This window comes from Acanthopagrus latus, chromosome 3, assembly GCF_904848185.1.
Source record: "Acanthopagrus latus isolate v.2019 chromosome 3, fAcaLat1.1, whole genome shotgun sequence".
NCBI lineage: Eukaryota > Metazoa > Chordata > Actinopteri > Spariformes > Sparidae > Acanthopagrus > Acanthopagrus latus.
This window is the reverse complement of record NC_051041.1, coordinates 11,650,748-11,886,147: the sequence shown is the minus strand read 5'-3', so window position 1 is coordinate 11,886,147 and position 235,400 is coordinate 11,650,748. Positions and strand designations below refer to the sequence as shown.

The 235,400-nt window shown below is 43.5% G+C and overlaps 4 protein-coding genes across 6 annotated transcripts; 1 reads left to right on the top strand and 3 right to left on the bottom strand.

Moving 5' to 3' along the window:
• Positions 1 to 1,559: 1,559 nt before the first annotated feature.
• Positions 1,560 to 10,493, bottom strand: gmpr (guanosine monophosphate reductase). Its single transcript, XM_037094074.1, has 9 exons — positions 10,156 to 10,493; positions 6,713 to 6,832; positions 6,209 to 6,292; positions 5,935 to 6,108; positions 5,762 to 5,843; positions 5,318 to 5,424; positions 3,397 to 3,439; positions 3,108 to 3,267; positions 1,560 to 2,383 (listed from the first exon to the last, which is right to left on the bottom strand). Exons 1-9 carry the CDS (start codon positions 10,240 to 10,242, stop codon positions 2,203 to 2,205), a joined length of 1,038 nt encoding a protein of 345 aa, XP_036949969.1. The 5' UTR covers positions 10,243 to 10,493; the 3' UTR covers positions 1,560 to 2,202.
• An 8,139-nt stretch (positions 10,494 to 18,632) lies between these two features.
• On the bottom strand, positions 18,633 to 36,983 carry mylipa (myosin regulatory light chain interacting protein a). The gene is made up of 7 exons (XM_037094073.1): positions 36,726 to 36,983; positions 34,627 to 34,817; positions 25,152 to 25,337; positions 23,298 to 23,495; positions 22,864 to 23,028; positions 21,529 to 21,952; positions 18,633 to 20,430 (listed from the first exon to the last, which is right to left on the bottom strand). Exons 1-7 carry the CDS (start codon positions 36,810 to 36,812, stop codon positions 20,233 to 20,235), a joined length of 1,449 nt encoding a protein of 482 aa, XP_036949968.1. The 5' UTR covers positions 36,813 to 36,983; the 3' UTR covers positions 18,633 to 20,232.
• Positions 36,984 to 37,137: 154 nt separating this feature from the next.
• dtnbp1b (dystrobrevin binding protein 1b) lies at positions 37,138 to 115,034 on the top strand. 3 transcript variants are annotated; one of them, XM_037094075.1, is made up of 5 exons: positions 37,138 to 37,277; positions 70,318 to 70,484; positions 106,371 to 106,538; positions 110,229 to 110,372; positions 111,491 to 115,034. In XM_037094075.1, the coding sequence occupies exons 2-5, from the start codon at positions 70,331 to 70,333 to the stop codon at positions 111,823 to 111,825; spliced, it is 801 nt and encodes a 266-aa protein (XP_036949970.1). In that variant the 5' UTR covers positions 37,138 to 37,277; positions 70,318 to 70,330; the 3' UTR covers positions 111,826 to 115,034. The 3 variants fall into 3 exon arrangements, with proteins under 3 accessions (XP_036949970.1, XP_036949972.1, XP_036949971.1); XM_037094077.1 differs by lacking the exons at positions 37,138 to 37,277; positions 70,318 to 70,484 and adding an exon at positions 80,697 to 81,154 and having other exon boundaries at positions 111,491 to 115,033; XM_037094076.1 differs by lacking the exons at positions 37,138 to 37,277; positions 70,318 to 70,484 and adding an exon at positions 101,421 to 101,487.
• A 153-nt stretch (positions 115,035 to 115,187) lies between these two features.
• jarid2b (jumonji, AT rich interactive domain 2b) lies at positions 115,188 to 228,121 on the bottom strand. Its single transcript, XM_037094072.1, has 18 exons — positions 226,871 to 228,121; positions 173,523 to 173,646; positions 164,264 to 164,393; positions 148,762 to 148,985; positions 138,572 to 138,784; positions 134,438 to 134,682; positions 127,096 to 128,569; positions 124,932 to 125,500; positions 121,392 to 121,484; positions 121,071 to 121,189; positions 120,902 to 120,972; positions 120,684 to 120,798; positions 120,469 to 120,574; positions 120,174 to 120,356; positions 119,304 to 119,434; positions 118,456 to 118,642; positions 117,929 to 118,036; positions 115,188 to 117,744 (listed from the first exon to the last, which is right to left on the bottom strand). The coding sequence occupies exons 1-18, from the start codon at positions 226,913 to 226,915 to the stop codon at positions 117,511 to 117,513; spliced, it is 4,371 nt and encodes a 1,456-aa protein (XP_036949967.1). The 5' UTR covers positions 226,916 to 228,121; the 3' UTR covers positions 115,188 to 117,510.
• Positions 228,122 to 235,400: the final 7,279 nt, after the last annotated feature.

Below are 235,400 nucleotides of genomic sequence, written 5' to 3'. Positions count from 1 at the left end.
TTAAACGAATTATGAAGCCGATTGTGACACACATTTGAGTCACTTGAGTGCCAAAAACGGCACATGTGTTTGGTTTTTTTTAAATTTAACTTTTAAGAAGACACACAGAACATATAGATCAAATAATCGCCTGTCTCTGTTCTGCAGCAGCAAACGAATGATGTTAGCGTGGACAGTTTTAAAATAAAAATAAGTGTGTATTTTTATTGACATATATGCACTTGTATGCTCTGACCCTTAGCACTTATATCATAGCACTTACTTAAGGTATCCTTGATAAATAGCCGCTACAATGCTCAGACAAGGGGTTGAAAACTGTCTTGCCCTTGCTTTGTCAAAGGTGATCCGCTGTGGTTTACTTATTGCCAGTCGCTTTGGACAAAAGCTAAATGCTAAATGCCTCAAATGTAAATGTCTGAAATGTGTCATTTTCAGCAGACGTCAAAAATTGGGGTCCCACTTTATACCAGCCATCAGTATTGATGGTTAAATGTATAGTTAACTAATCTGTATAACAGTTATATGAGTTTTAAGGATGGAATGTTTATAAACCAGTTGTCTAGTTATCGCTGCAACTGATGTTTATAAAACTTTGTCAACAGCTAATGAAGGCTTTAGTTAAAGCCACAAACATTATCTGGATGGGCATTATAAAGTCACAACTGATCTTAATGAACCTTTACAATTACTTTAAAAATGGTTTGTTAACAGTTAAATAACTAATAACTAAGTTTAATTCTCTGTACATTGGCCATTTATTGTCGTTGCTTGTTATAAAGTGTTACCCCGGGTGCCTTATTAAACTGATGGGACAGAATAGTCCCACTATAGATGACCGTTAACGCACTATTTCATGTTTATATGTTTGTTTCATGGCTTGTTACACATCAGCACATCTTACTGAAGTAAGGTGCCAAAACGTTGTGGTCTTAACTTCAAAAAACGTCAGAAGCAAATATGCGGTTTCACGTTCGTTAAAGAGGAATCCCACTGATCGCTGACCAGCCGTTTGGGTTCGTCATCACAATTTTCTGTGTTCTCATAATTTTTACTTTCCCTTGTGTTCAATTGTTGCATCGTCTCACATGATTTTTCTCTGAAGTTCCTTGCTTACTCCTCAGTGCCACGGAAAACACAATTCCTAAAGGTCTACAGATTGCAACCAACTGAATACACCTCACTCTACCTGCCCCACAGTTGTTGCAAAAACTGTGACAGGCCCTCTATAGGTTGAGTGACTGGTTTGCTCATTCTGGGCTTCTGTACATATAAACAGCTCATTCTAAGGTAACAAAAACATAGTGATTCTTTGTTTCAGGTGATTATACGCAAATGAAAACACAATAATGAGTATTATATTCAACTTTAACCATTAAATCCCCCTTAATCCTGCAAACTGGACCTATAAACTGCACTTGATTTAAAATATGAGGGAAATTGGAGTCTTCCTCACAGTCCCAAAATACACACACACAGATGCCGAGGAGATGTATTATGTCGCCTGCCATCGAGAATGTGGTTTGCACACCTTGTGGAAAAAAAAACACTTGACAGCATGATCGACACCAGTGAGGAAATTAGCAGAAGGCCCTGCCATGCACTTTATTTCTCCAGTGACAGTTAAAGGGGTGACGTCGCTGAATCTTTTGCATATTGATTCGCACATTCATTCCAGTGTACAGCTCAGCAGCTTCCCCAGGAGACTGAAGCGCGAGTATCGGCCTCCTCCTGCTGCGCGTGCGTTTACATGCGATGTGTTGGCTGACGTCCCTGTTTATTCTCGGATCTAGAAAGGGTATTGTGAAAGATCAGATCTGAAGTTACACGTGCCTCGGTAATAAGAACCAATCCCTGTTCACATAAGGAACATTTGCACCCCCCTATTCAAAAATCTGAATCTGGTGCACTCACATTACCGAGCCTGTGAGCATGTAAACGCGCCCGCTACAGGGTTAAGGCGATAGCTGTGCCAAGATTCTCCTGGGAGAATGTTTCAAGTCGTATTATTTGAGTTTATTTGAGTCACAGCCTGCAGGAAACTAACAGCTTTTCTGATGGCAGATATCCTGAGAGAAACAGGCTGGGTGATCATGTAGGGGTGTGTTTGGTGAGGGTCCTCCTGTTGCAGGTTTACATTCCGCATAATATACACACTGCATAACATGCGGCCCATGCGTACGTGGACCCCGCGTGCGCCCCCTGCTAAGTGAACATGTGGCTGGACTGCTGTGTGACGCGGATGAAGGTGGTTCTCCTGCTCAGCTCCTTGAGCTTGGCGGCGCCCACGTAGGTGCAGGTGGAGCGGAGGCCGCCCAGGACGTCGCGGATGGTGTTCTCCACATCCCCCCTGTAGGGGACCTCCACTGTTCGACCCTCGGACGCCCTGAGAGCAGAGGGGAGAGAGGGTAAGTAGGAACATTTGTAGATAAAACAGAACAAATATCTCACTTCAAACTTAAGTTAAAAGACAACTAATAAATTCAACTCCTAATAAATATAAATGTCTATTTGTGTATTTAATTGTTTGTTTAGTTAATTCAACAGAATTACACCAGATTTATTCTAGTGGCTGTTTCTTTTCTTCTTCTTCTTCTTGAATTACACGTGTATGTCTGTTATGCCACGATTAGACTGGAAATGTTAAAAATTGGGTCATGTACTATTAAGACAAGTCACATCAGAATAGCCACATACCATTCTCTTTTTCCAGAAATAAATGTTTCAAGAAACAGAACAATGATACTGCCCTGCAATTACATTTTCCACTTTAAATAATGATTTAGTCCTATTCCTTTGCCTTCTTTTTTTTATCAGTGTGCTACAATAAACGATGCAAAAAATATATATTGGATGATTTACTAATAATCAGTGAATTTCACTAATTTGTGTGATCTCAAGTAAAACTGGAAGTGGATTGATTCATTCATTTTGATTTCACAATTAGTTTTGTGCAATCTTGTTTTATAAAAATGCATAATCTGAGTTATCAGACTGAGCACTCAGGGTTATATCAAAGACACTTGCAATCCTTTGGGGCATATTGGTTTCTGGATGTATGAACTCAGTAATAAGGCTACGATGCACCTCGCGGCATCTGTCTCTCTCACCTATACTCAGCAACTCCCCCCACATATTTCTTCATGGCTGTGTCGGAGCTCATGCCGTAGAAGAGCTTGAACTTCTTCCCGTTCTTCTCGATCACCTCCCCGGTGCACTGGTCGTGACCCGCCAGCATCCCTCCCATCATCACAAAGTCAGCCCCCGCACCTGAGGAGCCGAGGTGGAGGGGTCAGGGTGGTTAGATTTGTGAGAACAGCGCCATGCAGTCATACAAGACCCCAATATGTGACTCACGTAAGTGTAAAACAGAGCAAAGATGGTGGGATGACGACTTACCAAAGGCCTTAGCTACATCTCCTGGGCAACTGCAGCCGCCGTCCTGTAGAGAGAGGGAGAGAGAGAGAGAGGATGACACAGTCAGTCTTACAGTATGACTTCAGACATCATTTCTCTAATATTCCACCAGCTTTGGACAACTGAGGATGCCCTCTGCTGGCTGCAACCCGATATTGTCGTGAACATTTGAACATCTTTTTGTTTTATTTGCAAAAATTGTCATTATGATCTGACAGTAGAATAAGATATAGATCAGCTGTGTAAAAATCCACAGTCTGTGGCTCCACCCAGTGGCTATAATTTGATTTGCAAGAATCCACCGCTTGCTGATGAACACAACCAATCAGAGCTAAGGGGAGTGTCTGGGAAGTGTCACTCATTCTAGTGCATACAGCCCCCTTCCCCCGCACAGGCGCAGTGCCTGCTCTTACCTGGTCAGATAGGGTCAAGCTCAAGCCCAAACTGTAAACAATGGCAGAGTATCAACAGAACCTAAAAATGCTCCACCACTGCCCACGTCAAAGAGAAGCAGTGTAAAAAGAAACAATTGGACCGAGCCAGAAAGAGAACTGGGATAAATATGCAAGCGCCATTTCAGAGGTGGAGGAAGCAGCAGGAACTGTAAGGACTCAAGAGCTACGCAGAGTTGGCAGCTTTTCTGCTGGACAAGTAAGGAGCTTGATATATGTTTCATTCTGTGTTTTAACCACAAGGCTGTGGTGGCAGCGGTTACAGTAATAATTTGCAATAGCCCATATCACCATACAGTGTTGCAGTCGAGATACGTAGCTTGTTGCTAAATCTAGCTTGTTAGCTTGCATGCTAACTCCGGTACTTAGCTTTGTCTTTATTGCTCCTGGTCAGCAAAAGTGTCTTTCAAGTGACCAGGCACGCGCGTCATGTGTTCAGTATGCTCTGACATGGTTGAACTAGTTTGGAGAAATAAGTTACTCATGCTTCATCAGACAGGCAGCATGGCAAATATGTTGGACCAGGTAATTATTACCTGGTAACTCCGTCTACCCTGATGTGAGGAATATTGTTTGTGACTCAGGTTACTACAGTGATCGGCGTGAGGCACTCCTCATTGTAATTTAGTTGTGTTGGTCAGAAACAGAACAATTGGGTCTTATGTTTTTGTTGTTGTTGTTGTTATTTTGAATGGGCCTTCTCGGTTAGCTGGCGTCCTCTGTTACCATGGTTACAAGCCTGCTGTGCCAGGACCAAGACTGGCTATTTCAGTCAAGTTATTATAGCTATTCTTATTGATTGTCACAGGGTCACATTCCAACTCATAAAATCAAAACAGTTTTTTATGGTGGAGTGCTGAGGATGAATTGAGGAGTCTCGCAGCCTGAGGGAAGAAGCTGCACTGTAGACTGGTGGTGCGTCACTGATACAAAGTTGGTACTTCGTTTCAACTTTTGTCCAAAGAAGCCGAGGGAATCAACAAAAACATTCAAGTTCCTTGTTGCAGCTTTGATTACATTTTTGTTGGACAAATGTCAAATAACTGAGACAGCAATGCCTCTCTACTAGCAGAAGAAAGATAACTTTGATAAGTACTGTGTACTTATAGGGGTTATTTTTAATTAGATAATCAATTCAATTCAATGCGGCTAACTATACTGGTTTTGATACTGCCTTGAAAGCTGCTGTTAACAAGTAGCTCAGTTAGCCGTGGAGCTACGTAGCCCTTTCAGATGACCGGTGTCTGCTCCTGCAGCACCGCATTAACGCTGACATTTTCCTCGGGTGAGGTGAGGTGAGGTGAGGTGAGGAGGTGTCTTGACACAACGTCAGTGTTTGATAAAACTAAAATTCTTGTGTCTTACAAACGGCTCCTTTTAATATCTAAAACTATATTCGCTAACTGTGGCTTTCCCTTGTCATTTCTCTGCACCTTGGTCTGGGGACTTACAGAGATAATATGTCCTTTGAGGCCGTGGGCTGAGTCTGCACACTCTATCACAGCGCTGAGCTGTGGGTAGCCCACTCCTGTCTTGATCCTTGTAGTGCACACAGACCCTGCAACACACAAGTGCACACGTTTGACACGTCCTTTTAATCTAAGCGTCTGAATGTGAGGCCTTTGGGAGATAGAGCAAAGAATAAAATAATGGACACTAGAGCCCTTTTTTTCTATTTAAAAACATGTTTTGGATCCATGCACGACGACCGAAGAGCTGTAATTGAAATCCTGGCTCTATGAAGTCAAAACTATAAGACAAACCTCACTGTTAAAGCTCCTCAAACACTGTGTCTCTATCTTGTGTCTCAGTCGTGTCTGTATTTTATATGGAGCCTGCTTACTCAGACGGATCGCCCTCCTCAGACGCTCTCACACACACTCGTGCCCACCCACCTGGCCCGATGCCCACTTTGATGATGTCAGCGCCGGAGAGGATGAGCTCCTCCACCATCTCTCCTGTTACCACGTTACCGGCCTGCAAGACAAGACAGCATCAGCCCCCGAGATACAAATCTCCCAGCACATCTTATAACTTCTGGCCAAGGTGGTCAAACCGTGCACCATACCATGATGGTGTGTCCGGGGAACTTTCCTCTGACCGTCTTGACAAACTCCACAAAGTACTCGGAGTAGCCGTTGGCCACGTCCAGACAGATGTACTTGAGGGCGGGGATGGCTTCCAAGATGGCACACAGCTTCTCCAGATCGGCAATGCCGCTGCCTGAGCTGGCGGCTATGTGCTGCGGAGGGAAAAAAAAGCCCCAACTGCATTTTTTAGGCAAATGTTCGTCATTTTTTTCCTGTTGCTAATGAGGAACAAACCTACATGGGTGACATTACCTCTAAACATTCTGGATGATTAGCAGCAAAGTTCTTCCATTCCTCCACGGTGTAGTGTTTGTGAATGGCTGTGAAGAGTGTGTGCTGGGAAAGAAAAAAGAGGGAGTCAATGAATTATTAAGAAATCGAAGTACAGTGCATCAAACACAAGATATTCCTTTAATCTTATCGTTTACACGGAAGAAAATTACCCAAATCAGTTCATTATTGTCGACACTTTGACTACCTGAGCCAACAGGCTTCAACACGAGAAACCCAGCCACATCACAGAAGCCAGCAGATGTCTTACTGCTTCTAGGACAAGCTCTCTAAATCATGTATTTCCCATGGCTTCCCACGGCATCCATTTTTTTTTTTTTTTTGGTTTTGTTTTGTTTTGTGATTCTATGTCAACTACTTGAAATGAAATCTCAGCGGAAGGACGCGTACAGATGTCGGCAGACAAACGCACAAACACAACGATGCTGCTATGTATTTTTCATTCTCATTTAAAAAAAAACTCACTTTGCTGAGGACCTGCGCCATCTCGAACGTTCCCGTGGTGTCCATGTTGGCAGCGATGATGGGGATGCCGGTGTAGGTCTGTTTGGAGTTGCGGAATGTGAAGGTCCTCTGAAGGTCCACCTGAGGGGGACGAGACATGACTCGTTCTCAGACATGAACTTTAATCATAGCCCACCAAATGTTTAATGTGATGGAGGGATTGTTTTTTTTGTTTTTGTTTTTTGTCGCTGCAGATTTGCTCTGAGGATGGGAGCATGTGGCTCATGTTCTGGGTCTGTGTGGTCCTCGTGGGGCCGCACTGAATCATTTAGATCCGGTGGTTAGCTTAGCACGGCGCCCCTGTAACGTGATAACAAAGCAGGGTTTCATTGTGACGCACTGGCTGCTCTTTTTACAGGAAGGTATTTTATCGCCATTGAAGATGCAAGTCAGAGCAATGATTCTTTCCAAAAAGATCTAAAAATACATCTTATTCCAGAGAGTTAGCATGACTAGCCGCTGGATCGTTAGCTGCTCAGAGTGAGTGGATCCTGAATTGATCATGAGCAATAAATCTTATATTCAGTACGTGCAGGTGTTTGCTGCCACATCCTCACTTGGCCTGATATGAGCTCTAGTGGCTAATGTTAGCTAATAATAGCTAACTCCAGACAACTGAGTCGACAATGGAAAGTGTCATAGTTGACCTTGTTCAACAGTTTTACAGGTGTCTCTTTCTTTTATAGTGGTGCTCTATGGTGAAAACGCTTTTAACGTAACTTTTATCTGCAATACTTCGAGTGGCCACTGGGCAAAATTGTGGGCCCATCATTCATACATGTCCAGGATTATCATTCATTCATACATTATACTGGGGAAAAGTAGCAATGCAGCAAACAAAGGCAATAGAAAGAGAGGCACTGGTGATTGGCGGCTGTGGCTCAGGGGTAGAGCCAGCATTTTGTATTCAGAAGGTCGCTGGTTCGATTCCCTGGTCTGCATGTCAAAGTGTCCTTGGGCAAGATACTGAACCCCAGACTGCTCCTGATGTGCATGGCAGCCACCGCCATCAGTGTATGAATTACTGCAAGTTGCTTTGGATAAAAGTGCCTGCTAGATGCTGTAAATGTAAGAAACGGATCAAAAGCATTCTCTCATTTTGGAATAGTCTTTAAAACTGGCTTTGCAATAGTGGGGATGTACCTCTTAGTGCATTTGTTCGCTAGACCTCAAGGATACACAATAGGCCTCTGTGTTTTTATACTGAATGTAAATGCAACTTTTGTTTCTTTCCAAGAAACTTGCATAGAGGACATTTAAGCTAAACTAGAAGAGGTCACTTGCTGCAGACCAAGTATGAAAAAAGAGGGTTACAGTGAAAAGTGACACTTCGGATTTCAAGCTTCCAAGCGATGATTTAATATGCTCAGGATCAACAGTCTCACACTGCTGAAAGCCTCCGCTGAGCAGCTCCAAGACATTTATTATGCAAAACCACTGCAGCTGTGGAAATAGGCTATCAGTACAAAGTGTGCCATAACCATCTTGACGGCGGAATAGATTTTCAGAGCAAAAATGAAGCTATAACTCATGAGGGTTCGAGCATGAGGAAGAAGTATGAGTAAGAACGCAGGAGCACCTTCGTCTTGCTGCAGCAAATCAATACGGGCCTGTTCTTTATAATACAACACACTGAGTCAGGGCTTTCCAGATGATTTACGGGTAAATCATGACGAAGGATGACACGTAGTTCCAACAGCCTCAGCTATGAAACAGTCCTAAGAGCTGTAGCATAAAGTGTCCCATTACAGTTCTGTATATATTTGTGTAATCTCTGTCAAACCACCCTCAATGTATTTAAAGTCAAAAGTTTGTAAAAACAGATAAACGTCAGGTTAAGCCCAGACAGATGTGCAGCCATTCAAGTTGAAGGGCCAGTACTGTCTTCTGTTTATTGGCACCAGAAGTGCGAGTGTCTGCAAAAGTCCTCTTAAAGTCCAGATTGATGGGAGTTGTTCGTTCCTGGTCGTGGTGCATCGGAGGTGGACTGTCACGTGACCCCCTCTTGTTGAGGCAGTTTGTCACCCATGATGTTCGCGCCTTCCCTCCCCTCTCTGTGGATGTTTGGAGAGCTCAGCTATGGCAGGTGGATTTCTGCTCCTGCTTAAATGCAGCAATAATTCAAACAAGCGCAGGCAGAATGTCAACAGACGGAAAGCCTTTCGGAGCGCACGGGCCATTACATTTGGCTGCGGCACGCTGGCAGCGGTATACACTGCAACAAGACCATGTTGTGTCAACTATTGATGGCTGAAATCGTCTCAACAGTTGTTTTAGGTGTTTCCTTTATCATTTAGCTGAGGGGAATATGAAGGGATGTCAAGAACGAGGTGAGATATTCAACACACATGACAGAACGCAGACTTGGCTTTAGCTGCCTTCAGCACACACCAGTGTGTGTTTGAGTACGGTGTGTTCTTTGTGCTGTCGTGGGTCTCAGCGTATATGATATCTAATGTTACCCTGATAGCTCTGTGGCGTATGGAATGTGCTCCGGGTGACTGTAACGCACGGTACTATTTTTAAACAGGTTTTTCTGAGAAGTCTCGCCGTGTCTCATGTTGCTCGCCACCTGTCAGACGCCAACTCCCACCCACATGTGCCTCTTCGATCCGGTGCCACCGCGCCAAGTATCATGATCTCGAGCCGGTTCCAGCCCCCTGATCTAGTGACACCTTCCTCCTTAAGTTGAGGAAGTTGCGAGGATAAAACAGCAAGGCGAGGGCCGCGTTGTCCCTGAGAGGCACAACGGTGGGTGCTCGATACACCGCGGCCTGTCGAACCTGTTTACAGTGATAATGATGGATGACAACATTTGATCAAAACCTTTTTTTAAAAAAAAATCTCTTACATTTTTCTTTTCCTTTTGTCGTTGTTGAAATTCATTATTTGTAGTCTCTGTCTGCCACAGGCTTGCCTTGTTTTCTGTCACCTTTAAGAAGGTCACTCTGTTACAGGCTCTTACAGGACAGCTCTTTTTGCTCACCCAAGTACAAGGACAGTGTACACCTACTGGATTACACAAAACAAAAGACTCCAATATAGAATTACACTGAGGGTGCACTTTTTAGCTTTAGTAAGACGTCCTCTCAAGATTACGGGGTCAATTAACGAGCCGCTCTGTTAGTAAATGCGGCTGCATTTTATCTTTAATCGTGATGATGATGAAAGACAACAGGGTTAGCACTGTAGGCACTTCAAATGACTGCCCCTTGTTGGGCACCTCATGTATAAATAGTTAACATATCTCTATTGCATCACCAGCCTTCGTGGCGTAAGTGCAAGAGCACTTCCTGAATGCAACAGTAAGCAGATTACACTGCTCCTGAAAAGTCTCTTCATTGAACTGTTAGCTGTAATACTTAGATTACATTATCAGAGTGCAACTCATTAATGGCACCGACCTCTGAGCGACTCTTCAGGCTGCTCCTCTTGGGTCTGAAGAGGACATCCTTGAAGTCCAGCTTGAGGTCTGCGTCCACGCGAGGCATCTTGGATGCCCAGAACACTGATGACCAGGGTGAGGAGGATGAGTATGCGGAGGAGAATCCCCTGAGGAAGGCTACTACAGCAGTGGTGGTCGCTGGTCCCAAACCCCAACCACCAAACCCGAACCTCCAAGCGGCCAGTGTATTTATAGCAAAAAGGGGCCCGGCCCAGCCCCGGCCCCCATGGCTTTATTTGGGCCTGGACTCCCTCTCTCTCTCTCTCTCTCTCTGTCTCTCTATCCCCCTCCACTCCTCCAGCGTCCTCTCTCTCCCTCCTCTCCTTCAGCAGAGTGGCGGCAGCATCAGTGGCCAAGCTGGCAGGCACGCCTGCCTGACGCACACACACCGACCACACACACACACACACACAAACATTGTGTCTTCCACACGCAGACATGGAAGCACTGCAGTGGCTTGTGTGCTGCAGTGTGTAAGAGCACACCTGCTGTCCGGTTGGGGCATTGCTCCCTCAGCAGCACAGAGACAGACAGAGGGAGAGATGTGGAGACACAGAGGAGGGCAGACTGGAGCGCACTGACAGAAAATGGAAAGTGGATTAGGTAGTCATGGTGGATGGATAATGTGCAGAGGGGAACACAATGCGTCAACGCGCCTCTTTACATATGTCATTTATCTTTCCTTTCCTTTCCATTTATCTCTCTTTTGCTGTGCTTTCGTATTATGTCAGTTATGCATACCAAGTTATACATATCAGTATATTGCTTTCTAATCTCTTCTCACAGATCAGACGGTCTGTTATTGTATTCTGAGTTGTATTGAACCTGAAGGACCCAAACAGCCACAAGCAGCTAGTTTTTGTTCTAAAATGTTTAGTAATTTGCGAACCTCTAATCCTGTCCATGTGTGTTCAGTGGTATCACACATGTCTTGTTTGGCTCCGGAGCTTCTTCCTTGGTGCCAGGGAGCAATGGTTGTAGCCAAGATACTTCTGTTGTTCATGTTCAATGGATCATATATTTCTGTGATTAAAAAAAAGTAACTTTTGCTTAAACGTCCTCTATTAAGATTTAATAAGCTTTCTACTTACTCTGTTTATGTGCACATCTACGGTCAGTACATGACATATAGGATTAAACCTGTTTTTTCACTGAAAACCACTAAGGATAATATCATAATAAATTGCTGTAACTTGTTTTGAAAGGGTTGGGTGTAGAAGAAATTGAACTGGAAGTCCAAGTCTGTCTTTAAAAATGATAATTATTACAACAAAACTAAACTTCCTGAGGCTCCATCTGAACTCACAGTAGAAACACGACACATTTCGACTGGCTTTTTAATTTTTGATTTTATTCTGGTAAATTCATCCATTCTCAGCGAATGTAAAAATTGGGAATTTAAATTAACCAGACTGAACCTTAATGTTCTCCTGAAAGAAATGATGCATGGCACTTGTATGGTGCTGACTGCTAGAATAGGAAAAATCTAAATAAATACAGGAGAGTCAGTTGTTCAAGGTCCTTTAGGGTAGATCCCCTCTGCTCATCGAGCCACGCTTTGCGAGACGTTGTTTTCACACTCATGTGCTCGGCTTCAGGCTCAGCCTTTTATACGTCTCAAAGTATGTCTGGAGGTTTGATATCACATATGTCTGGAGGGTTTGATATCACAAAGTGAAAGAAAAACACCTACTGTGTTATATTATATAACATGTGTAAACGGGCCTGAAGGCAAGTGGATAGCTGAAAAGACACATAAATACACCACTGTCTGTAACAAATATGAGTTAAGACTCAAGAGACAGTCCTTAAAAGTCATCATAAAGACATCACTACAGTTCAGCACAAGCGCAATTGCTATTCAACCACATCCCAGGGGGACCTAGGAATCTACCAGGGCTTATGAGGAATTTTGAATCATTACTTTTATGTTATTTTGCAATCCTTTCTTTATCATAGCAGCTTATTGAAGCGAGACCCCCACTGTATTGTACACGAGTATCAACCTCCCATCATGTACTGCTGACTGGTAGTACCAAGACAGACTAGTAGATGGCAGCACAGCTGAAGAAAACAGTTGCTGAGTGAGGAGCAGAATGAGCACCAGGGTCAAAGCACTTGTTAAAGTGTTTCCTGGCAACAAGAGGTGCCTTTATGATATTTATCTGCGTCTGTCTGTCACGGCCACCACAGCACAATGAAACACATGGCTTCTAAGCGGGGTGTCTTAGATATTCTCTCACTTCCTTCTTTGAGCCTGTAACAAAGAATTGGCTTTGAGTGTGTGTGTGTGTGTGTGTGTGTGTGTGTGTGTGTGTGTGTGTGTGTGTGTGTGTGTGTGTGTGTTGGGGTCTCAGGGTTAACATTTCCATATGAGTAAATGAATCAAGGGAAGTAAAATGAATAATGTGGTTGAATCAAATTTGTAATGCCGAGCTCGAATAATGTCTTGGATGGAAGTCCAACAAAGAGCGATCTTCTTTATTTACATTTACCACACAGATGTTGAAATACAGGCAACATGATTGTCACCGGATCCACAGATATCTAACCTAACGCTTCATTATTATATAAGTGATTAGATAAGGCTAATGCACAGTCATGAGGTAAGGCAGCAGCAGTGGCTGTAACCCCACTGCTCTTTAACCCCTTTGTGCACGTCACACTGAACTGCATTGATAAGAGAGGTGCTGAATGAGGTCAGCCTTTTAAAGCCCTTCAGGGCAGTAAAACTGATAAGAAAAAAGAACGGTCTGGCTTTAACTGTATGTTCGCCGTGTGTCTGCATGTCAGCTTGTGTAAGAGGTCACATCTGGAGTCTCAGGTGTTCATCTGAGTTACAGGCTGGGCGGGGGGGGGGGGGGGGGGGGGGGGGGAGTAGGTTAAAGTGCAACAAGTAGCACTCTCTGTATGTACATGCAGGTTCTACTGCTCGTCCCACATGAGTCAGTATAACTGTCGATCAGTACCTGTAATGTTTAACCTGATGTCCTATATAGTCAGGGTACCCACTATCTGTGTTATCTACATGTCGTCTGTCCAACTTAAATATCTCTACAACTACTGCATCGATTGAATTAATGGTCCCCAGATATTGCAACACAATCAATCTTTTGCTCGTCTGCTTACTTTTCCTTTATTTTCACGTTTGTGGTTTAGACTGAATGCAATATGCAGCTTGTAAAAACTGTGGTAGAGACATTTATGTAGCCCATTAGATCAGTTATTGTGGCCTATTTTCCCTTTACCACCATCATGCAGAAGTTTTCCAACACTTTGGTTTATGACCAAACACCTGCTCAGCTACTGACAGTACCATTAACCTCGCTTGTACTTTGTGGGAATCGCTAACTAACTAATGATTTTGATGGTATCACCGCACAGCATTTCTGTGATAGCTGGTACACTGCAAGACACTCATCTATGATACATCGCGATGTCTGTGTAACTGAAGAAGAAGAAATACAACCTTGAAAGAGCATAAAGCAGAAATTATGCATTAATTCGATGCATTGTGGTGTCTTTTATGACTTTCATTTAGCTACAAACATCTGGTGAACCAAACTGAACCTTTTGGTGACTCATGGGTCAGTGTTGGTTTAGAGCACCTACATTTTTTAACAAAAATATCTATATTTGTATAGACTCTCTCTACCCATTGAGTACATTTATAGGCCTATAAATAATATCACTCTTTACACAAAGTAAAACGGTGACTAGGATTGCAGCTGCTGTCATTTATTTTCTCTACTGGCCATTTTGGAAATAATCAAAAACACCATAACTGAATACTTGAACCTGATACTCAGAACCATTTTAAATTGTCGTACATGTCTTCTATAGATTTGAGATGAGGCAGCTTGTAATGTTAATATAAAACTTCCTGTACCGCCTGCCAGTCGCAGGTTGTTTACACTCATTTGAAACTTTACAGAGAGCACAGAAGCGTGCACACACATGCACATACACCCTGTATCCAGCTACCAGCTGACGATAACACCCAGAGGTGGGCTCTGTTTGCCTTGAGCTCACTTATCTCGCGCACATTCAGAGGAGCTGCTTTCCCCCAACAGTGTGTCACTGGGCCGAGCAGATGTGAAGCCACATGGCGGTGGGTGGGAGAAGTTGCTGAGGATCTTTGATGTTCTTCTCCTGGCATGAGTTGAAGTGATAAGAACTTAAAAATTCTATTTGTCTTCAATGCGAGCAGCTCAGGTAACGAGGTTGAAGAAGAAACCTTCCCCAACTGGGAACGTGCACCGCTTCGTGTTGTCAGGCTTGCAGTGATGAACTAGAATGTGAAGCCAGGAGCTGACGTCGAGCCAGAGGTGAAGCACTTCCTCTTTGTCGGTAGGCCCTGGCTTCCGCATCGACTGCACTTGAACTGGCATTAAATGTGAAAAATAACAATAACAAGCTCCAGAGCAGTAGGATTAGAAGTCAGTCTGGGCTTACTAGAAAGCATGGCAAGTCTTCCGAGACAGTGTGACATGCAGAGGAATGGAGCACGCTTGTTTACTTGTCAAGCTATTTTTGAACATGCTCTTCTCCCCTTTGTGCCTCATAGCTATAGCATAGGTGCTTAACCTAATTCTCAGTTATGTTTCTAAATATTCCTGCCACTACATAGACTTAAAACATTTAAATAGACCAGAGAAAACTGTTTTAACTTATCTTAAGCTGTTCTTCAATGTTTCTCAACATGTCTAAAAGGATTTCTTCCGCACCTCTTAGCAACTTCACATCTGAGGAGTTCAACATTTTGTGTGGGGTTCCACAGGGATCAGTTATCGACCTACTGCTTTTCAGTCCACACATGCTCTCTCTTGGTTCATACAGTATCACAACACATCGAACTATTCCCTACTGTATTATTATCAAATACTTAAATTATTAATGTAATTTTACAGAAATTACTAGCTATTTTATTGCTGTAAATTCACAGCAGTATACTGTAATTATTTGAATAATAAGTACTATAGATAAAAACCACGGTGATATACTGTGTTTCTTGACAAAACTGTAGTGTGGAAATACAGTGTTTACAACCATATTGCTTGTTTGTGTGTTAGCATTTTATCCTGCTAGCATGCTGTTAGCATGTGTAGCTTGTTGGATCAGTAGAGGGCCTGTTGGCCTATTGTGGGTATGTTACCATGCTAGCCTTTAATCCTGTTACCATGTAAGCCTGTTGTTAACATGTGTACCTTGTTGGACCACATGCAGGCCTTCAGAATGCTGTTTAAATTCAAATCCACAGCAGCTTATTGTAATAATAATTATATCATGCATTTCAAAAGCATAATTTCAGTAATTTTTGTCAGAATTTACAGTGTAAATCTGGTGTTTGTTAACCGTGTAAGACAGCCTCAACCTTGTTAACAGTGTTTTGTTTTTCGAGGTGCAAGCTTGAGATGGCCTGTCACCACGCACAGCACTTCACTTGAGTCGCTTGTGAATTGATATAAATGCAAGTGAAATTTTAAGGCTTGCCGAGCCCCAAATTGAGCTCTCATTACTTGTCAGCTGGCTCTGGCATGTGGAGTAAACACAGGCAAAGTAGCCAAGTCAGTCATCGACGCAGCAGATGTCTCCGTGACATTTGCTCTAAGTGTGCGACTGTGAAGTAATTCAGCACTGATGGCAACAGCGCAGGTCAATAAACACACAGGGAGCTGACAGGGCACACTGTTAGATATGGATCTGTAATGGCAGGATTGGTATTTCACAAATTAAAACATTGACAAAAGGGGAATTATTTAAAGGAAGTGCCTGAGTTGTGACTCCAATCCTCCCCAACTACAAATTAATATTGCATCTAAGACAACTTCCTGTGTCGGTCTAGTCTGTGCTTTACATGAAACTGTTTGCAATCAGTTACACTTACAATTAGCTTACCTTCAGATTCGTTTTTGAGTTGCTCAGAATCCAGCAGTAACATAACAGACAGCTGCTCCTGGTGTTGTCAGACATGCCTGTAAATTCTCCTGATGGAAATGGGTCATAGAGCTCACCCCTGCCAGGTTTTTATTGACTATTGCCTGTGGTTCCATTCACACTATAAAAGGGACATTTGCAAAATAGAGCCAGTAAATCCTGACACAGTTGAAAGAAACATTTTTTTTGGCAGAACATGTGGCAGTACGTCTGAATCTACTGTGAGAAGTAAGGAGATTTACATATATTCCCTTTGTGGAAAATGGTGAAGTTATCCTTTAATTGTTTCAACAAATCATTAACAGGGCTGTAACTGTCCCACTTTGCAGGCGCATTTCACTGAAAACACGATTCCAGCGGAGCATAAATATGCAACAGATTAAGCAAATCTGAAATCCACAGTCTCTGGTTAACCCACAGAGCCCTTTTAGATTCCTCTTCTCTCTGACGCTGGCTCCACGTGTCACCTCCCACTGCAAAATCCATACGATGTTGGAAATTCCTCAACAAGAGATTAATGCAGGTTTGGGATTAGTGTGACAAAAGAAAACGTTTTCAAATTGTCTCATTTTTAAAGAGCTTAACATCGTTGCAGCCTTTTCTATGTTTTTATTTCTTCCACTGCTGTTTTTTTTTATTTTTTTTTTTTTTATAATAGTATTATGAACTCATCCACCTTTTTCCTGACATGACTGGTGGTTTTCCTGTTAGTATGCTTCAACTGCGTGTCACTGGCTGTACATGTATGTGCATGTATGTGATCCATGCCAAGAATGTGGACAGCACACGCTGTACTTTTGTACTTTTCCTGCGACCCTACGGTAGGGGTAAGAAATTATGTAATATTTATTCCCATCTGGCAAAAATTGCTCCTCTATAAGATATTACAAAAAATGTCTTAAAAACTTCACACCGACGTTCCTGTATACAATACGTGTTAACATAATTAAGGCAGAAACTTCCAAACAGTCTTAATATGTGAATAAAACAGGATGCATTCAAAGAATTAAAAGGAAATATTCTTGTTTTAAAAATCATGGTTAACTGCTAATAAATGCATAATGACATAAGTGTAGATCGAAATAAAGAAAAAATCAAAGCTTGGTGAGGGTTTACCTTTGATTTTATAGGTTATATTATAAGTTAGTTTAATTAACAAATAACAGATTTGGTTGTAATATTTTTGTAAACAATTAAAAGAAACTCATAAGGTTTTTTCGAAAGAAGTCATTGTAAATGTCTTAATCTATAATCATGCTTGTGATACCATTATTAAGGTGCGATATGTAAGAATTTTAGTTGGAAACATTAAAAAGTTAAAATTAACAACAGAATTTGAATTAGGTAACAGTGTGAAGTTATGACATCTGTGTGTTGGGTTGTGGAGATATCTCCTAAAGTTAGCATGCTAACCAGCTAGCCCCAGCCATAAACAACAACACTTGCCGAGCTATGCTGCCCCCGATTTGATATTAGAATGACTTTACACCTTTAATAAGAACTCTAGTAAAGACTTACATAGGCCTTTTTACTTTTAAACTAACCCTTTTTACAAGGCTCTTAATTTGAAGAGTTACCAACTTCGGTTGCCCTTGGGTGGTGTCCTTTAACGTTAAATGTCAGTGACGCCTGAAAGCAGACAGATAAGACAAAAGAAAGGAGAGAAGTGTTTTCATCTGGAGGGCAGTGAAAAGACAGCGGTGTTCGGAGGAAAAAGGGATGAAGTCAGACCAATCAAACACTGCCACACTTCACTCTTATTTGCAGACTTTATAATCACAGTCCACCGGAGCTTGTCCTATCTTATCAACTCAGAGAGCCTCTTCGTACCACAGGCTGCGCAACTCTCAAATCCCTTCCCTTGTCTGACAGTGACAAGTGACACGTTGACCTTTCTGTGTACGATATACCTGGGGTGCTGGAGGAGTCACAGCTGGTATTCACCTCACACAGCAGGCCTTAAAAACCTTTTTTGCCCTTTCTCTTCTCACCAGCTCTGTGGAGCTGACTGTTTCAAGAGTTCAGGTTTGTTGAGTAAAAATGGTCTCATGGACGGTGGTATTCAAGGAAACCAAATTTCCTTAAATAAAACTTATCTGCTGGTAAATCTGCTTTGTGGAACAGAGGCCGTGAGGGAGATGACTGGTCAGATGACTGGGAGACACGGTTCCAAAACATGCATGCTTGGTTTGCCCTTTAAAGCCTTCATCATAGGTCACGGCCTCAGCGGACATGATTTCCGAGCAGCTCAACCAACCAAAAAGATTTTTTGATTTTGGATATCTTAAAGATTTTTTTTTTTTAGTTCTAAAAGGAGGTACAATCAAGTATTCCACAATTAAAAGGCAAAGATTCCAGGAAAGAAAGTACCTTTTAAGAAATAACTTTTCTATTAAACATACAGTACAGTCTTGAATAATTCCTCAAGTTAGATTTGTTTTTTCAAAACATGGTGTCAACATATACAACTGTAACAAATGTCCCACAAATCCAGAGTGCTTGTTTTTAAAAAACAACTTTATTAATACTTTCTCTTTTGTTAAAAACAGAATATATAAAAATGATTCCATTCCAAATTATTTTACAGAGCATAGTGGCTTTGCTTCAGAAAACAGAAACAAATCGCTACTTGTACAATGTGAAAAAAATAAAAAGTCGTTCCCCTGCAGTGACTGAGCTTAATCGAGTCAGCAATAAAGAAATAAAGTTTTCCTTTTCTTACCAGAAAAAAAAAAGGTCTGCGGAAAGTTTATCATAAACACTGTGATGCTGCTACATTAAGGCCAAACCTCCTACAGACGTGGAAAACTTCCTTGGTAAAGTGACAACGTAGTTTTTTTTGTTTGTTTTTTTTTTAAAATATAATCTTTGAAATTAAATAAAACTTGAAAAATGAAAAGCTTTTCAAAAAGCAAGCAAGTATTGCACGGACAGATCTCCTAGTACCCTTTAAAAGAAATCAAAGAGAAGTCACTAGTACACCCCAGATATATATAGCAGAGGTTTTCAGAGGAAGCAGCTGCTGCTAGACAAATCAAACCACTTTGGGGTTTTCTTTTTTTTTTTTTTTTTCTTTTTTGTCGTCTGGTAAGAAGAGCGTTTTGTGCTCTTGATTCTTACTTTCTGTTGGCATGGAGATAAAAATGTGAAGCTGCAGCAGTCTAAGAAACTGGGCTTGTTGTTTTGGACGAGTGGCAGTTAATCAACAAGACCCGTTTTCGAGGTGAAGGAGGTTGTGGGAGTGTCGACGAGATACTGCACTTCACGGTCACAGTTCCCGCAGACTAAAAAAAAAAAAAAAAAAAGAACCTGTTTAACCCCAGAGATCACACTAACGGGACCGCGGTGGCCTTAACGCCTGGTGTGTCTCGATAGCACGCAGTGCAATACCTGGAGCAGAGCTGCTTAGCCTCTGAATAACCCCTAATTGGCGTCGGAAATGTAGAACACGAAAACACAAAATGAGAAATCAAAATATAAAACAATGCATTTCACTCTGTTACACCATAAAACTCTGTTCTTAAATCAAAAACAGGTGAGCTTTAAAATGTCAGGAAGCATTAAAAATGAACACACACACAAAAAAAATCCATTATGTACAGCTATTCTATAACATACGTTTGTCATATGGTTCGGGTTCTGTGGGCGGCTAGGAGCCTGATATAGAGCAAAGAAAACAACCAAAACAAAATTCAAAGCATGATTTTAAAAAAAAAACAAAACACAAGAGTTTCTAGTCTGTATCAGGTCAACTGATCCAATAATTTAAAGAATAATAAGAGCCTAATCTAAAAATCACGTTATGGCAGTGGGGGGGATTTGGACAAAATGACGCACAACCGATAGCAACAATACTAAATAACAGACCAAACAAACAGACGGTCCAAATGTGAAATAACACGAAAACGCGCACACACACACAAATGTGAGGGAGTGGGTTGAGTTCATCGATCTTTGATTATGCTCAGGAGTTTTTTTTTTAATGTTTGGTAGGTCGTGGAGTCCAGGCAGGAAAAAAAAAAAAATAAAAAGTCAATCCAGCTGGTACAAAGTGTTCGTAGTGGAGTTTGGTGGCTTTTTTTTTTTAGTGGAGTCGTCTTTATGTGTGGTACAACTTGTGGTCGTACTCTGTGGCGGAGCGGCTGTGCGGGGAGTCCATGTCTCTGTGGATGGGCGCGGGGATGCTGCTGCTGCGGTGCTGGTGGTTGTCGGTCAGCGTCAGGCTCAGCAGGCTGGTACAGGTGGGCAGGTAGACGTGCTGCACGTGCTCCACCTCCGACCGACACACGGGACACAGCTGAGGGGGATAGAAGAGGAGATAATTGAGCACTAGGTTGATTTATTTTTAAATCGTTTTGGGAGCCCCCCACTAAGTTTATTATAAAAAGTCAGCTTATGGGCACATAGCAAAAAAGGTTAAAGACGGGAGTTTACAGACTGCTCGGATGCGATGCAAGGCTGATTTCAGCGTTAAACTTGTGAAACCGAGAGGAGTCGAAGCTAATGAAACCTGCTACGTTAAGAGATAAGGCAACCACAAACAGTGCAGTTACAGGAATGAGCCTACTGAGAGTACTGCTGCCACCTCTACTGTCATCTGAGGTGTTAAATATCTCAGAGTTTAAAAAAGGTCAAGACGAGCTGAATCATGCACCGTTTTAACAGCCTGTGAAAACTGCCTCCGCAGAGCAGAGAAACTTCCCTCATCTTAAGTATTCCACTGAGTCATTCGCAGGTTTATTAAGTGGGTCACGTTTCTTGGTCGAGTTAATGGAAGTGAGACTTGGCTGGCTGCTGTAATCCCTTCATAAGACAAAATCACACTCGCGCACACACATACACACCATCTGCTTCCACAAAGACGGGCAACATTTAGCTGATTAAGTGGTGGAGGGGGGGGACAATCAGGTCAGCGGACTGTAAGCAAAGCTTTGGATGTTGTTTAAAGGACCATAAAAAGGATCAGAAGTTGGAAGTAAAGTGTAATTAAAGAGCTTTCAGTATGGCTGGGAACTTAATGCAGGCTGAGGTGCCTGAAGTCAGGGACCAAAGAGAAAACAAAGCAATTGTTGCCTCATCTCTAATTGCCTCTTATTCTCTTTTATTAAGTACTACTTTTAAGGTTGTGATGAAATCAGCATTTTCAGTGAAGAAAATGCCAACCATGCTAGAGCTGCAAAGACAAAATGTCAAAATTCTTTAATTCCAGCTTTGATTTTCTTTGCTTCTCCATGACAACAAACTGAAAATCTTTGGTTGTGGACAAAACAAAACGTTTTGGGACATCATCAAACAGCTAATCTGTTCACCAAAAAGAAAGTTAAATCAACAACTGAAATAATCGTAAATAAACCAGCTCTTCCGTTTTCTCACAGCCAGTGAACAGTCGTCTCACCTCGAGCTGATTCGCGCAGGTTTGGCAGCACACCATGTGGCCGCAGGGGCAGAACGCGGCGTCTATCTCCTCCTCGCAGCACAGCATGCACAACAGGGCCTCCCGGAGCTTCTGCAGTCGCTCCTGCAGGGCCCGGCTCTGCTGGCAGCTGCCGCAGTCCAGCCCCTCGTCCTGCTGGTCGTCTCGGCTCGGGGAGCGCGAAGGAGAGGAACGCTCGCCACTGCCGGAGCGGGACATCAGGTCGACGACGCCAGAGTTGTAGAGGGCGCGCCGTGCGTGGTCGTACACTTCCTTGGAGGTACGTCGGATGTCGAAGACGTACTTCTTGCCCAGGTTGATGTTTTCATTGAGGAAAAGAGAAGCCAGGTGGCCCTTGAAGTCTCTGCTGTACTGCATCATCACTGCGTTAGTGACTGTGTCACACCTACAGACGAGAACAAGATGAGACAAACGTCAGTAAAATCTACCACTTCCAGAATGAACTGCAGTAACCTCTTCCTCCCCTCACTGTTGTGTTGTCTGTTTATTCAATATTCCCCCTGCACTGCTTATTTAAGCAACGCCTACAGTAACGTTCATCCTGTTCTGATGCCACATTCATCACGCAGAGATAAACACTGAACACTTGTTTCCAAGCAGTCAGGATGAAGACCGGCCTAGAAAAAAAGAACAGTAAATCTGCAGACTGAGGTAAAAACTCATCCCTGAAACAAAAGACGGGGCTGTCTTTTGTACCTTTGAAATATTGTTACTGACTGAGAGCAAATTCACTGCTCAACCATTGTAGAAGGGTCCCTGTTCACTGCAAATTTTAACTCTGAGAAGGAAAAAATGCATCTTTACCAACTCAAGATGTGCAATCTACATTTCCATTGTGTGACTATGCGTGCCACTTTGCAAGTATTTACACGGCAATAAAAGAGTTGAAAAGGGAAATCGGGAGCTCACTAGGTCAATATGTGCACATGGGGGAGAATGCAGAAAGAACTGATTGAACTAAAACATGAGTTCTGCTCTACTTAGCAGAGTTTAATAGTCTACCAGTCTTAGTGAGGGACAGTAGACAATAAACTTTATCAAAACAGACTACAGTGACAAAGACTCCTCTAAAATCAGGTCAGATCTGTGAATGATTACCAGCTGTGACTTAAACATTCAACTCAACTGAGCAGCAGAACTCCAATGAGCTGCAGCCTGCAGTCCACTGCTAATAACTTGAGGTAGTATTGACTCGGAGCGAGCCTATTAAAGGCCTACTCATATTAAAGTTGACTAGCTGGAGCTATATGTGTATGTCTGTGTGTAAGTTAATGATCTGTGTTTTAAAGCTCTCACCTGTAGAAGGCGTGGGTCTCTGTAATAGCCCTGTACAAGCCGCTGGCTGCCCGGTTACTGATGAGCTTAAAGAGAAGCACTGCGCTGTCACTTGTGTCCTTGGTAACCGTCAGGTACACTGTTTTCCCCGACTGGGTGGCGATCTGGATGACTGGGTAGCTTACTCTGAGATGAGAGGGAAAAGAAGGAATGGTTACATGTTAAGTTTTGTTAAAGACAGACTTGTAGTTCCCTTCACTTTGTTTATCAAACAGTGTTCTGGGGACCTCATTTTTACTTATACAGCATGTTTATTCAGTTATGGAAAATAAATATGTATGAGTTTGTATTATTACCTCATCAATATTATAAATATTCTGGATTGGATTTTCTCGTCCAAAATCACATAGTGCCCTTTTAAGAATACACGCAGCTATTTTAGACGTGGAGCATACCTGTTGACTAAGCTGAAGTCCTCCTTGCAAATGGCGATGCCCTCTGGACCGACTCCTATGGCCAACCGCTGGCCGTTTGCGTCGCGGACCCAGTGCCACTCCACCCCGTAATGCTCCAGAGAGGAGACCAGCTGCAGGGCCTGATACTCCACTGAGCCCTGGCTCGAACCCTCCAGAGCCTTGTGTCTGGAGACGATGCTGCACAAGGGACAAGAAACACAACCGCGTGAGTTTATGTAGCAGTAAAAATGACATTTTCTGGCACAAACTTTTTCATATAAATAATCTTCTGTCAAGGAACAGCCACTGTGACAGCTGTATTATTCAAACAGGATAAATGTGACTCTAGAGTGTGTTTTAGCTGTCAGAGCTGAACGCTTGTGGCAGAGAGCGCCGATGTTAAACTGGGTCTTTTCTGACAGCTATAGTCATGAAGAGCAATGATTAGGCAGCAGAACTGAATGCTTCTTCCAAGCAGTGAAACCTGCTGGTTTCTACAGACTGTGGTAGAAAATGCCCAGTGGACAATGTTGTTTCTGTAACAAGGTTGTTCTTTGTGTAGTAATAACAACAACTTTTACTTAGATGTAAGTATTTTTAGTGCATGAATTGTACTCCACTCACATGAAACAGTGATCAACAGTGTGAAGCCTGACCTACTTTTTACTTTTACTTCAGTGAAATGTATTCAACGGTACAATATTCTAGTACGCTCTCAACCCCCATGGCATACGTTTACTGCGCTCATCCACACCAGGGGGATCATTCTATGAAATGTATAGAAAACAACTGTTGGGAAATGCATGCACCTGAATCCACAACAGGGTGGGGGGGTGAGCGGAGGTGCAGCAGAGAACAACCCCTGCTGGCTCCACACAGCGCTTGGACAAGGAATTTAGTGGAGCAGGTTTGGCAGATGGGGTTCGATAATGTATAATTTAAGACTCTGTGAGCAACAGTGCCATGTGCACAACAAATTGCTCCAGTAGGCACGCCAACGGCTGTGAGTACAAAAATGGAGACGCTGCAGTAATTCTTGGATGAATTCCCAACAGTCGCAGGGGGGATGGCCACTGCTGTGGAGTTTGCACGTTGGGATCCATGTTTTCTGGACTCTACAACCTTGCAAGAGAGACTGTGCCACACACACACACGTCTGTACATACAAGATGTACAGTGGAATCTGTTGGTGTCAGCACATGCTATGTGATCTCCAGTGAGCTGATCTGCTTGGCTGGTCAGTCAGCTGTTTAAGAGCCTTGTCTTAAGTCTTTCACCTCAGTTACCCTGGCTGAGAGGACGGACTATCTCATGTCAACATGGTGCAGCACTTTTGGTATTTTTTTTAATGAAAGATACAAATTTGATTTATTAAAAAAATACATTTTTTTCATTCCCTTGAACACCGGCTGCAGCATTAAAACCAACTTTGGTTCGCTGCCATGAATGTCACTTGTTTTTGTTTTCATCATAGGTGGACTCCTGCCTCCCTCAGAGAGCTTTACGAGAGCTGACACAAAAAGTCAAAGTTTGATGATTGACTAGATTGGCTTGTTTACTTCTGGCTACATAGCCCATTGTAATGCTGTTCAACTTCCAGGTTGCCTCGTGTAAACCACACCAACATCATTAGCGGTGTTTTGGGTCAGGGTGTGGTTTGTGTTACAGTTACACGTGGAGAGAACAAAAAAAAAACATTCTGGGACAGGGCCCATTAAATAACGCTCCGACACGCTCCGTTAGAGCTCCCGTCTCTCCTCGGATTGGCCAGCTCACGCATTCAACAACGACAGAGCAGCTGCGCAAAATCAAAAAAAAAAATTTCTGTTGCCTTTCCTTCAAACGTCATCTTACCTGTCAATAGTGGCGGTGCTGGGCTCCTCTCCACACAGCTCCGAGTACCAGTACTGGGCTGTGTTTTGGTTGTAGTCCCCAAACTCTGCCTGTGCCAGCAGTGCGCTAAGCTCCTCTGCTTGTTCTGAGCCCATGCGGAGGTGGCCATTATGAAGGTCCTCCTTCACGTGCATGAAGAAAACGTGTCTGGTGGACAGGAAGAGAAGAGAACATTGTGTATTCAGACTTCACATCAGACCAGAGACAAATATCACTTTCATCCAAAGAGAGGGGGGAAATTATCATTGGTGCCCTTTGTCATTGTTCAACTGTTACTCATTACATGAGTTATCACTGAGGAGTCGCGACGTCTGGAGCACAAACAGCCTCGAGCAGGTGGTCATTACAAGGCTGGAGTTTCACCACAGATGACAGGTGTGTGTGTGTGTGTGTGTTTGTGTGGAAGGAAAAAGCAACAGCAACATTTGTTCAGTAGTCACTTTCTCTTTTTCAATCTCTTCCTCAAATAAACTTCCGAAAGTGTGAATTCACTAGAGGGTCCAAAAGTGGAAGTTGAGACAGGGAAAGTAGTTTCAGGTTCGAATATTAGTTTTTCTCCAGAGGAAGCACTTGGACAGAGCGCAGCTGTGTTTTGTTGCATCTGCTGGGGCAAATGCATGACCGCCAGTGTGTGTTGTTCAGCGATAAGTTTCAATGTTGAACACAATAATGAGCCTTAAAATGAGCTGGCTCCCTGTCAAAAAATACAAAAAAAAAAAAATGTGGTGCGATAACTCCACACCAACAGAAGAATTCTTGTTAAAAAATGAGGTGGGTCTAAAGTGGCCGTTAAAATGTTTGATGGTCTGAAGATTAACGGTGGTCAGAAAACAACGCTGTTATTGTTTCGTCTGAGCGATTAAATGAGAACACAGAGTTCTGGCGTGGCCAAGTAAAACAGCTAAAATTCTGTTTAAAAAAAAAAAAAAAAAGAGCTGTGGCTGGTGCTTTCCATTGTTTTGACCAGAAGATGTGAAGCATTCTTTCCTTCTGGCTGCGGGAGACAAGACGTCAGGAGGAGAAAACACCCCGACCGACTCGGTGCTTACAGCATGAACAGCGCTGAACTGTAGTAACCCGAGCAGATCCTCCTTGAGATGACCTCTGGCACAGTGACTTTAAGAAGATTTAAACACGCACGGACCTGCATGCAGTCACCTGCTTCTGTCTGACAGGTCGGACCGCTTTCCACTGGGTGATGTTGTTGACTTGTTGGGATCCTGTCATTTCCCTACCCACATCAACAACATTTTAAAAATCGCGTTTTCCATCTTCTCACCGATGACGCACATACGTCTATGTGTCCGGCGAACTAATGTAACCCCTGGTATCGCGCACCTTTTGCTCTATAGACTGGGAAAAAAAAAGACTGCACATTCTGGCCTACTGTATCCTGATGTGACTGAAACCAGAATGTGCCTGAAACTGCTTGTGATTTCCTCTTAAATTAAAAAAAAAAAAAAAGTCTCCCTTAGGGCTACAGTTCTCTTTGGAGCATGATGCAAAGGGAAACGTCTTTCATTTGTGCAAATCGGGTCAACTGTGACCCGAGGATACTTGCGAGGGTTTAGAGGGACACTTTGATTGGAGGAGGGGGACATGGCAACTCATTATCACCCCCTTATTACATTTACATGAACCAATTGTTGTGTTGTTTATGTGGAATGGGCGTCTTGCCGAGATGTCTTGTGGGAACTACAAAGGACGTGAGCGAGCTGGAGGTGACGCTTCCCCCTCTCATCTTATGGGACTGAAGTTCCCAGACGCCCGAGGGAGTGGCGCATGGTGACTGGTGGCACAATGTGCACACGTGTGTATTGTTGCCGCTCCTGAACGCAACAACACAGACACACCTCGTCCAGCGCACGGTGCTTCAGAGGAGTATCAACGGTGGCCAAGAAGCAGCTGTGAGGCGCACAAACAAAGTCGGCCTACACCGCTCCTGATAAAGCCAGACCATAACAACGAAGCCCCATCGCTGACTAGCCTCAGGGATAACAAACAGTGCTTTGATATGGTGTTAAACATCCCATTCCCACCAACACACACACACACACACACAGTGTGCCCTATTGTGTCAGGCCCAGCAGGCGTCATGTGATGGAGCTCTGCTAGTCAGCTACCTGCCTGACGCAAACAATAGGACTGACTTGATTCTGCAGGGTGCCGATGAAGGGTTACTGCAGGGCAAGCTGCGGAGGTTACTCTAGTTCAGGTGGAGACTGGCACGAGGTTAATGTCGGTCACTGTGCCAGTGAGCAAGGCATTTGTCATCTTAACACATCTGTTACCGCCACACATGTCCTGGCCTGTTGGTCGATAACTCTCGTCCTGTTTCGTCAGTCTGAGTTTAACCTCATCGTTGTGCCATTTGACCGACCATCAACAACAACAACAACAACGCGCACCATGGCTAGCAACTTCAGGCTGCTGAGCAAGACGTTTGACGTCCTGCATTTCTGCTGCTCAGGGTGCCTCAATGTGTAAACAGGTGTGCGTGCTCGGCTGAGCTCGGGCCAAAAATTCCAAATTATCGTTGGGAAGTAAGAAAACAAATCGGGAGCCAAAAGGAAAAAAAAAAAAAATAGAGGACTGCAGTTCACTGAGAGCTGTTACTGCCTGTCTTCCCCGAGGCTGCATGAGAGGCATCCGATACGAGCTCTGCCAAACATCACAACAACACGACCCAAAAAAATATCGTCAGGAGGGCCCCTGTGAAGCTGCACCGCTACTGTATCTGTCCTGAGCACCAGCTCTGCACAGTCATGACTAATGTTATGATAACAAGAACAGGAGTTTTCTATAGATTAGGGACAGACAGTGAAACTGAAAAACATTTTCTGTCAAAGTGTATGGTAAACAGTCATGGAATGTAGTCAAGTACAATTCACTACACTAAGTACTGTAATTGGGTTCTGGCTTTTCACTTGAATACTTTCCATTTTCTGCTCCTTTATACCTCCAGTCTATTATAATTTTGGAGGCAAATATTATACTTTTAACTCCACTACATTTATTTGATAACTCTGCAGATTTAAAAGATTTTTTTTTTATATGCAATCGAACAAAAACAAACACACAAAAAGACCCACCACATAATTCATGCAGCCATTCCGATTAACCTCAACACAGCCTGGCAATTTCAAACCATTGGTTTTCCAGGCCATTGTTATGAAATAAAAACTTATTCTTATCTTGGTTTCCTTGGGCAGCTTCTCAAGACAGCTGTCCCGGGATCAGTCTGCTGAGGTCGTGTTGTGCTGCCTCAGCACATGTCAAGGACCATCCTCCGCTGAGGGGCACGGGGGAAGAGCTGACAGCCCATATATCCATGAGACTTGAGGCTGATGTGACGTGACTGAATATGCGGGGATGCACTTCATTTTATTCTTTTGCAAATCCGTCAAGTTTACCGAGGCCTGTTGCCTCAGATGCAAGGCAAGAGACAACAGTAGGGATAAATGGCAGCTATGCTCAACCGAACGGGCATCTGAGCAGACGAATCATTATGATTCGGCTAGACGGGATCCACCAGAGTCTGTCTCTTGCTTGGGCCTATCCTCTGCCCGTTTGATTCACCGTGCCGAGGACCAGCGCATGTTACTATTCAGACACGTTTGCACCACGCGTCATCACAGACTCACCCGTTAAGAACAAGGCAATCCTGTGCTTGTTCTTCAGATGCAGGCTGAATGGCAGGAAGTCGGCGCTGAGACCAAAGTCTCCTGGCCTACATCTGCCATAGTACACTGTATACACCCTCATCATTGTTTCTCCTGCATAGAGATAACCCATAAAACAGTCTTACGCATTTACAGTCATAATACCCCTGAGAATGTTGACAGCATGGGGAAGAAGTAAATGCACTTCAAAGCAGTAGTTGTGGGGGAACAGCAAATGAAGAGTGTTTTGGTCTGTTGGTTGGACAACAGGAAGAAGACTTAATTTCCCACAAATTTCTGACACTTTATAATCTCAACAATCAATCGATTAATCGTGGAAGATCAAGTATATCAATCTGTAATGAAAACAATCTTTAGTCGCGGCCCTAGCTGTGGAGGGAAGCAGTCATGTGGGTCGCTGCAAGAATGTGTGAATACTTGATTGCCTGGCTGGAATAATTCAATTAAAGCAGGCTTCAAAATTCTGAAAAAAAGAATATCTGAAAATAGGTCACTGGCTACAGAGCGGAGCTAAAGTAGATGGGCGTGAAATAATTCAGCTTATTCCTTCTGCCCCATCTCTGAACCGTTGAAATTCACAACACTGAAATACCCACAAAATACAGTGTTTGAGCATTTAAGCAACTTTTTGGAACACTTGACAGTTTTCGTGACAGGACACCGTTTTTTTTAGCAGCAGAAGACTCAAACACAGTCAACTAAACTGTACTCTAACCATCTATAAAACCCTTGTTTCGTTTTCTGCTTTATTCCTCCGGTGTGCAGATTGTCAGCGCTGCACAGGAAGAACAAAACGTCCCCACCAAACTGAAACCTAACACCTCTGCCTAGAGACTGCGCCTCACCCAGCCAATCACCACTAGAGCCTCAGACCTCATCGGTCGGGCTCTCAACAATGCGGTTTGTGAGCTAGTCAAATAACACACTGCCAGGAGCCGTTTCTCTGAGAGGTTACTATCAGTCAATGAACTGTGGTAAACTCTGGACATCTTCTCCGCGAGTGTGGGCCGCATCGGAAAGTCAGACACACAAACGCTTATTGTGGTTCTAATCTTGTACTTTATCGGAGGGCTGCTGAATGATCATTCCGGCATTTAAATATAACACATAAGCTCTTTGCTCAGAGCACAGTCGGACTGAGAGCTATCCAGCGATAAAACAAAGAAGCTGTTTGTATGCTAAATGCCTCGGGGGTTGCGGGCCGGTGCTCTGTACTGGATGGTAAAACGGTGATTAAAGCCCAGCATCATTCCTAAAGTTCAGGCGCCAAACAAATACAAACTATTCTGCTGTTCTTGGACGGGGGGCTAATGTCATGACTTCAGACAAGACAGATCAGGGAGAAGTTACTCGAGTGCACAACTAACAGATGTGAAAGAAATTTACGGGGGAAAGAAAAAAGCGTCTAATCTCAGACGGCGGGGCTTGCTGATGAAAACTTGGTCGGCTTATTTGAACATTTTTCAGAGACCCTAGGGTGTCTTGTGTGATCCTGGGCTTGATTGTCTCCGTAGCCTCGGTGCCACAGAGAGCCAGAAATGATAACTGGTGTGTGACCTGAATAAATTGCCTCAAAATTGTTTTTGGGAGAATATTTAGCTGAAGAGGCACGGAGATAATGCTCTTGTCTTCACAGGTGGACACGTAGAATATCTTATGTAAAAATGAAGCTGAGTTAAGGGGAGTTTACCGTTTTGTCGTTTTGGTACACCCATGCAAATTTATACAGGGTTGGATGCTGTCTGGCAATGCATCGGGGGTAAAGGCAAGGAAACACCCAGCATGGATCGATAGTCTGTCGCATGCACTCAGGCAGGCACGCCACACATTCACTTCTACAGATATAGTCCCCAGCCCCCCGACCAGCGGGGCTCTGCACTGCCTGGGATTACATAAGGAGGACGGATCTCTGTTCAGTGAGATCTATGACGTCAACAGAGCAAAGTTCTTCAAGTGGGATAGAAATCTTTTATGTTTGATCTGGATTCTCTCTTTTAGCTCATCTCACGCCTCGCCTCTTAGTGCTGGCTGTGCTTGAACACATACTTGAAGTTACCGGACCATCCTTCTTTAATAATCTGAGACAATTTTCCTCCCTCCTTGTAAATCATCTGGCTTCCGGATGGGGTTTAAGTTAAAAGATAAACTCAGTGCCACAGGGGGGTAAAACAGGTTAACAATAAGGACCCTCTGATAAAGCCTCCAATAGCTGTGTGTATCCAGCATTTGCCTGATCAGAATGTTAAACACTAGGGGGGCTAATGAAGGGGAAACAATCACAAATTTAAACTAGAAAAAGCCCCCCAGCAAGTTGTGCTTAATGATGCAGTTAACCGGGGCTGTTGTTGGGGCCCTTGGGTCAGTCTCCTTTAACCAATAAAAACTTCCCATGGGCAGTGCAGTTATACCACGCGAGCTGAAACACAGATGAATGCAACTCACATGTTTAAAAGAACGTTATTTTGGGAAACTGAATTTGGGACCTGCTGACAAGAAATAAAAAAATAAATTAGGCCAGCAAACTAAACCATCTTTTCAGTGCATCTCCGACCACAGGAAGCCTTGACTGACCCTTCTGTGGCGCCTCGAGCTGCCCAAAAATAGCAGCCGGAGGTCACGTTGTGCATTTGCAAGCTGGGAAATGCTAGATTTATAAAGTAAGCCTGAGAGCGACGGGTGAAGGGAAGCTCTCGGAGCAATGAGATTAAAGAAAAAAAGGGTTTTGGAAGAAAAGAGGACATGGCTGCCAGAGAATCAGGCTGAACTTAAGCCTTAAAATTGAAATAGAAATGGCCTGCGCGCTGGCTGGGTGCATTACAAAAACCCCATCCAAAAAATTTTATATGGCTAACGTATCAGTGATTATAGGAAATGTGACTAGAGGAACTGTATTATGAGCAGCCTGTAGCCACTTTTTGCTTATAAAAAATGTATATATGCATGTGTATAAATGAGCCTGGATTGTGCATTTCGAGGCACATAATTAACAAAGTGCCCAAATAATCAGCTGCATTTGAGCCTGAACTCTGGAATGACCTACAAGGCTTTACGTGGCAGCACACAGCCGCTTATATAAGCAGCTCTGTGCACGCTCCGTCCAATGCAGGTTACATAATAAGGCCTATAAGATGGGGGGGAAAAAAAAGGGAGGCCCACCCCATCAGCTCGCCGTCATTGTAACACACAGGCCCCTTTTGCTTTATCCAAACGCTGCAGAGAACAGCCTCTCCCGCTCACAATCGCTTGCTACTGAAACACGCTGTGTGGTTACGAAGCCTTGGTGTTGAGATGCATGAAGGTTTCAGTAACTTCTGAACCCGACTGTAAACACAATGCACATGCAGTGTGGCAATACATGACACTTCAGTGGTTTGCCTGCAGGCAGAGCGAGTCGTGCAGATCCTTTGGTAGGAAGTAGGTCAAAGGTTACAGCACAATAAATTAGTATAAATAGGACTCTGCCTGGTCCCGAAAGCGCCAATTACCACAGTTAATGAACAAATCAAGTTTGAACAAATCTCCTTGTTTAAAATAGAAGCACGTGTAACAAGAACTAAGTAAGCAAACACAAAAAAATACTTCTAAAATCTAGATGCACCAGTGAAACGGGAAGCTGCAATAGACATACGTAGCCAGGGAGTATAATATATTAATCCCAGACATTTATTGATAATAAACTAATTGGTTGGAATATATTTGAGGTAATAGTCCATATTTTGATTCCACCTTCTTAAAAAATAATATTTGGGGGTTTCTTTAAGCCTCTCTATGGTATGGAGGACTCCCTCTTGATCTCTGGAAAACACTGATCAACATTTTTCCAACATTATCTGAACAAGCAGCTAATCAAGGAAATTCCCAACAGATTAACTGACAATGAAAACAATTGTTAGTTATAACCCTAATGTGGCATTGCTGTGAATTGCTGCCACAAGTTAATAGCCCTAATAAATGAACTAGAGCAGTTTCACATAGTTGTGTGTTGATATCCAAAATGCCACAGCTGTTTACTGTCAACATCTTGCCCTCGTCTTCAAAACCGATGCCAGGGTTTGCTCCCCCGCCACGCAAGTGATATCGCACCCGAGCAGATGGATGGCACCAAGGCCGAGCACAAAAATCAAACACCTAACTCGACGCTGTGTTGGAGTGTGCCATGTGTGAGTTTTTATTAACGGCGACCCGTCATACCCTTTCCTGCCATCTCACATCTTTATCTCACCTTTTTTTCTCCCCCCTCGCAACCCCCGTGACCCCAGCCCGACGCCAGCCATCTGTTGATAACCCCTGCTAATCTGGTGGAGGTCAGAGCGCAGGCAGCCAAGTGTCCTCCACAGCCCTCCTCCCTGCTGCCTTTCACTTTCTTCATCAGAAAGCTTTGCCAAATATGGGCCAGGGTAAGGGGGGGGGGGGGGTGAAGAGAGAGGAAGTGTGAGCAGCGACTGTTCATACGTGATAGCGATAAAAGGTTTGGCAAGAGAGCAAAGTCAGTCTTTAGATTTGATAGAGCACGGTCAAGGGAGGGAGTGAGAAAAGAAACAGCTGAAAGGTGGGGTTTGTGTGGGGGAACTGGAGCGCTGACTGGAATGCCAGACTAAACTCCGGCCAAAACAGATACATGTCAGTTTAATGAACGAGCTCTAGTGGCGTGCTGCGCATGTGTGTGAGCGAGAGGGCGAGAGCAGCGTGGCGGAGCTTAAAAAGACACCAAACAAATCCCCCCCACCCCACCTCCAGCCGGCCCTACCTCCGCCATCCGTCGCTCAAACCCGCCGATATCAAACCCTGGTGGCGGCAGCGCCCGGGGTGAACGCAACATCCTGACAGTATCACACTAGACGCCGTGTAAAACAAGCTTTTTGGACAGGTTTCGAGGGCTGCAAATGCGCTTGCTATTTTTAAACTTCAAACGAGTCGGGGGGCTGGGGAATACTGAGTCAGGATCTAGACTTGTCAGGGCTTGTTACTTTTGCTCTGACTCAGGTTTTTTGTTCCAATCTGGCAGATAGGAAAGATAGGGCTGGGAGACGTGACTCCAATATGCTACTCGCTGGAATAAAAGCAAAAACATCACATTTCAGGCACACGTGAATGAGAAAACCTCGCAAAGCGCTCGTGAAAATGCTTTCAAAAACTTGTGAATACCAGCTGCATCAGTGACTCATGATGACTTTTCCCTGCGAGAACAAAAACCACGAGGAAAAACACCATGCGCTGGCCTGTCGCACAGTTTCCAAACAGCATCTGCAGAAATGCCAAATGGATGGGGCTGTGCCTTTGTTCGGACATAAATGGCCGTAAACAATTGAAACAAAAAAAGGCACAACAAAAGTTATTCTGGAGTTGAATGGGGGCAGTGACAGAGGTCCCAGAGGGCAGGCGCTGAGCAACGCACAGCCCCAGAGCTGCTGGATCGCATTTCCTGCCGGGTGCTCAGCCAGTATGACCTATAATAACCCCTGATGCACCCAAGACAGAGGTTACTACAGGGCGTTTCACTGTATTCGAAGCAAATCTATAAGATTATGATCGGGGAGCCCATGAACAGTGTTCTGCTTTCCCGGAATGCGATCTTCGTTGCATGTCATGAAGCAATAAAAGCTATTTTACTGACGGATTAAATTTATGTGACTTCTTCAGAGCTGATTTGCAGACGTGTCATAGACAACGTGGTTAGTTACATTGATATCCCCTGATAACAAATGTGATAAGTTTCGTTGCACGCCATGTGAAATGTTGGCACAACATAATACCTCGTCTGCTCCTGAAGAATCAGATGGGGCTCGACAAAGAACTTGACGCGCAGCCTCAGTCGACAGGGCGCCACATTGTCCATCTGCTGGCAGATGCGGTTTCTCAGATTCAGCCACAGGTTCTCTCCTTTGCTGCCTGTGAACTGCAGCCCAAAGTAGTCCACTTCAATTATGCCCAACTTTCTGCAAACCTGGAGAGAGATGAAAGAAACTTAGTCACAAAAGCGGACAGGGGGAAGGGATCAGCAGTGTGGGCACAATTGTGAGGAAATGGCAAATCAAGACAGGGGGAAGCTTTACGGGATATACTTTTTATTTACAGCGGGAGATTACATTGTGAAAAGGGGCAGCTGACGTATTGAGTTTTGTCAGGGCTCCACGGTGTGACCGAAGAGAGATTATCATTAGATGTACTGGTGCACCCAAATTTAGCAGGTGGATTTAAGAAATGCATTATACATACACACTATTTATATTAAGGGTAACTGCCATTTTTGTGCTTTGATTAAGCTAGAGAATAACATCACTCAGCACCTTTAATCATGTATACAATGATTTAAATTGCTATGGGGTGCTCCTAAATGTTATGCTGATGCACCTAAATGAAAATTTGAACCAGCGCAAAAAAAGGGTGAGCCTGGAGCCTGGAGCCCTGGGTTGGGTTGTTGGTTGGCTTTAAAGTGCTGAAATAAGACAATCCATCTTGGCTTTAGGCTCCAAGGGGCTAAAGATATGTACATATTGTCAGTGGCTGCAAAAAATATGTAGACTTAAGAAAACATATGAGGTTCTCTGCAGTATTCCCCTTTCCAATCATTTATGTATTGTACTGTAGGGTGCCCCCAAATGATGTGCTTGGGCACCTGAAGGAAAAAGTTATGTGCACCAGTGCAACTGGTGTAAATGTCCAGTGTGGAGTTTAGGGTTGTGACAGAAGGCTAAAACGGTCCTTAATAAGACGACCCATCTTGACTTTTGGCTCCCAAAGAATGAAAAGAATTCCTCAACAGCACTCAATAAGGTTCCACAAGAGTTGCACAGAGGCCAATAAAATGTCTCTGCAAAGTGCTTTTTATCACTCTGCTCATTAGGGGGGTTCTGCTAGTCCCTCTCTCACAGATAAAAAGCCATCAATATTCTACAGCTCAGGATAGGGTGGAAGTGAACTTGGAGGCTCTCCCGGGGTGAAAAAAAAAGAAAGAAAGAGAGAGGGGGAAAAGAAAAGGGGGGCTCATCGAACCCCACAATCCCACGCCCCCTGATCGTCGGCGGGCCATGAGGTTATTACACAACTTGCTGCTGGGTGTCTGCAGGACGCCCGGAAGCTCCAGATAGAAAACTCATTCATCGCAGCAGCAGCAAGTTGGGGAGGCTATGCCGTGCATGTGAAAAAAAACCTAATATTTTATTAGAGTGGGAGAAAAAACAACTTGATGAGAGGAAAAGTTACCATGCTGCCCCCGATCGCGTCCACTTTGGAGGGAGGTGCGCTCGGAGAGTGAAGTTTCGGATTGACTCGAGGAGGTGGACGCGAAGGCAACACGAGAATGAACTCTAGTAACCCCCCACCGCCACAAAGCCATCTGCCTCTGACTAAGCCATGCAGGTGAGATCGCAGGCAGTTTCGCACAATGGCAGCAAAACTTTCCCCACATGTGAATCGAGCCTAACGTTTCTTCCCTCGCCCGTGAATCGACCTTTTTTGAGATTTCATTGTGACAAACAGATGTGTCTGTTTTTTTTGTTCTTTCCTTGTCACGTTTCACGCAGCGGAACATTGTGTTTCCGTCCTCCGCTGAACGTGAACACTGAGACAAATGTAGCGACAGTTGTGCGTCTGTTGAGATCATGTCAGTAGAGATCATCTGTGAAAAACAGGCATTTATCAACCGATTCACCTGAATATTTGCGTTACACACACACACACACACACACACACACAAGCGATGAGTCGTTGCAAGTTTAGGGAAATGGGACAATTTAAAGTTTCTGCACGGCAGCCAAGGCACTGCTCCCCTGACAGACTATGTCTTTGCGTTGTTAAACAACAACAGGAATCACACAAAAACAACCTGATCGTATATCCCACCACAGCCTACCTTATTCAGACAGTCTTCACCGTTCGCCTTCGCGTCAACTTCCACTTCCATCACCACCGAATCCGGACGAGTAACGTGGCAGAGCATTTTGGCTGTGTCTTCTTCTAAAATCTTTGGTGTGCCACTCTTCCAAACAAACAAAGAAAACAACAATAATAATAAAAAAAAGATTCTCGCGCTCCCTCTTGGAAAAGAAAACCAAACCCCCTACATCAAGCCTTCGTCACTTTCTCATACCCTTCCACTCCGTGTGGCTGATCTGAGAGCCACCAGCTGTAGGCTATATCAATGAAATGCCATGCACGGCGCCGCCTACTCGCAGCCGCCCAATGACGGCGGGTTTCACGTAACCGCCGCAAACCTTTGACCAATCGGAAGTCGCGTTACATCCGCACGTTGTTCTGGCTCCAGCTCGTCTCCCGTGCCTGGAAGTGTGAGGAGTCCGCTGCGCCCTCCTCTGGCCGCGGCCCGTCTCAGGGACCTGAAGTGGCTCCCTAAACTCACCTGCTCCTAATGAATTAGACATCTCTGCGAACTTCAGCAGGCCTCGGGGTGAGTTTAATGGCTTGTATACGGTTCCCAACCCCGGGTTTTCTGTTAATAATGAATGAGAATGCGGCCTAAAATAGCTGCGATAGCGGGAACATGCTACATTCCGCCTTGCTAATCTGCAGCTGCAGTTCAAAGCCTGTATGCATCTTTCATGATGGCGTCCACGCTGTGTTTCCAACTTCTTTGTTTTCCCTCCCTCAGTAAGACAAGTTATTGCTTTTTGTCCTTGAGGCGAACACACGTTAGAAAACGACGTCTCTTTTTATTAAGCTACCTTATTATGAGGGGGAGATAAAAGTGGCTTCCTTGTCACCAGTGCTGATATGAAGTGCAGTCAAAGCCATAGTGAGATTAATGTGAGGGAAGTTGTCTGGCATACGAACACGTTTGTAGGAATAAGCCCCTTCAAAATATTTTCAGCTAGGCTACACTGATCAGTTTCATTGATTCCTGCCTTTTCTTACTTACAAAGAGCAATTTAAAGGTGCACTATGTAGTTTTGGGGAAGAAAATTTAATCAGAAGTGAATTATCATTGACAGATTGCTTAATGACCAAACTAACTTAATGACCGAGTAAACAAACTGACCTTAAAGGACAACATAATTTAACTCTAATTTAACTCTTTACTTTGTTTATATTTGGCGGACCCTGCCACCTCTCCAGCTTCAAACGGGGATCTGGGAATCTTATTTACATGAGTTCGAGTTTGTGTTATTACCTAATCGATATTGTAAATATTAAATCGATAATTTCATAGATTTTCATGTAAATAAATATCTGTTAACTCGCTACCACCAAATGAGGTAACACAATGATGTTTGAGCCTATGGCCCACTGAGGAAAGCCTTTACATTTGCTGTAATACCAAAGATTGTACACTCGGTGACGGTGGCGACTTTGCCGGAAAACATCACGAGCGGCGCACAGGTAGTGACGCGTTCACCCAGCAGTAGTTGGTCGGCCAGAGAGAGCAGGTGGTTTGCATGTTAGAGTTTGTTTGTCCTGGTCTCTGCTGGTGTTGGGAGTAAGCAGTTTCCATTTCTGTTAACGGTCATGGCCGAACAAACAAATAAAAGACAGATAACAGCGGAGGATGAAACTTAAAAAAAAACAAAAAACTGCAAATCGCAAATCTTGTGTGTTGCGGAGGTGTGGCAAAGCTTGCAACTGACTGACGTCACACAGGCAATACTGGATCTCAGAGAAGCAGCGATGTGTTGGCGTTTGCACACGGGCATTACATCAAAATCTGGACTTTCCAGATTTTATTCAACCAAATGGATCAAATTATGACAGTCAAGCGAGTCATTACTACGCGACGGCTTGTACGCTACAAAAGTTGGCTTCAAAGCCTGGCAGCCTCTTCCTGGCAGCTTGTGTTTGCATCACTAGCACAGGAGCTTTGGACCAGGAAAGGGAAATGACTATGGTTATCATGCTAACGTCAGTAGATCTCTCTGCAACACAATACTTAAGATTCCATGTAGTCAAAACTGTAAAATGAATGGTTTTCAACTCAAATTCTGTTCTTATTGCACCTCTTGATTTTTTTTTCTCCATGTGTGTTACTTTTGAACAATGTGAATATGAACAAAACAGTGTAAACAAAGAAGAAAAGAAAAGCAGAGGGAAGGAAAAAAGGCACATCCAGATAGTATTTAATAATTGAATGTTCATTCAGCTTCCTATCTTCCACAACACATACACTATTATGGTACATTATTCAGTGACAAAGCGTTGTAATTTCCGCAGAGGGAGACAGCTCAGGCCAGAAGACGCTGCAGAAAACTGCAGTGACACACTCGTACTTACACAAGGGATCCGTGGTGTTCAGCCAAGCCCCTGCGCGAGTCTGCCAGGGGACATTTTAGAGTAGAGGCAGCAGTGTGCCTCTCCATATTTTTGTGCTCTCCCACCACTGCAATCCTGACGTATCATCGGTGACTCATATACTACGGGACCCATATAAAAGCTCAGAGACAATATTCACTCAATTCAGTTCTTGTATCTTGTAAGGATTTACCTTGAATGAATGTGAGATGACATTAACATTTACAAACTCTACGTGTGAATTGTGTGTGCATCTGTTTGCGTCCGCTTTGTCTGACTGATTAAAGCCGTTAAAGATAAAATGGGTGCTAAATGCTACCGGTGAAAATCATCCAATTTAGAAAAAAAATAAAAATTATAAAAAGGAAAAAAAAACCTCTACCAGTGATCTGATTTTGATCTGAAGTTGTAGTTAATGCAACTTCACTCTTGCCTCATTGCCACCAATGGAGGTGTGACATGTTTTTCACAGAGCTAGTTCAGGGGGTAACTGCACATTAATCAGCAGCATCACATTTACTGTTAAAGATGAATGAAAGTGCATAGCAAATATTTCCTAAAGCGAAATGTGTGTGCTGTAACCGTTATTTCCCTCTGTCTCAATGATATGCATCCACCTACACACCAAAAATTACTCAACAGATTTCATCAGCTACAACGTGTATGTGTGTGTGTGTGTGTGTGTGGGGGGGGGGGGTATGGTATGGTTTGCTAGCCTGTAGTCATCAGTGACTAGTGTTCTTTAGCATAACAGTGATGCAAGAAGGAGGACAATGAGTGACCTGAGAGACGTGCAGTCTGAGCAAACCCCATAACCATAAATGGAAGCGCAAAGAAGATAGCGAGTGACCTAACAGTCACTGTCGGCGTGGAGTCAGAGGTACACCCACACGCACACACACATACTCTCGCACCACTAGACATAAAGTATCTGCAGGTGGGAGTCTTTGTTTTCCCCCTTCATCTCTCTGCCCCACAGCTCTCTAAAATATGAAAACTATGAAAAAGAATTAGGTATTCCATTTTCTCCTTGTTAATTTGTTGGTTTGTCAGCAGGATTATAAAAAGAGTAAAGAATGGATATCCATGGAACTTAAGGATAATGGGTCTCAGCCCAGAATAGACCCTGTTAACTTCTGGTGGGCTCCTGGTTGATGGCCAAACCAGCATTTTCTATGGCAACAGGACACTAATACACTTTCTTAGAATGATTCATTTATTCTTTAATATGTATAGCACCTTTTTATTGACTCAATACTTCTAACGCTTCTCTAACGCTTCTAAAGCCTATTAAAGTACACAGAAATACATCATCAACTACTTTTGAGTAGATTACTGTACACAAGTGTCCTAGGGTGGCCACTTGGATGGTTATGGGCATTACTTCCAGTGCCATGGGCTAGTATCATGATAACTGATGCATGGGCTGGACCTTCAGGGCTTTAAAAGTGATAGTTACGTGGGCTGAACAATTATACAATTGTTAGTAGTGTAGACTCAATAAACCAAAATCTTCAAGAATTAATGATATGCCATACCAGTTGCTCAAATAATGAGGATTATGGTCTGGTAACCGTGGAAAATGCCAGTTCCGGTGAAGTGAGTAAGGACGTGCAAGAAGTAACACTAATAATTTGTGCAAGGCAGTGTACTATAAGTATAGCCCACCAGGCTTAAATTTCCCACCGCCAGGCTAAGCATTGTTTTTATTTATTTATTCAAAATAGGTTTATATACATCAGTAACAAAGTTGAAAGCGCAATGGTGACATCTTATGGTCAACATGTGAACACGAAGTGGGTCTGAGGTCAGGTGTCTTTTTCATCACCTAACACCCTACACCCCACAAACCACTGCTACTGTCAGTACACGCAAAGGGCCAGAAAACGCTGTCTCACCTGTTGACCACGAGTGCAGCGGCGCAACGTTGGCTGAGCCACGGGTCGATGAGGCAGCTAGCATGGATGTTAGCTCGTCATCCGCTGCAGTGGCAGAGCTGCATTCTCCGTGCCATGATGGTAAACATAGAACCAGCAGATTTAATCAAAATTAGTTGGTAGACCAGAAATTCAGCGGATGGCTGTACCAGACCAATTATAGTATGTTTTGTTTAGTTTGTTTTGTCCTGCGTGAAAATATTAACAATATTAAGTCAGCTAATTAATTAAAGCTTTTAATGAAGCTCTTTGCACTACTTATAGGCAAGATGTGCTAAACGCTCATGTTGGGTCTCTCCACCATCACACCTGCATCAATATGGCAGCAAGCAGAAGCAAATGTAAACAGTGCCACATTGTTTAATATATAAATGTATGTCACTGATTATAATGAAATATCCACTAGTTAGCTTGCATTGTTTTCATGTTGTAGGCTTGTCACTCACTGCAGCATTCGAGTCAGTGATTAATATGGAGCATGAAACCATAATTGGTGGTTTTAAATGCCTTTAGTGGCTCCTAAAGCACAAAATTGCCCAGCAACTAACTTTTAACATTGATTTAATGCAAGGCAGTGTGGAATCACTCTAAACTCTACTACGTCATGAATCTGTTACCTGTAGGGTACTGCCATCAGTCAGTTGCTGGCCTGTGTCAGGCCCCTTTCACAAAAAAAAACCATGCTTCGCTGCCGGTGGGCCACACTTCCAACCTACCACCAGGCTTAGCAAGTTTTCTAGGGGAAACCCTGCAATGTATTATGAGGGCTAGGAATAATGTGGCTACTTATTAAAAAAAATACATAAAGAATATATATTTAAAAAATTTGAAGACAATTGACAATCAATTTATGAGATTATGGAGTCTGAATCCGTACATCAATCTGTGACATCACTTTAATAGCAAATGAGTGAATCAGTCGCATCTGATGCCAATATTGGATCAGATCAGTCCACAACTCTAGTAAATTTATAATTGAACAATTCTTTCTGATGCACTAAAAAAAATCTGAGAATACAACTTCAGTGTTTTTTTGTTTATAATATATTTTGCAATATTTATATTTTATTTGCTAAAGCATCATGCAATGCAACAGATTACAGAAAAACTGCTTGGAACTGCATAGACATGGAGCAACAGAAATTATTTTTCTAAAAGTAAATATACTATGTTGAACTGAATACCAATACAACAATAACTGCAAGAAGAACTGAAGTGATAGGCAGACAACAAAACAAAAAAACATGTATCTATTAAGACTCCTGTTTTGCACATCTAGGTCAAATATTTTGTGGGTAGGGCTTTTTTTTTACCATCTGTACTCTCATACAAACACAGACCAAATTCTAGACTCCTGGTTCGCAGCTAGGTATGACATCATGCAATGTGACATCACTTCCCTCTGAGGCAAGTCAGCGCTCACTCGACTGGAGCGTGAACACATAGCCATGCAGGGGTTTGTGTGGGTTTGTGTGTGTATGGGCACATGACATCACAGCGTCATCACTGCCCATCTCCGTAGCCAAAGCTGTGCCTCTTGAAGCAGAGATTATGTCAGAAAGTGCCATGCTAGCAGAGCTGCTGTCGCCGTTGTTGTTGTTGTTGTTGTGGTAGCTTTGATTACATTCCTTCATTCCTTACAATCTTTCTCTCGTACGCTGAAAGAAGAGCAGCACCACGGAGCTGACAAATTAGGCGAAAGCAGGGGCTTGTTTTTCCAAGTATGAGGAAAGGCCAGAGGGCGAGCAGCTCCTCTGAGTCCGAGGAGGATGAAGAGCCACGGTCAACGGATTCCAAACATCAGCTGTCACCACGTGGATGCTCATCAGGTGACGAGTCATCGTCAGATTCAGATGTCGAGGTAGAATGTGTGATGAAGAGGAGCCAGAAATTCAGTGGCTCTTTCAGCTTTGGAGAAGATAACTCACAGTCGAGGAATGAGGACACAGAAGAAGTGTCACCAAAAGACTCTAATGGAGTACATGTCCCAGAGCTTACGGGGGCTGGTGTGGAAGCAGAACGCGTTCGGTCGGAGAAGCGCGATACTTTTTGCAACACAGATCAACCTCCGAGGTCAGGTTTATTCAGGCCTCAGGAATTATGGGTGGCAATGACCAGATGTCTGTCCCTCCGATGGCCTCCTTGTCTGTCCATCTTCAGGCAAAGTAACGGGAAACTAGCCTACCAAGCTGACCTCGACCAATTGGAGGACACACAGACCTCTGTCAGCTCGTCATCAACCAATGAGAGCTCTTCAAGTACATCTACTTCAAATGATAGAGATGTAATACCGGTGAAACATGAGGAAGAGGAAGTCAAAAGCAGGGGGGTTAAAAGTGGTCCACCCCGTTTTCGCGGGATTTCACGTTCCTCCCCGAGATTGCCAAGAGCCAGACAACCTCAGGACTCGTTGTTTGCATCAATGATCTTGGAGAGAGAAACGTTCCTGAGGATTGAGCTGGTAGACTCGGGCGATGACAGGGAAGATTTACGCTACCGGGCAGAATGGAAGTTGTCAGAGAGAACTAAGGAACTGGCAGAGGGAGTCTGGCTCTCTCGAAGCCAGAAACTGATGGATTGACCCATCCATTTAGAGGTTTGGTTGCCTTTGATGGGGTAGTCTTTTTATATTATCCCCCCATCAATTTAGATTGGTTCTTGCAACCATCGGTATATTGGTTATTATAATCATCTAATCTTAGTTTGTGTGACTGTTGATTAGAAGTGGCCTAGATTTCACTGAATAATGAGTGAGATTGGTTTTGCATGATGACTGTGTAAACTCTGCGCTGATACGAATGCAGTGACTGTAGCTAACTAATTAGTGAAGCTATTTTCAGAAACGCAGCACAGTGAGAGTTAATGTTTGTCTTTCCGCCTTTGTGGTTCTCTCAGAGAGCATTTTATACATGGCTGGTTCCATGTGTGGGAGGCAAGGGGAGATCTAATAGAAAATGTCATGTGTTCACGAATAAAAGCCTTTTTTGTGATATGGATTTTCTTTGTTTTTATAAGAATGTGTACCATAACAAATACAGGTAGATTGTTGGAAAGCGCCGCCCTCAGTGCCAGACCATGCTAAGATTTGTTAAGTTTCATGTGAATTTGGAACATTTGTTTCCCATGGTTTGTTTGCAGACTTAGGACAATTTCACAAACATATTTAAATTTCACAGCCAGCTTGGATGTTTATTCATTATGCAACAGAACACTAAAAGAAAAGCAATGTGTGTTATCCCATAGATGCCAAAGAAATTCAAAGAAGATACAATCCAAGCCCTTATTAAAATGTAATGGTCAGTGTGTGCCGGCAATCTTTAGCAAATCCCATTGACTTTATATGTAAAAAAATTATTTGATGATTTTAAAAAGTTTCTGACAGCATTTTTAATGTCTTGGGAGTTGTGCGAGGATGAACATGATGGAAATTATTTAAATGTAGCTCATGTCTGCCTGAGTAGCTTCATTTCCAAATTGCTTTTAACAGTGAACAAGAACCGAAGCGAATTATGAGTGGGGGGGTTTTAATCGAGGCTTGAATCTAACAGCCTTTCATTACAACATTATGAGACAAAAGAAATGAATACAATGTGGTTTTCACAAATTCTGACTTTGAGGCACATTTTGAAGCCATTGAATGCAACATGACAATGTGTGGCTGCATAATAATGATTGGACATGACGAGTGCCATTTTTGTTGCACAAACATGGCATCCCTAAGTGTTTCGGTGCATGGCTGTAACCTCTTTTAAACATGTATGCACAGCCATACTATTTTTCAGATAACAGAGCTATGCTTTGGAATGGGAGCACAGATATGCATACTGCAGTAAGTGTGCAGTGTAGTGCCTTAAGCAGCAGTATAACGTGACTTTGCCACTACAGATAAGTATAAAGACGTCTCTGCAGCTCCTCATTGTTAGTGCACTGCAAGTATTAATGTGCGCTGCTTTCCCAGATAGATTTATCTGTAAAACCCTGAACTGATAAATACAGTAGCACTCTCACTGTCACTCATTTTGCATTTTATGGCTTGTAATGTTGTCAATTTTCTCTCGCTTACATCCTGTTTCTGTGCACACATTGATACCTGGCAGTACGTCATGCAAATCTTGTAGCAAAATGCATACAACAACTTGTTTTCCCATTTTCTCAGCCTTGTGACTAATTATTGTAACTGGATGAAAATAAGGCATATTTGCACTGAGGAGCGGGCATGGGGGGGTCAAGGTAATTGCTTGTCTTGACTGCCAGTGCCATTTACCCTCATCACTGTAATGATGAGTGCCGTGGAAACAGGAGGATGTAAAAAGGAGGGGAGATAGGGGAGTGTGAGGACTTTTAACACAAACTGTATGAGGGTGATAAATTGGTAATATCAACCGGTAAATACCCACATCATTTTCTTTCTTGTGTCAGCCAGTCACTCTTGAATTTTTGTTCACAGGCACTCCAAAAATAATCAAAATGTGCGTGCTGTTAGAGTTTGAATTTCTCGTATTCATCGCTGCTCGTTGGAGCCACATGTGTGTGGCAAACAGAATTCAGCCAAGGTTTATACCTTTTACATCTGGCCTATAGCAACATCTGGAAGATGGAAAAAAAACAGGAGTAGGCAATGGAAAAGCAATGTGTGCATTTGTGAAAAGAATTTAGAAAAGGAAATGAATTAGTCTTCTCTGTTGTGAATGAGGACTTTCATCCCTAAAGCCACAATGATGGCAGCCCATCATCATAAATTGCTGCCTCATTAGGCAAAAGATATATGAGCCACAGATGATGACACAGTCTTGTAGGGAGTATTTAATGATGACTTGATTCCTCTTGGGGAAAGTACGATTAAATACTGGATGTATGGCACCTCGTCTGTGAGTCATTGTGCAATATTGAAAAGAGAGTAAATAGCGTCTATGTGATAAATAAGCAACCACATTATGGCCTCTTAAGATTAGGTTAACAATTTCATGCAATTTATGCACCTAATACATGTTTTAATGCTAGCAATTATAAGCTGTTTTCAGGTTTTTCCACTCCATTTTTACAGCTAATTAACTGTACGTTTATGTTATGTTAATTTACATACAGTTTATATGATCCTTTATTATCATCATTTGTTTGGTGGTGCATCTCTGTGCATCTAATCTTACACACTACTGGACCCAATCATCCTGCTATTTTAGTCCACATTTATGACTATATGCCTCTGGGGGTTGCGCTGATTCGCAGTTTTGAAAAACCTATTTTATTGACTGCTCACCATCGACTGTTACCTGGCCAGTAGGGGCTGCAAGTGATCAACAACTGCTTCAGTTTGCCCCAAATATACAATATACACATGATAGTGATGCGCAGATATCAGCTCTGACATCATTCAAATCTGCAGGTATGCATAAATCATTTAGGTGCCCCATTCGCAACAAATTATTTTCTCTGATTTAACGTCCAACACACAAACGCTTCACCTCTAACCTTCCCTGTAGATTGTATTTCCTTGTGAGTTATGTTAGGAAATGCAAGTTGTCCAGGGGATTTCTTGTGTGTTTTATCGATGTACAAGTGAATAACCATTTACTTAAGGGCTTAAAGAGGCTGCATTCAGTAAAAAAAGGTCTCCATGCATGCAGTAAATATCGTGAGAAATTTGAACATCAAAACTAAAAACTGTAAAAAAAAACAAAACTCTAAAGCAGAAGAGAATTCAAATTCTCTCTCTCCTGTTATAGAAGCTTTAACATTAATGAAACGGTAGTTGTTAATAGGCAATGTAATTCATATTTCCTCATTATTGATGTGTTTTTCACCCACCTACAACCCATCGCTGTCAGTATGTAGATGTATATGCACTGGCTCCCCCAATCCGTGTATTATCCGCAGTGCCTGTGGATATAGCTGCAATCTTTGCATCCCTGCCTGGCAGAAATCTACACTCTACTGACTTCACTCTTCGAGTTAATCCCTGTGGAGAAATCCATTTGAGCCATCTGAAAATGTCGGAAGAAATTCTTAGCTTTGGAGCCTAGTTTGAGTTTTGTTATAAAACCCCGAGTGGTCCAAGCTCCTGAAAGCCCTAAACATTTCATGACTTAAAAATGATCTGATCTTCTCAGTGTAGGAAATGCATTGGACAGCATCCTAGATCTAATCGTTATTGAAATTAGGTTTGAACTTTCTTTTGGTTTGGCAGGGCTGCAAAAGTCAGAAAACACAGATATTTGTATTTGACATGCTTCATAATCAATAGTATCAGTTGTAGTAACAACATTTCAGAGTTTTTGCTTCATAGTTTAATCAATTGTTTGTTGTAGATGCTATCAACAATGAAGTATTAAACAAGTGAAATCAATAAGTAGTAGTTAGAAATAGATGTATACCTAATGATCCATACAACATCCACATTTTAAAGCTGGTGGCTTTAGAATGTAAGCTCGCCTGTCCATAAGCAGAAAGGAGTTTTTACAGTGTCAGAAAGTCTTTTCCTTGTCAGCACTAACCAACTGCTCCCACTGGTTTTCTAAGTTCTTCATAACTCTCTTTGGCCAGCTACTCCAGAACCTATAAACAGCCTGACCTCTGGCAGGAAGCACAGAATATTGTAATGACACCATCATGCTCTGGCAATGCTCACTGAGTGAAAACAAGAAGTGTTTCTCATCTGTCTTCACCAAAGTATGTAACTGCGAGTTCCTCTTTCCTGGTTCATCCTCTCAGCCATGCAAGTGTGTTTGTAAACTGTGCTGGAAGGAACTGTCCCCAAAGATAGTTACATAACGGTGTGATGGGCTGCAAATCCCAGCAGAGGACACACGTTCCTGTTGCCAGAGGACAAATCTGACTTCATGGAATTTTCAGGTCTTAGGACGCTGGCCAGACAGTAATTGCTTTATCTCCTTGGCCTTTTAGTTATATTCCATTAGATTTAAAGCTTTTTGGAAAAACCATTATGGTGCACCTTCAAATGTAAGCCCACCGCTGCTTTGATTATCTAATCACCAAAGTCTTTATGTAATCTTAGAATAAATACGGGAAAGCGAGGACCGCCTACAGTCTATCATACTTACAGTCTGTAAATATTGGTCTGGCCTCTGCTGCTCCTCAGTACTTTTTTTTTTTTTTTTTACATTCCTATACGATGTTAAGAGGCACAGAGGATCTCTGTCTGTTTTGACAGGCTTCTGGTAAGTATACTGAAAACTTGACTTTCTTGGGAGCCATGATTGTAACTCAGCAGCTGGCACTGTCACCTCACAGCAACTAGGTCCCAAGTTCAATTTCCAGCCCCAGTCCTTTTCTTTTGTCCATATGGATTTGCTGTGATTTCTTGCACATTGCGTGACTGCAAGTGTACGGTCTGTGATGAGTTAACCCTTGGGTAGTTTCACCTCTACCATCCAACATAAATTGGTATTACTTTACTAGCCTATGGCATTTTCTGTCTCCTCATCTTAATTTCACAATAATATAGACCAGAATGACATTGATCTTGTGTTTAAAAAGTGGCTCCAGATGTAGAGCAACTGATCATCTGATCAGAAAGTCACTGTTTCGATCCCTGACTGCTCTGTCTGCAAGTGGAAGTGTCCTTGGCCATGATACTGAACCCTAAATTGTGACTGTGTTTTGTAAAGTGGTAAACTAGACAAGAGAAGTGCTAATGCAGCGCAGTCTAATCATTGGTGCTTCATCCTCTCAGAAGGATGTAGTCATATTTTTCCCTACCATAAACCCATGTATCCTGTTTGTATATGTACTCAGCAGGTTGAATTGAATAGATGTAACTCGGTACATTGCCATTACAAGTCCCTACTGCACCTGCATGTACATTTTTAATCAAGGGAAAAGTGTTTCATGTGTGTCAGTAAATAGAGATTTATTCTCTCCATCCTAGCTCAGTTTCCTTCCCTTATGTATTGATGATGTATATTTGTCGTTTACGTGTGTGTGTGTGTGTGTGTGTGTGTGTTTTGTGGATGTGGGGTGCAAAGCATGCAGATGTGTCCGGGCCTCAGGTGTGAGCTTGCTGAAGTAAAGTAATACCAACAGTGGAGCTGGCACAGAGGGGCAAAGGGGACACTTGGCAAGTTGAACACTTGGCTCAGGATGATGAATTGGAGCTGGGAGTCGAGGCTGCTTGTATTTACGTGTGTGGTTTGTGTCAGGGGAGGACAAAGAAGAGTTTGATGAATGATTCCGGCAGGGAATTTGTGATGACGGCCAAGATTAGTCAGTCCTGGTCACACTCACGTGCACATTCTCACCAACAGGCTTTGCAGGTGGCCAATAGCACTGTGGTGACATCACGGGCTGTTTGGGATTCTTATGGGATGTGTTTGTCCTTGTGGGTCCTTGTTGTGTGTGTGTGTGTGTGTGTAGGTGTGGGTGGGTGTGCACATGCACATGGAATACCAAGGTGGCATTATGCTACATCACAGGGCTAGTTGACTGTGTGATAGATTACTATCTTGAGACTCCTCAGTACATCCTCCTCTTGACGCTTGCGCACACACACACACACACACACACACTCTCTCACTGACCCTCTCTCTCCCCCTGTGACACCATACTTGCAGGGTGTAGACTGCACACAGGCATTTTTAACTTCTTCTGGTGCAGTGGGTGTTTTTCTGTGTTCCTTATAGTACTTGAAAGATGCAGAGTGTTGGTTGGTTGGTTAAATTTCCAAGCTGTATTTGTCACCTGAACTTCACTGACATAGTCAGAGAAAGCTTCAGCTGGGGATTATGTGCTTTAAAGCCAATCTGGATTTTGCTGCCGAGAGCGCCGGCCATGGCCAATTTTCACTAATAATTCCAATTACTAATGCCCTTCTTTCATTCTCACCCATAAAATCCAGAAAGCCTTAAGCAACCAGATTTGCTGTGTGCGCAGTAAATTTCTTCTCTCATCTGTAAGGCTTTATTGTACTTTCTCCATCAGAACTAATGATGTTTTTTTAGATGAGAGTCAATGAATCCAGTGACCTGCACGACAAAAACCCTTTTGATTTTCAGTTGCGTGATAGGGTGGCTTTTCTGATTTTGCTTGTGTCGTTTTCACTTTGTCATTGTTGGTATGTAGTTCCTGTGTCAAGGAGGGTGAATAATCAGTGACCAATCGTGCCATTGAATGCTAATATGGGACTGATTTAAAGCCGGAGTGAGTAGTTCTTGAGAAAGGTAGCTGATTGTTGAGAGTCATTCTCAAGTCATCAAATAGGACTTCTGATTCTTTGTGTTGGGTTAGTTGATTGTTGAGCCTCATTCTCAGCTTGTTGGTGTTTGATGACCTGAGATTGAGAGTCAACAATACAGTATTTCTTTGTGGCAATATAATATCAGACTTGACAATTAACCATCTTTTCCAGAATTGATCCCTCCACCTCTAAAGTGGCAACACTCAATAATTTTTCTTGGCTAATTCCAAAATATGAAATGACTGTGTAATGTGAGAGAGGGTGCTCATTGCAATGAATCTACATGGAAATATCTATCGGCTTAAAAACAAATGTTTTGTGCATCTGTAATAAAAACCCGTAACACAACATGCTAATCACAGATGGAGACAGACAGACTTAATAGCAGGTGAATATAGGATCATTTCACAGCTTAGAAGCAAAATGTTTCCCCCAGGAGTTGGTAAATTCCAAAACTGAACTTGATAGAGTGAATATTGGCGCTGTGGCCAGAAATGTAACTGCAAATGAATGATAATGATTGGGCTATAACTCAAAAAGGTTTTCATTGAAGTTTCAACCCCTTGATCATCATTTTGGGTCATAAATCAAATATTCCTTTCCAAAGCCCGACATAACGTCTTCAAATGTCTTGTTTTGTTTTTCCTCAAAGTACCCTAACTCGATTAATGATTAACTGGTGCAACTCTAGTAATGAGTTTATCACATTAATTTAAAATCCTATGACAACGTTCATCTTTATTCTTTTAGTAATAAAAGAAACTATTATGTAATGAAACACTCAATAATTGAACTCAATAATTGAAGGGGGAAAAAAAACCCCTGTAGGAACCCTATTTAATGGTTGAGTATGAAATGAGTCAAGCCACAATAATTGATTCTACCTCTGAACTACTCAAAGAAAATCTTTTTGCAAATGAACGAGTACCATCTACACTTATGTGCTTGGCTGATCATTTACAGAGGTAGCTATCAGTCAGGATCCACAGTGTTCTCAGAAATGCCTCTAGCAGATTTCTAGTTTCACAAGAAGTGATAGTGAGAAATCAGCTGTGTTACAGCATCATGTTACACATTTCAAAGGAGTAATGCATTGCTTAATATTTCAGAACCTTTGCTGAATGGTTCCAAAACTCATAAAACACAATAAGCACCTTGCTCCGGTTCAGCTAATCTTTATTTAATTGGCCTGGGCAGAACAGTAATAATGGGAGTGCAAAGTTTTTGCAGTGAGAACTAATCTGATTGAAATATGCTGTTATAGCAATCATTGCAGTGAGTTATGTATCTGATTGTTAATTATCTTTGATGACATAACATGCCCTTATTGAGCTGACTACAGTTTCTACTTACCTCACATAAATTACACTCAGTCATAATTTATTTGTAATTTATTAACTGTGATCTGAAAAAGATGAAGAAAAAAAGATAAACACATTGTTTGTGAAGTAAATCATATTGTCCAGAAGGTCCTCCACTTGTCTCATGCAAAGCTCTGCAAACTGAGACTTTCTGCCCTCCGTGATTTTCTCTTTGAGCCAGAGTGAAACTGTATCTTGTCACATGAAAAAATGTCAACAAAGAATAAATCATTTTTAGGGTAAATGGGTACAGATTCAGAAGGCCAACAAGATAACAGTTGCAGGGTGTTGTCAAGTAGATAGGCTCTGTACAAGAAGGCTCTATCGTAGATAGGAAAGCAACTGTTTTGTGAAGGCAGAGAAAATAGAGCCGACTGACAGAAAGCAAAGATTTGATTTTAAATGTTTACAAGCCTTAGGCATTTTAATTATTTCTCCTGTTTCATGTGTCATCTGTGGTTTGAAATTGCTGAACTAATGTCATTTCTTAAATCACAGTTACACAGGCGGACCCTAATTAGTTATTCGCTGAACACTGACCAAATGTTCCCTGTTAGAATGCAAAGTAAGGCCTTAATTGTCTGCATGTGCAGAGTTTAAAGAGTTTTCAGTGTGCCTTTATTGCCTGAGGGCTTACTGGTTATAAACTCAGTTATGTGTGAGGAATCATAAGGTCAGTGTAGATCTGAGTTGCATTCCATCTTATCCCTGCCTGTTCCAAACAAGATGCTCATATAGGTCAATAGGTTCTTCAGCACAGCACTGCAACCACATCTGCATGTCTGTGCTCTAACTTGCCTCTTTTGCTTGCCTCAGTGAACAGTGCACAGTTCAGAGTATGTTACATGCATTGCCCGAGGGAGATTCTGGCATCCAAGCTGAAAACTTTCAATAGAAGCCCTTAATACAAAATCACAATGAGATAACAATAAGACCTTGTGAAAAAAATATTCATCGTTGTAATAGTCACTCTGTTTACACGCATTAAAAACATATGTGTCATTTGATTATGTAAGCAGGACGGTTGGTTAAGGGTGGATATTATTTTTAGGTAGAGTTGTGTAATGCCTTGTCTTTCTCATTAGGACACCAAGGATCAAATTACAGAGCTGAGCTGGAGTGATGGAAAATAATGATGTCCTCAAGCGAAAAGATGAAAAAGACCAGATGGGTCCAAATGGCCCGGGAGATGTAATCTGCCTCATTGGTCCTCAGAAAACCTGAAAGGACTGGACAAGTAATTTTAACCTGCACTTTATCTCCCATAACAAGCCTCTTTACATTTGATTTATTGTAGCATCACCAAAGGTAAAAACTCTTCCGTCTGAGGTTTTTGGCCATACTACACAATTACTGATGAATACATTTACAACCCAGATTCCAAAAAAGTTGGGCATTGTGTGAAACATCAATTCAACAGAATGTGACTTTTTTATTTGGTTCATTTCATGTTCCTTTTCAACAATTTTAAGTAGGTTGATGGTTTACTGACTTAAGATGCACGCCATAAAGCAGTGATCTTTGTCACAGCTTCGCAGTATATTTGGGAGTGCTGTACATAGAAAGGCAAAACAGATAAGTGCAGATATCTCACACACAGTGTGCTCAAAGTTTGAGTTGCTCACATCTGGCCATTGATTCAGCATCCCAAACGCCAACGGAACATATATAAGGAGTCTTTTATTCCACACAGAATGACTGCATCAGGGACAACTTGCTACTGCCTCTGGTTTATTCATATAACTTTTTTGCTATTTATATGCATCTTCCTCTGTTTTTTAGCGCTGTGTTTTGATATGTGTAGTGTTTGTAACTTTTATGTACTTAAACCAGAGGAACATATCAGCTGAAGTGGACAGTAACATATCTAATCATATCGACTTTTTAAACATTTTATTCCATCTGAAACAAAAAGTTGCTTTTTATTTTTCAAGTCATCCTATGATAAAAATTACAGCTACATACTGTGTTTCTAAGGGTGGAAAGGGCTCAACTAAAGTATCCATGCAGGGAGATCCTGTGCAACCGTTTTTGCAACCAGGAAATTAATGTTTTTTTGTCAACATGAACTTTAGCAGAGAGACCTGTCTATAGGCTACAACTGTGAAAGTACTCATTCATACACATCTCTGTTGCTTGTTTACCAATCACTCTGATTGTCATGGCGACAAAATGGTCAAGCAGCTGAATCATCAACGATTATTCCTGCAATATAGCATTTATATTGTTTTTTTTAGCACAGAACAGTTACGACAGTGCCACTAATTGAAGTTGTAACATTTAGATTTAAAGTTTCAGCACATGCCTTTGCAATGTAAGTTTGCAGTATGTGAGTGATAAATGTGGCTGAAATATCACTTGTGCATACACACATACACACACCTACATACACTGTTGCATGATCAGCACAAACACCACTTTCTTGCTGATACAATCTATTAGTGGACATGTTCCCTCGCCCAGGTGTGCAGTTGAAAATGTCAGATGTACGCTTACTATCTGAAAAATACCAGCGGGCCTCCAGAATAAATGGGCTGTCACCACACCCAGTCGGATACTGTCAGCCAAGCAGCATTATGTGCAAGGCTGAGAAATGCAGGAAGTAGGTGAATCAATCCATATTCTGTGCCTTTCCTGTGTTTTTTTTCGCATTTAACACCTACACGTATAAGGTAATTGGCAACCTTTGCAAAAAAACTTTTAAGCAGCAGCATGGTTGTGGAGAAGGTAAGAATGAACTCCATGAACTACAAAGATGGATTTAAACATGCAAGGAAAAGTAAGGCGTGCTTCATGCCGACTTCAAAAAAACGCATGCGACAGCTTTCATGGAACTTATAAGAGAGTGAAATCTCCAAGAGATAGCAGGGCGTTTTTTATCTCTAAAGCCAGCCGTGGTCCAGGCCTGAAGCCTCTGGGGGAAATCAGTCACTAGCGTGTGTGTGTGTGTGTGTGTGTGTGTGTGTGCGCACGCACACGCTGTGTCACAGTCATTGTCAGAAGTTTTCCTTCCTGCTATCTCTCTGACGTGCTTCTCCTGTCTCCTGCCTCTCCGTTGCTACAATCAGACTAATCATTTTCCTTGTTAATTACTTCCTCACCCTGCAGAGCTGTCATGTCTGAGACAGAAACACTGTGAGGAGAATAGTAAGTTTCAAGATCTGATGTGTTCTGTGCTGCATCTGCTCCAATCTAATATTTATTTTCACATTTAACAGTAACTAATCTAAAACAGTGTCTCATCTAGTGTTTTGGCAGCTTGAGATTTGTAGTTTAGGTTTTTGAAATAGTGCACAAAAATACTTTTCTGGTCTTCCGCATTGTGTAGATTTGTTTGTTATGTAACCATCCCACTCATGCATATGGTCCACGTGTATTTACACTGGATAGATAAAGTGGTATCAGTGGCACACTGACAACTTCTATGTCATCATGGATTTATGTAACAAAAGCTGGCGTCCAGCCATAGTCTCTGGTAAATGTTAAATCCTGCTAAACGAGCATATTAATGAATTTGCATCCTTGTGCATTTCTATTTCCTGATTATATATGTGACCTACATACCTAAACACAGACTCTACTATCTAGCATGCAATAGATAATCACAGTTAAATACTAGAAATGTACATGATGTCTGATACAGGCTCAAAATTCAGGCAGCTCAACGGTCACAAGCTTACATTTTTCAAGAAAATGGGAGTCCTTTCACTTTAAATAATACGTAATTTTCTGTTTCCGTGGGTGTTTTGCACCACAATCATATCATTCCATCTCCAGACAGAAATCCCTTTTAAACAGCTTTTTCGAAAGGTTTTTTGATAAACAGAAATCCTTTGACACACATTAGCTAAAGCTGAGAAACCATGAACCAAGTGTGGATTATTACCACAGATTGAATTGTGGAACAAGTGTGTCACTGCCTAAATAGCATCATTTCTCAAATCTGGGGACAGCTGTGTTTCAGGAGCCAAAATCTCTGCTCTGTGTTTTCTTGGACAATCCCCCTTTCAGTGCTATTTCAGTGACAGTGAGCATTTCTCACTAACTGTTCATGCAGATAGAAACTGGTACTATAGAATAAGATGAGAAATAAGAAATAGTTCTTGACATAGGGCTGCATGGCAATATATCAATATTATATTGTATCATGACTACACTTTATATGTAATCTTAGATCTTGGATATTATGACATGACATGGCATAACTGTTAAGGGCTGCAAGTTCCAAATTTACTACTACTGAATCAAAGTAGCCCATGTTAAGAATGTAAGAACAGATGAAATAAACACCAGGTTACTTGAATGATGAACTAAATAACACAAAATAATGACTTAATATTGACATCTGACCACTATACAACTGTCATATCAAAAAACAACCCATAATAAGCCTACTACGTGGCTAAAATATAATATCATTTTTGTGATTTTATTTTATTTGAATCCCAGATTATTTGTGTTGTACAGCAACATGATTTAACTTTGACGTTTACTTCATCATACAAGCCTTCAAGACATAACACTGTTATGACATAATGAATTTTGTATGTAGTTGGCACCTTCATTTGACAAATTGATGCAGAACTGGGATTTGTGTTGACCACAGTGGTGTTGCACTCAGAAACTGTGGGGAGTGCCAAATAGCACACAAATGTTGCTTTAACTACATACATGCTCTTCTCAGACAACTATTTTGTATTTCATTGGAACATAATTGGTAAGCAAGTATTAGTAATTAATCATTTGTAATAAGATTATTTTGATTTTTACTGACCCATCTCTGATTGTCAGTTAATAAATGTGTAATCTGTTCAATGGGGAATGACAATTGACTGATTAAGCATTATAACATCCCTAGTAGAAGTGGGACAATAGCTTTACAATATAAATATCAAGTTATTTGGTCAAAAATATCTTTATTTCATATCATATCTAGGGCTGCAGCTATTGAGTATTTTTAGAATCAAGTATTTTACCGATTATCCCATCGATTAATCAAGTAATCTAATAAAAAATGAATTTGAATTATTAAACAACAATACCAAATAATGCATTACAAAAATGACAGGCCTGTTTAATAGAACAAGCAAGTGGGTTTTGTATATATGTGCATCTGCAGCATTAACCATTACTACCAAATAACCTATTAGTACTGTCTGGAGTAGGCCTATATTGTGTGGTGGTAACCTCACACTGGGAGTAAGGGTGTGTGTTTGTGTGTGCACGCGTGCATGAGGGAGAGTGTAAGAGACAAGATGAGTGTGTGTGAGTGGAAAGGAGTTATTTGGTGTAGGCTATTACTCTCTTGCAAATTAGCTTCCACATCTTAGCGTGATATCTAGTTATACCGACATCCGGCTACAGCCTCTACAAATAACATGTTCTAACTAGCGATGGTAGGCTACATTAAATTAGCTAACATCAATGTTTATGTTAACGTTGTGTCGGCGACACTTGGTGAGCTGGTGTTAACTACTAGATGCTTTCGGTCAGATGATGAATCATTGTTCACATGCTGTTGTGGTACGCTGGTTCTGCTTTGCAGTACACACATTGCACTTTATTATCTCCTTTTTTAAGTGTGAAATGATCCCAAACTTTGGACATTCTCTGTCTTTTACGGACAGTTCCTTGGCTCTCCGACATCGCGCCAGCTCAGTTCTGAATGTAGTGGTGTGTGTCCGCAATAACAGTCCGTGTGGAAAAATGATCCCTGAGCTATGCAGGCCACATAACGTTGGTGATAGGAATTAAACGAACCCTTGAGGAAGAGATTTTCTCCGACCATTTTTTGTAATCAAATTATTTGAGTTACTCGAGTAATCATTTCAGCTCTAATCATATCCATCTATGAAGTGCTTTAGGGGGAACTTTAAAATGTTGATATATTTATTCTATGTCCAAAGATGACCTACAAATATTACTCTAAGGCCACATCACCCAGGCTCACTTTGACAGTTCTGATCTCATATGATTCTGTTGCTCTTGTAAAACCAAGTAACTTTTATATTTCAGACACATTTTTGTTCATTCAGCTGAAACTTTTAGTCGAGAGAGTGAGCAGGTAATAGGGCAGCATATTGCCCAAGGACCCTGTCACATCACATTAGTTGATGTCAGGATTAAGCCTTAGAGCTTTCAGTCACAGATCTCAGACCAAAGCAGAATCATCACTTTTTTGTCCAGCAGCAGGAGGATCAGGAGACAGACACATATCTCCACTAGCACAGCCTTGACAGGGGATAAGGTGCAAAGACACATGGGCAAATCTATAATACCAACCTCTGCCCTGCAGCTAAACAAGACATCACTGTCGTTCCTCACCCATTTTTATCTAACACCCCTCTCTTGCCTCTTTTCACATGCCCTAAGTGCTTCTCAAGTCTGCTGTCAGTCCTCGCTTTGTGCTCGCCCTTCCTCATAGATCTTTGGAGTGCAGAATCAATTTAGGATAAGAGTTCTCTAACGCTGGTTGATGGGCATGGAGAAGATGGTCAGACAAGTATAGTTCAAAGCTGACAAGCTGTGACTGGATACACATTAAAGCATAGTCAGTGCTTTCTTCGTCACCTTGCCTTAGGACACAGAGAGAGAGAGAGAGACAGAGGGAGAAATAGTCATAACTCAATGAGCATCTGGGAGAAATGGAGCAAGAATTTGAAATGGGTATTGGAGGCAGTACATGGCCTCCACACTCCTGTAAGACATATTTATTTATCTATGGCTGTTACTCATTTGATGGTTACACATCTTCTTTTAATGTGTTAAAACCATATTCATTTGCAGATTAATTACCATGCATGTGATTTAGGTGGTTATATAATGTTAAAAACAACAGCAATCATCATATTGATTATAAGCACTACAAAATATATAATAAAAATTAAATTGTTCTAGTCTGATGTCATGGAAGTAGTGGGTGCTAGAGGCTTTGTGATGCCATACTACTATTCCTAATTATGTACTCTAAGCAAATTAATGATGCTGTTCTATAGAGAAATTATTTACCCATAAAACAGCCAATATGAAGTCCTTGTAAAGTGAGTTTATATTCCACAGATAGCTCACCAGATGTTTTACAGATGTACATTCATAACAACCTGGTCACCTTGTGTTTGGAGGGAGGGACAGTAGCTGTGCTGTGCCAGTTGCTCTGACGTGTTGTGTTGGCTCAGGCTCAAATTGGCACACCTCCTGGTGGTTCTGACAGCTGCCAACACTGCTGCCCATAGAGCTTTGTGATATGCAATGTGGGCTTTGACAAAGCATAAGGCCACATATCAATCTTTTCATATTGTGTTAACGTCCCAAAGCACATCTCTCCTACGGGACACTTTTGTTTATATCACAGCTACAAATTACAGTGGAAAGGCTTTGCTAATTTGCTGGCAATGAAAGATTGAATTGAAGGAATATAAAGCAATAGATGGTGAGCATTGCTCGATTTTCACACTGACAGTTTTGATTTGAATGACTCAGGAGTCCTGCAATGCACTGGTGAACTGTGGTTTTATTTGTCATTCCCCAAGTGCATGCGCAGATAGGATTCTGATTAGGTATGCAAAATTGATGGATACATAGACCATGGAATATTTGATAGAAGATTTATTTTTTGTGCGACAAAGATGCTATTTGGAGTAGGTTGGCCAATCATAGTTGGTGAAGCTGCTCTATCTATAGCACTGTAGCTCTGTAAGATGTCTTTCTAAAGCTTCACCACATTCTGTTAAAAGATGAAAAAGGATGTTTCCAAGGGAAAGCACATCTGTCACTGGCGTTTATCGTTGAGTGCATTGGGCACAAAGACAGGAAACAATGTTGATAGGTCAGTCCATCACAGAGCTAAAATAGAAACTCATTGTACTTTCACTGTGTATATATAATGTCACCTTTAGTCAATTTTTATCTTGTTCAATATTAAATACACAGTGTAAAACCAACAACTAGAGAAATGTGGGAAATTTTTTGGCTAAGCAGTCACAATAGAACCACTAATAGTTGCTTGCCAAATCTTTGTCCAGCTGTCCTCACTGTTGAGATTTCAGTCAATAGTCATAAATGTATTGTGACAATGATCACATATTTGTAGTACCTCCTTGTTTTTCTTTTTTTTATATTAAAGAATACACAAGTTTCAAGTAATTGAGCATAATGAAAATAATAATTTGCCAACTAACTTGTTAAAACATGTCGTGACTGTCGTTAGATCCCGAGTACACCCCTGTCCAGGAGGCACTGGACCAGCTCTCCATTATAAAGGGTTAGGTCCCTAAACCTACAAGAGGTTGCTTTAAAAGTGGGATTTTAAATAGGGACTGGTTAAGCTAGACCTGAATAGCCCCTGAGTCAGATATGGCCACGAGCCACGCCCATTAATGGCAGCTCTCGTCTAAATGATCTGTGCACTTGGTAAAGTGCTAGGTTGGATTTTAGGGGTCTTTAGTAAGACCACAAGGGACTGTTACACTGTTAGGCTAGAGTAACCTTTAAGAACCTCTATTTTCCACATTTATCACCCACTTCTTACTCCCATTAAAGAACCACAGTATGTCACAATGTCCACAACTTTCTGCTTTAACCATATTATGTTGGTTTTAATGGATAAATTTAGCAAGGGCAAAGCATATAGCTTAATACTTATCTCGTTCACTATGAATCATTATCAAAAATCCATATTGATAAAATCACAATACATTAAATAACAAATAAATATAAAAGTGCTGAGGCTGGTTAAATTACTTGAATGTAGGTGAGACTGAGAGGGTCAGATCTTTCCATGGCTTGCATTTCCCTTCCTGCTGAAAGTCCAAGTCCCTGAGGCACTTCATGACCTCGCCTGAGATAGTTCAAATTTCCTTTAAGTCCAAACTTCATGCCAGTAGAGTGAACAAAAGTACTCCAATGTCCAAATTATAATCCACAGCTTGTTGGTAAAAATGGTTAATCCACTGTGCTCTTATTTTCTTGTCAATTTCTGCTTGTAGCCGAGAACTGAATGCTGCAAATATTCCATCACTCAAGATTTGAGATTTGAGTCCCATCTGGGTACTCCCATATGTTTGTGTATATTAGGCAGTAGGTGCCTTCAGCGTAAATGGAGCAGCAGAGGTTCCTTCCTGGAACAGCAGTGGCATCGTTTCCAAGGGTTTGGAGCTCAACGGGCTGGATCTTTTTTTTTTTTTTTGATCTTCCAGATAACTGGCCCCCAGCCACTCCTTCTCTTGAGGCAATTCACGACTGCTCCTGAGATGTCCAGATTTCCTCAAAGTCAGAACTTCATGCCAGCCGAGTGAACAAAAGTATTCGAATGTCCAAATTATAATCCACAGCTTGTTAGTAAAAATGGTTAATCCGTTCCACTTTTATTTCCATGATGATATCTGCTGTAAATTTCTTGAAGTCCTTTCTGCGATGTTTAAGCTGCTCACGTACTCCATTTCTTGTGTTGATCCAAGTCTGGAGGGAGTGGAAGTGCTTTAGTCCACGTTTCTTGGTTTATATACTCTTTTGTTTGACCCTCCTCCACATCACCTTTTAAGGAGTGTTTTTACTTCCTTGCTTTGGACAGTGGCTTGGTTTACGTCCTTTTCAGAGCTTTGATATATTTAAGAATCATTTCCGGACTATCTGTAATCTCCATTTGACTTGTATTTGTGTATGGCAGGAGTACATGGATCTCAACATCCATGTACTCACACTGTCAAAGCAACCAAATCAACCAGCTGTTCTGATCTTTGCATCAACCCCAAACATTCATGTCAAGACAGTTTAAAACATTCCATTATTTGTCAGACTGGACTGATTCAATCAAATCAAAGGACTCACACTGTGAATGCCTTCTCATACTCACCATCATACCAGTTGTTATGTATGTGTTGAAGTGTGGCCTCTACTCCCAATTTGTCCTCCAATAAGAATCGGACCTTCCTGCTATTATATTTAATGAATGCATCTTATGTGTAACTCAGACCTTTAAATGGCTTTAATGATAGAACAGCTGAAGATACAACAGGAAACTGGATGCGAGAGAGGTAGTGACACGCAGCAAAGGACCCCAGGCCTGGACTCGAACTTGGGTCCACCGCAGCGAGGCCTCTGCACAAGGGACGCCCACTCTACCAACTGAGTCAAACAGAGCCCCCAATATGTAGCCGCAACTCCAATTCCGATCTGTTTCTCGGATGTATAACTACAACCTGATAAATATTCTGTTTTTGGAGGAATTCAGTGAAAACACAACAGAGGCAGCAGTTCTGCTGTCAAAGTGAAGCCAAATATGGGGCAAAATCTAAAACTGTTAAGCTAAATCGAACTTTAGTCGCCATCAGCATCCTTTTTATTGCAGCATCAGGGATCCAAACTCTTTCCATCACCTTTAATGAGTATATGAGGCAGCTGTCACATCTACTGGACGTCTCTGCTAGCGTCCCTGCTATTGAAAAGTTGTCTTTTTCCAAATGTGAGTAATTGCATTGGAGTTGGTAACACCTGCCCCACATTCCCTAGGATGAGCACCAAACACAAGTGCTTTCTGACAGATATGGAGTATGCTTCACTTTGAATAGTAGTTCACTGAGTCAGGAGGGTATTTCTAGGTCAGTGAAAGAGACAAGTAGTAGTATACATTTCAGATGTACGGTACAGTTCACCCCTCTCTCAGCAGCAGAGAGTGTATGTTATGCCTTATTTAGCTGAGTTATCTGCCAGTTCATTGGAGCAGTCCTGTCCTTGTTTCATGTTTCATCTCTTATTCATGACTGAACCAACATGCTAGTGGTAAATGTTTAATTGTTTAAATGAGAAACTCACCATGAATTCTATTTTTAGCTACAATAAAGCATAGGAAACACTTCTTCAGAATCAGGTTATGTTTAAATAAGTATTTCATGTTATGAGAGAAGAATTTGGGGATTTTAAAATGTTGCAGGTCACCACACTTTAAATCTGCCGTCTTCAAAACACATCACATGTAAGATAAGATGTTAAATGTTGGAAATATTTCAGAATTCAGTTCAGAATTTACCTTTTTCTTTCTTAGAGCCAACACACACAATACATCCAGAACATGCAGATTCAAGTCTATTTTATGTAAATGTTAGAGCAGTGCTCACACAGAGACTGCCTGCAGAAATCAAACACATTTGGATGACTTGTTTTTATTTCACAGGGCCAAACCAGTGGACCCATCAGCCTGTCATTACTGACTTCTGTCAGCCGAAAACGTACCATAATTGATCCAGGCAGAGGCATGATTATCCTTAATAACAGACCTGTATTATATGTAGAAGGGAGAGAGGAGCCCGGCTGATGGCGTGATTGAAAAGAACAGGTTTTTACTGAGCTACACTGCCCTCATCAGGGATTCTGAGCAAAGACGTGATTCTCTTGGATATGGAGGTTCGGTCTTGATGGGTAGAGCTTGTTGGGGAGCTGAAAATGCTTTGAGCTGGATGTGCTTGAAAATGTGGCCTATGAAGAGGAACGTAGTCTCCCTCTGCTGGCACTGTTGTTAACTCAGAGAGGAATGGATTATTTATATAGCACCTTTCATACATGAATGCAGCCCAAAGTGCTTCATAGAACAAAATAAAAACAAAACAAATAATTAAAAACAGACTTAAAAACAGACTCCAATAATTAAATGAGTGAAAAGCAGACAGATACATAAATACAAAGATATAAAGAGGAGGCCAGTTGCTGAGGATCTAAGGAACCTGCTGGGTGCACATCTATGAAGCATGTCAGAAGGATAAGGTTTCCATTCAGTGATTTAAAAACTAGTAAAACGATCTTAAAATCAATTCTAAGACTAATGGGCAACCAGCACAGCGACTTTAAAACAGGCTTCATATGTGTTCTCTGAGCTGCCACGTTTTTAACTAATTGGAGACGGTCAATGGCTTTTTTAGGAAGGCCAGACAGGAGTGCATTATAATAGTCCAGCCTAGAGGTTATAAAAGCATGCATCAGTGTTTCTGTGTTAGCCTGTGAGAGAAATGCCCTGACCATGGCAGTGTTTCTCAAATAATAAAAAGATATTTTGGTGACATGTCTTATGTATGTGTCAAATCTCAGATATCAAGGTTTTTCACCTGGTTCTTGGTATGAAGGTCTAGTGAATTTAGGTGCAGAGATATTTGTCCCAAATACTATGACCTCTGTTTTGTCTTTATTCAGCTGGAGGAGGTTCTGTGACAAAAGCTATCCAGTGGGCTAATGTCATCTGGGGAAACAACACAATACTTGTAATGCGGTCAACTAAAAAACACAAATGGGGAAGATAATCATCATAAGCTAGTGGTCAAAACTCCACAAGGCACCTTTTGAAATCTCCTGTTTAGTAGCCAACAAATCACTATAGAACAAAGGCCAACACATTTAAAGTGTGTGCTGAAAATTCACATTGCTGTTTGAATTCATTCTCACCCTAAAGCTCAGACACAAGCAGCTGTAGGTGGAGCTGCTACCTGTTGTACAATTTCAGTTCGTTCATCTGTCTTCAGTTGTGCCTTTTTAATAAAAAAAAATCATGCAATCATGGCATCCTGTGTTTATTCTGTTTTCACATTTGGATTGTGCCTTGAAAATAAACTTGTTTCGTGAAATTGTTGCTGAATGAATACATGAGACGCTCAGCTTTTTACCTGTATGTTTTAGTGTCACCACTTCTATTTTTACTTCACTTATTAATTAAAATACCGCAAGGTACAACTTTAACCCACTAGATGGAGACATTGGACTATTTAAATCCAGTGATCTAACATCTTCTCTCTTCTCAGTATGACTCTCAAACAGAGTACAGGTTTGATATTAAATTTAAGAGACTGTCACCTCACCCCTTGTTTGTGTTTAAGGTCAGTTTTTGGTTTTGTGTTGGTCAACTGGTCTTATCTTTTTACCCATTTCTGATGTTGATTTTAAATTTGAAAAAATCTGCCACGGAGTAGCCCACCTGCCATCTTTGGCTATACCTTCTACGCTCCCCGTGTGTGAGAGATGATACTAGACTGAAGTCATCTCAGGCTGAGTTTTTGGTGTCCTTAAGAACAAAATTATTGCTAAAAGCAGCTAGAAAATAATGGCAGTTATTACGTGGTAAGATAACAGCCCTTCTAAATTAAATGCAAGTCTTTGAACTTCAGCCGAAACTTTTAATGCACCTTCCTTCATCATCCTCAGGTTCAGAGAAATCCAGCCCAGATATTATTTACTTATTTTAATAAAGACATGGAGACAAAACTTAATCAAGAAGATGAATGATGACAGGAATCAAGCTTGACAAGACAGGATATTGGATCAAATTACAATATGAACGTGTAGTCAAGTAGCATTTTATTTGTAAGAAAATTCACTTATATATTGCATTATATATTGCATATTACATGCTTTGACTGACCCCTTTTGGGAACATGTTTAATGGCACTGCAAAAATGAAGTATAGATTAACTTGCTCTTCATTTAGTACATACAGTAGGTCTTTGTCTGTGTGCAGAGCTTTTGCTTCAGCCTGGGACAGTGCAGTCTCAGTGGGATACACTGTAATAGACCCTCTATGGCTGAAGAAAAGATGGAGTCTGCTCTCACAGAAGAGCCCACGGGACAATTTTCTCCCACTCACGCCACTTTTTCCCCTCCAATTTCTTTTTGCTTGGTCATATTCTCTCTCCCTCTGCAGGAGTTTCTTGAATAATACGTTCTCTCTGCTCCACATGAGAGTGTGCACGGATACATGTGTGCTCATACAAAAGACATTCAGACACACTCCCTATTCTAATCTCTCCCCAGCTTTGAACGCTGACTTTATCCCATCTGACTGAGTGAATCTTTATACAGCCTCTGTGCACACGGTCTGTGGGGATGGTATTAGGGAAGAGTTGACTTCCCTAGGAGCTTTCTACAGCAGTCGGCAGAGTGAACGGAGAATATGCTGCCTGTGGACGTAATGCTGCAGTAAGCCAAAGACATGAATATGAGGATCTGATTCCATGCCTACAACATCCACCTTATCTTTTTCTGCATGTGTACAGACTTTTCCAACCTTGCTCACACATGTATCCTACTGAAATGGGTTGGCAATTCATTTCTTTTAGACAGGTAACTAAATAATTTGTTCACTGTCAACATTGCTCAGCATCACATGTACGCAGTTTGAAAAATCCTAAAGTAGGAACTATGTTTTACTGTTGACTGCTATTGTGTTTCTCATCCATGATTCATAAAAAGAGACATATAATGCTTATTTCAGGATTAGGATTTTACTTTGGGTTGCCACTAGATTAGGGTTATATGCTTTAATACTCTCATACTCTACGTGCTTTTATACTCTTAAAACACTCATACTGCCCAGTGTAGCAGTATTTTGTCCGCCCTCTGTCTGAAATGCTCAGTTTTAGCTCCTGTGTCTTCAAGGTAACCCCTCCCAAATGCCCAGTCTGCTTTGATTGGTCACCTCACACACCTGAGCCAGCACTGATCACCTTGTACTTGGTCGCCTCTATTGTGTTTTTAGCTTCCAGCTAGCTTGATTGCAACTGTGTGACATGGTGATGTAGTGTGAATTTTATAACTACAACCCAGGTGCTTGCTATTTCTTAATATGAACAAGAAATTAATTTAGGCTAAATACAAATATGGGTCAAAAACACAGCTATGTCAGGTCAGAGACACACCTCATCATATTTCATTAGCATACAGCAGTAAATCATCACTAGACCTGATGGTTAGATCAAATTGGATCGACTATCAAAGCATCCACCGGAAATTAAATGCATCTGTCTTTGTGTGTGATGGAGGCATGCAGCTTGTTGATGTGGGCAATTTATTTAACCAGCAACATGTGATGGACACCAGATCTGACACTTTACTGAGTGTTTCATCACATGCCATGTACATAAACAATGTCATACATTTGACTAAAATTTTGACTTATTACTGAGTCTTAAGTGGCTATAATTTCTAAATGCAAAGACACATGTGGTTTCAGTTAATGCACGCTTTCATCCACACCTGCAGTTTGCTGGGCATCAGTATGTCGGCCTACACAGTTTGCCTGAATCTCTCAGTGTCCATATCACTGAACATACAGTGCAGTACAGGCTGCTGGTGCCCACACAAAATGTAAAAGACAGTTCTGCTGAAATCTTTTATTGGATCGCACGGCACCTCAAAACTTGACAAATCCTTTTCAGTATCAAACAGGATTTCTACTCCACTTTAAATGAACCTACTGCTACTTCAAAGATAAAATGAATGTTACATAACACTGAATCTTCTCAGGGGAGAGTATCTGAACCCCAGATATGTGTGGTATTCAAGCCATGCTTGCTTGAAGAGCTAACATATGGTAAAGCTGGACTGCAGTATAAATGAATATGAAAATATTAGTAAAATTCATCAGGTGTTTACCTACAACACAGAAAATTTGCTCTGGTGCCAAAAAGTCAGTCTTCATCTAATCCTCTTTTTGACTGAACTACTGGCAGCTTCGCCTGAGTGACAATGCAGCGTTTGAACACAGCAGCAGGGAGAGCTAATCATTTGCTCTGCTTTGTATTCATGCCACCATCTTCCCACAATTGTCTCTCTTGCTGTTGGCATCTCCTGTCAAGCCATATTCTGTGCTCAACACAATCTCATTTAGCAATTTCAGGGTAAATTGTTGAAATTCGTTAAAGGTATTATTAATTATAAAGCAATCAAATCTGCGCTGTGTGTTCTGGTGCTGTTGATCTTTTGGAAAATGAGAATTTCATCACCCATTGTGTAGCATTTGTGTTTTGTCTAAGACATTAAAACAGACATTTTTACTGATAAACTTCATACCGACTTTATGTTGTCTTTATGTCACTGGGACATTTCCTCCTATATTGATAGATGGTATTTTGGCATTAAATACTGCATATCAGATGGCTTAATTAAGGTAATATCTTTTTAAATACAAACATCTTTCATAGTATAATAACCCTTTTCACAATATTTGAGGCAAAACCAGAGCAATACAGACCTAAATTTTGTACCTCTTTTCATACACTAGATGGGGCTATACTATGATCATATCAATGTGTCAGCAGATAGCCAGGCACCAAGCAGGGTTGTACCTACTTTGAGCTGATTTACCCCATAATGTTAAGTATTTTTAGCCCGTCATAGGAGAATTTTGCATGCTTGACGTCACTGATATTTTCCCAAAGTATAACAGATCTTTGACCGATTAACTTACCAGTGATATAGAGTAGGGCTTCTATTTATATTGGTATTGTTTGAAAATCTGAAATGTCTTTGCAAATAGATTGGAAAACAGTGGACAATCCACTCTGCAGATTTAGCCCATCATTGTTGCCTTGCATCCAGAACAGATTTGAATACCGTGCCCTGCATTGCTGCACAACGATTACGTAATCTTTGACAATGATAAAAGTGGACATGGTGGTCACAGCGATGGATCGTTTATTTTGAGCAAGCTTCAAGCCTCTGCATGTTTTCTGTCTCTCACTGCGATGTTACTGAATGTGTTGTCTGAGAGGACTTCACAGTGTTGGAGGCAGAAAGAAAACACCTGCTCCAGTGGTTCAAATCTCTGAGCTAAATAGGCCTGTGCCATCGTCTCCCCAGCAAGAGACTTTTCCATTCCACTGAGACACAGAGTCTGTTCTCTTTTCTGTCTGTCTGGCTGTCTGTTTGTGTGTGTGTGTGTGTGTGTGTGTGTGTGTGTGTGTGTGTGTGCGCGTGTGCGCGTGTGTGTATGTCCAGTATGAAATTCATGAACCTGATAGCAAAATACAACACGTTGCCTTCCGATTCAGTGCCTTTAATCCAGGGCTTTCTGTACAAGTCATCCAGCACTGATGACATTAACTTCTAATTAAACACGTTCAGTGGCTGCGCTCATCCAAAACAAACATATTAAAGAAGAGAGAAAGGAGAAGCGTACCTAGGTCTCCTATTAGATGTGTGCTGGAGGTCAGAATATTGTTTGGTTAGCATCACAGAGGCATCAGGTAGAACAAGTGGGGTAATTAAGCGAGATAATCCTCACGTTCTGCTTTTCAGGGGAAACCTTAAAATTTGCAGGAGACCTCCAGGGCTCATTTTCGCAGAGCACAGCAAGCTGTGCAGAGAGAGTAATTACCAAATTCGTTTTTTCTTTCCTCATTCTTTCATGAGGAGACCTGGGACCTGTGTTAAAGAGCAAATTTTATGGTACCGCACAACGTTGTTTGAAATGGGATATTTGCACTGATTTTAATTTGCCTATTCAGGTTTTATCCGAGGTCGGGACAAAGAATAAAATGCAGCTCATGCATCTTATATTAGCTATTTTCATTCTCGAACATTTTTCACTGTTATCTTTATATACTTGAAATAACTTCAGGGTGAACTATAGTTAGCACTGTGTGTTCTGTGATGTGCATGGCTTAAATTACTTTCAGATAAGACACTATGCTGAGTCGCAGCTCTGTGTTAAAAGCAGCTGTCCTCAGATGAGCTTAAAGGGGCAATTATGTTAATAATGTGATATATTGTTGGTCCCTGTTGACCCTATCCATTCCCTGTTAACTGTGATAACAACAAAAATGTTGCACATAATTTTTACTTGTACACCAGACTTTTAAAGTAGCTCAGCTGGTTTCACTTTGATTTAATCACATTTGTTTCTTAGTAGCTACTTATGAGCCCAGTGGTGGCAGCACTGAGCCATCTAACATTTTCACCCCAAAAATAGAAGTCTTTTCTAATGGAGGAGACATTAACCATGGTACCTCCTGGGACACTTTTTAAAAGGTATGTGACATGAGGGGGGAGTAAAATCAAGTCACTTCTAAACGGCTGGCTTTTTACGGTCTGATGTAATCAAAAAGGCTCCCTGCGGCATGAAGAGGGGACAATTCAAAGTGATAACAGAGGTGGTGACACAGGTCAGTCACGGCCTGGAGCACTTGCGTGGGACACTGGAGGTCACTGTACTGTAAGAAAAACATGAAAGGAATACAATTGGATGCGTACGATTGAGTTTAGGATGTGGTTTTGCAGGGACACTGCAGCAAGCGTGTGAAGTGAGGTGTTGAGTGGGAGCTTGTGAAAAAACTTTAATGTTCACTCAGTAGACCACAGGGCCAAGAAGACAGTTGTACACCATGTTCATAAAACAACAGAGTCTAAGTCGTATTGTTCACACTTCTGGAGGATGATTGCCATAACTAAACAGAGACAGATTCAGTTACTCTGTGTACAAGCTCTTACTGTACATCTCTTCCAGCCATTTGGCACCATTTTAAGTTTAAGTTTTGTTTTTTGTTTTTGTTTTTTACATTTTGAAACAAGTCCCCATCTACTTTAGTTGTTTAGGAGACTGTTGCAACACTGTTTGGCTGTGAGGCTGCAGACATATTTTGTAGACTATGAAACTTAATCTGATTTTCCATCTGAATCGGGGGGCTGCTCTGTTATGGAAATGCATTTGTAGATGTTTGAAATTAGATGTCAGATCCTCTGGAACAGTGAAAGTGAGCCTAAAGATAATTCTACAAAGCTGAAGTAAAGTGTCTGATGACCGTTTTTGTTTTGTACAGCTTTTGTATATTTTGTCACTGCCAGCAACAACCTTTAAAATCCTACTCAGTCTTCACAGTCCAGCCTACTGTTTATAAAATGGCCTATAAAAATGTTGTGTTCTTGAACAGATTGTGAATAACAAACTGTCCCCACTTCTCTGTTGCCCAGTGGCTCATTTTCAATGGAGCTGACGAAGGCTGGTGATTACCGTGGGAGCCATATTGCATCCTTAATGATTCCTGAGTTTGTGTCTCCTCGAATTGGCCAATGGCGGAACAGATGGCCCCATGGGTGGAATCCTGACACACTCACTGTGCCTGTGACAACTTTGAAAAGTAAGTTTGTGTGTGTGTGTGTGTGTGTGTGTGTGTGTGTGTGTGTGTGTGTGTGTGTGTGCGTGTGAGTCAGTTTACATCTCAACGTTTGTGTGTATGCGAGTGTGTGTTGTACTTCTTCTCCAACATTTGCTCCTGCAGGCCCTTGCTCTTAATAAGAATGTGCTCTTAGTCAGCCAGTGTGGTTACATAAGAATAAGAACATTCAGTGTGATGCGTGTTGTAAGATTTTTTTATTTGTATGTCTGTATGCCTTGCCTTTACCTTGGGTCTTGGGAAGATGTGTATATTTCCTGTCAAGAGCTTGTTTCCACCTACATGTGAGTGAACAGCCACAGGGGTCTCAGTCTATATCGCTTCCTCTACATGTTTGCTGCAGTCTGCTAGCCGCTCTCCTGTGTTTGACAGAACTGTGACTGGCAGCAACAGTTACAGGTGTTGCTCAATGTGTCATTCTAGCCTCTAGCTCAAACCCTCCTCCTCCCCAAAGATGAAAGTCACGTTGACATGAACGATGCCAGACAAGAAGATGACAGAAGCTAAAAATGTTTACAGCATCTGTTGCCGACATCTATTTTTTGACTTTCTGTCAAGCACACACATTCTGTCATGTTCACATCCCCATACACATTAACATTTCTATGCTGGTCACACACTGAATGACATTATAACTTTGGACAAGGAGTTTGTCAGCAGGATCACAGAAAAAACTTTGAAACAAATTTTCAAAAAACTTGGATGGAGGATAGGTCTTGGCCCAGAAAAGACCCCATTAACTTTTGGTGGGGATCCAGGATTTTTTTTTCTTCACTTTCTTAACCATTGCAAGATGAGCCTTTTTTGTTGTTGTTGACATTTTTGTTCATTTCTGAAGGAATAATACATGGATTTTAAGAGTGATACATGACTATCAAGTTTGATGTTGGGTCAGGCTTTATTGTATTAAAGTGGACTGTTGGACCTTGGCAGAGATATGTGCTCTACCAAGTGCAATTCTAGTTTTACATCTGAAGGAAGAATAAAGCTTTGAATGTGTGTTAACATATTTTATGACATCATTATCACATAAAAAAACAACCTTGGACATCCTCAATTTGCTTAAAGTTATTTATTTGGATTGAATTGCTTTTCTTTTCCTAATTAAATCAGCTTTAATGAATAGAACTCATGCTGTTTTTTGTGTGGTGCAAGCAAGTAATTATTTTTTTATGACACTAAAATGTGTTTGAAAGGCTAAATGTCAACACATAAAAATTGAAAGAGAATACTTTTAACTTTTGGACTTCACAACACCGGAGTCTTTGAAAACGGTTCAGATAAAATGAGTCAGAAATGATCAGAAACAGCTACCACTTGAATGTAAATCTACAAATAATATGATGACGTGAAGCCAAATTATGTATCCACCACTATGCAGGAATCTGGTGTAAACAAAATGAATAGATGACCAAAAAAGATTTGCTGTTTGGTACAGCCCCTACTGGATGATGAAATGAACCAAATTATATTTTTAAACTGAATAATCTCTCTGAGATGTCTATTTTGAGGTTGAACCAGAAGACAATGAAACCAGTAAGACACAGTGACACTAACCCAACTCATATGGACAACAATGCGATAAGAAAATAGAGGCAAAGGTAAGAAGGGTGGCCTTTCAAAAGAAGAGAGAAGGCCTACATTGTATCAGAAGAAAAATGACTTGGACTGAACTGTTGAATTTGTTTCACAGAGTGGATACTTACTTGTTGCACCCAAAGTCAAACTCAGGAAAGTTGTTAAAATGAAAATCTAATATGACCTTGTTTCCCTGTCTTTTAAAACGTGACTTTCATGTTCACATGCAGCACTGTAGTCATCTTTTGCAACCCAGATGCGATCTGAATGATAGTGTTTATAAATTCTGAAAACGTTTTATTGCAACACTGTTTAAAGTAAATATCAAGGTTCTCTCCTTGACTTTTCATTTTTGTTTCTATCTCCTCTTCTCTGTCTTCAGTCCCGTCTTCCACCCACCTTTCCCTCGATCTGATCCCTGCAGTCTTCACCAGCCTTCCAGGCATCTCCCTTGTAAATCCTGTCTTTTTTATGCTTAACTTCACTTGCATTAAGACACTCTGGGACTATGAACTAGCATAAAGCTGCTCTTATTTTGTGGTGATGTCAAAGACAGTGTGGTCCAACAGGGGAAAAAGGGAAGATAAAGAGAACTGCTTGAGGTGTAGAGTTGCCTGGCAACAACTTCCCACCTTTGTGCGAGTTGGCCTTCATCAGATTGCAGCGAGGACATTTAGAAACACTCCAGCTTAAAAGTTGGTTTGCACAAACTGGTGAAAGGCAGGGACAAGAGAAGAAGAATGTGTTACCGCATGGGGTGACCAACTTTGACGGTTGGGTTTGGGTGATGCCTCCTTGCTACAGCTCCTTGTTGTTTTTCATTCATTCATCTGACTCGGTTTAACATCATGGCATTTCATTGTGCCCTTGTTAAAGTCTCACAGACAAATGGTGGATCCTCCACCATTTTTAGCCTGTTGTATGTCTCACTTCCTCTCAGATTGTCTTGTTGATCCATGTGGCATTCTGCTCAGAGCTACAGGATGATAGACTTCCTCCTGAGGCCTCTGGTTGCTAGCTGAGGGTCAATACCCGCTTGGGTCACAAGCCGAACTTGGAACATAGCTTAAATCTGCCATGTCCGGGGGAAGAGAGTCTCTCCGTTTCAATCCCCAGGGGATCTGATAGTTTTTAAGCCCCCTATGATCTTTCTTAACTCGCTCTAGAAACTTGGAAGTCTCACACAATTTATCTTGTCAGAAGCAGGGTGGGATGGATTCACTTTTAGGCAGGTCATTTCTGTTATGGAGTCCCACAAGGACTCGATCAGGGCATACATTATGCTGCTGAGTTTGGCTCCCGTGGCACTGGGTCCAGGGAGCAAATGTTGCAGGGACCCTGCTGTGGTAGGTGTTCTCTTTACCATCTTCGTCTTTTAATTTCTTGCAAAATCTGGAAAAAAATCAGCCAAGCATCATATTGCTCTCTGTTCTGTATTGCAGACATTTGCTACCACATTTTTTTGCTGCTTTCACCCCTTGAACCACATCATCTGTTTTCCCTTTTAAACTTAAATACCCACTTGCCCCAGGGAGACGAGTGCATGACCACAGAGATCAGATTTCACTAAGTTTTGATGCTTTACCTGTCCAGTAGGCTAAGAATATGCACTTGATTTACTTCCTTTCTTTTCACCAAAAGCTTTAGGAATAGGGATCAAATAAGGCTGGTTACTTCACCTGTGGAGACTAACGCTGCCCTGAGCGCAAATGCAACATTTTTGTCAAAATTTTGCTGCCTACCACGAAGCACCATATACACAAATATCTTGCACTTCTATGGCCAACAAAGTATATAAGGGCCCTGGCAGGGGAGCAGTTCACTTGCCTGCAGAATGCCTCTTCCTGTAGCCAGTTTTCGCACCAAAAGTAGGATGTAGGAAAAAAAAAAAGTCTTGGGCGGTTTCTTCCTTCTTAGTTTGTCCCCTGTTACATTGTTCTAAAGGGGAGAAGTTGTTCAATGTCAGACTGAAAGTATTTTAGCAGTTTATTTGCTGTACTGTTTTAGTATATTTGAATGGTGCAAAGATAACCATATTTGCTGGCGTGAAATATCTCTCTCATTCCCCCCGAAAACACAATCAAAGGTAACATTTGTAATCTGCTATTTCATTAGAATCATTCAGGTTTAATGTCACTAAATGTATACATTACATTTATGAAATGTTATGCTGTTTGCAAAATGTAAATGTCTCCATCATGAAAGGTGTCAGCCAGCCATCCAGTTTCAAGTTGCATATTGAGGTCGGGGTCATTGTGGCCATAGAGATCAAGCTGAGCAGCCTCGATGGACTTTTCCTCGGCGGTGTCCCCAAGCTCCTCCTGGCATTCGAAAGGGCAGCCGGAATATGTAATCCCTCCAGCACTGCTCCAGGGTACCTTCTAGTTCAGTCATCCACATTCTGAAAAGGAAGCACTTGGGGGGGCACCAGGTGCTTGAGCACATCAAGCTGCTCTTTTCAGTGTTGGTAAGCTTTGGCTTGGCTCAAAAGTCCTCCCAGATTTCTAGACATCTCTCACATGACATGACAGAAAGTAAGGACGGCTACCATTTGGAGGAATATCATGCCACCACTTGTCCTCTAATCTGTAGTTGCTTTAAAACTCTGCTTTTTCCACCACCACAATGCCAACATGACTGTACCTACTGTAAGTTGTGTGACTAACAGTTTTTTCTGCTTTTGCCCTGGCACTGAACCCAGCTTCTGGCTTTTGGAGTACAGGTGCAGGCAGTGAGCTCATAAGTGGATTACACAGCTGGATACTGACATCAGCTGCCATCAAGTAACACATTTCAGCCTGTGTTCACCTGTTGGCTGAGTCATAGTTTGCAACTACATTCACATCATATTATTCAAATGGAATTACAACTCTGAGGCTGACAGGAAAATGTTCATTTGAATTCCAAATCTGAGATTTCAAGAATTTCTGACAGCTATGATGTGTCTCACTTCTTGGTGAACGAAAATACAAATGTCTGAACAGACAGCTGGCTAAATAGCTGCAAAGCTACCATCACTGGCAATCACATCTACATTTAATCCAATATCAACAGTCGATCTGGCCAGTTTGAAAGAAGCTGTTTGTCTCACCTGTTACCAAACAGCATCAGCCATCTAGCAACAGTGTTGCAAAATAAATTGAACAGTTTTTGATTCTCATCCAGTTCAGGTTTCCTTTGACAATTCCTATAACCATTTTTCATATTTATATCAGCTTCTACCTTCAGGTAGGCAGATCAATGGTGTCGTGTTCATGGGAACCTTAGTGGGAGTTTATGAAGTGGGGAGAATGGTGTCATTCATTAATGCACTCACATTTTCACAGCAGTTTATAAAATAAAGGCTAAGTAAAAACAAAAATGACCTTTGGTTTTCAAGCTGCCCCTGCTGATTTACAGTTATATTATTCAAAGCCAGCAACTCTAGCTGTGCCATTATCTGGAATTTGTTAGATCATATTTAGATTACAGTTCTAGTGCTCAGTTCTGTGTAGCGTGATGGAAGAGATGGTTTCGGGGCCATATTCACAAAACATTGTAAGACTAAATATAGCCCCCAATTGGCTGAGTTAGAAGAAACTCCCTGAATTAAAGGCTTCTACGTTTATGGTGTAGAGCAACTCATAAATCAGTTCAGTGAGGAAAATAGCTCCTACTGTAACTTAGGGGGAAGTACTGTAAGGGAAACATAAGACATAGAGTTGCTGCAGCATATGCTAATTTGAATAAATAAGGATGATTGTTTGCACAGCTCTGCAGTACCTGGATAGAGGCAACATTCTGTCTGCACATGATGAACTTGAAATACCTCAACCTGTCAGTTATTAAACAAATCAAAAAAACTAACTTTCATTCTGAGGTTTGCTTGACAGTGCAGTAACACCAACTAAATTAAATAAACACACTTTGCTTCATGACTAAATAAACTGGTATGTACTGGTACTGGTATAAACACTAGTTGCCTTTTAACCAGCCACTATTGATATTTTGAGTAAGTTAATTCATAAAAAACACTGATCAACATGTTTTATCAACTAATCTTTGAATAAAGTAAAATCCAAATGCTAGAATAATTGTAGACAATGTATGTTTCTGCAAAACTATGGATATGAAAATATTGTTACTTTATGCCCAAACTTAACTTTTCTCTGTGTTCAGTTTTACATTTTATATTGTGCAAAAGCTGTGCATATGTAGCCTGGTTAGGCTTAGACACAAAAAAATCACTAGGTTACAATCAAAAAAAGATCATGTGATGGAAACAGCTGGAAAAGGTCTTGACATCTTGCTAAAGATGTCCAGTGGTTTTGCAGTTACATATGTTTAAACGCTTTCTTGAACAGTGGTGTCTTGCCACAGTCATCCCCTCCTTGTCCTCCTTAGATGAAAATCAGCTCATCTACATGTATCTAAATGTAATATAGAAATGTGGATTACATTTTAAAGGTACAAATTCTTACAAATCCATGTCTTTCAGAAGTGTAAACAGCCAAGATTTTTTTTTTTGGGCTGTAACTTAATATGAAAAGATGAATATTCTTCTTAACGTTTCCTATTGAGAGCGTAGATTAGGCAAACTCCCGAGGTAATTACGTGACATCAATAATGCAGTAAAAAGACAACAACAACTTTTGTTGGATGACAGAGTTGAAAAGTTTATGGACGGCCTGGAGAATCTGGCACGTCTCTGCTTAGATTACATAAAACTGGATTGCAGGATGTCAGTTTCCAAGGCAACTGTATTTTTGTGTCTTTGCTCTCATCCTCATCCGACAGTTCTCTCAGTACAGTTGGCAGTTTTTGTCAATTGAGGACTGTGTGTTTTGTAAGCTTTAGTAATGGTTGGTTAAAGTGTCAAATGGGAAACGTGTTCAACAAAGGTTGTGATTGCACAGGGAGACATGAAAGATCGGAAATGACTTCTCTCCATGTGGTAATATAAAAGACTGATGCACAGAAAAAGGAAGGAGGTTGTGATGAATGTTTAATTGCCTTCCTATTTTGGCTTACATTGCTCAGTGTGTGTAGGCATGCATGCATTTTCTGCTGTCCCCTCGCATTGTATACTGGACATACAGACAGTATGGGTTGTTAGCGGGCTGCTGGAAAATCTCATTATCTGGCAAACAATGCTGCCCATTAACTTGTCCAACAACATGTCACTCCAAATTAAAGAGGGAGGTTTTAAATCTGAGATTGAAATAAAAATAGCTATTGTTTAGCAACCCTGTACAATGTTTACTGTGAGCACTGTGAGTTCCAAATACAACTAAACTCATTGGAGTACCATCTCTGGGTATTTTTTTTCATTCAATTTTGTTCGGTTTTTCCTTTCCTTCATTGTTTTATATCTATATAGATATCTTGAAAGTTAAAATGGTCAAAGTTCGTACCAACAGAACCTCCTTTCTCCCACAGAAAACACTGCTCCTGAAACGCCTTGTCAGCAATCCCGCCTTTGATTTAGTGATTTTGTGACATCACACTTTGTCACCATGTCACAGATTTGGTGTGTAAGAATTAATTTAGCACAGCTGCTCTGTTGCTGTTAGTGGTGCTGGCTCAGATGTGTGTGAGCTGACCAATCAGAGGAGAGTGGGTGTTTGGGAGGGAGAGCCTTAAAGAGACAAGACTTTTCAGATAGAAGGGGGAATACAGTGCTACATCACCGGACAGTGTGAGAAAATTCAAGTGTTTTTTTTAAGCGTCAAAGCAAATATTCTAGTAGTAACCCAATATAGGATTATGAACTTGACAATTAGCATTATAAGTATGTACCACACACATTGTTTACCTCAACAACCACATTGTTAATACACAGTTTCCCCAACATGATAACCAGTATTAGTAAATGTATGGATCATCTCTTGTACAGCATATTCTGTGAGCAGTAAATGGGGATATATTCTGTAGTAACACAAATGTAAATATCACCAGGGTTGCTTAGTGATTCAACCGTCTGATACAGCAGTCACATTTGTAGTTACTTTTACAGCACTTTGCAGCGTATACACAATTTACATAAGTTCCACATTCAAATTCACAATGCTGTGAAGCTCATTTTCTCTGTACACCCACACATATTCACACCAAGAAGAGTGTTGTCTAGTTGCAGACATTAGTCTCCTTACACTTTCAGATGAAAGTAAAAAATCTGAATGGTCAAGGAATATTTTTATGAGGGTAACCGAATGGTTTCGATTGGTTTGCCTTTGTCACAGTCTATTGGGTGTTTTAGCAAAGCACAATTGCTCTAAGTTCATGCGTCGAGGGTCCTTTCCTCTACCTAGATACATTGCAAATAGTGAGATGTGCTAAGTAGATGATACTAGTTCCTATCAATCTTATACCACTTGGCGAGCAAATATGAAAGGTTACTCCCCTGGGAAATTAGCTTCTCTCACCCCTCATAATTGTCAGGCTCTGCCTAAAACGATTCCTATAATGTAAGCACACTTTCCTTTGGCTGTCTGGTCTACAAATGTAATATTTTATAAAAACCCCTCAGTGATTGCAGTTATCGTACAGAAATACAAACGCAATCCAATGCATCTTTCGGTTTGACTCAGAAAAGTGCTTTGAGGTCCCATCCCGTGGCTGATGAATCATATATTTGCCGCCCACTACTGCTTGGACGATCATGGTTATATATTATGTTGTGGTTAACATTTTTATACTTCATTATCATCATTAGTCAATGTCGAGGAGTGCTGAGGATAAAGGGACCTTGTTTGTATGCCGTCAGCTTTCATATTTCACTGTTTGTACAGCAAGGCAGTAAAAGGAGAAGAACTTTTCTCACATCCATTGCGATTCAGCCAGTGACTGAATCATGGAATTGTCACGGTCAGAAGTTGGCGGCTTTGTGAGAGATCTGTGAGAAATCCTTGGTTAAAACCTTGAAATGTTTTGCTAATCCAGTTCCCAGGTCTCCACTTCTACTGCTGCACTGACGTCACTATTGGCTGTGCATTCTACATTGACCATTTTAGGCTTGACCATTCTAGACAATGAATACATGCCTACGCCTAAGCCACTTCCGTTCACCGCATCTCCGATTGGCCCGACAGTGTTTTTATCTTCTAGTTGGCTTCACTTCTGCTGTGAATAAAGGCGTACATAATGCAAATGTGACATGATGATGTAGAGTGATGTCACGGAATTAAAGGCGAGACTACTGACAAGGTGTTTCAGGCATTTTAGGAGCAGTGTTTTTCTGTGGGAGAAAGGAGCTGCCATTGGTGCTTGCCCTATGTAGAAGAACCTAAATAGTACAATGAAGGAAAAGCAATAGACACAAAAGCATGTTAGGTTTCCTTTGCGTTTCTCTTAGGTTCCAAATGTGAACCCAGGGGCTCCTATTATCAGTTTAATAATCTGTCTTCTCGTACTTTACGGTGTCTCATTCTAGGAGTCCATCCTAAAGTCCAGCTGGTGCACTCTTCACTCTTCCCACAGCTTTCTGTGACTCAGTTATAATCACCCATAGCTAATTAAGAAGCTTATGATATTTCTGTCGAGTTCCCCGCAGTGTGACTTGTGCAGCTGTATCCAAACGCTATCGATTGTGGCTGCTGGTGTTTGTATCCTGTGTTCCCCTACACAGCGGCCCCTCGGGCATTGAGGGCTATGATGTGTCATAAACATGAAGGCTAGGGTTGACATTATGTGGATTGTGTGTGTGTGTGTGTGGCTGTGTGTGTGTGTGTGTGCGTGCGTGCGTGCGTGCGTGCGTGGTAAAGCTTGAGGGTATAATTTCTCTTCGGGATGACTCGCTACCCTTGTTTGACTCTTAAGTTACATGTTGTTTAATTGTAGATATGCATTCTCAAGGCCTATCTTCTGTCTATTTTTTTTACCACTGCAGTAATTTACATTTACAAAACTGAAACGGTTAACAGCCATGCTTTATCTTTAGGTATAATAATTGAAGAAAAAAATAAACAGTTCTGCAATAACTGGCACTAGCATGGTTACAAAAGCCAGAGATGTGTCTTAACTGGTCCTAATCAATTGTGCTTAACATGCAGTGGAAAGAAAGGGGGCATCTCAGGAAAAAAGAGCTGGGAGGAGTTAGTGAAGGACATGCTAGGTGGAACCGTGATGCTCTTCACAGCATCATGCTAATGAGGAGGATTATTATGTCCCCCCCTCAGGCGGTGGAGGCAGACCGAGTGGGTGTGGGCACAAGTGTTTTCACTTTTGACGACGTGATTTGTGCGTTAGGCCTTTTGTCTGTACGTGTAGCGTGCGCATGATAAAAGCAGAGAAAAGAGGCCGAACCTTTTGTCATGTCGACATCTTTACTCTGTATCCACTTTATTAGGTAGGGTCCCTATTTATGAAAATCATAAGCCTCCTCCTCCAGCCACCGAGTCATCACAACAAAGGAAGTATATAAAGTATGCAGACTGGGTTAAGAAGCATTAGTGTGTGTTCAAAGGGCAGAGGCATATATGTTCATTTTTTGTAGCCACATACACACACACACACACACACACACACAAACTCATCATTATCTGCTCTCCCCATTTCCCTACCTCCTAACGCACACACCCTCTCACCAACCCCCACTTTTCATCCTCTCCCCCTCCTCCCTCGCTCAGCAGCAGCCAGTGGTATGCTCCACTCGTCTTCAGTCCTCTCTCTCCTCTCCTCTCCTCTCCCCCGTCAGCCTCTCCCAACCGGAGCCAGACACTGGTGCAGCACTGCTTCATACATGTACACGTGTGTGTTCGGAACAGCACCGGGCTCTCGGGAACACTCACCGTTGTAGTGCGCGCGAGTGTCCGAATTGATCTGCGCGAGAATGTGCGTGTGAACGATTCCGGAGTATCTTTTGTACGGAGGAGCATGTGTGTGGAGTGAAGCAAGCGAGCGTGAGGATGCGTGGTGGACAGGTGTTGTTGTGATCGACGGAGTTTTTGGTGTACTATCGTCGTGCTTTCTGCCTCCTCCTCCTCTCCCTTCCATTTGTTTATCTCGTGAGGTCAAAAAGCATCCTGCTGGGATGTCCACCTCGCCTGGTGCAACAGACGGGAGCCAAAGGAACTCTTGTAAGTGACTTTTTTATGTCTCCTTCACCATTGGGAGTGGTGGTAGTGTGTGTGTGTGTTAGTGTGTGTGTGTGTGTTTGTTTCAGTGTGTCAGATATCTGTGTAGCATCTTGTATCCATTCAAAAAGAGGATCCTTATTTTGTAGGAAGGTAGGAAATGTAGTTCAAGGCAATGAAACAACAAATACATTTTTATCATTATCAATATAGACATTTTAATGGTCATAGAAGTGTTATGCAGAAAGACTGTGAGTAAGATGAAGTGAAGATGCCAAGAGTTTGATTGTGTAACACTGCATAGTATGTATGCAGGGAAAGAAGATATGTAATGTAGTGAACTAAAGGGGGATAATACATGCTTTTGTGTACTTCTACACAAGTACATACTTGTAGGGGAGCCAGGGGAGGTGTGCAATATGGGAACATGCATGAGTCTGTTTACATATTCCCTGGAGCGCCTCCAGCTGTCAGTCTATTGGAAAGGTGCTGTGCATCGATTGACAGCCGAGCCAGCTGCATCTTTTCAGAAAGAGGAAGTGATTGGATGACTTGCTGATTTCATTCAAAGCTGAGTGTTTCATTTGTATCCTGGAAAGACAGCACAGCCTGTCAACCATAACCAGGATTTGTTGAGCTATATGAATACATGATAAGGAGTGAAATACTGTCCTGGTTTCTGCGTGTTTGGTCTTCATCTGTAGCAGTTTGCAGGCATTATGATAAAGGAATGTGTCTGTTGGTGAAGTGAAGTGAAGTCTATCAGTGTATTATTCAGTGGGTGAAAGTATGTGGGGCGGCTCTGCAGTTTTAATGTTTGACTTGATTCTGGCCTCGAGCAGCACACATACAAGCACACACACACAAAATCAAATGATTGCTGTACTGTAAGTGGGTGATTGATAAAATGATGTGACTCATTTTGACTCATCTGAGAGCTCAGTGGGAATGCACACTCAGAAAATCTCTCTCTCTCTAAGACACACACACACACACACACACACACACACACACACACACACACACACACACACACACACACACACACACAGACTGCCTTGACTGAGGCACAGATCACATCTGGGAAAATGGGTCTCCTTTTATTGCTTTCATTATTATTGCACCAGCCCCCTCCTCTCGCTTTCATTCCCCTTCTCCCCTCTGTTATTTTCTCCTTGTTATTTACTGCCCAACCTTGCATATAACTCGCCTGGAAACCTTCTGTGTGTCTGGGTGATGTGTTAATGATCACACACTGACACACCCACCCACAACAGACACCCATTGTGGGTTTATGACTGTGGACTTTTTTTTTCTTTCTATTTCATAATAATTACATCATTGTGTGTTTTAGTTATTTGGCTGCGTAATATGTTCGCTTATTGTTCTGTAACTCCCACTTCACTCTTGCATGTTTAGTTCTTGGCTTTTTGGCTTTGTGTACACGACCAGTTTGCGCCTTGTCAAGACACATCCATCGCATTACCTTCTTATAGATAGGTGAAATATCAAGCGCCCCCAAGCTATGGTTTACTGATTTACTAGACATTATGTTGCATAACCGAAATGAAGTGTCTGAGGAAACAAGTTCACGTTCTTGGCTTTACAACAGTTTTCAAGAAAAAAAAATTAGAGATTAGAGTAGTTGAAGATTGAACCATGAAGAAGGGAGTGATGTAATAGCCAGTGGATCATTTTTTTAAATTCATCAAATCATCATTTAATGAGTTGTCAGTGGTCCTTTGTTGTAAATATCAAAGGGGACATGCCCAAACAATAAAAGATTAACGAGTAATTTACAACATAAACTCATTAAAACATCAAATAAAAGGCTTACTGCACTTATTTTGCTGATTTAAAAATGGCAGCAAACAAGATGTTGTCATTATATAATCCTATACCAGTTGAGAGAAAAATAAAGCATAGTTATGGACTATTTATGGATTTGTGTTTAAAGACATTTATTTGTAGGGCAGGGATATTTTTAGATAAGAGTATCGTTTGTTTAATCTCTCCTCCAGCCGCCTGTGTTGTTATCACAGCGTAGTGCTGGTGCTGAGCCCTCTCTCCTCCTGTTAGTTTGGATCCTCTGTAAAGGAGCAACAGCAGGCACCTGCCACTGAGATGGATGTGCTGTGTCATCACTTCTCCTGCCAAATGATGGCTTGCCTCACCTCTACTCTCCTCTCCTCTCTTCTCTTCCCTCCTCCACCACCTCCTCCTCCTCCTCCTCCTCCTCCTCCTCTCTGTCCCCACCTTTCTTTTTTTGTTCGTGCCTGGCTGCTGTACACATCTGCTCTCTTCCCTGCTGGTGTCTCATCCGAGCCTTAATCTCCTCTCCTATCCCCCTTCTCCCCTCCTCCATCCTCTCTCATCCTTCTATTCTTCACTCTCCTCCTGTCTGGTTTATCTGGGTTCACATGAAACTTTAATTGCATGTAAATCAAAGCGCTGCAGATGTGATTAGTCTTTTGTGCTGCTTTAATGAGTGGACTGTTGAAATATGGTACAGTAGCTGGCTCCTGCAATGTCCCTGACGGCTGAAGCCACGGGCAAACTCAACTTTTAATGCTGCTAGAAGCTAGAAGAAACTTCCCCCCTTTTCTCAGGGAAGAAAAGTTTTTTGGGGATAAAGCTAAAAGAAATAATGGCTGATAGTATTTTAGTAAATTGTATGAGTGTGCTAACTTTTGAAGGTTTATTAGTCTTGCATAAATATTCAGCTATGTCCAAAAACTGTACTGAATGGGTTTTAAAGTACCCATTACAACAATATCAGCTGACTTGATGCTTTATTATGATAATTAGCATCAGTCTACTCACTCTGATGAGATGTTGTGATATTGTAGATATAGAGAGGGTAGCTTGAGTTTCTGAGATGTGCCATTTGGCAGGCTGCAGCACAGAAGGTGCTAGTGTCTAATGCTCATCCAAATATTTGCATGTACTGAGAAGTTTAAACACTTACTGCAAGTGACACATTTACTGCCAAGTGACAATGTTTGGATCCTGTGTTGACATTCTATCCAGGGTCTTCTCTGGCTGAGAGACTGTATGTGTTCATACTTGTATGGCATCCCCCCCTGCACCTCAGTCTCATGTAACCCAAATGCAGTTAGCTTGCTAATTAGCAATTCAGCAGCAATTACATTACTCGCATAGCATGTAAACACAGACACTGTGTACACAGGCAGACACATCTTTAATTCGTCTGTTCATTTTCAAGGAGGCCACGTTCCCTTTGAAGCCCCAGAAGAAGGTTAAGATTTGAAATGATGATATTAATTGTCTTTTCAAGATGAATTTGGTCAATACATCAAAGAATCTGTGTCATCAAAGGATAAAATGAGGAGCAGGGTACAAGTGGTTGATTTTCATAAGACTTAATAATCACACTTTAACCCTGACTGACCCTCCTTTTTGTTAGTTTTTGTTACAAGTGACATAAATGGTAATTATATCTGTAGACTGTGTTGATATTTAAGTCAATTCATGCTCTGTAGATTTGCGTTTCCTACCACTAACTATTAAACTGCAAAAAAAAAAAAGTTGAAGAGGACACCCCTTGTCAACATTGTAACAAGACAAGCAAATGGAGAAGGGATACTAATCTTATAAGATGCTCCCACCTTTGCATAACGTATGCATGTGTAAAGCTGTGTAAATGTCGGGTCATGGCACAGATAAACATACACAGTTACATAAGCCTTATCTGCTATCCATGCACATTGTGCTTATAGTTCATCCTTCCATTAATTTGTTTGTGTTTACCCACTTATCTGTCAGGATTGCTTTTTACTGTCTTTTGGGATGGACGACATATTACGTCTCTCTTCTCCTGCCTTGCATATTGTCCTTTCCTTCCTTTAACCCTCTCTCTCGCACTAGCCTGTTTCCCTCCACTCTGTGTTGCAGCAGTGTCCACCTGGCTTAACAGGTGTTGTTGGCAAACCTTGAGCATGCTGTCTCCTCTCTCAACACTCACATTGTTTACTCAACTGTACTACTGCCTGGGTTTCCCAGCGATCTTTACGCTAAGATCATCCTTGTTCAATTAGATTAGCAGGAACAGTCTCACAGCAAAGATGCTTTTGGGATTTGGTGTGTTACAAAGAGTGCCACAGACCAAGAAAGAGAGAGAGAGAGGAGACAAGGGGAAACTGAGGGAGAGGGAGGGGAAGGCAAGGAGATAGCTGGGTGCAGGAAAGAGGACAAGAAGTAAAAGAGGGCACCAAAATGAGGAGACGAGGTGAACAATGAGCAGTGAGAGAGGGGATGACAGAGCGAAGAGAAGACGACAGAGGAAGAATGGAGCAGTGCAGCAGAGGAGGGGTGAAATAGAAAAGGCACAGATAACAGGTGGAGGATGAAGGAGAGTGGGTGAAGAGAGAATGACTTGAGAATAATAGAAAGAGAATATTGGTAAAGAGGAGGAATTAAATAGACTGAGTCAAACCTAAAAGCACATTGCAGATAATGAAAAGAATAATAAAAAGACGTAAGAGAGTAACATAGGCCTCCACACTATCAGGGAGACCGCTAATTGGAGGTGGTGGCGGCGGCGGCGGTGGTGGGATGGAGGTTGCACAGAGATCATAGACTGCAGCAAAGGAGAATCTCTTACCTCTAGTATCTAGAGGACAGGGTATTTCAGTCTTTAAAAAAATGATAGCAACTGGAAATCTAGGCCCTAATCACACACAATAAGTGCTCTAATTATTTCAGCTTTAACATATTGGTTAAGGTTTCGGCTACATGTGCTCAGGTAGGTTTAATGTGGATTGATACGTTTACTATACCACAGCCTTCTTTTGAAGTGCAGTATGTTTGTTTTTGATAACACTGGAGCCAGATTTTAATCAAGAATCATCTGCCAGACATGTAGACAGAGACATGTAAAAGGAAATATTGCAAATACTTGAGCTGACTCTTCACTAAATCGCTCCACTGAGCAGCCTTTTGTCCAATCATGGCTCAGCAACCAGACTGCCAGGCATGGCAGGCCTGTTAAAAGTTGAGTTTTCCCCTGGGACCTGTTAACTTTACCTCTAGTCTTTTAACAAGATATCTCGAGAAGCCAACGTTATGCTGTGTTCCAGTTGACGTCGTAGGTCAGAATTTCCAAGTTGAAACTTCCAGTTTCCAATTCCAAGTTGTCTGGAATGCAGAATTTGTCTGTCCCTCTCTTAAATCAATTTCACGTCGATCTTGTACATACAAGTGTGAAAACTGAAAGCTTGACAGGCACTGCATCTCTGAGCTTTAAAGGGCTTAACAGACTGTCTTTTTCCTGATTACCCTAATCAAAGCAAGGTCACAGTCAGGGCTCACGTAACTTGGCACACCAGGAGTCCTGCTCAGCAGTTAGAAATATTGATTCACTTAAGTGAGATTTCCGTTGATTTTGTTCAGTGCCACATGCCAAGATCAGCAGGGAGGCTACACTTTCATCCATCTATCCATCCATTTTCTTACCATCATAATAAAGACATAGAATCTGCCTTTTTTCAGTATCACAGCTACAAATGAGGTCCCACTCCTCAACATGCTGAGAAATTGTATTCTGAGCAGTGCGGCACGACAATAGAACAAATACTTGGACAGATCCACAAGGGGCACAATGATTGTAATTAAAGGAACAATAGTGACTGGTATACAATTTTACACACAGAGTTATGGCAGTTGTTTTATTTTATTGGTGTGCCCCAGTTACTGAAGTAAGAGTCAGAGGGATGAATCTGAATTTAAGTCTGTCAGATGATTCCAAACGCCCACTCACATATGCCTGGGGATGATGTAAAGCTAGAAGACCAAGATGACAGACTGTCTTAAATCATAATTCACATGTTGACATACAACAATACACACATCATGTACACACAGATGAACAAAGAGCACCACGCACTCTCATACAGACATCCATCCATCACAACACAAAATCAGTTTTCTAGTCAAAGAAGAGGCTGATATAATCCGTTTTTTGTTTTTTTTTCTCTCTCAAATCCTGGTCACAGATGGTTTAGAAATTGCATTTTCCATCCCTGAGTGATGCACCTCAGCAGGTGGGTTGTCGCTTTTTTTCCCTCTTCTCTCCTCTCCTCCCACTCCTGGGAAGCAGAGAAAGAGAGGATCGAGAAGGAAGTAATAGTGTGGTCAGACAGCCAGAGAGTTGTTCTAATTAGGTCCGCGGTTGAACAGACAGTATTTACAGACTCAGACAGAGAGGGAGTCTGTTACAGAGTTTATACTGTCAGCTCATGAAAGTTCAGTGTTTTGCATGTGATTTTCACATTTGTGTTTGTCGCCTTCATAAAAGTGTTTGTGTGTGCGTACTTTTGCTGCGTGCTGTATAACGTCTACATGCTGAGGTCATCAGTGCTACTATGCCTTGCAGCTCAGGCTCCTATAGGCTTTCTCCCCCCTGTCCTCCAACCCCCCGGCCGCTGCCTTACATAAGGGTAAATACCTCTGGCCATGCAGAGACAGATAAACCCCCTCAAGGACCTCTCAGTTGGACTGGGGTGAAGGAACACATCTTTCCACCTCTGTTTCCCCCATTCCTCTTTCTGTCTCTGTACCTTACTCTCCAAAAAAAAGTGTTTTAGAGCGTGAATATGTGTCTGTATATTAGGTATGTACATTGGGATATCAGTGAATGCTGTTCTCAGTTTCATGCGTGTATTTGCAGATTTGTAAGCGGTGTGTGAACAAACAAAAGGAGACAGCAAAGACTGGGTTCTGTGGGGGAGGGAAGGCCTTCCCGCTGTGTGCCAGGTGACTGTGTGCAGCCCATCTAGAAGCCAGATACAACAACAAAAACAGATGGATTGACAATACAGTATCATCACTGGGATAATAGTCAAGTTTTTATCTCAAGGTGTGATGCTGTTGCTAAAGTCTACCTATTTTGTATGGAGTCATAGGCGTGCCACATAAAGCAGGTCTATAATAGAATAAGGAAATACAGTAGGAGGAGGGAGGGAGGAAGGAAGGAAACTCTAAAGACTGGAGGGGTAATTAAGAGCTCTTTTGTCAAGTAGTTGGTGAAAGCCATATCATACATGGATAAACAAGAGTACTGTGCTTGTACAGTTCGATTGAAATGTCGCTGTCAAACATTAGAAATGTATGTAAAGGCCGCTGTCATACTCCAGTAATGGAAAAATAAAAAGGGACTGATCCCCAAACCTCTTACTACATAATACTGAATATATTTGTATATATATAAAACTATAATTAAATAAAGATTTTCTGGGAAGTGCACTTTTACTTTACATATTTTCCCTGTATTATTCTTCTTTATATTTTCCCTTTTATGGTCTTATACTTTTGCAGATTCATCATTTTTATGGCACAACACAGTATATAAATGTTGCAAACCAATCACCAGACTAAATGGTAAATGTTGGCTAAATCCATTTTTGCAAAACAGATGAGTTCAGACTTCTTTATGTTACAATGTGATGCATCTTTAGGTTCAAGTCTTGTCACAACACTGTGCTTATGGTGTTGTTAGGTTTAGGCAATAAAACCACTTGGTCAGAGTTATTAAAACATCATGATTTGGCTTAAAAATACCTGTTTTTGGTTGCCACAAACATGACTGGAGAGGCCCTGACGTTTCATCAAAAATCTCATATTTTTTGTAGCTGGAGGGTAAGGTCTCCTCGAAATCATCGCCTGGTGTCGCATCTAAAAATTTTGAAACGCTTAGTTCCCTTGCCAAACACATCAAATGGTTGAACACTTACAAATGCCGAAATGTTAACTCGAGCTGAGGTCACCAGCTTGGCAGCCTTGTTGCCTGTAAAGCCGTGCCCATCACCTCCCCACCCCAGCATGAAAGTAAACATGAAATGTGAATGTGATAAGAAGTGTTTCATTGTCAACGTGGCACACAGCCTATGCCGACTGAGCTAATATAGAGGGTGATAAGATAAACATTAAAATATTTATGATAACCCTCACTCATAGCAATAAATAATAAATTGGTATTCCTTTCTTGAATACTGGCTACAAAGTTTTGACCATGCCCATCAACTGTGTGAACGGTTGCTTTTGATTCAGAGGTGAGAATGTAAGTATCATGGAGCTGAAAAGGTTTACATGCTGAACCACATGATCGTGAATCTGCAGTGGTATTCAGCCTCAGGACATTCAGCACAAAGTCTGAACTACATCAGAGAAATATTGAAATAAAATAGGGAAGGTGGGATGATATCAAAGAAGGGAGTGCAGTATGGATTAAATCATGCCTGTGGGCTTCTGTGTGCATGCATGATCTATCATCTGTGAAGCTGCCTCATCGCTGTGCAAATGCTCTTTGTAACATTCTCTCCCCACGGCCACGCTCAGGCTCTTCACAATTCATGTCAGGGCTAACATGAGGGCTCACTTTGACTGCAGATAAATGAGGGAGTGAAAGGAGCAACAAACAAGGGATGAACAGAATGTGTGTGAGAAATACACAGTGACGGGTACGAGAAGTGGAGCTTGACAAAACAAAGAGACATTGCTGATAGCTTTTGATATCTCTGTCAGGGTGTAACAAAAACACCCTTGAAATATTTAGGGGAAGGAGTGCAAGCTCTCTGCCCGATAGTTAGAGAGCTGAACATGTCGAGTTTTCAGATAGCATTCGTACAGCTCCTCTTTAGTTTCACATCATTACCACAACACCTTCATGTCAGTAACCTGGAAAGTACATTCCAGCTGCTTCCAGAATGACAGTCTTTTCAGCCTGAACAAGAAATGTTTTGTGTTGTAACATAAGTCATTTTTGCTCATGGGGCTGCTGTCATGGCCTGTTTGCAGTGATTGTCATTGAAATGGAAATGGCACTAAAGTGCACAGAGGCTATGCATCCAAATGTTGTCTACCATACATGGTTACTTCAGTTTATAGAGCAAAAAACAGAAGGAAAAAACTCCACTACTTGACATCTTCTTCTCATAAACCATCCAAAGCCTGTTGGCCTCATGTTGTACCATTCTCAATAGAAACTGTAATACATTTAAGTGTCTTGATTTTATGGTGTAGTGGATATTTCAGTCGCTATATTGTGAACATCCTGTCAGCCTCACCTTGAGGCAATCTGTCGCAGCTGTGCATGACATTGATGGGACATAAAGTCATTTTCTAAATCTTTGAATTGCCTGGAAAAGATAAGGGAAATAGATGCCTTTTGTAAAAGATTAGTAGAATCCCATGAAAATAAGTTTGCAATTTTCATCTTTCAGGCTCTGAAATGAGGCTGTGTTTCTGAAACCAAGCTGGATGGATCCTTCTGGTCTTCCCTTTTGCGAGAGAAGATGATGTAGATAATTAGGTGCTCACTGCAGCCTCCTTTTTGTTGTTGATGGTTGTGCTGACATTTTATTTACATAATTGTAGCCTTTACTGAACCTGCATTCAGCAGCTTTTTAGTATCATTTGCCCTGTCTCATAAATTATACATTTTCACCCACAGGACTTGCTGTTTTGCATATTTTTTGGTTAACTTAAAATTTAGAATCTCTTAAGGTACATGAACTTGCATGTCAATGATCAGACCATGTAAAAACTTGCCTAAATTATACAGCGTAGAAACCAGTCATGATTCGTTGAACTGCAAAAAAAGTAACTGAAAGGGAAGCAAAAGAGGCTGCTTGCAAAAAAACCCCCCCTCAGATTTCTATGTAATAGGTGGATTTATCAAGGTCATGGACTGAAAGGTTGGTAAACACATGAACAGACATGCGCACACAAAATATCTCAACCTCCCCCTCTCGTGTACTTGGTCACCACAGGATGACAGTAGGGCAGTTCCTGGGGACGGTGAAGGAATCACATTTGTACATTCATTCAATAGTTCCATTATCTCACTTGGCTGCCTCTTAACCTAAATCTTAAACCCACAATCCCACCAGCACCCTTAGCTGGAAGCGTTTCTATTGTTGTTCAGCAGTGCAAGCAGGAAATGAGGTTGCTAAATAAAGGCAAAGGTTATGAATGGCACGGCCCCAAGAAAAGGGAACAAATCAGATGTTGTAGACATAAAGAGCAGCATTCGAAAGAGAGATGCAAGCCTGAGGAAGAAAAGTGAGTTCAAATTAGCTCAACATTATAACCAGTATTAGTCATTTCTAGAGAAAGAAAGGGAGTATATACTGTACGCCTTTACTACAGACTCTTTTGAGCCTTCACTCCTTTGAGATTGTTATAAAATTCAAAAGATGAGCTTGTCAAACCAAAATAATACTCTTCTAAAATCTTGATCAAAAATGTATATTTGAGATGTTCACAAAGAGTTTAACAGTTCACAGAAATAATTGTCACTGGGTGGTGTGCCAAAATGACTAAAAAGATGAATGACTTCATAAGATAGCTCTGCTGCCAATAACCGTGGGTTTAAAGTGTATATAACCTCAGTTAGAGGATAATTTCACACATTGAAGTGCATTTACAGGTGAGTAAAGTCAAGCTCTTACAGTTTAGAAACAAAAGACCAAAATCGACAATGCAACTTGGCATGAATGACATCACTACAAGCAATATATCAGATACATGCTAATTCTTCTGGAGCCAAGAAAGGCTTTATAATACTACGTGTTCATATTTGCATATATGCATCTTCAAGACATGTAAACACACTTAATTTGTTACCCTTTTAAAGAGAGATCCATGTCATTGTCCTTTTCAACTCATTCCAAATTATCCCAATGAAATACATTTGCCATCAAACTACCTGATTAAATTACCTTTAAATAATGAAACAACCATATTTTGCTCATATGTCCGGACACCTGCTTGAGTTTTTTATAAAGTCTGAAAGACACATTGCACGTAAACTAATCTATCATTTATCACCTGCATACAGCACCTGTACAACATCCATCCTGCCTCTGGCTCGAACATAAGTACTGATGAAAGATTGATCAAAGGGAACATGTGTGTGGGCCTGTTATTTGCGGTGCAGTTACTGTACTGTATATAAAAACACATGTTCTCAGCTGAAGTGATGGGATATTCATGCACAAGGAGACTCGACACTCTTCTTGGGTAATGTTTCATAGATGAATGCCAAGATTATTAACGGAAATACCGCCTTTCAAGTTGAATTAGCTGAAGGCATTTGTGAAACATTTGACTTTGTCAAGGTTATTAAAATATGAGCTGGCACCGCTTGAGACTTCATGCAACTCTATTCAAGGATATTTTTACATTTCTTATGCCTTTGTCATCCCACAATGTGCATATGCTTCATTGGACTTATGCTCTGTTTTTGTGTGTTGCTTGTGTAACCCCACAGCGCTCCACTGTCTCTCACTTTATAGTTATGAAACTTGTATCACAACACATGCAGCTTTTCACAGCTGAATACCTTTTTTAACTCCTATGGTATACTAGTAAGGTTATGTGCCAGGGCTCTGAACCTGATCTGTAATCATTTGGTTATAGTGAACACTGCAGAGCTTAGTTTTTATTCAACACATACAGTAGACTGTATACAAATACTTTCTGGTCTCTTTGTGTGAAAGCATCTACAAAGTTGTAAGTTCAAGTTTGGCTTCATGTCATCCCACGTCTCTGACTCCTGTCTATGTCTCTCTCTTCCACTTTCCTTTGCTCAGAGAAGTGAACGGGTCATTCTTGAGAGGTGTCTTCACTGGGAGCTCGCGGTGGGTTTTTGCTGATGTAAGGCTGCATTTGTAGGGGTGGGGAGAAAAGAGGAGATTCCTGCATAATGCATCAAAGCCTGCGTGAATGTTCTAGAAGTCTAAAATTTACATTCCTGAAAATAAAATTATTGTGTGCGTGTCTCGTCTACACATTGGGTGTGGAGATCTTCATGCATACAGCTCTGCATTTGCAAAACATCATGTTCTCCTGCCCATAATTGACTTGAAACTGACCCTTTTGAAGCGTGGCACAATATTATCCCATTGTGAAGAGCTTTAGCCAGTCCAGAATATCTCAGCTGCTTGAGTTAGATTGCAGAAAACACCTGAGGGCATGTGTGCACTCTGGGTTCTTGTTTCTTGTTGTGTATTTCAGGTGCTACGGGGCCTTCGGGAGATTTTTAACTCTCCGTGTGAGGATCAGATTGACCAGGTTTCCTCATTTAGAGGGAAGCATGCAGTCATTACAACGCTACCCAGCGTTAAACAAGACATCACCCTTATCGGTGTGAGTAAACCTTCCTTCAAGGCATGCAATTAACCTGTTAGAAAATGCCTCTCTCATCCTCACTTCCTCCTCCTTTCACCTCCTCATTCAGCTGCCTATTAACAGTTCACAGAGGTTTTGGTGATGTAAGCTTTTTTAATTGTCTCCCGGGGAGCTGGGTAATTTTTAAATCTGTTTCCAGCAGCAAGGCATGACATAGCTGTACTATACTATATGTGCAGATGGTTAAAGCCTTTACCAGAGATAATAAATTGTATCCAGTTCCGCTGTAGTTCGATTCCTCGTTGTCAGGTGCTGAGAGCCCATTGGCTGAACGCTGATTTATTTGGCAGCCCAGGGATTCTTTCTCTCCCATATTTATCTCTGAGCACAGGGAAGAGTATGGGAAATTTAATTTTTCATTATTCATTAAGACACATTTAATCCCTGTTTGAAAGGATGGCTTTAGCTGCATTTGAATAGCAAATGAAGCAAGGGACTGGAACTGCAAAATTTTGATTAACCCAAGAATTCAATTTCCACACATAAGGTAAAATCATTTATCACCCATGCCTCAAACATTAGTTACAGTGGGTGCTCAATATAAAAGTGTGTGGCGTGTTCAGTATCCTTGTGAGAATCGCAGAGTGCAGCCAGATTCAGTCGGACTCAGATGGCATGAGCGAACATGAAGAGGTTTCACGTGGGCAGCGTGTTCTGTTGGCAAACCCATACGTCGTTTTTTGAGCAGATTGTGTGGGGTGGGCGGCTTGACAGGCTCATGGAGAGCTGAGCGACCTCTGAGATCATGTAGACTTCCCCTTTTCTCCTCTCTCTCTCTCCTCGACGGATGGACCCTCTTTTTGACAATGTAATGCCAGAGGCTGTCAGATAAAGCAACCTACTCTCCAGCTCCTTGTCCCTTTCTGTCACTGGACATCAAGATCACCCAGATTATAATTATCAGGGATCATAAAGCTGTAAGGTTGGTAAGTTATCCTAGAAACCTTTTTTGTTATATTAGAAGAAAATTTCTTAACATCCTAACATCAAACCATAAATCAAATGCTTTGACAAATTAAAAACAAAAACAAATCCAGTACCTGTGGCGGTTGCAGACCCCTAAGAAGCCTCCTGCACAGACGTAGTTCACGGCCAAAGCAGGATTTATCAGTTATGTCGTCAAAATCAGACATTCGAAGGGTCAGACGGACTTTGTCTTATTTCTGACACTGAAGATTTTATTTATCTTTTAAACAATATGGTTCCAACTCACCATCAGTCTGTGAAGTACCGAGGTCCACAGAACTCTGTTACAGATCTCTCATGTTTGAGTTGGTTTGGTTGCAAGTATGGTTTCTGATTAATCCAAAGTGGCTTTTTGTCAGGCATGATTTAAACAACCGTCTAACCTGATCAGAACCTCCTGCTTAGTGTTAATGTACATTCATATAAAGCTGATGCATTGTCCGGATACATTCCATGTATTTTAACGTGACCTTTTCTAACCATCTGGCCCCTGCTGGTGTAAACTTGTTCCTCCAAGCTTGTCTGTTGTGCGACTGCACGCTAACATACACCCGCACTGTACGCTTGAATATACACATTTTAAAAAGGCCAGATGCCGGCAGCGATGGTAATGTTTTGAGGTAAATGTCAACTGGCAGCGGGAAGCAAAAAGCTAAAATAAATAAATAAATAAATTGTATATTCACATTCCCCTAACAGAGTACATTTGGTCACATTCGCCTCTGTCAACTCTGCTTCAGGCTGCTCTCCCCACAATATTGTGATTTTGAACCCGTCAGGACAAACCAAGCAGGCGGAAATTGCAGCTCATCAGAGAGCTGAAAAGAACAAGAGCTCACCATGTGCCTCTGCAGCAACAAAACAGTTTTGAGCTAAACAAAAAGATGAGTTGAGAATGAATTGAATATCACAAAAGTTTTGGCGACAAAAAGATGAATACCTCAGATCATTAGGAATCACAAGACAGTGTCTCTTGCTTCCCTGCTGTGTCAAATCAGATTAAGTGTGGCAAAATAATAAAAGCACTCTGTCTGATATGCAGGATGTAGTTATTGTCATCAGAATGTGTCATATTATGTAACTGAGTGTGTGGCAATGTGTGTGTTTCACATTTGCTGAGTTATACATCTTTGTAACATTCATACCGACAGATTTAACTTATTTTCTTAGCAGAATATCTAAGATAATCTATTATTGGACAGATATATGATCAGATTTCATTTTCTTTGACTGAAATTGTAGTTTTCTCCCCCCTCACCTTAGCTGTGTTTATTTCCCACCTCATAAGGACCTAACAGTATATATTGCTGCTGCTTTGATTACTTTAGAGTCGAAACGCTCCGTTAGCCTCCTGGGTTTTATCAAATCTGGCTTTAAGCTCTTTAGATGATACAGACCGAGGCTGCATTTTAAATCCCCTGCAGTGCATTCACTGTAAAATTACCAGAATCTCCCCAGTGCTCAAGCATCAGCAACATTAGAGCTGAGGAGAGGCCGAGGCAATATAGACGCCACAACGTATTTTTTTTCACAGGGCTAACAAATAAGGGGTCTGATGTGGTGCTGAGTCAAAGATGTTTAAAGTTATTTATCGTAGCATTATTTCACGTCACTCGTCAGAATCACACAAGGTTTTAAGTTGTATAATTCATTCGGGCATGTTTGATTTACAGGTGTGACCTTCACCCCTCTCACTTCTAATTGGTACATTCCTAATCCCACTGTACAGCCCTTCTTATGAGAATGGTTGGGCTGCTAGCTAGCACCCTTTTCTGCTTAATTGTGACCTTGTGTGTTCATGTTTGTGTGCCTTGGCGGAATCGGGATGTTTGAGCGGCAGGGGCAGAAACAATAGGGCACCAGCTGTATGATTTGGGGCACCACCGTTATACATTTACAACTGGAAGGGTACCAAAGAGGGCAACTGTTCTCTCGACCGAAGGGACATCCAAGAGGGCAATTTTGATGCCTTTTTTCAAACATATGGTGCCATTTGTTCTTTTTGTGTAACTAATTGATGGACAGTAAACCAGGTAAATAGAAATGCCAACTTTTGTTTCGACGTGTTAGCTGAATGTGTTAATATGTGGAAACGGTCAAAAGGGAATTAAATGATCACTTAGGGCTGTGTAATGGGCTATTACATTTGGTATGGGGTCTCTGAAGCTGTGTGGTATCATTAAACATATAATCAGTCCCAATTTGTAATGAAAAATGCTCTGTCCTCCGGTGGTGTTCAGACTGTGAAAGACTTAGCAGGAAGGAGCCCTCCCACCGAGCCTCAACTTACATGTTGGTGAGCAGTTGCCTGGTTACATGTGTAGTTAGCAAAACTGGTTAAATGTGTGTTCTCACTCCCACTCAAACCAGACAATGGTTACTGACGGTCAGAGAGAGAGAAGCCGAGATGTATGCAGTCACGAGTCGGTTGTAACAAGCTCCTGACTTTCTTCTCCTATAAGTGCCCACATCTTTATCTTCAAAAGCACAGCTTCAAGCATCACGATGGTATGAAGAGTAACTAAGCCTCTTCACTTACTGTTTCCGACAGACTACGTGATTCCAGATGGATAGATGACTCAGTAAAGATAAAAGCAACATGTTACTGCAGCATCCTCAGTATATTATTGTATTCATTTCCACATAATGAGGCCCCTCTTAAGACACCTGTCATTGACTGCTGCACCACTGCAAACACTCATTTGATTACAAACCAGCTCAGAACTATTTTCTGCACGCTTCCAGCTGTGAAAACTTGGCACACTGAGTAACAATGGTGTGTGAATGTTACTATACTGCTGCATTGGTGGGCATAAATTGTGATAATAAATTCTTCATATTAATTAATATGTTCCTATTAACATATTTGACTGTTTCCTGTGGGAGTAGTAGTGTGATCTGATGGTACAAGTAAGTGTTACATTGGTTATTTGTTAAATAAGGTTATTTAGCTAAAATTGTATAGGGAAACATATTACTAACAACTTCTTCAGAAGTGAAAATGAAGAAATAGTTCATTTTGTTTGCTTAGATGTAATTCTTGTAGTTTAAGGAGATCTTTCTCCTCTGGTTAAAATGTATTTGCCAAAACTACATCGAACACCTTTTAATGTACAGGTAGACATATAGACGTACAGCTGAGAACAAGGACCAAGGAGGTTTAAACAATGATAGAAAATAGAGTGTTGACAGGATTTTTAATGTAGACTAGTATGTGAAAAAGGTAGGTGTATATAAATGATGATAAATATAAGTCATAAAGACCAACAACATGAATAATAATCTCTATATAATTAAGCATATAGCCTGTTCTTACTGCAGTTAATGTTGTATTTATATACTTATTTATACTAAATACTATATATTATTATGGCAACTTTGGAAAATAGATAAATAACCACAAACACCAAAGAAATCGATTGCCCTCTATTGCTGTAAGGTCAAGGAAAACATGAAGGGAGCACAAACTGCATGTAGTACACTGTGCTGCCCAATCTGCACTGCAGCCCTCTGCTGTCTGCTGTTTTTACTCTAAAACAGTAAAATGTACAACAGCCACACTCCTCTCTTTGTCTTTAGGGGCCTTCAGTTATCAGAATTAGGTCATATAATTTTCACATGGTTTTCAGCCTCCATCTGAATTTTAAAAAGAAAGTTCACATCAGTTTCTTGTTTCCATGTAAATTAGAACAAAGTAACGCCGGCAGCCATAGTGAAAGATTTTGAACAACATTTCTTCAGTACTGCAGAGAAGTACTGTACAAGTTTTGTTTTCGAATATGTCACCAAAATCAACACGCAGAGAAATAATTGTAGTTGCAGTTTCAGTCTTGGATCCCTCAGGCGAGAGTTGTTAAGAAATCAAACTTTTACTACACAGTACAACAACAACACTATAATGCTAAGAGGCTGTTGGAGGCGTAATATGAGATGTAAAATGTTCCAACGATGAGCTAATAATACAGTAGCTTAATGATTTTGTCCATCTTGAACTAAATAAAAAAACGGCACACTCTCTTCCAGTCTTGCAGGCATTTGGCGAGTGATTTTGCAAGTTCGTGAACTCAACATCTGATGTTTTGCAGCCTGAAAAAGGAACCTGGACAGAAACGGGCTGAAGCTGCCACTGTCGCAGCTTGACAGACTGAGTGAAAACAGACAGGTGTTATCGATAGGAAAAAAGAAACACCATGAAACAAGAACAGTGGGTGTGGGGTGGGGGGGTCATTGAGCTGTCAAGTGTGTAGCGTATGTGGTGTAGGTTAGTGAACCACACAATGTGAAGATGATCGGTGTGAAGATGAAGTCATTGTAAGGCCAGTGCATGCTCATTTGAGTAGATTAATTAACTTTAATTAAAAAACTAAAACTAAAATTACCTTGAGACTTACTGAAGCTAATAAGGTCATTACAAGTTCAGGTCCCATGTTTGTGTGTAATGTGCCTCGTCACCTGCGCATATGTCTTATTTGCACACGCATTTGAAGTTCTATCCAATTCAGTCATGCATATTTTTGCCACATAACATGCAAGTAATTTGACGTGTGTGTGCGACAGGGAGAAAGAAACGATTGTGCGTGTGTTATTTACAGCACGGGGGCTGCCTTTGGCGGAAACCTGAGCACTTGAGAGATATAGCGAGGCGGACAGAATCTAAAAATACCACGGCTGAGTGAGCAGGGGCTTAAGAAGAAGAAGAAGAAGAAGCAGTGTCTGTCTCCACTGTCAAGCCTGCCTCCTGGTCTTCAGGGCTGCAAGCTGCTGTCTCAGAATGAAATATTAGGACTTTATAAGCAAACGGAAACAAATCCATCTGAGACCAGACAGCTAATTTAAAGTGACGGGTAGAACAAGGGGTGTTTGTGTCAGATATTGGAACGTTTGATCTGTTTGGTGTGTCAGAGTGATGTAAAGTGTATGAAACGGCTATAATGAGATGGTGGATGGCTTGTTTGAGCATTAATCATAATAGGAAAGAAAGCTAATTGCACTCATGAGAAACGAATATTACAGTTTGAAAAATTAAAAAATATTGCATGGCCCTGTTAACGGAAACTTCTTAAGTCTAGAAAGTCAGTTTTGGATGACATTTGGGATCTCTGACATTACGGAAACATGATTCTTAGCTGCATTTAGGAAAAAAAAATCACATTCCTAGGACTGGAAATTTGATATTACGTATACAATCCAAAATTCCTACACTAGGAATTGATGGACAGGCTGACAACGATGTTAGCCTGTTGGACAAGCTTAACATTGATGTTAGCCTGCTGGGGAGGCTACCATCTGTCTCTGACTGTTTCCTCCACCATCTTGCATCAAAGCTAAAACTGGATCGTCTGTTGGGATGTCTTCTCCACTACAGCGAGCTAGCTGTCCAGTGACAACTAAAATCTGATAGCCATTGTTATGGAAACAGGCAGTCTTGTGCACATTCTCAGCACAGACCAAGTAATCAAGTATGCAGTTATAGTTAGGATATCTTTAGATAAGATCCAAGGTCACTTATGTAACAGGGAGATATAACTTTTGCTATCTTTGAAATGTGTAAGATAGGACAAGCAGTGAGTAAACTTTTCTGTAATTTTTTTTTTTTTTTGCAGTGAGTTTTCAGACCCATTTAGCCTCTACTTCAAGGTCACAGGCTGTGGCCATGTCCCTGTCCCCTCGTCATCTCTTTCTCCAAGAATGACACATGGATGACAATGTTTACCCCCCACACATCCTGCCTCTCACCACTCATCTGACTTCCTGTCTGTGTAGCCCAGATACACAAACAGCCTCAAAGGTACATTTACATATCTGATACTGTCTACACACACACACACACACACACACACACACAGAGTCCACACAAACAATGGCCCTCATCCTGGGCCTGTGTGCAGGCATTACAGGCCGCCCGTCCATCCCTCATTTGCCCAGCGAGGCTTCAAACATAACCTTCTCTCCATTGGCACAGCTTATAGCGGCACCTGATCTGTGAAGTGCACTACAAAGTGTAAATGACTGTGGACCAGGCTCAGCGGTGACTTGAATTGGCTGTTGATGACTCATAAAATGATATATTTCCATTTGAAAAGGGAGCTGTTAGTGTTGCTTGTTATTTACGGTCACTTAAAGGGAGTCTAACTCAGTATTATATCTAAGAAATCCTAAATGACATTCTGAAAGAGCTCTAATTAAGACGGTTTAAAATAAGAGGCTCAGAAATCCAGAAGAAAAGGAGCCTTGAATTTCCTTGAAGAAACAAAATTAGCTCCTGTTTCAAGTGAGCCCAAATTGGCGTCACCCGTACAAAAGAGATGTGGTGACCAAGCTTGTATGTTGAACACTTAACTGTAAGATTAGCGGTTTCGCTCTGTGGGCCAAGCTGTGAGAAAATTACGCCATTTAGTCAAATCTAAAGCTCATGTTGAATCCTTCAGACTTGAATTGCCCTCGATGGCGTGTTCCCACTCATGCTCGTCAGCTGCAGTTCTCAGCTACTCCTCTCTCTACACAAAAGCTGCAAATAAGGAGCAAAGCTAGTAAGGCTGGGTCTCTGTGCTTCTATATATGGCCCCACATTTATATATCGCATGAAAGAACATTCACAGTTCTGCTTTGGTCACAGACACAAACTCAAATAGCAGGCCGATCATAAACTGCATTTTTATGATGTTGAGTAAATTGTAAAGTTCATCGGCAGGTAAATGCTCCTTTACTTGTTAATTTTCTGAAGTTGGTGCATAAAAAGATGCACATACAGGTGCACGATCACCCACACGTCTACACATCTACAACTGAGCGCACTCCCTGACATACCAGCTTGCTTCCTGTGGCTTCTGCTTCCTGCATCCGTAGAACACATACCAGACGTTGCTCTGCCGCTGGAAACAGAGATGAGTGTAATTGCATTAAAAGTCTCATTTCATATCGATCTGTCTGCACAAATAGCCATCTGAGCAAGCAGAACGAGATTGTTTAATGCAATTTCTGTTCTTTTTATTTCCCCTGCGTTTTTTTTTTTTGGGTCACGCAGTGGAGAGGTGAGAAGGAGAGCAGACGACTCTTAGTGAGACAGAAACAGCTTCCGAGGGGACAGCGTCCCTTTTTTTTGGCCCTTATGATGATTGCGGGAACAGACACGACAAGTAACTCTGCGAGTACAAACTCAGGTAGTACACCAGATTTTCCTCAGTTCTCAGTTGAAAGTCATTTTTGAATGCAAAAGTGTTGAACATGAAAATTTATTGCTAGATAACTTCATTAAGTTTCTCATGAAGGAATGTCTTCTTTGGGTTCATTTCAAAACCTCTTTGGATTGTAGCAGCGACTGCACAAGCACCATCAAGAAACATTTGTCTTTGTAATTGAATAATGTCACTTCAATGAACATCATCTGCTGTGACTAGCATAATGCAATTGCCTTAGCCCTTATGACTCATCACCAGGTGTGTGTGTGTGTGTGTCTGTGTGTCTGTGTGTGTGATTTGTGCATATGAATCGTGTCACACAAGACTGTTTTGGGTGGCCCATGTGAGCATTTACAGTACATGTGCATTCACGTGAGTCGGAAGGGCTGGTCAATTGTGTAAAATGTACATCAAAACAATCATTGAAAGGCTACTCAACTGTTCGAGAAACTAACACTGATGTTGGCTAGTTGGAGGACCGCACATCAATGTTTGCCAGTGAAGAAGCCAACACTGATTTTAGCCTGTCGTAGAAGCTAACATTAATTTTAAGCCTGTTGGATGCCTGGGTGTGCTGTTGAATCATGTCGCACAAGACTGTTTGGGGAGGTTGTGCAAGCGTAGATATTTACATGAATCTATGGTATATCCGTACGATTGCATAAACCATACAGAGTGCCCTGCGAGGATGGAGTTTGTCGGACTTAATGACTCTCGCACTAAAAGTCATCAGCGCAAACTTAATCCTGCGGGCTAAAAATGAGCGTGGCCTAAAAATAGTCCCCTGTAGCTACAGAAACATGCATCGCAGGATACGGTTGACTGGTAGGAGATGATGGAGAAAAGACCAGAAGAAGGAAGGGGAGATTAGAAAGAAAGGATGTAGCGTCAGAGGAGAAATGTATGCAACAGAGGTTTTATGTCTGAGCCTGGAGAGATTTAAAAAAGATCATCAGTTGAGGTAGAGGATGACAATCAGCTGAGGGAAATATTCAATGCTTTGTTTAGGTTAAGAGGCTTTCAAGGTACATTTGAAAGCAATCATTTAGGAAGCATCTTGGTTCGTGTATAGGTTTGACGGAGAAAGAAAGGACGCATTTAGACATCGAGCCAGGCAGAAAACAGATGGATGCACACACTCCACAGCTACATATATGGTCTAAATAAATAGACATCCCGGGCTAATGATGGATTGAGAATTTGATTAGAGACCGAGAGATAAAGAGGCCTGATCTAGCCCTATCATTAATGCTGTCTGTCCGCAGACCCTAATTATAGCTAAACACACTGGCCTCTCTCTCTCCCTCGCTCCCTCTCTGTCTAACCCCACACAATGCTTGACAATCTGAACAAAGCTTCCCCGAGGCCCCTAATCTAATAGAGCAGTCTCTACAAGACATCCATCCACACACACACACCAGCCAGCCAGCCAACAGAGAGGGTAGGACTGAGTCAGGAGGGAAAGATGAGGGAGTGGTGTAAAAAAAAAAAAAAAAAGAGAGAGAGAAGGGGGGCAGTCAGATAGAGGAGATAAATTGGACACTGAGTGAGGAACGACACACAGAAAGAGCTTTTCTTTCCCCCCCGTCTCCAAGGGCTGTTGGTTTGATGTTTATCGTGAGGGAGCTCTGGTGGGACCTCATTGTTCCCTTCTTTGTGTGAGAGAGAGTGTGTGTGTGTGTGTCCATCTGCTGCGAGCTCCTGCAGGGCCCAGCCTATTTTATCAGGATTCTGGTCTGTGTAAGAGTGCCCACTCTGATCCTGCAGTAGAGTTAACACTCCCAGAAAGGAGCATATTGATTTTGAGGGGCTGGTGAACACCGAGGAGAGGCAGAGAATGGTGCAGAGCCGTGTAAGACAGGCAGCACAAAACAGTCAGATGGAGGTAATGTTCATATCACACCAGACAGCTGACCAATCATTGACCTCCGTTTGTGTGTGTGTGTGTTCTCTATCAGTCTGCCAGCATCTTTGGCTCAGTTTGTCAGGTTGTTGTCTGCATGCTGACATGCTTTCCCCATTGTTTTTATCATCAGGTAAGGATATGCAGTTTGATTTTGATATAATTCTGAAGCCAGGTTTGTGAAGAAGCGTCGTCGAGGGGAAAAAAAGTGAAGGAAGTGCACCTGTTGGCACTGCAGACCACACAGTTTTAATTGACCACTTCACACTCTGTGTTGGCATCGAGACCACACAGCATTTAATTGGTTCAGGTCGTATCTCCTACATAGAATGCCCTCCATTCCTTTGGCCCGTTACTTTCTCAGACACTAATTGCTTACCACGAAGTTTGAATAGTGCATTTTTTGTGCTAACCGGGCGGGCCAGATGGTTTGTCTCACAAATCCATCTGCTAGAAACTGTTTGGGAAAAGGCAGGCACTTTCAACTTTCAAAGAATCTTGTCAGGTGATTGGTGCAAACAGTCTATCACAGTCCATTACTGGCTGATTTTAACCAATCAGATCAACAGTGGGAGAGTGCTACCAGCAGCAGAGGAAGTAAAGTAAAGCACTTAGCGAAGCCAGTAGCGAGAATATTGAAGACATCTTTTCCATCAAGTAAATCCTTTCATGCCTTTCTGATATAATGCTGCAATCCATTGCAAGTCAGAAGTCAATATTTCAGAGTTGGTGTTCCCAACGTCCAATCTAAATACATCCCAGTGCATTTGCTCGGGAAAATGTGGACACCCACAGAAAAGGGTTGTATGACAAGTCTCTGAACTTCAAAAGCAACAGCTGATTTGACAGATTTGGGCATTTAAAAAGGAGTAGGCTCAAATCTCACGCTCACAATCAAGCACAGATCGGATGAATAGAGATGTAAATGGCAACTGCAACAGTTCCGAGTGCAGTGCATTGCAGCATTACAGATGCTAGCAGCATCTACGCCAACACCTTGAGGAGCCACCATTGTAAATCCAGCTGCCTCATTTTGTGTGGCTTTTGTTGGAATTTGGATTTTTATCTGTTTTCTATTTCTTATTAAAGGATCAGAGATACATCAGACATTTAATATATTGGGGCCTGGCTTCTGCCACAGTAGTTTGAGTCATGAGTGGCCTTATATAATGCTGCCATCTATCAGAGGGAGACAAGAAAGCTAAAGAGACAGCCTGTCAGAGACTCCAGGCTGCAGCTGTACACACACTCACACATACACACACACACACACACACACACAGCCATTCTCTATCCGCAGGGTAATGCTTTCTATCGCCCCATCTCTTCAGTATGCTCCTCCCTACCGCCCGGTCCACACACACTTCCCAGATGTCTGAAACCGCCAAGCAGAACAGGGCCAAGTGCACAGTTATCACACTGACCCCTGAGTATTGTGCGAACCAATCAGAGCCCAGTAAATCCATTGTCAAGGCCAGGGCACCTTTAAGAATCACTGTTCAGCACGGACTAATAACTGAATGACCGTGTAATCCTTAAATTCAGGAAAGAACACAACCCCACCCCCGTTTAATGCCACAGCATGACTGAGCATACAGACAGCAGGGGAGGGATGAGTCGATTTCATGAAGAGGCTGCAGAGGAGGGGGTTCGTGTGTGAGAGTTCACTGATGGTGTTTGGTCCAGACAGAGCATTGAGTCACTGAATAGGAATGCTGTGGAGCACTAAGAAATAGTTCTGCCTCAGTAAACGTTGTCCCCAGCCTAATGTCTATTTCACAGCACTTATTAATTTCAGATCAAATAATTTTGGTCATAGAAAATTGTACAAGAGTTGGTTTTAAATGTATTCAAAAAAAGAGGCAGTGCTTTCACCATCTGTAGTGTGTTTTTTTTAAATTACTAAGTGTTCATTTAGTCGACAGCAGCTAGAATTTGGAAGGTTTTTCAGGTTTTAAATGTGCTGCACTCGCACTCGAGATCTCCAAGAAATGACTGAGGATAAGTCTGTAGTTATTGCTCAGTTTTGCTGGAGGCTTGTGCTCACGTGGGCTCCTTTTATATCATTATCTGTATCATTATACAGCTGTCCTTTCTGATGGTGTGTTTAGGTTCAGTTCATAAAGGTGCTGCACTTAAAGGTTAACTTTAAGGGGGGAATTCATTTTTAAAGTGTGTTTCTAGGTCTTGGTGAGTATAACAGCATGTATGAAAGTAGTAGCTCCATAGGAAGCTGCATGTAGTCTGATAAATTCCCTCTAGTGATGTCACTGTGTAAATTAAGTTGAATTGTGGTTTGCATTGTGGGTAATGTAGGCAACAGGTTTTAAAAGTAGCCCACTGGTCAAGCATCACACACTTTCACACTGTTGAGCTCATTATGGGCAGTTTAAAAACAGAAGATGAAAATCAGTGGAGGAAGACAGAAATGATCACCCACTGCAATGTAGCCTCTTAAGGGATATCCCTGGAGGCAATTTATTAGATGACAAGCCGTGTCCTCAGACCTGTAAACACACTTGAAGTTGTAAAATTGGTAGAGATACCCTTGAGACAAACTTGATTGTACTTGTCTTGCAATGGCCCCTCATATAATGCCAGCACAAATGAGGGCATAGCCAGCAATAGCCATTGACCGAAGGAGAAAAATCCAACTTGTTCAAAGATGACATCACAGTGATGGTGGAGAAGGCCGGTGTACTGAAGTGTTGATGCATCTTATGTCTTACAAAGTTCACCGCAGGCTCAGAGGCCTCACTTAAGTCAAGTCGAGACTTTGCATAGAGCTACAATAATTTGAAATGTAAAGTAAGTTTAATAAATAACTACTTGTACATGGTTTTCTTTTTAAGTCATACTTGAGCTGTAAGTACGTTGAATAAACAAAGGGCCAGGGCCTTCTAGTTTTCCGTGTTTTCAGAACCTCCAACTTTACAAACTTTCTCTCTTTTGTTTTTCCCAGTGGAGCTGGACGCGGAGCATGCACAGAGGGTCCCTGGGGCAGAGCAGGGAGGACTCCCGACCCCTCAGGTCAAGCTGAAAGAGCGGCAGAAGTTCTTTGAGGAAGCCTTCCAGCAGGACATGGAGCAGTACCTGTCCACTGGCTACCTGCAGATCGCTGAGAGGAGAGGTGAGAAGGAAGAGCGCTGGGGTCAGCAGTTCTACGCAGATCACAGTACCAGTCTTTGATCGTATTTAAACACCTTGAAATTGAACATTTCTTTCGGTCTGAGGGCCTGCGAGGGAATAGGGAAAATGTTGAGGTTTTAGGGTCGTGGTGTCGGTAACTAATCCGATGGTGAATGCAAAGCCGTCCAGCATTCAAATGAATTAATTCAAGCGCCCTGATAGCATCAGCCGAAACCTTCACACTTCAACTGCATATCACAAGATTGAGCCGTAATAGCTTTCTGCAGCGAGGCTCCACGCTCCGAGTGCCCGCCGCTAAACACACAAGTAGAGCCATTACTTTGAAAAATGCCACAGCACCGTATAAATGTAGTCTTCCACTGGGATTGTAATAGAATCCTGCTGGAGTTTACCCCATATATTACTGCCAAAAAGCCCGTGCTAAAATACCCAAAGGATGTGCTGAAATGAGGGGCTGCATGGGATCCGCACCCTGCACTCAGAGATGGATTGGACTCTCCCAGCCCAGCGTTTGTAACGTGATTTTTTTTTCTCCTCCTTTTACTCATCTATCCTGCTCCCTTAATCCTCTTGAAGTGTCTTATTAGAGAGGATTGTGGAGCAGTTAGGAAGGAGGAGAGATGTGGCGCAAGGTAAGAGACTTAAGGAGAGAGAGAATGTGAGAGACTTTTTCTTTTTTTTGTTTTCCCCTCGCAGTGTTTTCATGACAAAAACAATCAGCGCAGCCAGGTTCGAGGTGCAAAATGAAATCTTCACAGCTCATTATCGCAAGACTGTTCAGAACGCTGTGCAGCCTTGCGTTCATTCATGGTAAAATACAGAGCAGACTAGATGTTTACATTTAGCCTTCACACTCCAAATGATGTTATTCACAGCACAAAGGCAAGCATGTGGGCCGCTCGAGAGATGAATCGGAATAAAGCAGCCATAATTGCTGTACGAATATTTGTAATCAGTTACAGCAGAGGCTCGCATCATGATTCTGTTGACACGCATCTGAGAAATCATGTGACAGAATGAAAGCTAAATAGAATAAAGCACAGTGCGGCTCATTATCTCTAACGCAGCTACAAATCCCCACAGCAGGGCGGCGCCACTGGAGAGCAAGAGAGAGGATGAACTGCAAGGATATATAGTCAAGAAAAGAGAGAGGAAGGGCTGCGGATGTTATAAGCCACTGAGCCATCAAAAGAAGGTCTCAAGGGTCTTATACACACACACTCTGTTTCACACACACACACACACACACACACACACACACACACACACACACACACACACACACACACACACCCTATTTGCAATCTCACTGCAGGCAAAAACAAGTCCTTCCCAGCAGGGGGAACCTTTTAGGGAAGGTCACAGCGGGGCTAAAAGAAGAACATGTTGGATGCAGTCGCATGGAAATGATGTTCTCAGCGCAAGCGCTTTCTGGACCGAGGCTTTCACAACCCAGCTATAGTGTTGGTTCAAGTGTGTGTGTGTGTGTGTGTGCGCGCGTGTGCAGGTTTGTTTATTTTTGTTTACATGCTGAAGAGACAAGTCCATTCGGGGGCCAAAAATTGAATCCTCCATACTAAGTCATAAGAGGCAGAATAGCTGCTATGTGGTGGTAATTGCGGAGCTGACAGCGAGATGTGGAAACGGCTGCATACTGAGAAGTCATTAGTGAGCATCAGAGTTTCTCTAAGATGTGTCACCGGAAACACGCAGAGATACAGAGAGGAGGAAATGAATGTGTATATTACTGGAACAGTGAATAAAATGCTTGTGGAGGAGCGTGTGGACGTTTAGATAATGCTGGAATCACCATTTGTGTGTGTGTACACATTCAGTTCATCCAGGTTTGTGTTTATACATCACAATCAGTTCGTGGAACGTTCATGATGATGACTTGCCAAAGTTGAGTGAGCTCAGAATATGACACTCATTTGTGTGTGTGTGTGTGTGTGTGTGTGTGTGTGTGTGTGTGTGTGTGTGTGTGTGTGTGTGTGTGTGTGTGTGTGTGTGTGTGTGTGTGTGTGTATCTTTTGTATTTGTGTTGCTACTAAAAGGACAGGGAGACTTTTAGGGACAGTCTCCCCAGGAAATAACATTCCCCTTCTTTCTCTCTTTCTTCACTCTTCTGCTCTCCCTCCCTGTGCCGCCCTCCTCTGCTCTCCTCATTTCCTTGAGGTACGGTAGCCAATGGCATCTTCTCCTCACTGCTGTGCACCGACCAATCATCTCCCTTCTTCCTCTTCGTGCTCGCAACTCTGCCCCCCCACCACCACCCCTGCTTCTGAAGCCCATTCATTCCTTGCTCCATCCATCCTCACAGTGCACTGATTGGCTGTTTGTGAAGCATGCAGCACATCATGACAGCTAACCAGGGAGGGGGGCTGTGCTCCTGCAAGGCAGTGAATCCAGGACCGTAGTAGTTAGCATGCTAGCTAGCTGTTGTGTAAGGGTTTGTAATTATTGTGTTCCGTGACTGGTTAAGTGTTGATTCCCTTCTTTGGGTGGGGGGGTGAACCCTGTTAAGCATGTCAAAAAATAAATCCCCACGATGTAGAATCAACCACAGTACAATTGACTTCATGTATGTATTGAATTGTTGTTGATTCTACATGCGGTCTGTTTTCTGATCTGGGGTCATCACATCATGTGATCAGGTCAATCTTTGCATTAGTTTTCACAGTGTTTTACCTTACCCTGATATAGACATGTGGGTACCATAAGGATTGGTATATTCACTTCTTAATGTTAATCCCAATCAGTTCAGCTGGTGTAGAGTGGATATGCACATTTGAATTCTCTTTCAGGAAGCTCTTTGAGTGGACAGGTTTCAGTGCTCACGTGCCAATATTTATACTAAAAGCATCCCTTCATACTAAATATTTAAGCTATATGTGTAAAGCTAATCCGCTGGGTCATCACCTCCCTAGTGGGAGTAAATTTAGAAAAAGACATTTGATTTGGTTCTTGCAGATAACAGCGGAAAAAGTTGTTTGTACTACTGTAGTAGTTACTGGTTGTAACTTTAGTTCTGTGAGTAATTGTTTAGCCATGTTTTAGCAGCAACAGTAAAGCACGGCATTTTGAACGTGCTAACATACACAGTCCATGCTGTAGCAAATCGTGACACCAGTGTGGGTGATGAAACAGGCATACCGCTTACCCCTAATATGAAGCTTGAGCAGTTTAAGTTTACCTTTTTAGTAGAAATTCCCTCTTTGTGTTGGTAGCAGCTCAGCAAGGAGACATGAGGGGATGCTGGGCGAAAAATTAGAAGTCAAACCCTCAAGTTTGAGTCTTACACTGCTGAAGCTTCATGTTAGCTTTAGCTGAGCTACCATGTACTCTTTACAATAAACCTGAGAACCCATCCTTTATGATACTGTAGGTTTTGCTTGTCAACTTCATATGCAGCTTCCCACTGCCAGTCCATTCTTTGTTGTAGTGCTTTGGATCGTACAGTAAACAAACTGTGCCTACACAGTCTTACCCATTTCAAATGTCATCAAGCTTGAATGTGCCCATTTGCTTCTGCTCTGCACATTTTGGAACAAAACAAAAAAAAAAAACTTTTAAAGCATCTCTCTGCCTGGACTCAGGCCCTTGCTGCTGCCCTCTTAATGATTCATTCCATGCGTGAGATTAATGTCTCGCTGTCCCATTGCGTGTCCAGAGCCAATAGGAAGCATGTCGTCCATGGAGGTGAACGTGGACATGCTGGAGCAGATGGATCTGATGGACATGTCTGACCACGAAGCCCTTGATGTGTTTCTGCACTCTGGGGGAGAGGACAACAGTGCTGCTTCGCCTGTCACGGGTAGGTGTCTACCTTAAGTCTTTCTAACTATGATACTCTTAAGGCACTCAATTACTGCAGTTAAATAACTTCCTACAGCTAATCCATGTCAAAGAACTCACTAAAGCAGAAATATGTGCCTCGAAAGATTGTCAACGGTGTTTAGGCACGATGCACAAACACCATCTGTCCACATCTGCCAGTGAACAACATACACCATCTGACTGTCAGCTCGCCTTCAAATAAAAATAATTTGATGCAATCTCTGCAAAATTTCTGCTACATTACATATGTATTACATACTACATTATGGCAACTAAGCTCGCCCAAATCCATGCAAGCTTAAACCGCAGACAGTATAAACAAACAAAACCTACAAAGTCAATCCCACAGCTAGAGCAGTGCCCTCCTTATATTAGTAGCCATCTAAGAAATAAATAATGGATAATGAATAATAGAATTGTTTAGGTTTTTTAAGAGAAAATGGTTCAATTCCCTGATGACCTGTACTAACACTGAAAGGAGGCGGCCATCAATTTCAAGCCAGAGCTGAGTTGTCCTGATGGCACCACTGCAGCATTATTTAAAGGGGGAATTCTGGTACTTCTAAACTGTCTTTCCACTCTTCCAATAATCACCAAGTTTGGTTCAGTGGAAATAAATCTTTATTTTACCTTGTTTAATGTGAAAATGTCAGGAGAAAGGCTGGATCTCAGAGAAGATGGTGGGGAAAGTGCCACGTTGAGCCAGAATATTTACCATCCAACACAGTGAATTACGGGTTTCTGTCTGTCAACCAGAGTTGGCGATTGTTACAAAGACTAACAGGGAACATGTTTGCTACCTTCAAATGAGCCTTTTATATCTACAGAGGGAGTGGGTCCTCTTCCATGGAGTCCCGCATGTTGCTCACTGCTAGATGCCACAAAATCCTACATCCAGAAACCTTTAAGTGGGCATATATTTGACAGTAAAGTTGCCCACAAGTATTACATTATAGCTCTGCTGAGGCAATCTGCTGGACCAGTTCCAAAACTTTTTGTATCTTTCATTCATTCCAAAATATGTAAACATGAGGTTTAAAAAGACTAACTCTCCTTTAACCTTAATCCATCTAAGTGACTCCTCTTGTCTCGCAGGTCCAGATGTTGAGTCCTTCACCACAGAGATCAGTCTCCAGGTTCCCACCCAGGCTGAGCTACGCCACAAGCTTTCTTCCCTTTCATCCACCTGCACCGACTCAGCCAGCCAGGACACGGAGGCCGGGGAGGAGGACTATGAGGACGACGACGAGGAGACAGAGCAAGGAGGAGGAGGAGGAGGTGGTGTCGGAGGAACAGGTGGAGGGGGAAGGAGGAGAAGGCCCCCTGTTGTGGTGACCCTGGACGAAGAGGAGGTGCATCCCGATACAGCGTTGGTGGACCGAGAGGACCAGACCAGCAAAGACTGTGATGAGAGCAGGCCAAAGGTTTGAGGAGGGACGGACTGGATTTAAACTCAAACACACAACGCAAACACACACACACAGCTGTGAATCAAACGCAGATGTACAACAATATTGGCTTCCTTCTCAAATCACTTTCTTACTGAAGCAAAACATACAAGAGAAAATTCACTGAGGTTGCACTAACTGCCACATTACCTTGCCTTAAAAGACCACTAACGTGAGTTTATTAATTCTAATTGATTCCTGTAAAATAGGTTTGAGTTCCCTTCAGCGGCATTGAACGGCTTAACATGTACCTGTGTTTGTGCATGTTGAGATCAGGAGAGGCCTGTTACTAATAACTGAAACAGACTCATACACTAAAATCATCCATGTGTCCCTTGTACAGTTCATCCTCTGTGCTAACACTTGTTGGGCATGAACATACAGTTTGTTTGGAAGCAATCAGGGACAATTTTGTGGAATATAAATACATGATGTTGATTTGTATTGCAGGCCACACAAGTGAAATCATATTTTCTTCACTAAAAATAATATTGTTCGGACTGTAATTTGTCAGCCAAATTAAGGTGATGACAGGACATGTCCAGTGTCAGAGATGTCTTTGGAACCCCTGGTTAATTCTTGAAGCTACCAAAACTACATTTAAAACTTACTTATGAAACATGTCTTTCCAGAAAAAGAAATCTGGATCATGCTTAATGATTCAAATACCTCAACAAAGCCTTGCATGACTTTGAAGTAATTTTGGTGGATTGACGTGTTATTGCAAATCCTCGCAAGATTTCCCAACTCTGTGATCTGTTGGCTTTGTTGGTTTGCCTTCTCTATACTTGATTTTCTCGTAATGTCTTTTTTTTGTGGTTTGAGCTGTAGTTTGGAGGGTAAATGCACAACCTCTTCAGCCTCTCTCTTGATCTTCTGCTGCACCTATCAGGGGCTTGACCCCAAAGACGCTTGATGCCACAGCCAAAGTGGTTGGTGAGTTCACCCAGGCGACTATGACGCGCAATCTGCTACATCAGCTCCTTTCATTTTACAGACCAACCGCCAGGAAAAAAAAACACAACCCTCTGACAACAGACAACCACTTAACATACAGTTAGCATAACGAACAAGCCAACTAATTCAACCAATCACATGAAGTAGGGACAAGAACTGTTGTCGGATCCGTAGAAATGCTGAATTGCAAACGCCAAATAATTAGCACAATACACTTGTTGCACCTGACCTGCAAGGGGCACATGGATGAGTTTTTCTTGATTTCAAGGTCCATTGTGTAGGATTAAGGGGAATCTATTGGCAGAAATTCAGAAATTCATTATGTTTTAATTAGTGTTCAGCTACCTGTTGTATTTTGGTTACCTTCAAATGAACCTTTAATATCTTCTCCTTCACATGGGAGGTGAGGCGAGGTGTATTGAGCTGGTTGTAATCTGCAACATAACACCAGGATGCTGTTAAATCCTACACATTGGACCTTTAATTGATAAGCTGAACCCCACAAAGCTTGTTGCATTTTTTTTCTAAACTGGTTTATGAGCTACATTCTGCAGTGTTTCAATGTAAACTACCCATTAGATAATACTTTAGTGCCACTGGCTTTGTTAACATGGTTACTAACTGGCAGTGTTATATACCACATAGTACTGTATAGCCGACAGACTGGTGGAGTTCAGGTAACTGGAAATCAGCGGTTTAACACACACGCCCACACACACACACACACACACACACACACACACACACGAGAGTTCCCCATTGCCATTCCTTTGACCAATAATATTTGGGTGAACTTCTCTTTTTGAACAAGGACCAAATCCCTATTTGGACTGTGTGCTATGCACTGGACAAGACCCAGAAGGTTTAACTGTATCCAGATTTTTTTTTTTTTTTTGTACAGAAATGTTGACATTTGTGCGATGTGACAGCATAACTCCTTCCTTTCTTTTCCCCTGCCTACAGTTTATGACTTGTTGGTAATAAATGTTTCTCCCCCAGCATTGTTTAATTTTCATCTTAGAATTTAAGGAGCATGTTAAAAGAATGAAATGTGAGTGGGATTCAGGGTTTGAGCATGTTAACAGCCCCTGCGCGCTCACTATTGATTTACAGCCCAGCCTGAGTGCTTTATACATTGAAAGCAGACACGGTGAGGGAATGTATAGATGGACAGAATGTTCTACAGTAGAGCAAAACATCTATAAAATGCAGTGGTTTTCTCTTGGGGGATAATATTTTACTATGTAAACATTTGTTATTACAGTTTAATGTTTTCTAACTGAAACATGAGGAAAAGCAATACTGGTGTTGTGTGAGAGTAAATGGCATTTCAAGGCTGAGCGTGCACTTGGTGGTTCATTGTGAAAAGTAAACTGCTCATGACGATGTGTGACAATCACTCTAGTGCCCTTTAATTAAGGTTACCTGGAACTACAGGGTCCTCCAGCCGGCTGCATGTACAATGTGTGAAAAGAGTGATGAGCTTCCTGCTGAATGAACATGAAGGCACATCCCACACCTGCTGCTGTTTACCATGGAACCTGATAATGTCAAGGTACAGCCTTTTATATTTGTATTACAGTGAATTTTCTCACTTCGCTATCTGCCTAGCAGTGCAGATAGTTTGGGGTACATTTGCCAAGGTTTTGAAATGCTGGGATATTTGTTGAGTGCTCACGGCATTAAAACATGAAAAACACCCAATGCTAATTTCCAAAAATGTCACGGATGGCGAATCTACAGGCTTCAATGTCAAAAGATTGAACTGAACTAACCAAATAAAAACTTCTTCGGTAATGTTAAAATGCCATTGTTTACACTGCATGGCCATTTTAGACCTTAAATAAGATTTTTTTAAGATGAACAGACACTCACAAACATATGCAGTCCCTGAGGAGGAACAATGATAAAGGACTTTAGAGAACCTGACCCAGATCATTTTAGAAGGTCTAAATGGGTTGACAATAAAGACATTTTAATAGTTTAAAAAGGTAGTGCCTCTGAGTTATTCTTATGATTGTTACATTACCTTTACAGTAAGGTCTGTGGTCACGCAGATAATCGTGGGTCAATTACTTTGATTATTGTTTCTAGAATAGTCTACAACAGGGGTTACCACCTCCTCATACTTGTGACCTGTTAAATGAACAGTGTGTCCCACACATGTGCTTTACTTGGGTGGGTGATGGATGATTTGATTCTTTTAACATGCCTGAAGTGATCACCAAAATAGTTCCAGATTAATTTTCTGTCCTTCTGAATTTATTTCAGCTGTTGACCAGTTCCCAGTTTGTAATTGGGATAAAAATTGGCCTTTATGTTGCCAAAAAAACTCTGTGACTTCATGCAAGTCCACAAAAAGAGACACAAAGCAGGTTGGAAAGAAGTGACAGTGAATTGTCGGTAAGTTTTTATTAAACCTTAAGTACAAACTGCAAAAGTAAAAAACTGTCAATATAACCAACATGAGACTCTCTTTCCGAGTGGAGGGAAAGGCCGAGATGCGGCACTAATAAATTAAGTCACCAGAGACCCCACCGTGAGCAAGTAGTTTATACTGTAGAAAATGGAAGAAACGAACAAACAACAAAAGAGAACTGAAAAACAAACAAAAAAAATCCCATCAGAATAAAATATATTGTAAGGCCATAAAAACTTGACAACCACTTTTTATTATGTTGAAAACACCCGACTTGGTATTTCATTAAATAGTCCTAAAACAGTTCAGTCTTCTGCGAGGGACGACAACCAACAAACTGGATTATAGGATTTTTCCTTGACAGTCACCACTGGCAAGCTCAGTGCAACATGAGTAGCTACTACATTTTTGTTGAATTTTCAGTAATGAAAATGTAAAAACCCATTTTTTTTTTTGTGAACATCTCTTTTTTCCCTTTTCTTTAAAAAAGTAAAGCTAAACAAACAACTAGGTTGGGGGGGGCAGTCGTTGGCTACTCAATATCTTCTTTCTTAGTGATATAAGCAGCACTTAAAATTTTTATACACGTTTACCAGAGCAACCCTGTAAGCGTCATACTCACACGGATGAAGAAAGGGGAAATGTAAGGCTTTTTCTTCATCAAGCACTCTCCTCTGGAACTCTTTTCTCTCTCCTCTATTCCTTCCTTCCTTTTCTTTCTTCCTTAACCCCAGAAAAAGGCTCAAGTATTTAAAGAAATTTACAGGATTATGTACAAAAAAAAGTTGATGTTTTGTTTGTGTTGGACTTTTTCCTCTCTCTAAAAAAAAAAATCACTCATATCTGGAAAAGGGGGAAAAAAATGCAAAAGCCAGAAAACAATTAAAAAACAAAAACTTGGATTTGATATTTCACATTTTACACTCTTTGACTAGTGGCTCTACTTGAGATAACACATCAGATCAACAGAAGTAAAAAACACAAAATAATAATAATAATATAATAATATAATTAATGTTTACTGGTACAGATGAAACAAGAGGACTGGAAGAATGGAATGTTAACACGATTGCACATCTAGAACCAGAAAAGCCTGAAAAGCCTTTCTGCCCTGTGGGGTGGGGGGAGCGCGAGCTAGCTGATAGCAGACGCCAACCCCCCAGATTTTAAATTTTTTTTGTGTTGTTATACAGTAATTATAACCAACAGCACCAATAAAGTGGATCTCCTCGCTAAGTTTCAGGCACAGTTTTCACTTGCTAGCGAAGGAGGGATCCCTCCATACTACCAGGAAGTGAGGCGAGCGAGGACCTTTCACAGGTCGAGCAGCTGTAGCTCTGCCCCCTCTCACATCCACCAACGAACAGAAACATCCACAATGACGAAAAAAAAAAAATACACAGAAGACTTCTTGCCCAAAAAAAAAACTAGCAAAAAACAAAGCTAAAATTCAAAATAGAACTTGTAAAAACATAAGCCAACCAACAATAAACCAACATCGTCTGTCTTTCAAGTTTTTACCTCACGTCACCACCCCCGCCTTTAAAAAACAAAATGATGCAGGAGCTGCATCAAGATAGAATAAAATCATTAAAAAATGGACTCCTCTTCCTTAAACCAAGGACAGAGGGAAACTTTGGGTAACTACTTGATGTCATTTTCATTTAAAACAACTGGGGAGAAAAACTAAAGGCCGCCTTTTTTCCATTTGTCCCATGTTCACAGCTGAGTGACGCGTGATGAGAGGGGAATCAGGTTCAGTCTCAGGGGCGACATGAGGGCAGGAACAAGTGATGCAAGAGGAAGGTAACAAATGTAACCCATTGCAGTTAAGGGAGGACATGTGATGGAGGTAAAGGGTATAACAGGGCCCGTCGAGTCTTGTGTTACACTTAATGCTTGTAATGTTGTAAAAGGACGACTTCATGAGGGACGTGGGATTCTAAAATCATCCAGAATAAATTCTTCTTTCACACTAGTGCAAAAAAGACATCTTTCTTTTCTTTTTTTTCCTTTTCTTTTCTTTTTTTTTTTTTTAATAAACAAGCCTAAGGGGGGAGGTGAAGATTTTTTTTTTTTTTTGGAGGGGGGGACTGAGGTCAGGTGAGGGGGATTTCCAAAGCTCAAAAAATCTTAAATATTGGGTGGTGGAGGAGGGATTGATAGTGACCCTGCTCAATGTTTTAAAAAGAAAAGCAGCCAAAAAGAGAAAAAAAAAACCAGGGGAGTTTAGAAGGTTCGGGGCAGAATGTGGGCACAGCGCACCAGGCGGTCATGTTGAGGCGTCCCCCTCAGGACACAGCAGCGGCCTTGGGTATGTGGCTGGAGGACAGGCGTGCCAGGGACACCTCCACGGTGGCGCGCTTTCGCGGGCCCCGCTTAGCCGGGGATGCTTTGGGGGGGCTTAAGCCGTGGCAGGGGTCCCCGCCTCCTCTACTGACGACAACTCCTCCACCGACGCCGCTGCTTCCATTCTTTAACATGGCCCGGCCACACACCTGGTTCACCAAACTGTTGATCTGTTCCTGAATGGGAAAAGCATAAAAGGTAAAAAACTTAATGTGGTAAGAATTCACACAGCAGGAATTACAGTGTTCATGCTGAATTATCCACTTCCTGGAGCAGAGCCCTGTTAACCTAGCCGATGTCTCCCCCGTCTGGACGGACAGAGAACTGACCCACAGAGAGAAAAAGACGGCGGCAGCTCACCTCATCGTATCGGTACATCATCTTAAGACCTCTGCAGGACTTGTGCTTCTCCACATAGCGCAGGGCACACTCCAGACAGAAGACCACGTTGTCGGTCTCCTGAACCACCTGCACAGACAGAAAGCAGACACCCAAGCTCAGAGATCTCCCCGTAATGAGATCGCGAGAAACCTGATGAATCATTTAAATGTCTTTCACTCTGACTTTATTACGCCACTGGCAAGTTATCGAGATGCATATATTACAGTATTATGCGAGTCACTTGGATAACATCATTCTAAAGTTTTATTAAATTTCATCTTGGCTTGGATACTTTTGATCTAGCGAGCCATTAAAAAGCACAAGAGAATGTATATGAAACCATTACAGTTATTGATGATGTCACGACTATTTCCTGACTCCGAAACTTTCTTATAGGACATTATGAGAAGTTTGTTTCTGTGTGCAATGGAAAATAACATGTATTCGAACTGGCACTATAGCATCTTGGAAAAATAATCCATCATTAAGCTGCCGTCTGCTCTCACCATGGACAGGTAGCAGAGATGCTGACAGATCTGGCAGCGTCTCTCCGAGGACTCCAGTGCCAGCCATTTCCCGCGGGGCTTCTTGCGTCCCTCACTGGGCCCCAGGCTGCCGTCGTGGGTGCCATAGCGGGCAGAGGAGTGCAAACCTGCCTTGTAAAGTTCCTGCCGTTGGCGCATCTCTATGTTCCTGTTGGACAAGGAGGATGTTTCATAAGTTCAATGTGCTTTTATTGCTTCAGAAAATTATGGAGAGTGGGACATCCTCTCATGAAAAAAGACCAGCATTTGCAGAAAGTGAAGACTTATTAAACACTGTGAAAGGTGCACTATGCAGTTGAGGATGGCTTGTTTATATGGAAATATCAAATAACGACTACGTTTGTATTATTACCATTACAATTTTTGTAAATTTCTGTTTTTTTTTTTTCCTGAAACTACATAGCACCTTTAAGTGACATTTTATTTATAACCTCATCCATTAATCACAAGAAAGTGGAAATAAATGGTCTATATCACTTTTAACATGTTTCCCTTATGAATAAAATTGCAAAAAATTGTACCTGTTTTTTGCATATGTGTGTATATTATTTTTGTCAAAAGGTACCAACACTTCTATTACAATCAGAGTTTTAACCCAAAGCTGCACAGATGTTAACAATATTACAAATGTTGTATGTGTTACTTTTTCTATGGGTTATTAATAAAAAAAAAACCATTTTCTGTGTAAAGGGCCTTTTTGTCTCTTCTGCTGTGGCATCAAAAGTATCACATAATTTTTCATGGCAAATTTGTATAAAAGTGTAAATTCTGGTATTGTGACAACGTTGGTGTGCGTCGCTGCGCCCTACCTGAGGTCTTTGAGTAGGGTGGAGATGGTGGTGAGGAGAAGGCCGTTGTCCCTCTTAGATTCAGCTGTGGCGATCTGGTACAGTAGCTTCTCCATGGAGAAGGGTTTGGCTATACGACGACACTTCAGGTCCTGCACCATAAAAAATAAATCAGTTATTATACCTTTCAATGCATTTGTTGGGAATCTTTTTATGTCTCAAAATCCAAAAGACTGCAGGAGAATACAGTAGAATTATTCCACATCTCTGTGCTCCGATCAGTGTTTCTCGTCCTCATTTTTTTTTTTTTAAAGAAAATGTTGCAGCACAGCGAGTCGTATGAATGTCATATTACCCTTGAGAGCAATTTCTGCTGTGACTATGAATACAATTGCATTGCTGAACGTATACGTTCTTCCATCACCATAATACCCATAATGACAGTAAAGAGCATTTTCCTCTCCACTATTACTGCTATAATGAGGTCCAATGGTCCATAGGCCTGCCCCATGATTCTTAAAAAATATATAAATACACCCTCTGGAGAGACTTCCAGCTGCAATTACTCCTTGAATTTCAGCACATTGGCTGATTAGAGAATTAAGCTCCAGGTTTTTAGTTAATTTATCCATTTCAGTTTCAATCAAATCCACATAAATCAGAGCTCTAACTGCCAGTGTCCACAGGGGGCCAGTGTTGTGAGGCATTACAGAGCAGCAGAGAAATAAAACACATGTCAGGTGAAATGTGTAATACACAGGCAAATATTTTCCTTTGGATTCAATCTTTCAGATTTACAAAACTCATACTGCATAATAAGTTTTCCACACATGTCATTATTTATCACGGCAGCCCTCGAACTGATCATTCCACACAAATTCATATGCTGACCTTTGCAGCCTGGTAACCCAGGTTCATCCAGTGCGGTGTGGCAAAGTGCACCGTCTCTGACACGCTGTAGCCACAGCACACTTTAGAGACGAAGGCACCGGGGTAACAGACCACAAACTGGCCGCTCCGCTGGACCGTACGGTAAACTTTGATGCCTTCGCGGCACAGCACCTCTGGAGAGATCTGGGGGAACAAGAAAAGAGTCGAGAAAGACAAAGTGTTACGTTTGGGAACCTGTTTTTCGGAATTGAAGTGGCCAAAGAAGGACAATTCTTAAGTGGAGGACAACACTGACCATGATGTTCTTCTCCAACATTTCTAGTCCTGGGGTGCCATTGGCCTGAAGCAGTGTATGGACCACCTTGTCCAGCTTAGCCTTCTCCTCAGCAGGGACAGAATACCTGCAGGAGGATTAAACAAAGACAGAGACATCAGTTGACTGTCCACAGAGTGCTAAAACAAACACACACAAAATGAGCCAGTGATGATGATAAGCCAGTGAGTACTTACCAAATGCAATCAGCACCAGTGTGTAAGTAATCAATATATGGAAGGCGATTTTGGTCTCGAGACCAGCATGAGGTAGAAAAGACCATGCCAATGTTAAGCCAGGGAATGGTCACCCCTAGGTGGGTTTGAGAGAGAGAGAAACAAGAGCAGAGGTTATCACACGGTAACAATGACAGAGAGTTTGAGTTCGCTCTTGAGCCGCATTTACGTCTTCTTACCAGGCACAGCACCCAGATGCCTCAGAATGGATCCAGAGTTATTGGGGAGGACAGTGAGATTCCATCCATGTCTAAGGAAGAGAGATGAGGAAAAGTTTATTTTAGAGCTAGAACAGAGTATTTCTCAAAGTATTAAATGAGTGCGCTGTGAAGTCCATGAGCTGCTTACTTTGAAAATGGCTCTGATTTTCCTGTGGGGAAACCACTGCCATGTGTACTAGTGTCCACTTTCCCACAATGCACCGCCACATGGCTGTCTCTCTGCTCCACGATCCTCCAGTACTCTTGCTACGAGAAACAAAAAGGAAAGGAAAGCAGATGAGTGGAAGAATGCAACAAGGTCCTCGAGAAAACGGAAGATCTCGTGACTAAGTTTCAGATAAACATTACAACAGTTCTAATGTTTCTTCTACAAGACATCTAGTAAAAAAAAAATACAAAATGTCAATGCAATTTACATTCAGTACAATCAAGGTGTTAGCATGCTAACCTCAACATCAGCAGCCCCTGGTTCCTTGTTAAAGCACATGGTCATGGTGTTCCGAGCTATCCTGAAGAAGTTAGTCAAAGACACCGATTTCCCCTGCAACAGAGAAGCGTTAAACATCATGAGTCACGGCGCGCAAAAGGAGGAGAGCAAGTCAAAAAATAAATCCAGATGTCACTCCAGGGCCTGAACAGCCTTTTTTTTTTTGCAGAGGAAAGTATTAAACCAAGTATTTCCAGACTGTCCAAGCCTTTATCTCGCTGCATCATTAGTGTGAAAAATGTGGTTAACAGAATCCCTTAAACCCACAGCGATCACTGCGCAACATCACTTTGTTAATCTTACCAGCTGTTCATAGTAACTTTAATTGGATGTTTTGAGGATTCAGGATCATTTAATGCTTGCCAAGACAACAGCAAACAAGAAATCACAACAGATAGTTTCATTGTTTGAAATATGAACAGATGTCCGGTATAGACAGTGTAGAAAGTAGCCAAAAGTCATACCTGAGTAACAGTAAAGATATGTTGAAATATTACTTTGGTAAACCTGAAAGTCACCCATATGAATGGTAGTTGAGTAAAAGTCTAAAAGTGTCTGATATGACATGTGCTTAAGTAATCATTTTCTGGCAAAAAATCTTAAGTCTCGATAGCAAAATTCAAAAGAAATCAAAAATCCATTTACATGTGTGTCTAAACTGTACACTGTTGACTTGGCAGTACAGGCACCACAAAGTTGGACTTAAGCACAGTTCTTGAGTAAATGTACTACATTCCATCACTGGGTGTAAATGAGTGACTGTGTCGATGAATACTAGATTACGTTGAAAATCAAACATTTTTCAAGGACAATTTCAAATTCAAGCACACTGTGAACCCTGACAAACAAAACTGTTGAGATCCAGCACATTCAAAACTTTAAAAAGAACCGCACAGACCCTGTGAATCAAACATATTTAAGGTCGACAACAGAGACAGCCGTGCGTGTACTGTACGCACAGAGACAAATGGATCGACTGTACATGTGTCAGTACGCGTCTCCCCTGGACTTGACCCCTACTCTCATGGACGCTCCGGCTCCCAGAGACGCTTTGAAGGTTGCCATAAATCTTCTCGAGATGCACAGACCCTGTTGAAAGATGACCTTGCGGATTCTTTATCCTCGCAGTGACAGTGGATATTTCTTTTTTCTCCCCCTCTCCGTTTAGGTGTCCAGATGTTTTCAAAAGCGGCCGACCTTATTACAATTTCTACAATAGCTGCAGGATTGTAAAATAATGCAGTCAAATAATGCAGTACAGTAGTGACCTGACAAGATGTTCTTCATGTGAGTTAGTCACGGCACTTATCCAGGCCTTTTCCTGCTGTAATTAGAGTTAATTACACCCTTGACATGCACTTTGTTCCCGCGATAGAAAAAGTGAAATATAACCTCCACTCGGGGGGCCGCTCGTGATGAAAAATGCATACAGATCTGAGCCGTGGAGAAAAGTGATGGGTCGTATTTGGACAAGCCTGTCCTGTCAGGACGCTGACAGCCATTCAAATGTCACAAGGCTGAATTGTACCTCTATAATTCAGAGGTCTGTGGACTGTACTGGGTCAAGTCTGTTGACAATATCTCAGTTCTTCAGCCTGAGGTCAACCGGAGGGATTTAGTTACCGAAGGAACTGGGACGGGGAGGGTGGATAAATCAAATGGGATCTACATTTGATATGGGTGCAGTGTGACTAGAGAGCCAACACAGAACAAACTTATCTTAATTACTGAAATAATTACTGGCACGGCAAAAAAAAAAAAAAAACTGTGCACACAAGCTCTTTGCAAATGAATACGCAGCTTTACAGTTTGACACAAAGAATCCTGAGCCTTTGCATTGATTGACTGTACGTGTTTGGGAGTTGGCAAGAGGACAGAGCGCGATCGAGAGAGAGAGGGATCATCCACAACGGCACTGGAGATTCACGGGGAAATAGCTGAGAGCAAGGGCACGAGCTGAAGGAGAGGAGCCGTGGGGCGAGGGCCGGATTAAAAAGGAGCTGAAGGGCGGAGAGAGTCGGAGAGAAGGCGGAGTTTGAAGTGAGGGGGGGCGGGACAGAGGCGAGGGGAAGGGCTGGTTCAGGGGCTGCCTTCTCTCTGACCTACATTTCAGCCAGCCAGAATCAACACAGCTGCCAGCAGGCTGTGGAGGTTGGAATACATCCACACACACACACACAAAAACAGGACTACTGACCACCACACACACAAACACAGACACAGCTGCACTGAAATATGTAACAAAACCACAAGATGTTCATGATACAAAAACCTCTGTCCCTGCTATCGCATCCAAAAGCAGATCTTTACAGTGCAGCTTCATGACACTTTAACGTGTAGCGCTGCCTGTAAACACTGTGCAAACCTCCTGTGTTTGCTTTTATAAACCACAGACTATGAGAGTATACAGGTTACGGTAGTTATGGTAACAGTTAACATGGTGTGCTGTGATGGTTTATAGCACAGCTCAGCTCCTTCTGCAGAGTGGGAAACTTAAGAACTGGCACAGTCACATCGTAATACTGAAACTTTAGTGCTGGTACTGTGAAAGTTGTGCAACGCCAGTCTTGATTCAGAAAGCAGTTGCTATAGTTGCCATTAACAGTTTGTTAAACCGAAGGTCTGAGAAACTCCTGACAACGGATGCCAACAAAATCTAACAAACTGACAGCCGGCTGTCAAATGTCACTTCTTCCAACTTTCAATTTGATGTGATACAATGAGGTTTGTCATCAATTATGATGTGGATATAATGACTCAGCCGGTAAAGGCGAGTATTAGGACAAGTAGAACAGTCTGATAAGGTCAGAAAATGACATCACTTAACTGTCATGCAGCCTTCAAAACCAGGAACAGACCACAGTTATACCCTATCAGTGTAATTATAATATAAATTATATTATAAATATTCTATATGTATATCAAATAACTTATTAGAACCTCAATTCTTAATTTCTACATCATCAGAAAGATTTTCTCTCCTCGTGACTTTTTAAAAGTGAAATACTGACATCTAGACTACAAAAATATTACTAAACTACACTGAAAACATAAAATGAGCATAAACAAGTCACTGGAGTTTTCATGCCTCAGGTCAAATCCAGTAACAAGTCTGTTAACTCCTGAGTCAAAGTCCAGCCTCAGAGACTTGAGTCGAATCGAGTCCACATTTCTGAATTAAGGAGATTTGAAGGGCGTCTTTGCCATGAGTCATGTTTTTGCGGACAAAATTAAAACCAAGGGCAGCCGTGATGAGGAGACAGGCCGGCCAAGAGGAAAGCAACATCCGAGCTACTGCTAGTGCAAAGACTGTAAATTCTAAAGAACAACTGGCCCTGAAACAGCAGTCAGCAAGAGTTAGAAACAGCACTCAGTGACCTCACATCATAAAACCTCTTGTAAAAGGAAAACAGTTACGAAAAGAGAAGATACACTTACGTGCGTCTTGTCTGTATGCTTCAAATTTGTGGCATAAACAGGTAATGTCTTCTCCATCCTCACCTTGTTAATACATTTGTGCTGGTCAATGAGAACGCCACTGTCCTCTTCTTGCTGCTGCTGTGGCGGCTGCGGCTGCTGCTGCTCCTCCCCGTGCTGCCTGTCCTCTTTGCCTTGTTTTTCCTGAGCGAAGAGCCGGCGCCGGCCCGCTTTGACCTGAGCCTCCAGCTCCTTCAGACGGTGATACACTCCATTGGTGCGGTGGTTCCCTGTCGCCCCTCCCACTACCCCACCTACTAGCCCATTCTTGGGCTCATAGCGTGGCAGTACCAGCGCGCTAGGTGCTGAGGAGTCCGAGAGGCCCTCCAGAGGGCCCCGGCGCGACTCCAGGTTCTTTTTCTCCTGCAGCACGCCGTCCTGCAGTCGGAGGCGCTCCTCGGCACTGAGCGAGTCATAGGAGAGGATGTACTGGAGATAAGCCTCCTGCAGCTTGGCCAGCCGGTCCTGCGCCGACTTAGGGATGCGCAGAAGATCAGCCAGCTTGGTCCACTTCTTCAGGTCCATCACCTGCTGCATGCCGCCCATGTCATTGATGAGCTGGAAAAAACGTGACAGGTCCACTTCACAGCCACCTGCATGGAGCAGAAGGACACGGAGAAGGTTCAGTTGGGAAAAAGATGAAGGGTGAGCTTTGCGTTGTTAAAGGGGCACTGTGAAGTTTTAAATTTAAACTCAGAATTTTTTTGCAAACTATGAAATATTATAATCATATTAGAATATTGCCAATCTTTTAAATCCATAATTGAATGAACAAACTGTTCTCAGGGGAAAAAAAGGCCATCAGAACAGTGTTTGAAGCTGGAAATGTGGCAGGGTCCGCCAAATATAAACAAAGTAAACCAGTATGAAATGTATTCATTTCATTCCGTCATGAATATGGAGAGTTTGTTCAGGCATAAAAAAAAAAAAATCATTCAATGAAGATATTCATCTTCAGATTTAAATTTCTTCCCCAAAATGTACAGAGTGCACCTTTAAATATAACATTTGTGACGGTTCCAGTAGGACACCATGCGTCTCAGGCTAACTATAAAAGCACTCAAAAGTGAGAAAACTCAAAAGTGAGAAAACTTGAAATGTGGACCACCTATGTATACATAGATTAGTTTCCCATTTTCACTTGTTTGAACTCAGGTTTTGACAAAATGACACAGAAATCAAATCAAGACTACGGCCATCTTGGAGCATCTGCTCTTTTGGCAAAACATGCCATTTCATCCAGGCCAGTTCACTTTATTTGAAACGGCCAATTGAGCCATCACCTTTCAAAATGATCCGAACATCACTGCGCCAAACAGACACAAATTGTACTAATGTAGATCTGATCTGCTGGGCACAGTAAAGGAAGTCATTTGGAACAAGGCGATCCTGGCCGGAGACTCGCTGCTCTGGCTCAGTGGCTGCCAGGTCTCTCTGGCCAACAGTCGCATACCAACTGTACTCACACTGGGCTAATCTTAACACAGCTGTATACAACGGCAGCAAACACGGCACGAACCAATGCAAAGCTAGTAAAATTAACGATCACTTATTGGTGTCCATGGAGTACATACATACCAGAAAGCTCGCGCATTGGGTTTCTGTCTACCTGGGGCTATTTAAAGGCTCATAAAATGCTGATGTCATTGGGAGAAATGGAAGGTGACAGGACAATCTGGGGGGGGAAGTGTTGTTTTGGTGCCCCGTCAGGCCCTCCGCCAAATGTTTCACATTGTTACTGTCATCTATAAATGGTAAAATAACACCAGGCGGGGATGCAAGTGAAGCTTTCAGAGCTCTGCTGATACTGAAATAGGAACATTTGTGATGCTTGCTCGTAGCTGCTTTTGTAACTCATGCAGTGTCACGGTTTTATAACCTGCAGGATGCCGACAAGGTAAGCAGCACTTTTTTGTACATTATCATCCTTTGATGCACCTGTATAGAGTTATCACTTTGGTGTCTTCACATTCAAGAAAAGCTGTGAGGGGGGAAAACCACAGGTCTGAGAGAAGGCCTCAGTTTGGAGGCTTGTCTGGGTTTATTTCACTCCAAAATCAATAGTTCTGGTCCAGTGTCTGCAGGAAGAGACCTGTGGCTTACTGCTGAGCTAATTCGATCAATTTGGGAAGCTTTTCTTTGTGCGCTCGTACATGCACACGTGTGTGCGTCTCTTTGGCTCACTTACCAATGACAGGTGGCTCGTCCATGGTAATGCCCTGAGATTTGAGGTGCTTGCGGATGCAGGCCAGTCGCTGCACGTTGGGGCCCCAGCGCCGGCCCAGCATGTGGACCCTCTGCACCTGTGTAACAAAACGCATCTCCTCGCTCAGCTTGCACTCTGGCCGCCAGTCTGGAGGCGGCACCACGCGACACATGCCAGCCGCCTCGGCCTGTTCCCTCACCGCATCCAGGTACACCAGGGGGTCCAGGAACTCCCGCGGCACTGGCCGGAAGACGGGGGCTTCGCCCAGCGCTGCCCAGCCCTCTGGCCTGCTCCGCTGGCGCTCCCACTCCTTCTCCTGCTCACGCTCCTTCTGGCGTGTCAACTCTTTCTCGCGCTCCCAGTCCTTATCGCGGTCAGCAGGCCGCGGCGCCGCCGGTTTGAGCTGTCCCGGGTTGTTGGACGAAGCGAGCGGAGAAGAGGTGGTGGAGGAGGACACAGAGGTTTGTTGGGGGTCTGAGGTAGTGCTGGCACGACTGGGGTTCTGTGGGTGATTCTGGCCCGATGAAGGGGAGGAAGAGGAGGAGCTCCGACTGTGAGACCTGCTCTGCTGCTGCTGTGCTTGTCGAATCAACATCAGCTTGCCAGCCGATGCCCGCTTGGGTCGCTGGTTCACCGGCTCCGCACTGGCTGCTGGTGTAGAGGGAGTCTGTTGAGGAGGAGGAGGAGGAGGAGGAGGAGTGGGAGGTGGATGTGGCGTAGCAGGTGCAGTTTGTTTAGGAGAGGGGGGTGTTTCTGATTCATGTCCATTAGAAAGTGGAGTGGTAGGGGTGGTGGTTTGTGTGGCAGCTTTCTCTTGATTGGCCACCTTCTTGCTGCTGCGGGTCTCCAGAGGCGCCGGTTGAAGCTTGGCCTTCTTGGCCTCGTTGCCAGTGGTTTTGGCTTTCTGTTCAACAACCCCTGTCCCCACGGAATTGAGCACCACCTCCAGACGCCGCTTGGAGTTACGCAGTCCCTCTCGACCTGGGCACTCGCCCTGGCCCTGCTGGCGCTGCCACTGTCTCTGTCCGTCCTCCTTGGCCAGGGTGTTGTGCCGCTGCCCGTTTAGCCTGCCGTTGAGGCGGGGGCCGGCAGCAACATTGTGCAGCCCATTGGATAGTAGCACCTGTTTGCGGGTTTTTGCATTGCTGTGGTGGGCTGGTGCCGCTGCTTTTCCTGAGTTGGCCAGCCCATTGCTGGCTGCTGGCTGGCTGTGCTGATTGTGATTGTTCGCTGACGATGTTGCCGAGGCGGCGCTGTTGTGTTTGTTGCTGCTGCTGAGTTTGGTTTTCTTGCCCAGTTCTTTCTGTTTGGCTTTGGTGTAGGTGACGTGGCCCTTGGACACGGTGGCTGTGTACTTCTTCACAGTTTTGGACGGCAGTCGGAAGTCGCGGCTCTTTTTGGCACCACCAACAGCTTGTGCCGAGCCTGCTCGCGTCAGCCCGTTCACTTTAGAGACCTGGGATGAACACAGAAAGGTGGAGAAGGATTGTACGCATGAGATGAGAAGGATTAAGAATCTATATAGACAAATGCTGCTGATCAATTATGTATGCAAGGTAAAAGGGAAATATCTTAGGAAAAGCAGGAATCTTTGCTGGAGGGGAACAGGTTTTAATACGCTGATAACACTTCTATTGATCAGATGTCTCAACACATAAATCTCAAGGTTAAAAATACAATCCATCAAAGATAGCAAAAGCTTCCCAAAATTCACCCACACGCAGATACAATTCTATAATCAGAAAGTACAAGAAGACACAGGCAGGGGCGTGGGCGCACCCACACTCCACATTGAAAAGGACAAAATATTCAGATGCTCGCGCTGCAGTAAACATTTGGCCGGCCAGACCAGAGCCATTTGTGGAAACCTACGCTATTCATTAGAGAACCAATCAACTGCCTTGATTACTATACTTCCAAACGCAGTTCACTTTTGTAAACTGCAGCTCAGACTGCTGTCAACACAAAGGCCGAGGTTTAGAAAAGGATATGTGCAAACCAAAACCAAAAACCACTACATCCCGAGATAAACAACAGCTCCTAACGGGTAGGAAAAAAAAAAAAAAGCGACTGGGACATGAGAGGGCTCCATGGTTTCTGCTAGCAGATGGCTGGACAGTATGAGGTAGGAGGTGGGGTCAGTGGGATGGAATAAAAACCCATCCGGGCACATAATAAAAGCCTTTTATTTGTCATGGGTTTGCTAAAACGCTATAATTCTATTTTTGTGCTATGAAAAAAAGGTCCCGTGTGTGTTTTGTGTGCTTGTGTGAGTGCATGTGTGTGAGAGACAGAGAGAGAGAGAGAGAGAGAGAGAGAGAGAGAGAGAGAGAGAGAGAGAGAGAGAGAGAGAGAGAGAGAGAGAGAGAGAGAGAGAGAGAGAGAGAGAGAGAGAGAGAGAGAGAGATATGAGTGAGTGTTTATGAAGTCTTTGAGGCTCCCAGCTGTAGATCAGAGGTTTGGTACAGTGGTGTCTGGCTCAGTGTCTGCAGCTGTGGGAAGAAACATGGTCACCCTCTGCCTCAGTGCAGAGAGCCTTACAGCTGGGTCGTCCATGTTAAACTCCACTGTGCGACATTAAATTGTGTAGGGGACTCTGACTGACTTCAGTCCTCACGTTCCGCTTATATTCTCCCGTATGCATTTCTAAGAATATCCACTTTCCTCCCGCCCTCTCCCTCCTCGTCTCCATATTGTTTTCATGGCCCACATTTCAGTTGCTGCTGTGAGTTTCTCATTCCATTTTCCTTCTCCTACTTCTCGCTGAATGGTGTGTGTGTGTGTGTGTGTGTGTGTGTGTGTGTGTGTGTGCATGTGTGTGTGTGTGTGTGTGTGTGTGTGTGTGTGTGCGTGTGTGTGTGCGTGTGTGTGCGTGTGCGTGTGCGTGTTAGAGAGAGCCGGCCCAACAGTATTAAGAGCTCTTTGTAGCTAAAGAACATTTGGTAGATAATATCTAAGTAGGTTGAGCAGGAGGTCTGATTTCTCAGAGAGCAAATATATCTTCATGCTTTTATTCTGAAATATCTAAAATGATGTGTGCAAAAAAGACATTTTTTCCTGTTGTTTCTGTCTGGATGCATCTTAATGCAGCCTTTAAACTGCAAATGAAAAATGGCCTTTGGACCAAATCTGTCATGACTGTCCTCAAGCAGTTGTAGCCTAAACTTCTTACTTTTACTGAGTAGAAGAACTTGAGTCTGCACTTCTATTTATTCAAGATTCTAGTTTTACATGAGTACCTGTATTTCTATTTGAGTAAAGAATGTGTGTACATTTGCACATAAGTGGAGCTGCACCTTCTTACATTATTTAAACTTACAAATATGCCATCATGTAGCCATAATCGTCATTAGAATACATGCAAAAATGTGCATCTGTAATCATGTTTTGTTACAGTATGCGTTTGTCTTTCTGTCCGGACCAGCTGGAGGTGAACCACAGAAGAAAGGAAGCAGGAGGGACGGGAGAGATGGAGTTATCAATCACAGTCTGGGCGCCACAGGAGGGAGGTGACAGCCGGCCCATTGACAGGTTTGCCTTTGAAGGGCTCTCGTGTCACACTTGTGTGTGTTTGTGTGTGTGTGTGTGTGCACACACATGTATTGTATTGTATTGTATTTGTCTCAGGTGGTGGGGGGGCCGACACAAAGACCAGGCCATTAAAAGATAAGGGGGGACTGAAACCTAACCCCGCCTCCGTCAATCATGTCCCCCAAAACACACACACACACACAGTGACATGGAGAGAGGGAGGACAGAATGAATTGAGGAGTGAGGAAGGAAAGAAAAAGCTGTACACTATCATTATCATTGTATATGTTACATAAGAATATAAAGGAGCATTATATAGTTTCGGAGAAGAATTTCAATATTTACAATATTAATGAGGTATAAACTCAAAAATATGTTTCTTTTCCATAACTGAATAAACAAGCTGCTCTCAGAGGAAAATAAGCTCCCTAGAACACTGTCTGAAGCTAGAAAGGTGGTAGGGTCCGCCACATATAAACAAAGTTTAAAAAAGAAGGCAACTGTGTTGTCAGTAAGGTCAGTCATGAAAATGAATAGTTTGTTTACTTGGTTTGTTTAGACATAAAAAAAATCAAAAAACAAAAAAAAACTAGTGAAGATCTTTCTCTTCTGATTAAAATGTTTTCCCCACAACTACATAGTGCACCTTTTAATTACCCATCTGATAACTAATCTCTCAAAGTTCAAGCGGGTGTATTTCATCTCTATCAGTCAAATCAAAACAAAGTGACAGTTTTAGTGCCACACCGACGCTGAAATAGGAACTAAAATGCTAAAGCAGCAGTTGCTCCGAGTGCTGCTATATTTGTCCTGCCACAGTCTGCTGACAAAGCGTTGGAGCTGAGAGACACGCTGTCATGACCGCTTCCTGCCACAGGAGGGCTCAGCGCGCCGGCTCCCTACGGCGAGAGGGGGGCCTTGGCAAGTCTCCCTCACTTTTCTCTCTTTAATTATTTGGTCTGGTGGAAAAAAGGAGGATGGTAAGAGAGTGTCGATGAGAGGAGAGAGAGAATATGTGCGGCAGAGAAAAGACACGGCTGGGGATGAGAAAAAAAAAAGAGAGAGAAAGAAATATGTGAAAGGATATGGAAATTCACTCCTGCTAACAGCCACTGGCAGAGAGAATTCAGACAGAAATGAGAAGGACGACGAACAGAACAAGAAAGGAGCTGAAGCCAAAGGGAAAAAATAGAACACACACACACGCACACACACACACAGGCGGCAGTTCTGGAGTGGATCTCAGTCGCATGTGAGCAGTGAAGGGGAGGGGAGGCGGGAGGGAGAGGGAGGTGGGTCTAAGATGACATCATGTGTTGCTATAGCCCAGCTGAGGCCTGGCAGGAAGATTTTTTAACAGGCAACATCTGCAGGAGCCGGCCCTGAGAAGAAGAGGGGGGGAAGAGACAGATAGATGGAGAGAAGGCCAGCCAGAGGAGAGAAGAAGACAGGAGAAAGTTTAACCCTTGCAAAGCCCTGCTGACTGACGAAAGAACGGAGATGTGGAAGCGGTTCGGTCCGTCACACACATTTATACGCAACATGGGACCACGAGAGCTGGGACTGATCAGCTCTGTATATGTTTGTGCTTCGTCTGAAGTCAGTAATCCTTCTTGTTTTTCGCCATCTCTCCAACACAATCCTCCTCACCGTGATGGACTGTAACACACCATGAAAATAAAAAAAAAAAAATCATGTAACCACTATAAATTTGGGCACATAATGAATGCTTGACACAGCTCAATAGTGTGTGACACACATCCATCTCATGTGACGCAATGACAATCAACGGGTTAAATCCTACGCTGAACTATAAATCAATTCCTATGCTGGAGTCATTTACGGCGTGCCTGGCGGAACACCTTGACGGCAAGACATAAATCCGGCTTAAGCCTTCTTTCCCCTCTGCTGTCTTATTAGGGCGCGGTGCGATGCGGCCCTGGGCAGGTTGACTTTTAAGCAGCTCGAGAAAGGTCACCGCAGCACTAATAACACACACAATGCAAAAAAAGGATAAATAAATACATAACTTTAATGAAAGTAACAGGGAGAGATCTGCTAGCTGAGAAACACGATGAGGTATTGATTGAGTGCTTGATTCGGTTTGTTTGTCATCTTCTGTAATCTTTAAAGACGTTGTAGTATTATGAGGGAGGTTAATTGAGGATGATGGAGGACAAGCAGCCAAACAAGAAAGTGCCGAGTCCTTTTCAAATGATGCCGAGTCGGCTAAATGGTTTGGCCCTGCACGCCCCACCTGCGCTTGCAGCTGCGTGCAGCTGCTGGGCCTGCTGACATCCCCACTTTTGTTATTTAATTAAAACGGATAGAATCGTATTGTTTTATAAAAAAGGTCCTGTTCCGGCGAGCGTGTTTTGTTGATACAAGCCGCTATTAAATTTGGGAGAAGTGAATCGCGGTGAATTGAATTATGATAATGTCTTCACCCTCCGGTTTTACACACACAACCCCCTCGTTCGTTTTACGGCTACATAATCACTTAACCTTTTATATGGCTTAGCCTGTATTTTCACAGTTGGTCGTGGGTATAAATGTGTGTGTGTGTGTGGGTGTGTGTGTGTGCACGCGCGGGTCTTGAACACACGCGGTTAACACACATACTGTTCATGCTAATTGAAGGGAGAGCGAGGAAAGGGAAGGAGAAAAAAAAAAAAGCACTAATCCTTCCAAATGATTGGAGCCATGTTGTCAAGGGCAAGATCCGTCTGTTTGACACTGGAGCAGAGAGAGGGAGAGAGTGGAGCGTGAAGAGAAAATGAGTGACAGAGACAGTGAGAAGCGGTGATATAACGAGAGAAAGGTAGAGCGAGAGTGCAGGAGGAGAAACAAAATACACACCATGAGAGGAGTCAAAGGAATCGCGCAGGGGTGCCAGCAGTGATTTGAAAAGGGAGGGAGAAAGAGCATGGAAGAGGCGCAGAACAAAAGACGAGTGAGTAAGTGAGGCTGAAGTTTGTCTTGGCAGGCAGTCGCTCTCATTGAGATTCATTGTTGGTTTTTACTGGACAACTCCAGCCACTTTAAAAACCTGAGGCATATGCCGGAGTCTGCAAATGGCAACAACAACGAAAAACAACAACACTGGATAAAGAGCCTGCATTCAACAGGAAGGGAAAGGGTGGGGGGGAGGAAGTGGAGGAGGAAGCGAAGGCGGCCTCAGCGGACAATCCCTTCCGACCGGCTGATGTGACCACAAGTATGACAGATTTCTGACTGAATCTCCTCCTCTTCTTCTTTCACTTTGTGCGGCTCCTTGAAACCTGCTTAGCGCCACAGAGAAGGAGGCAGGCAGGCTTTCACAGCCCCTAGCCAGCGCTGCTAAATATAGCTGCAGTCACGGCAGGCCAAAACACAATCATTACTCTCCCAGACACAATGGATGGAGCAGGGGAGAGGAGTTAAAAGGTGAGGAGATGAGAAGATAGGAGCTGGCGAGACGAGTAACAGGAAGAGCACAGAGAAGGAGAGAACCGGCAATGAAAAAGCAAATTTAGGAGGGAGAGTGGAAAGGCACAGGAGGAGTTTGGAGAGGAAGATAAAAAGAGGATTTGGCAGATGGCTAAATGAAAAGAAGAGTCGAGAGAGCGGAGGAAGAAAATGGGCATTACAGCCAAACAAGCATGCAGAGTATTTCCACATTATCTCCAGTTGTAACACAGCTACCCTGAACCATCCACCTGCCACAGAGGTGTTCCTACAGGAGCAAACTTCCACAAAGTCCTTCTTCTTTCCCTTCTGTGTCATCTTACTCACACTCTTGGCCATACAGTACCTGTTTGCGTAGCTCCTCAGCAGCCCTCCTCGGCGGCAGTCCGTTGGCAGAGCCTCGCGCGTTGGCCAGGGCCTGCTGCTCCCTGGCGTGCTCCCGCGCCTCCGCCCGCTCGCTGCGCTCCCTCAGGAGGGGCGGTGGTGGAGGCGGCGGAGGTGGCAGTGGCGGGGCGGGCGCGTCCCTGCCATGAGTTCCCGCCTTGGGCCTCGGACTCTCCCTGGTCCCTGCCTTACTGTGGCTGTTGAACACTAGAGAGGAGAAACAAGAGGAAGATTTCTTAAAAGGACATATGACCCTTGTTTTTTTTTTTTTTTTTTTTTAAACATTTCCTGTGGATAGGTTCTTGTGCACATACTAAAAGAAGCTCCACTCTCCTACAGGAAAAACTGCTCCTTAAACGCCTCGTCAGTAGTACCGCCTTTCATTCTGTGACTTTGTGACGTCCCACCACATTCTCAATAATTTAAGCCTAGTGGTTATTTTGTTGATCATTTTAGTTATATACTTAAAAAGGTGCAATATGTAAAAGGTTTTGCTTAAAACATTTAGGTAGCAATATTGTACTGTCACTTGAACAGTGATGATTAACTGGTTTTTACCTATATATCTTTTCCCAGGACAGGATCTGCAGTAAAGCTTTGCATGACCCATTCTTCAGATTTAGGTACATGTACACATTGCAAGTTATGCAACCTCGCATAAATTCCTAATGTGCACAACAAGCCGAAAGTGGATAAATAAAACAACAAATTAAGCCCCTCTAAAGAAAACAAGACACTGTGCAGAGACCCTATAAGGTTGCAGGGTATAAATACCCTTAAAAGGACATACAGTATACTTTGCTTTTTCAGGCTACCGTCTACCTATGCCAACGCCAATATGTGGACACAAGTCTCCCCTCTCCCGTAGCGCAGAATGGCTCATAAAACCCCTGGCACCAAACCACAACGACCAAGTGGAAAAGCCGCACAAACATTGGAGTGACAGGCTTTTGGCTGACTTATAGGCCTCAATCAGTAAACTATGCATGATTTAAGGCGTGTATGAAAACGTCTTTATGCTATATGTCAATGAACCTGTTCAAAATGGACGTGGACTACATCGGCCCCCGGGGGATGATGCTAAACGAGTCGAGCGGGAGCGAGGCAATTAACATACACATTCAATAGCTCTCTCTTCAGCCTTTATGAGGCTCAATTTAAAGTTTCATGGCGTCTTAATATCAACAGGCAGCAGGCTGTGTGGAAAGAATGACAGCAGGCCAAAGCGCACACAGAACACTTATGGTCCGCATGCAACGCGCTGAATATACAGTGTAGTCTGGTGTTAGACAACATGTGTGTGCATTTTGGGGCATCAGCACGTGATTCCGTCAGAAAGTGTGTATGTGTGTGCGTTGTCGGTGGGTCTCTCGGGCTCCTAGCTTGATGAAAAATAAGAGAAATCCTGACATTTTGAGAAGTGAGCTAAGCAAGAAACCGGGCCCAATAAAAGCTGTTTAATTTAGCTATGTCAACATGGCACACGGCCGAGCGAGAGGGAGAAGCGGAGCAGCCGAGGGCTGATGAATGGCCTACAATGTCGGGCCTTTCCTGTCTCTCCTTACCTCCCAGAATAAAATGTTTCTCTCTCTTTTGCTGATTCTGTTTCTCCTTTTTTCCTCAGCTACCACCCCCCTCCTCCTCGAGAGCCCGTATAACTATGCTCCTGCTGGAGAGTGGCCCACGCTGCATATTAAAGTGTCACGTTTGACACCAATCTTAATACCGCAAAATGCAGCAAGGTGTGTGTCTCTGTGTGCCTGTGCTTGAGCATAAACACTGTGTCAACACTGGAGCAATGACCCAGTCCTGACTGTGTGCACACCTATGTGTAAACGCTGCACTGTCCTTAACCCCCTCATCTCTATTGTCCTCTACAAAATATATCTGCCTATTTCCCTCTTATCTATTTATTTAACATATCGCAGTGAAGGCGCCAAGCTGCTTTGCAAACAGTGCTGGTGTACGAGATAAGGAGTCTAAGCTGTCCGAGTGCGCATAACAAGCCCGGATCCGTTTAAACAGGTTTCAGGATCCTGCTGTTGATGCTCCTTCTACAGTCAGCGCATATGTACAGTTTGTGTTCCAAACTGTAGCTGCACATGTTCCTGAAACACAGAGAGAAAAACTATATGTGGAGGTAGACACCGTCGGTGAACTCTACAAAGGCAGTGCACAGTTCTCCGCGAGTTCAGCCCAAGCAAATCTATGGACCTCTCTCCCTGCTTCTCTCTTAATCCCACCAGTCTCCCTCTCCTGTCTCTCTCCTCCTCCACATTCCACTCGAGAGGATGACAGAGGAAAGAGCTGAGCAAAGCGCTCACCTTTTGAACCTTTCTGGCGGCAATCCTACAGACTGAGGAGGGAGCGAGGGAGGGAGGGAGAGAGAGAGAGTCAGAGAGGGCCAAAGGGAGGAACTGTGAAATCCAGCCCTTGTTTCATGGGGAAACGCCTGGCCGGAAGGATTGTATGTCTCCCAAGTCTGGCAGAGAGGGAGGGCCTGCAGGCTCAACTTGTTTCTTATTAGCTCTCTAAAAAGACTGGACGTCTAAAACTAAAAAAGATGGCTTTAACAGATAGAGTCCAAATAATACTTCATCTATCGGCCGAAGCACACACATATTTTGCAACAATCCCTCAAATGTGGTTATCAAACATTAAATGTGCAATATGTAATACATTAATTAGAAACTGTTTTGAAAAAAATGTTCTTAACTTCAATTAAATTTATTTTGGCATTTAGCAAGCTAACTAGCTAGCGCCATCCTATCCCAATCCAGTTCCAGTTCCAGTTCCTGTGCTAGTTGGTGTAAACACCAACACTCTCCTGGTGCTCTGAGCTCACAGACCACCTGATGCACGACTAACCAAGCTAACTAGCCAGCAGCAGCTCTAGTTAGCAGCAGTCACATATTGCACATTTAATAATAAGAAACTTCATTGTCTTAAATTATGTCTATGCTATGAAATAGTGCAACCTCCTAGCTCCCTAATCCTAATTCAACACAAGCATATTTTTATGATAAAGTTTCAATATCGTCAGATACTGGACAACAGTCTCCATTTTATCAACCCATTTAATTCATCAAAACCCTTTTTATCAAAGATTTTGTAAAATCAGGTGTTAGTTTTCCAATTCAATTCGAGCCATTTAAGCAGTGAAAATTGTTGAGGTTTTCCTCATTTGCAAATTGAGACGCACTAAAACAGAGTTAAAACACTTCAACCGCACAATGCTCAGTGAAAACAAGTGCACACTGAGATGCGGATAACAGAATCCAGTCTCTTGATTAGATGAGGATTTCTGCAGTGTTCTTGTTTTAATCGTCATCAATGTCGAGACTGTGAGCGAGTCTCCTCTCACGGGCCCAATCGCATGCACGCAGTTTCCTAAATGTTGTGCACCAAGTGTGTGTATGTGCATTCATCCAAGTGCCTATGTGCCCCAAGGGCTGTACTGCGTGCATGTGTGTGTGTGTGTGTATGTGTGTGTGTATGTGGGGGTGTGTATGTGTGTGTCGAGGGCCCTGGACAGCTGTTGCAGTGTGTGCATAAACACCTTGTTAGGGCTTAGCAAGCTAAGTGTTAATTGGGGTGGAAAGAGTCGATGTGCTGCTCTGCTGTCCCATGTGACTAACCCAGACTCTGCAGTGGAAAACAAGATTGCAAACTTAGGAAATTGCTTACACACAAACGCAGACAAGCACTACTATGCCGTCTTCTGTCCCATGACTCATTCCGAGCTCCTGTTTGGCCCAAGGTTTTTTTTTCTCTTCCTGCTCTTACATTTCTCCATCTTTCACTCTCTTAAATTCCTTTTCCAAAATGCATCTTTCCATTCCTCTCTAGTCGTTCTGCTGCCGCATTACGCGCCGCTCCTCTTCACCTCGCTCTTCATCCATCTCTTGCCCTTGTGTGCCATATGTCTATCTCCTCTTCACTCTCTATAATCCCCCTGCACGTCGCAATCCTGCTTGTCTTCTCCTCAGACAGTACATACAGACAAATCTGCTCCTACTCATGAATGCATTTCCCATCAAGATCTGGGAGCATGCAGGAAAGGCGTCCACTCTACACTCCACTCTCAGGTCCTTACCGTGCCCGTTGAGCGGCTGCCTGGCGGGGAGCTTGCCCTTGCGCGGCGTCGAGTGGCACGAGGAGGAGGCCGAGGCCTGGCTGCTGCTTCCCCCGCCGTGAGAGTGGACTCCGTTCCTCACCTCTTCCTCCTCCTCCTCGTCCTCCTCCTCCAGGTCCTCTTCCTCCTGGGAGCTTCCGAAGTAGGCCATGTTGCTGGGCAGGGCCGATGAACCTGAGTGCAGAGAGGTGGAGGAAAAGAATAAGAATGTGACAAACATACTGAGAAAGAAACAGCTTTCATTTGTAATACATCATCCTACTTGATACCCCCCCAACTGGACAAAAATGCCTTTTTTTCATCCTAAAATCTGACATTATCGATGAATCAACATCACCATGTGAGTGTTGAAATATTAATATAAAAATAGAAGTTGCTCAAGCGCTTGTGAATAATGGTGATTGTGCTGCCGCCTTTTCATCTCTTATTATCTCAGCTGGTGGCCTATTGATGCTTTGTAAACTGCTCTGCGTATAGCTGCTCCATTGTCACGTTCTGAGACGCGTGCGCACGCTCGCACACACGCACACGCTCAAAACACATATACATAATCAAGGACGTGCACAGAGCAATGTTGGAATGATCGGCAAGACGATGACAGTTTTACTTCAGCAGTTTGTTCTGTGTCAGAAAAAAAAACACAACTTAAATCTGCGTCTTTGTCTTCATGATTTATCTGTCGACCTTGACCTTTGTTTTTGGTGTTAGTCTTGCGTTTTGGAAATGCCAAAGTGAGACATTTGTAATAGTGGCAGTGGTGGTACATATACAGTGCAGGAGTGCAAAGCGCATTCTAATAGCTCGAAGTAAAGCCAGAGAGCACTGGGAGTAAGTAACAGGCCGTCTTCCCACAGAGACCCTCGATGTTGACAGCTTTATTGAGACATATATATCGTACAAGCGCTCAAATATCTAACTCTGTAAAAGAGTTACTTTAGAACCCAAAAGAGTCGGTGCTGAGCTAATCCAAAATCTGTCGCTCTCACTCTTCCAAACAGGATTACTGTCAATCCCCCATCCCCCCCCCACCATTGGAGAAGAAAACCGACGATCTTTTCACTTTCCTCTCTCCGTCACACTCAATCACGTTCATTGTCATCTCAGAGAACTCTAGCTCAATACGTGCTGGAAGGAGGAACATGGTGTTTTGGCAGTGGATTGAGCCTATAATGTTACCTCAGTTAGCTGAATGTAGACACACACTCGCGCTCGTAAAAAGGTCATAAAGCCCAAAGCTATGTTATTAAATCTCATAATGTTGCACTCGTAAATCAGTGTGCAAACAGCTGCTTCAGTCATACAGATGCAGGGATAAAAAAAAAAGAAAAAGAAAAAAGAAACAGAGGCAGATTTGGAGAGTGTAGCGGCAGTGACTGGCACTGTGTTCGGACAGAAATAGACACATCTACTTATATACACACACACACACACACACACACACACACACACACACACACACACACACACACACACACACACACACACACACACACACACACACACACACACACACACACACACACACACACACACACACACACACACACACACACACACACACACACACAACACAGTTTCTTTTCCGCCATTTTGCTGCATCATGCCTCGGGTGCTTCCAGAAACATCATAAAAAATAGTTACAGGAATATGCTGATCTCTGCCACAAATAAAACAACAGACCAGGAGAACACTTTATTGCTTGCGAGTGCGTTTGCTTCTGAACTGGTTCCTGCTAGGGTTGCGTGTGGACTTTCCAGTGGCTCCAAAATAACTTTTTACATTGGTGTGCCTAAAAAATATCTAATAGCCCAAATCAAAATGCTGTGTTAAAGGTGCAACATGTAAGAATTATGGTTTAAAACATTCAGTAACAAAGTGTGAAGATATGTCAGATTTTATGTTATGTTGTCTGTACTGTGTTGAAGAGCTATCTACTTAAGTTAGCATGCTAACCAGATAGCCTGGGCCCCATCCAAAGTTTCTGTGCTTTCACATCCCTGTGCCCCCGGCACTTAGTTTGGACTGCTGGCTGCACTTTAAAGCAGTTACCAGTGAATGATAGCTACAAATAGCAGCAGTTAACCTGGTGATAGCTGTTTGAGTATGAATTCTTACAAGATACCAATTCTTACATATTGCATCTTTAAGGTTGTGATGGCTCTGCATAGAATAAGGCAGCAGGACCATACAGACATGCAAGATGTTTACATTAATGTACAAAATGTAAATAAAATCTCACTATTGGCTGACAAAACAATCAACAGAAAATGTGTTTATAGGCTAAAATTTGTTCTAGGGCAGCTGAAATAGTTTTACAGGCTACATTTTGAAAATCTGAAGCTCACCCTTGCAACCAACGAACAAATTTGGTTGCGCTTGACAGATTCTTTGGTGCACGTGCAACCAAAACAGTCACAACCTGGAGCCTCACAGTACTTGTACTTTTTGCAAGTATGAGTATCGTCCAAGTATAATGTGTTAACATCCAGGAAAAACCAAATTTGCCAGTCCTAGAAAAAATAAATCTACTGCAGCATAGCATGAGCAACTACTGTGATTTTACAGTGTTTTAAAGAGCATTAATGGGAAGCAATATATGATTATGTGTCAATTAAAATAAAGCTAAGCCTCTGAAAAATGGCTGAATTTAACTAGCCTGCATTAAGCTATACAGATTAAAATGAGAAAAAGCAAATTAAGAATTTGCCAGGCCAGTTATTTAATTAGAACTCCTGTTTTGGAGGGCGCCAAATACTTATCTTAGATTTCACACATTCAATACATCATTAAGTGGCTTAATAAAAATGTAGAGATAAAACATGTGCAGCAAAATTATTCAATTACACAGGAACAAGCCAGAAAGCAGCAGTAAAATGTCACGAGGTCTGAAGAGAATACGCTCAGTCATAAGAATAACGTGATGTGGAAGCACACAAACACATTCATCAGTAGAGAGTACAGCACACTAAACATCTGTGTGTCAGTGTGAGGATCCATTCAATACTTAAGTGACACCCTGACTAAGCTCGGGCTTTCCCTAATGACAAAGGAGACATGGTACAAGGCTTAACTGGTGCTAACCAGTACCACACAGACCAGTGTACCATTGCACACTGCAGCATCCTCTTTTTAAAAACAGCCTCCACTGCAGAGCTATGAAACTAAAAACAGAAAGTTAAAGGGTTTTTTTTTGGGAACACTGGAGCGTGAAAGCCAGAAAATCCCATCAAGCTGCTGTAAATCTTAAACGACGGTGATTTGATGGATTACTTGAGAACATCAAATAATAAGCATACTGAAATCATTATTCCAACTCTCTTTTCTAAAGCATAAGCTACATCTGTGAGCTTAGATTAATTATCACTTTAAAGCGAGCTAACTGCTATTAATGGCCAGCTGGGGGACCCGTGGTTACCGCACGTCACGTTGAATTTATTTTGAAAGCTTAAGTTTAAACTTCATACTCCTAAGAAAAGCTTTTACACAGTAAAAAAAAAAAAAAGAAGAAGAAGGAGGAAAAAAATAGAGCCTGGTAATAATACATCTTGTTGTGCCTTGGATCACAGTTTTCACACTGCAGCTCTGCCAGTTTCTAATTATCTCCTCTGAGATTTGAAGAGGGAAAAAAATGTGTAGAGGCAGCAGATTCCCACAGCAGATAAAACGAGTTTTACCTGCTCTCTTTAACTTCTAAAGGAGGTCTGTAGGGCAAAAAGTAACTGTTCAACAACACTGAAATATGGCTTTTACATAATCCATAGTGACCCAAGCAGCATGGGAAAGATTCTCGCACCATGTCTGGTTAAAGAAGCCCTCATCACCCACGCCTAGTGTGTGTTTATTCTGTGGTTTCTTGGCACACAGCATCTGAAGTAGGATGTGGACAATTATAAGTGGTTGAACCTGACTTCGTAGCAGAGTACAATTTTCAGGCCTCAAAGCGAGGTGACCGCAGCACACATACATGAAGACACGCGCGTGTGCACACACACACACACACACTGCACAGACATCTCATTTGTCTTGGCGACAGAGCAAACGCTCCTCTCTTAGACCAAACAAACACACCGGGGCGGCGCACACCGGCCCAATCAGCTCCTAATGACTTGCTTCATTAACTAAATGGCTGTAATTTACTGGTCTGAACAGGGGTCAGAGGGCCAATGGCAAACAGGCCACAGCTCCCGGGGCAGAAATGGAAGGAGGAGCGTGTGTGTTTCTAAGGGGGTGCAGGGAAGAGGAGATGAACAAGTGAAATGTTTAAATACATTTGTGGAAGTGTGTGTGTGCCTTTACAGTACTTCTGTCCATGGAACCATTAAAAAAGGGCACATTCATTGATGAAGTATTACATCCTGTACTTAAGTAAAAGTAGCAGTACTACGGTGTAAAAATACTGGGGGACAGTCCGGAAGTAGTTCTGTCCAAACTCATTACCTTGCTGCAGTATGAATCCTCAAACTTTCTGATCATATTCAGATTTACGTGACAATATTAGAGATGTTCAGTGTGGTCTCAGACTTTGGAACACTCTTGTATGTTAATCACTATGTGATGTGTATGCTGCGGGATAGCTTTAAGGTGCAGTAAGTAAAAAATTTGGTTGAAAATGTTCAAGTCTTCACTAAAATGATCAATAAGGTGAGGAGGAGTGACAGTTTTGATTACATCTGTTGCTCCTAGCTTGAACCACTAGCTGTGCTGCTAACTGAGCTAACCACAGCTACATTTGGCAGCAGTTAGTGGTGATATTCTGCATATGAACTCAACAGGTGGTCAATTCTTATATATTGCACCTTTAATAACTGATTATAGCATTGATATGATGATAATATAGCATCATTTATAAGTCGTTAGTTGTAATATTTGCCTCCAAACATAGTTGAGTAGAAGTCTTTTACTTCTACTCAAAAGTACTTTGAGTTGTAGAGTAAATGTAATAATTACATTTCACTACTGGGAATACATGCATCACAATACAAGGTTCTCAAAGACATTGTAAGACAGTTGATAATATGAAAGGAGTAGAAACTGACTGCTGAGATGGAGCAAACTGAGAAGGTAAGAAAGCAAATAAAAACTATAATAAAATAAACCATTATTTTTCTTATCAGCTACAGAAACAAGCAACATGGGGGGAAAAAAAGGGACCAGAGATCAGACATAAAGAGATGCAACAACAGCACTCTAATATATTCAAGATCCCCAAAATAATACCGTCTAGAGGGAGAGAAGGCAGACGAGACAAAGACAGAAAGAGCCTGCCAAACCCACGGAGTGGTCGTTTACTGACCGCTGGCATCCCCACCCTCAATCCATCAATACACACATCTATGCATCCACACACACACACACACACAAGGTGACAAAAACACGACTCAGTCCTTCTCCCAGACCTCCAACAGGGCTTGAGCCCAATCCCCCAATTACATCGGCTTTTCATCCACCTCATTCCGACCGCAGACAAATCATAATTAGGTCTGAAAGAGTCTATTAGGATTGTCATTTTTAACAGGGCTCTTGGGTGGGGTGGAGGGTGGAGGGGGGCATAATTACAAACCCTCCTTTCTCTGGCTACCCTTCTTTTGTCCCCTTAACTGAGAACTGAAACAATGAGGACTATTTAAATAGTCAATCAGGAGGGTTTTTAGCTGCCATGGGGACGTGTGGACGTGCTGACTTAGGGCAAAGTGACTCGCAGGAGGCGCAAACGCCGTTTTTTTTAAGGGAAGGTCAGAGAGGGAGACACATCTCAGCTCTTTGGCAATGGAGAGGAAAAGTTATCTCCCACAGCGGAGCTCTGCCAACACTGTTCTGTCACTAGGGGAGAAACAGAGAGAGAGACACTGAGAGAGGATTAGGGATTACATCTCCAATTGACATTCCTTGATGTCAGCAAAACCATTAACCCCACAAACAGTGGCGGTGCTCTTAAAGGAGAACGCGGAAGAGTGTCAGTGTTGTACGGCTAAATTCTGCGCAGCGCCGTGAGCAACAAGAGAGTCGCAACTCTGCTCAAATTCCTATTCTCCGGGGTGAAAATGTGCGTCTAGTTAAGCCAGACTCTCAGACAGTAAAAAAAAAAAACGGCATCAAACTAAATCAAACTTAACAATCAAGCTACAAAGACAGAGGCCCAACACACTAGTCCTGGGATTGGAAATCTTTCTCTTAAAAACCAGATGTGAGGTTGATATCACATGGTGGATCGCATACTAAGAATCAGAAGTCTTTGGTTCACTGGGTCAGGGCTGGGAGGTTACGTAAACAGAGCGGAGAGAGACTGGCCTCGCTGAACCTGTGAGAGCGGCACCACACACTGGGAGCTGGCAGGCAAAAGGGAGAAGGCCCAGAGGTAAACACGGTGGCAGTGCACACACACGCAGACATACTGGCACATGCACACACACTCCAGAAAATTAGTCTTATGCAAGAGGCCAGTTTCCAGGAGTTTGTGTGCACATCATTGTTCATTTACTCCCCAGTCTATTCTTATCTCATCTGAGACATGAACAAAAACAAACTAGTCGCTGTATTTATTGTTGGATATTGTATATAATGAATGCTAGCACAACTGTCAATCCTAAAAGTCTGCTCAATTTACTAAAACAGTAGGAATCTCTAACCCCAACACCTAACCCTGACCCCCAACCCCAACTCATAGCCTTAACCCCGAAAGCTAACACTGACCCCCAACTCCAACCCTGAACTCCAACCTCAACCCAACACTGACCCCAAAACCTAAACCTAACCCCAACCATGACCCCAAAACCCTAACCCAAATACCCTAACCCTCTTGACGTGAAACACTTAAGTGACTTGGAAAGCTCACTGGAAACATACACTTCAGTTTGCTCTGCTCAGTGCTGCCCCCACCACGCCACTAGCAGCTCTACACCCTCTAGGTTACCAGAGGCAGACAGAGCCAGAGGCAGACTGTCTGGCTACCACCCAAATGGCTTTCTCCATGGATATAAACAGCCCAACTACAGGCCTGGACCACACATAAACACCATTCTGAGAACACAGGCAAGGCCCGAGCACTCTGCTTGTGTGCAAGGGTGTGTGCGTGTGTGATGAGTGGTGAGATAAATACAGTATATAGGCCCTAGACAGTGTGGGTGGTGAGCATACATGGTGCGCATCCTTCTATACAGTAGTGAGAAATCTATTTTTTTTTTTTTTCACTTCTCTGTCCGGTTACTCCCACGTTGCATCAGAGTAATCGTGCAGCCCTGCTCCCCCCTGGAGGAATTAAAAATAACTTTTGCTCGGATACGGCAACAACACCCCCACCAGTGGAAATAAAGAATCCCAGAAGAGACGAGACGTCTTCGGTTACAAACTCTGATTGGACGCAAAGGTTGAGCTGCGATTTCACAAGAGTCCAACATTTGTTTCTTGTTTCTTGTCGCTAACTTTGCCGCTTCAAATCCGTCACGTTCGAACAGCTTTTATGTCGCTGTCACAATGAGTGATGAATAGAAGCCTTTGGGGTTGGATGTGTAATGTTTACCAGATAAGAAAAGCAAACAGTGCAGTGGGTGTGTGGGGCGGTGTGTTTACACATGGTGAACGTTTGACCCGGGACGAATCCCAGAAATCTCCACTGATAGGGGCAGAAATGTGGCTAAATGCTCTCCTAAGAACTTGGGGGGGGAAAAAAAAAAAAAAAAAAAAAGTCAAAATCAAATTGAAAAGAAAGCAATTTATGGAGATCATGGATTTGAGATTTCCATAATATAGCTGGTGATCCTGTCAGAGGCATTTTGGTGGCAGACATGAAGCAGCCTAATGTGTGTGGTGGTCAGATCACCAGAGAGACACACATCAGAATCTTAAAGGGGATTGGGGGTTTCAGACGATATCAAAGACTCCAGTCCCTTTGAAAAGATTAACCAGGCTAACGCGGTTGTCCTCGTGGGCTGTGTCTCGTCATATACCCTGGATGCCGCACACACACACACACACACACACACACACACACACACACACTCACAATGGCAGGGCACGCACGAGATAAGCGGAACAGGCAACATCAGCGGCGAGCGGGGATTTGCACTCACGAACACGCGCCGGCTCAGAGACGCGCAACCTCAAGGGCTCTGCTGACATTCTCCCATGTCCCTCTCCTGCTAAGGGTCCCTGCATATGGGTCATATGAGAGGCCAAGGGGGAAAACGGAGCAGGAGAAGCCCCGTGCAGCAAAATGTCATCCTCGCAGCATGGATAGTAGACGTACATACACACAAGGCTAACGCGGGTCTATAAATACAGTGGTGGAGCAGGGAGCGGCAGAGTGGAAAAAGCCCAGTGGAAAACCATTCAATCGTTAGCTTAGCAGCCTAGCTCTAAAATTAGCTCTGGTAGCGCAGTAGACCTTGAACACACACACGCACACACACACACACACACTCACTCACTCACTAGAAATCAGCTTGCAAGGCACCATTCCTAACCTTAATTATAAAGAGAAAAAGCAGCAAGACTGAGTCAGGACCAGTCACCTACACCTCATTAGTCCAGCGCTCCACATATAAGGGAGGGGTTAGCTTAGCACCCAGAGCCCAAAATATACTTCAAAAAGTATATGGGACATTATATCATTAGCCTATGTAACATCCTGGCCTATATATGCAAATCAAAGCCCCTCTCACCAAAAGCTTCAGTCAGTTTTAGCAACCTCCAATTATATTCTTTTGAATGAGCCCTGAAAGGTTAAAATGACACTCCATAATGGGAGTGTTCTTGTCAGAATAGCAATGTATAGCCGCCACGTCCCAACAGGCTCGGATCTAAATTTGCCTCTCCGGAGGCTTTCAGCCTACTTTGTAAGACGGGCAGAGGTTAATAACGATAACGGTAAATTAATCTGAAGCGAGGAGGTTTTTGTCTTCCAAATGAGTTAATTTTGGTTGCGAGGACGCACTGAAGGAAAAAAAGGTGAGCGGGAGTATTTAACAAAGGGTAAAATTAAGATAGCGGAGAAAAGTCACAGCCAAGGTTGTTGAGAAAATGGTCCCAAACTTTTATATAAGGGGTGACTAAAGACAGACATGAATGGAGGGAAAACTTCCTTACATCTCATGTACAAGCCTGTCTACACACAAGATATGAAACAGAAAATCTTCTAATCAGTTTTCCTAATCCAAAAGCTCGGTTATATAAAGCACAGCGGAGAATCTGAAAGCAGGCTCATGGGTCTTTGGTCTTAAAATGAAGCAGAACTTCAGAGTTCTAGCAGAAACTTCTTGCAGTGTCCTGGCAGCGAACTAGCCCTCTCTGTGTTTGCTGGCCAACAGAGTGCAGATTATAAGTAACATGAATCCTTCATTAACTCCAGAGCAAATGAGAACAGGGATTGTTTTAGCTGCTATGAGTGCCGGGGGGGCTTGGTTAATCTGAGCTACTGTACACAAGCAGTTTATACGGGCGTGTGATAGAATCTGAGTGCTCGCATTTATCCAAAATAGTTTCTCTCCCAAGAAACAATGCTGCTGCTGTGTGCGGCACGCGCACCCTCACGCGACTAACTCTGCTGCTAATTACTCTGCCGTGACTTTTACAGTTCATCTGACATCGAGGGTGCTACATAGTGTCGATGAACCTGTGTAGTGTCTGTAGTGAGGGGTGTGTGTGTGAGTGTGAGAACTATGCAACGAACAGCTGCTGCGGTAAAGGGTGATGGGCAAGGTGTTAAAGAGACAGATAGTTGTTGAAAGGTAGGAGGGGGAGATGCGTAAGCTGATGAAATGCGGGATAATCTTAGCCTGGGGCGAGTACACTCTTATTTGTAGTATCCGTGCGTGTGTGGTTTTCGTGTGTGTGTGAGTGGGTGGAGGGTGATCAGAACTTGACTTCACAAAAACTCTGCTTGTGTTTTTTTTTTTTTGTGTGCATGTGAGAGTATCTATAATAAAGAGCAGAGCAAAGTGTTTAACCACAGCTCAGGTTTCCCTTTAGACTGTTATCTGAGAGCTGCACAAACAGGCCAGGCCTTGGAAATCATTATTCAGGCCTATTCATAGACGGCCAAACAGTAGCAAACTGTTCTCCAGCCTCAGCCGGTGCCCTGGACTCACAGTAACCTCTAATATTGTATCCGCAGCTGTCTTCTTCAACAACAATCCCTCCTTTCCGCCGTGTCTTACCTCTGAGGCAGAGGAAGGTGAGGAAGTCCTCCGTCTTGGGCTTGCGTCTAGACAGGTCCTGAATGGAAGAGGACAGGGACGAAGAGGAGAGTGACGTGAGGGACGAGGAGGGCACGGTAGCCAGGCCGGTGTTCAGGCTGCCCGGCTCGGCCACTTTGACGGGCGTAGTGCTGGGCGAGTTGGGCTGCGACTGGGCGAACTTCCTCTGGGCCTGGAGCCGAGGTCTGAGAGGGAGAGGGAAAAGAAGGAAAGAGTTAGAAATGTTGTATTATGTGAGCAAACCAGTGCTGAACCACAGCGAGCATGGCACTGATTCATTTAATGCATTTTATTAGATTTTACAAACTTGATTCCCAACAAAAGTTGGAACGCTGCGGTTGTGGACGTACTTCTAATAGGCATGGAAGAGGAAGGATATCAGGCTAATGAACAGGATCACCAAGTAAAGTGGGGTTATTCAAACATTAGACACTGAACTCACATCTTGTTTGGTGGGAAGAGCCGACAGCAGCGCTCTGCACTGAGCCGTTAAAGTAGTTGGTGTCATGAAACCATGCTCACGCACAGTAGAAGCATAACCTTTCAGAAAAAATGTGTATTACGCCTTATTTTACAGCAGTCACTGAAATCTCTCTGCAGTTTTTAGATCAGATTCGACTTGCAATCTTACATGTCGAGTTTGTATTTATTCATTTTCAAGTTACGGCTCTTTCCCCATTCATATGGGGGGGGGGGGCCTGGTCGTGTTAGCTTGGATTACTGCAAGGGGCATTGCAAAGATGGCTGCCAAGAGAGAAGAATTGCCTGCAAGGACTTTGGTTTTACACAGCACCCCAACTTTTTGAAACCGAGGCCGAGACTTGTACCACATATCGATTTGAAATAAACTGATACAACTACACATGAGGAATAAACATTAAATACACACAGAGCTGTCCCTACACATTTCAGCAAAGAAAGCAGTCTGCATGTGATTAAAATCACCATTTTACACACACACACACACACACACACACACACACACACCCACACACACACACTCTCTCTCTCTCTCAGCTGTTTTATTACTGTGGCCCTGTGGCTATATCATATCACTGTAGAGTAAATTGTTGAAACAGTTACCCTGTAGTGAAGAATTGATTAGCTTTGTGTGTGTGTGTGTGTGTGTGCACGCGCCCATTGTGATCACTTGCATGCGATGGCAACCACACACTCGCTGGCTGACATGGTCACTCAGTTTTTGTGTGTATTTGCACGTAGATCTGCGCAAATTCCACTGAGCAGCTACATGCAGTAGTTCCAATTTCATTCCTGTTGAGCGCCGACTGAAAGATAATTAAGCCGTCTTTAAGGCAGAACCAGCCGCGGCGGCTGATAACCAGGTACACGAGTACTGACAAGCACACACACACACCGCCCAAACAACTTAAGTTTCTTTATCTCTCCAACATTCTTTCATTTCTTCTCCATTCACGTCACCATTTTATTCTCCCTCCTTCTGCCTCGTGCTTGCTTTGCTATGTGGCGCAGCACACCTTTGAGACGTCTCTCTCATTCTTCTCTCTGCTTGTCTCTTTTCTCTCTTTATTTCACAGTGTGTGTCGGTGGCAGCGGGGGAAGGAGAAGAATATTAAAGGAGTGGATGTCTGAGAGAGAGCGATGGACTTTCTTGTCACACTGCCGCACACACACACGCTCTCTCACACACACTTAACATGTAGGCACAGCCACTCACACACAAACCATTAAAGTCATAGACTGTCAGGGGCCACATGAACCAGCAAGTGGCCTCAATCGATTAGTGCAGCCGTGTGTGTGTAGGTGTGTGTGTGTGCGCACGATGCTAGAAACGTCGAGGCGTAGTGATAGAAGCAATGTGATATCCTGGTATTATTTGTCAATTTGCCACGGGCCGGATTCAAGTAAAGGGAAGATATGATCATGTCTGGAGATCACCCACAATGCATTTGGGCACCCTGAAAAAGGTGCAGGGTTCCGATTACACTTCAATCAGGGAGCAGTGCGGCGTCAAAACGTGTCAATTTCCTGCCGCGACACGGGTGTGAGCTCGATGTGTGAGAAATTGAGAGATGATTGCACGTGCGTCACCAAAAGCGCCGCATTTGGACGCGGCGTGCAAGGGAAACCAAACACAGCGCTGTTTGCACACGCCCAGTTTGTTTACAATCAAAACACTCGGTAAACAAAAGCCGGCGACTTTGAGCCGCCTGGCATTTTTATGAGCTGGAATTCAATGAGTACACAAAAGTGATCAGCATTTACACAAATCTAATTGGCTTTGATTTGGAATTTTCAAAAAATGTCCACTGTACACAACATTTAAGGCATTTAGTCTCCAAACAAACGGCGGTGAAAAGTAATCTAGAAGGTATTATAGCACCGCCTTAATTCAACATCCACGTAAAGAGCTAGGTGCACACAGGAGGTGCGTGTTCCCCCTGCTATTACAGAACAAAGAGCGCGACGGCTCAATAGGCAAAACAACACAATGGGGACAGGTGTCACTTCACACAAGGCCGTGATTTACTGTCAAAATACGGGGAACGAAGATTGAGGGCAGAGAGGCAGCATGCACATGGAGGAGCTGAGAGAATTCTGAGGAATGGAGGAGAGAAAATAAGGACGAGGAGAGAGAAGCTGAGTTGTCAGGAGGGTTGTCGACCAGGTTGTATAGAGGGAATGTTAGCAGATGATAGTAAATGAAAGACACAGAAAGGGACATGGTAGTGTTGACAGTATCTGTACATCAATGCTGAATACTTGAAATGGTTTTAATACTTGTTACTATACTATACTATACTATACTATACTATACTATTACAATATAATTCTGCAGGACTGACACACCGGATGTTCCAGCTGCACTTTCCCACTGTCTTTTCTTTCAGACAGCAAGTAGACGCACACACACACACTGTTTATAAAGGCTTAAGAAAAGAGAGAAAGCGGAATGATGCCAAAATGATGATGTTATGTTTAATGATTACAACAGTCTTTTTACGGTTCTCTGCTACCAGCCAAGAAAACAGCCCATGTATATTTATCTTTTAATAAAATTCTGAAATTTCAACCTCATTTTTTCCCCCCATTGGCATCAAAAATCTGAATTCTTTTTAAGGTATTGTTTTGAAGACAGAAATGTCAGTATGGTGACAACACTGGGACGTATATTACGAATGGACAAGATGAAAACAGTCAAGGAAAATCATAATCATAAAATGATGGAAAGCTGAGAAAAAGAACGGAATGGACCAATAAATCCTCAAAATCCAGTCAAGGCCGGATACAAAAGCTGCAAAGATTAGTTGATTGCTTGATTAGTGAATCAAAAGCGAACACTTCTACACATCACAAGCAAAAAGGGTCATACATACTTAAAACCCTTGCCTACTCAACTCCTCGTCTGCCCTCGTAAAACATTTACCTTCTAAGTCTGCACACACACCATCATAAACTCTAGCTGTGCCCACAAGGGATGGAGAGTGCAGGACGTACAGACTGAGAGAAGTACCGAAAGGGATGAGGCCTGAGTGAGAAAGTGAGATGAAGTGATGGAGAGTGGGGAGGACGGGCTGCCGGGAGGGAAGCTGGAGGCAGGGAGGTTTGCGTGACTGAGTAAGAAGCGGCTGTGAGGAGAAGAGGGAACGACAAACCGTATACACAGAGATGCTGCAATCACAGTCACTGTGGTAACGTTGACCACAAACACGCATCAGACACTACGTGGAAATTGTCAAGTTACGAGAGAGAACTGACATCTTCAAGCCAAGCACGGGTAATACTGTCGTTTTAATTTCAAGGTATGTACTGAAGGATAAATATGACTTTTGCTACAGAAACTTTGTGTTAGTACAGAGCTTTAATTTAATAGAAATAACTTCACAGCTTGTTTGCAGTAAAATCTGTCAAGGGTAAAGAAAGTTTTTCCATCTCTTTCATATCCTTACACTGCCTATAATTAACATTACTTCCTGCTATACATGTAATGTGCCTCATTTTACAGCAATAAAACACACACTGTTGTTCGTCCATGTTCTTTCCCCTCCAATATACCTCTTAATCACATTCTTCTCCTCTTTCTTTCAAAATCTGAATGAAGACAGAGACATTTACAGGGTCAAGGACTGTATGAGTACATGCATGCTTGTAGACTTTGACGAACCTTGAACTCTCTCCTTACAGCAGCTGCACCCCCAATAGTCATTTCTTATTAATAACATTTTCTAATGCTTTTCCAAAGACTTCACCGTGCCCATGGCTGCGTAGCTGTGGCTATGCTGATGGTTCAAATGTGCTGCCACCCAAACGTGTCCCACCGTTCTATAAATTCAATCATCTGCAATTTAATATCGCGGAGGAGGAGGAGGGAGCGGCGGCAGACTAAGCTGTGCTTCGAAACACTTTTAAATAGTAAGCACAGCTCCCCATAAAAGCCTCTTTGGTAAGCTAAACCCTGGATAGTTTTATTGCTCCGGCTTTACGTGAATGGGATCCTATTTAACTACTTAAAAAAAGGGCCAGAGAGGGGGAATAGTTGACTGACACACAAAAAATGAAAACAGGCAGCATGACAACAGAAGTAAAGAAATAAAAATGGGGACAGAGGCAGATGAGCTAATAGCACTTACTACATCCTGTCTAGACAGTCAGCCAGATCCTCTCTAAACACGCCGCAGGTTTCCCTGGGACGATCCTCTGTTATCTGTTACCTATTAACTAACATGGAAGATGTGCTTGAGGGGGGACTTTCCCAAAACTCACTAAAAATACAGTTTGCAGTCACAGGTAATCTCCAGTAATTGGACTAAATCTCTCTTTACGTACATCTCTCCGTTTTATCAGTTCTTGTCATCTTCATTTACTGGCATGCCAACAGCAAAGACGAGCCTAATAAAAAAAAAAAAAAAAAAAGGTAATAAAAACAGATGACGACGTGATAATGCAGAGGTTTGGTGGTGGATCCGCAGGCAGGGGAACGGGAGAAACAGAAGCGGATCGCCTTCCGCTGCGAGAACCACAACTTCGGTAGGTGATTATTTTAAAAAGATGACAGACAGCGTTCCTCTTTGGAGAATCAGGTGGCCAAGACGGAATTACTGTGATTATCACCATCAAGGGCGGCGGGAAATTAGAGCGTGGAAAACAATTATAGTGACACTTATTCAGGCGGGCTCCTCAGAAAATTGAGCAATGTCCTTAAAGTTTTGCCAATATGTCAATGCAGAGCGACTTTTTAGTTAAAAAGGACGGCGAGACAATCAGGCTTAGTGCTCTCTCTCTCTCTCTCACACACACACACACTTTTCAGAGTTAAATGTTGAGAAAACGGCATGAGAACAATTTGCAGTGACATGACTGCTTTTGTAAGTGCTGCCACTGCGCTGAGGACTGAGTGGTAACGTGATCCTCTGATTTAGCCCTCCGTCTGCCCAGAGGACGTCTGCCTCTGTGGGTGGGTGTGTGTGTGTGTGTGTGTGTGTGTGTGTGTGTGTGTGTGTGTGTGAGAGAGAGAGAGAGAGAGAGAGAGAGCCAGGGTACACCATGTTCCCATGCGTGTTGAACTATAGAATACTAATTGGTACAGTGCCATAGTAGGAAAGTGAGGCTTACGTGAGTTAAAATTAGCCTGATTGCACTGATTGAAGAAGAGCGGGAGGCAGCGAGGGGAAAAGAGGAAACAGAGATCTGATAGAGGGAGAAAAAGCAGAGAGATTACAGCAGGATGTCCCCATTCATCTCTTTCTAATCCACCTTTCATCCATCCCTTCCTCCCTCCATCCCTTCCTGCTACTCCCCCCAGCCATCCAGCCTTCAAAGGGTTGCTCTAATGTCTAATATTACACGTGGCACTGTAGCCGCGTTAGCATTGATTATCTCCGAGAGAGACGGGGTGAGAAAAATTTCTGACGACCCCCGTCAGCCGGCGAGGAGACGAAAAAGGAGGAAGAAGAAAGAGAGAGGGTAGTAAGTGGGGAGACAAAGGGAGGAGGTGGCGATGATGATGATGGGACGGAGAGGAGGACGAGCTGCGGCTTGTTCAGTGTGTTGTTTCTCTCGGCTAAAAGACGGATCACAAATTTGGACAGTTGACATAGATCCCACACATGCACACGGACCCTGTCAATCAAAGACACCGCGCTCTCTTCTTCGGTCTCCATCTTATCAACACCTTCCCAGCAACGTCCGTTTCCATGGGAACTGCTGCGATGGCTCTGGCTGTGGTCATCTTGACTTACACTTTGAGGGGCGTTGGCAAAGCATCTGCCCCGTGTACGAAAAGATATTCCCTCCCGGCTCCACCCACCTCCCCGACCCAGCATAAAAAAAATTTAAAAAAAGAACCCCCCCCCCAGACTTCTTAAACTGTCAGCCAGAGAGTGCAAAACACTAGATGACTAAGCACGTGTGTGCGTGTGTGTGTGTCTGTGCGTGCCCGTGTGTGTGTGTGTGTGTGTGGAGCCGACAACAGCTGATTTATTAAGCCAAATATCAACTAATTTTTGTATGAAACACTTATAATAGATGCAAAGCAGAACTGCTTCATATGCCAATTAGGCGGGAGCGATCGCTGGATGCGTGTTTGATTTATCGAGCAAGCTGCCGGCTCAGCATATCAGCATCTCTCAATTCTTTACGTATAATCAAATATTGATGAATGGAGTCCAATATGTACAAGTGATATATAATTTAGAGCAGCAGAGGGGAGAAACAAAGTGATGCAAACACGGGTGAGACGTGAACTTTACAGAGCGTTGTAACGGATGACTCGGCAGCTTAGGAGAACGTTTATATTTAGCGTTTGTGTAAATGGATGAAATTTTCCACCTTTAATGAATGAGCGGATGGAATGACACACCGAATGACTGGGCGCCTTAATGTGAGAAGGCATTTAATGATGAGTGTGTCTGTGGGCCCGGGGTCACGCACTGTACACCGTGTGCCTTGGTGACGATGCCTGGGTCCTCCACAGGAGAGCCTTGGCTGTTATATGTGTGGCAGTCGCTGCGCGGTTTGGTTTCAGACCTTTGCTGTGCTGCCGTAACCCAATATTTGGATAAGGCTGGCGAGGGAACAGGAGCTAGTAGTCCCCGAGTTGATTTGTGCAAATGTGTGTCAGCCTCTGACTTCTAAAGCACTCTTAATACGGGGAAGTTATTTGGATACAGGCCGCTGCTAGCGATGCCAAAAACATGCTGTATTAATTAATTGGAATTTAACTGTTCATCTTAATTGCATCCATTCAGAAACTCCATGCATACCACTAGAAAGAGAATGAGGATGACAGAAATCAAGGAAAACGACAGGAAAAGAAAAAGGTGCAGCTAATTATTTAAAAAGCACACATGTTTGTTTATTACTGAATAACTGTGTATCTGTGCTATTTGAATGTGATTTAGTGATCGCTGTTTGATACACCCATACCAGTATAAATGGTTCTGAAGAAAAGTCACACATTCTAAATCTGGCTTCTCTGTCTTTACAAGGTCCATCTGAATCAAGCAGGGTCTCGAGCTCGTACACAGTATGTCCAAAAGGTTTGATCGATGTTGGCATGAGGCTGGGCTCTAGTCAGACTTCGTCTTCCCTCCCATGGTAAAGGTTATTGTGTGAGGAGAAGAGCGCTGATCCAGAGTCTGTACCTTAGGGGCTGTATTAATTGGCTCCAGATGGCCCACATGGTCCTGATAAAAGACTACCTCACTGCAGCTGGCTCTGTGAGAGGAGCGTGTACGTGTGTGTCTGTTTCGGTGTGTGTGCGCCTGAGTCCATTTTGTTCCTGATCAGAGCAACATACATGTTTATGTACATAAGAGTATGAATGTTTATATGAAGGGATTAAGCATCACAACGTTTGTGGAATCAGTGTTTCCGGCTGCTCATCTGTCTACATTTATCTCTGTTTCCTTGGTTCAGATCCATCAGCAGATAAAATGAGTGAGAATGCATTCTGTGAATTCACAGTGACCACACTGTAATTGACACCATGCGCATGTGTGAATATGAGCATTAAAACATGCGTACAAAGCTCCAGGGCTACTAAACTTTTCTTGCACAGCATCCACTGCACGCCCTTTAGTCTGGCACATTAAAGCCCCCAAGTGTATCAAAGCAGACATATTGTTCTCATTTTCATAATCTTATCTCTGGTTACTACTAGAATAGTAGTTAAATAGTTTACATGTTTTAACGCACAAAAAAAACACAAGTTTTCTCATACTGTCCAGTGATGCAGCACCAGTAGTAAAAATAAATTAAACAAACACATTCTTAGATGCAAATCTAGCAGTTTTTACCTAAGTTATGCAAATGATGTAGTGTGACGTCAATAGGTCACTAAATTAAAGGTCAGACTACTGGGCGGGTTTAAGGAGCAGTGTTTTCTGTAGGGGAGAGAAGCTTCTGTAGACTTCTTAATTTTCAAGGCTCTTTACATTCACAGGAACCTTTTTAACACACTGAAGGAAAGGGGAAAAAACTACTATGTCTTCTTTAAATGAAGAAAAATAATCCGCTGGCTTTTACAGATATCACTTCTTAGCCTGCAGGGAGCGGCTACCCAGGTGGAAAGTTCGTTACGATATATAGTGAGACAGCAACACAAACCCTAAAATGGCTGATGCGTGGTCATTGTAAACAGTCGTAACTGAACACTCAACCTCACTCAGTGTGTTTATTGCTTTTCTGTCGCAGTGCATTTAGGAGGAGGACGGCACTGCGGTGCACTGACCCACTGACTTTGTGACCTTCACATATACAAACAGCCCCCTGCACGGACCACGGTCGCATACACGCACACCAAACACAAATAAACACCATCATTTGTCAGTGAGGCAGGGCTGCTTGGAGGACACGTATGCACACAGTAGTCATCACGGAGCAGGCCCTAGTGACCACGACTACAGTGTTTCTGTATATTTTGTCAGTGTGCGGTTTTAACGCTCAAGTGCTTTGCGTTGACATCAAGATAAATGCGAAAGTGTTATTCAGAGGTGTGATGGTGTGCGTGCCTGTGACCCAGCCGGGGCAGCTGTATGCTTAAAGTGGCCACAATAATGCTCAAATTCATTTGAGATTTAAGATACAGGCGGACTTATGTGCATATTTAAATATAACCTTGGCTTTTCACTTGCGCCCACTCCCTCCCTCCTTTTTTTTTTTTTGAATGAAACAATGAGAGTGGAGATGGCCTGATAGGCAGATGTAGAGAGAAAAGACATCTTGACAATAGATCAAGCTTAGCTGTATCACTGTGAATATATAAATGCTATATCAGGTGAGATGGAAGTCAGCCATTGTCCCCCTTGTCACCTTGAAAGTGCGAATATACAAAAGTGGCATTATACTTATTTAAACGGCATTAAAATAACTTCAAAACACCAAATGGGCTTCACTCATTCATTAAGGCCAGAGGTTTTGAATTTGTTGAGAATTAACAGCACTTCCTGCTATGCTTTCTTTTCACTCGGAGAGAAAAGATGAAACGGCGCACTTAGTAAGCTTTGTTAGCAGTCAAGGTCCACTGCTCTGGGCTATTTGCCAGCCCCCACCCCTTCACAACACGGGCTGAACTCAAACCCTATGACCCCTGACCTTGCAGTCCTCCTTAAATCACCCCTGGGACAGGCTGACCACAGCCAAGTTAGGTCAATAAACATCAGAGATGGTTCTGTATGTGCTAAGCAATCAGTCTAATTAAGCCAGAGTCACGTACGTGGACCTTCAGAGATTGTGAGTGGCCTGCAGGCCTTGGGGCTACAGACACGGGAGGCGGTGGCGTTCAGTGAAATAAATAAGGGTACATTTTATTATTTTGCAATGTAGCCTGAGTTCCAATTCAAAAGGGACTCGTCCAAGAATTCAAAACACATTTTTCCTCAAACCTGTAGCAGTAATTATGAATCACTTGTGTTTCGGTGTTCTTCAGAGATATTTGCCATTTTTTGAATGAAATGGAACTAGATGGCCAAAGTAATACATTTAAAAACTCAACAGTGATGCCCCTTCCAGAAAAGATGATGCGTTCACTCAAGATAATCCACAGACATTGTTGTAAGCAGTTTCATGGAGGAGCCATTGTCTCTCTACCCAACCACACCCTATCACTGCACACAATGAAATGTGAATCAATAAAGGCTGTAATGTTAGCTAGCCTAGTTAGCTTATTTGGCTAGCCTGTCGCCCATGTGCAGATGCATGCGTCATTCTGTGTGATATATCCAAAACTTGACAACTCACACCAAAACAATCTAGATGGATAAATAGTGTTACAAGTAAGAGGAAAAATATGTGTTTTTGATTTTGGGGTGAACTGTCCCTTTAAAAGTGTCCCGATATCATGTGGTTCAATGATTAGAGCAACAGATGTACACACATGCAGGGTGGTCCAACCACTAAACACACACATCCAGATTGCTCCAAACTAATCAACAACCTCCAACTCCATTGAGCGACATTTCAAAAACACGTTGTGGCTTCTACTGGATCACCTCAGTTGACACGCAAAGGTTTTGTTTCATCTCAAAATGAGATATTCTTTAGGAGCTTAAATCAATATACTGATGCAGTATTTTCAGTCATTATAGCAGCTTGGCTTACAAGCGATATTTTCACAGCTCCAAAAAGGACACAAACTATTAAAAGACTTTTCTGAGTGGCAGCCCTGAGTGCTCCAGATACAGAAATAACAGTGTATTGCAAATCCCATGAACCGTTCAGATTTTGCTGCATTATGTTTTAAGAAGCGCCACGCAAAAACCAGTTGCAACACGGTTAATCTGCGCAACAATCGCCGCGTTAGCACTCATATTAGACAGCGATTATGGCAGCGAGTCTGTGCGCTGAGTGACATTATGCACTGTGGTGGATGGTTAATACTCCTTCACCCTGCCATTTTCCAGCGGAGCGGAAGGCTTTCATAAAGCCGCAGCGACAATGAGAGGACAGTTTAGAGGAGATTTCGGAGACTGACGTGTTGACATGCCGGGGTGAGTCACTGACAAGCCGCCAGACAGAGAGAGGGAGACAGAACAACAAAGGGAGAAGCCGTTTAATCTGCGCACAGACAATAACCACGACTCTGATTATAGTCCAATATTTAAAGGCACGGCCGAAAGGAGCGTCTGTCCTGCTTTCTCATAAACATAATGTATGCTTATTTGGTTGTGACTGTGAGAACATTAGGTGTTCGGTGTTGCACTACATATAGGTCCCCTCAAAACACCATCTTCAGTAAATCAATAGCCACATTATGGCCGTCTATTAAACACACATTTCCAGTGTGTGCATGCAGGCCTGCGCGCACATGCATGTAATCCCTCATAAATGGAAATGGTGATTATGCATTACTGACAAGAGTCATTGGTTACGCTAGAAAAGACAAGTGTGTGTGTGTGTGTGTGTGTCTGTGTCTGTGTGTGTCTCCGTGTGTGTACACACTTGGCATTCATTAAGTCGAAACAAAACAAGCGGCGGCAGCTGAGTGTGTGAGTGTGTGTCTTGGCTGAGACAACAGAGGGAGCAGATTCAAAGAGAGCCAAAAGTGGGGTTCAATGTAGAGAGAGAGAGAGAGAGAGAGAGAGAGAGAGAGAGAGAGAGAGAGAGAGAGAGAGAGAGAAAGAGAAAGAGAAAAGAGGGAGAGAGAAAGAGAAGGCAGAAAATTAAGTTGAGAAGTCTCGTTTGAAAGGGCCACTCAACTTCTGATCCACACACACTCTACCCCACACTTTGACAGCGCTTTAAGTACATTCAAACTCAGCTGAACTAATAGCCGAGCTGCCGTTTTCCACGCCAACACACGATGCATCGTGATCTCATTTCGTCTGGCTCCAATGTCATCCAAGATTTCTAATAATCTTAAAACACATGCGATTAAAAGCTTGAGATTCTTCCTCTTTCTTGCGCTTAATCATGATTAACACGCCTCCGTGCTCCATGAGTCTCGAAGATTAAAACCACAAAAATGCCCCGATCGTGAAAAAGAAAACCACGCTGGAGCAATGTTTAGACTGTACCTGCCAGACCAGAAATACTGAATTAAAATGCCAGCGAATGATTTACCCATTTCTTTTACGACTTTACAAGACGCTGACTAAATGCCAAATTCATGACAGCTTACTGGTGGAGAGGCTTGAGTAAAAGTATCATGATGCACGACTGAAGTTCCCGCAGGGAGCAACACAGAAGTATTCAACTGCCTGAACTTACTTTGTTACTCTGCAAGCCGGGACAGCAAAACTATTTAAAAGGTGCATTATGTAGTTTTGGGGAAAACATCTCATTAACTTCGACTAATTTTTTATGCCTAAACAAACTCTGTTCATTTTTATGACTGCATTAACTAAATTAAAAGAAGAACTGACAACACAGTTTCATACCATGCCACCTTTCTAGCTTCAAACAGTGTTCTGGGGTCCTTACTTTAATTTGAGAACAGCTAATTTACTCAGTAATTTCTGAGTTTGTTTTATTACCTCATTAATATGAAAAATATCAAAAGAGTTTGAATTTCATCTCAAACTACACAGAGCCCCTTTTAAAAGCATGCTTCAGGACCTGTCTTGACACCTCAGCGACTGCTAAACAACGATGCTCTTCAACCTAAATCAAACGTGGGCGAGGAGCAGAGGTGCAGGAATATATCTAGGTCAGTAAACCATGGCAGAGAAGACGAGATTGTGCCGGGTTGTGAGAAAAAAAAAGTTTGTGCCCTGTGTGTTCGAGTGTGCAGGCGCCACTTTTTGGCAGGGGGAACCCCCGTTCTGAGAATATGGTCATGCTGGTAGGAGAGGGCTACAATGAGCTGGCATGTTTCAGAGGATGTGCTGCCAGTCTCCACCACCAATCTCAGGAGCATGGGAAGGCAAACACAGAGTTGATCTCAAAGACTTCTAAAGGGGGGCCGCTTCCTGCCAAAAATCACTCGCACCTGTCCTTCTGTCTCCTTCCTCCCTCCCTCCCTCCCTCTTTCTATCTGCTGCTCCTCCCAGTCTTTCCCCTCTCCGTCTCCCCTCTATCCCTTCATCCTCTCTCGCTCCCTCTCTGTGGTGTGAAAACTTTTTTCTTCACTCAAAAAAAAAAAGAAAAATTGGAACCAGCTATGCCACCGCTCCTCCCTTCTGTTTTGGCCAGTGCCAGGTGTAAAAGCTCCTGGCATCGTCTCAGTTGGTCCTGTTCAGGAACAGTGCGGGGCAGCCATGCCAGGGCACTGGAGTCATCCTTCACACATAAAGTGCGCGCACACACACACATACACACATTATAAGCTTTTTAAGAGGGCATGAGGCAGTGCCAAGTACTGGCTAGGCTTGTGTTTCATTAGCATCAGATAGAGCCTTTCTTCATTCAGTCCTGCTGTGTGTGTGTGTGTGTGTGTGTTTGTCTGTGTGTGTGTGTAGTGCACTAATGAAAACCAAGGATCGGGGTGGCCTCTAACTGAACTCCAGTCAACACACACACACAAACACAAACACACACAGAGCACTACAGGCCACCAGAGCAAGAGAGAATAAAAGTGTGAGAGTGTCCTTGTTATAAGTTATTCCTTCGGTGCTTTTCTCGCTCAGTTGGTGCTGAGTAAAGTGTTTACGCTTTGCTATAATATGAGCCGCGGGGTCACTTGGTTCCAATTCAGCACTTTCTGCCGTTGTCAGTCAGGAAGTGGCCACTACCATTTATTCTCTTGTGTGTACAACCTCACCTCGTTTATCCTGGCTGACACCGAGCTCACCTGTTAAGAGGATATTTTTTTCTTTCTACTGCTCGCAAAAAAACAAAAGCGAACACTTTCATTCTTTTTATGTCTTCGGAGGAACTTTAAATGTCTTATCAGCTGCTCTCCTGATTTTCGGAGCCAGGTAAGATGAAAGCTCGTCATGACGGAGCTCAGATTTGGAGGTTACAGTATCGAGTGACAGCGCGGAGGACTCAGGCAGGTGCTTGACATGCAGTGAATGGAGCCTGTATGGGCCGCTCATTACAGAAGGACATCTGCTGCTGTCCGACCCCCCCATCCCCCAGACTCCACCCCTAGCTTTACACTGATGCTTTGATGCCCTGTCAGTGTGTGTGTGTGTGTGTGTGTGCGTGTGTGAGAGAGAGAGAGAGACCAGCAGCAGAACAAAAACAACACACACCCACACAGAAACACACACCTGCCATCTACAGTAGCTGGAATAAAAAGTGGGCGTGAGGCTGAAAATATAATAAGGAAAAATAGGTGCATTGTGTGCTATTTAACGTGTGTGTGCAGAGGGAGAAACGATAGCCATTTTTTAATCTGCTGTACACTCTATAGAGTGTGATTATTTGTAAATCATATTTTCCAGCTCGTGATTTCAAAAACCGCTTCATGCTGAATGCATTAGAAAGCATCACATTTTCCAACAATCCTTTATTCCATTTTCCAAGAACATCTGTCTGAGAGAGAGAGCAGTGTTTTGCACCAATCTCTCTGAAAATTACTATTTATTTAACAGACAAAAGCCCATTTGAATAATTCACTTGTGATATAAAAACGCCTTCTTAAAATAAATAAATAAATAAACAACAATAATCAAAATTTGCTGGCTGGAAATGAACAGCTCATTGTACTCTGTGCCAACTTACATTTTTTAAGTGATTCATTTGGAAATGCATGGCAACATTCCTTTGAGTGGCTAATTATAAATGACTGAAATGGCATTTGCATTAAAAGATGAGGGGGCGTGCTCATTAAAAAGACCTCGGCGCCCTTTACAGGGTGGCACTATTTACACTTCTCTGTTGACTGTCATCTCCTATTACACAACTAATAGGCAACTTGCTCTCGTCCAGAAGAGAAAAAGGAAGAAATGACAAAGAGAGTGCATACACTAAGTTTATAAATCAATGTGCCGGACAAAGTGGAAACATTCTCAATTGATTTTTCCTGGGGGGTGTTGTAAGAGAGTATGGGGAGACAGACGGGATGAATTACACACAGAGGAAGAGAGCAAATAAGAAAAAGGAGAAAGATAAAGTGTGTAAACGATAGAAAACCCGAGAGCAGCAGACTCTTAACCCTCGCAGCTCGGGAAATTCATCAAAACTAAGCTGCCGGTACAGTTCGTAATGTGTGTGTGTGTGTGTGCAAAGTTTCTAATCACGCTCACGGCCTCACACACTCCGTGTCAACAGCGGCAATCCTTTGATATGAACTCGCAGACAGGCTCGCAGTTCTGCACCGATACAAGATTCGCAGCTCCGCAAAACTGTTTGATGACCCCGATGACTCACAAACAGGCTTACACACATAAACCAGTGTGTCTTCAGGTATCAGACACTTTGACACAATGCCGTTCAATGTGTTTCGTTTTGTTTTGACTGAGATACCCCTAGTGGCAGAAAATACATACTATGCATTATTCAAGTCCTAATATTTATACACTTTGAGACATTTTATTTTATTTTTTCAGACTTTTTGTAACTTGTAGACACCCTGATACAATCACACACGCAGTCTTACCTCTTCTTTGCAGGGCCATCCTCGCCGTACTTGCCACCGTCTAGGCCCTGAGAGCGCAAGGACCCATCTTCTTTGTGGCTGCCCTTTGACCCCGAGCCGTTCAGCTGCCCGTTGGCAAGGAGTGAAGCACCTGAGGAGAGACGAGCAACCGTATATTTTAAGCAACCACCTCCAGATATCATGGCTTCATACTGCATTAAAAATATTGCCAGAGTCTTTAGGGAACAAACATTGTTTTCATCTGACAGAGTTAATAAAGCCTTCCGTTCCTGATTTGACGCAGCGCGGAGGGCTGACGGCGGAGGAGATGCATTTCATTTGATATGATTATGGTGGGTCTGCTTTATCTGAAAGTGCAGAGTGTAGCACAGAACATGGAAAACAGAAGAAAGACTAAATAATTTGTGCCCCCTCTCTCTATTTATCAACTTCTCTCTTTCTAATACACAGAGATGCCGAGCCGAAAGCATCTGCAGTCAGTGTGAAAACAGTGATACATCATCTATTGCATGCGCACACACATACACACACACACACACACACACACACACACAGTCCCTCACATCACATATTGCCACATCTATCTCAGTATCACAAGGGATGGGTTCGGAGTTACTTATTCATATCTCTGTCCACATTTTCCCTTTTTGAATGCAGCTGCTGTTCTTCGCTGACGTACGTGACGTTTGCCCTTTGACAGAGAATTAAAGAAAAAAGAAAAGAAAAAAAAACAAAAAAAACAAGCCCGAGGCGGCGAGAAAAGTGAACGGATATCGCTGGACTTGACATTCTTAGTGAGCCCAATTGACAGAGCCCTAATTAAATATTTAGCAAGCAACTCAGACAAACAAAATAAGCCCCCAGACAGATTCTTAAATCAAAAGCAACAACAGGCACCGAGAATTCAAATTAGGTCAAACAGAGGAGTGGAAGTCAATGGTAATTACGGAAGACAACCAAATTAAATAGATATCACAAGGCTAGATTTCCTCTTGGGCAGTTGTTGCGATTTCTTGGAACGCGCTGCACCGAAGCGTCTGATTCAACAATGGCGTGCGAACGAGCAAACTTATGGGGTGGGGGGGCAACTTGGGGGACGTTCAAAGCTTTTCAAGAGTTAACAAAAAAAAAGAAGAGCGCGGGCAGCTGCCAAGGAGACCGACTGGAGACAGAGGGGCAGTCACATGTTTTCGAACTGCGCCGCTCTTACCAGCTGCGGTATCACTTTGCAGAGATGTAGGCTGAAGATTTATGCAAGCGAGTGAGCAATGCAGCAATCAAACTCTCCCGACGTTGACAATAATTAATCACATTTTGCCCGTTCTGACCCGTTCTGACAAGTATTCATGCTTGACTGGACTTCAGCGTGGCAGGTTGTTAAATTATTCAAGTTCATTTTGCAAAAACAACTGATGACTCACTGAATGTTTAAGCTCCCAGTGGTTTGTCTAACCGATAGCGCCGCTGTCATGAATCCATTCAGTCGCCCATCAACTGTGCATGTCACTTTCTCATTGGCTGAGGGATTCTTAGTTCACCGGCCAGCAAAATTCCATTTGACTGATGCTTGGGAGGGATGTGTCACTCACCCTGAGCTGCGAACTTCTAACAGTGGGTGTCAAAACGGAAATAAATTAAGATAACAACGACAGGGGAGTGCGGGTTAGGATAAGTGGCGACTTGAATGATATCCTTTTAGCAGCGATGCTACTGTGAAACAAGCCCGGGCATTGTAACATACGAGGAAGACGGGATGGGTGAGGGAATCAGTATGATCAAATGACAGTGTAGGAGACAGGATGGAGATTATGGAGCAGGTAAAAGGAGTTTTTCAAACATATGATTTAACTGAGATTTATAAATGTGCTTGAGGCTGAATGAGCACACACACACACAGTGACATTTTATGATTATTGCATAGGTGCACACAGGCTTGTTGGCTTTTCTCACACACGCGCAGGGCAGGCCAGTACCTGAAAGCGGAGGTACAGTCATCAGACACACATCGTTGCGGTCACCGAGTTAACAAGCACCGGCGTGATGAGTAAGGCCCTTGCACTGCTGTCAATGCTTTATGTTGGCGTTGGAGAGCCTGGAAGTCTATAGGGCAGGGGTGATTCACCGCCTTACAATGCCACGGTTAGCACGAAGGGCCTCCATCCGAGTGCCTTTAATCAATCAAGAGTTTCACTTGAGAGCTCTTTGAAGTTTCCCCTTTCAGGCTAAAGTAGATCTCTAAATGAAAAAAAAGGCTTCAGATGGCAACAAAGAATTCACTTCATTTCCATTTGTGAGAGATTTTCTACACTTTTTTTTTCAGGATCAATTCCACAGATTTAGACAGATTAAAGGGAAAAAGTTCATCCAGATAGATAATAATTCAGTCATTTCCACGGCCAACATAAAGTTTTGTAGCACACAAATTATTTCTTGAGCTTCACAGCAAAACAGTGTTGCAACACTCTCCTCAACAACTGGAGTTGTTTTGTTTTTTTACTTAAGAATAACAATTAGCTGAGACCTGATCACGACTTCTGGACAACAATGCTGGTGAAAGTCGCACCAGAGAAGACAAACCAAAGGGAAACAAAAAGACAAACCAAACTAGCTCATTAACTTTAATTGTGCTCAGAAAATGACTGACGCATGATGTCCCCACAGATCACAAACAAACAGGCTGAGGCCCATTTCTCCGCCCCCTCCTCTTCTCTCCTGCGCTCCCTCCCCTCCATCTATCTATCCCCCCCCACCCCCGATTCCTCCGAAGAGTAGTTTGACATATGCTGGTTGCACATGAACGCCCATCTGAGGGGCAGGGCTGGGAATCTTGGAAAAGGCAGAGGGCCGGGGATGGGCGACTGTGGCAGGCGTGTGGAGATGGCGGCTGAGGTACGGATTGAAGGGAAAAAGTACATCACGATGCTAATGCAGCTCAATGAGAGATAGGCCAGACAAAAGCCAAAAAAAACAGAGAGGGGGGAAAGAGTTCCATCCTACTAGCTGCCCCTATTGGGGGAGGGGGGGTTCTAATCAGATTTAAGCGTGCTTAACTAAGCCCATCGCCTCGCTATGTTCACCTCAGAGTCTCGAGAGAGTGGCAGGGAGTGAGCAGAGGTACATAGCGTAACATGGCATATCACAGGGCTGAGAGGAGCCTATTAGTGTGAGCTACAGTAATAAGAGAGAACCCACAGCAGAGGAAGAATCATCGTGGGGGCAGAGTGTGCACCCTTGTAAGGCCTTGATTACACTTGAAAACACAGGCACAATGTGTGAATAACTGCAGACAGGGATTCATATAGGGGCCATAATTATAGGTGTGATAACATACTTACTTGTTTCTTAGTGAACAGATGCATGGCTGTAATCGGTCTCAAGCTAATCAAATTCATCTATGAGGCAACTGGTAAATTATTTGTCAACTGTTGTGATAAATGTAATCGTCTCAATTGTTTTGAGTAAAACCAAATTTTTTTACTCCTCAAAAGTCGCATGTAGCCTTTTGTGGCTCGAGAGGAAGCTGCATGTAATCTGGTAAACTGCCTCCAGTGATGTCACTCAGTGATAACGTTGCATTGTGGGTAATGAAGGCCCCAGAAAGCCTGTTGATCCTATAACACTATTAGACTCATTATACAAACAAGTTATAAAAATTGATAGAGCAGATTGAGAGAGAGATCTCCCCTTTTTAATTCAACGTATCCCTTTTAAAACCTGAAGCCTACATTACCCACAATTCAATGTAGCCACTGAGTGACAACACTGCAGGCAGTTTATCAGCTTACATGCAGCTTCCTCTGCAGCCACAATCGAAAATTAAGTCATTAGTTGCACCTTTTGATTTGTCTTTTCACTTCCTTCTCATGCATGAGCAATTCTGCACAATTTCCACCTCAATTCTGATGCTAAACAAGACTACAATCTCCCTTTCCTTCTCAATAACAAGAGCACTAAGTTCATGTAATCCTCTGTGCCTGTATACAATTAAAAACTGTGGGATGATATAAAAAGAAACAACGGGCAGTTTTATTTTTGGGGGGGAAACTCCCCATAGTACCCATTCCCAGGCGTTTTATTTGTTTTTCAGTGTGGAAGCGGATACTAAAATTGACCGCCTGGCGAGAGGATTTCAAATAGGCCCAGATATATTGCCCTTCATTCCAAAATTAGACCAAACAGCACTGCACAACACTCACCACAAGCCAGAACAAAAAGCATGCAACAACAATGCACAGTTCAGCAACATGGCATCTGCTTTGTGAAGCTCAGGGCTGTAAATCTAAAAAGCATCAAAGGGCAAAGATGGAATACTGTAAGAGCACGCGAGGGCCTCACAGATTAGCTAAACTTGCTTTCTTCCAGCTACTGAGATTCTCTTCCCCCCTTCTCTTTTCTCTCTGCTGGTGTTCCAGAGAGAGAATAGCGGGGCCCACACAGTGTTTGTAGCTGCCATGGCTGCCACAGTGGCCATGCACGAAGCTGGCAGCACGGGAAATACAGACAGACAGCAGAGTGACAGCAGAGTGAGTGCTGAAGGAAAGGGGACGGCATGCATATTAAAAAAAAAAAAAAACGGGCAGGAATGGCAGGTCCCGAGACTGGCGAATGGAGAGGAAGAGAAAGAGAGGGGACAGTTGGAGAAATGGGCAAACTGGGAACCCTCTCCTCTCTCTTCAGCCCCTCCTGGTTTCTGGCCGGCAGCCAGCTCCTCCATCAATAGCACTCAGGGAAATGGAGAGGGAGGAAAGGAAGGGATGGGGAGAGGAGACGAGACGAGACGAGTGACGAGCACAGCGAAGGGAGATGGCGAGGTGAGGAAGTACAGGAAGAAGATGTGGCGACGAAGATTCGGATAGGAAGAGAAAGGGAAGGGAGGGTGGCGATGGTGGAAGAATCAGAAAAGGAGGGGGGGAGGGCTTTGGGTGACAGATACTGTAGGTAGTTAAGACAGACGGGGGGGCAGAGGACAGGAAGGACAAAGCGGAAAAGAGGAAGATGGTGAGAAAAAGGGGAGACAGAGACGGATGGAGCGAACAGGAGGGGAGAAAGAGAGACTACGGTGAGGAGGGTGGGGGGTGTGGGGAACATAATCGAGGAGATTGAGCAGCGGGAGGGAGAGAGGAGACAGGAGCTCGCGGAAAAGGCAGTAACCAGAGTCCTATTGATGTGTAATGAAACCCTGCATCCGGGGAGAGACAACCGGATGGACGGTTTGGATGGAGGGAGATGGAGGATGAGAGGAGGCAGAATGTGGCCGCGATGGAGCGGGTAAAGAAGGGTGAGTGGGTGACGCAGGAGGGCATAATGTCATTTTGTTAAATAATGCAGGCGGCGAGCGGGAGAGGCAGGAAGTGTGATGGACGCCGAGATGGACGGCTGCCAACGGCGCGAGGTAAAGTGGCTGGGGAGATGGCATAATTGCAGGCTATGGGCAGGGAGAGGGCTGAGGGGGTGGGGAGACAGAGAGCCACACGCACGTACACACACGCAGCTGACTGACAGACCGCCACACCCCCTTTAAAACAGATAGCCACCGCTGCCACAAGGCGACCAGGAGAGGAGGAGGACGAGGCTGGGGATGGATGAAGGTATGTGGGAAGGGGAGAGAGGCAGAGACAGATGCCCGGGGAGGGGGGACACACGCTGTTACAGCCAGGTACTGCTGTCACATGATTTCCCCAAAATGGTGGATGCTTGTCTCGAAATGCACCGAAGCAGAGGGGGTCCTTTTGTTTACATGGACCAGATCCCGTGTGTAGAATATCAATCGATTAACTGATTAGTTGGCAACGTTTAAAAGTGATTTATTAAGAGTATTTGTCAAAATTCTCCGATTCCATCTCCTTGATACGAATAATTTCCGGTTTCTTTCACTCATCAATGACAGCAAACTGAATATTTTGGGAATGAGGACAAGAAAAGACATTTGAGGATGTCATCTCTGGCATCTTTCGGACGTTTTCTAGACCACGCAAGTAATCGATAAATCAAGACAATAATGAACGAGTTAAGGAAGTTAATTAAGGAACAAACTTTTGTTATTCAGGAGAAAGATAGTTGATGTTGTTGAGTTTCATTCCTAGATCGTCAAAGTTTTGGGCCAGATGCCACAGAGCCAATTTGGTATTTGACTGAGACTGGTATTTGACAATCTGGGCATGAGACTGACGTGCCCCGCCTCTCTCCCAATGTTCTCTGCAATTTTGCAAAGGATAAGTGGGTGCAATAATGGATGGATGGAAAGAGTCTCTATACTATATTTCTGCAGAAAGTTACATAGTGTTGTTTTAACTGCAGCTATAGCTAAAATATTATTTGTAAATATTTGTTTAGTCAGAACTGAAATGGTTCTATTAGTCCAGGCTACAGGAAAACTAAATTGGTTTTGAAACAAAAATGAGAAAATGCAAAAATCTCAGGTGCTCATTTGTGGATATTTACAGGTTTCCTTAGTGTAACATGATAACTAAGTTAGTCTGACAAAAGCTTAATGGCTCCTCAGTTTCCAGAAAGATACCTAACTTGCACAAAACATAATCCAACAATACATTTGAACGAAATTATGATTGGTTGTTGTATAAACTGAGATGAACGTCTACAGTAAAACATAACTGTTAGTTGCATTCCCACTTTCAATCATTTCCCTACAAAAGAGCAACATGCCAAAACTCAAAAATATCGGATTTATAATGATGACGGAGAAATGCAATGCGTCGCACGTCCGAGAGGCCGACACCTGCAAGTGTTTTTGCTTAACCAATTTTAAAATTCTTCCTTTATTAATTTTCACACAAAGGAGCGATCCATTAACTGACTCGTCATTTAGATATGACAGGTATCTCTATCATCTTCCCCACCGACTCTATCAATCACACATTTAATTATTCTGTGCCTGCCAGGTCTGGCTCTCTCCAAAATGGCTGGTAGTTTCACAATAATGCCTGTGTTAGGCTGAAAACTGTGGCACATGTCTGGCTCTGACATAAGCCCAGACTCTCTAACCCACAGTCCTCTAAAACAGCAGGGGCTGCCCATTCAGGATGTAGCGCACGCTGAGTGTGATCCTCCAAAATGGCTGACAGTTTCACCACAGCGTCTATGTGAGACGGGAAACTGTGCCGCTCATACAACCTCCAAAGCCCCGCTAACCCACGGTGCTCTAAAACAGCAGGGCCCGTCTATTCAGCCCAGCTCCCTTTTGTGTCAGTGCGGGCTGCTGTCGTTACCCCCGGCACGACGGGCCGCCGACGCTTTCTAATGAGTCATTTTTATTCAGGCGATAAGGTCAGCTACCCGTGGCGGCTTAAAAGGCCCTGAGGAGCTCTGGAGTGGCAGCTATGAGATGCCAGACAGACACAGAGAGATACGGGGGGGCGGGGGGGGCACTTGGCACAGATGTAGAGAGGAGAAATGAAGGTGCAAAAAATTTATAATAAAGAAAACATGAGGAAAATTCGGAATGAGAAAAAAAAAAAAACGCAAGGTATAAAAGATAAGCTAGATTTCAAAAGAGACTTCCCTCCTGTCTGTCGGCCCGTCTCCCTTCCTGCCTAGCTGGATGGCTGGATGACTTTCCTTTCTTTTGGTGTCTGGGTTGTGTTAATGTCAGCTGAGAATAGCTTCTGAGGCACGTGTGAAGTTCAAATCTCCGCTGTTGGCTGGCTGAGGGCTTTTTTTGTGTGGGAGCTCCAGTGTCAAACAAAGACATGGTGGCAGCTTGGTTCAAAACAAGCTGTTCAGGCTCTCGCTCTTCTTGTGTCGTTTCAGGTTTACACGGTGCAACAGCAGAAATCCCTCAACTGTTACTGTAGCAGGCTCCCACCTGGAATTGGATTTCTGTCTAAGTAAGCAACTTCAAGTATTAATTCATGTCCGGGTTTCTATTAGTCCGTGTTTTAATGAGCCCAGACACGAGGGTGAGAGTAAAGGCCCTAGTGGAAAAAAAGATCAACAACACGTCGGCACACGTTTCACTCTGCGAGCTGCTTTATGGAACGACCTCATCAGACCCTCTCTGTTTGATGCACAAACAAAAGTTGAAAATAAATGGGCAACACTTTCAGTTCAAGGGTTCCTTTGAGGATGTGACACCGAACCAGCAAAGAGGAAAGACTGCAAGCTCGCTGCCCACTGACCCACAACAGTAAGCAAACAAGACTCTTTAATCATCCGGTCTCATTGCATTCTCTCCATTTAAAGTGAAATCAGGTTCCGTCTTCAAAGAAAAACACGCTTAGTCTCCCTATACAAACAAACTAATAAAACTGTCGTCTGCATTTAAAGCACTGAAGAGCTGGACTGAGACACTAATGACAGCCAAGCCAGACTAAATTGGCAACTCTGACATTTTCTCCTCAGAATGCTGCATCAAATCAAAGTGAAGGTTTTCAACATGTTGAATTGTTGGACTTTAAGAAAACCCTTTAATCCTCGCAGGCCTGTTTACAGTACACTGTGAGGGATGTGGTTCACTTTGTTCCATTCCACGTCTGCAAAGTCCTCATGGGTGGAATATGATTTGAGCCCATTAGCACCAATGCGATGGGAAAAAAAAAAAAAAAAGTCACAAAGAAACATTTCTTCAAATAAGACTCTGGATCAAAAAACAATGAAAACTCTCTCAATACAATGACAGAGAGCTAGCTGGTGCACATGAATTTGTGACAGTAGGTGTAGGTTTCTCATTACTCTGAGGCTCTATTTCAATATTTTGAGAAAGTATCTCATTATTTATATCAAGTCATTATTGTGAAATACCAAGCCACTCTTCTACGAAAGCATCATGGTATTGAGATATTAAGACACTATTTTGCACATTGTTCCATTATTTTAAGATACTGGGTCATCATTTTGATTTACTAAGCCATTTTTTGAGAACGTTTCACGTAATTAATGAAAATAACATACTATTTTCTCATTAAAGGTTTCCTATTATAGCAGCTTACAGGATGCAGTGTTTTTACACTGGCATGAAGTGTTACTGTATGTTTAAAACTCTGGTTTCACTCCTGCAAAATGAATACTTAATACAAATTTTGTATTCCACTGAACAAATGTAGTCTGAGTTCTGTGTGTCTCATTTCCTGATATTCACCGCATGACATTGAACACACCAATATACAGAAAATCATACCGTGGTAAAGTGGACAGCTACAAATATACCCATCTGATATTTATATCAGTGAAAATGCACATATGGAGGGACGGGGTAACGCAGCGGAACAGTCCCCTCGCGTCACCGACACGGATGCAAACTTACCATTAGAGTTTGTGGTTCCGTCATCCAGCTGCCTTTTCTGTGCACTCCTAAACTCCTTTAGGGAGAGGTAAAGCACCTTTCGCATAACCCGCTCCTCCGACCACGGGATCCCATCACTGTCATCCTGTGGAAACATCCAGAAGGAGAGAACTGGGTCAGTACACACTATTGTCATAGACAGAAGTCACACTTGCTCTTCCTTAAGTTCTTAATTGTCATGTTGTTTATCCATACATTCATTTTCTATAAACCAAAGCTGGCAGACAGAGAGCAAACAGTCTATAAATATTTGCCTTTTGTCAGCACATTCTGGCAAAATGTTTGTTTACATCGGTAGCTGCAGTCAATTAGCACTAAGGAACATGGAATTGATTTTCATATCATATTATTATACCACTATATAAAAATAACAGCACATCTAGGAAACAATGATGTTATAAGTCAGTGTGAAGAGGCATGAAAAGTTATGACAGCTTTAGCAAAGAGAAACAGACAAAGTTTATTTAAAAGCCCCCAGCATATTGTTTCGGTTGCCATTTCTTGCTACGTCGTGACATTAGCATGACACTGCATTAGCATAACACAGCATTTGCTTGCAGCAGGACACAAGGCAACAGCATTAGCATGAGAATGCACGGAGGACTGCATCTCGCCACAATGCCATGATAGGAGCATGTTACGGTGATGAATAGGTAGGAAGCAAATGAAAAAAGCATCATGGGACCGCGAGTTCATGTGGTGCTAATCTCTCCCAGGGAGGCTGAGACAGAAGATGTTATTGTCGAAGAGGTCACCGGGAGTCACCCCCCCCCCACACACACACACACACACACACAACACATCCTTTTTCCAAGACGTGGCCATCTTTTCTTTTATTCCTTTTCTTTACCAGTCAGTTTCGATCGGAGCAACAAACACAGGACAGCAAGACATATGGCACATCAAAGCTGCAATTTATTAAAACGCTACTGTCTGTTGCTCATTTCGAGAATTTTACCAGCTTAATGGGAAAATATTCCACCGCATCAAGCTTTGTTAAAAGGGTCTTTAGCGAGTGTCCAACAGCAACAAACCATACTTCTCCCCCCCTCGCTCCCCTACACTCATTGCTCTGGCAGCTGTGTTTGATGTCGAACAACGCTAATGACTAAAGGAAATGAGATTAGGACATGAGCAACAACAAAGAGGTATTAATAAATAATGGAAACTGGAAATAGCTTTTTCTCTAGTCAAGCCATGGGGCGAGTGGATTTCAGCTGTAAGGTTTGAGACAAGAAAACACTTTGAGTCTTTGTGCGGAAAGCTAATGTATGGTAATTATTTAAAATGTTAAAATGAAAAAAAAAAAAAAGAGAGAGCGAGAGAGAGAAAATTCTGATCCTGTCGGCTCATCCATGGCGAGCACACTTCCTCCCGTCTGAGTCGGGTGTAATGTAAGAGGCAGACGTGAGAGGCGACGTGTGTGGGAGCGCCGGTCGGATCATCCAGTCGACTCAGCTGAGCCAATTCAAACGATCTGAGTGGCTGGTGGGCATCACGGTGACATCAGCGTTAGAAATCTTCACCTTGCATGGAAATAATCACTCCGAGACGTTTAATCGCCGCTTCAATAACAAGATAGCGGTCACAGCATTCCATTAAGAACGAGTGAGCTCTCAAAAAAAATAAATAAAAAAATGAGGAATTCAGTCGACTGTGGCTGGGGTGACAGTCTGTGTGTGTCAGCCTGTCTGAGTGTGTGAAAGGGAGAAAGTTAATCTCATCCTAATATTATGCAGCCTCCCACAGCCAGTGAATAAAATGCCTCTGAAATGACTACCGCTCAGAAATGTCTTTCTTTCAGTGCTGCAACCCCGGGTCTGGTTCGCTCTAGTCACTCTCAGACACACACACACACACACACACACACACAAGACACTAGACTTGTTATGATGGAGAAAATCTGCCTTCTGATCAGTGCAGCAGACAACTTGCGGCTAATTATAGCAGCCTCACAACAGGGTGTGTGCAAATGTGTCTGCGTGTGTTTACTTCAAATCTTCAGAGTTCAGGACACTGAAATGACATTTCTCAACGACGCGCACTCTCATTCAGATGAAGTCGGTCGCTGTGCAGCAAGTGCCGGGTAGAGACTTACATCATCTTCATCTAACAAATTCTCTTTGCTTCTGCCCTTCGCCTTCTGACTCACCATGACTGCAGTCTAATTCAGTGGATGTAGTTTTGGAAAAGAAATTCAAACTCAAAAACAGAACATTTACAATATTAAAGTGTGTAAGAAATAGTGTTGAGAACATTCAAAATCATCAATGGAATGTGACAAAATAGGAGTTTTGATATTATGCATATGTATCTTGTTGCAGAGATATCTACTTCTTCTAAGTCAGCATGCTAATCAGCTAGTCCCCAGCCCATCTGGGTCCAACTGTCCTGCCAGCGGTGTAAAACATTGACACTTCCCTGATCCTCCAGCTTCAGTCCAAATCCCTGGCTGCACAGCTAACTGAGCTAACAACCTAAAGATAGCTACAGTTATCAGAAGTTAGGAATTACTCCAGAGAAATGCTGCCCCCATTTGTTTTTATTGAGAATTTGACAGGTGGCCAATTCTCACATATTGTGCCTTCAATAAGGCAGTAATACAAACTCAGAAATATCTGTTTGGTATATTTCCATATTTATGTTTCCATTACTGATTAAACAAAATGTCCTTAGAGGGTAACATGGTCCCTACAACGCTGTGTGAAGTCAGAAAGATAGCTACTCAGAAGAGGCAAGCAAATACAAAGGCACACCAATGAATGAAGATTCAAATTTGCTCCTTTAGTTGTTTAATCTACATGTCAAGAGATAGTAAAAAAAAGCCAATCACAGTCATAAATGACTAAGAGAAGCAGCCAGTCCTTAGTATAAGCAAGCTGGAAGCAGCAAACATTATACATTTTTTTCTTGAAAAATGACTGAAATCAACTATCAAAATAGTTGGTGATTAATATTCATTTGATTGACCAATCACTGAGCTCTACTTAGCACAGTTCACAAGCTACTTAAAGCCACAGGTTAAGTCATGACAGACAAGTTTGCGCGTGAAAAACCCAGAAATCAACACATTTGGTTCATTCTCTTCCTGTAATTAGATCGAAACTATTATAGCCTCATTCACTCACTCAATTCATTCCACCAACTCTTAATATTCTTTGACAATATTGACAAGCCTGAAGATTTTTTGCTTGTTTATTGTGCTTTTGTGTGCAGGTCTTTTTTGTGCATCTCCAGAAGATAAAAATAAGCTATTGTTTTGATTTCCCAGGTCTGCTCAAGGGCCTTGGGGACAAGGCCTCAGCAGAGCTAAAGGGAGGGAGGGAGGGGTGGGTGGGTGCGGGGGAGAACAAGATTAAAAGCTGGGTGTCTGCACATGATGGAGCTGATGGGTGACAGCCACATCTCCCTGCATACAGTACACATACTGACACACACACACAGACACATACACACACACATAAGCAGACCACTCAGTGAACCGCTGGATTGCAGCCTCTGACAGAGGTTGATCGGGTGTGTTTTGTGTGTAGCTTGCAGTCCTTCATTAGACTGTCACACATGAGCGCGTGCGCACACACACACACACACACACACACACACACACACACACACACACACACACACAATACTGAGAAAAGGTAGTGCAAGCGTTCAATTATGCCATTTTCTCCTGTAGTTAATGTCATCTAATCCATTCTGAGCGTGCGTGTCTGTGAGTGTGTGTGCGTGTGTGCGTGTGCGTGTGTGTGTGTGTGTGTGTGCGCGCGCACACACAAAAGCCTGCCAGGTAAGCACCAATTACCTCGACAGCTCACTGGCACCCTCTCCCCTCCCGGTGTGTCACAGGCCAAACATACGCTGACACACACATAGAATTGGCGGTATGTCTCGGGGTTACAAACATTCTCACATATACAGCATCTATTGCATCTCTACTTTACACACACACACACACACACACACACACACACACACACACACACACACACAACACACAGCTGTGCTGAGAGGGAAAAAAAATCCTTCCCTCCGAAAATTGACCTCAAAGTTCATCTGCGTTTCTTTTTCTCTCACTTTCTCTCTGGTTTCCTCACAGTCGTTGGCAGCGCGCCACGGATATTTCCTGCGCTGTGTACACATAGCAACAAGGTCTGGAAAAAAAGACGGGGGGAAAAAAAACGCTGACCGACTTTTTCATCAGCTGGAGGGAGCATTAAAGCTCTTCGCTCTTACAGCTGCTGCACCTCGGAAAACCCCGCTAATAGTTCCTCATAACTTCAGATCGTTGGTTAAATGGGTTCTCACAACCTTTGCCCGACTGTAGGTTAACCATTTGTCCGACCTGAGAGGTAAGGTTTTCATCAAGGCTGCTTTCGCTGGTTGCAAAAAAAAAAAAAAACAGCTCCTGCAGGCATCTGTGTTTTTGTTTCCAGGTGTAAAATAAAGAAAATATGGGTGGCAATCGCACGCAAAATCCCTCCGAAATCACACCGCCTGATTGAGGAAAAATGCGGCATGGCAGAGGAAGGGCAACTCAAAATAAGCAATTAGACCAAATTGTGTTGCATCTCAGTTTCGCAGTCAGACATAGCAGTGTGCCCTAAGAGTGTGTGTGTGTGTGCGTGCGCTTTCTGAGATATTGCCAGAGCTCTTTAGAGACAGCTCTTACACAGACCAGTGCCAGCAGAGCGCTACCTGGCACTGACACACACATCTACACCCCGACCAGCTCCCATCAGGCTGGTGGAATTCCACTAATGAGCGCAGGGACCTTTTCCGTGCACATGCCTGCCTGCCTGCCTGCCTGCCTGCCTGCCTGCCTGCCTGCGTGTGTGTGTGTGTGTGTGTATAACCAAGTGACAGTGTCAGGAACGCTGTGTGCCTACTGTCACCCAGCAACCCCACCCCCAACTCCTTTTGCAATACGCAGGTAATCCAACCTGCAAAAACCACAAAGAATACACAGACAGTAACACCTTTTAGGCATCCGCTGGGATACTGTGCTTGAAAGGCCTCTTCCTCTCTCACTTCGTCGCTCCCTTTTTCTGTCACACGTATACGCCGCGATGAATCAGACAGTGCTTTTCCCGCTGGGCTTCTTTTTAACATTTTTCTCAAATAAAACTTCTCCAAAAGATTGAAACCAAGAGGAAGAAATATTACTGAAGACACTCCTGAGATGCTAATTCTAGCAACATTTAAATTCCGCTCCTGACATTATTCTGCAGCATAAGAAGGCTTTTTGTGTGTCAAAAAATGTAACATCTGGCGAGAGTTTGTGGTTATTTTTTCCTAAATGTACAACAAACTTTTAACTGGTTATCAAAACAGTCTGAATTTATAACTCATCATCATCCAGTGGATATTCAGCATTGATGGTTTTTGTGTCCAACTGCTCATAACGCTATTTCTGGTTCTGATGCAACATTCTGTCTCTATAGATGCCACTCTATGGTCTCACTCAATATCCCGCCCACAACACAAGTCACAAGTGATCACCTATCAATACTGAACAATCTGAAGCTACAAAGTAACTCAAAATTGACCTCAAAATTGTAAAAAGTGTAAAATTCTACCACAAGAATGTATTTATCATACTTCATGACTAGATTCAGATTCAGACATATCTGGGATGGAGTATCACAGCCTGAAGAAAGAAGCTGATCTGTAGTCTGGTGGCATGGCACAGCACTAAAACCAATTTTACTTTGTTTAACTTTTGTTCAGAATCACAGAAAATATCAAATATCCATGTAGAGGCACCAGAAGTTATTATTGTCAGCCAATATTGAAAATAATAAGCCCACTTAAAATCCTTATGGTGAGAAAGGATCCAGGAAATAAATATGAAGAAAACTCAGCTGGAAAGAGTTTTGCCAACAACAGAGCAATCATAACCAAAGCAAGCGAATAAACTGAATGTTGAAACAGTTCCAGGAAATGAGCAAATGTTTAAAAAAAAAAAAAGCTTGCAGTGTGCCAATGTTAAAGACTCAAGAGAGTCTGAGCAGGATCAATCTATCCCTGCATCTGTTCATCTAACTGGATGAAAAGTGGAGCTGGTTCCACTTCATAACCCCAGCCTTACTCAACAACCCTCTCTCCACAGCAGGCAAATCCAATAACTCTGAGAGCTGATGAGGAAACAAGTAGATTGCATTGGCTGCGTCTTGTAGCTGATGCCGGAAAAAAAAAGGCCCCTGGATGTAGTATTAGGTACAAGGGCAGGAAGGGGAGATGATCAAGAGTGACAGATGTGCAGTGTTCATTTTAATGTGTGAAATTGCTTATTACGACATTCACTGCAAGAAAAAAAAAAAAAGAAAGAAAGAAAAAGAAAAATACACTGTGCCTTTAAAAGCGTCACAGATCTGCCGTGTTGTGCATCTGGGTCTATGTGTACAAGTGTGACAGAAAGCCAGTGCTCACGTCAGATTTTCAGCTCAGACGCACCAGCGCTGACTGTACAGGAGGGACAGAGAGCGATGATTAAAAAAAGGTTATAAAACCAGTTCCAATTCATCTGTGAACTGTACAACAAAACAATTTGTAGACAACGAGGAGACATCCAACACTGCTACTGTACAAACAAAACTCCCACAGTCTCATTTCCTGTCATAAGTCACACAAAATCTTCGAGCTCAGGCATGTATACATTCACAAACACACGGGAATCTGCATATAGGTACCTTTCTATTCAAGTGCACGCCTGTGCGCGCGAGTGTGTCCTCGCTAGCTGTTTCTAAAAATAGTGCCGTGCTGCTGCCGACTGCGTGGATGTCATGGCAGAGGAATGTGGGCCACGCGCCAGCTGCGATCTGCTCTACAAAACCGGCCTAAAATCTGTTATTCTAACACACATTTCCCTTCAGAAGAACAGGGATGGAAAGATGGATAGGGGAGAATTGTTATTTTAACAAAGCTCAGGTTATTGTATCCAGTAGTCGGGACTGTCTTTAGCCCACTGCTACCCCTCCTTCCCTTCCTCCTTTTCCACATCTTGATCGTTCTCGCTCTTTGCACCAACACATGGGGCCCAGATGACTGACTGCAAGGAGACGACTGCTCGGGGTTCACAAGTGGTGACGATGATGGTGATAACAATTATGTGATTCCCAAATACGGCACTGTAACCGTTCTTTGGGTCATCAGCAAATATTTGTGGATCAGAAATATTCAAGGCATGGCTGAGCATTTAAGAAACCCAGAACAAGGCAGAAAGAGGGCCAAATTCTGCCACCACAATCATGCTTTGATCCAATCTGCAGAGTAAGCCACGCAAATGCATATAAGTGCAAGTGACTCATTAGAAAAATCTGACTGCAAATAAGGAAAACTTTGACAGTCCAGGTGTTTTTGTTTTTCCAACATAAGCATGACTTGCAAATAACTGAGGTAGTTGCTACAAACCAGACTGACTTCCTCAACCATGAAGCACGTGTTAACTCCCCCCCGCCCCGCATAAACTCACATTCCAATCTTAACTACATCCTGGTCCTCTTGTCCCTTATGGCTTCAAGTAGACCGGATGCTTAGCTCAGCTCAGAGCTCAGAGAATAGGCGAATGGAACAAGGTTGCGGGGTTGCCGGGGAAGAGAGGCCCTATATAATCGCCTCATTACACCACAAGCTCACTGCATCGGAATGTGTGTCTGCATGTGTGTGTGTTTGTGCAGCCACAGGGCCTTCCCTTTAAACTAGCCATGCTGGGATAGCCCCAACATTTAGAGCAGAGGGATCCAGAACATTTCCATCCGCGGGAGAGAGGTACCTCCTGCAATTGTGTAAATGCGCCTTGAGCAAAAATATAAAAGAACTATAGAAAAGGAAATTAACCACACAAGCTGTCTAAAAACAGGCCATTCGTACTGGGTCCAAGTACAAGAAACAGGCTGTGTGACCATATTCCCTCACTATCTTTCCTCCCAATACCTACACATGAAGCAGATAAAGGTTGCTCCCTCAGAACAATGCTTCCATTTGCAACCCGGCCGCGATGGTCTCTCCCGCTGAGCTCGGTGTCACACACACACACACACACACACACACACACACAGACACACACAAACCTCCCGCGTCTGCACTGTCAATCATATCAGCTGTCGGCGTTTGCACACTCATGCACGCACGCAGTCTGAATCTATCTGAGCGTACATAAGTGACAGACTGCCAGCGCCATTCAGCCCTGTCGAGCATAAAACGCTATCAGGCTGGTAAAAAGTGGAGCAGATAGAGAGGGGTGGAGGGAGAGAAAGAGATGGAGGGGAAGGAAAGAGCGCTTTTAAAAAACAGACTGTGAGAGGGTTTATTTTGACTGAAAGAAATGTGTGCGCGTGTGTGTCGATGAGTCTGTTTATATATCTGTGTGCATGCGAGCAGGAAAAGACCCGAATGTCTACATGATAAAGGGCTTAAATTGACTGGGCTGCCCACCCACACTGGCTATGTGACCGACTGACCCCTGTTCTGACCCTTAACCGAAAGCGTGCACACATACACACATCTTGCATCACTAGTGAGGACCCTCTTTCACGTAATCATCAGAAATAAATACCAAACCCCAATCCTTCCTCTAACCTAAAAACAGCCTCTGAAACAACCCTCTGAAGTTGTGAGACGTCCTTACAAAGCAGCAAGTTCCTCACAACAGCGGTTTGATACATCAGTCCACACAAACAGTAATACAAGTGCAAAAACACACACACACACATACACAAATCCTTGGAAATAACTTATGAAGCCGTATTTCATTTGTTTTGAATTTTCTGTCATTGAGGTTGGTTTGTAGACAAATGAATGGTAAGTTGGAATGGAAGAGCCCAGCTGTCTGACCTTTTAACTCCCACATGAATGCAGCATACCACTTGTGACTTTAAAAAACAAAAGCGTTTGACTGCCAACAGCCCTGATTCACACCATAACCAAAATGTAATAAATTGACCTCACTGACCATCTGTTTTGCAAATTTAAGACACTTTTTTTTTTTTTTTTTTTAAAATAAGAAACTTGAAACATTATGAATTTGCGATATTAAAACGGAGTGAAGGAAAGGAAAGTACAAACCCCTTGCTAATCTGTTCGACAGGTTTGTTTATCACATTTCTCAACACTGACTGTTACTGCAGTGGTGACAGATTATCTTACAGAACCTGAACGGAGTTCTGCTTCTGGTCTCAGTGCATACATGGTGCCCATCACCAGAGGAGCAGCGGCTCAAAGCAACTGTTTCCTGCTCATCCAACGCCAAGACAGGACGGTGAAATTGTTGTTGTGGGAATTTTAAGTGTCTCTCATAAAGTGAAATGTTAAAGTAACGGCGTGATATCAGTTTCACAGCCCCGTTGCCATGGTTTTTAGGGCTCAGTTGAGGAAAATTCTTCATATTCTTGAGTCACATTTGGCAGGTTCAGAGCGCCGAGTGTTGCAGCGGAGGACTGGTCTCGGGGTAGAAATGCATGTCAACATCTAACATAAAGTAACCCCCTTGTGTGTATGTGCGCGCCGTGACAGGTTGCATAACAAATGGCTCCCATTCAATAATAATAGCCTCATTCAACACGCTTGCCCTCCAACTCTGTCACAATATCATTTTCACTTTGGCTACTCGCCGCTGACCAGAGCTTCGACTCAATTCCCTGCACTGCGGGCACACGCACACAAACATGAGCTCCTGAGCACCGGTCACGTGGAGAGTGAGTCCTGACGGACGGCGCTCCCCGACATGCCATCATTCATCACGGTGGCAGCAGCGATGGCTCCCGCGCCTCCCGCTATTCCCCCGGGAGACTTGGAAGACCCCGCTGCTGATCCCTCTTAACGGAGCTGCACTCTTAGCCCTCTCCTCCACACATGGAAATGGGAGGTATGACTTCTAACATCAACAGGAATAGCTGATTTCTTGCGATACCTACGGTCAAATGAATGTGCTCTCATATTCATCCAGGCTATGTGACAGCAGGTGCTGAATGTCTCATGAGATTATGAAAATCCTTCCATCAGGACATTTATTTCCTCTCAGGCATTTTTTTCCCATGACAAATATCTTGTCCAGCAATATTGACAGAAGCTGCGGCAGTGTTAATTCGACATTTCCTTGAGAATGATTTTCTTTCTTTACAAGCACATTTCACACAGATCACAATTCTGCCATTGGACCCATCTATTGTATTTAATGCACTCTAGGGTCATGAAACTAAATATAACAAGGACCTTTCATGAGGCCTTTAAATATGGCAGCACTTGACACATTAGTCACTATTTTGATAATCATTTCAGTCATTTTTCAAGTCACATTTGCTGATTGTAGCTTCTTCACTATAAGAAAATTCTATCGTATGTTATATAATACATTATTATTAATTGTTAGCTAAAGCCTTTAACGGACAATTCTTGTACAACCCTACTTTTAATAAGCAAGGTCACATTGCAGATGTTGTAATTCACCAAACGCCAAACAATTTTTCTGGAGTTTGACCTCTAAAATATGAGATAAGGAAATAAACAAAACAAAACCGTACTTTACAAACTGGAAACACACTTATAGGCGTAGTTACTATGACGGCATCGACATGTCAGCAGAAACATACAGCTTTAAGGCCTTTCTTCCGGCCTTTAAACGTGGCAGCACTCGATTACCAAGTCTGGACCGAAACATCTTAACATAATACGAGACCCAGCATGGTGTGCTAAACTTATTGGAGGATGTGTGCGTGCCTATACATCCACACATACACAATATGCTTCAGAGCACATGCAAGTTACAGTGTGTAAACATATCGTGCCACAGAGCTGAAGCCCTTCCACTCCCACAAAACCCAAGGAGGGGACAGGAAGGCAGAAACAGGAAACAGAGTAACCTCATTAGCCTTGTGCGTTGTCTGACAGGAACAGCCTGCAGGCTAGCAGGCTTATACGCATATACAGAGAACTGGTCAGTTTAGGCAGCATCTGTCTGCTACTAGTGGAGGATGCCATTTGTATGGAAGCAAGCTGGTGTAAGGACGATGCCTGAGGGGGACTTCTACAAAGTCTGCCTGTTAGCCTTGGATAGTCAGACTCATCAGAGAGACTGTAGGATTACATCTGGAATCCAGTTAGGTAAGGCTGTAAACAATCAGACAGGAAGGAGCACACAAGCACCATATCACACTCGTGCACACAGGCACACTTACACAACAACAACAAGTCCTAGCCCGAGGCTTTAGGCTCATTTACCCTTGCAGAACTTTGCACGGAGCTCAGACAAGCTGCTTTACTAGAAAGACTCATTAATTCCCCTCTCCACAACCAGGACATAAAAAGATATTGAGTGTGTGAAAAAGGACGCCGCCTGCCCACACAAGTGAAGAGCTAAATGGCTGTGTATTGCGAGACATAAGTTGGATTGTTACGGAAATCTAAACATAAAAACGCCACTTCAGAAGCATCTCCTACTCTGCACAGGGATACTTCAAATATTTCCCAGAGTGTATCTGAATCATGCTTGCATCTCTGTTTAGACTCAACAGTCGCAGAGGTAAATAAAAACAGATGGATCCCCGCACCTCCCCATCTCATCTCTCCACCCCTCCTTGCGTCGCTTCCACCCGAAAGAAGTTCAACCGCGGCTCAGGCGCTTTTAGGCACAGTAAGCGAGAGTGTCTGTCGATGTGAGTGCGGTTCAGTCTTTAGAAGATCGATAGAGGGGTTCCAGTAGCAGCCTTGGCCAGGCCTGCCAATTAAGCTACTTACTGTTTTTGTATCTGCATAATAGCTTCTCTTTTATACCCACACAGACACACACACACACTTTCCAACACAAACCATTTTCCCTGATCTGATCTACTTGTGTCTGCATTGTAACAATTTACAAAAGCAGCTATCTGGGTTAATTCAAGCCACATTTACGTCAAATGTTTGCCAATTTTTCTTCGGGGTGCAGCCTTTGGTTTTTAGCAGCTGCCAATGTTTTAGTGGTTTTGACAGCAGTTTCATGGGCCTTAGGCTGAATAAGTCCCCCAAAACACCTTATGTCTTTTGAGTTGTTGAAATATGATAGGATAAATTGTGTGTTAATTCATCCAGTGATGATGCAACACTCTCAAACACCTGAACATTTGTCTGAAAAGCTTAAAATCAGAAACACCTTTTAGTTTTTTGTTTTGTTGGGTGTCAGTCCAAACTCAAGTGCAACATCCTCATTCACTCAGTCTGACAAACAGGACCACACACACCATGTGCTGATGAAATGTTTGTTGTGTGTACATTCGTTCCTCTGCAGCCCTCTGAGTAATGTTTACCTTGAAACCCCCCTGTCAGCATCTCCATGCAAAGACATTAACCCATATTTACACAAAAGCATGTGTCAACCTCCACACAGGCTTTACCCTTCCAACTTTTCTTAACAAGTGTCACACCTGGGCACCGACTCAAGGCTGTGGTGTCGCACTCAACGGGAACAGCAGGTCTGGTAGTGCAACAGACTGAAGCAGCAGCAGCAGAGCAGCACCACGTTTGTATTACAACGGATGCGATAATTCAGCAGGAGATGGTGGTTTTCAGATAAACACACGTGAGAGCAATTACGCAGTAGACAAAGAGCCTTGGTGAGACAATCATCAGGAAAAGGTGTAAGAAGTGAGAGGAAGAGAGAAATGGCAAGGCCCACAATGCATCACTCCTACACGCCCCCCCGCCCCCCTTTTCTCTCACACATGCGTGTAGCCAATACGCTGGCCAGTATTGTTCATTGAGATGGGTGACCACCCTCGAATGGCCTGGATCCATGCGTTCACACTGCTCAGTGTATGCACACACACACACACACACACACACACACACACACACACACACACACACACACACACACACACACACACACACACACACACAGAGTGACATTTTAGATTTAAATTTCAGTTTGAATAGAAGCGGAACAGAAAAAAAGGGAGTGTAAACAGGAGAACAGTGAAACGAGAAGAGTAGAGAAGAGAAGGAGAAGAGAAGAGCACAGTGGCTCCTGTGTGGCCACTCTGGGCCTGGTGCCGGTTGGCATCGCTTGGCATCACCCCTTCTGCAGCTGGTGGCAATATTAACCCGCCTGTTGGCAGACGGCTGGTGGGGGCACACGGGCAACAACTAGCCAGGCTGGAGGTGGGGCAGCGCTCTGGGTGTCTGTGCGTGTGTGTCGAGTGTGTCCTGAGATGCCCTCCGTTGGCCCTGACGTGCGCGCGTGTGTACGTGTGCGCACACTTGTGGGCAAGTCTGACTTTGTGTATGCAACTGTATGCACATGCCCCGGATTTGTCTCCGTGTGCGAGTCTGCATGCAGCTGCTTGCAGTGGTAGATGGCGTGAGGATCCCGACCATAAACAAACCAGACTGAGCCGAGATGAGAGCATGACAAAATATTGGCTGGCGCTCCTAAATCCCATTTGAAAACACGGGGCAAAATCCACAGCCTGTGGACAACCTTGGAGTGGAACGGTAACTCTGAAAAGTTCAGTCCACTCTGGAATAACATATTTTTCACAATTGAAAGGGCAACTTTTGTTGAGTGGAGGCTGTGTAGGGATGGGCAATATATCAATAATATATCGTTATCCGGGTATGTGAATTTATTGGGGTATGCGAGATAGATAAAACTTACCCAACTGTTCTGCTTGTTCCTTTACATGCCTTCACCCTGTTAGTCATTATATCCAACGTTTTAAGGCATCCGTACAATATTGCACAAAATATAGATATTCTGGTATTTGGTAAATAACACTGATTGACATTGATTTTGTTGCTGACTTCTAGAATCTCTGAACTGCTTCTCAGGAGAATTCAAAATATCAGGATATATGTCTTGTATCATGACTTATCCATTGTCCATATTTGTACCAGACAGGGACATGCTCATACCTCTTTAATACATAGAAGTCAATGTCATTAAAGGGGATTGTTCTCTCCGTTCTTCTTCGGCAACTCAACAAAAGTAAATGTCTGGTTTTATCGCTCTAACGTTTGTAAGATAGATAAAGAGTGAAATTAATTTTGATACGTTAACATGACTTTCCTCTGGAAATGTTCCAATGCCGATACTATCTTCTTCCAGCCTGACACCTTACACCAGTGATGCATTAATGTAACACTTGGGGGAGGAAAAAGGGGAAAAAAAAAAAAAAGAAAAAAAAAAGAGGACAAGGCAAAGAGACCCATTTTTCCACCAGTGTGACTGGGGCTGATGACAGCAACAACATAGTAGCTTGTACAGACCATGTAAGGTCAAGTCTCTCTCTGGCTGACAATCTCACTAACAAGCACGTCACAACACAGCGCTCCCTGTACACTGTACACACACATATATACACACACACGAGACCGTCTCTGAAGGACTTAAAAGCTCACGCTATACGAATGCTTGCCTGGATCATTACTGGCAGACTGTGTACTGTTACACACACACACACACACACACACACACACACACACACACACACACACACACACACACACACACAGAGCCAGGGCCAAGAAGTGCTATGCGTCCCTCCTCCTTGGAGCTATTTCTGAAGAGTAAGTCAACACTATCCGTGTGCACTTGTGCATTTGTCAACGTATGCAGGCTGCTAATTATATGCCTTCACATGCAGCTTACATATGAATCAAACTGCGCGAGCATTAGCCAGGAAATGGTACCTCCTACACGTCATCGCTTTTAAGTGCAACAAACAGGAATATATGTGAAACCCGCCCTCAGCATGCACCTCATCCTGTCTGCAACCAGGAAAATACTACAAACGGAGCCAATTCAGAATGTATGTCAAGTACGTATTGAAACGAATGGGTACACAGCAGTTGAAACACTTTCATGGCATGCTACTAACAACACTCACATGTGTGCAATTTTTCCATGTAACTTGCCAGTCAAATGAGACTATTCCAACAAAGCAATAATTAGGCAACATAACTATTATTTCATAGACAACACAATTATTTTGCAGTCTCCCATTGCTTAATGGGGGCAAAAAATGAATCAAACTGTTGTGAACAAGCCACAAATATCACTTGGGTGACAAGTTAATTACCCAATTTAACAAAGCAAATAATTACCCTCTGGCTCTGGGTCTACTGAACTATTTTCCTTATGGAAATGAGACTCCATGTGCATACAGAGGCTCACATCACGCGATGGTGTGGGGAGCCAACGTCAGCAGATTTGTTCAGAAGACAGCTATGTAGAAGCTCTGGGTTGGGTCAATAGTTAAGGCCTGTGGTGACTTTGTTGCTTCTCCTGGTCTTTGAGGTAGTTAAATATCAAAGACAAGAGAAGGAAGGGAGGGTGTGTGAGCATCGTGAAGCTCTTTTGTTTTCATCTGGCTCACACTTTTGAGGCATGCGAGGTACATACAGTATGATGTCGCTCAGCCTCAGTTATAATCCCAAGCCCGAGTGTGCTGGCATTGATCAAAAACAACAGGGGTCATGGTGAACATATATCAGAAGTGACACTCTTCAGCAGGGCTAAGGGTGTAAACCGCATGTTTGCAGACATACGACCAAGTGTTTTGTTTGATAAAATGGCTGCCTTGTGGCCTCGGCAGTCCCAGTTACATATCAATGAGTTCTGAAATTGGCAACAAAGACCAACTTATGTCTTCTCAGTTATAAGCCTCATGGAAAAGGCAGCTGTGACTGGTGTGAAAAATCTGAAATGAGTGACAATTTTCAGTGAGTGGGCTGAAGTGGACCCCAGCCAAAAAAAAAGCTTGTGAACTTAAAAAATTCCCCAAATTACTTATCGCAGCCAGTGAAGTTAAATCAAACTGCAACGAATCTGTGATATGAACGGAGACAGGTAACATGTTCACAGTTACATCTACACAAACGCACAGATGCACACAAGTGCTGAAAAATCTTTTTATTTACTGGATCGTTTAAAAGGCTAAGCTAGTCCACAAGCGAAGTGCGAGACAAGCACTCTAATAAATCTATAACCATTCACGGGGGAATGGGGAAAGCAACCTTTACAGCGCAACCTGTTATTCACACACCCTCACTCTCTTTATTGCAGTCCAGATGCATTCTGTTTATTTACCCCGACACCGTGGCCCAATTTAGCCCGAATGAGGGAAATTAAATCAGGCCTTGTGAAATCGCTACACTTCCCGGGCCCTTGTTTCGTCCATTAAATTGTCATTGTTGGCCAGCCATTTACGAGACGCAGCAAAACAAATGTAAGGCTCGAGGAGCAGAGCGGAGAAAAAAAGAAAAAAAAGCCAGAGGACGTGGCGGAAATTGCAGTGCACGGAGTGGGATACGTGGGCTAAATGAGAAATCATTTGCTGAAACGGTCAATGAGATGGATCACAGAGTTTTCAGCGGTAAAATGGGGTCACGCAGGTATGAAGATGGCAGGCAAGACCAGCTTTAAAGTAGACTGAGAGGAGAGGGGAGGACAACATAAAAATGCAGCTGTATTTATGTATTACTATGTGATGACTGATGAATATGTGGGAAAAAACTGAAAAACACTAACAAAAGCAAACCACCTAATTCTTATTAAAGGCCACATGGGGTTCACGCTCTATATTGATGTGACGCAATGAGCCCTTCCACACAGACGTCCAGCTAAAAGGTCAAAGGTCGGGGGCAAGCAGGTGGCTGGCAGGGGTCAAAGTTGACCTCCTGGCTGACACATCGGTGGGCGGGCCTAAAGCCACTCTGCTCAAAAGACCCGTCAATCACCGTCACTTATTTACCATGCGTCGATCTCCGCTGGCCCCAGGGATCCAGCTTGCTATTTCTCTCCAGCCTCTTTACCCCCAACCAAGGCCAGATAAGGGCCTCTTTACATGACAAAGTGCTAGTGGAAGACCCAGGCAGAGAAAAGAAAGAGGTTCCTTTCAGTTGCCGGTGGGGAGCAAATCCTCTGCCCACAAGAGGTTATGGTCACATGGTTCTAATTTAAAACTCAAAGGTGAAATGAGAACTTTGGATTCCCTGGCCCAAGATCATATCAAGTGTCTTGCCCCGGCTTGATCGCAAATTAAAGTTAAGCTGCCATGGCCATGACGTCCTAGATCACTGCTTCTAATCTTTAAAGCGTTGGAAATAATGTCCTTTGAGCTGCGCCTTTGTTTCCAGCCAGTCACGACATAATAATAAGCGCCCTTTTAAAGTCAGACTTTGTCATCGGAACAGCAAACATTCTGCACACTAGAAACCAATTAAACCCCGGCTGCTCCGAACGCTAAAAACTCTTGAGCGACTCCGCAGCATGTGTTGCAACTTTAGCTCGCAGCTGTAGGCTCGCTCACCTCGCTCAGAACCTCGCCCTCGCTAATGATGTGCAGCGTGCTAAAGTTACCGCTGCTTAAAAAGAAACAAGGAGACAGAAGTAAACCGTCTCCCCCTTTTGTCTTCAAATGAGCTTGGATTCAGAGAGATGTTTTGGCAAGTGAAAGCGAACGTTTTAGAAAGAGAGAAACAAGATGTGAAAAAGGGGAAGCCTGGTTTCCATGGTTTACAAAAAGGAAGAAAAAAAAACTGGCAGACAAACAAGGCGTCTGTTATGAGTAAAATTTGAGGAAAAAAAATATATATATTAGTACAGGGAAGATGGAGGATTTGGGGTTTGATTTTGTTTTGAGTCTGGGCTGGAGAAACTCCCGATCGAGCCATCTGCCCGTGTGAAAGGAATCAGAGGAGTCAGACGGTTTCTGCCAGCGAGGAAGAAAAGAGGAAAAGAAGGGGTGTCACAGGGGAGTTGGGGAGGAGGAAGAGAGGGAGGGAGGACAGGTAGGCATTGTGTCTCGAGTTCCCCTCTCTATTCATTCACCCTGGTTCCTTTCTGGCCTCTTGGGGCGATGGTAACTAAAGAGGGTGTTAGAAATGTCTTGCTGCTCCGAGGCTGTCATCTGCGGACAGAGGGAAGTTTTGTCTGGAAAGGATGAGGGAATTCAATCAACTGGCATCTGTAGAGGACAACAGAGCCCGCCGAATAACAAAAGCGCCAGCATTTTAAAGACATGTGTTGCACATTTGCAGCTGAATGTATGTGGAGCCGCAGGAGCGAAGACAATGGCATTGTGGGTAGACTCTGATTAGGGTTGATTGCGGATATGCCTCTGACGCTGCCTGAAATGTGGGGATCGGTGGCACAAGGGTCTACGCAACCATCTGATACAACATAATGTACTATTAGAAATCACGCGTCCTCCCAGCAGCGTCCTGTACACCTGCAGACAACTTGACAGATTCTTTACAGTGCAAGTAGTCAATAACAAACGGGCCTCAAGCACATCCGCTACTTATCATCCGTACGGGCTTAGTAGTATAAAGCTGTTTAAAATCATGGTAATATAATTTTTTTTTTCTTCAATGCATTGGTATTATTTCTTGGTATAAAACAAAACAAAAAAGCTGCATCTCGCATCTGCAGACTTAATCAAAGGGCGCAGAGTACCTCTACACATGTATGGTTTTCTCTGACGCGTAAACAATTCATACCACAAGGAAAGTAACTGTTTACAAGCCTACAGAGTTATTAAAATGGTGATTGCAGAGCTACTACAGCTCTACGGGGGGCATTTAATTTGAGATGAGGTGTAGGTGCGTTGACAGGTCGTCCCTGAGGCCCGCTGGTATTTCTCCTTGGGGGAAGTTGATTTTAAACAACGCCCTCCCACCCCCGCCGCCCCACGCCCCCTACCATATTTCACACAGACTTTTCAAAACGCGCGCAAATCTTCATCCATCACTGACAGCCAGGCAAAATAAACAATCATACCGTAGATCAATCACTGTCTGGTTAATGCCGCGCAGCGCCGAGGCTACGAGGTGGGGAGGTTTACTGGCGGCATGTGCGCTCGCATGCGTTCACGGTGGGTATGTGTGCAATGTGCATGCCAACACAAAGCGGAGGCCCGATTCTATCTGTGACATTGAATCCGAGCTGTGTGGACGTGGAATTGAACCAAACACCCAGTGAAGACCACGCAGTCAGCAGATGACACTGAGCTTCTGTGTTTCAACTTATATCCGAAAAGTCTTTGACATCCACTCACAGCCAGAGGTGAGACATTAAACACCTCTGCATAATGTGGCCACGGAGAAGCGCATCGGGTCCTGCGCCGATATCGGTGCTGCCGGGACTGATCCCGTCTTTAATCTAAACCTCAGATCTGAGCTCTCCACCGCCGCGTCTGCTTTAGAACCAAAGTCTACTGCCCGTCATCACCTGGCCTTCCCTCCTCTCATCTAACACTTCATAAAGACTATTCATCCCACCATCCTTTCATCCGTCTATACCGGGGGCCTCGTTAATCCTCCTCTCCATCCTGACCCTGTACCACTCTACTGGACTGGGACGAACTTCAAAGAGGGTAGAGGGAGAGAGAGAGAGAGAGACAGAGAGGGAGACAGATTGGGTGGGTGGGCAGCTGTGTTGTGCTTGGCCTACACCACAAAGCCTTTAGAGGACAAGGGCCCACACACACGCACACACACACACACACACAAACGCTGCTACTCTTCAACATCCTCTCCAGTCCCTGCAGTAGTTAATTTGTAAAGAAAGTGAGTAAGTAGGCATGGTAAAACCTTAGACAGCACAGAGCACACTAGGGATGCAACTAATTCCTATTTTATTCGGGTTTAAAATTGAATGACGACGCACAATATTCATAAAACACACATACATGTTATTACTCTGGATCTCCACCAGTGAGAGCCCTCTAATGATAGGGAGGCGTCGTCCTCCCCACAGAAAGATGCAGTATTTAACCAGCCGGAATAGAATTACAGCGCACAGCCCCGGTGAACTGTGATGAACAGCCATTAACCGGACGGGCACACAGTGTGCTAAGCTAATTCCCGGCCCCATGTGGGCTCTGATGAGCCTAGGAAGGGGCAGTACAACAGAGAGGGAGGAGGGGGTGTGGGGGTGAGGGGGGGTTGACAGACAAGCCCCAGCTAAAAGTGACAGACTGTGTTGGAAATAGTCTCACACACATGCATCAAATAACACAAACACACATACACACACACAGAGTTGATGACAGCTAAGGGAGTCTGACATGCCTGCTATCGCCACCGGTGGATGTATGTTTATTTTATTAACCTGCCACAGACTTGGCGGGGGGGGCGGGGGGGGGGAGAAGCTGAATGCCTGTGTGCAAACTGTGACCTGCAAACATACGGTACCATGCAACCTGAAGTGCCTCCATTTATCCAAAACGTTTCAGGCAGCGTGCTAATCTGTATTCCTTAGGTAGATTTCTTTTTTAAAAGCTTTTCACTCTTCAGAGCCTGCAGCGCCACATCAAGTGCATGTCTTCCCCCCCCCCCCAGCCGGGAGGTGTTTCAGACAGACATTTTACTTTGTGTCTGACTGTGACCCATTGTGTCCCGATACGTGTTACAACCGAGGCCCGACTGTGGTGAAAACGATGGGAACAAACAGAATATGAGCGCGACGGGGATTCATTTTCACACAATGTTTCCATTACGCCTTTCACACGGGAAATGAGGCAAGAATCGTCGTTAGGATTCTAGCAACTGACTATGACTTCTCACGAGATAACAGCCTTATGTGGAAATGAGCCATTCCTGCATCACCTGCTCATCTTGCCAAACCTCATCTATGACACGCAGCCTCTCAGTATCGACCAACAAAACGTGCCTCACTTATCACCGGACGGGCTTGTAACTGACACCCAGCCACGCATGGCACACCCTGTCTTGATACTAGCCAGCCCTGCTCTGCTCCTTATTGACGTTGGCTCCTCTCCTGGCAGGATTTAACAGAGGGGTAAAAAAAAAAAAAAAAAAGTAAAAGAGCCTGCATGTGTGCTTGCGCCCCACAGCACTGTGGCTCTTAATTGATTCATGCGCTTTAATAAAAAACAAAACACTCGAACTCTACCCCGCCCAGAGGAATGCACCTGTCACATGAAATCAGCCGACGGAAAGTGAGAACAGCGTGGGGCTCTAAAAAGGCTCCCGTGCCGCAGCCACCAAGACACACAGACGCGCGGCAGAGGAGGAGGGAAGACAGTTGCAGATGATCCGAGTCTGTATGTAAGAAAAAAAGTGCGTGTCGGTGGAGGAACCGTGCTGCGGTAGAGAGAGAGAGCATGTATGCCGTCCTTTGTGAGCTGTGTGTGGGTCAGCTGTTGCTCTTGGCCCGCGTCGCCCACACAGCCTGGTGGCTTCGCGGCACAGCGACACCCTGTCCTCGAGTCCCCGTTCCCCTGTCTCTCTCACGCACATTATGATATAATGGGCACATTCACCGTGACAACAGCAGAAAAACGCACTCGCGCCACGAGGGGACAGGCTCCTTTTAACAACATGCTGAGTCAAAAAGAAAAAAAAAGTAACTTCTGGCTGACTGGCTTCGACCATTAAGAGCGCTTTCCCCTCTCCCGCTAGCACCTTGCCAAGAAAAAAAAAGGTGCCATCGGTATAAGTACCTTTAATTGTGCCCAGCGTACCATTTAAAGCAAAGCTTGTGTTTTCACATGTCTTCAGCCCAGTTGCGTGATTTGCAGAGCTCTCGTAAAATGTGCCATTTAATTTGAGCCGATGTTCAGTTAGAACACGCTCACAATCGTTTTCCTGTATTAGCTCAGCGAGGAGCCATCGTCGGTTTTATTTCTTCTCCATCGTTTGGAACTGGGGATTGTAAAAAAAAAAAAAAAAAAGAAAAGAAAAAAAAAGAGGAGGGAGTGAGTAAGAGGGGAGAGCGCAGCGGAGGAAATACAAGGGCATAATTGCACGCCACTTGCAATCAACTTCAATTCTGCTTTTGTGCTGCTTAAAAAACAGAGAGAAAAAAACGTGCTAAAGACATCAGAAATATGGAATCAAATCAACAGACTGCATTCAATCCTTTCACCACATCTAGCACCACTTTTTTTTTCTCCCTTTTTTTTTAAATTGCCAACTTAAATTAAAAGCATGATTAAAAACAAGAAGGGGTGTAATGGTTAAAACAATTAAAGAACATTTGTTTATTTAAAGAAAAGGACGGGGGGAAACAAAAAAAAACATTTCACATTTTATGGCTGTGAGTAAATGCAAAGCCTTATTCTGCACTTGGCTTCAACACATGATTACATATAAAGCTACAAGGACACAGAAATAATGGCAGTCTCTCATTCGAGTACAACTCCACATGCTTCCTCTCTTAAAATCATTCAGGCCTCTGCATTTATAGATTTGATGGGCACAACTTTACCCGTTTGCGGGACTAATAAAAGGAATTCTCATTCTGATTCTGAAAGTAGAAGTGGGAAAAGCAGAGGTGACACCATTTCTCGGCTTATTGCTGGAAACCTGCGATGCTCTTTCCTGTAACTGCACTGATGCCCGGCAGAAAACAATACGATAACATTTTTTTTTCAAAAAGGCGTCTGAATTTGGCTTCTAGTCGTAGCGAGGGGCATAAAACAATTTCTACACGTGAAGAACAACTTTAACTTCCATATAAAAAAGAGAACGCATATTGAGGAACTTTAGGTGTCACGTTTTTCAACGCTGAAGAAAAATGCTCGGCAGTGAAACATTACCTCTGATCATCCAAAACACATTACAGCCGCTGTTTGACTGTGGCCCAATTAGCGGAGTGTTAAAAACTACAACACGAGGGGCGTTTTTCGGAGCCCAGAAACGGCAGCCAGAGACGTGTTTGCCAAATAACAAATGCTTGTTCAATTACTCTCACCTGCCAAAAAATGGTCATAAATATTGCTGTAGGCAGGCGAGGCTTGCTTGGAAACAGCCCGAAGCTTTTAGGCCAAACAGGCTGCCGGCCTTCGCAGCGCCTGGTTGTTTCTCCTTACCTTCTCTAACCCCCCGCAAACATGCCCTTCCCCTGCCTGACTGCACTCAGCTTTGCCTCTGGCAGGCAACAAAAAGCACACACACACCACACAACCTGTGGTATTATGGCAACAAAATCGCCAAGACGTACAAGTCAATTCAGAATGCAGCAGGAATATTTTCCACCTCCTGCCAAACCCCCTCGCCATTGCCTTCTCTCCAGGATTCAGGAGACGCGGGGGAATCTAGTTGCCCACAACTTCCTGTCCAAATGGTCCGAGTATACGTACAGTCTCGCACATACACAGACACAAACACACTCCAAGTCTGCCAGCCTGGCGCCTGCTGCCAGAGGTAGGAGCAAAGAAGAAGAGGAGAAGGGAAAAGAACAGATAGACAAATCCAGGAGGCGCCGCCACAAAGGGCTCCTAAGTGAGGTCATCTTTTTCCCCTGGTTGTCATTTTCTAACCATATCTCACCCGGCCCCACCTTCCCTTTAATGCCTCCTGTCTATTCCCACTCAGCACATCAAGATAATGGCAGCTAAATATAAGCTAAGGCGATTCCTGATAAGGCTCTGCCCTAAAAAAAAGAAGACTCCTTCTTCCTCTAAAAGCTGGAAATACTACAACTACTACTGCCACCCATGGGTGGGTGGGTGGGGAGGGGGGGCCTCCATGGCTTAATGAGATTTTGGGAATGCTGGAGGGAATGAATGAGCTGTGAAGCCAAAGCGACCAACCATTTTGGTTTCAATAAACCTCTTTCGCTTTTGAAATTTTTAGCCTTGGGTTCTTGATAAATGAAGTGTCGAGCGGCGGCTTGTGATATTTCCTGTGTGGCAGAAAAAGAAATATTCAGCAAATTCAGAAAATTAACCTTCTTCAGAGCGCGCTCTTGCTCGTGGATTTTTAAAGGTCACGTCAACAACGGGGCCAAAACAGCGCGCGCCGAGTCGAAACTCTGAGCAATTTTACATAAGTGTCCAACGCGACAAATGCTCTCCACATCACACGGCGGCGACAGCAAGCTGAACACAGAGGTAAAGAAAAAAAAGCGGCGGGCCCTTGTGGAGCGACGACGCTCCCTTTCAAAACACAAGTACGTACACTAATGCTGACATAAAGAGCTCAGGGCCTCGAGCAGGTAAAGTGGCCGCTATGCTTCATTAGGCAAGCTGTGATTCCCCTGGCCCCGCTACGTTTACCCAATTTAGACAGGAAATGACATTGTGTTAGCGTTACCGAGCAGAGGGGGAGGGAGGGGTGGCGGGGTGGAGTGTCGATGGGAGAGACCACAGTGGGAGAGAGCAGAACGGACTAGAAGTGAGCGAGATTAGATTAAGAATGTAGGGAACGGCCTACCACGAAGGCAGCGTTTGGTAGAGTGAATTAGTGAATTAGCACACAGCAGAGGTGCATGGAAAAGAACCCCGGCGTGGCGTCACCTCGCTCCACGATGGCAAAAAGATAAAGGGGAGAGACACGTCGGGTGGAAGGAGGAGGAAAAAGTAAGAGAGAAGACAAAGAAAACAGCGTGCGGGAAAGCAGGCGCACACAGGCCTAATCACATTAACACCGACCGGAGGAAGGATGGAGGGAGGACGGATGGAGCGAGGGAGGGAGGGAGCGGAGTGCTGTAAGACAAACCCATATTGGAAATCAAGTCTCGTTCTGCGAGCTGAAAGGTCAGTGTGGTCACAGCGTGCATGTGTGTGTGTCTGTGTACTTAACAGGTTGAGGCCACTGGAGAGCCCAAGGTCTGCAAAGTAGAAAAGAGGTCGATAGTGCATTACTGAGAAAGAGAGAGAGTGCTGCTGCTACGAGTGTGTGTGTGTGTGTGTGTGTGTGTGTGTGCGCACGCACAAGGTCCTGTCTGTCCGCGCAGCAGTGGGAGACTGTCTCTCCACTTGGAGTCAACACCCGCCTGCAGCAGAGTGTGTGTGTGTATGTGTGTGTGTGCGCAGAGGCTGAATGAATAGGCGAGCTAAGCAACGCTCACAAAGTGGCTTCAGAGAGATATTTATGTCTGCGCTAACTTCCCCAAAATACCAGCTCGAGTTGCAATAAGAGACAAAAAACAAATAAATAAATGTTGAGATACTGGCACACGTTCTCACAGCTTCAGCGGGCTCGCTGCTGCGCTGGCAAGCATTACATCATGAGGCGTGGCCTGAGAACGAGCCGGGAACCATTCTCACATAAGGGTCCGGCCCTCGTCCAAATCCCAAATTCCCATCCTTCCACTTCTGCGCTAGACAACAAAACCACATGGATTAAAGCTGCGACGTGAAGTCAAGCTAATGAAGGGCGAGATGGAGAACGCCGCAATTAAACCCTCATTCGCCTGTATGGAACATCGCCGATTTGATCAGGATGTTGAAGACGGCGAAAGGACGAGCGGCAAAAATGGAAGCGAGAGGAAGGGGTGAGGGAATGGTGAGAAAGCAGAAGAGACGAAGATGTGTGGGAGTGTAGTCACAAACTGACTGGCAGTCCTGCTGAGGGCTAGCAGGAGGTGCGCACACACACACACACACACGAGCACACACACGCACACTTTTTCTCGCAAACACGCTTGCACACATGCAGAGTGGGCCAAGGCATCTGTGCTGGAGACCTGTGTGAGTCAGGCTGACGAGATGACGAGCAGACAGACAGGGAGGAATCGGGCCTGAGCGACAGGAGTGATCTTGATGTGCAGCCAGTAAATGTGGTTTCATCACAACAGAGCTGAGCAAGTACATAGCTCGTCAGACAGATACACTCACTGAAACACACACACACACACACACACACACACACAATGTAATAACAGAAGCGCAGGCAAAAGCAGATCTATCTTGTATCTCCTCTCTGTCTGATAAAGTATTTTGCACTTGTACAACTCAGAGCAGCGCACCTGGGACCACCTCTCCACACCGCACAGCCCGGCACAAATGATGCAGAAACACAAAGAGACGGCCTACCCTGAAATTTTACACTTTATTGGACTATTTCATGAGATCTTTTGGCAACACAATAAACAGATTTATATCAAGTGTTGCAGACGCGAGTTATGGCTGTAACTTTGGGGAGCAGCTGCAGGTTTGCAATACTGTACACAGTGATCCGTTTCTCCATGGTGGTTGCATTCTCTCAGTTTCTTTCTTTTTAAATTGTTTTTATCCTTGGGTTTTTGTTTTTTTTAGGGCCACGGGTTGGATTCAAACCCTGGACCGCTGTGGTGAGGACACGGCCTCTGTACGCGGGAGGCACGCTTAACCAATCTCTCTGTTTTGTGTAATAAACTGAGTTGGTCTATTTAATTCGACCGTGTGACAACAACGAAAAAATGTTGCATAATACGTTTAATTCTTTGTGTTCCAAATTACACTCTCATGGCTACATTTTTCATCATTTTGATGGCACTTTGCCCTCCACCACATGGCACGGATGCATGCAGGCATCGGTGCAACACAACGAACGTGGAAGAGGGTGAACCCGACACAGAATTGGCAAATTCTATACCAGAGACAAGAATAACAGATTGTAACATCGCACGGATGTGGTTTGGGGTCTTACATGAATGAAAATGGACCTTTGCAAGTTATTTCAATGAATTAAATGTGAGCAATGTTGCAATTACCCATATCAGGATTCTTTTTGTTGTAATCCTGGAACTGAGCGACACTCTCTCATATAAACTTAAATGATTACCTCTTTTGCCATCTCTTAAAACCGGTCTTTCGAGAACACCCCAAACTCCACCGTAACTCACAATGAGGGGGATCTAAACATTTTACATTCCAAAGCCAACAAAAAAAGCTTTGAAATAATCCTCCCTCGCTGTGCTCAAAAACTCCCCTGCCTGCTATAAATCCATAAAAGACCATCAGCGTTTCCGCATCGCAGTGCAAAGCGCATTCCAGCGATGCCCTCACTGTGTCCCCACAAAAGACGGCTGTGGCCATCAAACCCCCATTTACATTACATTACCTCCCCAGTATGGAACCAGTGTCAAGATGTTAGATGTTGTTTTTCCTCCCTTAGACGGTCTATAGGGACGGACATATGCATTCACTGGACAGCTGCAAATCTCCCCTCACAGCCCGTCTGGCCTGTCATCCCGAGGCTAAACAACATCCCCTCAGACCCGTAGACACAATTTGCACGCACGCACACAAACTTCCTCAACCAAACTCCATGACCCTTTGTTTAATCATCGGCCATGTGCAGCAGGGGTGGGGGTAGGGTTTACTACGCAGGATCAAAGCAAGCTCAAAGACAGACCTAAATAACCCGAGGAGCATGGTCGGGTGAACGATGTGTAAGTGCCGGGGGAGACTTGGGGTGGGTGAACAGCGACGGGGAGGCCAGCTCACTGGTTTAAACCCAAGGCTGTCTGCGTATTGTCATAAAAACACTTCATACGGCGTCGCGACCGCATTAAAACCCCCTCGATTTATAGGCCGGTCACTTTATTGGGTCTCCAAAATGACTCCAGCCAAATGGGCTCTTAATGAGACATGGAAGCCCCGCTAGAGACCTACGCAACGCACACAGTGGCTTCACCAGTGAGTAAGAAGAGGCTCTACTCCAGGGTGAGAGGAGAGGTGGTGTGTCAACTGCAATCTGTAAGGGAAAGGATTTACAGTTGGTGGCATCTCTGTTGTCGCTGTGACTCAGATAATCTACATGAGACAGAAGCTCTCTGAACCCTGAGTGACACTTTGATATTCACCCCAGACCGCGCTATTACAATCTGTTTAATATCGCCAAAAAAATCCATGGCTGTGATTCGTCCTTTCCATGGAATTCATCTCGTCTCATCCGCTGTGGCACACCCACCCGATCATAAGCCTCTTCTGGCCATAATCGCTGTCTGTCTTAAGCTTGGAAACTGTATAAAGAGTGGGTCAAACCACAAAGACAAACCGCCGAGCTAATAATAATGAAAACAGAAAACATTTAACCAAAGCCAGAGTTTCACGTTCATCCCCAGAGAACTTTCTGACACGGAGTTACCGTTACGTCATCAGCCTGTGCCCCGTGTCTGGGAAATACCTCCAGGGGATTCCTCGTGTTTGTCTCAGGAAAATGACGCCACCACGACAACCACAACAAAGCCTGAGGTCTCCAGCGCCACAGGAGCTGCCGCTCACATGCAGGAAATCATTTAGCTGACTCAAATGTGTGTCAGTGACATGGTGCAGTGACCCGCTCCACTTATAAAGAAAATCACATGCAGAAAAATGACTTGTGGTGATGCAAGACCGGCGGAAGGGAGAAAGGAAAAGGGGGGAGGAGGGGTGGAGAAGGTTGAATCCAGGTCTGAGTCAGAATCCCCTGAATCACTCTTTCATGTCAGCGTCATTATTTAATGAAAGCCAGAGGAGGTTTCTCATGAGGAAACGCTTGTGTGCTGCGAGAAAGGCAATGTATGCTGGAATCAGCGAAAAAAAAAAGAGCGGCTTCGAGTGTGCTGGGAAAAAGAAAAAAGAAAAAAGTTGTGCTAATGGTGGCTGCGTGGGCATGTTGTCATCAAGCTCTGAGAAATAGACTTGACAGGTTTTTGTGCAGGAAAAATAAGATGTTCCATTGGTCATGCACGCCGCTGCCAGCTTTTCAAAGCTGCACTCGTTGCTTCAACATTAGGACAAGGCAAAAACTGTGGGAGTCACAAAAAAAAATTTAAAAAATCGGTCTCCAGCTGCAGTGTACGAGAGCGTCAAGAGACCCAGAGACATCTCAAACCACTTTTTCTAAGAAAGGGTATGATCAGCCCCATCATTCCCGGGTCAAATGACTCTGCAGGAGTTAAGTGTATTTAGTGGCTAGAAGTCTGATCAGCAGTGATGGAAGCATGTCAATGGTGGGGAAACGCTTAATTTTTAGCACAGACGGCAGACATCATTCAGTCGGCGGTGAGTTTAAGGTGAGCCTGCAGTAAAAGACATAAAAAAGCGGCCGCCACTGTTTCATTGTTGACACTGTTCATGATGTAAAACATGATACCACAGGGGAAAACAAAACAAAACAAAACAGAAAGGCCAACTAAGGAAATCCTGCATATATATGCTAATTTTGTCTATAAATGGCATTAGATGTGATCGAGTAATCCAGTCCGACTCTGTCTTGCACTCCTACAACACTGAGAATTCTTGATTCAACCCAGCTATGACCCCCATTCCTCCGACCCCCACTCCCTAATTCCACATAATGCCCTCTTCCTTATCAGGAGGAGGAAACTCTCAATCCTCCCTCACATCTTCCTCCTCGTTATGTTCAAGACTGCTTTTTCTCTCTCTTTCTCCGTCTCTCTCACACCCACCCACAGAAGTTGGTCAAGTGCCAGAGAGCCGAGGAGCGCATTCCAGCAGGGTAGAGCGCATTTAGGGCTTCATACGACGACTTAAATTGGATCTTCCACTCAAATGTCACTCTGCATTGGCCTCCGCGTCAGACGGTTGTTCGTACATTTTTGCCCGCAGAAGCAGCCAAGAGCATGTAAAGACAATGAAATGCGTGCTCGTGTGAGTTTCGGCATGCACACGCTTATCTCAGCTGAGCAGGAGGAACGAGTTCAAGAGATGATTTGCGGTGCCTTCATCCTGCCCTGAAAGCCTAACACCCGTGTGCCCGGCGTGTACACGCTCGCGTCTCTTTCTGCCCGAGACAAAGGGTCGCTGAAAGCAATCAATCACGGCGCGGCACGGAAGAAAAATGTTCGCATTCTTCTCCGCAGATAATAAATCAATCTTGATCCATCGTGTCCCTTTCGTTTCACATTGACAGAGGGAGCGAGAGAGAAGTAAATCAATATGAGGCAGCTGTGGTGACAATGACGTGGCATTAGGTGTGTGTGTTTATGCAGCGAGGCCTACACTGACATTCCTGGGAATCCTGAGGCTGAGGTATTTGGTCTGACTAGAGAGGAAGCGAAGGAGAGAAACTTACACGACAGAGAGAAATACAAAATAAAAGAAAAGAAAAGAAATAATGACACGTAAAGAAACTCTCACACACTGAGATCAGTGTCATGCTGCTAGGCTGTGTGTGAACTCTACACGCCCTCTGAGTCGGGGGTAAGGAGGAGCATTGGAGGGGTGTTTGGTGGGGGGGGGCACTGTGACTCTAGCCCTTTAAAACCACAACTCCCAGGAGGCTCTGGGGATTTATTGACCAGAGGGGCAGTCTGGGAGTCTGGAGCTAACACAGCCTCTAACCAGACCGACCGGTGAAAGAGGCAGAATTAGTACAGTGAGGGCCATAGGGGAGTGAACGAGTGTGTGTTTAGATGTGTGTGAGCTCGCACAGAGACGTGCCCTGTGCGCTGGAGACAGGTTAACTGCCAGTGTCTGCACACAGAGGAAGACAGGCCAGAGAGCTGCCGCCCCAAACATCCGTTATTTAGAGAACAGCCATTGATCTCGCTCTCTCTCCTTCTCCCTCCCCTCTTCCTCTCTACATCTGTTCTCTCTCCCTCTCTCCCCTCGTCTCTCACACCTGCTCCCCCTCGCTCACCTCCTCCCCTCCGTCTCCCCATGCCCACCACTTATTCCGCCTTCCCTCACTCTCTCTCTCTCTCTCTCCGCTGCCAAGCTACGTCAGTCAGCAGCTCGACCACCGGGCTAAAAATCACTCTCCGCTGAATTAAAAGGGCTGTTTTTTTTTTCCCCTGCCTTCTTCCATCTCCATGTAAGTGGTGGGTCTGTGCGGCGAGGAAGCGGATTAAACTCAGGCTAGCCTGATAGCCACGCAAACCGCATGCACAACATGAAAAAGGCCTTCTTTTTTTCACCCCCCTCTTCTCTTCCACTTCCCAAGATTGTTTTCCCACACAATCAATCCCCCTGCGTTTCTGCAGAGTGATGTGAATCACAGGAGAGCTGTGTTTTTTCACCATTAAAAAAAAAAAGAAAAAAAGAAAAAAAAACGACCAAGTGGGAGATGCAGGAATTTTGACGATTGCGAGGATTTCCCCCTGGTTCGCGATCACTCTCCTCTCGCGTTCCCTTTCCCACTGAACCATCAGAAAGTGGGGGAGGGATGGTATCCTGTCAGAAAGATCCAGGAATTCTCTGTGTGAGCTGCGAGTACAGTGAGGACTCAGTGAGGAGAGAGGCCGGTACACTGAAGCCATTGTGAGCCAGCCAGCCACCCACACGTGGTGCTAGGCTAGCAGATACAGATACGCTCTCATGGCTGCAGGGACGAGAGCCGTGTCCTCGATCCCCGCTACACCAGCGCTGTACACGCTACATGAGCATGCTGTTTTGGCCGTCAGTATCAGTAACAGAAACGAGCGCACCTTGCTGTGAACCAGATGTCAATCATTCTGTGACGTTACGGCTGTCAATTAAAACTTCACGAAGAGAAGCCAAGCTGGGACTGATAGTCTTAACTTCCCTCATCCACTGCGGCCTGATGAGTGTCCACCAACAACACATTTTAAAAAGCTGAGGTTAATTTAGCATGCATTGTCTTAATGGCATATTTTCTCTCTTCCTGTGTATGAAGCACACGCGCAACCCCTACTTAGGACAAATATGTTTCAGGGGGTTACAGTCTTCAGTTAAACAATTAATAAAATCATCAAGTGGACATACCAGGATGCCACTATGACTTTGGTTGAAAAGGGGAAAGTGTGTTTCCGCCACAGGGGCCAGGGTCCAAATTAAGTTCAGGGGACATTGTTTTACCCCTGAAATGTCCTGGCTCAGAGGGGTAACACATTCCAAATGTACATGTGCTTTGGGGTCGGGGCTTTTGCTGAACCTCCCTGATTTCCACCACCGTTTACAAAAATCTATAGCTGCAAATCAGTGTATTTTCTAGCCATTGTTCTTTGACAAATCTGCACGGACTCCGAGAGAAGCATGTGACAGGTGGACCGAAACATCACTAAAATATCGTTAGTCATGCGCAAAATGATGTCGAGAAACAGCCCTTGCTTTTTCTTACGTCAGCCGCCTAATTTGCCTCACTGTTCTGAGCTTTTAAGACCGCAGTGGAAACATAGACAAATGCAAGCTAAAGGAACCTTTTAATTTCTGCAAAAGCAGTTCCAGGTACTTTGGGTGAAAACCCAGCTTCAGGTATTGCAGTTGGGTGGTGTGTTTTGTCTTTAGTACACACATACACACACACACACACACACAGAAGCTTGCTTCTCTGGTGCAACTGAGCTTTTCGTGATATCAGCACGGCTCATCACGACGGAGGAGTGATGTGCGAGCGTGTGGCTTTGAATCATCTCATCTTTGCTCATCACAATGGAGGAGTATGTGTCAGTGCATTTACGCGCACAAAACCGTTCCCTCTGGTTCCCACACCTCCATTTACCACCCGGGTCACATCCACCACTTTCCCGGCAAAAGTGAATAGCTCCTGTGTCGATGGAAAGGCGATACAGTGAGAGCAAACACGGCCTGTCGTTTCAAACAAACTCTACCTCCCTGCTCGCACACACCTACGCACGCTGTCACTCACTTTGCCTCGCATACACAAACACGAGTTCTCTGAAATTACCATCTACGAGACGTAATGATGTGGCTTGCTATATAGACACAGCATGGTGCCAGTTCTCTTTTGTTATGCACGGGTAAGTGGGATCAAAGACAGTAGCACCATACTGGGGCAAATGTCAGGTTCTGTTACTAACTGCCGCTGTAAAACAGTGTGACCATGTACAGCAGTGTATGGTTAAAGTCACGTTGCGTGAAGCTAATTGACTGGATAAGAACTGTGCCGTGTGAGCTCAAATCGAGAAGAGGTTACGTGGAATCCGTTTCCTGGCAATCGCGCGAAGCACCGAAGGGCTGAGTGGACCAAAAGCATCGTGGATGTGATTACATTTTGGAAAACCAGCGGTGACATATCAAAGATTTTCCCCTCTCTAACTTCTTCATGTGTATTGGTGATGGGAGGCTTTTTCTTGCAAGCTGTGTCATAATGAAACTAATCTGAAATCAGGTAGTCTTCCTGTCAGCGCAGCCGAGGAGGAGTTGTTGCAGGGGAGAGTGTAAAGACGATGACTAAAAATGTTTTTTTATTTTTAAAATAAGCTGAAAATAATGGGTTTGGGGTTTTTTGCGTTATTATCTGACTAAATACACTGTAGCTTTTCAGTTGTATCTTGGAAAAACACACATTTTGGAAAAGACAAGTTGAACATCTTCCAGTCGTACAAACACGAGCATTGATATTTAAAGTAACACTATTGTGCATGACCAAACCACGGGAGGCCGAGCAGGAGGCCCCTGCACTGTCCCTGGGGAAACCCTGTGCATGTTTGCGTGCCAGGCATCTCCCCTGCTGGTTTGAATAATTAACTTGGGGCCTGTTTATCCGCTGGGCTTATTCAGAGTCGCTGGACCGTTGACTCGCCCTTCAGGTTTGGGCAAAAAAAGAAAAAATGGGAGCGGGTGCCGGCTCTTATGGGATGGCGCTTTAACACACCACAGACTTTCTCCTCTTCGGGGTGTGAAAGTTTGTGGCTTGTGGCAGCCAAGTCATTTCAGAAACAAGTCAAAAGAGACGAGACTCCTTTGTGAGACGAGATGATGCACAGATTCTCTGATGTGTTCCCAGTTACCCAAAACACGGGGATTTTTGCTGCTTTTCTGTGTACGTGTGCCTGAGTAATGGGTGTGGGCACAAAGTCTACAGATATGATGAGAAATTTGCCTGAACAGAAGTGACAGTAATGGAAAACCTCGCAGTCGAGAAAACATCACGGCGTAAAAGGAACAGGCCGTGTTTTCATTTCATTTTCTGACATTTGAGAGGCGCCAAACTCGCACCGATGTCGACCGGATTCTTGAGAAACACACACACACACACACACACACACACACACACACACACCCTTCACAAAGGTTTCGGGGTAGCATAAAACTTGAAGACAACAACTTCTTGCCACTGTGAGTTTAATTCTTGCAAGTTAGCAGAAACAGGCCCAGATAATATATATTCAGAGTTTTCTTGCGCTGACGTCGCTGAGGAAGAAAGCGAGGTACGTAGCCTCAAAGAACCAGGTGTGTTTCCGAATCAATGCTGTATTGACGGCAACTGGTAGCAAGCAGCAGTTTTTATTGCATTTGGCAGGCCATTGATTTGAACACGTGCTGATCTCTTGGCTCATCTATATTCATTCGGACATTTATGGGATCTTAAAGTAAGCGAGGGAGAAAGGGTTCTAGTGGTACATGAAGAAGGAATGACGATGAAAGGCCTCTGTTGGCATGTTCAGAACCATTCGTAGGAATACTGTTAAGATGTGGCTTTACTGCCTGTTTGTGTTCAAATCAACCATCATGTACACGAAGAGAAATCTACGGTCAGCATCTAAATAAAATGTTCTGCACGAACAGAGGTTTGTGCACTGCGTATTCTTACATCCACACACACACCAGATGAAGCTAGCGCATTTCAAAACTTGCGGTTGCTTACATTTCGTATTTCCCCTTGCCTTTACAAACCCTGCTAAACATGCAAACATGGTTCAACAAAATGCAGCTCTTGTATAGCGTACAACATACCCAAGGACATAGCTCAGCAGCCATTACGGAGCAATCTCCAGCTCTGGTTTCACTTCCCATTAGCCATTCAGGGCCATGACAATACCCAGGGGGGGAGGCAGTGCAGCCCTGGCTTTTCCCCTCTGCCAAGGCACTTGCATTAGTCAGTTCTCTCTCTATATACACACACACCCAGGCAACTCTTCCAGAAGTCCCACATCTTGCTAGATATATTTTTCTAGATGTGACTACAATTAATTTCCCTAGCTTCCCCTTTCTTCCTGTATTAAAAAGGGAAGCACGTGTGAGAAGAGGTAGTTAACCTCCAACCTTCGTGGCGCTGAGGAGACATCATCAAGGCCACAGAGGTCATGTTTGGCATTCGTGCAGCAAAATATAAGCTTCCATCCAGCAGCCAATTTTTGTGTCTGGCCTGAAAATGGTGGAAATTCAACCCTGCACATTTGGAACACTGTACTGTAACGTGACAGCACTGCTGGCGCTGGTGTTATCTTTGCCCTGTATCTCTGTCCCCCAGGCCAAGTCAGTCTTACCTTACCCCTGCCCCGAGCCCCCGCACCTATCCCCCCACCTCCGGTCCCAGATTACCCATCAATCCCATTTTATTTCACTGGCTCAGACAGCGCACCAATCAGACAGCAGGACGGGGAGGAATATGATAGTGGATTGGCTCATAGAGGGGGGGAAGGGGTGGAGCAGCTCAGCCGTCCCCTAACAACAGCAGCGTGCTGTGAAATGAGTGAGAGAGCATGAGAGACGGAGAGAATTCACTCATCCAATATCTCCCTCTCTAGCATTTAGTTCCTCCTCTTCTCTACTCGGCTCTCTTGCTAGTGCCCTTCTGTCTTTCTCTGAATCTCGAAAATAGCGCTCTCCCCGTCTGCCTCGGCTGTCAGTCTGCATACGACTGCTGACTCTGTTGCTCACAGCGACACTGAACAGAGCTCTGCCGGGGCTTCAGCCGTCACACACACGCACACACACACACACACACACACTTGCTTGATGCTGTGGAAGCCGGGGGAGGTCAGGCTGGTTCCTGGCGGAAGGAAACAAATTACACACTGTGCTACACATGCCCACACACTCGCACACAACAGCGAACGTACACACGTATGCACTTGCGCACACTCGCGAGCGGCTCAGCTAGGGTTGAACGGGGTCTCTCTGCTGACCTACTTCTTTACTGTCACTCTGAGGCAAACGCTGTGGCACACTCACACACTCAACCTAAACTCTGCAATAAAGCTGTTCGCATGATGTGAGCGTACAGGATCGAGAGGGGGCTCTAACCTTGCAGCCACTCACCCCACCCCCTCCATCTTTCCTGTGGCGAGGAAACGGCAACAAAAAAAGGGGCCCCCTTCTGTAGACTGGAGGTGTTAACAGCCTCAAGTAGCCATCTTGTCTGCGTGTTTGTGTGCATGAGAGTAATAGAATGGGAGTAAAAATGAGAGGCAGGAAGATGTCTGGAGACTCATAATCACACAGGGACCTTTTAAACCTTCAGACACCCAGTGCCAAGAGTGTAATTTTTTAGCATTTTGTAAGATCACATCTTCAATTTGTCCTCTGATGACAGCGAGAGATCTCTTTTCAGCTCACCACATCATCTCTGTTCACAGGGTTTCGATCAAAAATGACCTTGACATGCCATCTCTGCTGCCTTACTTAAGACAGCTCCTTTAAGAGATAGAAAAAAAAAATATGTTTGTTCACAGCAGATTCAGTCAAGATGAGCAACTCTTGGACGAGTCTATGAATGCAGTCTGAGTCGCTGGCATACTTTGCAAACTCGAGCGCAACAGTTCTGCTTTACAGATCTCTCATCGCCACAGAAATAGTAGTTGCACTTCGTTTTTGTTGGGGAAGTTTAAAAGTTACAACTTCGCACTCTGAAGTTAAGAGGAATTCAGGTGGACCCTCTGCGACAGATGCCGGCTAAAACACTGAATTTCAGGTGGTTTCCAGACAGAACTTGATACATTTAAGGTCTCTGGTGAAATCGATGCAGTGTAACATTATCGTGCAGCTGTGGTGCATTTGTGACGGGGGTGCCGTGGTCGTGGAGTCACTGCTGGTTGATCGTAGCTGTTTGTGCCATCAACACCTGCAGCTAAAAACAGGTGAATATATGCGTGATGAAGGTGGGGGGGGGGGGGGTGCTTCCCAGACACACAAAGGCCTTATCGCAGTCCTGCAACCATTACACACACACACACACACACACACACACACACACACATATACACACTCTGCAGGAAGCCCACAGAGGGGGAAGCATGTGCCCATTGTCAGGGGGTCTCATGAGCCCCCCTGCTCTTTCAGCCCTGACAATAGCTGCATTGATAACACCTACCAGCTAGAGTGATACAAAAGGAGAGGGAGAAGGCACAGAAAGGGGACAAAGCGACATAGAAGGGAAAAGGCACCGCAGCTTGTCAATGGATATCGATTCGCTTCCTTGTGATACGGAACGTTTTTGCATATAAGGATAGGTCAAGTTTTGCACGAGAGCCACGTCTTTCTCCTCTCTCTGGACAAAAACAATGAACACTCCACCGAAAAGCTGAGCTACAGTGAGATGAACAGGAAAAAAAAGAGAAGGCAGCAGAGACAGATAGACAGATCTATACCTAGCACTGGTTATCAGTCAGGCAGTCATTCAAATCAGCCAGTCAGTCAGCCAGTCAGTCGCTGATGGGTGAGGTCGTGCACGCTCAGAATAAACTCCACCAGTGAGTGACACCCGCCTTCATAAATCAATCCATTTGACAAGTTATTCATACATCAACACCCTCGTTTATGGAAATAATATGCAAACCCGCCGCCGAGCACTAGACCCATTTACAAGGGACTTATCCAATTCTCCCACAAGATCTTTTGGTGTTCTTGTGTTGCAGGGAAAAAAAAAAAAAAAAGATAAAAAGATTCTTTTTTTTTTTTCCATGGCAAGCTTTTCACTAACAAGGGGACAGAATGATAAACTGCGCTGACAAGGATATCTGCAATTCAGACACACACAGACATTTCTTAGTCAAGAAGTGGGAGGATGAATTAAAAGCCGAAAAACATTTTGTGCATGAAAATCTACTTGAATCTATAACTCTTTGAGGTTGCGTAAAAATGGATCTGAACATATGATCTTGCAACCACAAGCACAGCAAGGAATTCTGGGTCCCGTGTCAACAGCTCACTCCGGGCCTGACATAATAAATATCTAATCCCTGTCATGTTACAGGGCCCCTGTGCAGCTCGGGGCCCCCCTAGATCGATCAATACACCCCCCCCCCATACGGTGCCCCGGCCTGTGACACGAGCAAAGGGAGTAATCAATGGGATTTAGCTCATGCTGCAGATGTAATACCAATACAAGTGTATGAAAGATCTAAAGCCACGTGAGTGTTTATTTATATGGTTTTAGTGTATGAGGATGATGGACAGGTTCCTTGTCGCTGTATGATTCTCATGATATGTGAAGTGTTGTGAATTCACAGGAACATGACAAAGACAAAAAGGAAATTGAGGTAAAGGCAGGAACCAACAGGAGGGAATGGCGGGTATGCTGAGCACACAGGCAGCTTTCATTTCCCACGATGCCACTAGCTCCACTCGAGATGATATGCACGCAGCTAAACTGCTCTGCTGAATCCTGTAGAGAATCATTCAAGGTGAACAAGCCTGACCTGAGTACATTTTTACCGTGTGCCTCGGCCAACCAGACTCACGTAGAGTATGTGTGGAAGACTTGAGAAATTTCATCAACACGTATTAAGCAGCGGTGTCAATTATCAGTTTTGTCACAATACCGTATCAAACTGATCCTTTGGACAGCGATGCAACAGTCTGCTATTGTAGGATTTTGTTTTGATTCATCTTTGGCACCTGCAATTGATAAGGGTAGATATCTGCTGTTTAAGAGTCACAGGCTTCTCCTGTAAATATCCTCATCGTCTCGTTCTTGGCTGCTTGCCATCATCTGTGTGGCGCTAGCAGTGTTTAAATGTTTAGGATGGCGGTGCACTTCCACAGACATGGTGATGCAGACGTGCCAGGGGAATTTCAAAATAAGGGCGCACCTTCAAAGGATGGATTGATGTTTTCACTTGGAATTGATAGCATCGGCTCATTGATCACTGAATCGATGTTTTATCAATGCATCATGACACCACTCGTATTGAGTGTATCTTTTGGCTAAATGAAAGTTACCACTGTTTCAGCACGTATGATTCTAGTGAATCTTTGGGGAGAGACCTGCTGTCTTCACTTAGAGACTATTCTCACAGAGCAGTACAGGGGACTGGTTGAGGGCATCATCACATGGTGCAACCGCAAACGCCTGCAGCTTGATATCACCATAACCAATGAGCTTGTGGTGGACTCGAATGCCTCACATGCTCCAACTTCAACCCGGCAGCACAGAGGATTTATTCAGATACCACAGTCTAAAAAGATGGACACCCAAGGTTAGCGTCACCAAGTCAGTATCCAACCAAATGTGAAATATGGTCACAAATGTTCGCAAATGTTCCTTCTGCTGTCAAAACAATGTTGACTAATGGCTAGAACAGAATTTAAGCTGAACATTCTGAAGCCAGAGTGACCTTTGACCACCAAAATCCAATCAGCTCATCCTCGAGTCCAAGTGGACATTTGTGCCAAATCTGATGAAATTCAATCAGTGTGTTTTTGAAATATCCAGTACAAGAGAATGAGATGGATGGAAAACCTGAAAAGATAATTCCTCCAACGTCAGCTGTCGCCAGCACAGAGGAGTGAAAAACACTCCTGTGATCATCTTTACAGCCATTTTATATTTCTAGTAGTGATACCAGCAGGAGGGTTCTGAGTTAACCTTATAAACAAGCCCTTTAGTTGTCACGTATAACTATCCTAATCCGGTGCAACGAGGGACCAAACCATTCTGCTGCTCCACTTCCAGCAACACTGATCAGGAGAAATGGAATGTCACATAAGCCGAAGTCGACACATATTAAAAATTCAATATAGGCCAAGTCACTCCATATCACAACAATCATATTTCAGCCGCGCTAATCAAATTCACAACCGTGACCTCTGGGGTATATTAAATGTGTATATAACATGTGTCACCTCTCAAATGTTTTGCAGGGGAGATATCCATCCAGATGGGTAAATACGGCGTAAAAAAAAAAAGAAAAAAAAAAAGGTGAGCCAGCAGCCGTCGCAGTGGCTACAACAAATTCCCTCCCGGAAAAAAAAAAAAAATGAGCGGTGGGTAGATTTCAGCGTGCAGCCTGCCAGAACCACGGGAGGGAGACTAAATGATTATGTTACAAGCCGCTCCAGCATTCCGAAAAACAACAATCACCGTCTAGGTAGGATATTGTGGCCGAGTAAAATTAAAGGGGAGTGGGAGCGAGACAGACTTGGGGGGGGGGGGGGGGGGACAGAGGTTATGGAGATCGTCTTTGACTGTGCTGCAAAGTGAGCTGAGTTGGGCAACTAGCTCTGGAATTCATACATCCTCTTTATGAGTTGACAGAGAGAGAGATAAGCTCCCTGCATGTCCAAGCAGAATGTGACACGTCAATCAACGAGCCAAAGTTTCAACCCCAGATGACAACACTTCCTCTCAACATACAGTGCTGCACCTCTGGGGACCAAAGAAAAACCTCGTCTGTGCTGTGACCTGTAAAGGGTTAACCGGCAGCAGGCTGAGCCTAATGCAGATTGTCAGGGAGATAAGATTACCAGTTAGGTTGGTGGTTGATAGAAGCCACCGCAGCCCTCCGCCTATATGGGAAAGGCAGGAACAGGGCATGACCGCAGTCACACTAGTACCCATGTCTGAGATCGTCACAATGACGTGAGTTCATTCTGTCTCCGTGATCAACACTAAACGCAAGCCAGTGTCTGCTTCACTTTGATTAGAGCTAATGCTTTAATGTTACAGATGGTTAAATGTAAGTGAGTTACTGACTCGTGCAGACTGCTGAGGATCAGTCTCTGAGCCACACAATCAAAAAATGAACCCGTGTCATGAGGTGCAATGAAATGGGTCAAACGAGCCGAGCGCGCAGCTGACACACATTCAGGTTTTTTTTTGCTTTGTTTTTTTGCTCCAGTATGAAAATGGTAACGGGAAGACAGAAGAACGATCAAGTAAAATTTTGCGGTTCAGGGTCTATATCCAAAAGAGCTTTGTTTAGAGAGATAACTTTGCGTAACTTACCGCATCTAGATTTTGAACCAGATTACGTTAAATCAAATAGAAAAACAAAAAGAAACATAAGAGGAGCTGTAAATGATAAGAGCATTTGAGGATCTTACAAAACAGTCCTGCAGATACCAGTGTTGGGACAGCTGGAAGAGGTTCTGGTGAGAGCCAAGCTGCTGTTGTATGAAATATACACAAACTTTTTTTTTTTCCCCTCCCCACACAGTGCAAAATATGTGAGATTAAAAGCACTAAACGAAAGCAGCAAACGGCACCAAATGTTCAACGGGATCCCAGATGATAATGGAAATTACTGTGAGAAGATATTCCAACTGCCAAACGACACGTAGCGCGCTTCATACTGAAGCACACTCAATTTACAATGCAGCACAACGGCTCATTTACAACTCACCTAGACCTCATAGTGCAACATCCAAAGCCTATTTTCTCTGTATTCTGCTGTGTCCAACATCTTAAGCCTTTTTAAAGCCTCTGGTGTGTGTGTGTGTGTTGCTGTACGACTGCAGATTACACTGTAGCCAGAGAACGTTATGAAACAAAGCCAGGGCTTAGGCAAGGGAGTTCCTCTGCTTAGGGAGTTGTAGTGTTAGGCCCAGGAGTCCATTTCCTGGCACAACCGCTGGCACAAAAAAAAAAAAAAAGGACAAGAGGCAATTAAGAAATGATTTTCACCTCGCAGCTTGGGACAAACCCTCCTCATACCCCACCCCACCCCTCGATCCGCTCACTCACAGCACTGCGCGCAATGGCAAAGTCTCGGCGGCCTAAAGGGGGCCTGAGGAAAAAGGGGGGAGAGCACAGGGCGACCAAGACAAGGTGCGAGACGGCAGGAGAAGAGGACAGTGAGACGCGGTGAAAGAAAGCATTAGAACAGGCAGAGTAGATGGCAGCGGACTGGAAAGGCAAAAGAGTGTGAGAAAGAGGTGAATAATGGCGTTGGTGCAGTGGGGATGAGGAATGAAGGTGATTCATGAGGGGCGATTAGGAGGCGTCAGTGTAGCTAGCAACCCCCAGAAAAGAGACAGAGAGAGAGACCCACACATGTACTATATTGCAGACCATCACTGGTAATTGACCTCAAAGGGAGTCTGCGCAGGAAGCGAAATAAAAGAAAACTCAGGACAGAAAGGAAGCTCAAAAACAACAAAGCCCGAGCGGCACAGTGTAGCTGGTCCGAGTGAATGGAATGAATTTGTTTGTTACTGAGTCACTTGGGGAGCTGGTAGTCATCTACAAATCAAGATGAGTTAATTACTGGATAAATTCTGTCTGACTCAGCCTTTCAAATAAATCCATTAAAGGTGTCGTCGGTGTAACGACAGATTGTGTTCGGGTTTCTCACGCTTGCACACTTTGTGTTGTAAAGATGTTTTGAATCGGCTATCAGTGATCCACGGTGCGATACGACAGACCTCAAAACCCTCCATTCACACTCACACATGCAGCCCACCCCAATGTGCGGCCAGTGCTGAATGTCATTCGTACAGCTTTTCCTGGAAAGACTTGACATTTCATTCATGACTAGATTTTTCCAACCATGTCTTCACAACACGCGGTTTATCTGTTTTATGCAATCATTTGCGCTGTGAGATTAATAATAGAGTAGTGAAAAAAAAAAAAGAGGTTTTCGCATCAGGGCACAATGGACAACATATACTCCTGTACGATATATGTCATATATATGATGCATGAGTGACAAGCAAAGACTGACTGATGGCATCAGCCAATTGATTTAATCGGTCAGGCACCATTAATTCATTTCACCAGTGCTGTGCTACTGAAGGCAATGGAAGTTTAAAATAAAAAACAAAACTCAATTTATGTAGCTGCAGCAGTGTCCCCCTTCACCCGAATAATCTTCAAAACTAGCTGTGGACAGTTATGTCTTATGACGATCACCCAGTGAAACTTCAGCAGATAAAAGTGAAACCATCTGCATAGATAGTGACCACAAAGGGGGGGGGGTCGTTTTGTGTGATATCTGGTGAACTGACACTATATTGACAGTTACTTTCAAGCAGTTTGATGCCGACTGATGTGTACAACGCTTTCAGACTCTGATGAAAAAAAAAAAAAAAAAAAAAAAACGTAAAGCAGATCTACACCTGCTGCCGCTGTTAACTTCTTTTGTGACATTTTTTTTGGTAAGTCGTATGTTTTGTTGATTCCCCCGTTTTATTCTGTGCGTGAATACGGCACATAATGCATTCACAAATCACCTCTCTGGCTCCGGAACGCGACAGGAATTAAAGACAGAATTACAAACAACTGCCACATATGATTAAACGGTATGAGTAATATGAAATTCCACTCCTGATTTCACTGACTGAGCGGCGGGGGTGTTTTTGTCAAAACTGAAAACGACTGTCGATAATGGTAAGGTAACGGATCTACTGTCAGGAAATTGTGAAAGCTTACTAGTTTCTTACTGAATAGACGTCACAACAGCTGAATGATACGCGAAAGCCAGATGACTAAATAGGGAAGAGTTTGAGCAAAACTGTACATTTTCTATGCTCGGAACAGGCAATACAAATGAATATCAAAATAAAAGGGTGGTTCCCCCCCACCCAAGGGAGCTAAACCAAAAGTGTCCAGTCTCAAAGCCTTTGTCATTTCAATTTTTTTCCCCCATTTTACATCAGTGATATTCTAGATTAAAACAAAGTTTATGTTGAAAACTTATATTTTTTTCAAGGATTATATTCAAAATCAAGCGTAAAACATATCTGATCATATTAAATATTTCCCACACTTTCAATACTGATATGAAGCCTGTTCTGAACATTTCCTCATTTATTTATGTTTTTAAGGAAAAAACACATGAGAGAGAGAGTGACAAAATTTCCCTTCTCGTCTTCATTTTCTCCGTTTCGCCGCTTCTCACTTGATTTCTCTGACTCACATGATTGCAAGACCGATCTAGCAACTTCCCCAGAACGCAGCCAGGAACCAGATGCTCCAACCAACAAATCTAACTTCACTCTTCATCTTGCTCCACAGCCTCGTGAGAGAGAGCTCTGAGACAAAGAGGAAGAGATGTTCGACTTGCTCAGAAACCTTGTCAGCCTGACAGTTTCTATAGAAACCTGGGGGTGGGTGGTATAACTGCCCCCCCCCCCCACCTCCCCAATCATACATGCCCATCACAAACAACAGAGGCATCGAGAAGAAGACAGTAAAGCGGTTGGAGTGGGGGATATACTGTCCAGTCACCATGGTAACTTCCAGCTACATGGCTTACAAATTCTGTCTACTCAGAGTTTGTTTCGATTTGCTCTCAAGTGCTAACCAACACCTGCATTACTCATTTCAAAATGTGTGAAAGTGAGCGTCAGGTTTGGATTCAACCAGTGGTTATCTCATTTCCTTTCCACGTTCTCAAACAATTGAATCTAAAAACAGCAAGCCTGTCAGCCTCTGCTTTTTCTGGATACACTCCGTATCGAGTTATTTTGACAGAGATCTGTACACAGGCCTTCGCTTTTTACCGCCGCCACTGTGGATATTCCACTTGAGATGGTGCCTAATTTGATTATTTCTATCCTCTCGGATTTCTTCTTCTTGACGATCACAGGTTGTGATTTCCAGGGCTGCACCACCACCGCCCCACCACCACCACCCACCACCCCCCCACCCTTCGGTTGGGCCTTGTGATGTTTGATCCAGGGCCAGGGGAGGCCGGCCAGACATTCAGCCCAGACTCTGGCGCCCTTCCCTCAGTGTACCCTGCACTCTAGCTCCCTGCTGTGAGGCCTGGAGGAAATCACGCAGCCGGGAGAATTATAAAAGCCCTCATCTATTGAGCAGAGGTTAAAAACAGGGGGGAACAATACCTTTGACTTGCACTCTGCTTCCCTCTGTGGAAAGACTTAAAAAGCACCTACTGCTAAAAAAAAAAGAAGAAGAAAAAGAAAGAAAAATCAATAGGCAAAAGAAAGAATAGAAAAATCAATATCCCTGTACTGACTGTTGTCAGTTCACACTGTTTTTCATACAGCTTTTCATTTATGGGGATACGAATAAGAACAACCCCAAGGACAGCCCCAGAGTGCCTCACATAACAAGATCACAATGAATGCAATTTAATATAACAACACATCTAAACAATTACACTAAAAGTGACTGAAAAAAATAGACATCAAAACACTGAAAGTGTGTCCAATGGCTCTTTAAATCTATCTTTTGCAACGGCATTAAAAAGGACAAGTTTTACCAAGTGCAAAACGACAACCCCAGAGGGCCGGATTATGCCTGTGCATGCATGTTTATTGTGTCGGGGTGTCTCTGTGTGTGTGTGTGTGTGTGTGTGTGTGTGTGTGTGTGTGTGTGTGTGTGTGTTTGGCAGGGTGGTGATGGAGGGGGTTAATTCATGCTGCTATGTAAGATCAAACTGGAGAGGATCCCAAAGTTTCCTTTGTCAGACCAAGTCAAAACAAAACAACGGGTGGAAGAATGTGAGATGCCGACTGAGCGCGAGACCAAGAGAGGAGATGAGAGCTGCGAAAACTGCCGACAACCTAATCATGTCGCTGCGCCGGCTGATGTTTCGAGCAAATGATTATCACATGTGAACACACAAGACAAGGGAGCAGATCGTGTGTGGAGGCGAGGGGGGGGGGGAATACGCCGTCTACGTCATCCGTCCCCTGTCCGGCGCTTTCCCACAGAAAGCTCCCGATGCCTCTTTCCTCTCTTTGTAGCTGTGCTGAGTTATAGAGTGACTGAGTTGAGAGGAAGGAGGAGGTGAGAGAGATAAAGTGGAACGGGGGGGGGCAATCCACTCAGTATTCTATTACAGGACAAGATGGGGAGGGGGTGTAATGCGTTTCTCATGGCGGCTGGAGGATGGGGGTGTAGGATCGAGGCAAACAGAATGCGTACGTATTGACCTGCGAATCAAATAAACAGTTTATTCTGCCTCTCACAGCCCTCAGCCACCCACCACTTTCTTCTCATTCCTCCCGTTTTCTCACATGAGAGCTGACACAGGAACCAGCACATCCGACAACTCAGCGGCAGCCGCAGCTTCAGCATTACAACCTGCCCTTGTCCATCCTCCAAATACAGTTTGGCGGGCGGAATTGGTTCGAGCGAGCGCCAGATGCAGTTAACACCTTTTCCTTAACCAGTCATTTTCCTCTAAATCACTCAAAACCCAAAAAGATATCCTAAGACTCTACCTTGAATCAATAAACTTAGTATAAAATCCTCTTTGCACCTTCACTACATCTTTTTTTTTGTTTGTTTTTTTAAATCATTCAGCATTGGCTGAGAAGTAGAGATTAGGCTGCAACAGTGGTCACCCAGCCACTGTGCTCCACTGGCTCATTACTCCCCTGGTTAGGGTGGGGAGGGAGGGGGCTGCCACCCTGAATTAAGGCCTCGCTCGCGAGGGGCCAAATGCTTGGCGAAAAAGGGTTGCGTTGGAGAGCGCTTTAACGGAAGGGAGGTCACCTTTCCACAGCCAACCATGCATGTTGGAGAGCTACAAATGACTGTCGGGGAAAAGAAAAGGGGGGATAATGATAATTCAATACATGAAAAAAAAATAAAAGTTAGCACAGGAAAATGCCCTCGTGAGAGATTAAATGAGAGAGCGATTCAGGGGCCAAGGCAGTGCCGTGCCAAAGAGGACCTGAATAGAGTGTCCAGTGGCTCGTTGGCAGGAAGAAACAAACTGCTCCATCATAAAAAGAATGATTCATAGATGACTGCACTCGATTTGCGAGGTCGTAACGTGCAACAGGAAACATTTATGAATGTACACTGATATTCCCGCACTGAAATCTGATGACACAAAGTGTGATCAGCACATATCATTTTCTTAAAAGTTGCACTATGTAGATCTTCAGTGACTGTTTGTGCTGACCATAAATGACAACCAAGTTTCATACTGTCTTACTCTGTTTATATTTGGCGGACCCGGCCACATTTCTAGCTTCAAACTGTGATCTGGGGACCCTGTTTCCCTTTGAAAACAGCTTGTTTATTCAGTCACAGCGAAAAATAAACATTTCCAAGTTTTGAATTTCTTCTTCTTTGAGAATTTCTTTCTTGGTGTTGCCGACAGAGTCTTACTGGCATACGTTTGACAGCGAAACTGTGGTATTCCGGGCAGAAAGAGAGGGAGTAATGGAGGATCGATACCGACTGAGCCTCCGCTCTGTTGCTTCATCCCCCGAGGCTTAATTCACTGGATGTGTAAAGACGACGGTGTCACAATAGGGGATCAGATGGGATTGACCACAGGATGAAAATGTGAGGAGTGTTTATTAAACTGATGTAGCCGAGATGACGAGTCGGGAGCTGGGTTGTGCAGAGATGGGTCAAGAGGTTGTCTAGGAGATGTACATAATGGTCATTAAAAGCTAATGCCGGACTAAGCTACAATAGCTTGGTGATTCAAAAAAGGATGAAAAACAACCCTAACGCCTCCGATTTCAGCTCACGGAGCTTAAAGGGAAGCCGAGGGGCTAAGCTGAAATTTGAGCTAGAAACAAAAAGGAACCTGAAGATCGTTTTGTAGGTTATTTCTAAAAACACATTTATTGACAGATGCAAAAAAAAAAAAAAAAAAGAAAAAAAAAAGACTGGAGTTCATTATTTTCTTTTCATTCTACTATTGCTGAATGTCCTTCATGGGGCCCCATACAGCCCACAAGGCCAAACCAAAGACAAAGCTAAAGTGTTGATTCAGCTTCATAGGGATCCTGAACGGATAAGCTGTGGCAACCACTCACTCATTCACACACACACACACACACACTCAACACACATGCATGGGTGAGCATGTGCACACACAGACACACACACCCACCCACACACACTAATGCACGTACGCACGCATACACACAGCCTCTCAGGGCCTGACCAGCTGTCTCACTCCCCCCCGTATCCATCCAAACCCACAGGAGCAGGGGGATATAAATCACTCGGCAGAATGAAGACGCGCACGGATGGAACGCACGTGGTCTCCGTGACACACACACACACACACGCTCACACATGCCCCTGCTTGCATTGGCTGTCCACCACTACACTGAGTCCAGCCATGCCTTGTGTCCAACGACTGGAGCATATGCTGTAAAACACACCTACACAGGCATATGACAGATATAACAAAAGACCGTCACGCCCAGTTTTACGTCACCTCTCTTAAAACATCGTGCGCCGCAGATATCCACAACACCACGTATGGTTGGCATTAGAAACCGGTTTATCTCACCTACTGACTGCAGCTGCACACCTTAAGACCTTTGCCTCTGTGTATGTGTGAGAGAGGGAGGTGGAGATTGTGCTCAATGTCAACAGCTGATAAGAGAAAAGGTCATGTTGCATAACAGGAGTTTGTGCCGTGTGTGTGACATAATGCTGTTAAAAAAAAAAAACAAAAAAAAGTGAGGAAAAAAGAAATGCAAGAGAAGAAGAGGAAGGCCGAGACAGTAAAGAGGGAATGTGGATTTACGCCGGAGAAAAGAGCCCAGTGGTGATGCATTTGGCTGCTGAGCATCCATCGCTGGTCCAAATTGAAGCCGGCAGCTCACAGAGCGCCTGTAATGATGCAGTAAACTCTCTGTTGGCAAAGCCGACTTTATTTAAAGGGAGAAAAAAAAAAAGAAAAAAAAAAGAAAAAAAAAACAGGGCTCCCTTCTCCTCATTTCAGCACAAACTTAATAAATACATAAATAAATAAGACCGAATTAAAAGAGGTCGGGTGAGCCAACTTCACTCCCTGAAAATTATTTCTGGCAGCGCTCGTCGAGTCGCCGGGCCCCGCGAGAGGACAGACGAGGCCAAAGGGACGGGCCTGCAGCGTGGGAAGGGCCGCTTCCTCCCAGCTCTCAACTGAACTTGGGCAAATGTTCAATTACCTGACAGTTGGAACTGAGACACAAGGAGAAAATAATGCTTGTTATGTGTGGTGTTTTTCTGTTCCTTAGGAATGGAATCGAGTATAGAATATGCCTTATGTTTTTACAAACTCCTGCTTTGTTCTCAGTTATTTTCCACTGTGTGTAAATTGCTGGCAATGTTCATGAGGACCTTTTATATTATTGGCACGTACTTTTATGCCACGCTGATACCGTTTGGCAGCGCAGTCAAAGTGGGCCTGCTCTGATCCTTCCCCATTGGTGAATAAAAACAATAAAGCTCTGTGATGTTATTTTTAAATGAAGTAGTATCATCGTCTCCTTCCTTTTGTTCAAGGCTATCCCTGCTGCATCCTGCTGGTTTCAGACTCAATGCTTTACATTCATAAAAAAAAACAAAAAAACTGTCTAGGAAAATGAACACGCACGTATGGAAAGCACTGTTTCACCATTGCGCCTTTCACAGGTGCCACGTGGAGCGTAACCATAGTGAACGTGGTCAAATAAACAGGCAGTAAAAACGTCGCTTTTGCCACCGTACACTTTGGTTTGCCCCGGTATCCATAGTGATGGGGAGGTTGCAAAGTGAACCCTGCCATGTTGCACACGTGAGGAGAAGGGAGCTTATGAAAGAATCATTTGCATTGAAACATAAGGTTAAATGAAGCGCGTTGAGGCTCAGGCACGGTGAAAAAACAACCCCGTGACCCTCCCTTCATGGTCCTACATGAGGCCCACATTTCATTTGGACAGCCCAAGAACGAGAGCGAGACAGAGACAGAGAGACAGGGAGATAAAGAGAGGAAAAGGAGGAGAGGAGGGGGGCAGAGGGGAGAGTCTGTGCCTTTGCACTCCCCACTCTGCCCCCGCTCTCTATTTTTGTTTCCTCTTTTTGTGCACGCTCAACGCACACACTCACAGTGCAATGGATTTTCAACTTGGCCCTCATCAGTTGTGCGCCTGATGAAACAAACACTGACAGCCTCTTTACATTTGTAAAGGCCCCTGCAGCAGCTGTGCTTGTCCCACACACACACGCACACACACACACACCCACACACACACACACACACACACACACACACACACACACACGCAACCTTTGAATCAGAGACCTAGCCCCAGCTGGGGCCTACAGGAAGAGCAGACTCTGCACAAAATGGCCCTGGCTGCACTCTGCCTTGCTCTCCCTCCTATTCTCGCTTACACGTATTCGCATTCACACACACACACACACACACACACACACACACACACACACACACACACACACAGTATGTGTCATGTTTCGATAGACAGAACAACACTGCCCCATATTAGCGCATGCTACCTCGGTCATTACACAGCACCGACCCTCAACCACCGTCTTGAAAAGTACCAAGAAATTGAGAAAATGAACCTAAAAATGTCCTTATTTTTAAATAATCTTAATGAGCACAAGGAGAGAAATGTTTGCTGGCTCTTGCAAAGTCACAGAACCTGACATTAGTGACGAAGCATCTTTTGGGGGGGAACAAACTGACAGGGCAATTTGGCTTTCCGGCTTGGTTGCATTCGCACAGACGGCTATCAGTTCTAGTAGAAAATGGTAATTGCCTGGTTTGCTTTTATTAAGGACTCATCCTCCTTTTCCAATCATTGCATGACTGATGAATTTTAATATCAGCCTCAGATTACGGGTGTTTGTTGGGCGCAGAGGGTGGGGGGTGGAGGGGGTAACAACTCACACTCGTGTTTCAGGGGAAATGGTTAAGCCAAGCATGTATAATTGTCTTACGCTAATTAAGGGGGGGTAGGAGCGGGGGAGGGGTGGATCAGTAAGGGGCCAAGAGTCCGGTCTCAAAGCCTTGCTTTGGGGGGGGGGCAGGCATCTGGACTCCTCCAGGTTGTTGTAGACATGCACATTTGTGAGCCTTATTTGGTCCAGGCCGAACTTTCTGCCTCAACTGCAGCTGCTGAAAACACGCGACAGATGTGAAGCACATGCACAGGACAGACACACGCACGCTGCATCGCGCATTCACAAAGACAGGCCCTTTTCCTCAATCCTGCCGTAGAGCAAAATAAATATAGATGTTCTAATTTTAGGGAGCCACTGTTGGCCATCGTCTGGCTTAATTTTAAATCGGGGCTTTTGTTACTGTTAGTCATCAATCCTCCGGCACGTCCCGCTTCCTCAAACAGCATCACAGAATCCCATACTTTGTTTTCGCTGCAATATCGACCCCAGGCCCAGGCCGCCCCCCCCCCCCCCCCCCAAAAAAAAAACACATAGCAATTAAAGTAAGGTTAAGCTGTATTTTAATGTAACTGAATCTGCATGGTCACCATCATGATTCAGAATTTACAAAGTTAGCTCTGAGTTGTTCAACAGTTTGTTTACTCAGTCAGAAAACGATGATATTTCATTTATTTGGTTTGTTTTAGGCTTAAAAAAAAAGTCTGTTCTGATTAAAATGTCTTCCCTAAAACTACAGCGCACCTTTGTCTGTCCTCTTGGCTCTCGCCCTCCAACAAATAAAGCTTCAATCTCACACATTTCATCAGATGTCGTGTGAGAAGTGTACGTTGCCATAACAGGATATATAAATGTGTTAGAATGACATCATTCTCATTTCATTTCTTCTTTTTTTAAAAAAAACAAACAAAAAAAAAAGGGGGATTTTTCCCCTCCCGAACCAGACAATAGTATGCACTGTCTGAAGTGCTCCACTACATCTATCTTACAACTATTTGGTCACACATTTAGCAGGATTATTATGAGGCCGAAACCACTAGGACACAAAAAGCCTATTCAGACTATTATTAGCAGAAACACTCTATGCTTATGCTTTAATTGATTTCACATGACGTGCATTTAATTCTCTATATTGGAGAGACAGAAAAAAATGCTCCAGTTGATTTGCGCCTGAACAGCACTTTGTGTTTTTCTGCTAATTGCTCCCACAAACCTGTTGCTTGGTTTGACCCCCTTTTTTGGGCTATATGCACTTTCAGCACAAAAATAAAGTCACAGGTAAGTCTGCACTAGTGTGTGTGTGTTCTCGGAAACCAGAGTGTGTGCATGAGTTAGCACGAGTTAGTATGAGTTTTTTTTTTTTTTTTTAAAGACACCCCACGTGTTGTTTGGTTTGGATTGTGCTGGGGAAGGGGGGTGGTGTGTGTGTGGGGGGGGGCTTAAGCTGTGCCGTTGACTCCAGCCTCGGAGCTGTAACAGACATGATATGCCTCGTGCAATTAAACGCAACAATATGTGCGTGAGAGCGCGTGAGGGCGACTCTGGAAATGCATCAAACAAGTGCAACAAACTTTAAAGCTGCGCACACACACATACGTACACACACACACACACACACACACACACACGAGGCCGGGCCGGCGTGTCGTCAGTCGTCACGAAAAAAACAAAAAACAAAACGGATGCACGGTAACTTCGTGGAGCTGGAGACATTCACAAAAGTCTTTGTTGTTTTCTCATTCACGGAGGGAGGCAGTCGGTTTTTTTTTAGTAAAAGCCCTAGACTACCAACTATGTTCATCTCGGCAGCCCCCTTCCCCATAAATACACCACCAGCGTTACTTGCAGAAAGAAAATGGTTGCTTCTTGCTATCGCTTCATACATGAGCCTCTGCAATGCGACTGAACACAGCCTCTTTAAAAAAAAAGAGAGAGAGAGCGAGAGAGAGAGAGAGAGACAGAAGGACTGGCTCGCACTTGAAACACCGTGCTCAAACCGCACGCACACCGCCGTAATGTGCGGGTTTAATGTGGATTCGGTAGCGGGAGGGACGAGACCCAAACGCTTGTAAGATAATCCCCCCTCCCGGTAGTATTGCATATTAAAAAAATGGAGTTATCTCAGTGGGCTGCTGCGATATCTGCTCGTTCGCAGAGGTCACACGGAGAAGACCTGCGAAATGACTGTGACCCTGGCGGACATGTCCATTAAAAAAAAAGAAGAAGAAAGAAACAGAACGATGAGGGCTGCTAGCGGAGACAACCGCATAACAACAAGCCCCGCAACGTTTCCAAGTGCTGGAAATTGGACAGAATATGCTGAATTGCATGACCCCCTTCCTCCCTCCCCTCACTGTTTATGGAGAGAATTAAAGAGCCACAACAGTCCCGCGATACATGTCGCCTCCCACAACGAGGAGCAACATTAAAAAACCATAAACTCAACATATAAGAGCAGGAGTCACACACAGAGGAGGTGGGAAGCTTCGAGACAGAAAAAAAAAGCTCAGCATGGGACGAAATGGAAGCCGAAATAGCTGAGCCATGGCCGACAGGCTTGTCTTCGCGGCTCTCTGACTAGGAAGGGAACGGGGGGGGCGAACAAAAGCCTCTTTTTTTCTGGAGACACTTTGCTTAAAATAAAAAACAACCCTTTATAGCTTCATCACGTAGCCAGGGTGCACTGTGCATCCCCACCATCACGCGTTCAAAACGGGTCAAGCAATTAAAAAAAACCCGAGCGAAGCAGCCCCCCCCCCCCCCCATCATCATCATCATCATCATCATCATCATCCTCCACGAGCACCCGATGTTCAGATAGCCTCAAACATGTCTGATGTCGAAGAAACGCTGCAACACAGACAGCGAATAAACATTGCTGTCTCTTTAAATAAGAAAGAGCTCGCTGTAATTGCTAACACGTTGAGGTAACTTACAACCCCCGTACCCTTTAAAAAAAAAAAGAAAAAAAAAAGAAGCATATCTGCCCCCCTAAATAAGCACAAACACACATAGACACACAAGCTCGGCTGATGGTAACCTTCACAGTCCGTGATGAAAGTTTATGCATTTCCCATCGAAGGCAAACTTGAATCGAGCCACGCAGCGTTCGAGAGCAAATTAAGGGCAACACACAAAAAAATAATAATTGCACTTACGTATTTCTTCTGAATGATATTCCTCTTAGGTCTTTCCTTGCTCATTATGCAATCCCCAAAAAAATGTTTCGGCTATAGAGAGAATGGCCACATGAATCTTCTTTCTTTGACTCTCGCCTCTCCCGGAGCACCAACACCAAAACGACGATTTTTTTTAAATCCCCGGCGCTGTAAAGGAAAAGCTCGCTTGCTTTGCAGAATCCTCCTTCGGGTTTGTTTCTTCTCGTCCCCCCCCCCTCCCCTCACACCTCCTCCTTTTAAAACTAGTCGAATGATAAATCCCAAAAAAATCAAGGGTCGACGACGGAGGGAGACGGACCGGAGCCAAACTCACTCGGGGATAACATAGTCAAAACACATGCACAACAATAAGTTCCATTCGCCAGAGCGGCTCGGCGTCTCGTCTCTGCGCACTCGCTCCCGGCTCTTTTCAAATACATGAATATGCTTTGAGGTGGGTCGTCGGCAGAGTTACATCTTGATCTGGCGGGGCGACGACGCGACGAGGGATCAATAAATAGACATTAAAAAACAAAACAAAAAAATGAAAACGTGAGGCGTCACGTCTTGTCTCTTCTCTTGCTGGAGCCTAGCGTTCGACGAGGGAGCTCTCCAGCGGCACTGCTCTACTGACTGCGAGCAGCTCCTTTCTTCCCCAGCTTCAGTCCTCTCAGCCTATCACGTCCGCCACCATTCAGCGGCAACTTCAAAATCTCCCTGAGACGGCCCCCGACGCCAAACGCTGACGAGCACTCCCGTGACCCCGCACTTTCGCGGACGTTAGTGGCGAGCAAGCACACCGGGCGAGTTTCCGGTGACCTGACGCCAAATGGTGCGTTCACGTCCTCTAAGGGTTCGCGTGTTTGCGGCGCTCTCAAGGACACGAGTGAGTTTACACTTCCCCTTATGCTGGTGGCGTTTTAAATCACGTGTTGGCATGACGTCTCCAAGGGGATGAGGTGGTGATAGCCCCAGCTAAATGATCAGTGGCATTAGGTTGATATTTGCTTTAACTGCCTCATGGTTTTATGAGGAGTAATGATGTTTTCTGACGAATCAATTGGAAGAAAATGTGTTGCTTACTGTGAGTTTCAGCCATTTTTCCAGCATAAATGGCAAACATTCACTGGTTCCGGTTCTTAAAAGCTGCTTTCCTTTGCTTTTTATGAAAGTAAATGCAAAGTTTTTGGGTTTTGGACTGTTGGTTGGACAGAAGAAGCAATCTGAAGACGTCACTTTGTGTGTGATGAGCATTTTTAATTATTTTTTTTAACCATTCTTTTAGAGAAAACAATAAATCAATCAATCGATGAATATCTTTAGATGTGCTCCTCTTTCATTTTAACCTTTGCTAGAGTAAAATGCGCATGCTTCAGGCCAAAAGACGGGTTCTCAGAAGATACTGTAGGGGACAAATAAAGTAGTAATGGCTCCCAAATTTGTATGTAAATGACATACGCCCCCCGACCCCCGCTCTCCACACCAACCCCCCACAAAGTTAAACATTAGAGCGAAGATTTGCATCGATGCTTTCAGGAAGCATCCGTATGAGAAAGCTTAAGTGTCGGGGGGCTTAGTGTGGAATACTCAACTCTGTGCGAGGTGTTAAAGAGCCGACCGCTCTTCTAACATTGATCTGATCAACCGTCTAACCATGTTCAACATGATAAACATGATCATAGGAAGTCATTATCAGTTTAGGAGTGCATTAATTTCGGTGCACATTTTCAGATTATCCATCCACATTGAAGCTTCCACCAAAAACGTTTGTGTGTGTGTGTGTCTGGATCTGGACTTATGTACATTTGTTCAGGTAATATTCATACTTTTGTGTTATCCTCTCTGCTATGACTGTTAACTGACTGGGTGTCCTCATCCCCCTCACTAGAAGTGGGCTCGCTGTGTCATTATTCTAATATACTGAGTGGGAAGGTTGCTCTCTATGAACTCAGCAGGTAGGTAAGAGTAATGTGAGTGTGTGTGTGTGTGTGTGTGTGTGTGTGTGTGTGTGTGTGTGTGTGTGTGTGTGTGTGTGTGTGCGTGTTATACAAATACACAGATACAGCTGTCCTCTTGTCTCCGACGTTCATCTTTCGAAGAGCGCTTCAACTGTAGAATCGTGCTTCTTGGTTAACTGTAAATTATATAAGCTTTTAACCCATCATTTCCCAGCTATGACCTGGATTGTTTAAATAAAAACTGCATTCAGGCTGTCAGTTGGTCCAAACATCTCGACAGCTATTAGACTGGCGTGAATTTTGGCCATGCTGTTCGTGGCCTCCACTGGATGACTCCAAAGGACTATTCCAGCAATCCTTTCAGTCTCAACATCTTACTTGACGGATTGTCACAATGTTTCGTCATTCATAGTCTCACCAGAGGATGAATCCCGCTGACTTTGTTTTCCCCTGACTTTTCCTATTGCGCCAACGTGGAGTTCAACTTTTGTGATTTTCAGTGAAAACGCTTCGTACCTACGGGATGGATTGTCGTTAAGCTCGTTACAAATATTCCTGTGGCCTTCAGGACGAATGGTATTAGCTTCAAAAGTCCTTTAACTTTTCAACTGGCACATCGTCACGTCTAATTTGTAATTCAGCCAATACTTTTTATGACCAACCTGCAGGAAACATGCCAACAAACTATGCCAAGATGGTGGACGTGATAAACATTATACTTTCCAAACATAAGGGTGTTAGCGTTGTCATTGTTGGCATTCTTACGTTCGTATGCAGCTAAAAGCACTGTCTTGCCTCACAGAGCCAGTAACATGGCTGCAGACTCACTGTCTTGTTAACCATTAATGAGCCATAAAATGCAATCGCTTTGCTTTAGCAGTGTTTGTCTGTCTTTCTCGATAACGTCTATCGAATAAGCTGGTCTAATCGAAGATTCACTAGCCCTGATGACTAAAGGCAAGTTTGAGTTTCCCTGTCATCTCGGTGGCCCGGACAGACCAAACCGACATCTGGCGGTGATGAAGGGTGACCGTTGTGTCGTCCCAGGTTGTTCATAAAAGTTGCACTTGAATGCACAACAAGGATTACAACTGACATCCGGCTAGTTTTTACATTGCGCTTGCATGAAAAGAAAATAATTTATCTGACCACTGGCTAGTGTTGGAAGACTCAGGAGAAGATTTTTCTGGCAAAAAGCTCCTGATAAGGGCCAACTTGGGCCACCAGTGCAGGATAGACCGCTAGACATCTTAGCACTTGGGGAGTTGTCCAGTTCACGGGTATGAACAAGAAATCAGAATCAGCATCTCCCTGAAAGCTGGTCTACAACCAGTCGCTAACATCACCTTGCAATAATGCTGATTTCATTATCATTCATGTAACGAGGAAGAGCTATCGATCCCGCTCCTGTGTTTGATGTAGATTTAGCATAACGCACCAGATGATCAAAGCACCGAACTTACCCATGAATGCATGAACAAAGACACCAAATCAATAGCTGGCGGGTCAATAATTCTAAGCGTGGCTGGCGGATGACATGATATTTATGTAGCCCCCTCATTCAGTCAGTCACGCATGTAATGTATAAACAGAATATGAAGAAGAAATATTGAAGCATTAGTAAGAATCAGAATTCATACAGTACGTACAGATGCATGAGGATTTATTGGTATGTGATTTAAATAAACGATGCTCGCATGCCTGTTTTCTGTTAGTGAAATACGTCCTTATCCTTTATTTTCAAGGAAAATCCCCAAAAAAGCACTTGTTTTGAATCTTTACAGCACCATCATCTGTGGACATAATATTCTTTTACCTCCCGAATCAATGATGTCTCGTCCCTTGACAGCGTCAGAGCCGAGCAGGCTATTTTGAGACGAGGCTGTGGAACACGCTGCCTTTAGCCCCCATCGCCCTGCACTCTCAGGGGGGTTTACCGGGGTCCTCTGCCCTGCTGGTGCTGACATTTAGGCCCGCATGAATCAATGAGACAAGCTGTGGAGGGATGCCTGGATCTCACAGCGACTCCCCTCGCAGTTCACATTTAGCTTGAACGTCACGCACACGCAGAGGTTTTTTGCAGGCTCTTTGAAACACTGTTAGCCTGATCTCTCCACGTGCAGATGAGACATGTCTACTCTGGAACACGATTCGGTCAGAATACCAAAATAAATTGATTTACATGGTCGTCATTTTCTAATGCCCATTCGAGGCACAGTGCATGTCTCTAACAAAACAATGAAATCAAAAGACATGACTTGATGAAGTTTGCGGAGCAGCATGGCATCACGGGGAGTTGTTTTGTTTAACGTTGCAAGTGACTTATTAATAACATTCAGCCACTAAATATGGCATCTACCCTTTTTCCACTGCATTTGACATCACAACGCTGTTGTCGCTCGGATCAGCTGCCCCTCAGAGCGACAGGTGACCAAGGGAAACGCACCATCACCTCGAGTACAATCTGGATTTCCTTGTGCTGGAAACATTTGGGATGGTGTAGTTTTAAAGCGGAAAGGTTGCGCATTATGTCTTTTAAAGTGCGAGATTCAGTGCGTGATGGCCTAAGCGTACTGGATGTGAAATTATTGAGCGAAGAAGAGGATTTCGGTGACCGATCCGCTCGTTCACAATTTATGCGAGCGAAAGAGCAAGAAACCGAGCGTGTTTGTGTCTGTGTTTTGTGTCCTTGAAGGGACAGCAGTTTTCAAAAGTGTTTGGACAGCTCTGCTGTTGTATAAATGGCAGGGACATTTACACCATTGGATTTAGGAGTGTGTGTGCGTGTGTGTGTTTGTGCTTGTGTGTCTATGTGTGTGTGATGGAGAAGGCCAGGGATTGATTAGAGCTTTCACTCTCAATGTGGTTAATTGCCCAGTGAGGCTTAGCAGACGGTGCTGGCTAGATTGATGTCCGATAGCCAAGAAGGGGGGGTGGGGGTGGCGTGGAGGGGATTTGAGGGGTGTTTGTGTTTGTGTGTGTGTGTGTGTGTGTGTGTGTGTGTGTGTGTGTGTGTGTGTGTGTGCGTGCATGCATGCCTGCGATGGAGGGAGGGTTCGGCCGGGGGGGGGGCTTGATTTACTGGGCAGCGTGGATGGGGGGGGGGGGGCAACGAAGCCCAAATTAACGTTGAAAGATTGAATGGTTAAATATTGTACACGGTGGAAATAAACCCAGAGGAGTTTCCTTCAAAACAAAAGGGAGGGGGGAGGATCAAGCGATTGTAATCACATCTGCTGAAAAAGAAAAGAAGATGTGTTGGAATAAAGAAAGGAAAAATTCTCAGCCGTGTCACCTTTTGTTTAGCTCCCCCCCGGTAAATAAAAGGGGTTTTGGTTTGGTACACCGAGCGCCGCCTGCCCTTTCAGAAAAAGCTTCCTTCGGGTTTAGCTCAACAGTGACCTAATGTTTTCATCTCTCCTCGGGCTCCCTTGAACTCACTCAATCTTATTCTTTTTCTTTTTTTTTTTTTTCTTGTTTTCACTCTGCTGCAGAATCAAGCCCGAATCGCCTGCTAATGCATCTCCCGCGTTTAAAGCAAATATTAGCGCGACAGCTCAAACGGAAGAGGCCTTCTTCAATCCTGCAGTTGAAAGTTTCTGGATGTCCGTCCCGATCTTTTATTGTTCTCTACTTATTGTCCGCAGGGTCGTAAAATGATGTTTATAGTTCAATAAGACGGGCAAGGAGGTGTGTGCGAATGCGTGTGATAGCAGGGGACAGCAACAAGCGAGCCACAGTGTTGGCGGGGGAGGGGGGGGAGGGGGGGGAGGGGGGGTTGGGTGGATAAGGAAGCAGTAAAATCATGGCTTATGCAATTCTCTCCCTTTCACACAGGCTGTTAAAACGCTAAGTAATACGAGCAGCAGGGATATTGAATACCACATATAAAAAGAAAGAGAAGAGAGGCAATAAAAAAAAAAGAGAGAGAGTAAAGTTTTACACTGCAAAACTCTCTCCGTGAGCGACATCGTTTCATATTAAGGTTCAAAATGTTGGACTTCTTTTGAGTGTAAACAGAATAGTAACTGGTGACTACACAGAAGTATCTCGAGACATCTAAAATGAGTTTTCTCTTTCTTTGGGTCATTTCGAGTCAAGAGAAGCAGTGTGTCTATTAAAACCCAGGTTCACTGTAAAAAAAAAAAAAAAAAAAGAAGTAATTTTGCCCTTTTATTAAAGCATTTAGGAGTCAGCGGCATGAGTCACCAAGGTGGAGATGATGCTTAAGTTCTCTAGAACTGACGAGACAAAGTAAAGCTGCACTTGTACAAATAGAGATAAGGATAACTTTTTCCGTAATCAACCTTTATCTTCTGGGGCAGGGCATGACTCTCTGCTCATGTCGTGCCCGGCTGGGGAAGCCCCTCTTACTGAAGTCTTACTTGAAGTTGTTCAGATTTTGCTAAACTAAGATGGATGCAGCGACGAATAATCACATTTACCTTGCAAGGAAGGTTTAAGTGCTAAGTTTTATATATTTTTTTTTTTTGTTTTTGTATTTTGCAGTGTTATGTGCTCACCCGCGTGCTGATGATGGCGGACAGACCGGGGGGGGGGGGCGGTTGTCGCGTCGGCTTTGAATTGCACTGCTGAAATTTGAATCCTGCAAGAACTCTCATTAAAGTGAGGTTAACCTTCTCCACGGCAACCCCCACCTTTCCCTTTCCACTGTTCAGGGACTCGTTGAGATCACAAACACAATTTATTTTTCAACAACCCCCCCCAACACACACAGACGCATACCTCCCTCCCGTTCTAAGGGGACTTGAGAGTCCCCACTCTACCAGCGTGGATAATTGGACACCTTCACCATGAGAAATCCCCCGCAGAAACAAAACAGGCACCAGGCGGTGTAGACTCACATCAGGTTTGTCAAATATAAGCACGACAGCGAGGATGAGATGGAGACGGAGGCTCAGTCGAACCTTCAAGCCAGATTTGAAGGAAAAAAAAAAAAAAAACACCCTTTGGCAGTGCTTCTTTCTGATTCAATTCACACGTTTGAGTGTCTCACTTCCTGAGCTGTGGTGGCTGTTGTGCAGATCAACAGGAGGAATATCCACACCCTCAGGCTCCAGGGTGAAGTTGTCCTCGGGGCACGTAGCGAGGATCAGCGCGGTCTTCGGCGTGCCCTAAGTTGACCCATCTGGAAGCTAAATGCAAAACTGACTCAAGATCAGAGCCGAGGGGATGACTCGCCCTTCCTTCTGCCCCCAAGGCTGTTGTTGTGTTTCGCTAATGAGGCAGAATCTCCCCGAGCTCACCTGGCAACCGCGAGTCTAACCTGGTAAACTGCAGTCTTTGAGAACAAACACATGCTGAACCGTTCTTGATGTTGTTGTTCTTGAAGTTTTTAAAGCGGCCTCGCTGGTGGACGGGCCACTCAGCCGCATTAACCCTTCCATGTCTTTGTCCTTGTCTTTATAAGCACCCATTATGGCTCCTGGCAAGAGAGTCAGAGGCATTTTTTTTTCTGATGATGTAACACACAGATATAGACAAACATCTTGAATTCAGTCTCACAGAATGAATTATTTTCATCAAATCAGAGACATCATGGAACACATTTGGAACATTTCATCTACGTCTCATTTACAACAGCCAGTTTTTGGGTGGAAATTGCCCGATTTCGCGTCAAAAACATCCGGTTTTGTTCCCGCCCACACGGCTTGAAATGTGAACCCTGATGTCATGTCAAAAATGTCCAGTGGTCTCACGCTTACAAATGTTGACACACCATCTCAAAGAGAGAGCGGGTCGCCTGTCATGAAAATTCAGTGGTTTCACACTCACAGATGTCCCAGCTCTATCTTGAACGTTGGTCTCTTGGAACAAACATTTGGCAGTTTCGCACATTCAAATGGTAAAACGCTATTGCAAGCAGTGGCCTCTCTTGTCCAAGGTATTCAGTGGTTTCACGCTTTTACCAATGTTAAAAGCGGCATCTGAAACACTGGTCTCTTGTCAAAGATATGTGGTCATTTCAGGTTTACAGATGTCAAAAAACACCTTGACAAAACGACGTCCATAACAGCGTTGTCTTGTCAAAAAGGAATTTCAGCGGTTTCACGCCACCAAAGGTCCCTTTTTCATGCTCCTCTTTTGTTAGACGTGTTCAACGGTTTAAAATGAAACAGTGTCACAACGTTGCTCTCATTGACGCGGCATCTTCCTGCCCGCCGTATTTACTCATCAAGCCCAGTTTCCCCATTCACAGTTTAACATCCTTCAACACTCCTGTTCCCCTTTCTCACCTCAAAACCAGTCTGGACTGGAGTACGGTGTGTGGATGAGTAGCTAAGCGTGAATCACTCATGAGGAACAAGCAGCACTGTAGCGTTGCCAGGTCCCTTGTGTGTATCTAGCCACACAGAGAGTAATAGCATTCAGCCACAAAGGTTCTATAGCCCAGGAGTGACTGGCTGACTCATGTGGGTCAAGACCTGCCACAGGTGGGGGATCCCAGGCTGAATAACCTCCCCCTCCTGGACGGTAGGCAGCCACAGCCTCCGCGCCCCCTTTCACCCACCCGGGACACCTGCACTGGACACAAAAGCCATCCCTCTCCG

Coding starts and splice junctions, on each gene's coding strand:
- gmpr (XM_037094074.1), bottom strand. CDS start 10,242: ATGCCTCGCGTGGACGCAGACCTCAAGCTGGACTTCAAGGATGTCCTC. Junction 6,293..6,712: donor TGGCGCAGGTCCTCAGCAAA/GTGAGTTTTTTT, acceptor TTTCTTTCCCAG/CACACACTCTTCACAGCCAT. Junction 6,109..6,208: donor ATCATCCAGAATGTTTAGAG/GTAATGTCACCC, acceptor TTCCCTCCGCAG/CACATAGCCGCCAGCTCAGG.
- mylipa (XM_037094073.1), bottom strand. CDS start 36,812: ATGCTCTGCCACGTTACTCGTCCGGATTCGGTGGTGATGGAAGTGGAA. Junction 25,338..34,626: donor ATTCTTCAGGAGCAGACGAG/GTATTATGTTGT, acceptor CCTGTCCACCAG/ACACGTTTTCTTCATGCACG. Junction 21,953..22,863: donor GAGACCCACGCCTTCTACAG/GTGAGAGCTTTA, acceptor TCTCGTCTGTAG/GTGTGACACAGTCACTAACG.
- dtnbp1b (XM_037094075.1), top strand. CDS start 70,331: ATGGAGCTGACGAAGGCTGGTGATTACCGTGGGAGCCATATTGCATCC. Junction 106,539..110,228: donor GCAGATCGCTGAGAGGAGAG/GTGAGAAGGAAG, acceptor TTGCGTGTCCAG/AGCCAATAGGAAGCATGTCG. Junction 110,373..111,490: donor TGCTGCTTCGCCTGTCACGG/GTAGGTGTCTAC, acceptor CTTGTCTCGCAG/GTCCAGATGTTGAGTCCTTC.
- jarid2b (XM_037094072.1), bottom strand. CDS start 226,915: ATGAGCAAGGAAAGACCTAAGAGGAATATCATTCAGAAGAAATAC. Junction 121,485..124,931: donor AGCACAAATGTATTAACAAG/GTGAGGATGGAG, acceptor TCTCTGTTGCAG/GGGAAATCGGTGTCTTTGAC. Junction 118,643..119,303: donor ACCCTACTCAAAGACCTCAG/GTAGGGCGCAGC, acceptor CTTGTCCAACAG/GAACATAGAGATGCGCCAAC.